Source organism: Anolis sagrei, chromosome 3, assembly GCF_037176765.1.
Source record: "Anolis sagrei isolate rAnoSag1 chromosome 3, rAnoSag1.mat, whole genome shotgun sequence".
Taxonomy (NCBI): Eukaryota; Metazoa; Chordata; class Lepidosauria; order Squamata; family Dactyloidae; genus Anolis; species Anolis sagrei.
Genome location: NC_090023.1, coordinates 215,208,463 through 215,470,456, shown reverse-complemented (window position 1 = coordinate 215,470,456; position 261,994 = coordinate 215,208,463). Strand labels below are relative to the sequence as shown.

General features: G+C 41.1%; 3 protein-coding genes across 10 annotated transcripts; 1 reads left to right on the top strand and 2 right to left on the bottom strand.

Annotated features, from left to right (window-relative positions):
• Positions 1-44,873: 44,873 nt before the first annotated feature.
• TWNK (twinkle mtDNA helicase) lies at positions 44,874-53,871 on the bottom strand. 3 transcript variants are annotated; one of them, XM_060768282.2, is made up of 6 exons: positions 53,690-53,871; positions 50,749-51,948; positions 49,264-49,504; positions 47,868-47,975; positions 45,758-45,899; positions 44,874-45,659 (listed from the first exon to the last, which is right to left on the bottom strand). In XM_060768282.2, exons 2-6 carry the CDS (start codon positions 51,941-51,943, stop codon positions 45,345-45,347), a joined length of 2,001 nt encoding a protein of 666 aa, XP_060624265.2. In that variant the 5' UTR covers positions 51,944-51,948; positions 53,690-53,871; the 3' UTR covers positions 44,874-45,344. The 3 variants fall into 3 exon arrangements, with proteins under 3 accessions (XP_060624265.2, XP_060624266.2, XP_060624264.2); XM_060768283.2 differs by lacking the exon at positions 50,749-51,948 and having other exon boundaries at positions 53,690-53,862; XM_060768281.2 differs by lacking the exon at positions 53,690-53,871 and having other exon boundaries at positions 50,749-53,482.
• A 392-nt stretch (positions 53,872-54,263) lies between these two features.
• MRPL43 (mitochondrial ribosomal protein L43) lies at positions 54,264-63,513 on the top strand. The gene is made up of 3 exons (XM_060768284.2): positions 54,264-54,422; positions 58,641-58,747; positions 63,267-63,513. The coding sequence occupies exons 1-3, from the start codon at positions 54,292-54,294 to the stop codon at positions 63,494-63,496; spliced, it is 468 nt and encodes a 155-aa protein (XP_060624267.2). The 5' UTR covers positions 54,264-54,291; the 3' UTR covers positions 63,497-63,513.
• A 6,879-nt stretch (positions 63,514-70,392) lies between these two features.
• SEMA4G (semaphorin 4G) lies at positions 70,393-220,163 on the bottom strand. Of its 6 annotated transcripts, none has more exons than XM_060768290.2 (16): positions 220,080-220,163; positions 196,679-196,783; positions 150,410-150,656; positions 107,766-107,914; positions 105,098-105,160; positions 104,884-104,982; positions 92,244-92,337; positions 91,548-91,661; positions 91,027-91,193; positions 86,922-87,091; positions 85,497-85,641; positions 84,418-84,640; positions 81,708-81,823; positions 77,342-77,496; positions 75,480-75,541; positions 70,393-73,639 (listed from the first exon to the last, which is right to left on the bottom strand). In XM_060768290.2, exons 3-16 carry the CDS (start codon positions 150,528-150,530, stop codon positions 72,783-72,785), a joined length of 2,535 nt encoding a protein of 844 aa, XP_060624273.2. In that variant the 5' UTR covers positions 150,531-150,656; positions 196,679-196,783; positions 220,080-220,163; the 3' UTR covers positions 70,393-72,782. The 6 variants fall into 6 exon arrangements, with proteins under 6 accessions (XP_060624273.2, XP_060624272.2, XP_060624276.2 ...); XM_060768289.2 differs by having other exon boundaries at positions 220,028-220,151; XM_060768293.2 differs by lacking the exon at positions 220,080-220,163 and adding an exon at positions 219,953-220,017.
• Between the last annotated feature and the right edge of the window lie 41,831 nt (positions 220,164-261,994).

Below are 261,994 nucleotides of genomic sequence, written 5' to 3'. Positions count from 1 at the left end.
TTTGACTTAAACTAGCTACAGTAAACAAAGGTCTACTTTGCATCCTGATCTGTAGACCAACACTGAATAGGAAGGGTCCACTTGCCTATATGTATACAGCATTTGCCATACTAACTTTTCCTGGAGTATAGCTACAGAAGGACCCCCGGAGGTGCAGTGGGTTAGACTGCTGCTGAACTTGCTGACTGAAAGGTTGCAGGTTCAAATCCGGGGAGCAGCATGAGCTCCCACTGTTAGCCCCAGCTTCTGCCAACCTAGCAGTTCGAAAACATGCAAATGTGAGTAGCTCAATAAGTACTGCTCCAACAGGAAGTTAACGGCATTCCATGCAGTCATGCTGGTCACATGACCTTGGAGATGTCTATGAACAACGCCAGCTCTTCGGCTGAGAAATTGAAAATTAGCACCAACCCCCAGAGTCAGATGCAACTGGTCTTATTGTCAGGGGAAAACCTTTACATTTACCTATAGCTATGGGAAGGGCCAAAATGAGGCCTCCCCACCCATCTCACATCCGCATAACAATTCTGTTCCACAAATGTTTCCCCCCCCCCGCCCCCCCCCCCGCCCCCGCCTCTAATCTCCAAATTGCTAGCATTGCAGAAAGTGAGACCTTCATTCCTAGAACTGTTATATTTGCAATGTTCACACCCCTTTCAGTAATGTTTTCCCTTTGCTTTGGATGCCTAAACTGCATTTCTAAATGTGCAATGGAATTTTAAAGTTATTACAAAGCTAGAAATTTGGAGACTAAAGGAAAATATAATTGGTGGTGGAAAAATATTTTTACTTGGGTGACCCAATGCCCCCCTTTTCTTTCCCGCCATTCACCCCTGACCTTCTCTTTTCTTGTTAAATCAAGGCTGGGATGCCAAGACCAGATGTGGTTCTGGGATGTGTGAGAAAAGGGAGGTCAATAAATACTTCTACACAGATTTTTTCCCCATATATTGATCTCAATGGAGCCAGGCTGGTCCCATGCACTTGTAAAATGGAAAGAGAATATTCTGAAAGGAAAAAGGAGCAACTGCCAGGACAAGTTAGGCACTTCATGTACTGGAAGGAAACATCAGAGAAAGCTTGCCCTGGAAGCAAAACTTGGATCAAAAGACACCAACACCTCACTATTTGCATGCTGCCAACTCCCAGGCCCTGAATACACACTTTCAAGCCATTTCTCCACATGCCAAACATTCAATTGAATGAATCCTACACAGAGCCCAGGAAAGTCATATATTGGAGTTACAATTCTCAGCTAGTGACTGGGAGAGTCTGAGTTTCCCAAACTCTGACTGATTACAGTGATTTCAGATCTAAGCCAGACCTACACACTCACGATACCAGGCTGGATCTACACTGCCATATAATCCAGTATCTGATTTGATGTGGATTATATGAGTCTACACTGCCATATAAACCAGCTCAAAGCATATAATCCGGATTTTATATGGAAGTGTAGATGGGGTCCCAGTAAACTCTAGCAACTTTCCCCTGTACCAACGAGTTTAAGTCCCCTCTCAGTCTTCTTCCAGTTTTTTAGCCCAGCACACTGAAAACTGGGAAGCCCTGGCCCTTGAGCGCTCCAGTTGGAGGTCAGCTGTGACCAGCAGTGCTGCAGAATTTGAAGAGGCACGGATGGAGGGCAAAAGAGAGAAACGTGCCAAGAGGAAGGCACGTCAAGCCAACCCCAACCGGGACAGCCTTCCACCTGGAAACCGATGCCCTTAGTGTGGGAGAAGATGCAGATCAAGAATAGGGCTCCACAGTCACCTACGGACCCACCGCCAGGATATTACACTTGAAGGATCTAAGGATCCTCAGACTACGAAGGATCCTCAGACTACGAGGGATCACCTAAGTAAAGTAGGTAAATACCCATAATCCCTACTGATACAATGACTGGGATGATGGTGATTGTAGTTTCATTGGGTAATCAATTTTTTTCCTCCACTCCTTATTTGCATTTCCATACTTTTAAAAGATACTCTTCCACATCTGTGGTCTATACTGTTGAATTAACACAGTTTGATACCGCTTTGACTGCCATTGCTCAGTGCTATGGAATCCTGGGAGTTGATGTTTTATGAGGCCTTCTCTGCTGATGCCTCACCAAACTATGGACTCAGATAACCCAGGGCCCTTCCACACAACCCTATATACCAGAATATCAAGGCAGAAAATCCCTCATTATCTGAGTGTGGACTGTTCAAAGCAGATATTGTGGGATTTCCTGCCTTGATATTCTGGGTTATGTGGCTGTGTGGAAAGGCTCTGCAATAGCCTGAATAAAGTACTTTAAAATAATCAGTGTTTCATTCTGAAATGTATTAGTCAATGATAAACAAGACTAGTACATAAACTCTTAAACTATGTAGCACGATTTTTTTGTTCCTGAGTTATAAATGTCATTTTCTGATTCGTTCTAGCATAAAAACATGGAAAAGGTTTATTAAACTGCAAAAATGTTGTTTTTGCAGGACATTCTGCAGCACACTTTGGCCATAGCTTTTGAATGACCATCTGAGAGAGCCTCAACCAATTCAAGATAGTTTGCTGCAGCCACAGAAATACAGTTTCTGAAGTATAACAGCAACTTTCAAACTACTGTAAGTACCACATAATTAAACAGGAAATAACACTTTCACACAAGGAACGTTTTTTCCAGATTTTGTTATATAGTGTTATTATTCACCATTTTCTTAACTAGAAGCCTTCCCAACCTGGTACTTGGCCCCACAGACCCTAGGGTAATTTTGGAGCCCCACAACCATCCCTTACTCGTATGGACTTTTCCCATACGGACAACTTTTCCCATATGGACAACAACCATCGCTTTCAACCCACCCCCTCAAGGACCCCCAGAGAACAGTCCCAACAAAGAGAAAGGACCCAATTTGGGGGGATCCCAAAAGGCCACTCCAGGATTCTGAGCTGGGAACGGAATAGACCTTTTGGGGTCAGAAAGGACAGACTTGGTCCTAATCCTGTGAATTGCGGGTGGGTTTTTTAGGAAGGCAGTGGGTATTACTTCATCCTGTTAGGATACCTTACTAAGGCTCCATCTACACTGCCATATTGTTATGAACCCTGCCATATTGTTATGAATCCATATTATCTGCTTTGAACTTGCAGTTTCTCAGGTTCTTCTGACACGAGAAAAAATTGCTTTGAACTGGATTATATGAGTCTACACTGCAATATAACTCAGTTTAAAGCAGATAATCTGAATTGTATATGGCAGTGTAGACTCATATAATCCTATGCTGCTCCTAGCCAACTCTGATCCTAATTACCTGCCGGAAAGGGTGTCTTTGTTATCCTAACCAGTGCCTTGCCTTCTGAGAAGACAATGGAGAGAGAGAGAAAAATAAAATAAAACGAAGGAGAAAGACAAAGACAGAGAAAGAACGCCCTTGGGGAGAATCTACACAGTAGAATGAATGCAGTTTGGCACCACTTTCACTGCCACGCCTAACATTTGTTTTTGCATACAGTGGGGTTTGTGTGTGTGTGTCAGGAGCGACTTGAGAAACTGCAAGTGGCTTCTGGTGTGAGAGAATTGGCCGTCTGCAAGGGCGTTGCCAGGGGACGCCTGGATGTTTTGATGTTTTACCATCCTTGTGGGAGGCTTCTCTCATGTCCTCGCATGGGGAGCTGGAGCTGACAGAGGGAGCTCATCTGCTCTCTCCCTGGATTTGAACCTGCGACCTGTCGGTCTTAAGTCCTGCCAGCTCAAGGGTTTAACCCACTGCCCCACCGGGGGCTCCTATAATGTGGGTGATCTAAAACAATCAAAGCTTAAAAGAAAATTATGGTTTACAAGGTCTTTAGCCTCCTCTGCCAAAGAGTGCTGGGGACTTACCAACTACACAATGCAGGATTACAAATCATTGAGCCATGGCCAAGGACGGCTCAATCCATTACGCAAAGTAAGCATTTGCAGTATACTCAGTTCTTGTGGGTTTTTTCGGGCTATATGGCCATGTTCTAGAGGCATTTCTCCTGACGTCAGGAGAAATGCCTCTAGAACATGGCCATGTAGCCCGAAAAAACCCACAAGAACTGAGTGATTCCAGCCATGAAAGCCTTCGACAATATATTTGCAGTAGGCCTGGGTAACAACGGAAAAATTTGTTTCTAAAATCGATTCGTTTTTTGGGGGTTTTTGCTTTTCGTTATTTAAAATAATTACAAAATTTTCCTTTTAAAAAGTTCGATATTTACGAAATTTCGTAAATGTGAAAAAAAATTACAAAACATTAACGAATCGATTTCCGAAACAATAACGAATCAATTCGTTAATGGCGGACGCGACCGCGAAATACGCTAAAAAACCTCCAAAAACTTCTGAAGCTTCCCTCTTCCTCTGTTGTTGACTGTTGGTGTGATATTATAATTTTTTTTCACTAATTAAACAAAAAACTTGCCCCAGACATGCAGAAATAATAACGAAACGACCTCAGAACAATAACAAAACGAATACAATGACAAAATACGAAGCATTTACAAAACGTGTTTAAAAATTCGTTTTTAAAAAAAATTGCTCCAGAATGGTTCGTTATCGTTTTGTAATTGAAAAAATTAACAAATTATTAACGAATTACGAATTAACGAAACGAAACCGCCCATCCCTAATTTTCAGTATAGTTGATTTTGCCCAGGGGCACTCTTGAGGCGCTCTTGGAGGGAAATAGACCTTGAAATATGCGAGTTGTAGTTACTGGGATGTATAGTTCACCTACAATCAAAGAGCATTCTGAACTCCACCAATGATGGAATTGAACCAAATATGGCACACAGAACTCCCACGACAAACAGAAAATATATATCAGTGATTGGTTTGGGGGGGGGGGCAAAATACTGTTTGCTTATCGTTGAAAATTACCTAGGGCCGCCTCTGGCCATGGCAATTAAAATGGCACCAAACTGCATTAATTTGATAATGCAGATGCACCATAACTGCTGGAAGCTGACCATAGAATCACAGCTGGAGAAAGCTGATCATAAAGTCACACTAGAAGTCCTAGATATTCCTAAAGAAAATATTTTTAAATAAACTCATGAACAAACCCATCCGCAAAAGTCAAAACCACATTTGTGTAGGGATGACTGTACCACAAAGTATCACTGCAGTGCTGACATTTCTGCTGCTGCAGATGCACCATAACTGCTGGAAGCTGACCATAGAATCACAGCTGGAGAAAGCTGATCATAAAGTCACACTAGAAGTCCTAGATATTCCTAAAGAAAATATTTTTAAATAAACTCATGAACAAACCCATCCACAAAAGTCAAAACCACATTTGTGTAGGGATGACTGTACCACAAAGTATCACTGCAGTGCTGACATTTCTGCTGCTGTCTCCTTGTTGTATAATGAATGTCGTACATTCAGTAGCAGCATTTTCAAAGATGGATGTTTCACATCACTGGAAGGGAGGATACTGTGGAGCTTTGCTGAGATTCTAGCATCTATGTTTTGAAAGAGAGAGAGAGCGCCATTGCCTTCCATGTGACATGGGTTAGCAAAAGGAGAGACATCTGGCAAAGTGTGCACTGGAACAAGGAAGTAAACACTACTCTGCAAACAGGGGAGGCACATCTGAACGCCTGAGCTAATTTTAAGTTCATTGCGCAAGATGTGCTAACCTGAGATTATGTGTCATTAATTAAGCATCTTGGCCAATGGAATTAATATGTAGAAACTGCCACAGAGCATGCATTGTTTGGAGTAACGCAGATGTCTCAAAGCAAGTGGCTTTTTGCTACCTTGCTTCCAACACGGCAGCTAAGTTCCTTCGCTTTAAAGAGGCTGGGAGCAGAAGCCTGTTTTTCCACTCCTTTATGTTCCCTGCAAGCCGGTAGCCAGGATTTTGATTCGGGGGGAGCTGAATTTGATTCGGGGGGGGGGGCTGAGTCTGAGTGAAAGAGGGCCCACCCTAGCAAACCTTTTGTATCGTAACCCCAATACCCCCATACATATGGGATATATTGAGCATGGTGATCAGATCATGATATGAATAAACATAACAGTTTAAATAATGTACCAGTAAGGCCTTCTTGCAGACTACCATGAGAATTTCGGGGGGGGCTGAAGCCCCTCAAGCCCCCCCCCCCCCCCCCCCCCCGCGGCTACGAGCCTGGTTTCCTGTAACCACCGACTTTCTCTGCCGAAGTTATTGCAAATGACACAACTGTAGCATTTCAGGGCTGGATCACAGAGCAAGAGTGAACTGGACCACGCAGCCCTTTTGACTGCAATTCTCATCAGCTGTGTCAGCATGGCCAATGATGAGTAAAGATGGGAGCAATTATACAACAGCATTTGAAGGGCCAAAGTCACAAGTAAAACAATTGTTTGTGTATCAAGGCAGGAGCTGCCTGTTAGGGCCCTTCCACACAGCCATATAACCCAGAATATCAAGGCACGAAATCCCACATTATCTGAGTGCGAACTCAGATAACCCAGTTCAAAGCAGATATTGTGGGATTTTCTGCCTTGATATTCTGGGTTATAGGGCTGTGTGGAAAGGCCCTTAGTGGAAAGGAAGATGGAGTGAATGTTTGTGTAACAAGCATGTGGTTTAGAGGATCTCACTGGCTTTACTTTAGTAAGGGGTGTGCTTGTTTTGTACAACACATGATCAACCCTCTTCCTGTTTTGCTGATGCTGTTGGGTGTTCTGCATGTCCATCGAGAGTTTTTTTTTTAGCATCAAGCTACTGCTTACTAATCTTTAAAAACACACACAATAGGTATCCACCCACTCAGAGAAGTGTATCCATTCAAACACATTGTTTTCTCCCACCCAGTATTTGCAATACATACATGCATGGTAGTTTCGATAATCATGTTGTCTATCTTTCTTTTTGCTTGTTGTATTTTTATCTCAGGCCCCTTCCAAACAGTTGAATAAAGTCCCACATTTTCTGCTTTGAACTGGAATATATGGCAGTGTGGACTCAGATAACCCAGATCAAAGCAGAAATTGTGGGATTTTCTGCCTTGATATTCTGAGTTATATGGCTGTTTGGAAAAGCCCTAAATTACTGAACCAATTCTAAACTGGGGGTCCTTCCACACAGTCATATAACCCAGAACATCAAGGCAGATAATCCACAATATCTGCTTTGAACTGGGTTATCTGAATCCACACTGTCATATAATCCAGTTCAATGTGGATTTAGTACAGCTGTGTAGAAGGAGCCTGATTGTTGAAACTAATCCTGGTTTTTTTTTTATAGCTAACACTGACCAAAACACATTTTGGTGCCTCAAATGGTAGCCCTGTTTCTGGGTATATTTGACCTACTGATTCCAAACATGACACCAGTTTCCCCCTATCATCTCTAGGTTTTGTGATACAGAACATGTCACTAACTATTCATCATCTGCTCACCTACAGAAAACCATGATAACCATATCTAAGAAACTAGAGCTGATACAGTCCATCCGATTCAATTTTCTGAATCAGTGCCCCCAAATACCCCCAGGAACAGACCTGAAACTCAAGATACCAAGAAATGAAATTGTGGGGGGGGGGGGGGTCTGTGATACATTGTGTGGCACTTTCTCCCTCAGTTGACATTTATTGGCTATGTAGCATTACAGAAAATGTCAATATTAAGTTGCAAAGTGGATTTCCTATTACAGGTATAGCTCAAATAAGTAGATGCATTGCTTAGGTTTATTACTTTAACAGAAAATTTGGTACCAGTGGCAGAAATAACATGGAAAGAATAGGGACAGATGCTTACACTATTTACTCCAAAAGAAGAGTGATTCAGCTTGATTCAACCTTTTTATATAATTGAAATGTAACTATATGCGCTTGAAAAATGAAACAGTCAAGTCAGTTAGGCCTTACCTAACCAAAAAGAAAGAAAGAAGAAAAGAGAAGAAAGACAAGAAAGAATCAAGAGACCACCTGAAGGTACAAACTGTTTTGAATGTCTCACTCTCTATGGCCCATCAACACAGGCACCTAACTCCAGGACTGGGGCAGGGCATTACTGCTTCAGACTGGCTCTGGATTGAGCTAAGATGTTTTCACACCCGCTCCTGAAATAGGAACAGAATCCAGACTGTCTAGCTGAATCTAGTTTGGTCCTGCTGGACAGTCACCCTTAGCCTGTTATTTCAGCAAAGGTAATCAGAACTAGCCCATCTGTCCACACTAATCCTGAAGTTCAAGACTGCTCCACACTTTCGGGAAAACTCTGGAGAATTCACCAACTTCAGTTGATGTGGGATAACATCAGGTTCATCAGTTTTATAATGCATTCAGGTCTGGAAGTCCCTGAACATTGCAAGGATGTTCTGGAGTCACTTCTGGCACAATTCAGGTTTTTGGCTCATGCTGTTTATTCATTCAGTCACTTTCGACTCTTCATGACCTCATGGACCAGCCCACGCCAGAGCTCCCTGTCAGCCGTTACCACCCCCAGCTCCTTCAAGGTCAAGGCAGTCACATCAAGGATAACATCCCTTGGTTGGCCCCTCTTCCTCCCCCCACCCATTTTCCCCAACATCATTCTCTTTTCTAAGCTTTCCTTTCTTCTCAACATGTGGCCAAAGTACTTCATCTTTGCCTCCACTATCCTTCCCTCCAATGAGCAGTTGGGCTTTATTTCTTGAAATATGGACTGGTTGGATCTTCTTGAAGGCCAAGGCATTCTCAGAATTTTCCTTCAACACCACAGTTCAAAAGCATCTATCTTCCTTCAGTCAGCCTTCCTTATGGTCCAGCTCTCACATCCATAGGTTACTACAGGGAATACCATTGCTTTAACTATGCGGATCTTCATTGCCAGTGTGATGTCTCTACTCTTCACTATTTTATCGGGATTGGTCATTGCTCTCCTCCCAAGAAGTAAACGTCTGGCTACAGTCTGCGTCTGCAGTAATCTTTGTGCCTAGAAATACAAAGTCTGTCACTGCCTCTACGTTTTCTCCCTCTATTTGCCAGTTATCAATCAGTCTGGTTGCCATAATGTTGGAATTTTTTATGTTTAACTGCAACCCAACTTTTGCACTTTCTTCTATCACCTTGGTTATAAGGCTCCTCAGCTCCCTCTTGCTTTCAGCCATGACTTATGTAGACAGGTCCTGAAATGCGAGAAATTTGGGGACTGAAGAAAAATGTCACTGAGATGCAGAATTCATACTTGGGATCCAATAACCTCATTCCATTCTCCATAATTACACTCCTGGATAATATTGTACAAGTTTGTTTCTCCACCACTCCCACCCACACACACAATACAATCATGAATCTAGCTAGCCATGCTCAGAAATGAAATAGATACACCAAGTTTATGTCACCACCGCAATTAGCTCCTCTCATTTGATTGCAGTTAATACTGTAAGTACGCTGAAAGCAGAAAATACGAGCAATAATAACTACAATCAGACATGACAATGTAACACCAGTGTATTCAGTTACACTAGTGTTATTCCATTGTATATACAGGGTCTTGGAGAGCTGCCAATGAAAAATACCATTTTCCTGCTGGAGATTATGATCATTGTGTGATAATGAAAGCCATACTGATTTGAAATCGGAGAGTGCACTAGAAAGGTCGACCTCTGAAAGAACACGGCATACATTCCAGCATTTCACCAGCAAGTTATCTAACAGCTACACTCAGGAGGAAAAGTTTAAATGATTTTCTTTTTCAAGATTTCTATAGATTTTTCCCACATCAGTCTTGGGGCATTTCACAAAGCTCCATTTACAGAGCATCCTTAAATGTTTTTGGAGTTATTATTTTTAATTCACCAAGGGTTTAAATGTCTCCAAATCAGAACGAAGCAGATGTTTGACTTCTTGAAAGGATTTGGAAACATATTATTTTTTGCTATTCTGTAAAAAGCTGTTTTCACTTTGCAGAAAGAAAAGGGCACATTCAGCTGTTCAGAGAAGTTCTCCCAGCAAAGAGGAAAGATAGCACAGAGTTCCACCACAGCCAATCTGTTTTGGTTTACTGGGATTTAAGAAGAAAGGAGGACAACAAAAGCTACCCAATAAAATATTCTCAAGTAAATCAAACCCAGGCTTACAGAGCTGCCAAGGGCAAAAAGATCCACAGGCACCCAGTTTGCCTGGCTTGCTAACATTCTTCAAAGATTTTGACAAAGCTTTGAAATGTTACCAGAATAATTCTGGAGGTGTAGACCCAAAAAAGTAACTTTCCAAAAGTAACAAACTTTCGCGCTTGGACAGAGGAAATGATGCTACAATAATAGCCGACTCCCAAGTGTCCAGACAGAGCTCCTATCTGAGACAGTGGTCAAGTGACGTCAGCTATACTACCGTAAGTAAAAGATAGAGATACCAGAAAAAACATTTAGTCCTAAACCAATCATGTTTAAAGTCTAGCATAAGCCTTTCAGCTGGTCTAGCCACCAAAACAAAGAGCTCATGAGTCAGCGAGTTTCTTCTTTGAGGTTTTTGTTCTGGGAGCATTTAAGGTTACAAAAAGTGCTGTGTATAGCTTATATAAAATCAAACATCCACATGAAAAATTAATAAAAGAGAGGAAAAAGCTTTGTCTGGGGTTACAAACTGGCTTAGGGAAATCTGACTCTTACTTTACAGCTTGCCAGAGGAACTCAATTCTACAAGATGCAAACATTGGCATGATATTAACAAGCAGTAAGATATATTTGTATAATAAAAAATACACATTTATTTTTGTGAAAATTTGAAAAAGGATGCCATTATATGATCGGTTAACTGGAGAGAGATGTCTCAGCAGCTGATTGGCTGAGTATGCCAGGGGCATACTCAGTATGATTGGCTGCTGCCTCTGGCACGCTGCTGAGACCAACAGTTCTAACTGTCATTCTGCCATGTTCTCATTTTAGACTGTGAAGAGATATTGCTGGTTGCCAACTATCTTGAAGAATGATCATTTTATGGCATGAGGTATATTTCAAAGACTATTTAAAAAGACTATTTTATCCCTTTGTTCCCTGTCTGAATTCAAAGAGACTGATATATATATAATGTTACCCTGTTTGAACCTTTGAACTAAAGTAAAGATACTGTTATGTGTTATACAAGCATTTATCAATTTAGTATCAATTTTGTATCAAAAGCATTGCATAAATTAGTATAAAACTAATAAAAATAGAAGGAGCACAAGCGGCAAAATTTGTTGTTGTTGTTCATTCATTCAGTCGTTTCCGACTTTTCATGACCTCATGGGCCAGCCCACACCAGAGCTTCCTGTCAGCCTTCACCTCCCCCAGCTCCTTCAGAGTCAAGCCAGTCACTTCAAGGATGCCATCCATCCATCTTGCCCCTGGTTGGCCCCTCTTCCTTTTTCCTTCCATTTTCTCCAGAATGATTGTCTTCTCTAAGCTTTCCATCTCATGATGTGGCCAAAGTACTTCAACTTTGCCTCTAATATCCTTCCCTCCAATGAGCAGTTGGGCTTTATTTCCTGAAGTATGGACTGGTTGGATCTTCTCGCAGTCCAAGGCACTCCAGCACCTCAGTTCAAAAGCACCTATCTTCCTTCGCTCAGCCTTCCCTATGATCCAGCTCTCACATCCATAGGTGACTATGGGGGATACCATTGCTTTAATTATGCAGATCTTCATTGCCAGTGTGATGTCAATGTCAAATGTCAAGCGGCTAAATATCTTTTGACTAAAAACAGGCAACAATGACCGCATTGTCTGTATCCTCAAACAATTCTTCCTGTGTACATGAGGCAGGACATTGTGGACAAGCATACAGATGTGGAGTTGCCTGTTCTGCTCCACAGTCACATAAGGCAAAGGAGGTTTTATTAACTTGCTGACTTTGCATGTGGCATCACATACTGGCCAGAAAGTTGCTGATGAAAGGGAGGCCATGGGTTAGACTGATCAAGGTCCTAGGAGGAAAAAGAACAAAACTGGCACTATGTCTGTACTATCTAATAGTGCCCATGACATGTTTAACACAACAACTGCAAGAACAATGGATAATTAAGTGCGAGGTGGATTTTTTTTGGTCCTTACAGTAATATTGCATACTATGCTGTGCTTCTCAACTTGCAGCAATATTCATATTTCTGGTAAACCAGTAGAACTGTGGTTCCCAAACACTGCTCCTCTAGCTGTTGGACTTCAACTCCCAGAAGCCTTTGCCATCTTAGCTAATGTTCAAATTTCTGGGAAATGAAGTCCAAAATCACTGTTAGGACTAGAGTTGAGGATGACTGCACTGGAATGGGGACCATTCTTCAAGGGCCCTTCCACACAGCCATATAACCCAGAATATCAAGGCAGATAATCCACAATATCTGCTTTGAACAATATCTGCTGAGTCCACACTGCCATATAATCCAGTTCAATGTGGATTCTATACAGCTGTGTGGAAGGGGCCTTACAAACTATTTAAAGATGCTTGGAATTTTCAAGGAAATATTCTCTAGAAATTTCTTTCTCTTCTTCCCTCCCTTTAAGTCTGCAATAATGAACAGAGGGTGGAAAAGGAAACTTTGGTTTACAACTCCTCTTACCAATATGGGACTTGGCCATGCTAATGAAGGGATTCTGGGAGTCATTGACCAAAAAACTTACGTTTTCATGATCTGATGGTGAAGACTACTGTGTCATTTCCAGCTCCTTTAAGGTCAAGCCAGTCACTTCAAGGATAACATTCATCTACCTTGCCCTTGGTTGGCCCCTCTTCCCTTTTCCTTCCATTTTTCCCAGCATAATTATCTTCTCCAAGCTTCCCTGTCTTCTGGCTAAACTATTTCATCTTTGCCTCTATTATCCTTCCCTCCAGTGAGCAGTCGGGCTTTATTTCTTGGCGTATGGACCAGTTCAGGATGAGTCTACATACAATATAAGCAACACAGGAGTCAACCTAAGACCTTTTCAACTTACCCCCTAGTTTTGTCTTTCAAGTAGGTAGGGAGGAGCCTTTAACAATATCCCTAAACTACAAATCCCAGAATTCTGCAGGAGGCAGAAACCAGATTTAAAGTGGATTCATTCTCTAGTGTGATGAATTATTATGTCTTGCTATATAATCAATGAGCTATATAGATGGTCAAAGTCTTGCTATAAAATCAAATTTATTTATTTATTTATTTATTATTTAAAACTTTTATATCTCAATCTTCTCCACCTCCTTAGAGGGACACAAACCGATGATCTCAAAGGTCAATCCATTGCCAAGCAGCTCTTACCCTCAGGAAGAACTTTCTAATATTGAGATGGAATCTCATGTCCATTATATTAAAGTAGTCTTGCAATTACCAATAGTTAATTATTTCCGAATCCGTTGTAGTTATCTAGTAAGGCCATATGTCTACCACCACTGTCCCCAATAAAGTACTGGAAGCCCTTGGTATCTGCTAAGGTTTGATTCCCAGGGCCTTCCATAGATATAAAAATCTGTCCACACTTAAACCCCATTATATACAATGGCATAGGAAAATGGTGTCTCTTTTGAAAAAGGGAAAATCAAGGTTTACTTTTTGGAATTTTTATTTTTCACATTTTCAAACAGTGACTCCATGAGTGCAGAATTCAATACAGAAGGCCTGTTGTATTAGGGACAGATCAGCTGCCCTTCCTCCACTGTTCTTGCTTTTTAAAAACCCCTGAGATATTAAACCCTGTCTGTACTTTTCTTGACTTGTCTGGCTTGAAACCAACAAACAAGTGTATTGGCAATTAAAGGCTTTTCACTGAACCATTATCTGTATAATAATGCATCACTCTGAAATTATGAGACAACAAATCCATGTGAATATCAATTCTATATGTTTCTCTATATGGACTGCCATCTCAGTTGAAGCTTAACACTGTGATACATCAAAGCCTATATGGATATGAAAAGGTTCAATTGTTTTCCCCAACTTTAATGTCAATGCTCTGCTACACCAGGTTCAGTATTACTGTTAAGAGAGTGTGTTCTCTGGCAGACTGGGGATGCATTTACACCATTACTTTAACTATCTCACCTGATGCTATGAAATCATGGGATTTGTAGTTTGATTAGACACCAGCACTTCTGGGCAAGATAAAGAGCTTGTAAAACTACAAATCCCAGGATTCCATAGCATCAAGTAATTTCAGTTAGTGATGTCAATCTTCATTAACTCAGATGCACTATTTGTCCATCCAGCTATGAATTGACAGATTTTACTACTAGCAGTTCTACTGTATTTGATGAAGCATCATGGGAACTCAACAGCCTATTGTTCCCAAACTCTGTACCAAGGTTTCATAAAGAGAGGTGGTGCTTTTGTCTATCACTTGAGATCCTTCCACATAGCCACTAACTCCGATTCAGGATGTGGATCAAAAAGAGTGCCCACACAGACATCACATGAATTGGCTGCAAGCTTCCACAGAGTCCACAAAGCTCCTATGATTCCGATCTATCCAAACCCAGGAAGAATTTTTCTCTCTGCTCCTCTGGCAAATGAGCTAGTCATCAGCAGAGTTTGTCTGCAAGCTAGCCAAAAAATAGAGGCCCTTTCCTTCAGCCACAGGAAGCTTTGTTCACTTTCCCTCCAACCTGTTTATCCATCTTCTGTCTGTGACTCCTGCAGCTTTAGCCCCATCCCAACAAGTACTCTGGGGGGGCCCTTCTATACTGCCAGATAATCCAGGTTATCAAAGTAGAAAATCCACGTTATCCAATTTGAACTGGATTATCTTAGTCTATACTGCCACATAACTCAAAGCAGTTCAAAGCAGATAATGTGGATTTTTTACAGCTATGTAGAACGACCTGAGTACTTCTGCTTTGCAACATTGCACTGTTTATATAGTGATCAATTTCATCATATTTTATGGTGTGATCCAGAATATCCTGTGAGTATTTTTAACACATTATTTTTGGCTGGATGCGGATTGGAGGTCACATTGGAGGTGAATCTTTTGTAAAGACACAACCTTAAGCTGGTGTCTTTGTGGATGGGGCCTGAGTCTTTTGAGTGGAGAAACCAAGGATTGAACTGGGAGCTTTCTGCAGGTAAAACATGAATGCCCTTTGGGGAGATAAAGCAGGGTATAAATAAATGTTGTTGTTCATTCGTTCAGTCGTCTCCGACTCTTCGTGACCTCATGGACCAGCCCACGCCAGAGCTCCCTGTCGGCCGTTACCACCCCCAGCTCCCTCAAGGTCAGTCCAGTTACTTCAAGGATGCCATCCATCCATCTTGCCCTTGGTCGGCCCCTCTTCCTTTTGCCTTCCACTTTCCCCAGCATAATTGTCTTCTCTAGGCTTTCCTGTCTCCTCATGATGTGGCCAAAGTACTTCAACTTTGTCTCTAGTATCCTTCCTTCCAGTGAGCAGTCGGGCTTTATTTCCTGGAGGATGGACTGGTTGGATCTTCTTGCAGTCCAAGGCACTCTCAGCACTTTCTTCCAACACCACAGCTCAAAAGCATCGATCTTCCTTCGCTCAGCCTTCCCTAAGGTCCAGCTCTCACATCCGTAGGTTACTACAGGGAATACCATGGCTTTGACTAGGCGGATCTTTGTTGCCAGTCTGATGTCTCTACTCTTCACTATTTTATCGAGACTGGACATTGCTCTCCTCCCAAGAAGTAAGCATCTTCTGATTTCCTGGCCACAGTCTGCATCTGCAGTAATCTTTGCACCTAGAAATACAAAGTCTGTCACAGCCTCCACGGTTTCTCCCTCTATTTTCCAGTTGTCAATCATTCTTGTTGCCATAATCTTGGTTTTTTTGACGTTTAGCTGCAACCCGGCTTTTGCGCTTTCTTCTTTCACCTTGATTAGAAGGCTCCTCAGCTCCTCCTCGCTTTCGGCCATCAGGGTGGTGTCATCTGCATATCTGAGGTCGTTAATGTTTCTTCCAGCAATTTTCACCCCAGCTTTGCATTCATCCAGCCCCGCACATCGCATGATGTGTTCTGCATAGAAGTTAAAAAGGTTGGGTGAGAGTATGCAGCCTTGCCGTACGCCTTTCCCAATCTTGAACCAGTCTGTTGTTCCGTGGTCAGTTCTGACTGTTGCTACTTGGTCCTTGTACAGATTCCTCAGGAGAGAGACAAGGTGGCTTGGGATGCCCATCCCACTAAGAACTTGCCACAATTTATTATGATCCACACAGTCAAAGGCTTTAGAATAGTCAATGAAGCAGAAGTAGATGTTTTTCTGAAACTCTCTGCCTTTCTCCATTATCCAGCGGATATTGGCAATCTGGTCTCTCGTTCCTCTGCCTTTTCTAAACCCAGCTTGAACATCTGGCAACTCTCGCTCCATGTATTGCTGGAGTCTTCCTTGCAGAATCTTGAGCATTACCTTACTGGCATGAGAAATAAGGGCCACTGTACGGAAGTTGGAGCAGTCTTTCACATTTCCCTTTTTTGGTATGGGGATATAAGTTGATTTTTTCCAGTCTGATGGCCATTCTTGTGTTTTCCATATTTGCTGGCAAATGGCATGCATCACCTTGACAGCATCATCTTTTAAGATTTTAAACAGTTCAGCTGGGATCCCGTCATCTCCTGCTGCCTTGTTGTTAGCAATGCTTCTTAAGGCCCATTCAACCTCACTCCTCAGGATGTCTGGTTCTAATTCATTCACCACACCATCATAACTATCCTCAATATTATTATCCTTCCTATACAGATCTTCTGTATAGTCTCGCCACCTTCTCTTGATCTCTTCAGCTTCTGTTAGGTCCCTGCCATCTTTGTTTCTTATCATACCAATTTTTGCCTGAAATTTACCTCCAATGTTTCTAATTTTCTGGAAGAGGTCTCTTGTTCTTCCTATTCTGTTGTCTTCTTCCACTTCCATGCATTGCTTATTTAAAAATAGTTCCTTATCTCTTCTGGCTAACCTCTGGAATTGCGCATTTAACTGGGCATATCTCCCCTTACTATCACTGTTTCCTTTTGCTTTCCTCCTTTCTTGGGCTACTTCCAGTGTCTCAGTAGACAACCATTTTGCCTTCTTGGTTTTCTTTTTCTTTGGAACGTACTTTGTTGCCGTCTCCTGAACAATGTTGCGGACTTCTGTCCATAGTTCTTCTGGGACTCTGTTTACTAAATCTAGTCCTTCAAATCTGTTCTTCACTTCCACTGTATATGCGCTCGGAATGTTAGTGAGATCATATCTAACGGGTCTGTGTACTTTCCCTGATCTCTTTAGTTTTATTCTAAATTGGGCAATAAGAAGTTCGTGATCTGAGCTACAGTCAGCCCCAGGTCTTGTTTTCACCGACTGGATGGATGTCCGCCACCTTTGGCTGCAAAGGATGTAGTCAATCTGATTTCGGTGCTGACCATCTGGTGAAGTCCATGTGTAAAGCCACCTTTTAGGTTGTTGGAAGAGAGTGTTTGTTATACACAGCGAGTTTTCCTGGCAAAATTCTATCAGCCTGCGTCCCGCTTCATTTTGTTCTCCCAGACCATGCTTACCTGTGATCCCAGTTGTCATTTGACTTCCCACCTTGGCATTCCAGTCTCCTGTAATGAAAATAATGTCTCTTTTTGGTGTATTATCCAGTAGGTCCTGCAGATCCTCATAGAACTGATCTATTTCTGCTTCTTCAGCAGCTGTGGTTGGGGCGTATATTTGGATCACTGTAATGTTGAAAGGCTTTCCTTGCACTCGAATTGAGATCATTCTGTCATTTTTTGGGTTGTATCCAAGCACCGCTTTAGCGAATTTCTTATTAATTATGAAGGCTACTCCATTTCTTCAATGTTCCTCTTGTCCGCAGTAGTAGATCTGGTGGTCATCTGATGTGAAGTGGCCCATTCCAGTCCATTTCAGTTCGCTGACCCCCAGAATGTCTATCTTTAGTCTTGACATCTCACTAATAACAACATCCAATTTGCCCTGGCTCATAGATCTTACATTCCAGGTTCCTACGGTGTGTTGATCTTTAGAGCATCGGATTCGTCGTTCACCTCCAGTACCGTCGGCCACTAGCCTTCCTTTCGGCTTTGAGCTAGCTGCGTCATCACATCTGGGGCTAGTTGAACTTATCCTCTGCTCCTCCCCAGTAGCATTTTGGCCATCTTCCGACCTGGGAGTCCCATCTTCCAATGGCATACCGACATATCTCTGGTTGTACTGGTCCATTTAGTTTTCTTGGCAAGGATACTGGAGTGGTTTACCATTGCCTTCCCCAGGGATCACGCTTGGTCTGACCTCTCTGCCACGACCGTCCCATCTTGGGTGGCCCTTCACGGTTTCGCTCATGACATCATTGAGGTGCTCAAGCTCCAGCGCCCCGACAAGGCGGTGATCCTTTGCTGGAGATAAATAAATATAATGATGATAATATGTTCTATCACTGAACCATTCTTGGGGATGGAAGATGCTAGTTTTCAGATCACATATTAATAGGAACTTTGCCAACTGTGCACATCCTAAACCAAATATGCAAACAAATACATGGTTATCTTTCAGTTCTGCAAAGGAAAAATGCAAGCATAGTGGGAATATATGCACAAAAACATGAAAATCGGTGTAAATAATACAAATGCTACCCCTGAAGGATTTGTATTCTGAGAGGTATGAGGCAAAGAAGTATAAATACATAAATATGCCTAACAATTTCCCACATAGGTGGGAATAATTTTCCCCACACAAAAGAAATTGTGTGTATATGTGTGTGTGTACATACATATGCAAGGAGGGATTGCACTTCTCTAATGAAATAATGCTATGGAAATTTGGGATTTAAGCAACAAAAGCTCTGCCTAAAGGGAAGATGCCTGGATCGCCCACAACAAATGAGAAACAATTGCTTGTTTATTGCACTATTTATATTTGGAAGAGTTTTCAAGTAGGAGCTTGCCCAGAGGATGAGTTGCTAATGATGAAAAAACGGCAATGGCTGCCAACATTTGTACAGGTACGGAAGATTAAGTCCTATTGAACTCAGTCCTCTTTACTTCTGGGCAAAGACAGGTGGGCTTAGACTGGAAGTGCTTCAAATCGTTGATACCTCTGCTTACATCTGATCCATCTCTCTACTTTTTGAAAATAATTATAAACCAATTAACAATGTACTCATTTTTTAAAATTAGCCTGGCGTTCAACAATTAGGCAACAATTCAACGATGTTGAAATAGGTGTGCATATTGCGAAACTTGAAGGTGTCTCTGAGATTCTGAAAGGAAAGGTGAGAGTTTATTTTAAGTAAGGCAATTTGCAGTTCAATCAATAAAAAGTATGTCTCTCTAGAAGGCGAGGCTGTAATACATGTTTTATAATCAAGCCGGGAATATAAAATGTTCCCTATTGTAGAATTGCATGCAAGGCAAAATGGCTTATCGAATTAACAGACTCAAAACTCACTTGCTGTGGAGATCCTCCCATGACTGTGCAAGCCCAGGCTTAATAGCCTCAATGAGACCGACAGCTTAAAAGCATTATTTATTAATATTGTTTGTGCATTGCTAGTTTGAATTGCCTAGAAGGGAAAGACCTCTTTTAAGTTTCCATTAAGGGTCAGACAGACGAGGGGAGGGAGGGAGCATAACTGAATGGCTTGAACAGCAGTAGATGCTGGACACTCAGAATGTCCATTTTCAGCCCATTGATTTAATTGAGACTGCAGTAATACAATAGGCAATTAAAGCATTAGTTGCAATCGAAGTTTGGAAATATATATATATACTTACACTTTCACATCCCCAAAGCTCTCAACAACATGGCTTAAGGAGCCGCGGTGGTGCAATAGGTTAAACCCTTGTGCCAGCTGAACTGCTGACCTGAAGCTCGACTCCACAAGACGGATTGAGCTCCCATCTGTCAACTCCAGCTTCCCATGTGGGGACATGAGTGAAGCCTCCCATAGGATGGTAAAACATCCAGGTGTCCCCTGAGCAACGTCCCTGCAGATAGCCAATTCTCTCACACCAGAAGTGACTTACAGTTTCTCAAGTTGCTTCTTATATGAAAATGAAAAACATGGCTTGGGGCTGTGCACACTGAGGTATTATGGTAGTTGTACACAAAATAAAAATGCATTCTTCAAGCAATGGTTGCAATTTTAACATTCAATGCTATCACATTTTTACCTTATGCAGTCTCATCTGAAAGCTTGTGATGTTTAATTTCTTCAATGAGGCCTAGAGATTATTAGAATCATGTAACCATAGAGTTGGAAGGTACTGCAAGGGCTGTCTTGTCCCTGCCATGCAAGAATGCACAACTAAAGCACGAGCGAAAGATGCCCATCCAACCTCTATCTGAAGACTCCAAAAAAGGAGAACCCACCACACTCTAAGTTAATTGATTTCACTGTCAAAATGGTCTCACAGACAACAAGTTCTTCCTAATGTTTAAGTGGAATCTCTTTTCTTGTCATTTGAATAAAATGTACTTAGCTCCTTTTGTCCAAATGGGTAAAGAGCACATAGTAAACTATGCTAGAATTGAGATATGGTACTTCAAATGCTGTAATCCAAATCTGGAGGGCCATAGGTTCCTCAAGACTAAGCCCAAGTGCCTGCAATACATTTGTGAGTTCATTTAACATATGTGGATTTATTCTGGTATGTGTTTGTTTACTTTGGGTTTATGGATTGTTATTGTATCAGTAGTTTTCTGGTTGCATCAGGGATTTAATGTTTGCTTGTTTATTTGGGAAGATAGGGTGGAATACAAACAAAGTTTTATGTTGTTGTTGTTGTTGTTGTTAGAAACACAACAAGATTAGTACACAGCAAACAAGATCACTATGCTGGCTGTTGTATTGGATCACATGTCAGACACTTCCCAAGTGTCTAGGACTGTGTGATGTATTGGCAAAGATCTGAGTAGGGTGGCCTTTTGCAGCTGGCAGATGGTAATTTTGTCAGCGCCAATTGTGTTTAAGTGCAGGCCAAGGTCTTTAGGAACTGCACCCAGTGTGCCGATCACCACTGGGACCACCTTTACTGGCTTGTGCCAGAGTCTTTGCAGTTCAATCTTTAAATCCTCATATTGTGTCAGCTTTTCCAATTGTTTCCCTTCAATCCTGCTGTCACCTGGGATTGCAACATCGACAATCCATACTTGGTTTGTTAACACGATTGTGAGGTCACGAGTATTGTGCTTCAAAACTATAATTTATTATTATTATTATTATTATTATTATTATTATTATTTGCACAGGAAGATAAGGCTATATGTCATACATCTGCAACAAAATATTTTAAAAGATGAAAACTTGTGTTCATGCCACCGAGGAATCAAAGGACATTGGATGCTCATGGAAAAGTAACATGTCACCGTTGGAATGGACTTTATTTCTTGGTTTCTCACTAGTACATTTTTGGAGACTACTATGCCATAATCATTACTTTTGGACAGATAAGTATCTAGCGAAATTGGCATGACAAGTCAGAGAAGAAGCCTCTAGCAACCTAGAAATCGGCGGTCCTGCAAAAGGGGAAATAGATTAAACTGACCTTGCAACCTCTGAGGATGCCTGCCACAGATGCGGGTGAAATGTCAGGAGAGAATGCTTCTGGAACATAAGCATACAGCCCAGAAAACTCATAGCAACCCAGTGATTCCGGCCATAAAAGCCTTGGACAACACATTGAGATGAAATGGTTCTTCTGTGGATCACAAGTTACATTGCCAAGTTCCTTCAGTCAGAAGACTACACAGGCAGTTCCTTCAAGCTACAGATTAAAAAATCACAGCCGCCTTCAGTTACCCTTTGACTTCAGTAGGGCTTCCCACTTTTTCTTTGTGGAGGAAATCCAGCAAATAAATTTATTGCAACTGCAGTAAAAGCACAAAGAGTCCACAATAAAAAAAAGTAATAAAGAACTCAGTGTTAACTGGCCAAAGAAAGTATTGGCATCATCAACAACATTGCCAGACTGACTTATTTTTTAACACCTGCAATTGGCAGTCAATGGCTTAGTCCTTGATTGAGAAGGATAAGTTGGTTTGTTTGCTGCAGGGTAGTTTGTCAGATCTGCTGAAATGAATTAATTATGACATTGATATGGATATTAACCAGTAGATAAACTTTCTTTGTCTTAACTTATGTGAAAATCAGTTCCCATACAGAACACACATGGTTAACCATAAATATCTGACTAAGGTATGTTTTCTGTATAGAAAATGGTTACTCATCCCCAGGTTCTTACTTCTACAACAATTTGAAAAAGAGCTCAGTTAGTAAACAGAATAATAACCTAAAGTGTAGAATTCCCTAAACCTCAAAGTAAGCTTTTGACTATCTTTACTTTTTACTTTATTTAGGCAATCCCTCGTTGTCCGAGTATGATGGCCTTTCAAGTTTAGTGTCTTGGCATTGGATATGTAGTTGACGGTAGAGCCCTATTCTTGAGCTGTGTGTTCTCTCACAGTGAGGACATCAGTTTCCAGGTGGAAAGCAGTTCTGGTCAGGGTTGGCTTGATGCACCTTCCTCTTGGCACATTTCCCCCTTTCGCCCTCCATTCATGCCTCTTCAAATTCCATAGCACTGCTGGTCACAGCGGACCTCCAGCTAGAGCACTCAAGGGCCAGGGCTTCTCAGTTCTCAGTATCTATACCACAATTTTTGAGGTTAGCTTTACGCCCATCTTTAAATCTCTTTTCCTGTCCACCAACATTATGTTTTCCATTCTTGAGTTGGGAGTATAGTAACTGCTTTGGGAGACAGTGATCAAGTGTCTAGTCTAGTGAAATTGATGGCGTAGGAGAATCACTTCAATGCTAGTGGTTTGTGCTTCTTCCAGCACTCTGACATTTGTCCGCCTATCTTCCCAAGAGATTTGCATGATTTTTCGGAGGCAATGCTGATGGAATCATTCCAGGAGTTGAGTGTGACGTCTGTAGACAGTCCACGTTTCCTAGGCGTATAAAAGGGTTGGGAGGACAATAGCTTTATAAACAAGCACCTTGGTCTCCCTATGGATGTCCCGATCCTCATACACTCTTTGCTTCATTCCAAAAAATGCTGCACTCGCAGAGCTCAGGCGGTGTTGTATTTCCGTGTCAATGTTGAATTTTGTGGAGAAGTGGCTGCCAAGGTTGCGGAAATGGTCAAAATTAAATTTTGAAAGAGTTCTGAAATTTTTACCACCAGAACTTTAGTTTTGTAAGTACTTTAGAACCATTTAGAACCATGCATTGAATGGGCCTAATGGCCATACAGCCCGAAAAACCTGCAACAACCAGTGATTCCGGCCAAGAAAGCCTTTGACAATACATTCATTGCATGTGCTTCTTATGACTAATCTTGGACAGCACACATTTTCAATCCACTTCTTCATCAGTCCCAAATTGATCATATGAATTGCTGCTCCTGCAGATATGCTGTATGGAGAAAACTTCATATTCTTGGATCGTAAATATCCACCCCACCCCTACTACTGCTTTGTGATGATGTTTAGGAATCAGTATTTGAACCAGGTCAGATTCTCCACCAGGGACTACTTTAAATCGGCTTTCATGCTTGCCTCACCCAGACTCTTATGGCAGGGGGAATGAATCCCCCAATGTGAATGGAGTCAGTTTAAGTAGAGCCAGACAGTTCTTTCAAACCATCTGGCACAGTGTCTTGTCTCCGCTTTCATTGTGCCCAGCCTAACACTCAGCCCAGAAGAGTCAGAATGTTTAATATTTCAGCCTAGATGTTTAATATTTAAACAATGTACTGCTTTTTTGGGAATGCTGAGGCAGCACCTGAGCAGAGCGGGGACATGTTGCCAGGCTCCTTCCAGTGTCTTTCTCAAACTCCCCAGTGAGTTCAAAATGCAAAATTCTACTTAACACCAGCCATATTGTCAATAGGCAATGAAATACAAAAGGGTATTGGAGTCCAGCGTGCAGTCTCAGGATTTCCCCCAGTTACATAAAAACTACAAGGACCAAAATATACATCCAGTTTTTAAATGGTTCACTTCTGTTCTGTACTTTGTTTTCTTACAATGGTACCTTGTTCTCCCCTTGAAGAAGGCCAGGATGGCACTCTTGGGGTTACTCTCATTTTATTCTCTTCCCAATAATCCTTTGAAGAATGAGAAGCTGAGAGGCAGTAATGGCTCTTCACAAGATGGAATGAGGGGGGTGCTTTTGGCCAGTGGAGTACCAGAAATATGGCACAGACTGGCATTATATTTGTCCACATTTGTTGTACCTCAGCAGCCAGGGGCTGATGAGTTCACTGATGATTCAGAAGGGAGAGTGAGATTTCCTGGGGTTCAAAGTGATGCAGATTCAGGCCAGGTTCAAAGTGTTGGAGATTCTGGCCACAGAACTGAAACTGGCTCTGACTATGCTGAGCTCCAATGTCAGTCATAGGAGCCAGAAATAACATCATTAGATAAGGGGTCGAGTGAGGATGAAACACAAAACTCTCAAGGGAAAGCACCTGGTGTTACAGAAAAAGCAAATATCTTCATTTAAATATTAGAGTAGATATTCAGCTCCATAGGTGGCAGTTGTTTACATTATAATTAATTCAGGCAACATTGGCATTTGAAAGTCAGGTCTGAGTTCTTGTGCTAAGTCAATTCCTGAGTTTTGGATTCAAGTATCCTGGACGTTTTAATATTCTTATGATTCTTGCTCAATTTTTTTTAAGTGTACCTTTTGTTTATGGCAGTTTGGGCCCCGCCTATCTCCACAATTGCATCTCCTTCTATGGACCGGTGCGAACTCTAAGTTCTTCTGGGGAGGTCCTCCTTTTGCTTCCACCACTGTCACAAGTACAGTTGGTGGGGACGAGAGAGAGGGCCTTCTCGGTGGTGGCCCCCCGCCTCTGGAACGCCCTTCCACATGAAATAAGACAGGCCCCTTTCCTCCTCTCCTTTTGTAAGAGCTTGAAGACCTGGTGGCTTCAACAAGCCTTTGAGAATGACCAGTACTAGTCCAGCCCAAATATTGTTGAATATGGCCTTGCACTCTTACCTATTACTCTGGCCATCCCTCTAATAGGCCCTGGAAATTATCAGCCGCATTCCCATACCTGCTATTGCCGTTAGCCTGTTATAGCACTGTTCTTAATTCCCGTCCCCCTCGTATTTTGAGTTTGCACTAGCCTTGGCCCGGCTTTTAATTGCTCTGAATAGGCAGGATTATTTTTAATATACATGTGTTATTGTGATAATTTTATGCTTATGTTGTTTTGTTAATTTTATGTTATGCTGTTTACTTTGTATGTTTCAGTGATGTGCTTGGAAACCGCCCTGAGCCCCCCTTGGGGAGATAGAGTGGTATATAAATAAAGTTTTATTATTATATTAGTATTTATGCTGTACTTGTGAGTTTTGGCTATTCCCAGACTGTGTTACCTTTGGATTCTTTTGAGACATTTGGATTCCTGTGTGACTATCCCCTATTGTTAAACCTTTTTTGGATTATCCCTCTCCTCGTCTCATATATTTTATATGCTTTTACAATAAACTGCTTGCTTATACTCTGGACTCTTGTGTGGTGCTATGGTCATAGGTGGCCCTGTCAGAGTGGTTATAGGTATTTCATATGTATGTATGTTTTCAATGTGTTTGTATTAGTATTATAATGTATTACAATGTATTAGTATTGGTTTTCAAAGATGGATTCAGCTGTGTATTAGAATTGTTATTAAGAGGCAGAGAGAGAAAGAACCTTGAGACAGAGATAACGAAAATTCCTTTGCCCAGGGAAGCAAAAGGGAGTTACCCAGCTTGAAGGACAGAATGTTTACTTTTGCCTGTATGTTTTGTGCTGTGTCCGTCGCCATCTTTTAGTGTTCCAAAATGTAGTTCCTATGCAGTAGATGCTTTAGTAAAAGCTCTCTTAGAAGAATGCTGCCTGTGCTTGTTTATTTTTGAAACTACACGCTTGCTGCGCCAGACTGGAGAGTCTGAACTCTGACAGGCCCCAGGTCTGGGGTGCAACACCATTTAATACAATTTATTTTCTGTAACCCACCTGATAGCCAATGGCTCGGTACTGGCTCCAAGGATCACCTTTTGTTGTTGTTCATTTGCTCAGTCGTCTCCGACTCTTCGTGACCTCATGGACCAGCCCACGCCAGAGCTCCCTGTCGGCCGTCACCACCCCCAGCTCCTTCAAGGTCAGTCCAGTCACTTCAAGGATGCCATCCATCCATCTTGCCCTTTGTCGGCCCCTCTTCCTTTTACCTTCCACTTTCCCCAGCATAATTGTCTTCTCCAGGCTTTGCTGTCTCCTCATGATGTGGCCAAAGTACTTCAACTTTGTCTCTAGTATCCTTCCCTCCAATGAGCAGTCGGGCTTTATTTCCTGAAGTATGGACTGGTTGGATCTTCTCGCAGTCCAAGGCACTCTCAGCACTTTCCTCTAGGAGCACGGCGGTGATCCTTTGCTGGAGGGATCACCTTTGCCTGGAGCAAAATCAAGTCATCTCTTATCACCAATTTTTAAGTTTATACTCTTAAGATTCATACTTCATGCCCAGCTCATCTGAACGATGTTGAGGAATCTTAAGTGCCTTCAAACCAGTCCTTTGGCATCAAGAGGAAGACTTTGTGCCTTGAATATAGGTCATTGGACTGGGCTTGTGAATGTTCCGACTTCACGGCCATTGAGAAAGAGGGAACTTGGAAAGCTTCTCAGCTGGAAAACTTCTTGGGCCCAAGACTCCAGAGACTGTAATGTATATTTTCTTTACCCCTTTTGGAACATCAAGTTTAATGCCTTAGAAAGATAACTCTTTGTGGACAATAAAGCCTATTTCGATTTATCTATAGTGTCTTGATCCTTGAGAGTTCCAGTTCTCTAAAGGAAGGCAAGAAGCAATCCCCTGGGGAAATGTTTCTTTCACTAAGAACTATAGCCCCAGGCAGCGACAGCACACATAATGTCCATGAGAGATTTAAAATAGTCTTTCCTTGTCCACATGGATAAACTCCTTCAGCAGTTCATGAAGCGAGAGCACACTTCAAACTCTGTTTCTCTTGGCTTCGCTCTTCAAACTGTCTGTCTCTGCACCTGCATAGCTCAAGCCTGAACAAAAATGTAACCGTAGTCCCAGACTCAGCCATCTCCCAGGGTGTAGCCCAACCAACCAAGTCCCAGACTCAGCCATCTCCCGGGGTGTAGCCCAACCAACCAGCTACATGCATCTTATTTTACAGTTGACAAACACACATTAACTAATTCCTTGCGTGCTCCAACAACCTTTTGTATGTCTCCTCCGTGCCTCCATATTTAATTTTTAAAAACATTAGCAGCATAGTGGCCTTGGGTAAGCAAAAGAATAGCTTGCAATACAAAAGCCTTTGCATTTGTATCAGTATAGTCACCATTCTTAAGCCAACAACATGTGTAACCGCAAATCAAAATATTTGGTTTCACTGAACCTCCCATTTTGGAGGAAGGACAAATAAACTAAACAAGGCAAATGAAATAGTGATAGCCAGGGACCCCTGTCTACCAATGCAGCAAAATTTAATATAAATGAAAAAAATATGCCAAAAAGAAATAAGCTTCATGTGAACACATGCACACAGAGAGAGGAGCAAGCATAAATAGGTCTCATGAAAGGGTTTTACATTCATCCTCATCTGTAACCCACCCACCCTCAGCACTTGTTAGACAATAAGTGGAAACTAAACTGAAAGGGGCCATTCAGTTTAGACTTCCCATTCATCCTGAAATGAATGCATACCCCTACTGATGAACAGCTGAGATTAACATGACCAAGTTTTTAGATGTACATGTTGGTGGAAAAGACAATTTCATGAGCACAAGATAGTCTACCTAATCTTAAATAGAAATCTGTCATGATCTACTTATAAAACATCCCAAAAACGGCAATTCTACAGACTACTTTTACAGTTGTTGTCAACAGCAGTAGCATTTTAACACAGTTGATGTTGTCATGTGTGCCTTCAAGTTATTTTTGGTTCACGGAGACCCTATCACAGGGTTTTCTTCATACAATTTGCTCAGAGGGATAGCCCTTGTCTTCATTTGAGGATGATAACATGTGTCTTGCTCAAGATCACCCAGTGAGTTCCCATGGTTAAGCAAGGATTCAAACCCTGATCTCTCAGTGTCCTAATCCAACATTCAAAATAAAGGTAAAGGTAAAGGTCTTCCCCTGACATTAAGTCCAGTCGTGTCCTACTCTGGGGGGGGGGGGTGCTCATCTCCATTTCTAAGCCGAAGAGCCGGCGTTGTCCATAGACACCTCCAAGGTCATGTGGCTGGCATGGCTGCATGGAGTGCCTTTACCTTCCCGCTGAAGCGGTACCGATTTATCTACTCACATTTGCATGTTTTTGAACTGCTAGGATGGCAGAAGCTGGGGCTAACAGTGGGAGCTCACCCCGCTCTCCAGATTCGAACCTGAGACCTTTCGGTCAACAAGTTTAGCAGCTCAGGGGTTTAACCCACTGCGCCATCGGGGACTCAACATTCAAAATACTTCACCACAATAGTTCCCAATAGCATAGTTATGTGTTTCTAAAATGTAAAATATGACTCTACTTTTGCACTTTATTCTGTCTTCTCAAACCACCTTTACCTAATTAGCCCTGTAACTGTAGGACCTTAAATGATCTCTCCAACCGCCAGTGCTTGTCATGCCCATAACAGACATCATTTCACAGCACCTGAATCTGCAACACCTTGAAAACGCTTCAGCTGTAGTGCTGTCTGGCTGAAATTGTAGGGTTTAGAGAGATGGCATCATCAGATGCAGCAATGACGTCAAGCTCTACCATTATAGTTATGTCTGCTGATGCAGGATCTCAACTGTGGAGATTAAAATGGTGTTATACATCATTAAAATTAAGATAGGGAGGAAAATCACCTGTTTGCTGAACAAGTGCGCAGCAGACATGGCTGATAGCTGCTTATGAGAAGTTGAGCTGAAAAAATGTTTACCAAGAGTACTCCCCCCCCCCCCTTATTTCTGATAGATTTTGTTGCACTCCAGACCAAGAAAAGCCCTCTGACTTTAAACACGCACAGTTGAGTAGAAATGCAATCTGTTTATTGAAGATAATTAAAAAGCAGTAATAGTAAAAAGCACTTTAAAGGAACAGGTAAATCCAATTAGGTAGGAAGATAAGCCGGAACAAATAATCTAGGAAATTAGTCCATCAAAGTTCATGAAAAACAAAGGCATACACTTCTATAGTAAAATCCAAAACTGGAAACATGGATCTAAGGTACTTAACACATGATCATAAAATCCAAAAATTGAAAACATGAATCAAAGGTACTTAACACATGAATCTTTCCAAAGTAAGGCTTCCAAGGTACAGGAACGAGGTCTTGACTTTTAATTTTTAATTGGAATATTGTTGTTTTTAAATGTTGTAAACCGCAATGAGTCGCCGTTTTAGGCTGAGATATTAGCGGTATACAAGTGTACTAAATAAATAAATTGACTTGATTCCAAATGATCCTTCATCTGACTACAGATCCTGTACTTGGGACTTTTATCTCCTCATTACGCTATGTCCCAAGCGGCCAAAATGGGTTTCATTTTAGCCTTGAATCCCTTATCATTCTTTCTTTCAGCAGAACACCTAAGAGACTAGTCTGCTTTTCTATTTTGACTAATAACATCCCTTCTATCTATTTGCCTATTAATTTCTGCAGCTGGCCGAGGTGCCAAGCTATGCCCAGGCTCTAAACTATGGGAATTCTCTGGTAGCAATTCAGGGAGCACACCATCATCCCCACACCCTTCAGGGACATTCTCATGAGAAAATACACTTTGAAAAGGGATCTCCTGGTCATTATCAATATCATTGGAAACACCATTGCCCACATGAACCTCAATGTCATCATTCCCCACATCCAAAGCACCCTGATCCTTAAACACAACCACAGGCTGAACTCCAACAGATTTGGGGATTCTGTCTTCAACTGAGGACAATGCAGTTACATTTAAATTACTCTTTTTATTAAATAAATATATTTAAGTCTGCATAGATTGTTTATATTTTTATGAGATCTGTTTTATTGTTTACCTGTGCAGTGTTGAATTTTTTGCCAGATTTGTAAGCCACCTTGAGTCCCCTTTCCGGTTGAGAAAGGCGGGGTACAAATGAAGTAAATAAATAAATAAATAAATAATAAATTTTCCTTATCATGCAGGTCAACATGGTCAGCTCTCCATAACCAGGATTCGGAATCCACAGATTCAGCCATCCATTGCCTGAAAATATTTTCCCAAACATCCAAAAAGTAAATCTTCATTTTGCCATTGATATAAGCTACATTTAAGTACGCCATTATATATATTGGAACTTGAGCATCCATGGATTTTGGTATCCACAGGGGGTCCTGGAACCAAAACTTAGCAGATACTAACGCCACTATATTTTGCCAAGAAAGCTAGCTATTTAAATCCATCTTGTATAATACGTAAATATGTGCAGCATTCTCAGCTGCTCAAAGTCACATGTATTTTATGCATGTGTTCTCATAAGAATGGGGACAATAAAACAAGTATCAGCCTCAGAATGTGGAATGAGAGAAGGATGCTTGGGAAACATGGGTGGCACCATTGGATAGGCTCAACCCTTCCAATATTCCCCAAAGATCTTACCTGCCTTATTGAGGGGGATTTCTCCAACCCAAAGTTTGGAAAATCAATGCGCGGGCACTCTATTTTTCATGCAGAGCAAATCGGAAATGAGTAGTGATACAACATTGTATAAAAGGAGCTAAAAATAAATAGGAACAGCATTGATAGAACATATCAAACTACAGTCAGAACAAAGGAATAGGAGGAGTTGAAAACTCAATCTGTCCTAATCCGGTAATCCCCAAATGTGTCGGACTACAATGCCAATCAGCCCCAGTCAGCACATCCAGTGGCAGGAGGTGACGGTGGTTGTATCCAAGAATATTAGTAGGCATTTTGGGAAAGACTGTGAGTTCATGAGTTCTACTGTTGTGTTGTTGAAGACTTTCATGTCCAGAATCACTTGGCTGCTGTGAGTTTTCCCAGGCTGTATGGCCATGTTCCAGAAGCATTATCTCCTGATGTTTCACCCACATCTATGGCAGGAATCCTCAGAGGTTGTGAGGTCTGTTGGAAACTAGACAAGAGAGGTTATATACCTGTTGGAGGTCCAGGGTGGGAGAAATAACTCTTTTCTGTTGGAGGCAAGTGTGAATGTTGCAATTGGCCACCTTGATTAGCATTGCAAAGCCTTGCAGTTTTAAGTTGATAGATATGCTACATTGCCGAAACCTAATGCTGCAGCCTCCTTTGCATTACTAATATCCACAAACTAGTGTTTAAGTAAAATAAGGAGCACTAAAATAACTTTCTGTGATGTCAAATATCTAACAAACACCTAATTTGATCAGTAAGCCCTGCTTGCAATCTCTCAAATGACAAGATACAATGCAGTCTCTTACCATAGGAGCCCCCGATGGCACAAAGGGTTAAATCCTTGTGCCGGCAGGACTGAAGATTGACAGGTTGGAGGTTCAAATCTGGGGAGAGTGTGGATGAGCTCCCCGCTTTAGCTCCCCATGCAGAGACATTAGAAAAGCCTCCCACAAGGATGGTAAAACACCAAAACATCTGGGTGTCCCCTTGGCAACGTCCTTACAGACGGCCAATTCTCTCACACCAGAAGCAACTTGCAGTTTCTCAAGTCACTCCTGACACGTTAAAAAAAACATAGCTGTGAACGGTTTCTTATTTAAACCACATAATTCCCTAGCTGGTTGAGCAATTCAGCTCCTTCTACGCTGCCATATAATCCTGATGATCAAAGCAGATAATACACATTATCTGATTTGAACTGGATTATATGAGTCTACACTGCCATATAATCCAGTTCAAAGCAGCTAATCTGGATTTTATATGACAGTCAGTGTAGAAGGAGCCCCAAAAACTGTTATCCCCCAAAGTGATTTTTTTTCAAGATCTCTCCCTTATATTTACCTAGAGTCAGGAAAACAAGTGGAAAATGGATAACATAAATGTGATGACTGAAATTTGTGTGGAGGGACAGCACAAATGAGGTGGGATGGGCTGGGCATTCTAGGTCTGGATGGGAACTGCCTGGACTTGCTGGGAGAGCAAAGGCAAAACTGATGCATCAGCTGCTTCTTTGTCACTGGCCCTTTTCACACTTGGCAGTTTGACTTTGTTGGCACAGTTCCTTGCCCAGAACAGTGAGCGGTCTCTCTCTTTCCTGTTGCCTGTGTCACCCAATCACGTAGTGCCATCCTCAATTGCCAAGCACTTCCCCACCAAACTCAACCCTAACTTGCCCATAGGTTTGGCAAGAAAAGGGGCTTCTGTCACTGGTCTCAAGCAAAGGAAACCCCACCAGCTTCCCTTTAACTCAAGCCGTCTCTGTTGAATCTCTCAGCTCGTGATTAAAGAAAGGACAAAATGGGGCAGGGAAGATGACTGTGCTGTGGGAAATAAGGATGAGAGGAGGGAAGAAAAGGCCAGGCACAGCTGCTGGGAATATGATCTTGTTCTTAAGCCTGTCTCCCTCCCTCTTCCTTGCCTGCCCAGAGATGAACGGCTTCAAGCTCAGCTGCCAGTTTTCTGTGAGAAAGGTCCCCATGTCTGTGGCCTGGACAACTGAGCCAAGAGGCAGCTGCTGACTTTCCTCTCTCCAACCCTTGTCAACCGTTCTCAGGCTGAAGGAGAGGGCAACGAGGTGTTAAAGGAGCTCTTGATTTGCCTCAGAAAAAATACAGAGGTGCATCTTCTCATTAAACTCCTACATCTAGTCCAGCCTCAAGAGAGTGCATTTTGATAACTGCAAAGAAATTGCGTAACTATATATTAGTATAGATTTTTTTCATGTCAGGGGCGACTTAAGAAACTGCAAGTTGCTTCTGGTGTGAGAGAATTGGCCATCTGCAAGGACGTTGTCCAGTGCACGCCCAGATGTTTTGATGTATTACCATCCTTGTGGGAGGCTTCTCTCATGTCCCCACAGGGGGAACTGGAGCTGACTGAGGGAGCTCATCTGCGCTCTCCCCGGATTTGAACCGCTGACCTGTTGGTCTTCAATCCTGCTGGCACAAGGGTTTAACCCAGCGTTTTTCAACCTGGGGGTCGAGACCCCTGGGGGGGGGTCATGAAGGGGGTGCCAGAGGGGTCGCCAAAGGGTTCTGTGTAGGATGTTTGGCCCAATTGTATCATTGGTGGGGCTCAAGGAGCTCTTTGATTGGAGGTGAACTATAAATCCCAGCAACTACAACTCCCAAATCACATAATCAATCCCTCCAACCCCACCAGTATTCAAATGCGGGTGTATCGGGTATTTGTGCCAAATTTGATCCAGTGAATGAAAATATATCCTGCCTATCAGACATTTACATTATGATTCACAACAGGAGCAAAATTGCAGTTATGAAGTAGCAACAAAAATAATGTTATGGTTTGGAGTCACAACACGAGGAACTGTATTAAGGAGTCACGGCATTAGGAAGGTTCAGAACCACTTGTTTAGCCACCAGGGGCTCCTATTAATAAAGATGTGTGTGTGTATGTGCCTGCAAGTCGCCTGCTGACTTTTGGAGACACCATGAATTTCATAGGATTTTCTTAGGCAACTGTTGGTTTTTGTTAGTTTCTTCTTCTGAAGTAAAGACTACAGTACCTGGTATTTGTTAGTAAGTTTTAACCAGGGCTGGCCCTGCTTAGTTTCCAAAATGACACAGGATCTTGTATCCTTAATGTGTTTGGAAATAGTTACCATACATATTGTTATATTGATCTATGTTACGAATCAATATATTTTAGTAAAAAGGTAAAGGTAGTCCCCTGATATTAAGTCCAGTCATGTCTGACTCTGGGGTGTGGTGCTCATCTCCATGTCTAAGCCGAAGAGCCAGCATTGTCCGTAGACACCTCCAAGGTCATGTGGCCAGCATGACTGCATGGAGCGCCGTTACCTTCCCGCCGGAGCGGTACCTATTGATCTACTCACATTTGCATGTTTTCGAACTGCTAGGTTGGCAGAAGCTAGGGCTGACAGCGGAAGCTCACGCCGCTCCCCGGGATCGAACCTGCGACCTTTCGATCAACAAGCTCAGCAGCTCAGTGCTTTAACCCACTGCGCCACCGGGGGCTCCTTTATTTTATTTTATTTTATTTTATTTTATTTTATTTTATTTTATTTTATTTTATTTTATTTTATTTTAGTACAATCACTTTTATCTTAGTTAGCCTGGAAGGAAGGAATTCCTTAATCTTTTTAAAGGACTTTATCACATGGAAGGGTCAAATTGGCATGGATGCTTTGCTGCATCTATGTGACATCAGTACCGTCAACTAAAAATAAACAGAAAGACAAGCATTTCTGTATACGAACCCACGTGATCTCTTCGTTCATCTGGTGAGGCCCTGCTCATGATCCCACCTGCTTCACAGGCGCGATTGGTGGGAACGAGGGTTAGGGTCTTCTCGGTGGTGGCCCCACGACTCTGGAAATCCCTCCCCAAGGACATCAGGCAGGCCCCAACATTGGCAGTCTTTAGAAGGAGCTTGAAAATGTGAATGTTCCGGTGTGACTTCCCAGAATAAGGAATCCTAAGCAATATGTCCTCAATGCACTTTATGAGAGATTTATAATTGTCTGCACATCTACCTATCCCAAAACATTTCTCCTATTCCCCTTTGAACTTCCCAGTTTTTAACTTTTAAATTCTCACATTGGCCCTGCCTCATGTTTTAAAATGTGACATGTTATTAATGTATTGTTTTGTTTTTTTATGAGTTATTTATTGTTTTGTTGTTGCTGTTTTTATGATGTTGTGGGCATGGCCTCTTGTAAGCCACACCGAGTCCTGCGGGAGATGGTAGCAGGGTATAAGGACAATAAATAAATAAATAAATAAATAAATAAATAAATAAATAAATAAATAAAAGAAATTGCCTTTGAACTGGATTATAAAGCCCCCCCCCCCCCCACTGACTAAGATTTGATATGACTGATAACAATTAGAGCTCAAGGACATTTGGATCCCAATCCCTACTTTAAAGATGTTTTCCTGGTCTCTGCAGAGCTTTCCATATGGCACCCTATGAACAAAAAGAAAATACTAAGATATGTTACTGCACACTGAGTAATAGAGTTTAGATTATTTTTTCCTGCTCTAATCAGTATTCATTGTTAAACCATTTCTGGGCTCTCGATCATAAACTTGAATATGAACTAAGTCCATTTACAAGGAATTCCATGTTGCTCTAATGCAAAGTTTTTGCAAAACCTTGCTTTAACTGCCAAGAATTTGTTGTTTCTGTGGGCCTTCAACTTCTTTCTGACTTATGGCACCCCTAAGGCAAACGTACCATACAGTTTAGAAAGTCCCATGAAATTGTATATTTTGTAGACCTTTGTTATGAATCACAAGCAAACCAGAAAAAAGACAGATAAACATTGCCTGAAATGGAAACACTGGAGAACCGCTGCAACCGGGTGGCCAGATTGCAACCCAGTTTCAAAAGCCTCTTGCAAACCATCAATGTGGCTTTTTGGTTAAAAAAAATCCCCTTCACAACACATATCCAGGACAAGGATTCAACAACTAGGGGGGGGGGGGGGGGGGCTAGCGCTATTTTTGATTTGCTCTGGTAGAGACTGGAAATGTTACATTTGGGACTACAAGTCTGAGTTGTAGCAACTTTTCCTAGCCCTTTGTTCTAGTTATCACGCAAAAGACCCAACACTACAGGAAATGGAGAAGGGGTCTTTCTTTGATCTCACCGGCAAATTGAATGACAATTGTTCTTGTAGTTATTATTATTTTTGTAGTTTTTAAGGGACTTTTAAGACAACTAGAGCCCTTTCACATTACAAGTTATACTACAGTACAATTCCCTTATCCACGGGTTTTGATATCCATGGTTTCATTCATCCATGTTCCAAAAAATATCCTAATACTAGTCTGGAAATGTTTGTGAGCCTCTTTTAACGGATGGGCCAGCATCCTATGATATTGAGATTTGTAGTTTGGTGAGGCAGTTAAAGTGATCATTATTGCACAGCTCATTGGTTATTGGTTTGATATTTGTTTTTATATTTTGTTATAATGTTGTTTTATTCTGGTTTGTGCTATTGTTTATATATTTTAATGTGCTATTTTAAAAACGTGTTGATCAGGCTCGTCCCCATGTAAGCTACCCTGAGTCCCTCCGGGGAGATGGAGGCAGGGTACAAAAATAAAATAATAATAATAATTCTCTGGCACAAGCCGGTAAAGGTGGTCCCAGTAGTGATTGGGACACTGGGTGCAGTGCCTAAAGACCTTGGCCTGCACTTAAACACAATCGGCGCTGACAAAATTACCATCTGTCACCTGCAAAAGGCTACCCTACTGGGATCTTCACACATTATTCGCCGATACATCACACAGTCCTAGACACTTGGGAAGTGTCCGACGTGCTATCCAATACAACAACCAGCATAGTGATCTTGTTACCTGTGTACTAATCTTGTTGTGTTTCAAATAATAATAATAATAATAATAATAATAATAATAATAATAATGTGCAAGAACAAGCCATTAGAACAAGAACAAGCCCAAGAACAAGCCATTAGAACCAATGCCATCAAAGCCAGAATTGAAAAGTCGACGACAGATCCCAAATGTAGACTCTGAGAGGAAGCAGATGAAACAATAGATCACATCCTCAGCTGCTGCAAGAAGATCGCACAGACAGACTACAAGCAGAGGCATAACACCGTTGCGCAGATGATTCATTGGAACTTGTGCCACAAATACAGATGATTCATTGGAACTTGTGCTACAAATACCATCTGCCTGCAACAAAGAACTGGTGGGATCACAAGCCAGAAAAAGTTACAGAGAGTGAACACGCCAAACTCCTCTGGGATTTCTGAATTCAGACAGACAGAGTTCTGGAGCACAACACTCCTGACCTCACAATCGTGTTAAAAAATAAAGTATGGATCGTCGATGTTGCAATCCCGGGTGACAGCAGGATTGCAGAGAAACAACAGGAAAAGCTGACACGATATGAGGATTTAAAGATCGAACTGCAAAGACTCTGGCACAAGCCAGTAAAGGTGGTCCCAGTGGTCATCAGCACACTGGGTGCAGTGCCTAAAGACCTTGACCTGCACTTAAACACAATCGGCGCTGACAAAATTACCATCTGTCATCTGCAGAAGGCCACCTTACTGGGATCTGCATGTATTATTTGCCGATACATCTCACAGTCCTAGACACTTGGGAAGTGTCCAACGTGTCCAATTCAATAGCCAGCAGAGTGTCTGCTGTGGACTCATCTTGTTGTGTTTCAAATAATAATAATGTGCTATGCCACTGAAGTCTAAATTTCCCTACCTAAACTGCAGATTCCAGAATTCCCTAGGAGCATAGCAATTAACATGGGATCATAGTGTTTTAAACGTGTAGTGTGAAAGGGCTCCTAGAGTCTCAAGTACAACATCTACCAGATTATGTTTTGTCCTACAGTTCCTTTGAACCTCACCCAGCACAACAAATGGTAAAGCACTGTAGTCTAATTTTTCAGCCAGAGACATGTGGAATAGACAGGAAACCAGCATGTATATAGTAATCTGACTGTTGTGCTAGAACAGTGGTTCCCAACCTTTTTTTGATCAGGGACCACTTCACCAGGGACTATTCCCCAACATTAATACCAAAAGGGTTTCGAATCAGTTTTTGGTCAACTTTAGATTCTGTTTGGGGTGCTGATTCAGAAAATTGCATTGGATAGACCACATCAGCTCTAGTTTCTGATACAGAATATATGCCATCCAGTAGTCACCATGTGCTTGCCCACAAAAAACCATATTTAATAAGCCTAGACACTATAAGAGGGTTTCATGAGACCAGTCGCTTTCGTTTCAATGATGTAGTAACAGTGAGGCCACAGACCATATTTTAGTTCTTGTGGACCATGGGAACCACTGTGCTAGAACTTTTGAAGACTAAGATTTGAATCCCTGCTCAGGCATGAAAATCCACTAGGTGACCTTGGGCAAGTCACAATATCTTGGCTGTAAAGGGAAATAATAGCAAAACTCCTCTGAAAAGAAAAATTGTCAAGAAAACCAACGGATCAAATAGTTATAAATTGGAGTTGACCTAATGACGCAAAATTATAATAGAAGCTGGAAAATAAACATCCCAGGAGAAGAAGGTGGATACTGTTCAAAATGTGGATACTGTTCAAAATGTGGATACTGTTCAAAGTTTATAACACTTGCAATTATATAGAACATCTTATGTGTCAATCTTAACAAGTGATCCCAAGTTTACTTTTGTACAGGAAATATGATTGGGTCAGAATTCTAGAAATTCCAACTTTGGAGGAAGCACTGCTTTAAAGAAATAAGCCACCTAATTAACAAGCCAGTTAGCAGGAATACTTTATGTAATCCGCTTGGGATCAAAGGAACCCAAGCAGCTTTAAACTAAGTTTAGCTGGTTTTCAGATCAAGCTGATAGTAGTAGCTAAAGCAAATGGATTTTGGGAAGTTAATGCCTATTGTGCACATAGATTCTTTTAAAGTTTTAAAGAGCTTTCCCAAACTCCTCAAAGAAAAGATTCAGGGAACCCAAATATTGCACAACTAAGTTAATTGTGAAAAGATTTTCCGGCATTCTACAACCAATTTTAGTGCCTATCTCTGCCTGATTCTTCAATCAGTTGGGAATAGGCCAGGACTGTGGAAATCCTAGCCCTCCAGATGTGTTTGGGTTCAACTCTCAGAAGCCCCAGCCACCATGGCTAGTGGTACAGAATTATGGGAGTTGTATTCTTCTGAAGGGCTAAACGTCCCCCAACCCTATTGTAGACAGGTACCTGAAATATAAGTGTAAATTATGGGTGCACCTATACTGTAAAATTAATTCAGTTTGACACCACTTTAATTCTCATGGTTCAATATTATAGTATCCTATGAGTAGTAGTTTGGTGAGGCACTAAGCCTTTGACTGAGAAGCTTAAAGGCTTTATAAAACTGTAACTCCCACAATACCATTGAATTGAGCAATGTCAGTTAATGTAGTGTTAAAACGGTGTTAATTCTACAGTTGCTCTATAAGAGGTGTATATTCTCAGATCCTCCATCAGGCTCCATCCTTGGGGTCTCTCCCCTTAACCGCATTTACAGGGTTCTTGTGAGGATAAAAGGGTAAGATAAAGAACAGATGTGATTCAGTGATTCACATACACATTCTTCCCCTCCAGATACAAATACGTTGTTTGTGCTCCTCTTTGGAAAAATAGAAATTTGCAATTGAATCATGCTTCAGTTACAGCAGCTAGCAATGGAAACAGCTTCCAGGCATGGCTCAGCTTCCAATAAGTTCAGTTTCAATTCCACTTCCAATTCCGATTCTAACTCAAGCCATCGATCTTGATGCAGAACTATTTTGGAGAAGCTTTGGTGTGGGGGAGTGCTATTCAATGCATTGTGGCAATAGGAAAGGATTGGACTCCAGATCTCCCACACTGCCAACTTGAAACTAGTGGAATCAAGAGACTGAACCGTCTTCTCATAGAGAGACCCTGCCTGTGGCTCAGATTCAGCTCTCAGACCAAGTTCACATTCTCTTTCTTTATACCCTTAATTCATTTCCAGTTCCCACCAAACTGTGGCCAAGTCCTTTTCCTCTTCTCCCAGCAGATAATTCATACAAGATGTTGACCAAGATCTTCCGCTTTCATCCTTGCAACAAAGAACAAAGCACTCTTACTAAAACTAAGTTGGAGCATCTGAGGCCTCTTCCACACAGCTGAATAAAATCCCACATTATCTGCTTTGAACTGGAATATATGGCAGTGTGGACTCAGATAACCCAGTTCAAAGCAGATATTGTGGAATTTTCTGCCTTGATATAGGGCTGTGTGGAAGGGCCCTGAGAGTGCACAAAGGGTTACCTATTCCCTGGTCATGGGCTTCCGGATACAATAGCAGAGTAGCTCAAAGGTGAGGTACTTATGCTCCCTTCAAATGTTACTGACTTTCCTTATCTTCAGCTAGCATATAAAGTGATTAGTGATGGTGGGGGGTTTTGCAACCTATGAAAAGATCCATGCTCCTAATGCCAGTATAACACCAGGGAGAAGGAATACAAAGCAATACTTACTATGGGAAGGATAAGCTATAATAAAATCACACATGCCAACATGAAATAACAATGACCTCCACGTAACCTTTCCAGAATACTACTGTATAAACTCGAATATTGACCCGAATATAAGCCGAGGCATCTAATTTTACCACAAAAAAACTGGGGAAACGTATTGACTCGAGTATAAGCCGAGGGTGGGAAATGCAGCTGCTACTGGTAAATTTCAAAATAAAAATAGATACCAATAAAACTACATTAAGTGAGGCATCAGTAGGATCAATGTTTTTGAATATTTACATAAAACTGTGATTTAAGATAAGACTGTCCAACTCTGATTAAACCATTGTTCTAACCTTCTTCAATGTAAATGTGTTTACGTATCGTTCCAATAACAATAATAAAGAGAGTAAAATAATAAATGTATAATAATAATAGAGTAAAATACTGAAAATGAAATGACATTGATAATAGAGTAAAATAATAAAGGTAAAAAAACAATAATAAAGTTAAATTATAAATGTACTACTACTACTACTACTACTAATAATAATAATAATAATAAAGTAAGATAATAAATAACCTTGACTCACGTATAAGCTGAGGGGGGCTTTTTCAGCCTAAAAAATAGGCTGAAAATCTAGGCTTATACTTGAGTAAATACAGTAATTTAAAAAGTTAGTAAAAGTAGAAGTGGACTGTCTCTTATTTTGGACACAGATGAGTAAACTGTATAAAAATTTTGGAACACTGTTGTATAAAAAAAACAACAATAGTCTAGAGCACTTTGAAGACTGCCATACTTACTATGGTGTGCTTTTTCATAATTTGGAGACCACTTCATTCAATGCATGAATAGTTTTGGTATATTACTTTTTACCGACTTACAATTAATGGCAGGGAAAATATAAAGAGCAACTAGGAGAAAATTGAATCCAGACCATACAGTTTATATTTCCCTTCAACCTAACTTTATAATCCCTTACCCTTTTTTCCAAACCCCAAGATGACCTGTGTGTATTCAGGTGATTCACCAAACACTGTTATCATCCCAGTCAACAAAATCTTTGTTGTTATTGTGTGCCTTCAAGTTGTTTTCAGCTTTGGGTAACCTTAAGCCAAACCTATCAGAGTTTCTTAGCAAAATTTACTATATTCTGAAGCTGAGAGAGTGTGATTTACCGAAGGTCACCCAGAAGATTTTCATGGCTGAGCAGGTATCTGAACCTTGTCCTCCTGAGTTGTAATCTAGCACTCAAACCATTAGACCATGCTAGCTCACAAAATCTTACACCACAGTACTTTCCTCAATGCTTAACTTGCCATAAGACTCTAGACTTAAAGGGCTAGCCCCTGGAGTTGCATTACTAAGGGCAGAGGAGGGAGACTATCAAATCATATTGTAATAGGCTAAAACGCTTGAACAAGGAAGACAACTGGGACAGCTGAAAAAGCACTTATCTCCTTCACTTCATTTTGACCTGGTCCCATGCTGGCACCAAAGCTTTCAAAACAAAATGGGAAAAATGTGAGACTTATGCCATACTCACACAAGTATTGCACAGCTTTTCAAAACTGCCTTGATTTTTCCCAAACAATATGGTACAGTTAGTCCCATATATTGTATACATACACACACACCCTAATTAAGTTATAATAATGCTATATTTACTTGGTTTTACCATGTTTTTAGTTATGCAGGTGCTAGTCCATGCAGTATTTTATGGAGTATTTTAAGGATGTATCTCGCCATTGATAAATGTAGTATTTTAATGATTTATATAGGATTGTAATGGTGTATTTTATATTGTATTTAATAATCTGGTTTTAATGTATTAATTTGTTTGCCTTATATGTGAAAGACCTATGGTCTAAGTTAAGGGTCCTCAAACTTTTTAAACAGAGGGCCAGGTCACAGTCCCTCAAACTGTTGGAGGGCCAGATTATAATTTGAAAAAAAAAACTGAATTAATTCCTATGCACACTGCACATATCTTATTTTTTTAAGCAAATTTCAACGTGAATATAAGTGATTTTAATGTTTGTATATATTTATGGCATTGAATGTGTGCCGTATATATATGTTGTGCTCCGCCCTGAGTCCCCTGCGGGGTGAGAAGGGCGGAATATAAATGTTTTAAATAAATAGTAAATAAATTATTTGTAGTGCAAAAAACACTTAATAATACAATTATTAAAATGAAGAACAATTTTAACAAATATAAACTTACCAGTATTTCAATGGGAAGTGTGGGCCTGCTTTTGGCTGATGAGATAGGATTGTTGTGTGCTTTCAAGTCGTTTCAGACTTAGGTTGACCCTGAGTGAGGGCCGGGTAAATGACCTTGGAGGGCCATATCTGGCCCTCGGGCCTTATTTGAGGACCCCTGGCCTAAGCATTGAATAAACTTGAGCTTGACATAAGGTTTTAAACATAAAAAACCCCAAGATTATGGCAGCAAGACTAATTTATAACTGGCAAATAGAGGGAGAAAACGTGGAGGCAGTGACAGAGTTTGTATTTCTAGGCGCAAAGATGATTGCAGACGCAGACTGTAGCCAGGAAATCAGAAGACGTTTTCTTCTTGGGAGATGAGCAGTATGCCAAGGCTTGGCACTTTTTAGAGGAATTGTAGGACTTTACATTTGAAAATGTGCAGGGAAAACAAGACGCAGGCTGACCTCTTGTGGACAACATGAAAAGCATCAGACATAAAGTACAAAAGGTTTTTTAAAACATTAAAACATTAAATAATTACACAATATCTATCAAAACATCATGTAATGCGTAGTTTCAGTGACCTGCAAAGATTACGTATTTCAAGCTACATATGTGTCTGCTTCCCAGGATATGTATAAAGTCACACCAAATCAGTTTAGATTTCTTCACAGAAGAGTTCTACAGATCATTAAAAAGCTGCAACAGTTTTGCAGCTTTTTAATGATCTGTAGAGATATACACTTGATTCCCAAGTCCCAAGTCAAGAAATACACTTGATTCCCAAGTCAGTCTCACAACCTTTGCATTTTGTTTATTTTTGAAATTGGTTTTCAGAAAGTAACATTTATTACATTGGAACTATTTCCAAGAATCATTTTTCAACACTAACTTCGGTTGAGCCAGAATTAGAGATTTGGCTTTCATCTCCCACTTGTTCCATTAAGCATGACAAAAGATTAGGGATTGTAGGTGTTGTAATCCAAAATCCCACCTATACCTTAAATTGAAATATGATGGATGCAGTTACAGTTAAATTAAGACTATACCTTAAATTGAAATATGATGCAGTTAGTTAAATTAAGAAAGGATCATAGAATCATAGAACTGGAAGAGACCTCATGGGCCATCCAGTCCAACCCACTGCCAAGAAGCAGGAATACTGCATTCAAATCACCCCTGACAGATGGCCATCCAGCCTCTGTTTAAAAGCTTCTAAAAAAGGAGCCTCCACCACACTCCGGGGCAGAGAGTTCCACTGCTGAACGGCTCTCACAGTCAGGAAGTTCTTCCTAATGTTCAAATGGAATCTCCTTTCTTGTAGTTTGAAGCCATTGTTCCACGTCCAAGTCTCCAGGGAAGCAGAAAACAAGCTTGATCCCTCCTCCCTGTGGCTTCCTCTCACATATTTATACATGGCTATCATACCTCCTCTCATTTCTCAGATGGAGAACAGCTGAAGACAGCATGGTACAGTCAGTGCTTTGAGCACTGGGACTATGTCTCTAGAGATCGGGGTTCAAACCCCCTACTCAGCCAATAGGTAACCATGGGCAAGTCACTCTCTCTCAGCGTCAGAAGAAAGCAATGGCAAACCTCTGCTGAACAAATCTTTCCAAGAAAACAGGTTCACCTTAACGTCACCATAGGTTGGAATCACCTTGAGGTCACATAACAGCAACAAGATAAGGAAATCAATTGAAAAGTTTCAACTGAAATGTGTGAGAAAACACATAAGCAATATTGAAAGGGTTTTTTTTTTCCATGATGCCACATTAGGGTAAAGGTAATTTTTCCCCTGACATTAAGTCTAGTCGTGTCGGACTGGGCGAGGGGGAGGTGATGCTCATCTCCATTTCTAAGCCGAAGAGTCGGCATTGTCCATAGACACCTCCAAGGTCATGTGGCCAGCTTGACTGTATGAAGTGCCAGTACCTTCCCGCCAAAGCGGTACCTAGTGATCTACTTAAATTTGCAAGTTTGTGAACTGCTAGATTGACAGAAGCTGGGCCTAACAGCAGGAGGTTGCTCCGCTCCCTGGATTCAAATCGCCAACCTTTCAGTCACCAAGTTCAGTAGCTCAGCGATTTAACCCGCTGCGCCACCAGAGGGCCCAATGCCACATTACGTTTCAGAATAGTAATTTTTCAACAGGCACCTTAGGAATACTTAAATAATGCGAGGGTGTCTTCCTTTAAGCACACTCCGTATCAGAATCCATACAGAGTTTAACATTTTAGCTCAGAACCCAATAGATACATAAGGCAAAAAGTACTTTGTAGTGCAGGCTTTTCAGGCTGACCCTCTTCAAGCTAATACTTTATTCTAACTCTATAATTCATAGACTCATACATCTGTCAATATCTGGGCTGACTCAGTGGCTCCTTTATGTCTAGGCTTCACAGATTCCTCTTGAGTTCAACCCATCATTTTGCCACTGAAATCCTGTATCTTGGGAAAATGAAACTTCTCTCATAGCATTAGTTTTAACCAGTGGTCTTGTGATGGAGGTGTGTTCCCAGAATTTAAGAATTTATTTTTCCAACTAAAACTCTCAGAATGCATGGCCAAAAGCTTATAGGAGTATAAAAGTGTCCAAGCAGCACCTGCAACCCCAAGCCAACAATGTAATACTTTACATGTTTGCAACCATCTTTATTTTGTTCACTTATTAGTGCAGAAATCATTTAAACAACATTCCTATTCTGATACCTTTTTTGTGCATCACTGGTTGTGTACAGCAACCAAATATTAACTAGACGTGACCAGAGGCCACAAAATAGGGCACTTCTCTGTGCCTATCACAGTGGACTCTTCCCTATGAGGTATGTGATCTCAGTCCGTTTGTTTCCACTTGGGATGGAAATGAGAAGAAATCTGTTTCTTCTCCAGCTTATTGCTTGATAACAGAAGATATTACAAATCTTGCTACTGTCCATCTATCTCTCAAAGATTTCTCATACCTGATTCTAACAAGAAAGAAGCAAAAATGGGCAGGAATGATCCGGCCATTATCTCTGCTTGAAGTCCAATTATTGATTGCTGTAATCAGGCAAAGGGGGCAGTGATTTTGCTGGGTTCCAATCCTTTGGAATAATGTTCTGCATCTCTTCACGTTTTGACAGGTTCATTAGGAGAGCTCTCTGGGGTTGTGCGGTTGGGTGATTGAGACCGTTGCTTCTTTGAAGCCCCACCTGTAGCAGCTTTCTTAGGTGGCACATCGTTGTCATCTTTCATTTTCTTCAACTTGACTGCTTTGGCCTTGATGGGGGAGGAGAAAGTGAGGGAGGTTTTGCTGAACTCCAGGGGGAAGATCCCCACATCGCCATCAAAGCGGTTCTTCGAGATCTGCAGATAGCGCTTGCCTGGGCCTGTCACCAACTTCCTGTCCTGCAGGATCAGCACATTATCTGCTTCTTGGCTGGCCTGCAGAGGAGGCGTAAGAAGAATCCTTTGGCTAGAGCAAGGAACAGTGATTTTGTAGTCACCCACTTCCTCACAAATCTTTACTAACAAGTACTCACCTTCGCAGACCCAAATATTGAGGCTGTCTGTAGCTCTCTCTCTTCATCTTCCTTCCTGGGGTGAATGACCAGAGTCACGTGGCAACTGTTTTCTGTGGCAAACTTCCGGAAAGTACCCACGATGTAGTCTTGTACAGCAAGCCTGGAACAGAGTGTGGAGAAATAAAGACAACTTGCTGTTTAAAGTTCAAGGTATTTCAGAAGGCAAGTAAAAAAGTACACAAACACCTAACTGAAGAAAGATAGTTTAGAAACTGGATGTTTTCCACCAACTGGAAATATAGTTGATATAAAGTTTAGCTGAGGTTATGAAGGTAGTGAAATTGATGCTCCAGTAAGGACCAAAGACAGGAGGGTCACGTGCAGTTCTTTAACCTACACCTAGTATCAACTATAGTTAAAGCAAGTTAAATATTATATGTTGATGCTATTGTCAGAAAATCAACTAATCACTGGACAAAGTATTAAGAGGTTGTATTGTCAAAGGCTTTCATGGCCAAAATCACTGGCTTGCTGTGAGTTTTCTGGGCTGTATGGCCATGTTCCAGAAGCATTCTCTCCTGACGTTTCGCCTGCATCTAAGGTAGGCATCCTCAGAGATTGTGATCTCTGAGGTCAGAAAACTCACAGAAACCCTATTAAAGGGTTTTATCTTCTAGAATGAATTTTTTGGATAATGTTAAACAGAAAAATTCTGGAAGTCACATACAGTCCCAAATACATCAGAATAATCTCACAAGTCCCATAATAATAATTCATAATGTTGCTAGTATGATTTGTTTCAAAATGGGTATATCTAAGAGCAACTGAAACATTAACTCACAAACTTAGAATCTATTTCTAAGATTCTGACAAGATAATCTCAGGATAAGGCACGTGAATAAGTTCTAGAGTCACTGTAGCAGGCTTTTTTTACCTAAATCAGCCTTCCCTCTTCAAAATATTTGTTGGCTCTGACTCAAGGACAAAGCTATCGTAAGGTTTGCTTGGCACAATTGATAAATAGGGGGCTTGATACAGTAAAGGTCTCCCCTGATATAAGTCTAGTTGTGTCTGACTCTGGGGAGTGGTGCTCAAGTCGAAGAGCCCCAGCGTTGTCTGTAGACAATTCCAGGGTCATGTGGCTAGCATGACTGCATGGAGCGCCATTACCTTCCCGCAGAAGCAGTACCTATAGATCTACTCACACTTGTATTTTTACAATCTGCTAGGTTGGGCCTAACAGTAGGAGCTCACCCCACTCCCCAGATTTGAAGTGCCAACCTCTCGGTCAACAAGTCCAGCAGCTCAGCAGTTTAACCCGCTGCACCACCAGGGGGGCCGGAGCTTGATACAGAGTTCCTCTAAGACTGAGAAAGTGTTGCTTGCTCAAGAATAACCAATGAGTTTCCAAAGCTGAAGGATTTGAATCTAGTTTGCCATTGCACTAGTTCAACACTCTTATTCTATGCTGTCTCTTAGACATACGGAGAGCAAAACGAATGTGGTGAAAGCTAAATGAGTAATTAAATGTGATGACTATAACAGAAGACATGTATTAATTCTATAGTGTTAGGTTTACAGAGATGCATTTACAAATGAAATTTTCATGTTTATTAATATTTTAAAATAAGGAAATACTAGGATTTGAAAACAGCTTTGAATTACATTAAACAAGTTTGCTTGTGATATCAGCCAAAATAAAAATTAACCGTGGTTAATGGATGACTCTGGCCTCCAGAAGAGACAAGTGGGGAAATAAGCAAGTAGTCCTACAAATTGTTTTGCAATTGTATAACCATGATAAAACAATTGAGAGCATTATGTCTATTACAGGCTGTAAGAAACCTGATTATGGTTGGACTGATATATATATCTGAAACATGAACAATGGGATAGATTTCAGGCCATTATACCACAAGGAAAGTGAGAGGCTAAATAAAAGAAGTCGGAAGGACACATTGTTGAAGAGAATTGGTGCAGGAGAAATCCAATCACGTCCTTCTGTTTAAATCAATGGAATGGGAGGGGAATTATTATCCTTCTCCTTTGCAGTCTCCTTACATGATACTGATACTGAATTCTACCCATTGACTATAGGCCAAAAGAAGTATGAAGGTAGAGGGTTTACCTGTCCACTGTGAGCTGCTCCTGACCCATCATGAACTGAAGATTGTCAATAATTATATGGGTGATATCATACATGTACACAGCATGCTTCATGGTATCCATCACTGTCCTGCATGGAATAAAAGGTTCACAAAATCCCTTTAAACAGAAGTGTATATTCCAGTTAAGAAAAGATTGAATTAAAGGTCAATCAAACAAGAGATCTTTGGTAGCTGAGACTTAATATTCCAGTCTGCTCCCCATAAAAATATCTGATATATGAATAAAGGTAAAGGTTTCCCCTTGACATTACATCCAGTCGTGTCCAACTCTGGGGTTGGTGCTCATCTCCATTTCTAAGCTGAAAAGCCGGCATTGTCCTTAGATACCTCCAAAATCATGTGGCCTGCATGACTGCATGGAGCGCCGTTACCTTCCCATCAGAGTGGTACCTATTGATCTACTCACATTTGCATGTTTTCAAACTGTTAGGTTGGCAGAAGCTGGGGTTAACAGCGGAAGCTCACGCCACTTCCCGGATTTGAACCTGTGACCTTTAGGTTAACAAGTTTAGCAGCTCAGCGGTTTAACCCACTGCGCCACTGGGGGTTATCTTACAAATTATTCAGGGCACAGATATATAAGCCAACAACTCAGGACAGTGAGCGAGATGCCAACAGTCGGAGGCAATGGTGGTGAGAAACCAGATTAAAAAGTTATAGATTTCCCAAGATATTCAGGTATTACTCATACATTGTGACAGTGTTCTATAGTATATCTCAAGCAAAGAAATAAAGTATAGTTCAGGCGAAGGGATATTGCTTCATTTTTGAAGCTGACAGAAACTGGTAATGACAGCCAACATTGTGTCTTCCCCACAATTCTATCTTAGTGCAAGTGGGCTTGGAATATTAGTCCAAAATGTTGATAGAGTGCAAGTGGCAAATAACATCAAGACCCATTGGTCCCAAGCCTAGCATTGCTTATTTTGATGGCAGAGATTTCCTTGTGTCTCTAGATCTGCAATTCTCAAACTGTGCTTCGATGCCGCTGGCACTACCATGGCATGTGAATAAGAATTTGTTCATTTTTTTTAGAAATTAGTTCACACAAACATTCTCCATCCATCTGCCACTGGCCCGGTCCATCTGTCAAATTTTAAAATGCAATGCGGTCCTTGTGCCCAAATGTTTCTTGGGGCTCCACAAGAGACATTTCCTTCAAAAAGGGCTCCACAGCTTTAAAAAAAAACATATATATAGGAAGGAAGCCCCTCAAGGCTTCCTTCCAAATAAACAAGAATGGGATCACCATCCTATCACAGTTGGCTAAAGCATCCCTCCACATCTATCACTTCATCCCACCAAGAAGAAACAACCTATAGCATATAAAGGGAAAATTGTCACCCTCAACTTTACTTGATATTCTGATGTCCATGGAAAGTCATGAAGTAGAGTGGAAGATCCTCAAATCTGTCTGCCCATTCATCAAATTTGTCCAGCTGCTCCTCCAGTCTCCCCATAGCAAACTGGGTAAGCATGACCTTGGCCAAGCGCACATTGTTGATCTCAAAGCTACCCCACAGAGTGTTCACTCCTTGCATGCAGAGATCTAGGGCATATTCGCTGATGAAGGTTGTCTTCCCACTGCCAGTTGGTCCTATTTCATAGAAAAAATCCAGCATTAATAGACAATAGCTTTTCTTCCAACTTGTATGACAACTTGTTTATCCCTCATGCAAGCCCTTTTTCTGGGGAGTGGTTTAACAGCATTAATTGCACTCATGTACATTAGACATCCTGTAACTTATCCAATATAAATAACTAAGAAATTAAGTACTGTGCCACTATATTTTTCCTATGTGTGTGCGCGCATGTGCCTTCAAGTCACTTGTCTACATACTTTGATAAATTCAACTTTAGTATAGTTTGGCCTCCATCTTAATAATATGATACAAATCAGACTTAGCAGGACAGAAGGTAAAAGCAAGAACCTAACAAAAGGAATCTAAGAAAAATGGTTGAATATTAGATATTAGAAGTGGTTTAATTCAATTAAAAAGGAAGACAAGACAAGGAGAATCAGGTGGTGTGCAATTTAATGATTGCAAAGTTAAACAGTTGCTTTTCATTGAGACTTTCCACTTTCCAACAAATCTTTGTCATCATTGTAATTCGGCTTTATGTTACTTTCAGTTTAAATTCAGCCCCAAAGCAAACAAAATTTACCTTAACAACCTTAAACATAATCTTTTTTTTTATTTATACCCTGCTTTCCTCACAAAACTGGGAGGCAAGGCAGCTTACAAATTTAAAATAAAACATACTACAAATCAACATTAAAATAGAATAAAAATATTAGCAATATTTAAAACCATTTAAAATATGCAGTTAAAATTAAGAAAAAGCATTCCAAACTGTAAAATCAAAGCCTTTTCTTTAAAAACCTTCAATTGTATGAGTAAAAGCTGCGTACTGATGGAAAGTCAGCAAGGAATAATCCAAATGGAAGTAACAAAAGCTATCATCATGTTAGAACAGCAAATGGCAGATACCATTAGTACCAATCAAATGCTAAGATAAAAAACAATCAAGAAACAATGAGCAGATGTAGGTTAGACTATCAAAGGGGGACTGCCTAAGCCACTTTCCAAGAAAGAAAGAAGAAATTCCAATTATGATGACCAAAGATGGTTTTTGGTCCTTGGCACACTGGAAAAAACATAAATGCTGACCTGATCCCGCACATGAGATAACTGATAAGCACTGGGTTAGACCGAACTGTAATGCAATATACTTTTAGGTTCCTGTGTATGCAAAGTAACTGTCTACTTAGAAGAACGACCCTATAGTTTCCTGAGCCCTGCAGCCTTCTATAGAACAGTGAAAAATACAGTTAGTCACCTGTGAAGACAGTAAGTTCTCCTTTGCGGTGGCCCTTGAGGAGCTTGTTTAGGTCAGGGAAACGTGCCCATTTGACTCCAGCTACTTGCTCCACGTTGGCCAGCTCCCCTAAAACCTCTTCTCGTAGCTGGCGAAACGAAATGATGGCCTTGTGGCCAGCTGGTAAGGCTGAGCGCAGAATTTTGGTGAGGTTCAAGCCGCGGTTGAAGGCCTCTAAGGGCTGGAGTTGCTGGTCACTCGGCTGCACCAAAGAACAACGCTTAGGGTTCAGTTTGCGGGCAAAGAGCTTGGCTGCTTCCCAGGAGCGAAGATCCTCACCTAACCAGAGAGTGATCCGCTTGAACTGTTCTAGGTAGGGAAGGAGGCCCGGGGGGAGGCACGAAATCCCACGGGGCAGGGCCAAAATAGGTAGCCCAGTCGCTTGGTGTAATGCTAGAGTATCTAGCTCCCGGCCAGTCAGTACCACTTCTGTATCACGTCGGCCAATCAACGGTAGACCAAAAAGGTTGTGATAGGCACTTGGGCGAGGTAGGGTATTCTCCACATAATGTGTTTTCTCTCCTTGGTGCTCAACTCCCAGCAGTTTTAACCCTTTCAGACTAGTGCCCCGAGGGCTGAACCATGGAAACACCAAAGCTTGAGCAGTCCGTAAGTAACGCACACCAAACCGTTTGAGAGTCACATTTGAGACACTGGAAATTCCAAACTTGGCTTTGGCTTCCTGGATCTCCTGCTCATCAAGAAGCTCCCAAAGAGGCATGGCTCGATCCCAGATATGCCTGGCATCTTCCCCAGTGTGATCTCTCGGCTGATCAATAGCCTCCAAGCTCCCCACAGCCACCCCTTTATGCCGCAACTCTACACTGGCCTGGAAGTCCTGCCAGTTGCCTTCAACCAAGCTGGCAGTGCAGACAAAGCGCCCAGTGGTCTTATCAATAAAGAGAGTGTAGCTGTGGCGAACCTGCTGCTGCTCCTCAACAAAAACACTGGGCACATGGATACAACTATAGCCATCATGGAAAGGGATGTCCTGTGCCCGGAGATACTGGCGGATCTCTGTGACTGAAGCAGGGGGGACCGGCCCATCTGGTGAGGGAAGCGTCTCCTTCTTATAGTGTCTGCAAGGATGGTGGCCTGAAAGGACCCGTCTCCCCCGAAGGCACCAGTAGTGCAAGGAACGTACTGGGAGCCACATTTCTCCTAGAAAAGTGACAAAATAGTGAGAGGCCTACCCACACTCCAAGCTGGCATACTGAGCTTCGCTCTACCAACTCCAAGATCTGTGATCCTATTTCAACTTGCCAGAGCCAGAAGAACCTTGCCTTTCTCTGAAGCCTTCTCTCTATAAACTCCAATATTGTCAATCTTATTGCAACTTGCCAGACGCCAAAGACCCTTCCCTTGCTCTGGAGCCTTGTCTCTACAAAGTCCTATATCGTCAACTTGCCAGACCTCAAAGACCCATAACAACCTTATTCCCAAGCATAAACCGTTGGTAGCTTTCTCGTCTCTACAAGCTCCAATATCTGTGATCTTATTGCAACTTGCCATAGGAAGTTGCAATAGGAAAAGACCCTCCCTTTGCTCTGCGGCCTCCTTGTCTCTACAAACTTCAAAATCAGTGATTTTATTTCAATTTGCCAGACCTCAAAGACCCATAACAACCTTATTCCCAAACATAAACTGTTGGTAGCTTTCTAGTCTCTACAAGCTCCAATATCTGTGACCTTATTGCAACTTGCCAGACCCCAAAGATCCTTCCTTTGCTCTGGAGCCTTCTTGTGTCTAGAAACTTCAAGATCAGTGACTTTATTTCAATTTGCCAGACCTCAAAGACCCATAAAAACCTTATTCGGTAGATTTCTAATTTCTATAAGAACCAATATCTGTGACCTCGTTGCAACTTGCCAGACCCCAAAGACCCCTCCTTTGCTCTGGAGCCTCCTTGCCTCTACAAACTTCAAAATCAGTGACTTCATTTCAATTTTCCAGACTTCAACGACCCATAACAACCTTGTTCCCAAACATAAACCGTTCTGATCTCTACAAGCTCCAATATCTGTGACCTTTTTGCAACTTGTCAGATCCCAAAGACCCTTCCTTTGCTCTGGAGCCTCTTTGTCTCTACAAACTTCAAAATCAGTGACTTTATTTCAATTTTCCAGACCTCAAAGACAACCTTGTTCCCAAACATAAACCCTTCCCTTGCTTTGGGGCTTTAAAAAAATCTATAAAAAGTGAAAACTGTCACAATTTGCCAGACGCCAAAGATCTATAACTACATCATTCCCAAACACAACTTCACCTTCCTCTCAAATAACCCAAACTATCCAGAAACTGATCATCTCATCTCTCTCTTCTCCTATTGCTTCCTTCCCGCATAAAGACATGGGAACACAGCCAGTTCTCAAGAGCCCTTGCATTGATCTGTGCCTCCTTTTAAGCATGCCCAAGATGCCTGCAACACATCATCCGGAGAGGCCCACCCGGCCTCTATTTAAGTCCAGAGCAGCCCCCGCGGACCCCCTGCCCCACGTGCAGCTGCCAGGAGCGCGCCAAGGCCTCAACCCCGGAATCACAACAACGCCATGTCGACGTCACTTCCGGAAACCCGCCTCCAAAAGCTTCAAAGTGTTCAGCAGGCCTGAACTTGGGCCCTTCAGGTGTTTTGGACTTCAACTCCCACAATTCTTAAGTCCAAAACACATGGAGGGCCGAAGTTTGCCCAGGCCTGGCACCAAGGGAGGCCTTCTCTCAATCCCAATCCCTTTTGAGCGCCTCCAGGCATTAAGTCTAGTCGTGTCCGGCTCTGGGGGTTGGTGCTCATCTCCATTTCTAAGTCGAAGAGCCGGTGTTGTCCGTAGACACCTCTAAGGTCATGTGGCCGGCATGTTAGAATGCCGTTACCTTCCCGCAGAGCAGGACCTGTTGATCTACTCACATTTGCATGTTTTCGAAGTGCTAGGTTGTCAGAAGCTGGGGCTAACAGCAGGAGCTCACTCCGCTTCCCGGATTCGAACCCGCGACCTTTCGGTCAGCAAGTTCAGCAGCTCAGCTCTCTAACCCACTGCGCCACCAGGGGCTCTAGACCACAAAGAGGGGGATATATATATATATGTGTGTGTGTCCTTCATCACATTGCGGCCTCCAACTCCCAGAATTCCCGGCCATTGAATGAGCTGGCAAAGGCTTCTGGGAGTTGGAGGCCCAGGCAGAGAGAGGCAGTGGAGGGCGGAGTCTAGAGGCTGCGCGTGAGGAGGCGGGGCTTGCGGGCTCGTTCCGTGATGTCACCGCGCACGGCGTTGTTGCTGTTGCTCCCATGACGGCTCTGTGTATATATATACAGCGGCCTGTCATGGCAGCAGCAGCGGCGGTGACGTCACTGCTCGAGCCCCGCCTCCTCCTCGCACGCGAGGCACCTCTGAGGAGAAGGGGCGGAGTCATTGGCTCCGCCCCTTCTCCTCAGAGGTGCCTCGCGTGCGAGGAGGAGGCGGGGCTCGAGCAGTGACGTCACCACTGCGCGCCGCCGCTGCTGCTGCTGCCATGACAGGCCGAGGCACCGCCAGCCGCTTCCTCGGCAGCGTCCTGCGGAACGGCGTGGGTCGCTACGTGGGCCAGTTGCAGCGCCTCACCCTCACCCTCAGCAGGGACTCCCAGAGCGCACGAGGGGCCAGGTGGGTCGCCCTCTCTGCACTGTAACTCGGATTGGTACCCCTTGAACTGCCGTGGCTCATTGCTGTGGGATCCTGGGAGTTGTAGTTTGTTGAGGCACCACTACTCTTTGGCAGGGAAGTCTCCCAGGATGCCTTAGCATTGAGACATGGCAAAGTAAATTCCTTAACACTCTCTAACACATTTTTTTTGTTCCTGGGTTATAAATACTATTTCCTAATTACTTCTATCATTTTTTAAAAAGCATAAGAAAAGTTTATGAAACTACATTTTTTTTTGTTTTTGCGGGAGGGATATCCTTCAGCCCGTTTTGCTATACTTTTTCCAATAATAATAATAATAATAATAATAATAATAAGACTTTATTTATATTTCGCTCTTCTCACCCCGAAGGGGACTCAGGGCAGATCACAGCACACATACACGTCAAACGCCGCTTTATATAGATAGTACACAGACAGACAGAATAGAAAGGAGGTGTGTTGTTTTAATGCCATGGACGATTGAGTCCAGTCACAAGGGATGCTGTTGCTCCATCCTTTATGACGAAGAGCCTTCAGGACTTCCTTCTTCCTTTTGGTTGCCCAGCATTTTCTGATCTTTCTTGATGGCATTGTAAAACACCTCCCCCACTTTTTAGCGGTACCTAATTTCTCTAATTACAGCTAAAGCTGTTTTTGAACTGCTTAGGTAAACAGTGAGCAGGGCTGACAGTTGGCTGCTCATGCCGACCCGGGGCTTTGAACTTGCAACCTTTGGGTTGGTAGATCTTATCACTGCTGGTGATTTACCAGCTGTGCTAAACCTCCTATATGGCTGTGTGGAAGGGCCCTCGGTTCTCTGTCAAACAAATATTGCATACATATCTCATAGAGTTCCAACCAATTAAACATAGTTTGTGGCAGCCACATTAAACCATTTTTTTGTGTGTGTCAGGAGGGACTTGAGAAACTGCAAGTTGCTTCTGGTGTGTGAGAATTTGCCCAGGGGACGCCCAGGTGTTTTGAGGTTTTACCATCCTTGTAGGTAGGAGCTTCCGGTGACGCAGTGGGTTAAACCCTTGTGCCAGCAGGACTGAAGATGTGACAGGTCGCAGGTTCGAATACGGGGAGAGCGCGGATGAGCTCCCTCTGTCAGCTCCAGTTCCTCATACGGGGACATGAGAGAAGCCTCCCACAAGGATGCTTCATAAAACATCCAGGCGTCCCCTGGGCAATGTCCTTGCAGACGGCCAATTCTCTCGAATCCGGGGAGAGTGCGGATGAGCTCCCTCTGTCAGCTCCAGCTCCTCATCCGGGGTCATGAGGAAAGCCTCCCACAAGGATGATAAAACATCTGGGCGTCCCCTGGGCAATGTCCTTGCAGACAGCCAATTCTCTCACACCAGAAGCAACTTGCAGTTTCTCAAGTCACTCCTGACACAACAACAACAAAAAAACCATCCTTGTGGGAGGCTTCTCTCACATCCCCTCATGAGGAGCTGGAGCTGACAGAGGGAGCTCATTTGTGCTCTACCCGAATTCGAACCTACGACCTGTTCATCTTCAGTCCTGCTGGCACAAAGGTTTAACTCATTATGCCACCGGGGCTCCTAAAAAAAACAGCAACGATGTTTCTGGAGTATAACAACTTCTTTCAAAGTAAAGCACCACACAATTGTGCAGGAAAGAACATTTTCAAACCAGAAACAGAAAATATTGTGCTTATTTTTTTCTTTTTGTACTGTAATGACAAAATAGCAGTGGTGGTTTTATACCAGGCATGGGCAAACTTCGGCCCTCCAGGAGTTTTGGACCAACTTCCACAATTCCTAACAGCCAAAAACACCTGGAGGGCCGAAGCATAGGAAATTTTGGCCATGCCTGTTTTATATTTTATTCAAAGACTATATCAAGATCCCATCTACTGGAATTTCAGAGTAATAGCAGGTACTACTTTGGTAGCGCATATCATTGGTTCTTATGAGAGGAACACATGGCAAAATAGAAAGGGATTGCCATCAGTGAGGGACGTACTGTCTCCTTAGGAATCCTGCTCGCTATTTTGAATATCATACAGCTCAAGAATAATAAAGATTGAATGAATTTGTTGTCAAAGGCTTTCATGGCTGGAATGACTGGGTTGCTGCAAGTTTTTCGGGCTGTATAACCTTGCAACTTCTGAGGATGCCTGCCATAGATGCAGACGAAACATCAGGAGAGAATGTTTCTGGAACATGGCCATATAGCCCAAAAAACCTGTCATTGAATGGGTTGATGACTCTGAAGATATTTCCACCTTTTCCTTTGGCATCATAGGCAACATGCTTGCTTCTACAGGCAATCCCCAAGTTACAAACCTGATAGGTTCTGTGGGTTTGTTCTTAAATGTAAATTGAATTTGTATGTAACTCCATCCAAAAGTATGCTTTGGATAGCATGGGGAAAGATGGACACTCCTGTAGTGTTAGTTTTGCTGTCTATGCCCATGTTCAGGTGATTTCACCTAACTTTCTCTCTTTGAGAATTAGATCTTGATAAAATGGCTTGTTGTGGCAACAAGGATTGTTGAGAAAGGTTCAGTGGAGACACCTTTTCCTTGTGATAACTGTTTCAGGAGTGAATTTCCCTTCTGACCGGTAGATTTCTCTCACTGTTGTCTCACCCCCATTCTTAACTATGAGTCATTTGTAAATCAGATGTTTGTAACTCAGTACTGACTGTACAGAACAATCTGTGAACCTTTGTTATACTTATGTTTATAAACATTAACTGTCCTGATAAGTAACTCATTTGCTTTCTGCTGATGGCATATGATGGTCTGTTGTTGTTGTTGTTTATATCCCAATTTCCTCTTCTAAAGGAGACTCAAAACGGCTCACAATGCGAAAAATAATACAATGTAAAACTTGAAAGAAAATGATTACACTTTCTTTGATCATGACACAACATTCTAGATATGGAAATTATTATCCTATATTGGGGATGAGGAAAATTTTGTCTGAAAACTGTGTTTCATAGCCCATAGACCAAGCATGGGTTTAAATTGTCCCCCCAAAATACCCATAACAATTTTTTAAAAACATGATAACATTTCAAAGTATGTCAGCATTATAAATGTAGCACCCAGTAGGGAGCAGTGTTAGAAAATGTCCCTTTCCATGTCTCCAGCCTTCTACTCGTAGGTTGGATCTACACTGCAGTATAATGGAATTTGAAATTGCATTATATGGTCAGTGTAGACCCATATATTGCAGTTCAATACAGTTAAACTGTGTGTCTGCACTGATCATATAATTCAGGTTCAAACTGCATTATATGGCAGTGTAGACCAGCTTTAGATAAATTCTAAAATAAAGGTCTATTCTATTTTAGCTGTTCTAAAATTCTGCATATAATTTTTGAGAACAGATTATCAAGAAGATAATCTGTCTAACCTGCAGTTTATGAAGATCAAATGCAGGTCAGAGAATTGCTGCTATTAAAAGACCACACTTGCCTCTGATGCAGGCATGTAGCCAGGGGGGGGGGGGGGGGGCTCGGGGGGCTTCAGCCCCCCCCCCCCCCCCGAAATTTTCATGGTGGTTCGCGAAAAGGCCTTATTGGTGCATTATTTAAACTGTTATGTTTATTCATATCATGATCTGATCACCATACTCAATATATCCCATATGCATGGGGGTATTGGGGTAATGATACAAAAGGTTTGCTAGGGTAGACCCTCTTTCACTCAGATTCAGCCCGCCCCCCCGAAACCCCCCCTGAAAAACGTTTAGCCCCCCCCCCCCCCCCCCGAAACGAAATCCTGGCTACGGGCCTGCTCTGATGTTCAGCATTTTCACAGAATTTGTACATAGGAAGCACTTTTGTGCTCTTAAAGGAAGACTGTGGCCTAAATCCAATTGTTAGAGCCAACTAAAGCAAACCCATTAAATTAATGACGTTTAGGTAAGTTTGGCTACCTTCAGCAATTGATTTTGCTGCCTCCAGCAATTGATTTTGTGGGTGAAACTTGTTGGGACCAGCAATTGGATTTAGCCCAATGTAATAGCAAAGCCTTACTCAGTGTGTTAATTTTATTACTCAGTAGATTATTAGCTGATGTAGTAGGTCTCTTCAATTGTTAGGGCCAGAACCATTAAAGCCTCACTCCTCACTTGGTTACTTAACATAAATCTCTGGACCCTTTCTGAACTCAAGATGATTTTTTTAACGACCCGATTGGATTTTGATTTTTTCCAGAGAATACATTGAAGAAAAAGTGGTGGACTTTGCCAGACAGAACCCTGGAATTGTGATCTATGTGACTCCAAAGAAAAGCCGGGTCCCCACAGTGGTTGCTGAATACTGTGAGTACAGAAAATGCTACCACCTAATAGAAGCAGGCAGGAAGAGAAATGTTACTTTTGATTACACTATGCAACACATTTTTTGTTCCTGGGTTATAAAAGTCATTTCCTAATTGGGTCTATCATGGAAAAAACCTATTAAACTGCAAAACTTAGTTTTTGCGGGACATCCTGCAACACATTTTGCTAGTTTTTCAGAGACTCATAAGAGTCTCAATCAATTCAACATAGTTTGTGGCAGCCACAAAAATGAAGTTTCTGGAGTATAATACTGTTAAACGAAGTACCACACAATTAAACAGAAATAACACTTTCAAACCAGGAACAATATTTTTTTTTGCAAATTTTGTTACAAAGTTGATGAAATCTGAACCCAATAGGCAATGAGATGTTTGTTCTGGGGATATTTATAGTCCTTCCAATATTGCTACCATGATTGGCCAGGAATGAAGGATAATGGGATATACTTCAACATCTATGGATCTGCAACTCCTTGGCCTCAAAATCCTTACTTCCTTACTTCCTAGCTATCAGTAACAATAGATGCACACTCATGGATTCCTACATCATATTCACCCAAGCAGTTTTGCATCCTTTTTCCGAAGAGAACAGATTCCAAGCAATAGAGCACACAAGAGAGGCCTAAAGAGAGTCTGGATGCAGCCAGTAAAACAAATTTGCCATCACTCTTCCAGATCCCAACATCTTTCTCTAATAAAAAGATGTGGTTACATACTCCAGTACTTAGAAGCTGCCTTCTTGGAACAATGTTGCAGTGCTTTTCTGTAGTGTTTGGAATAGGTGGGCATAATTGCATATTACATAAGACTGTGTCACCAACACGATTTCAGCCATTGAAAAAATCACACACACATAAAATGGCTACTAAAGCAGCTTTGTGGTCAATGAATAAAAACAGGAATCAGAACTGAACAATACCTTGCTACTAAAATGGCTACTAAAATAAAATGGCTACTAAAGCAGCTTTGTGGTCAATGAATAAAAACAGGAATCAGAACTGAACAATACCTTGCAAAAGTATTGATCCCTTCTTTGACTTTTCCATGTTTTGTGATAGTACAACCTAAAGCTTAATGGATTTAATTGACATTGCTGCCACAAAATGTTCAACATTGTGAACAAGCAAAGCAATTTTGGTAGCAAAAAAAGGGACAAAGACAATTTGACACATCTTGGTTGTGAAGTGTTTACTCTTTGCTAGGACATACCTCTAGTGAAAGTCTTCAGCAGTCAGGTCAAGTAATAAAATGAATTCACCTATGTGCAACTCCAGAAGATTTGACAGCTATGATTGGTGCTTTACAGAAGTATTTGACCCCTACCACTTTGAATTTTTCCTATTTTTGTTGATTTCAAGTTGTATCTCAACAAAAATAGGAACATGTCAAAGTGGTAGGAGCCAAATACTTTCATAAAGCCACAAAAATGTCACCGAAATGTGCGATTTTTTATTCCCCAGAATTCTGTACAGCATAGAAAACTAGGGGATGAGAAAAGATGCAAAAAAATTAGACTAACGCCCAGAAAGGTGGTTAGACTAGATTTAGTTGTGAAATTGCCAACTTAAACTCAGAATTATTGCATAGTAAATGGCTGCTTTCTTTCCAAAAAGCATAGCTGAAGTAGGATTTCTTTCTTACCTTGGTCCCAGTATTGGCTTAAAGACTCAGGAATATAGCAGTCTTATAAGAGCTGGATATTAAATTTAGTTGTTGCAGTAGGTTGAAAAAAAAGTCACTTGTATTCAATTTGTGAATTGTACATAGAGTCAGTTCTTGTGGGTTTTTTCGGGCTATATGGCCATGTTCTAGAGGCATTTCTCCTGACGTTTCGCCTGCATCTATGGCAAGCATCCTCAGAGGTAGAGGTCTGTTGGAATAAGGACAATAGGTTTATATATCTGTGGAATGGCTGGGGTGGGGCAAGGAGCTCTTCCCTGCTGCAGTTAGGTGTGAAGTTTAGCTAATCACCTTCATTAGCATTTGAAGGCCTGCCTGAACCTGGGAAAATCTGTTGCTGGGAGGTGTTAATCTGTGCCTGGTTTCTTCCTCTCTGTTGTTTAGCTGTTATAATTTTAGAGTTCTTTAATACTGGTAGCCAGATTTTGTTCATTTTCATGGTCTCTTCCTTTCTGTTGAAATTGTCCACATGCTTGTGGATTTCAATGGCTTCTCTGTGCAGTCTGACATGGTGGTTGTTTGTGTGGTCCAGCATTTCTGTGTTCTCAAATAATATGCTGTGTCCAGGCTGGTTCATCAGGTGCTCTGCTATGGCTGACTTCTCTGGTTGAAGTAGTCTGCAGTGCCTTTCATGTTCCTTGATGCGTGTCTGGGCGCTGCGTTTGGTGGTCCCTATGTAGACTTGTCCACAGCTGCATGGTATACGGTAGACTCCTGCAGAGGTGAGAGGATCCCTCTTGTCCTTTGCTGAACGTAGCATTTGTTGGATTTTCTTGGTGGGTTTGTAGATTGTTTGTATGTTGTGTTTCCTCATCAGCTTCCCTATGCGGTCAGTGGTTCCCTTGATGTATGGCAGGAACACTTTTCCTCTGGGTGGATCTTCATCTTGACTCTTGTGGCTTGTTCTTGGTCTTGCAGCTCTTCTGATGTCTGAGGTGGAGTATCCATTGGCCTGTAGAGCCCAGTTGAGGTGGTTCAGTTCATCTTGGAGGAGGTGGGGTTCGCAGATTCTTTTTGCACGGTCTGCCAAGGCTTTGATGGTGCTCACTACACACTACATCAAGGACTCAGCCCACTTCATAGAAAAAAATCAGCAATCTCAAGCTAAATACAAACGACAAACTGATCAGCTTCGATGTGGTATCTCTATTTACCATGGTCCCGGTAGCAGACACCATGGCACTCATCAACCAGAGGTTCCCAGAAGACATCACGGCTCTGTTTCACCATTGCCTCACCACCAGTTACTTTCAGTGGGACAATGAATTCTACGAACAGAAAGATGGAGTAGCTATGGGGAGCCCTCTCAGCCCAGTCATAGCTAACTTCTACATGGAACACTTTGAAGAACAAGCCCTGGAGACAGCAACCAAAAAGCCCACGATATGGTTCAGATATGTGGATGACACCTTCACCATTTGGAGCCATGGAGATGAAGAACTCAACAGGTTCCTGGACCATCTTAACAGCATCCACCCAAACATCCAGTTCACCATGGAAAAAGAAAATGAAGGAAGACTGCCTTTTCTAGATGTCCTAGTCATCCGCAAACCAGATCAACAATTGGGTCACACCGTCTACAGAAAACCCACACACACAGATAGATATCTACATAAAAACTCCAACCATCACCCAAGTCAAAAAAGAAGCACCATCAAAGCCTTGGCAGACCGTGCAAAAAGAATCTGCGAACCCCACCTCCTCCAAGATGAACTGAACCACCTCAACTGGGCTCTACAGGCCAATGGATACTCCACCTCAGACATCAGAAGAGCTGCAAGACCAAGAACAAGCCACAAGAGTCAAGATGAAGATCCACCCAGAGGAAAAGTGTTCCTGCCATACATCAAGGGAACCACTGACCGCATAGGGAAGCTGATGAGGAAACACAACATACAAACAATCTACAAACCCACCAAGAAAATCCAACAAATGCTACGTTCAGCAAAGGACAAGAGGGATCCTCTCACCTCTGCAGGAGTCTACCGTATACCATGCAGCTGTGGACAAGTCTACATAGGGACCACCAAACGCAGCGCCCAGACACGCATCAAGGAACATGAAAGGCACTGCAGACTACTTCAACCAGAGAAGTCAGCCATAGCAGAGCACCTGATGAACCAGCCTGGACACAGCATATTATTTGAGAACACAGAAATGCTGGACCACACAAACAACCACCATGTCAGACTGCACAGAGAAGCCATTGAAATCCACAAGCATGTGGACAATTTCAACAGAAAGGAAGAGACCATGAAAATGAACAAAATCTGGCTACCAGTATTAAAGAACTCTAAAATTATAACAGCTAAACAACAGAGAGGAAGAAACCAGGCACAGATTAACACCTCCCAGCAACAGATTTTCCCAGGTTCAGGCAGGCCTTCAAATGCTAATGAAGGTGATTAGCTAAACTTCACACCTAACTGCAGCAGGGAAGAGCTCCTTGCCCCACCCCAGCCATTCCACAGATATATAAACCTATTGTCCTTATTCCAACAGACCTCTACCTCTGAGGATGCTTGCCAGAGATGCAGGCGAAACGTCAGGAGAAATGCCTCTAGAACATGGCCATATAGCCCGAAAAAACCCACAAGAACTGAGTGATTCCGGCCATGAAAGCCTTCGACAATACATTGTACATAGAGTCTTTGTTCAGGAACAGAAATTCCCAAGGAGTTGATTAATAGCAAGATATAATAGGGATTTACAGAAGCTTGAGAACTGTAAATTTAGAAGAGCAAGGTCCAATACCTAGGAGAGTATCTCTAGGCAGAAAAAAGAAGGTGCAGGTTTAATCCAATTTATTCTTTTCCTAGTGAATGGAACCGTGAAGGAGGAGACTTTAAACAAGAAGACAGCTGATGAGATTGCGCAGCTCATCCAGAAGCTGGCCGACCAGTCAGGCCTAGAAATCATCCGTATCCGAAAGCCTTTCCATACAGATAACCCCAGCATTCAAGGCCAATGGCACCCATTCACAAACAAACCCAGTTTACTCAATGTCCAGAATGTCAGTCAGCGGTGTCTCCCTTCTGCAAAAAAATAAATCAATATTGATGAAAAGAGTCTATGCATTTAGTGGTGTGAGGAATTATTTGATCCAGAGCAAGATAATAAGTCTTCATTAAGATAAAATATCTGTCTTTCTCTGCAAGGATAATATCCACCACCCTAGGAACAGGTCTTGTACTGTCTGCAAGCTAATGTCTGATGTTGGCATGTATTGCACCAGCTCACTACAGTGTCTGTGTTGCTATATTGAGCAGTTCAGTTGCAGACTTACCTTGAGCAAGGTCTTGAATGGAATTGAGCTGGTTCCTTCTTCAAAAGTGAGAAGATATAAATCAATCAGAACTAGAGAGGCTCTGATCCTCTAGGCTGAATATGGTTTCTCAATTATATATTGTGATTATGATAATTGCTGGTATATTAGATTTGGAAGGAACCCCGGTGGCACAATGGCTTAAATTCTTGTGCCAACAGGACTGCTGATTGAAAGGTTGCTGGTTCGCATCTGGGGAGCAGGGTGAGCTCCCATCTGTCAGCTCCAGATTCTCATGCAGGGACATGAGAGAAGCCTCCCACAGTATGGTAAAACATCTGGGCGTTCCCTGGACAATGTCCTTGAAACCAGCCAATTCTTTCACACCAGAAGCAACTTGCAGTTTCTCAAGTTGCTCCTGTCACACAAAAAAATCCCTAGATTTGGAAATAAAAGAAGTGGCATCACCACAAAGAGTGTTGGAACTTTTTTGTTGATACACATGAAGAGTTCAAAGCAGCTCAGCAGAAAACTATTAATATGTGTCTGTTTTCTGGAAGGAGTAAAAACGGTGATCAGCTTTACTGAGTTTCGTAGGAGGGGTGGAAGAAAGCACAATGACATTGGATGTGTCCCAGATTATATGGAGAAGTTCCATACAGTTGCTTCCAAGGCATGTATACACACATATTTGTGTAGCAGTGGATCCCAACCTTAGGTCCTCCAGGTGTTTTGGTCTTCAGCTCCCACAATTCCTAACGGCTGGTATGCTAGCTGGGATTTCTGGGAGCTGAAGTCCAAAACAAATGGAGGACCAAAGGCTAGGAACCGCTGCTGTATAATAACCAGGATCTAAAAAAAGAAACAACTGCTGACCTGAGAGGGGAATTTTAAAAAGAAAATTTGCTAATAATGAGCATTTTGGAGTATTGCGCTAGAAAAGGAAGACTCCTGCTGTTGGGTTTCATCCTTGACTGCACAAGTCTCCAGCCCTCAATGAGTAGTTAGCCTAGATAGATTAGAATGAGGGATTCCTTCCCCAAATTCCTTTTGCATGCCTTATCTCAAGAAGGGGCTTAGAAGGTGGGGGTTTGTTTTGCTGATCCTGCATGCCACTATCTCCTCCCCCTTTGAATACTTAGCAATGTGATCTCTTTAGGAAAAGCATAACTTCCTCGTTAAAAGGTATTTGTATTGCCCTGGTGAAGCCATGTGGTCAATTCTCCATTTTTGGCCTCACACTTCTTCCTTTGTTCTGCCAGAGTAAGGAGACATCTTGCCATTGTCTAAGCAAGATGTAGTAGATATAGCTATTTTGTTATTTTTCTTTTTCTTTTCCTTAGAAGGTAGCTCAGAGAAGCTATTTAGCTCCAAAAATATTTCCTATCCAGAATGGATTCTTTTATCTTTAATAAATATATTATTTTTGAACCTATGAAGTTGTGGATCTGAAATCCTGTTCCATCCTGTTGAATGGAAACCAATCCTTGCTCACTACGCGTAAGTTTCTGCTGGTTATGAAGTGTGCTTCTGCCACTCTGCAATATTTTGTGGAATCGCCCCCAAGTGAGGATTATTTTTGAACCTAACAGTTCCCGATTCCTAACACCCTCATTTGCTGCAAACCCTGCCACCTTCATAGTATGTCTTACAAAACCATTATGTTTATAAAAATATTATCGGGTGCCAATACAACTTCTAAATCCTAAAGAAAGATTTGGAAGAGAACTACCAGCTGTTAGGAATTGTGGGAATTGAAGTCCAAAACACCCGGAGGATCAAAGTTTGCCCATACCTGATATAACTCCTTCAAAAAGAAGTGGGAAACCTTTTCTAAAGAGACAGCTAAGAAAGAAGAGGGGAAAATAGAAGAGAAATGGAAAAGAGAGAATTGGTAAGAGGCCTCCAAAGTTAACTGTTTGCAGGGCTTGGGTTGAGGGTGATGTCTCTGGTCCTGCCCACCCCTAGTGCATAGCTTGCTGAAGATTTCCCATGATAGAATATGTTCCTAAGTCCAGAGGAGATGTTCTACTCATGCTTTTAGTGACAGCTATGAAACAAAAAGAATAGAGTGATAGGAAGTGGCAGCATTCGGCTGGGGAAGCTCTTTTCAGCAGTAACTTGGAAACATATGTGGTGATTACATACTGCTCTCTGTCACTTAGAATACAGTAAGGCAGTGGTGGAGGAAGAAAGATGCTTTGGCTGAGATCCTGCTTTGGGAGGTGTATCATGAAGGTCCATCCTTACAGAGATATAATGCTACTACCCTCTAATCGGACTCAACTTTCTCTCTGTTCCCCCCCCCCCCCAATTTAGTGGCTGGATGGACAGTAGAGATGTTAGAGAAGCATCTAGTTGTGCTGCTATAATCAGATGCATAGCAATGATCTCTTCTCTATTGGCCACTAAAGGGCCAGGGAGAGAGAATGCAGGAGGAACGTGAGTCCTGTATGGGTTTCGGTCACTGAGGGAAGAAAGTAGTGAATTCCTCTCTCTGCAGTAACTCCAAAAAGTTCACTATGTAGGTGTCTGAGGATGCTAGTCTTGGTCTCATTTGTTTAGCACAGAAACAAACAAGAAATTAAATATGTAAAGAGCTACCCTACTTTCGAAATCTCTGGAATACTGCAAGTTATGTTCTCCTGGGTCTTTTTTAAATCCTTTTTTCTTAGTTTTCTCAAAATTAAAGAAGTTAAAAATCAACATTAAACTAATGTAGAAAGCATGTACATGGGTCTGAAGCCTCCAAATCGTTGACTAAACCAAACAACAAAAACGTTCAGAAACTAGCTACAAACACGATCTTTTGGCTGTGGTTTTTATACGCATCTCTCCAACATCATCCATTAAATGCAAGCTAGAAACCATATTTTCTCCCCATGGAGCTGCCGCCATCTCTTAATAGGAAACAGCGGGCAATTTAAATCAATTAATTAGCAATATTGGCAGCAAAGAAAAAAATTACATCCAGCAGCTTGGCAAAAGTAAGTTATCCACCTCCTGGGGGAAAAGTTGTTTCATTTGTTATATTTAACAGATGCTTCACGGAAATAAGCATGAAAAGATCTAATCTACTAAGAGGTTGAGAACATGGACTGTATTAAAGCATGGGCTTTGGTGGATAATTTAGTCAAGGGTGACCCCCCCCTCCCCCCAGGACATCAATCTGGAAGGATATAATAAGAGTTAAGTCTTGGCCAATTTGCAAAGGGATAATAAAGGTTTTGGAAGACCCATTAGGGTCATTGTGTTCCCACACCAGGGATAGTTAATCCTATCTCAAGTCATTCTCTCACCCACTGTTCTGACACCTGTTAACTCCTCTCCAATCATTGGACAGAGGGAAATCTACAATGGAGGCAGGCCCCATTGGCTGGGGCATGCCAAACTCCCACCTCTGCAGGGAGATCTCATTGACGTCATCCAGGCTTGGCCAAGCTTGATTGGCTGCCCCTTGCTACTGCAAAGTAGCAAGGGAACACTGTATCTCAGTTTATATTGGGGGCGGGTTACCGCAGGCTGGCAACACTTTCAGCTGAAATTAAATAAATACCTCGGCTTCAACTTGGTGAGATTTATTCTGAAATATTGGCTTCTTTTTCTCACCAGCGGCTTGGATCTCACTATCCATTGCCTTTTAAAATTGCTCGATAACAGATATTATTCCACTTCTTCAGATAAACTGAAAAACAAATGGCATTGTTGAAATACATTTGTCTTGAAGGTGCTACTAAATTCCTTCTAACATCATGGCTGGGAGGCAGGAGTGGGCAAACCTTATAATCCTAAAGTCAGCAGCCCGCAATTGGTGATCTGAATATGGAGCAATTAAAGATCGTAATTCTAGGTTATAAATGTGTAACCAGTGTAAATATCAGACACCACATTATGTGCTTTCAAACTTATATGAGCAGCCATGTAGACTAGCGACTTGCTTTTATCAGAAAATCGTGCTAACATTTTATCCAAGTTTCTGTTAGTGAACTTTCACAATATGATTGCAGAAGGACTAAATGTGGCAATCTGAATATGAACCTCATCTCATATTCCAAAGATGTCTTCCTCAGATTCCCACAAGAATAAAGGGGGGGGGGGGGGGAGAGAACTTGCAGATGACATCATAGTATCATAATGTGGTACGACCTTAATTGGATTGTAAAGAACTCCAGAAGGACCTTTTAAAGGTGGCCAAATTGGCAAGAAAAAGGCAGTGATGAAACAAGGCAGAGTTGAAAAAGTATAACACAGTCCAACCAAAACAATAATAATGTTCTGGTTTTTAGGCCTGTTCCTGGGATTATTTGCAGCACTGTTTCGGAAAATTACTTTGGATAGACCACATCATCTCTAGTTTCTTAGATATGACTATCGATTTTCTATGGGCGAGCAGAAGTTCTGTATCTCAAACAGGGGAAACTGATAGTGTTTTTAGATTCAGCAGGGCAAATACCCAGAAATAGGTCTAACATTTGCAGCACCATCAAGTATGCTGGCCAGTATAATCTATTGGGTATAGATACATACACATGCCATTTTTGGAATCAGCAGGGCAAATATACCCAGCAATAGGTCTAACATTTGAGGCACCAAAATGTGTTGGCCAGTATAATCTATTGGGTATAGATACACACATGGGTCTACTGTAAACTGATGCTAGCCTAAATAAAATAAAATAAAGTTTTTAACTGTGGTGACTTAATTCATTAAAAATCGGCACTGTGTCAATTCAGCCACACTGAAAATTATTTGTTGGCTCATCTTGACAGGCTTATTTTAGAACTTGAGAAGTACAGCAAAATTACATGGTTCTTGAGGACTGTCATATCAGAAGAAGCTGGGAAAGAGGTTAAGGTAGTTATGCATGGTATTAAACTGAGAGATGTTTCTCTCATTATTCTAGGATTCAGGATCATCCAATTTAATCAATTGGTAAGACATCCTGCTGCCATTATATATGAGGGTCAGTATGTTTTCAAATGGGGATTAGACACTGGTGTGTGGTTGGGGACTTTCTCAGTAGCCATAGCCATCACATAGAAACCTCTAGGCTCAGAAGCAGTAAATCCCTATCACCTGTTGATGGGCTTCTCCAAGGAATGCAGAAAGAGACCGCACAAGATGGACTTTCTGTCTGCTCCCGCACAGTTCTTGAGAGCATTCAAATCCTGGTTAGCTTGTATATTTATTCTAGAATAATTTATGCTGCTGTCAAGACAAATAGAATTAACTGGATGAGATGAAAAAATTCTGAGCAACAATAGGGGGTTGAAAGCTGGGGTGGTTCTCAGTAGGTACCTGTCAACTTGCACTAATTTGACAAGTTGCCATAGAATTAAATTTTCTGTTGTTCTGCTAGAGTCGTAACTGGAACATAGGCTAGCTCTTACCATAGAATCCAAGCCAGAAAAAAGACAACATCTGCTGCGGGGACACACCAGTCAGTTAGATTCCATTAAGTTAGATTAAAATCAACTATGCAGATTCCTGAATGGATAGTCCAAGTGTTACATTTAGATGGTCTGCAAAGAAGTTGCAGAGTAGTAAAAAATATCAATACTTGTTTCTGCGCTAGAAACATAAGGTGCTGCCTTATACTCAATGGCTGGGGCTACTTATTGCCAAACACAAGACTGTCAATTCTAAAAAAAAATAAATGGGATTTTGGCCTGCATCAATAGGAGGATAGTCTAGATCCAGGGGAGTCATGCTACCCCTCTATTCTGCCTTGGTCAGACCACACCTGGAATACTGTGTCCAATTCCGGGCACCACAATTGAAGGGAAATGTTGACAAGCTGGAATGTGCCCAGTGGAGGGCAACTAAAATGATCAAGGCTCTGGAGAACAAGCCCTATGAGGAGTGGCTTAAAGAGCTGGGCATGTTTAGCTTGCAGAAAAGAAGGCTGAAAGGAGACATGATGGCCATGTATAAATATGTGACAGGAAATCATAGGGAGGAGGGAGCAAGCTTGTTTTCTGCTGCCCTGGAGACTAGGATGCGGAACAATGGCTTCAAACTACAGGAAAGGAGATTCCACCTGAACATTAGGAAGAACTTTCTGACTGTGAGAGCTGTTCAGCAATGGAACTCTCTGCCCCATACTGTGGTGGAGGCTCCTTCTTTGGAGGCTTTTAAACAGAGGCTGGGTGGTCATCTGTCGGAAGTGCTCTGAATGCAAGTCTCCTGCTTCTTGGTGGGGGGTTTGACTGGATGGCCTACGAGGACTCTTCGAACTCTATGATTCTATGACTGGAAGGAGCAATCCAGGTTTTCAAGTAAGTTCGTTTCCCAACCCTACCCTAGGAGATCCCTTACCATTTATTTTTCAGGGACTAACCCAGCCTGATCTAGCTTATCTTTCCAAAGTCATATGCAATCGAGTGTATTCAAGGTGATGTCGTGGTTGAATTTAATATTCCCTGATTTGTAGAAAATTGACGAAATGCCCGTACAAGACTCTCCAGCTTTTTCAAGTGTTTTTCAGGGGAGGAAAAATGGTCTAAGATTCACTTTGTGTGTAGTCAAGATATCTTACATTTAACTCCAGAAGGTGGCACTCTCCCACTCTGAGCTTTAAATGTATAAGATGATAGTGTTAATGTCTCCAAATATCAATTCAGTATAAAATTAAACACAAATCGAGTTTCCCACAGGCTCATAGAAGACCATGACGATAGTGACAATAACTTAGTATTTATATTGCACCTTTCTTAAGCACTCAACACAGATTATCTCAGAAAACCTTAAAACACCGTAAGGCAGATTAGCATTATTAGTGCCAGTATTGCTGATGAATTAAATTCGGAGGGACTTCTATACCAGGTTATAACTGGTCCATATCACATTAGGAACTTTATGTCTTCAACTTGCTGCTTTCCCATTACAGATCTATCATTTCTTATACACTAATTAACTCTGAACAATGAAGACTGATGTTCAGATATATGGACACATAACTACATGTTGCTGGCATTTTGGATAGGGTACCAGGGAGTAGAGAAGAACCTCGGGCGCTAATACTGAATCCAACACTCATGGTTTCTCCAGATGGTCATAGTCCTTTCTACATCCCACAATTGTCAGTGGCTTTCCAGTTTTTGTATGGCTTCCCCCCATCCATTTTAAAAGTTGAAATGCTTCACCCAAGCCTTAGTTGTAACTGTATTATTAAAAATATGCTGGTATTATTGGTCCCACCATGTTGCTTTTGGACCCAACCACCAGTAGAACAAAGTCCTGAGAAGTTCTCTGAAATTAACTTTGGCCCATAGGGTGAAAAGGTTCCATATTGCTGTTTCAGGGCAAGGGTAGAGAACATGTGGACCTTATCCAGATGTTGGACTGCATCTCCCATCATTCATTGTTGTTGTTCATTCATTCAGTCGTCTCCGACTCTTCATGACCTCATGGACCAGCCCACACCAGAGCTCCCTGTCGGCCGTCATTCATTAGCTATGTTAAAAGGAATGGGGGAAACTGCAACCCAACAATGGGGAACCAAAAGATGCCCTAGGGCAGGGCTTCTTAAACCTTTTCCACTCACAGCCACTTTCCATTTGAGAAATTCTACGTGGACCGAGGTATATAAGTATATAAAATAGATATAAAAATTAAACATGTACTGATAACAAATCAGCATTTACAAGGCTTGCTCAACAAGTACAGCTGAAGCGTTTTCTACAGAATCCACTGTAAACACTGCACATTGTTGCTGAACAGATTCACGTACATGTCTAAAACAATCACTAGGTATTTTACCATTACCAATTTTTTTGCAACTCCCATTTTCTCTGACCAGACTTGAGGTTTAAACCTGGTCAGAGAAAATGTTTAAGAAGCAGTGCCCTAGGGAACTCTTTAGCCTTCTCTTACCAATCCATAGCTGTGCCTTCTGAACTTTGGAAGGCCTCAGTCTCAACTCTTTCCTCCAGTAAAACAAGGGAATCACAATCCACTTGTGAGAAATGATGACAATTCAAAAAAAGAGGCCAAGAGCAAAATGATTCTTATACACCAGAAAAGCCAAGGCTTGGAAAAAAGTTCCAAAGATCTTCAAAGAGTGTTTTGCTACAAATCTTGTAGGAGGTCTAGAAAGAGCAGACCAAACACATCACTTCCAACAAAATAGGAAACAGTCTGTCATGATCCCAATGCACTACAATTTCCAGCTAGCCTGCAAAGCTGAGGAAACATAGCAGCTGGAGCCCAACATCTGGAGGGTCACATGTTCCCTTGCTTAGATCATAACCCAAATTCTGGCATGGGCACTGTTTCCTTGGGTTTCACACACACAAAGAAAGGCTGGTTATTCTGAGCTCTTGAATCCACACTCTTATTTTTCACCAGAATGGAGTAAATCAAAAGCCTATGACCTGTAAGCAACACTTACATTTTTAGACGTTTTTCATGGGTATTAGAATCTGCAGTTCCCAGAAGCAATGAGAAGCACAGTCAATGATGAAGAATTATGAGAATTGACATTCAACATTTGTAGAGCCACACTTCGTCACTTCTGATATAAATATACTCAAAACATGATCTAATAGTAAGAACCGATTTAGAGAAGGTGATAACGTGGGCTTTATAAATAAGTCTGCTACCTTCCTCGTGAAATCTCACCCAAGCATCTTCTCTCCCATTGCCTTTCTAGATGGCTGGAAAACCTGTAGACAGAAATCTCCCCTGCCACCCAGTTTGATTCTCCATCCAAACCAATTTCACATTCAGGCATGCTCCGAGAGGCACGGCAGAGCCCTCCCAACAAACCCAACAGATTGCTGTGGCTCCTGTTTATCGATTATCGTTTTATATATAAATATAATTCCCATTTAAATAGATTTCTTTCTTTTTTGTACAGCAATTGGAAAACAAAACAATCAACGCCAACAAAAAGACAACAACCAAAAACAAAACAGAATAAAATGAGAGCGGAGTCTGTGGCGGCTCCGGAGGGCCGCTCCGGAGGTAGTTGCTGAGTAGTAACACTGGTTCTTTTGGAAGGGGGAGCGGGAATCACAGAGGGCTTTGAAGGGTCAGTTCATCAAAGTGGGCTCCCTGGGACCCTCCCCTACACGGAGCTCTCATCCAGCTTTTCTACCAGCTGCGTGTGTTTCCGCTTCTCCAGGATCTTGCTCAGCTCCTCGGTAAAGGAGTTGTAGAGCGGCGAAGTGCACGGCTCCTCGTTCTGCCTCAGGAGCATGTAGCTGTTGCCGTTCATCTTACGCAGCATGTTGGGCAGGGTAGGGATGCCATTGGTGAATTCAGCAGGCAGGGGAGGAGGGGGCGGGGGTGGTGCGGGGGGTGCCTCCTTGGACGGGGAAGCCAGCGTGGTGGCTTCCCCAGGGATGATCTGGAGGCAGCCATCAGCAAAGAGGCCCAGGTCATCCTCCTCTTCCTCCTCTGGGCTGCCTTTGCCCATGCAGTTAGAAGAGACAGTCTGCAGCTCCACGCTGGAGGACTGGGGGACCCCGAGACTGTATTTGCCCTTTCGCTTCTGCAGGCAGGAAACGTAGAGGAGCACCACACTCAACACAAAGCACAAGCCCCCCAGCACTGTGATGACTGCAATGTAGATAAATTTTCCATCCCCATTAGCAGAGCTGGGCGAATACCAGGATTGCTGGGGCATCGTGGGGGACAGGAATGGTACTAGCTGCTCAGGTAGCACAGAGAGGACAAAAGAAGCCACCAGAGTCTGGAGGCCATTCTCCTCAGCATAGCATTGGTACTCCCCGCTGAACTCAAGTTGTGTGTCCGTCAGCAGCAGACCATCCACCCCCATGCGAAAGTGGCCCTGCCCATCCTCAGCCAGCACTTCTGTGCCATTCACCAGCCACGTCGACCGTGCCAAGTTGGATGTCTGCTCGCAAGGCAGAAGCACATCGTCTCCACGCAACACTGTCCGGTTCTTCTGCACAGGTGTGGCTGCAGAACACACAAAAACACGCAAGGTCTTCCACATATACCTTAACAACAGCAGGTTACCGAGTAATAAGGCAGGAATATAACTGGGGAAAGTTGCTGTTTTGGATTACAGCCAGCCAGCATGATCAATTCTGGGACTTGTATTCTATGAAAGCAATTTATCAAGGCTTTGGGAAGAGGTAGTTTGACTTTGAAAGGGCTTGAGAAAAACTGTTAAGACATTGTGCCACCTTGAGATTATTAGTTTTGTTTCTTTTTTGAAAAAAGAAAAGTGCCCTGTTCTTCCTGCTTGGAGGAAATTTAGGGACTTTGAGAGCAATGTGTGAAGAAATCTCAGACAACTGAGTTTGCGTGGACACAGGCTCCCATGCTCTGCAGATGTACAATTTTCCTTTTCCTTGGCTACTCCTTCTCTGTTATAAACCTCTTATCTGTTTCACAATTCACATTTTTCTCTTGTTCTACTCTTTCCCAACTCAAGAAATACATTTTTGAAATAAGAAATAGTCCACAATACAAAGAAATACATCAGCTCAACCTAATAGTTTTAGGAGGTCGTATTTACTTTGTGCTCATTGTTGGATTTCATCCCTGGACTGCACAAGTCTCTTGTGTCATTAAGTTTCCAGACCTCATTGAGTAGCTAGACCAATGGTTCTCAACCTGGGGTTCCCAGATGTTTTTGACCTACAACTCCCAGAAATCCCAGCCAGTTTACCAGCTGTCAGGATTTCTGGGAATTGTAGGCCAAAAACATCTGGGGACCCCAGGTTGAGAACCACTGAGCTAGACTATCAATAGGATTAGGCTGAGGGATTCCTCAGGGGGTTGTTTTTACTCTTCCTCCTTGTCACTGCCTCCTCCTTTGATGATGTAGCAATGGAATTCTCTGAAGGAACCTTTTATTGCCCTGGGCTGGCAATGTGGCCATTCACCATTTTTATACTCTTCTGCTTTCCTGTCTACCCATGAGGCTGCACATTTTGCCTCTCTCTAGGCAAAATGTAGCTGCATGGACTTTTTATCCTCTTTACCTCTTTAGAAGATGACTTTTAGTAAGCTAATTTAGCACTTAGGCCTTTTCTGTCAAGAATGTATTTCTTTTACTTTAATAAATACTTTTGAACCTATAGTTCTAACTCTGTAATCCTAAATCATCCTAGGGAATAGAAGGTTATCCCAGCTTATCACATGTGAGTTTCTGCTGGTTATGAAGTTTACTTCTGTTTTTTTGTCGTGTCAGGAGCAACTTGAGACTGCAAGTCACTTCTGGTGTGAGAGAATTGGCTGTCTGCAAGGACGTTGCCCAGGGGACACCTGGATGATTTGATTTTTTTAATCATCCTTGTGGGTGGCTTCTTTCATGTCCCCGCATGAGGAGCTGGAGTTGATAGAGGGAGCTCATCCGCCTCTCCCCGGATTCGAACCTGCGACCTGTCGGTCTTCAGTCCTGCTGGCACAGGGGCTTAACTCACTGCGCCACCGGGGGCTCCAGAGTACTTCTAGTACTCTGCTATATTAATGGTGGAATCACCTCAACTGAGGGTTATTTTGAGCCTAACGGCTCAGATTACCCAACACTCATAATCTGATGTTTTGCTATAGGTGTTACACCTAGACCTGAGTGACTGAAAGAACCCACACTTTGAGTGTGGGCAGGAAGGAGAAAAAAACAAACAAATGGCTCACATCTCTTCCAATAACAGAAGCAAATGAACTGTTCATCTTTCCTTTGTCCAGAGCACCAGCCAAAGGCGCCACAGCTGAATCTCCACCACCATCACTGCCACACACCCTGCTCAAGTAGAAATCCAAGGAAGGGAAACAATGAGAACCTTACCCTGTGAAGAGTTATTCAAGCAGCCCGTGTTGCCATGCAGTACATCCTGGATCATCCTGGACCTGGGCAAGATTAAGGAGGACCTTAAGCAGTTGTGAAAGTCTTATGTAACAGCAGCATACAATACAGCCTGATGACATCTATTATTGGTATTAATAAACTCTAAAGCAAACTCTTACATACTCCAGCAAATGCGTCTCAGTGCTCACTCTCTTATGAACCTGTGTCCTTCCAAATATTGATGAATTGCTCCCTCCAGCAACCTTCCCCATTTATTATGCTGGAAAAAGCTGATGGGAATTTTGAGCTCAACAACACTTCTAAGCAAAACTTTGTGCAGTTGCATATCATCCGAAGTACACATCACAAGCTTCACAGACATCTCCAAAAGAAAATTTAAGCTACTGTATTTAAACCTGTCTTTATTGGATTTTTGTGAGTTCATTTGGAATAGACAGCTGCCATATATTTTCATGTATTTTATTATGCTTGCTCCTAGTGGTTTGATAGCTGCAACCATTTGATTTTTTGAACAGTTCTCAGTGCTGTTAACTACTTACAGCTTATTTTTTAATGCACACTATCAAAGCTGACTATGAAAAGACACTCAGATATTCCAAGGAAGCCACAGGGGAGTTATGACCTCTTTTGCCTGAGTTGGGGAGAAGGGAGACATGGAGATACATCTCAAACATATTATTCCAAAGGACCCATAGATCAGATGGGGCTCAATGCAGTGACAATATATCGGGTTGCATCATGATACGAGGGGTGTTCATTAAAGATTTCCCCTGACCCACTTCTATTTATCACAGGATGCTGAAACTTCAAATGTGTAATGATATAAGACTCTATTGATGAACTCACCATCCAGTAAGTGGAGGTCACCATTTTGGAAAATTGCTGTGTAACCATTCACCACCTAGCCCAAAATGTCAAAATTCATGTGGGGTCCATGGAAAAAATCATCCAAGACCATTTTCACATGCATAAGGTATCCGCTTTCTGGGGCCCCCAGCTGCTCACACCTGTCCAGAAGCAGGAATGAGTCCAATGCTCTCAGGCTCTGTTGATAATTTGCCATGGAAACCAGGAGGACTTTTTCAACAGACTGATCACACAGGATGAAAGCTGGGTCCATCACTATGATCGTGAGACTAAAGTTCAGTCAATGCAATGGAAGCATCCTGGCTCACCACCTCCAAAGAAGGCAAGTGCCCAACTTTCAGCAGGCAAGGTCATGCTTACAGTATTTTGGGACCAGCATGGAGTAGTATTGATGGTACCCTAGCAAATGGTACCATGATCACTGGGGCATATTGTGCTTCACTGCTGCAGAAATTGCAGGATGCCATCAAAACCAAGAGATGGGGCATGCTCACCTTCTGCAAGACAATGCACCAGTTCACAACTCACATGTTCCCCAAATGGAAGCATGCTCCCGGTGGCTTTGAAATTCTACCGCATCTCCCTTATTCACCCAACCTCACACCATCGGACGCCCACCTCATTCCAATAATGAAGTTATTTTTGAGGGGCAACTATTTTTCAGATGACACTCTGATTTCCGAAGTCACAACATGGCTTTTGGAGTGACCTGTCAACTTCCACAAGCGAGGTGTTTACAGTTGCTTAAAAAGATGATAGAAGTGTGTGTCCCTAGGTGCCACCTATGTAGAGAAGAACTAATAATTGTGCCAAGTTTCATTGCTCTCAATCCACAGGAAGTGGGTCAAGAGAAATCTTTAATGAACACCCCTCGTAGAACCCCAATTTCACTAAGAGTTGGAAGGTCCCTGAAAGACACTCAATCTCTTCCAGTCCCTTGCTCTCCAGTCGGTTTTTAATCTGCGTCCTTGTACCTGTCCGGCGCTCCAGCTAGTTCTCGGCACTTCTCGCCATCCCAGCCACAGTAAGGATCCCGGGCCAAGATACAATCGAAGCAGGAAATGTATCTTTTGCAATTGGACAATGGCAACTGCAGGACTCCACTTCTGGTGCCTATGTACAGACACCGCTGTAAAGACAGTAAAGAGAGGAATTATACTTGGCAAACAGATCTTGCAGCATCACCACAGATCAGAGGATGAAGATGAGCCCCCGGTGGCGCAGTGGGTTAAACCCCTGTGCCGGCAGGACTGAAGACTGACAGGTCGCAGGTTCGAATCCGGGGAGAGGTGGATGAGCTCCCTCTATCAGCTCCAGCTCCTCATGCGGGGACATGATTACAAAGGTTGTCATTTTTGGCTGCGATAGTAGGAGATTCTAGGTTGCATAGTTAGTGCATAATTTTCACATATCTAGGGTGATTTAGGAGTGAAAATCACACCAATTATTTTAAAATGGGAGGATTCAGGGGGCTTTGGGGGCCCACAAAAGTGGGGCCATCCCTGGGCCACATTGTACATACATTAAAAGCTACATCCTTTTCAAGATCACAAGCAGGGGTCTGTCCACTTTTCAGCCCCATGCAGGCAGCTACTGGTATAAAGGCAAGATTCTTAGGGAAGTATTTTTTACCATGTCAGAAGCAAGTTGTTTCCGGTGTGAGAGAATTGGCCATCTGCAGAGACGTTGTCCAGGGGACGCCCAGATGTGTTATCATCCTGTGGGAGGCTTCTTTTGTGTCTCTACATGGGAAGCTGGAGCTGACTGACGGGAGCTCACCATTTCGCAGATTCGAGCCACTAACCTTCAGGTCAGCAGTTCAGCCAGCACAAAGGTTTAACCCATTGTGCCACCACATCTCCTTTAGGGAAGTATTGACGGCTGTGTTCATGTGTGTCTTCTAGTTGCTAATTTATGGTAATCTTAGTGTCTCCAGTAGAGGGCAGCAGCGTTATAGAGCAGGATGCAGGTATGGACCATGTACTTTATATCTATTTATCCCGCCTGATCCCAGGGCAACCTCCCTCTATCTGGCACCCTCCAGATAGAGGGTGCCAGATAGACTTCCATCAACCCAAGGCTGCAAAAAGGTTTTCAAGGCTGCTCCTCTTTACCCATCCTCTGGTCTACAGAGCTTTCTCTACAAAAAGCGACCCATGTGTCACAATACCTGGGGGCAGATCTGCATGCCTTGTTGAGTGTGGGAGATGTTTGTAATGAAAGAGAAAGAACAGCAGCCAAGAAAACAGGAACAGTGCCTCCCTGCCCTCCATCCACATTCCTTCTTTTAACAAGCACCATGATATGGAGTGTGGGTATTTACTAGGTGAAGCATTCACCACCCTTTTTTTTATCTCCAAGGCAAAAAAAGCACCACCAACTAAGAACTTGCAGATCAGGCTGATGGGTGTTGCAAGCCACAGGATCAGGGCCAGTATAAAAGGTGGCAACCCTCACAGTCTCCCAGATCGAAGAGAAGCATACAAGTCAAACTTTCACAACTAACAGCTTAAAACAGCATTTCTCAGTCCAGCATCCTTCTCCCAATTGGTTGGATTTCAACTCCTATAAATCCATGCTTGAATGAGGATGATGGGGACTGTAGTACAAATTATACCTGGGAACCACCAAGTTGGAGGAGGTTTCTCTTAAAACCCTATCCCTCTCTGCGTCCCTTCACACAAGTTACATCTTAGTCAGGGCAAGGGAACTGTAAACCTTTGCCACGTAAGAAAGGAACTGGAAATTCAGCTAGAAAGAGGGCTGGACACCGTTTTAGCAAACAAGAATGGAGAATTTTTCATTGAAACAGAAAGGAGGAAACCATGAAAATGAACAAAATTTTGCTACTAGTATTAACAAAACTCCAAAACCAGGATAGTTAATAAAGAAAAACACTCCGAAAACAGGGGAATTCCAGACAAGAAACAATCAGGGCCAGCTAACAGCTCCCAACAAAGGATTCCCCCAGGCAGGAAGCAGCCAGGCTTTGAGGCTGCATGGCTATTCAATGCTAATCAAGGTGGACAACTGCAATATTCACACCTGCCTCCAAAAAACAAGAGTTCTTTCTCCCACCCTGGAAATTCCACCGATATATATATATACTTCACCTGCTTAGTTTCCAACAGATCCCACAGCCTCTGAGGATGCCTGCCATAGGTGTGGGCAAAACATCAGGAGAGAATGCTTCTGTAACATGACCATACAGCCCGGAAAACTCACAGCAATCCACTAATAGAGAAATTCAGTGTTTGCTGTCAGAGACCTACAGCTGATTTCCTGCCTATCAGGTAGTTCTTAAAGGTGACAGAGCAAATAAATAAACTAAAACCAAGAGTTGTAATCCTACAATTTGTAATATCAGGAGAAGAGCAGAGTGGGGCCATCCAGAGGTTGGGATGGTAATAATATAAACCTGGAAATTTAAGGTCCTTAATGTAGAGACATAAAATCATAGCAGACATCAAGCCCTCAAGACAACTGAGAGTTAATATACTGGGTGGGAGCAGCTTAGTGAAGGGCAAGGCGAAATAATCACCCTTCAAGGCACTGCTTTATCTGGGTCTGCCCGATTAGCAGATATGAAAAGAAGCAGAGTGCACAAGAGAGGAAAAGGAACAACACCCAAATTCTTAGATTTGCTCCCATAAACACACACACACATACAAAAGCAAAGTTAAGAGGAGAACCACGCCTTGTTGGACTGTTTATTAATGCTGATAGTTTTCTGCCACTGCAGTAGCTAATAGGAAAGGTGAACACTTCCAACTCATGACTGCATCTGGGTACTTTGGCCAATGAAGGTTTCAGAGAGAAAAACCAGGCATTGATTAAGGATGATGTCCAGACTCTTCTGACTTTGAGTTACTGTACATTTTTCAGACTATATGGCCATGTCCTAGAACAGTGTTTCTCAACCTTCCTAAAGCCATGACCCCTTAATACAGTTCCTCATCTTGTGGTGACCCCCAACCATAACATTATTTTCATTGCTACTTCATAACTGTAATTTTGCTACAGTTATGAATTTGATATGCAGGATGCATTTTCATTCACTGGACCAAATTTGGTACAAATTCCCAATATGCCCACATTTGAATACTGGTGGGGTTGCTGGGGGGGCGGGGCGGCGATTTAGTCATTTGGGAGTTGTAGTTGCTGCTATTTATACTTTACCTACAATCAAAGAGCATTCTGAACTCCACCAGCAATGGAATTGAACCAAACTTGGCACTCAGAACTCCCACAACCAACAGAAAATATCGGAAGGGTGGGCATTGACCTTGAGTTTGGGAGTTGTAGTTCACCTACATCAAGAGAGCACTGTAGACTTAAGCAATGATGTAGCTGGGCCAAACTTAGCACAAATATATTAAATATGCCCAAATGTGAACACTGGTGGAATTTGGGGAAAAACAGATGACATTTGGGAGTTGTAGTTGCTGGAATGTATAGTTCACCTACAATCAAAGAGCATTCTGAACCCCACTAATGATAGAATTGGGCCAAACTTCCCACACAGAATCCTCATGACAAACAGAAAATACTGTGTTTCCTGATGGTCTTTGGCAACCCCTTTGACACCCCCTTGTGACCCCCGAGGGGTCCCAAACCCCAGGTTGAGAAACACTGTTCTAGAAGCATTCTCTCCTGACGTTTCGCCTGGATCTATGTCAGGCATCCTCAGAGGTTGCGAGGTCTCACAACTTCTGAGGATGCCTGCCATAGATGCAAGAGAAACATCAGGAGAGAATGCTTTTAGAACATTGCCATATAGCCCGAAAAACTTACAGCAACCCAGTGATTCCAGCCATGAAAGCCTTCAACAATACATTCTTCTTGCTTTATTCTTCAACAGACAGTAACAGACTCACTGTTGTGAGGATTTTCTTGTTGGCCTGCAAGTCTTTTCCATGAACTTGTTATTATCAAACTGGTGTTCTCCAAATGTGTTTAGGCTGTAGCCTTGAGAAGCTTTTCAGCCAGCACAGCTTACACCAAAGGCATTTGAGGCCCCTTCCACACAGCTGAATAAAGTCCCACATTATCTGCTTTGACCTGGGATATATGGCACTGTGGACTCAGATATTCCAGTTCAAAGCAGATATTGTGGGTTGTTATGCCTTGATATTCTGGGTTATATATTTGTGTGGAGGGGCCCTGAGTTTATTTATTTATTTTATTTATTTACACTATTTCTATCCCGTCCATATCAGCCCGAAGGCGACTCAGTTTCAATCCAACTCATCTGGAGGTTGCTACTCAAAAAAGACTTCTACCAGATATTGCATTCAAGGATATTTGTGTAAGAGTAGGTCAATCTGATGCCACCTCTACCTGCTTTTTTGAAATGATGAGGTTCTCCACAGGCTGAGGAACTCTGGCGGCCTGGATTTCCTCTATGATGTGGACTTTGGAACCAAGGACTACAGCCCTATGTAATCTGCCGTTACCTGGGGAGAAACAGTCAGTGTCATAATGGCAACAAAGAACAATGTCTTACAGACTGTCTTAGATTTTGTTTAAATCCTGCCAGAAACATGAAGGTCGAGTATACTGAGTATAAAGCAGGCATGGGCAAACTTTGACCATCCAGGTGTTTTGGACTTCACCTCCCACAATTCCTAATAGCCGGTAGGCTGTTAGGAATCGTGGGAGTTGAAGTCCAAAACACTTGGAAGTTTTCCCATGCATTGTACAAAGCATAAAACATCTGCAGGTAGAAGTATTCTACATCTCCTCTCCCCGACCACAAGACCCGTGGACATTTCTCTGCAATAGGTCTCTCTATGCCAATTAGTGACTGGTGGTGAGATGCTATCAGAGAAGCATCTTGCTATGTATCCACAGCCAAATGCAAAACAAGCCCTTCTGGGTTCCTGATCTGGCTAGGAGAACATAGCCAAATGCTTCTCTGATCCCACCCCATCTCCACCAGTCTCTAAATGACTATTAAGAGGATGTTGCTGCAGTGAAACAGTGAGTTATCAGGTACCTTCATCATTGCAGATGGAAGAATGATGAAGGTACCCGAAGAAAACAATTCTATGTTTTTGCAAAAATGTTGCATTTAATTACAACAACAACAACAACAACAACACTTTATTTGTATTCCACCCTATCTTCCTGAGGGGAGTCAGGGTGGATTGCAGCATATACAGACACAGGCAAACATTCAATGCTTTGAAACAATGAAACACAGACAAAGGCAAAGGCTTCCCCCTTCATCTCTGGCTCTGGGGGATGGTGCTCATCTCTATTTCTAAGCCGAAGAGTCTGCATTGTTCATAGACACCTCCTAGGTCATTTGGCCGGCATGATTGCATGGAGTGTCGTTTACCTTCCCACCTAGGTGGTACCTATTGATCTACTCACATTTGCATTTTTTCAAACTGCTAGGTTGGCAGAACCTGGGGCTAACAACAGGAGCTCAGCTTGCTCCCCACATTTGAACCACTGACCTTTCGGTCAGCAAGTTCAGCAGCTCAGCGGTTTAATCCACTGCACCACCGGGCACTCCTATAGGTTTATATTATCACCCCACTGACCTTCCATTCAGCATGTTCACCAGCTCAACAGTTTAACCCGTTATGCCACCGCTTGCTATATCACAGTGGTTCTCAACCTGTGGGTCCCCAGCTGTTTTGGCCTTCAACTCCCAGAAATCCTAACAGCTGGTAAACTGGCTGGAATTTCTGGGAGCTGTAGGCCAAAACACTTGGGGACCCACAGGTTGAGAACCACTGCTATATCACTAACAGGATGCTGGTCTGCTTTGCAAACCCTGTGCAATATCAGGTTGCACCCTGGATTGGCAGGTGAGATGATTCCCCCAATTTCAGATACAAGAAGTGGGAGACTTCCAGAATTGCATACAGCTTAGTGTGTGCAGCAGGGCATTCTGACGTGCAAACAACAATTAGTCAAAGTGTGTCTCCAACATCAGGAAGTTGCTTCAGGCAGTGGAGCAAAGTGAGCTGCAAATCTAATGTTTGATTGCCTGGGTGATTACTCTGATGAGCCTGGAATTGCCAATTCTGTGTTGAGATCCACCAGACAGGTTTTTGGGGCCAGTATGACTCAGACCTAGGAATCTTCTGCACCTCTGGCAGTAAAAGGTGATATAGCTATTGGTGCAAATGGGGCAGAGAGCATTTCATTTCCTACTTCAGAAGAGCTTGGGCCACGCAAATTAGTCATTCTAGTCTCATCACCACAACCCTGCTGACAGGACTGCTGACTGAAAGGTCAGCAGTTTGAATCTGAAGAACCGGGTGAGCTCCTGCCTGTCAGCTCCAGCTTCTCATGTGGGGACATAAGAGAAGCCTCCCACAGGATGGTAAAACATACAGGCATCCCTTGGGCAACATCCTTGCAGATTCTCTCACATCAGAGGCAACTTTCAGTTTCTCAAGTCACTCCTGATATGAAAAAAAAAACTCCACAAGAATCTGAATTGCACTTTTGCAAGGGGCAAATACAATTCAGAAACTGCCACAAAAGTAGAATTTTTAATGATACACAGAGGAATGTTATTAACTTCATTGAGCAAATTCCCAAGCACAAATATTTTCAAATTCGGATAGATATTGGGCTCCTTGTCATTAAAAAAACTCTTTTTTTGAGAGGAACTGATCACCCAACAAAGAACAGCCTGCCTGAAGCATGCTGGAGGCAGAAAGCAACACAGAAAAACACCTTTTGACTGGAAAACTGCAAGTGAGTTTGGTGAGGTGGATACAGCTAACCCAGCATGAAAACACCAACTCATATCTGTTATTCGTTCTGCCTGTTTTTGACTCAAAAGTAGTAAGGCTCACATGTGAGCTGTCAGTCAGAATTTCCCCTAAGTATAGGGAAAGGGCAATTTTTGCATCATAGACCAAGTTTCAGCTGCTTCTCCTATTTAAAAATCTGAGAACCAATTATACAAGTTTGGAAGATTTGCATTCTTCATTGTGACTGCTGTCCTACATTTCTAAAAGGCTTAAGAAAAGGGAGATTGCAATCTAGTGAAACATGTGAATGGGAAATCCAGACACCCTACCTGTTCCCAGGAAGAGCACGTCATACACCTTCCCATCAAGGGCCCGGACTCTGTCGACTGCAACTTGAGTGTAGATCACATTTTTCTTCACCAATAGAGGAGCCCCATCTACAGGTTTCACTTCTTCATACATCAGTGGATGAAGTTTGATAAAATCCAACACACTGTTGGGCAGGTCCTGGGAGGTGTTGAAGCCAGCCTTGCGAGCACGATTGTTAATGCACTGCGGAGGGGAAATGAAGATTGTTTGCTTAACTAGGTTGCAGACACCAAGACAGGGGTGAGGAATGTGGAAATGTGGTCTTGGAGGACCACCTTGGGCCACCAGAAAGTGTACCAGTACCAAAATTTGAAGGAAATGCAATAGTTCTCTATGGCCCAAGGAACTTCCAGAATGCCTTCGAATGCCATAAAGTGTTTCAGGGCAGAGCATTCCCTTTGTCTTCCATAGAGAAAGAAAAGAAACTTGGTTATTTTAAAAAAAATTGGTGGCAACTGCACTGCTGATTTCTGGTTAAAATTTGACAGCAGGAGCAAGAGCAGACCTGCAACAATAAAAAGTCTAGGGCTTACTCCATGAACAGAAACACAAAAACAAAGGTTCGTTGATGGGATTTTGTCAGTCCATATTATAGGCAATGGCAACAAATATCTATGTGGTCAAGATCAGCACAAACCTAAAAAAAACTATGGTGGAAGGAAAAACCTTTTTGCACAGAGGAACACACAGGTACAATGGTAATGGTTATCTGATTTTTTGTGCATATCATTCTGAAATCTTCTTTCCAGTGGGATTTTACCTTGCCTTAGAGTTAGACTCCTTGAAAGAAAGACCTTGTTCATGTGTGTGTTCATGCACATGAGAGAGGGGGAGGGGGAGGAGGAGAAGGAGGGAGGGAGAGAGAGGGAAAGTGAGAGGAGGGAGGGAGAGAGGGAGAGGGAGGGAGAGGCAGGGAGGGGGAGAGAGGGAGGGGAGGAGGGAGGGAGGGAGGGGGAGGGAGAGGGAGAAGGAAAGAAGGAGATAGAGAGAGACTCCCTCAGCCGTTATCTAGGATGAGGGGCAAAACAAAATAACTTACTGCTCCTGGCCTGGGTGCTGGCACTTCCCCGGTGTATTGGGACCATTTGCGGGAGGAGTCCTGGTATTCCATGTATGTCCCTTGGAAAGCTGTCCGTACCTCAGAGATGTTGTATCGGCAAACAGCAGACACTTCCATGCTCCTCCTGGAAGATGCAGAGAAATGGCCATCAAGCAGGATCAAACTTTCCATTTCTCACTAAATTCTCTGGGTCCATATCAAGAAGTGACTCCACTTGGCTGGGGTCTAGCAAGATATATAGCTCTAGCTAAAGTTCTGCTAAAGGGGTACAACTACAGAGGTTTTACCATTGAGTTGAGAGCCACAAGAAAATCAAGAGCTGCAGGCTGTCAACATGCAAGTTATGTTTCCACTGAAAGGTAAGCCTTAGGACAACCAGAAAAAAGAGACCAAGGGTGCATGCACACTGTAAAATTATGCAGTTTGGCATCACTCTACCTGACAAACTCAATGTTATGGAATCATGGGGACTGTAGTTTGGAGGGGCACCAGCACTCTTTGGCAAAGAAGTGTAAACATTTTGTAAAACAAATAATAATAATAAAACTTTATTTATGCCCCGCCACCATCTCCCCGAAGAGACGTGGGGCAGTTCAGAAAAGCACTTCAAGGTGCCACACATAAAATATGATTAGGTAAAGGTTTCCCCTGACATTAAGTCCAGTCGTATCAGACTCTGGGGGTTGGTGCTCATCTCCATTTCTAAGCCAAAGAGCCGGCATTGTCAGTAGACACCTCCAAGGTCATGTGGCTGGCATAACTGCATGGAGCACCTTTACCTTCCCACTGGAGCGGTACCTATTGATCTACTCACATTTGCATGTTTTTGAACTGCCAAGTTGGCAGAAGCTGGGTCTAACAGCAGGAGCTCACGCCACTCCCCGGATTAGAACCTGCGACCTTTCAATCAACAAGTTCAGCAGCTCAGTGGTTTAACCCACTGCGCTACCGGGGAATTACATGGCATCAAAAATAATACACAAATTAACTGAATACAAAACAATGGACAACAACAAATTATACAATTACAATTTAAAATTTATAAATTACTACAACTCTCATGGCTGCATAGCACTGAGCCATGGCAGTCAAGGTGGTGTCAAACTGAATTAATTGTACAGTATAGAGGTAAGGATTTTTGTCAGCTTGGAACTGTCAATGGTCTATCCTTTGATCTATACTGGCCACTGCCAGGATCCAAGAAAGGCGTCACCACTACAGTTATTCCTAACTTGGACCCTTCACTGGGAGGCTAGGCCCGTACTGTGGTTGAAATTGCCTACAATGCATTTGACATGGCACCACCTTTGAGGCATGGAAAGAAATTATAATGATAACTGGTTATTTCCAACAACTGTCACAGTGAATTCAGTACCCAACGGGGTCTAACTACACTTGGCTCACCATTGTGCTGATAAGCTGAATGCTGCATAGAAAACAGTGCTCCTCCAGTCACCATTATTCAAACTATAAACATCCTTGAGGATCTCGTAGTAGGGAATGTAGCAGGCCAGCCTTGCTTTCATGAAGGATGTCCATTTTCTCTGGAGGATCTTCTTACCACCAATATCATTCTGGAATCAGGGGAAATAAGACAAACAGTGAATAAAGTTCCTGCTCAGCTTACCTTAGTTAGACAAAATAAAGGGCAAGGCTCTGATACAGTGGGAAGATCCCACCAAGTCATAAACAAGAGCATGCATCAAGGCTGAGAACCTTTGGTCCTCCAAATGTTTTGAATGATGATGTCCAAATTCACTTCCTGTTTGGCCATGATGCATGGGGCCGATGGAAGCGGCAAAGTAAAACCTCTGGAATGTCCAAGGTTCTTAGCCTTTGAACAACTAAAAGAGTAAACAAATAAGCTAAAACATTCAGTGCTTAAATGGGGCAACTACTCCATTTTTTTGCATCTTCTGAAAAGCAAAAATGCATGCCTTCCTAACAGTCAAAGAAAAAAGAGCAGGAACCTAGAAATTGTCATTTTTGGACTATAAATCCCAGAATTCCTCAGGCAGCATTGTCATTGGCAGTCTGTCTATCGATCCATCTGTTCTACTCTCTGGGACTGAAAGAGACCTGGCTGCTCCCTGCAAGCGTGCAACACATCTGTTCACATTCCAATATGCAACCGAATTCTCAAGCCTTTGAGAAAGCAAACAAAGCCTCATGCCCAAGATGCAGGAACCCCTGTGTAATGGTGCACATTCTTTTCACAAATCTCCATTCCTAATATCCCTCCACCCATCCTAATCTCTCTGCTTGCTTTGCTTTGCTTCAGGAACTTGGTTTCCAGGCTGAATGCCTGCTGCTTTAACATCTTGTCCCCTGGCTGCGTCCCCCCATCCTGGAGCTTTCTCCCTGGGAACCTACTTATGTGCACTAATCAAATCGCCTCTTAACCTTGTGATCAAGCACACATCGCAAGCTCCTTAAATCTCTCGTGGCCAGGCTCATTCTCCCGTTCCTCTCTATGTGCCTGCTCCAATTTTCTGCTGCTGATGCCCTGCTCGCAAAGGCTGAGGAATACCCAGCCAAGGTGACTTATGCATGCGTTCAGACACACAAGCAGAGCCCTTAGTGCTCTTGGAAACAGAACCATCTGTCAAAACAGATGAAAGATTGACCCCCACGTAGTCTGGTTGGTGCTCCCCGCCACCTGCTTGGAAGTACTTGGAAAACCCAGGATCTCAAGCCACAAAGATTTAAAGACGTGGCAGGAAGAGGGCACAACCTGTTTGGCAATGAGAATCTCACTCTAAAACTCTAAAAAAAAGTTGGCAGCACTTGGAAGGGATTAATCAGAAGGACTTCCACTTTCCTCCCTCTCAGAGACCTTGTGAACAGCAGCAGCAGCAGTGCTGACTGCTGCAGTTACTAGAGAGATATGGCTAATTCTGAGGCCAAGGGCACCTTGTCACCAGAGCCGCCAGAAGCCTGTTCCATCCCCACCTGAGCTATCTCGATTTTGGCATCACAGACTGACAGAACTCAGTGCTTGCTTTTTCACAGTATATGCCGCCATTGGCATAGTTAATCAGAGCTTTGGGGAGGGGGATTCTTATTGGACTACAATGCGTCCAATGCAAAAGTAAAAAATTATATTCCAGTGTTGACATTTATTATATTTGTATTTTTCTAAGGAGCACCCAGGATACTGACTAAAGTATTTATCTAGATCTTGGAATTTCCTTTCTGAACTACAATTCACAGAATCTCTTTGGGGATTACTAGGAACTGTAGTAGAGCTTTTATATTTTATCACATTCGCAGTGCTTGGAAGAATGAATGATGCCATAAGCACTGCAAACCTGTAAGACAAGCCAGGCTAAGAGTTAAGTCATTTCATAGTCATGTCTCAGGAAGGATTTGAACGAAGGACTTCAACCCCAGACACACTTACTGGACTGTAGATTTTACTCAACTCAGTGAGACTTACTTCTGAGAAAACACGGTTCAGATCGAACAGCAACCCTTCCTGATCCAAATATAATACTCTATCCAATTTATTACATTATGCTCATTGTGTTGGGTTGTGTGGCCATCTTTCATTGTCTCTTCTGCCTTTTCTTCCTGACAGCGAAAATGAATTTGCCACTCTCTTTAGGCAAAATGTAGTTGCATTTTTTTTTACTCTTTACCTTTCTTAGACAATGAGATTTAGTAAGCTAGTTAGATCCAAGACCTTATCGATCAAGAATGTATTTTTTTTTACTTCAATAAATATTTTTGAACCCAAAGTTCTGACTCTGCAATCCTGTGCCATCCTAAGACATAGAAGCTTATCCCAGGTCATCACATGTAAGTTTCTGCTGGTTATGAAGTTTACTTCTGGTACTCTGCTATATTTATGGTGGAATCACCCCAACTGAGGGTTATTTTTGAGCTCAACAGTTGAGACTCTCCACCACATTGTCTCTTAATGTATTTCAGATAATACATGGCCACCTGCATAACAGCTAATTAGGGCTCATAGCAGCCAGTTTTGCTGGCTGTAAGGTATGTTATGTAGTCATAAAGGGGTGTTAGCTATACATTTTACCAGAGGTATATAACAGGTATCACTGAAGAAGCTACATGGATAATAATATACTAATAGGCTTACAAAGATAACCATGATTATCACTATCATAACTATAATCTGAGTAATCCTTCATAATCTACTACCTGAAGTGGAGAATACTGGGTGGGTGAGAACCTTCACACTTTGAGATTTACTTTACATGAAAAAGACACACTGTTTTGTTTAGACACTGAGATTTTCTGCGCAGAAACGTACCTTTCAGTGAAAAAATGTTATTATTACTTGAGAGACTTCTTATGCAAAATAACATTATTTTCTGCACAGAACACATCTTAAACTGCAAACAGCCCTCAACAACTGCATTTTTAAAAATGACTTTGACAGAAAAGAGGAAAATAAGATTATTCCTGCCTGTGAGAACATTTAACTAAGGCATGCATCAGCATAGCAAGAACAGACGTATCTAAGTATGGACACACTTAGTGCACCAATCTTAAACAAATGAAAACACTCCTGGACATAGATTAAAGAAATTTGGGCCACTGAATCTGGGAATAAATTCAAGTGTATCCCCAAGCCTAGAAACCTGAGTTTCAAGAGGACTGAAACCATGATAAGCCCTTATAACCAATCTATTTTCCACCAACCAAGAGTGCTGCAGCTCTAATACAAATCTCCTTTTGCCTTTGTATAGTTCCGTTTTGTTAGGGAAAACTACCGTAAATATAACAGAGCATCCAAAAACATAAATAGGATACCTATAGTTTGAGCATTAGCTCACAGCAAGCAAAGTGTGATGTGCCGTTGGTTGTGGGTGTAAAGAATTCAGAGCTTAGTAGGCAAATATGCAGAGTCCAATCTTAAAAATCACAAAAGGTTTATTTACAATATTAAGAAATAACTGCATTTCTTAATAATCAAGAACTGAGTCTGAGCTACTCTTTTCTAAGATTTCAAGAGAGGGAAAAACTCAATCACTCTCCTGACACACAAGCAGAGAGAGAAAGCTCAAAACACACAGCACATACTCCCCATACTAAAGTGTAAGAAGGCAGAAGGCAGATTCAAAAAGCCTGCCGTAAAAAAGTATCAATTTTAAATAATCAAATCAAAATGAGAGCAGAAACATAGAGGAGAGAATAAATTAGATATATACTCAACTGTCATACAGGATACTTGGAGGAAGGGAAACTATTCTAATGCTTTCTAATTCTAACTAACTTCTCCTCATTGAGGACTTGAGACTTGGGCAGTGTGGGGTTGAATCCAAAAACTTTTAACCCAAGGAAAATGTTTGGACTATCTTACCATGAATTCCCAATGACATGTCTAGGTTATTCTTTAGTCTCCTTTTATACAAGTGACCTCCTGACCACCTTAACATAACAACCACAGAGAGACATTTCTAAAGAAGAAGGCCCCACTCTTTTCCCCTCTCTCCCACACTCCTCCTGTCTGTATCATCTTTTGCAACACACTCTTTACCTTACACACTCGAGCCACCCTTGCTACCCTGGGCACTTGTGTCTTGTCAAATATCGAGGCACTCTCCTCTCCAGCTCGCTCTGTGAAGAAGTAGTAGATCTTATCATCATCCCCCATGTAGCTCCCCATGCTCTCCCTGACCAGCACCGAGGCCACAAAATCAGCATCTGCACAAAACAAAGAAGGGGACTTCATAAGTACTGGATTGCAAAGAGTAGGACTGAAGGAACAAGGGACTGGGGCAGTAGATGCACATGACTTTCATGAGTGTGCCATGACTAGGGAAAATATGCAAACAGTCATAAGGAACAAAGCAAGGGGAGCCACATTTCATGGCATTAAATTCATGCACACTCCAGGGAATTGTCAACTTGCTTGCTGTAGACATTTTTTTAGAGGTGGATATGGCAAGAATGAGGTTTGGAGATGGGAGCGCAAGGCTCTCCTTATCTCCTTTGAGAGAGAGGCAAGGCAGCCAGGAGGTGTTGAGGGGGAGTGGAGGGGGGATAGGTGGACTCTACCATTTAGCCAGTGCAGGGGGGATTCTTCGGTTTTCAGAATCCGCTGCTGCCGGTTGCGTCTAATGTCTGGCAGGCTGCGGAATTCATAACGTGTCGCCGTATACAAACTGCCATCTGCAAGATAAACACAACAAGAGAGAACTAAGAAGAAAGACGGGATAGCTCAGTGGTTTTGTACTCTGCCTGATCAATACCCTCCTAATTCATCCTGAGCTGAATGGTCTTTTTCTTTTGTTAAATTGACATTTCTATACCTAGCTCTAGAAGAAACAACACTTTGGGATAAAAGCCACTGACATGCTCCTGATGCTTTTTTGCCAATTGTATGTGCCAATGCATGACAGTTTCTCCGCACAGTGAGGCACAATGGGATTGTTAGAAGAACAACAAGAGCATTTCTCTCCTATGCCTCCTGTTGTGTTGTCACACAGCTGTTTTATTCTGGGGTGGAAGGGAACCGGCTGTGCTGTGAGGCCTGAGTAATGTACAAGCAGAGAAGCTGAAAAGGTTTGAGGCATCAAAAAGGGAAAAGGTAAATGGGGAGATGGGGATTCACTTGGTCCTCAGACAATGCTTTTACCTGAAAGGCATATACAAAGAGTTCCAGACATGCACTCCCGGTTCTGCCTACTTGGTTTGAATCAAAAAACAGAAATACAGCATGAAAAAGAAGTTGGAAAAAAAGCAAATACATACCCACAATGAGCCCTGTGTAGCCATGGGCAGGGTCATATGGGCATTTTTCCTTCCCTTCCTCAAAGTGAGTAGGCAGCGTGAACTTGTTGGCGTCCTGCATGAGGGAAAAGAAGGAGACACCCCACTCTGAGAAGAGAGGATCGTAACAGTTGCCTTGAACCCTTCCACATAATCTTTGGGACTTCAAGTCCCTGTGTAGAAATAAACAATCACTATGACAAAAGGCATGCTTCTAGCAAACAAAATAATGCAAAAAGAGAGAAAATCAAGTTCTATTTTTGAAGCAGGGATTTCCATTCCAACATGACATTCCCTATCCACATCTACATTGCCACAGCTTCCTCCTAGAGTCAGGTAAGGGTTGAACATCAAGCAGGGTCACTGCTAGACACTTAACAAAAACTGAGCCTCAAATCTGTATAAAATATGCATACTCTATTTTACAGTTCATGCACACTAATTTAGAGATCATGATTAGGACTTGTTTAAATTTCTGTTTAAAATATAAACATAAATTTCTAAGAAGGCAAAGCCAATCAATTACATTTTCATCCAGCTTTAAGAAAATTGCACCCCAAACAGCACTTAAAAATTTTCCCCATCCCATGCAACTATTACTACTACACAGAATGATTATGGGCGAAGGTGAAACATATTGTCAGAAGAAGGTTAACTCTCCAATTGCACCCCCACACACCAGTAATATTCTATTTGAATACGCTTTGACCACGTTGGCTGGATGATACTTTAACTTACACTCCAAAATTGTAACTTTTCTAAGTTCTGGTTAGCATTGCATTATAGACCAAAAGGCTGCAATAGGACCTGCCACATATTATTATCTCATTTTCCAATATAGAAAAATCTCTCAAATTGGCACCAATGGAAAAAACAATCCTTTTGGTAACTATCTTCCCCAAGAACATTGTCTCCTTTCATTAAAAGGGAACCCTTTTCCCTAGACTCAGTTACTATGGAGGGAGAAGCCAGCTGCCCAAACAAATGTTCGAAAAAAGGATGCTAATGATCTCTTATTCTGTGCCTCATTTACTTCAATTACCACTCAAGACCCACTGCAGGGATGACAAATCCACTGCATATTTTGGCAACTCCAAGCTAAACCTCTGCTGGTGAAGATCCATTGGACACTCCTTGTTCTCTCCCCTTTTTACTAACTTTACAGAAACTTCCAGATAAGCTTGATCTCTGGTGCCAGTGGCTTACAACATAAAATGATAAGATGCCATTTAAAAGAACTGCTCCCAAAATAATAATTTGGGACATAAATATTTCTAGCATAAATATTTCCAGAGGAATGAAAAGCAGTTTACTGTAAAAGACACAACACATACAGTAGTTCGGATTGCTACATACAAAGACAATTTTAAAGGCCTGGAATATAAATAACCTTTCCCACTATTCACACATATTTCATGTTTGATTTCCACCCACCTCTCTTCCATCTAAGCTGGCGTCTGCGGAGGAGGGATATTTACAACGAAACACAAACACTGATGGGAAAGTATTTGAGTTTTATAGCAAGAGCGGAAATGTTTTTACTAATCTTGGCCTCTCTTAACTGTCCTAAACCAACTTAACTCTTTCTGATGATACAAAAAAATCCAAATGTCAAAACTAAATCAAGACATCAACTTCACAGGCTCTCAATTTATATCCGTGCCCAGGTTTAAACAATTATCAGTTCAAAGTGCTGCTACTATTCTTTGCAACCTTGAATAGCTTTATACCAGTGGCTCCCAACCTGTGGTTCGTGGACCACAAGTAGTCCCCAAAAATGAAAATATGGTCTGCGGCCTCACCATTACTGCACCGTTACCTCGAAACCACACGCCAACTAGAGTGACTGGTCTCGCAAAACCCTCTGATAATGCCAAGGCAATGGGGATAAAGAAAGGGGAGAGGCTGATTACCCACGAAAGACTGCCACTACCATATCAGCTCTAGATTATTAAATATGATTTCCTATGGGAGAGAAGATGGCAGCTACTGGACGGCATATGTTCTGTATCAGAAACTAGAGCTGATGTGGTCTATCCAATGCAATTTTCTGAATCAGTACCCCAAATAACCAAACCGAATCTAAAGTTGACAAAAACTGATTCAGAACGTTTGGTACTAATGTTGGAGAGTGGTCCCTGGTCAAAGTGGTCCCTGGTCAAAAAGAGGTTGGGAACAACTGCTTTTTACCATTGTAATTGTTTACTCTTTCATTATGAACCTGATAAGTATTGTTAGTCTTTGTAGTGAGCCCTGTTTATGGATTCCATTCACAAATTAGTCCCAGACTTTGCAAATGCTTCTTTTTTGGACTACAGATATCAGAATCTCAAATGGGTTGTGCTAGTTGAGAGATTCTGCACATTGTAGTCCAAAAAGTGACTTATCAAGTTGGCCCAATACTACAGAAAGCAAAGGAGCAATCATCTAAGTATCCAGGAGACACACATGCTTCAGTCCATTGGACATAGTGCAGATCCTTTGACACAAAAGAAAAAAGCTATCTGCAATAGGATTCCAATGAATGACAGATCTTGGCAGGAAATATGGTATGCTCCATATCACAGTGCAGTATGAGAACAGGTTTAAGACTGTTTTCTATAGAGATAATTCCTAACAAGAAAAATGGTGACCCAGAAGCTAAGTTTAGCAATATACTAAGGCCTTTTTTGGCAACTACCTTCCCCAAAAAACATGTTGTCTCCTTTTACACCTCAAAGTGTAGCCACTTCCACATTCCCAAAATGGAACAAATTTGCAGAGACCCTGCATGTCCCAATTTGTATAGAGAACTATACACTTCAAATTATACTACTCGTATAATTCAAATACAAATGAAACCCATCTCACTCTAATAAGGAAGACTGAGATGAGATGTCTTCCATACTTGTTCTGTCAATTGTTTGGTTACTAACTTCTGATGGACTAAAATCCTAACATTATTTCACAGGCTAAATAGACTTTGGAGAATAGTCTTTATGTAGAAGCTGACAGTTCAAGTTATAGGAACACAAATAAACAGACTAATAATTCCTATTATGAAATCTGGTGGCCTTTAACTGTACCATCCAATAATAACAGAAATTTGTATTATTCACCGACAACACATAACCTTTAGAAAGATTTACTACCTTAACTACATGGATGAATTTTTCTGTTGTAATGAATTACTGACGGTGGTTCCACACATGACACAGGGTTCGTAAACCTGATTGGGATTAGGTTAAAGTCCATATACGCCACATACGCCCAGAAAGCACGTGCTTTTCGGGAGGAGGGTGGTGTCTACACAAAAGACACCCACCCACCCCCACCCCCCAGAATTATGCGCCAGAAGAACTCTGGCAGCAGGGTAATTTTTTTAACTTTTTAAAGCTTTTCTGGGGGGTTTGGGAAGGGTGTTAGAGCCCTCTGGGATGTTCTGGGCAGAATCAGCATGGAAAACCCAAGAGGGCTGTGCAGACAGCCCTCTCAGAAGTCCAGGACTTCCAATCTGAGGGAGCAGTCCAGACAGCAGCCATACTTGATTTGACCTGGGATTTTTCAGTATCAAATTAATTTGGCAAAAAGCGGGTTTTTCCTGCTTTGTGCTGAATGCATTCGCTTTTACCTGAGGCATTGTTTGGACACCCCAGGTAAAAATCCAGGAGCTTGCGCATTTTGAGATTTCAGAATTTTGTGTAAAGATTTTCAACCTGTATATGTGTGTATGCACAGGTCGAAGATCCTTAATTGTCATTCCAAAATCCAAAATACTCCAAATTGTCCAATGAGTGACTGAGATAGTGATATCTTTGCTCTTTGATGGTTCGATGTATACAATCTTTGTCTCATTTACAAAATTATTAAAGATATTGTGTATAAAGTTACCTTCAGCCAATGTATATAAGAGTTATATGAAACATAAATGAACGTTTAGATTTGGGTACCAGCTCCAAGAAATGTCATGATATATGTATATTCAAATACAAGTATTCCAAAATCCACAAAATCTGGGATTTTGAACTAGGGATACTCAATTTGAACTTAAAATTGCCTTCTAGTAGTATATGAAATAGGAGCCTCAGTGAAACCACTGAACTTGATGACTGAAAGGTTGGCGGTTCAAATTCGGGGTGAGCTCCTGCTGCTAGCCCCAGCTTCTGCCAACCTAGCAGTTCGAAAACATGCAAGTGTGAATAGATCAATAGGTACCACTTTGACGGGAAAGTAACATCACTCCATGCATTCATGCCGGCCACATGACCTTGGAGGCATCTACGGACAACGCTGGCTCTTCGGCTTAGAAATGAAGATGAGCACCACCCCCCAGAATGGGACACAACTATACTTAATGCCAAGGGAAAACCTTTATCTTTTTAGAATATGAAACATTCTATTTTATTTTCAAGTTTCATCCTAAATCTAACAATGCTACCCGTCTTCCAGTTTTGATCTTCCCCATGGTTTTACATATACCTCACCAATGATTTGGTTTCTGAATTGTCAGTGTAATTTGTTTGCATTTTCCTTCTTTGTTAATGGGTTTTCTTTTCAATACAGAAAGGTGTGATAAATATGTTCCGAAGAATATGGATGGAGCAAAGTATTCCAACAGCAGGCAAGAACAAAAACCTCCCTCTGTGTTACAAGGGCCACCTCTTCCTGCTGTTCAGTGAATCCACAGATCAGTCAAACACCGGGCTCTTTTCCAAACAACTTATTTGCAGCAGGAGGCTAATAGAATGGAGGGTGCTAAGAGGGGAAGACCAGGCATCCACTGAGGAGCTGTTTCAAATAAAGAAGAGAGCAAGATGGCAGGAAACTTGATGAAAGTGGCAGAGAGACAGCAGGCTTTATAAAGAGCGTTCTCCATCTTAGGACAGAAATTGATGGAACCATTAGCAAGGCACATATGTTAAACAAACAAAAAAGAGTAAATCTGCTGGCAAAGCAGAAAAGAAGAACGTGTACTGCAGATTGCATTTTTTGCACAGTGAGCCCTTTGTATCCACTCAGATTAGTTCCAAGACCCCACAGTGGACACCAAAATCCATGGATAGTACAATGTTGTCCCTTATATAAAATAACAAAATCAAGATTTGCTTTTTGGGGGGATGCAAAATATATATATTTAAGCCAAGGATGATTGAATTCATAGATGAAGAATTTGTAGGTATAAAGGCTGCCTGTAATTCACAAAGCTTCATTCTACAACGTAGTTGTTATCTAACAAGATACACCACAATTGATTACTGTTTTTGTGAAACAGATTAACATGGCTACCCCCTTGGGAAGAAAGTGAAAGGAATTGCAAAGGCTAGGAAACACAGAGGTCTGTTCAGAGACTGAGCAGGAAGAGGATAGTTGCCTTTTACATAATCTAGTCAGCTATCAAATGAAAGTACAAGACAATAAGGTATATAATTTAATAAAAGTTGGAAAGCTACATTTTTGTTGTGAAAAAGATAACATCAAGTGAAAAAGATAACATCAAAAAGATAACATCAAAGATAACATCCATTGTGGTGGTTGTCAAGGTCTTTAGGCACTGCACCCAGTGTGCCGATCACCACTGGGACTACCTTTACTGGCTTGTGCCAGAGTTTTTGCAGTTCAATCTTTAAATCCTTATATCGTGTCATCGTTTCCAGTCATTTCTCTTCAGTCCTGCTGTCGCCTGGGATTGCAACATCAACGATCCATACTTGGTTTTTTAACATGATCATGAGGTCAGGAGTATTGGGCTCCAAAACTCTGTCAGTCTGAATTTGGAAGTCTCAGAGCAGTTTGACGTGTTCATTTTCTGTAATGTTTGCAGGCTTGTGATCCCACCAGTTCTTTGTCACAGGCAGATGGTATTTGTGACACAAGTTCCAATAAATCATCTGAGCAACGGTATTATGCCTCTGCTTGTAGTCTGTCTGTGCAATCTTCCTGCAGCTACTGAGGATGTGATCTATTGTTTCATCTGCTTCCTTCAGAGTCTACACTTGGGATCTGTCGTCGACTTTTCAATTCTTGCTTCAATGGCATTTGTTCTAACTGCCTGTTCTTGGGCTGCAAGAATCAGGCCCGTGGCCTCCTTTTTCAAAATTCCATTTGATGAGGATGATGATGATGATTATTATTATTATTATCATCATCATCCTCATCAAAACAGAGTGCAATTGGCCCTCTGTATCCATGGATCTTGGCCCTCTGTATCCATGGATCTTGTATCCATGGATCTTGTATCCATGGATCTCTGTATCCATGGATCTTGTATTTCAAACCATCCATGGTTTGAAAACATTTTTAAAATACAAAAGGAAACACTGATTTTTTCCATTTTATATAAGAGACCTCATTTTACTATGCCATTGTATTTAATGGGACTTGAACATCCATGAATTTTGGTAGATTCCAAGGGGCCACTGTATCAGCTATAACTGATATTAAAATTTCATTCAAATGCAGAAAAGGCAAATATACTGACTGCATTTTTACTCAAAGTCTATCTTCTACATAGCTGCCTTCAAAAGAGATGAATCTGAAAAGTGAAGAAATTTCTGGGGCAAATTTCACAATCTTCAACAACTTTGAAGGTTACTTAAGGAGTATATGGGGCACACTGAGGTAATTCAGATGTGTTGGCTCTAACTTAATATATTATTGTAGAATATAATATTACAAAAGGAAAATTAAGATGATGATATGGAGAAATGGAGCAAGGCAAACAAAGGCAACGGGATTATGAAAACTTTTTTTTTTACAATGAATGATGATCCATCTCAATTACAGTTAATTTGAACAGGAAAAAGATATCTAGAGACTGTAAATGCAGAATAAACCAAGCAGAAATCATCCAGGTGTACAAGTTCAGAAAGCATAGCTGTGAACCAAATGTTCACTTGTTCATTAAAAGCTGTTATCTGATCTACCTTGCCTCATGGGTGTCCTCACTCTCTTTCTCTATGAACTAAGATGCAATGTGCGCACAGTATATTGCAGTACACACACAAAAAGGCTGGCAAGCCTTAGACATGCTGTATAAACAAGCCTGGTAAAGAGAAGCTCTCCAGCTAAAGCTATCGATCTGGAAGCAGAATGTTTTCCGCAGAAGCTGCCAAATTGGATTACACCATTGATCTCAAAATTCTATTCCCAACATAACCAATAGCTTGTGTTTCAAAGTCATATGCAAAATCCTTACACAGGATGAGCTTTCATCTTTAATATAACAATTTTGATCATGAAGGAGTCATTTTTTGCTATCTCCGTTCCTAAAAATATCACTACTTCAACTTTGGAGCCGCTAACGTTTACTTTCAAAAGAAATGCCCAAACGCTCTGTGACAGTTTTGTCATCTATTTGCTGCTGCAGCCGGCTTATCTGTAGGTCTTACATAGCAGCCATCTGGAATCAAGTTATTCTTATATGGCTCTTGCATATATATGCATTTTCATTTTTAAAAATAACAGAATGAGATTTACAAAGACATGATGATTCGACACACAAAGGATCTTATTTTAAAATATCATAAATCAAAGAGAAGAGGCGGTGTGGGGTAGAAGTCATTAGAGAAATGTCAAAATATTATGCTTCTTGCTTGCTCCCTCCTCCCTATGACTTCCCCTCACATGATGGCCATGTATAAATATGTAAAGGGAAGTCATAGGGAGAAGGGAGCAAGCTTGTTTTCTGCTGCACTGGAGACTAGGATGCAGAACAATGGCTTCAAAAGATGGGAAAGAAGATTCCACCTGAATATTAGAAGAACTTCCTAACTGTGAGAGCAGTTCAGCAGTGGAACTCTCTGCCCTGGAGTGTGTGGAGGCTCCTTCCTTGGAGGCCCTTAATCAGAGGCTGGAAGGCCATCTGTTGAGGATGCTTTGAATGGGATTTTCCTGCTTCTTGGCAGGGGGTTGGACTGGATGGCCCACGAGGTCTTTTCCAACTCTATGATTCTATTATTCCTCTCCTCTTGTTGCTGAATCCACATCTGTTGCTGTAGATCCCAATAGACCAAGGGCTGCAGGGCTATCACTGAGGAGTCTATTTGTCTCGATCCATCCTGACTTGTTTGCTCCTTGGATGATGGTTAAAGGAAGAACTCTCCTTGCAAGATCTTAGCCATTTCTTTGTGTCAAAAATACAATGTGTGTTGACAATACTCCTTATACTGGCAGTCTCAGCTGAGTAATCTGAGCCTGCCCAGTTCTGTATGCTCCCTATTCTCTGGCATACCATATCTAAACCAGGTTGGGAAAAATACAGCCCCACCAGATACTACCGGGCTACAACATCCAACATTCCTAATCATTGGCTATTGCTGCCCAGTACTGATGGGAGCTGAAGTCCAACAACTACTAGAAAATAGGACTTTGCCCATCCCTCTTTGTGGCCCTATGTACACTGTCATATAATCCAATTTCAGAATGACGATTAAATGCATTGAACTGGATGATATGGCAGTGTAGACTTATATAATCCAGTTTAATGCAGTTCAATCTGTATTATATAAGACTAGGTAGTAAAGGTTAAGGTTTCCCCCTGGCATTAAGTCCAGTTGTGGGAGTTGGTGCTCATCTCCATTTCTAAGCCAAAGAGCCGCTGTTGTCTGTAGATGCCTCCAAGGTCATGTGGCTGGCATGACTACACGGAGTGTCTTTACCTTCTCACCAGAGCGGTACCTATTGATCTACTCACATTTGCCTGTTTTCAAACTGCTAGGTTGGCAGAAGCTGGGCCTAACAGCGGGAGCTCACGCCTCTCCCTGGATTCAAAGCTGCGACCTTTTGGTCAGCAAGCTGAGAAGCTCAATGCTTTAACCCACTGTGCCATTGGGGGATCCTATATAAGACTACACTGACCATTATAATGCAGTTTAAACTGGATTATATGGCAGAGTAGATGGGGCCCAAGGAATTCTACAAGAGACTTTAAATTGTCCAAGAAGGTCACACAGAACCATTATATTTAGATCAACTTTTATACAGTACACTTCCAGCACATTGGATGTATTTTATTTCTGTTTGTTAAACTACTTATTAGCAAGAAAGAGTAATCCCATAGTTTATTTCACTAATGTTTACTAATGTTTTATAATGCTGTCTGGTGCTATTTTACAGTGCTAAAGCTGAACCATATCCATAGATATCTAGGAATGAGAAGTAGAAGGGCATAGGATTACAATCCTAGAATGGGGTGCAGACCAATAATTAAATACAAACGAAATTCTGAGACAATATTCCTCAGTGAAGCCAAAATTGGATGTTCTCTTTCTTTTAATGGTGTTTGAGTCATGGACTGTGAAATTGGCATTAGAGCTATTCCAACCATTGGTTTGAGAACACTATCAGCCGTGCTTCTTTACTCTGATACTCACACCAGCATGCAGGAAACATTAAAGTGGAAGGGACAAGTTCAAATAAGCAATTTGCAGGACTGACAACAGAGCAGAAATGCAAGTTCAAAGTTCCAGAATAAGGTGTTCCTATTTTAGCCAAAATTAAAAAAAAAAAACTTCCCCCATGCATCAAATCAGCGGGAGGAAATGTTTATGTTAAGAAATGTCACAAAGGATTTGTTTCCTCCAAGCAATATTTTACTAATAGTTCTTTTTAAAACAACAGCATGAGAGGACAATTAACCTACCAGAGATATTCCTTGACAAATTCTCATCCCACTCTCAGCTTTTTAAAAATACCCATCAAGCCATACTGAACACCCTCCTATCTGAGGGAATATCTAGGCCAGGGGTCCTCAAACTTTTTAAACAGAGGGCCAGGTCACAGTACCTCAAACTGTTGGAGGGCCGGATTATAATTTGAAAAAAAAATTAATGAATTCCTATGCACACTGCACATATCTTTTTTGTAGTTCAAAGAACACTTAAAAACAATACAATAATTAAAATGAACAATTTTAACAAATATAAACTTGTTAGTATTTCAATGGGAAGTGTGGGCCTGCTTTTGGCTGGTGAGATAGAATTGTTGTTATTGTTGTGTGCTTTCAAGTCGTTTCAGATTTAGGTTGACCCTGAGCGGGGGCTGGGTAAATGACCCTGGAGGGCCGTATCCGGCCCCCGGGCCATAATTTTAGGACCCCTGATCTAGACTGAGAAATGAATGCGGTTTGACACAGCTTTAAGTGCACTGGCGCAATGCTATAGGATCATATTATTTTCACTAGGTCTTAAGCCTCTCTCTACCAAAATGTGCTGATGCCTCAACAAACTAGAAATGCAGGTGTTCCATAGCCTTGAGCCATGGCAATTAAAGTGGTGTTAAATTGCATTAATTCTACTGTGTAGATGCATTCTTAGATGACTCTGGAAACTAAGCAGAGTTAACCCTGTAGTTTATCTACACTGGATAGTTATAGCAGTTTGATATACAGCTCTGTCATGGCTCTGTTCTGTGGAATGCTGGCACTTTTCATTTGGTGAGGTCTTTTAAATTTTGCTATTATCCACCAATTCCAGGAAAAGTCGCTTCCTTTTCATTATCTATTTTCAAAGGCCTTTCCTAGCCCTGAACGGGCCCAGGAGCATAAGAACATAGCTAAAATGCTCCCACACTCCATAAAGCACATTTAGGGGCTTAAACAGTTTTAATAACTGTTTTGATAGTTGATGATGTACTGTTTTTAATATGTTTTATCTTTATAGTGTGATTTTACTATTGTAGTTGTAAGGCATTGAATTTTTGCCATTATTTATGTGTAAACCACTTTGAGTCCCCCTAGGCATGAGAAAAGCGGTATATAAATACTGTAAATGAATGAATGAATGAATGAATTTTGATGCCCTGAAGGCCAGAAAACCATTCCTGATCTGTATGGGTTATTTGGTGTTGATTGGACATGTTTTCAACGCAACGATTGGTTAATGATGTTTTCATCATTATCTTGCCATTCAAGTTCTGAAAATAACATCTTATGTATTAGAAGTGCCATCACACAGCTAGTTTAACAGGTACACCAGCTGAGGTGTGAAGTTGGGAGTTTTCCAGCTAAAGGTCACTGCAGTTTGAATGTAAAGAAAACACAATTTTCCTGCAATAGAAAAACAAACATAGTGGGAAAATAGACACCACATGACTGCGAAACAGGTGCACAATCCATTCACCACCAATTCAAATTGCCTGGAAAAGCACACAAATAACAGTACAGTTCCTTATGCAGCTAGAACATTTAGATATATAGGTTGTTATATTACTCTTTCTTTACTAGAAGCCATATATTTGACCATATGCTTCCCTGCACTTCCTCAAGGGGCCATGGTGGTGCAATGGGTTAAACCCTTCTACTGCTGAACTGCTGACCTGAAGGTGAGCAGGGTGAGCTCCTACTGTTAGCCCCAGCTCCTGCCAACCTAGCAGTTCGAAAACATGCAAATGTGAGTAGGTACTGCTTTGAGTAGGTACTGCTTTGGCAGGGAAAGGCAAAAAGACACTCCAAGCAGTCTTGCCAACCACATAACCAGGAGGTAAGAACGCAAGCTCCTTGGCTTGAAAATGGAGAAGAACACCTCCCCCAGAGCCGAGCACCACCTCCAGAAGCCAGGAATGAAAAGAGAAGCCTTTGCCTTGTCTGTGTTTGTGTGTCTCATTATATGTGATTGTAAGGCACTGAATGTTTGCCTATGTCTGCTGTAAATGCTGGAATTTGTTCTGAGTCTCCTAGGGGAGAAGAGTGGAATATAAATAAAGTGTATTATTATTATTATTATTATTATTATTATTATTATTATTTTGACACAAAAGCACAGTATGCCACAGCAACCGAGATCTATATGCCAGTTTTTGTATCACTGTATTATTATTATTATTATTATTATTATTATTATTATTATTATTAGTGCAGTGGTTCCCAACTTTTGGTCCTCCAGGTGTTTTGGACTCCCAGAAATGCCAGACAGTTTACCAGCTGTTAGGAATTGTGGGAGATGAAGTCTAAAATACCTGGAGGACGAGCGGTTGGAAATCACTGCTTTACTGATTTCAGTGTTCTGTATACGGTAGTGTTTATCCATTTTATCCTCACACATCCCTATGAGGTACATTAGGCTGGAAAGCAATTATTTGTCTGAGGTCATCCAAGGTAGGTCACTGCAGATTAAGAATTTGAATCTTGGGCTCTCCCACCTTTCTTCTTAACATGGGACCTAAGGTGGCTCTTTGTCCATTTTTTGGTCAAAATCATTTACACACTGAATATGAATCTTACAGGATATACACAGTGGCACACTTAGGTTTTAACTTTGTTTCTTCGAGAGAGAGAAACCTATACATTGCAAAGAAGTGAAATATTGTCCAAGCTCTGTTGCTTCTTGAAAATTCAAAGCCAGCTTTCGAGAACAAAACCCTGAGAAGGATAAGCTTCCCTTCAGACTTCCCTCCTGTTGGCAGCCTGTATAAATGAATTCACAGCCTTCTGACCTTTCTATTCCTTGGCAGGAAAATCCAATACAGGAGCCAAAACTTGGAATCTGTTTATACCCCCCCAGATATCAGCCTATGGAGAAATTGTTGGTTCAGCCAGTTCCACATACAGATGTAATAGTTAGTGGTCTATAAACAAGCAGAGATCGTAGGCAGTGATTTGCTTACTCCATCCTCTTCCCCAATAAAAATTCCTACTTCTTTTACTCACAATGTAGGTGCAGAGTGGGTGAAAGGCAAATGTGCCGCAGGCATACAGATGTGTTGCATTTAGTCGCTGCAAAAGCCTGACATGGTTGTAACATTCTGTCTGCAGAGAGAAAAAGGAGAATACAATTTGTATAGAACGGCTAACAATAGCCTGTTTGTTCCCTATAGATTCCAAAAGGTTGTTAAGTGCAGATACAGAAGAGACACAAACACACCTTGTTGTTTTTGCCTTTTTTCAAACATTCTGCCCGCCTCTCAGGAGAGACCTTCCAATCTATCTGCAAAGCAAAACAAAAAAAGGAAATAGTGGCTAAGAATGCCATTAAGAGGCAGACCCCATGTAGCTCACAAGAGCTCTTCCAAATTTGTGTTTTGCGTTTTTTCAGACTAAGTGGCGTCACCTAAGTACATAGGAGAGGTAGCAGAACTGAAAAGTTTTGCAGTCTGTTAGCTCTATAAAGGTCCTTGACTGAAGTGAAAACTTGACTGTCACAAATATAAGTCCTTAAAGGAGCAGCAGAATGAAGTGGAGGAATGAAGAAGAGGAGGCGGCAGCAAAAATGGCATTCATGGATAGCAGTCTGTTTCATGTGTTTGTTTTGCCTAGCAAAAAGCTCCTCTCATTTTGCATGAAAATAGATTTTGGGGGAGGGGGGGAGAGAGCAATGCAGCAATAAGAGCCCAAAATGAGAGATAGGCTGGATCTACACTGCAATATGAACCATCACGGAGAAAAAGATCCTCCAGGGAGACCCTGCTTTCCATCCCGCCATTGTCACAGGCACGATTGGTGGGGACAAGAGACAGGGCCTTTTCGGTGATTGCCCCCCAGCTATGGAACTCCCTTCCTGGTGAGATCAGATCGACCCCCTCCCTTCTGACCTTTAGAAGGATGATAAAAACTTGGCTGTGGGACCAAGCTTTTGGGACAGGGCAATAAAGTGGCAATAGGAAATATGACCAGGCCAATTAGATTTGACGCGGATGACTAGGACGGTTTTAAGTGGTGTATTTTAATATTTTGATAAATTTTTTAATGTTTATGTATTGTATGTGAATTTGTGTCCCGGTATTGAATGTTTGCCGTTTATATGCTGTGCTCTGCCCTGAGTTCCATTTGGGGTGAGAAGGGCGGAACATAAATGTTTTAAATAAATGAATTAATAAATAAAATCCAGTTGCAGAATAACCGCATTATATTGGATTATATGGCAGTGTAGATCCAGCCTGAATAGAGGCCACAGCAGCACTTGAGACCCTTCTCCCAAGCTAATAGTGAGCAAGTTGATAGAGATTCTGTGTCTAAATCCAAAGTTGGTTAAAAACTAGAATTGGCTCCCTTTCAGATACATTACACTGGTTGCAGTTAATTAAAGCTGTTATGAATTAATAATCTTGAGGAACTCATTTATGATTGGCTTGTATTAATGACCTGTATATTATGGGGGACCCATTCTCTTGTTGGTCAGGAAGCATGGTATTTCCATTCCCCTTCATATGAGCAATGTGAGAGAGAATTGTAAAGGGGACCCCATTTCTGACTGTTGCACTAGAGATCCCTAATAGGCAGCACTGAAAAAGTCAAGCTAGATCTACACTGCCATATACTGTAATCCATTTTCTGAATCCAGATAATTTTCTTTGAACTGGATTATATGAGTCTATAGTGCTGTATAATCCAGTTCAAAGCGGATAATCTGGATTATATAGTAATGTAGATGGGGCCTCTGGAGAGGTAACCAACCCCACCCCTTTTGATACTAATGTTGGTCAAAGTGGCCCCTGGTCAAAGTGGCCCCAAGTTAAGTGGTCCCTGGTCAAAATTGGTCCTGGTCAAAAGGTCCCTGGTTAAAGTGGGCCCAGGTCAAAGTGGGCCTTGGTCAAATGGTTCCTGGTCTAAGTGGACCCTGGTTAAGTGGGACCTGGTGAAGTGGGCCCTGGTCATGTGCCCTGGTCAAATTGGGCCCTGGTCAAAGTGAGTCCTGGTCAAAAAAGGTTGGGAACCACTGCCTTAGGTTAATGCTAGGATCCCCCGAAACAGCTTGGCAACAGTGAAAGCTTTCTGAACATCACCTAGTGGCTGTTTTATATATTTATACAAATCTGTTGTGCAGTGTTTACAGAAGACTCTGTAAAATATGCCTTAGCTGTACTTCATTAAAAAAAGGAAAACTGACGTGTTTAGCAAGTCTTTCAAATGCTGATTTGTTATCAGTAAATTTTGATTTTTATACCCATTTTATATGCTTATATATCCTGAGTCATATAAAATGTCTCAGGTGAAAGAGGTTGTCCTGCTCTAATGCACCCCTTCTAATCTGATACCTTCCTTCAAGATGGTTGGAAATGATGGGTGTTTTGATCAGAACATTTGAAGCAAGCATGACTTTGAGAAGCCCCCCCCCCCCAATGTAATAAAAGCAATATATGCCAGATGTATACCTATGTGGCGGAAAGGGATCAATAGTTATCAAAAGAAATTACAATAATTTAAAAACATATCAAGAAATGTTACAAATAATCACAATGCAGTAAATAGATAATAAAACATTGAGTGTTGCCACTTTAAAAATAGAGAAGCTATTAAACCATGTGGAAAAAAATATAAGCAAGTGCTGACAAGGTTAAATATGTGAGAAATAATTAATTGGGGGTATATGCTATTTACTTGAAATGGAATATATATGTGTGTGCACGTGCATATGTGTAAGTATACAGATGTGCATTCAATATGCTATCTGAGAAGTGTTAAGAAGATGAAATGCTAGTCAAGTTCCTCCTTGAAAATATATACATTTGTCTGCAGTTCTAACTACATCTTGGAACTGAAACTTGCACGGAAATAGGTTTATGAACATACCAGTAAGATAAAGTTGCACTTACTGTATGATGGGAGCCATCAGCAATGTTGGTGGAATTTAAGGAAAATATAGCCCCTCTGGCTCCTACATAAAGAATTCCTTTCTCGTCTTCTAGTAAGAGGGTGGTATAATTCTGAGCATTACTGGTAAAATGCCTTGCAGAAATCAGATCTGGGGAAAGAAACACAGTGAATTTTGAAACCTCGCCATTTTGTGATACTACCAATTCCTTTGGAATTACAGTTGAACAGAAGGCAATGAACCAATAATATATGTATGGGCTGTTATACTCCCATCGATCTTGTCAGATAGACTAAACACATATGAAGTTCTAGTTATCCTTCTAATGAGGCAATCATTGACTAACTTTAGTGCACAGAGGGAGAGACTAACAAATGAATTCAGTGCTATTTTTTTTCTATCTCACAATGTGTATTCTTTCTTGATCAGACAGGTTGAAGGAGCCCAGGCAAATTGTGACAAATTGCCAGTGCCAACAGAATCAGATACGTTCTTTAATGAATCATATATATCCTTTAGTAAAATAAGTAAAAAAATAATTGTGCTGAATCTATTTTTCTCGTAACTAGAAATGAAACCGAGAAGTTATGCAGGGAAGCCAAAGGTAATACCATTATGCCACAAAAAAGTTGAACTGCTCATATGTCGTGTACAGCTCTCTTTTAGGTCTGTGGTCTTGAAAAAAAAATGTTCTTTCTGGTGTAGTCATGTTTCTTAAAATAGAAGGGAGGTACCATATATACTTGTATATAAGTCAACTACATGTATAAGACAAGAGTATATTTTGTCATCCAAACTATGAATTTTGAGGTGACCTATGGATATGTTGAGGGAAATTTTATGGAGAGAGAAAAGTGTCAGTGCGATTTCAGGAGGCCAGTTGCGCCATGGTCACCATCACCATCATGGTAACCATCACTAGCAAAGTCCCATCCAGACATTTAAAAAATCCACTAGCTGCAATGCAGCAGAGGGAGTAGGTACTTCTTTCAAGTTCTCCCAGAAAGAACTAAGCTCTCACCTTTTGCCACTCCACTTACAGAAGGGGATGGCCCCTTTCCTGATAAGAGATAAGTATAGTATTTACATTGACCTACAGATAACACTGGTTAACATGGTTTTCGATCCTGGGTTATAAATGTCATTTCCTAATTGTTCTATCATTAAAACATGAGATTTTTTTTATTAAACTGCAAAAACTTTGTTTTTGTGGGACATCCTGCAGCACATGGTGCTATACCTTTTCAATGAATATCTTATCAAGTCTCAACCTATTCAACATAGTTTGTGGCAGCCACAAAAGCGAAGTTTCTGAAGTATAACAACTACTTTCAAAGTAAGTACTGCACAATTAAACAGGAATAACATATTTCAAACCAGGAACAGAAAATCTTTCAAATTTTGTTACATAGTGCACGAGTTTTTTGAGATGAATGTTTGGGATCAACATTTACACACTTTTAGAAGAGTACATATCACATATGCTATTGTAAAACATGGTAAAAATTAATTTCCAGGTAAAGCTTTGAACATGATATTTAATCCAAATGGGCCGAATAGGTCACATTATTCAAAACAATGAAGTATGAAACGTTTTCATTCTGTATAGGTTCTGTCATGATTCAGCCCTTAACTGGTATCATAGGTTTCACCAGAGGTCTTTGTCTGATGGGATAACTCTTAGGTTCCCACAAAACCTGAAATTGCTCAACAAGAGAACGTCCCACATCCTCCCCATGGACATTTCTCATGGCTAACTAGTACTGAAGACACAGGGAAAGCAACCTGGTGGCCTCCAAATACATATTTTGGATCATAACTCTCATAATGTCTGACAAGTAAGCATGCTGGCAAGCCACTAGGTCACATATCCCTGATTGAAAGCCAAGGTTCAGATTAGAGTTACTGCTGATATAAGTACTAGTTATGTTTCCAGACTATTTCATCCTTACCTGCTGCCTATAATGTTGCTCTGTAAAATCCAGGTTTAAATTATCAGCCCACTATTTGGGTTCCTAATTATATCAGCAGAGAAGGTCCAAGCCATTTTAACACCCAAGCCATTTTAACACCCAAAGCAGGAAATACCAAATACTATTCTAGTGATGGATAAAACAGAATAGTAAAAATCTGTTTTGCTTGAAATATTTCCTCTAAATTTACCAGGTGCCAATGTTATCTTTTGCCAGTTTTTTTAAATAAATAAATAAATAGTCCTGATGTTTTAAAATATGCCAATATATTTAGTATCTTCTCTTCCAACTTTGAACTGGACTTTACAGTTGGTTGTTTTGAGTTTATTAAATGTTCCTGTTAGTGCCTTTGTTGTCTGTTGATGCTAGAACAGAAAAGGTCTAATTGCCCCTTAAAATCCTAGTTTTTGAAGTGTCATTATTCTGTCTGTTGTTTAATTGTTACCTGTGTGCTTAAATTTCTGTAAATGGTTCTTTGATAATAGGAATGCTGTCAGTAGTTTACATAATAGTTTACATAAATAACAGAAACTAAAATGGAAAGATGAATGATCTTTATACACAGGTTTATCCTCTTTTCTACAGTCTGACTGTCCACTTGTTTATGCTAATGTTCATTGTTTCCCAAATCCCTCGGGTCACTGATACTGCAATCCTATACACATATATTCAGAAGAAAGACCCACCAATTCCAGAAGAGTAAGTGTAAGACTGCAGCTTTAATAAACCCAGGTTTTTTTTTTTTGTCGTGTCAGGAGTGACTTGAGAACCTGCAAGTTGCTTCTGGTGTGAGAGAGTTGGCCGTCTGCAAGGACGTTGCCCAGGGGACGCCTGGATGATTTGATGTTTTTGTCATCCTTGTGGGAGGCTTCTCTCATGTCCCCGCACGAGGAGCTGGAGCTGATAGAGGGAGCTCATCCGCCTCTCCCTGGATTCGAACCTGCGACCTGTCGGTCTTCAGTCCTGCCGGCACAGGGGTTTAACCCACTGCATCACCGGGGGCTCCTCAATAAACCCAGTACACAGTTTTTAAAGGCTCTGCAAATTCTAAATAATCAGAATGTACAACATTTTAATAGGTTATCAATCATATCGATTAACACATGAATCCTATTCTAATATCTTAAAGCAACATTTAGAGACAATTAACTAGTGAAATTAGTATTATGCCAGTTTTATTTCAAAGTGGGTTGTTTATGCCAAATTCTATGCATATTCATGCAGATGCAACTTCCACTGGGCTAACTCTCTTCTAAAATGCCTTTTCTGGTTTCAGAACAAAGTGGCAATCCTAAATAATTAAAATGAGAAGTTAATTAACATCAACCAAGAGTTCCACAGTTCTGAGCAAACATCATTATTATTTACTTATTTAAAGCTTTTTGCCTCAGTCCTTCCAGAAAAGCTTATATAAGACATAACAACAAGGGAGTTTTGCCTATATCGTTAAAATCAGAATGACATGCTCCCAAAAAGGCACAAGATGGGAGAAAAAAAGAAACCCAGGAAACAGTTGTAAAAACTGTATATAGGTCCTTCTAAGGAGTAGCTGGAACAGAAATAGATAAGAGGTATGGACCAAATAGAGCCCTCTATTGTAAACTGATAGAATGGTTGAAGTCAGGGGACAGTTGGTGTTGGGAGAGCCCAATGAAGTTGTAACTCAATTCAGTCAAAGTTGCAAAGTTGTTGGGGTTGGTTGTACCATAGTCACTGTTCACTAGTCACCCTGTTAATGGGTATGACTTGAAATTAAGGATACAGTATTCAGAATGAAAGTTCACCCGGCTTGATTTCGAAGTCTCCCTAATTGCTTAAACCAGATTTTATTTTGTTCCACCACTTTTTTACAGACTTTTTAAATACAAACAGCTGGGTTATTTTTCTAGCCAGGTTGCTGATGGTAATCTTTACTGGTCCTCAGTATAATTTATATGAATAGTTTTTCAACTTCCTCCCACATGGCTTTTTGTCACCACTGATGGTTTATCAGTTGGGCTTACAGTTCCCATAAAAACTGCTTTGCTGTGAATATGACTACACCCGAAACTAGTTTATCTCTTTCATTTGTAAGACTTATGTCCTGTTCTTATATGAAATTTTCTATCCAAGAAACTGATCTCTTTCATACCTATAAAGCTTTAGTGCTTAGCTATGGTCTGCAGTCACAGACAGTCCCAGATTCGCTGGATCCCTTAAACTATTTTTACTTTTGTTGTCTAATGGTAGGTTAAGAATGATAAACCTTTGATAGTTTTACTATTGCAACCATCTCAAGAAGTCTGTCAATCCTTCACAGCCAAAGAAATCCACAAGATGGGAATAAAGTCAAGCCTACAAGATAACTAATTGTGTGTCCCCGCACTAACACTATCAAGCCATTCTTTGGGCTGTCAAGTGAGAACTATTAAACTGATACTTCCCATGAAGTCCAAATGCAGGTATGTGGTTTAAAACAGGCAGGAGTCAAGGTCTTGAGTAGAAAAGGTTAATGAGAAGGAGGTCAGAAGTCAAAGTTCAGCAGATATCAAAGTCTAGGACAACAAACAATGGGTCAGGAGGGCCAACTGCAGGTACACAGTCAAGAAAATCCAAGAAAATAATCGGGAGAAGGGGGTAGGATCTATGCAGGCCTCACACTAGTCACTAACAACTATAAGTTGATAAACTAGTTATCAGGGTAGTGTTATATAGGATGTATTTGGATAGACCTTTATAGTCAACTCTCTGGATGATCAGTCAGACAGGTTTTGCAGCCTAAATAGTACTCCCAAAAGTTAATGCTTAATCTACTCAACTCAAAGTAGGCGATAATGGTTGGTACAACAGGAGGTAAGGCACTTCTCAGAGATTCACAAATACACACCACTGTCCACTTAACTCTTAATGCCTGCATGCTGAGGCATGGCCTGGTTCTCACTCCTCTGGCCACCTGAAGCCTTATATCCACCTGCTACTCTATTGAAACCCATCAAAATGGACAACAGTGCAGGGAGTGTGCATTTTGAAATGTTATGCTATATATAAAAGAATGCCTATTATAGAGAATTTCCTTCCTCTTAGAAACCCAAAAAAAAAAAAAATCCAGCACCATGGAAATGTGAACTTTCAGAAACCTAAGTATGTGGGCAGGGATGAAAGAGAAGGTAGACAAACTAAGTATCTTTTGAAACTGAATATGTGAGTCTCACTTCCTGTAAGGCACAGAAGGAAGTGAAAATATATAAAGGCAATTTGAACTCTAAGTTGATTTATCCTGAAGTGCCAAATCAATACCCTCCAGTCAGTATTAGATTATGATTTTTTTTAAACAAAACCATCTTTAGAAAGGTGCCTATGTTTTTGTTATAAAATGAACATTGCCGTTTTCCCTCCCTCCCTACACAGCTTGCTATAACACAAGCAAAGAACAAGTAGAGCACATCAGGCATGATGATAGTCTGTTGCTTTATCAGAACATGCAGGAAAATGCTCTCAAATGCATGCATGCTTATGGTCCCGTCCAGACACATGCTCACATTATTCTCAGCACCATTTTCTAAGATAGGAAAGCCTTGCTTTCCCTTGAGAGAAAAGAAAAATAATCATCTTGCTGGGACACAAGCACCCGAGGCAGACAGCTGCCCTGCTAGTAAGTGCTATTTATATCCCCCACCCACTACTTTGCAAGCTGAGTCACCACAGGGCCAGTTCAGACCAGGGCTGGCAAGAGGGAAGACAGTTTGAGGTCAGACTGTGACTCCCAAGCCCTCGGGGCTTTCACAACCCTCCTTCCCCTCCTGACCAGCTGAATGCCCTGGGCAACAGAGCTCGGTGATCTGCCCTATCTCAGGGACCCTCTTGGTTGCTCAGCTTCTCAGCTCTCATACCAAGGCAGCAGTTTGCACTACTAGGCTGTTATAAAAGAAGTTACAGCCATGACAACCAATTGAGAAGGCAAGATAAATACCCACAAGATATTTATTATAAGACAGATGAAAAACTCAAAATGACAGAACATCCTTAGTGGCCACCTACAGTTCCCATCTGAGACCACTTAAAGATATCGTCAACAAGCTATCAACAAATTCTGGAGAGTAACATAGCCTGGAAGCTCTGGAAAGCAGGCCTTTGTTGGCCTACAGATATCCTCCAAATCTTGTCTTCACTTGTAACAGAATACATAACAATGGATGGTAATACAGGGACAAAATTGTTTTTTATTTATTCAGTCACTTCTGACTCTTCATGACTTCATGGACCAGCCCACGCCAGATTTCCCTGTCAGCCGTTGCCACCCCCAGCTTCTTCAAGATCAAGCCAGTCACTTCAAGGATACCATCCACCCACCTTGCCCTTGGTCGGCCCCCCTTTCTTTTTCCTTCCATTTCCCCCAGCATCATTATCTTCTCCAAGCTTTCCTGTCTTCTCATTATGTGACCAAAGCCTAGTTTTTCAACCCTTTTTTTAGGCTGAAAAGCCCCCCCCCCCCCCCGGCTTATACTCAAGCCTAGTTATTTATTATTATTATTATTATTATTATTATTATTATTATTACATTTATGTTTTTACTCTATTATTGTTGGAAGGATAAGTAAACACATTTACTTTGAAGAAGTCTTATCTTAAATTACAGTTTTATGTAAATATTCAAAAACATTTAACCTACTGACGCCTCAATTAATGTAATTTTATTAGTATCTATTTTTATTTTGAAATTTACTAGTAGCTGCTACAGTTCCAACCCTCAGCTTATACTTGAATCAATATGTTTTCCCAGGTTTTTTTGTGGTAAAATTAGGTGCCTCGGCTTATTTTCAGTTCGGCTTATACTCATATATATAAGGTAATTCATCTTTGCCTCTAATATCCTTCCCTCCAGTGAGCCGTCAGGCATTATTTCCTGGAGTATGGAGTGGTTTGATCTTCTTGTGGTCCAAGGCACTCTCAGAATTTTCCTCCAACACAACAGTTCAAAAGCGTCTATCTTCCTTTGCTGAGCCTTCCTTATAGACAAGACTCTACCACAATGCCAATTTTGTCTCTACATCTATACTTGGAGCAATATTACAGGGGACAATAACATCATTCACAAGATCAGAGGTACATTGATTTGCTCTTCTTCCAGTGTGATATATGCCATCGTATACCAACAACATCCTTCTATTCTGTACATTGGACAACCAGTACAAGAGGATTATTGGATAAAAATCTGACACTAGAAATGACCATATGGGAAAAAACAATTTCAGAATGTCTCGGCCTTCTTGGACACACAGTAAGTGATTTACAGGTTACAATCCTTGAACAAGAAAATTACAAAGGACAAAAATTGGCTGGATGAATTATACCTTTGCTTTCTGATGGTAGAATGTACACAAACTTTATTTCGTGCACAAAATCATTAAAATATTGTGCTAGAATGACTTTCAAGCTATGTATGTAATATGTAAGCAAAACATAAACGAATATTGTGTTTAGACTTCAGTATAATCTCCAAGAAATCTTGTTATGCATATGCAAGTATTCTAAAATTCCAACACTTCTTGTCTCAAGCACTATGAATCAGGGATACTCAACCTGTACAACAGTCCTTGCTATTATTGCACATATAACAAGAGTCTTCTCAGACTGAGTTTTGAAATTTGACAAATGGACCTGTGTCCAGGAGATTGATTGCTTTCACAAATCAACACTCATCACTGTAAATATTTAAAAGGCTGGATTGTCTTACACTAGTGGTTCTCAACCTGTGGGTCCCTAGGTGTTTTGGCCTACAACTCCAAGAAATCCCAGCCAGTTTACCAGCTGTTAGGATTTCTGGGAGTTGAAAGCCAAAACATCTGGGGACCCACAGGTTGAGAACCACTGCAGGAGAATACAGGAGAATGGCCTCCCCCTTTCTTCCTTTTTATATTTTGTCATAGTTGTCCATCACTTGAATATGTGAACTGATTCTATTGAACTTTCATATCTGATACAGTGTTATCATCAAGTAACAAATATGTCATTACAGACTGACTCTTGGATTGGAATTTTATACAAATGGGCACGATTTATTGAATCTGATTCTTAACTACGAAGGAGAAAAAACAACAACAAAAAATGCAGAATCTTACAAGATAGTCCATGCTTATTTTCCAATGTCATGGGGGAAAATTTAAACAACCATACTTGATGGGGGCTCTGTTATTTTGATACACTTTGAAATAACTCTCAGCAACACTCAGTTATATCACATAGCATATTCACTTTATCCACTCATATATAACTCCCAGAAGGTTATCATTCCATTCAGCTCATCAACAACTCTGAAATGGTGCCAGTAATAGGAACAAGCCTTGTAGAGGCTTTCTGGATTAGTTTCATGACATCTACTGAACCAAAACTCTTGATTCAAAGAATAGACTTTAAACCTCTATTCTTGACAACATTCTTTTGTTTGCCGATACTATTATAAACAGCAATGTACTCTTCATCCCAATACTGTCTGAGGAATGATTAAAGCATGGATTCTAATCCTACAATACAATGTTGAAAATTGGAACCAGAAGGAGAAGATGGTATTTGACAAAAAGCTAGTAAACCAAGATAGAACCACTATTGTCTTTGAATCTTAGGTTAAAATGGATTACATTCACCATTCTATTTATCATTATTTTATTACTTGTCAATTGTGTTGATTGTACACAGAGGGAAATTCCTTATAAATGTGGATTATTTGGAAAAGAGCAATTCAAGATATCTCGCCCAACTTACAAAAGTAGAATAATTTACATTAGTCTTCCTAACTGGATGTCCAATAGATGTTTTGAACTTTCAACTTCTAAAATTACTCACTATTTGCTGTATCAACTGGGGCTGATGGGACTGGCAGTCCAAAACATTTCGAAGGCATCAGACTGAACAAGTTTGTTCTAGATCAGTGATACTCAACCTGTGGGTACCCAGGTATTTTGGCCTACAACTCCCAGAAATCCCAGCCAGTTTACCAGCTGTTGGGATTTCTGGGAGTCGAAGGTCAAAACATCTGTTAATCCACAGGTTGAGAACCACTGTTCTAGATGTACTATAAATATAGCACCACTGTGTTCTAGTACATTATACTTAACAGTACCATGCAGGCGATCCTCAGCAAATACAGGGATGTGTTCCTAAACTGAACAAAAATTACCACAAGCGATGACTTCAAGTGCGTGCATAGATGTATATCAAGTTTCTAAATAAATCATCTGGGATCAGTATGCAACTTTTCTTTTCCAGAATTTTGAAGTCCAAAATACTCCAAAATCTAAAAATGTCTAAATTATATTTATTTGTACATCACCACTATCTCCCAAAGGGACTCGGAGCAACTCACAGAAGCACTACAAGTGCCACATGTAGACAACAATACATAAGTATAAATGCAATGACATAAGTATAATAACAGTGAATAAAAATCTCATTACTAAAATTATTTTAAAATGAAATCATAAAATTCCTAAAATGCTGTGGGATCTGCCAGCCAGCTATCTGTCGTAACATTCAATCGAAGTGCAAGCCAGTACTATCAATGATTCATCACACTGGCCATGGATTACTCAGGATCAAAGGCTGTATAAAGAGTAATGTTTTTAGACTTACCCAGAAGGCCTGAAGAGAAGGGGCTAATCTAATTTCCTTAGGAAGGGTATTCCAGAGCCAGGGAGCCACACTGAGAAGGCCCTCTCTCTCATCCCCACCAACCATGCTTGAAATGGTGGTGGGACTGAAAGATGTGCCTCCCAGCAGATCTTAATGCCCATGCTGGTTCATAGAACTGGTGACTAAGATAGTGATACCTTTACTTCTGATGGTTCAGACACAAAACTATTTTAAATATTGCATGAAATCCCCTTCAGACTATGTGTATAAAAACATACATTAATTTTGTGTTTATACTACTGTCTCATCTTTAAAATGTCCAATGTTGTATGTGCAAATTCCAAAACACTTCTGGTCCCAAACATCTCAGATAAAGGATATTCAATGTGTGTGTGTGTGTGTGTGTGTGTGGTTTGTCTTGAAAGTTGGAGATTGCTTCTGTTTTTCAGAAAGCAAGACTTAAAATGAGAACTTGAGGCTTGTTTCTGGCTCACCACATCATGGAAAAAGGTGGGTTAATCTGGAGCTGAAGTTTGCCAGCTTGAAAACCAACACTCTGGATATGCAACTCATCCTGGAGACTGAAGCCAACTATAATTTCATTCAAAACGCATACAGTTAAGGAAGGCAACAGCCCTGCTTATTTGCATGTACAACAGCCATGATGAGGCCGACAAATGAGGCACAGATGGAAAAGCGATCACTCCAAATTGTTACATGCAAGGTGTACAAACAGTTGCAAGCTGTAATTGCTAAACCTGCCAACACAGCGAATGAATTCCCTAAGCAGATCTTTAACACTGCAGTGTCACCTTCCTGATACTGCAGCCCTACCTCGAGGTGGATCATATCAGTGACAGACGGCAGGTATCTGCCTTTGAGGTGTCATCACAACTGTGCCAAATTGAAGGGTAGGTCTCAATGGGAGGGACAACTGCAATAGCCTCCTCCCTCACCTGAATTCTAGCTGTGAAGGAGAAAGCCATATAAAGCCTGCATTTTAACTCATTGGCCGCTGTGTTGCCTGACATAAAGAAAGGTGAAAGTTAAAGCTCTTTACAAATGGGAGGACTTCTTATCAATGCCCTTTCCTGACATGTTTCAGACAGCTCTCCTTCTCAAGGTTACCTGAACTTATCAAAACTACGACTCAGGATCATTAGCTCCACCATGACCTCTGCAAGACAGGCTGTGCTTCTCTTTGAAGGGCTTCGCATCTGCATAAAATCTGTGCTCTTCTCAGTATGAGCAGCATTTTTAGAGTCACCGTTTCCTCCTTCCACAGAAAATACAGAATTCTATAGAATATTAACTATGGGATCCTTGCCAATTAGAGCTTAAACCTGAATGCTAGGATTACACTGTCCAGATTTTAATCATTACGGGTGCCTTGAAGCACAGGCCAGCTTACACAACTAGAAGAATTAGGCAGTACTGCTTTTTTTCTTTATTATATCACTCAAGGCTTTAAGTAGGAGATTGCAATTTTGAATAGTATCTTCCTCCTTTTATAAAACCCTCTCTATAGACTTTTTTAAAAATCAGATATAAATCTAAGGAAAGATTTTTTCAAAAGGAAATCAAATAAACATACATCACATATTCACACTGCGCTGCACAAAATGGTTCAGTCTAAGAAAACTTGAACCATTTGATCCTGCTGAATGAGTAAACAAGTCCTGAAAAATACTCAAAATAATGTTTTTATTTATTTTATTTATTTAAAGCATTTATATTCCACCCTTCTCACCCCGAAGGAGATTCAGGGTGGAGCACAACATATAAACGGCAAACATTCAATGCCGAAACATACTAGACCATATACATACAAAAACATTAAAATCACTTATCTTGACGTTAAAATCCTCTAGTTAAAACTGTCTCAACAACCATATCAAATTTGGAATTTGGTTTTAGTCCTTATTCTAAATATGTTTAATATTTTACCTGTTTACTGAGCTTGGATTCCTACTTAACCATTAGCAAAGATTCACTGCACATACAATAAAGTTGAGGTTGGGTAAAATAACCAAGGAGAAGTTAAAATTCACTGGATGTCTTAGTTCAGTTGAACTGGTCCACCGCTTGACCAAGCAAACAACAAACCTTCTCACTCCAAACTGCACAACCATCCGATTCATCAGCAAGTGGACAGTGAAGTGTGAAACTAATTCAAATGTCAAGTCAATGAGATCTTCTTAAGCAGGCAAACCTTTGGAAAATTTATCAGCTACATGCTCTGTTCTCAGCATTGACATTCAAACATGAGCAGCAGCCTTGCCCGCCACAAAAGCTCTCTTTCTCATGCCCTGTGTGCCAACTTACTTTATTCCGCTCTCCAAGACGAAAAGGAAATGGCAGGGAATAGGCAAGGCATGAGTGAAATGTCCTTCTTAACACATTACTCTCATTCAGTTCTTGTCCCTTGTTTCTGGGAGAAACACAGAGAGCAAGGGATGACGGAAGCTGGAAGCTGCTCAGTGCAAAAACGTAATAGCACCGTACTAGAGAAACACTAGGGTATCTGTAAAGTTTGATTTCTCAGTACCAAGAAAGTGGTAGTGAGAGAAGTACAGGCAGTCCCCAAGTTACAAACATCCAACTTAAAATGACTCACAGTTAAGAACAGGGGTGAGACAACAGGAAGTGAGAGAAATCTACCCCTAGAAAGAGAAATTCACTCCTGAAAGAGTGATCATGGGGAAAAGGTGTCTCCACTGAAGCTACTGCAAAAATGTTACTATTCATACAGCTTTGATAAACAAGAATATTACAGATGAACAAAATTGGTGAAGGACATAAACATTGAACTATTTATCAAGTGCATATTTCAACAGAGAGAAGGATAGCTTTTACTTACTTATTTACCTCCTGAATGTGGAATACATAAACTCTAAGGCAGAGGTCCTCAAACTTTTTAAACAGAGGGCCAGGTCACAGTCCCTCAAACTGTTGGAGGGCCGGATTATAATTTGGAAAAAAACATGAATGAATTCCTATGCACACTGCACATATCTTATTTGTAGTGCAAAAAAACACTTAAAAACAATAATTAAAATGAATAATATTTTTTTAAAATATATATATAAACTTATTAGTATTTCAATGGGAAGTGTGGACCTGCTTTTGGCTGATGAGATAGGATTGTTGTTGTTGTGTGCCTTCAAGTCGTTTCAGATTTAGGTTGACCCTGAGCGAGGGCCGGGTAAACGACCTTGGAGCGCTGTATCCGGCCCTCGGCCCTTAGTTTGAGGACCCCTGCTCTAAGGCTTCATCTATACTGCCATATAATTCAGTTTCTGAATGTACATTAACTGCGTTGAATTGGATTACATGGCACTGCAGTTATTCAGCATTCAAAAACAAATTACTATATATGACAGTGTAGATCCAGCAAAAGAGACCCTTTGTGTAGGGTACAAGGATCTAAATAATGCTTTGCTAATCTACTGGAACACAGTTGTACAAAATAATGCCTGGAGAATGAGCAACATCCAACTGACAACACACAGCTATCTCTATAACAAATATTCTTGCCATGGAAGATAAGAAGTAACTATTTTTGGTCAATATAATGATTCAACATAGAAAAATAATTTAACTGGAAATCAGAATAAAATCCCAGTACACCTATGAGCATGGCATTGAGAGCAGACATGAATCTGGTGTAAAAAGCAAAAATTATCTACTATCTCATAACCCAGCTTTGCAGATATTCAGATAAAGATGATCAGTTTGTTTTTATTCCCTAAAACTGGGGACCAGAAATCCTGATATTGATATAAATTCCATCAGTTTAAACTGAATGGACTTCCAGATAAAGTACTCACGATCAAAATTCAAATCGACTGCACTGCTTGATTAAGGGAGGCTTATTTTATTTTCGTCCTCTAAAAAGTCAAGGCTACAGCTGTTTCTGAAGGGATACTGATTGCATACCTAACATTATGCAAACAACAAATTCAAGAAATATTACAGCAATATTCTAAAGATTCACAACAACTGAGTAGTGCTAAACCAATACCTTTCAAATTACATTAAGGTTTGAACTTCTTTCTGCTACCCAGTGCAAACTACTGAATCATTTCACAAACTGATATATGTTTAAATGATCTGATTCTTCTAAAGCTGCCTAAAATATTTAAGAGGGAGGAATCATCGTATCATGGTTTGAATGCTGAGACTACAATGCTGGGGACCAGGATTCAATTGGAAACTCACTGAGTGATATTGGTCGAGTCATACACTCTCAACAACCCGCACTTGAAGTATCACACTTGACTTGAAGTATTACAACATCAACAACAACAATCAACTTTATTAGCTGTGTTAATGTGTATTCAAGTCACTTGTCAACTTAGGGCAGAAAGACACAAATCAAATTAATTTGATACTGTTTTCCATGACCATGGCTGTGGAACTCTCTCCCAAGAGAGACCAGAATGGCCCCATCCCTGCTGGCCTTCCACAAGCAAGTCAAGACTTTTTTCTGCAGGTAGCCGTTTGGAGAAGGATAATGGGCACTTTGCTAGGGATGTTGTGGGTGGGATTTGGGGGGATGGGGTTGCATGCTTTAAAAAATGTTGTATTTTTTAATTTTAACTGTATTTTTAACCTAACACACACAATACGATTTGATTTTTAAAATTTGTATTCACTTTGTTTTAAATCAATGATTTCCAACCTTTTTTTATTTTATTTTTTTTTTAACCAGGAACCACTTTGACTAGGGAACACTCTCCAACATCAGTACCAAAAATTTTGGTCAACTTTAGATCTGGCTTGATTATTTGGGTGCTGATTCAGAAAGTTGCACTGGATAGACCACATCAGCTCTAGTTTCTGATACAGAATAGATGCCATCCTGTAGTCGCCATCTGCTTGCCCACAGAAAATCATATTTAATAATCTACAGCTGATGTGGTAGTAGTAATCTTTCGTGGGTAGTCAGCCTCTCCCTTCCCAAAATCCCTGTTGCCTTGGCACTTGTAGAGAAATGTTTAGTATAGAGTGTTTATTATACTGTATTTAAACTGTATTTATGTATTACATTTATTGCCATGGCCTAGCTGTGAGGGATAGGTTGCCATGGTGACAAGACAAAGCCTCAGAGGAGGTGGGCGGAGCTTAAGGAGGAAAAGGTTTGAAAGTGGCAGTTAAGCTCCAGTCCGGTGGAAGAGACCCGGGGAAGAGGATAGCCAGTTAGGGCTCTGTTGTGAAGCTGTGAGAATTCAGTAGTTTCTAGAATTTGTGAATATTTCTTCAGCAAGAGAGCTGAAGGTGTTACCTTGTTAGATTGCTTAGGTTAAAAGAATCTAACAGAGGGGGTTTTCAGGATTGCCAGTAAGGAAAGACTGGTGATCAGTGGTTTGTTCCGAGTATAGGGCAAACAGTGTGGACATTCACAATAGGGAACTCTGAAGTAGTATAAGCACTTCACTAAGAAGAAGTTTGTAGAATTGTATCATCAGAAGCATGTATCTCAAACCAGCCATTTTGTAACATCAAGCCTTGTGCCAAGTTCAAATTCTCAAAACTGCAACAATTACGTTCTGTTAACAATAACACTTGTTCTCTTTATATTTCAAACCTGCCTCCTCGATTGCTGTCAGGCTTGGTGCATTCCACACTACCAAAGTCACCTCACAACACAACTAAAGATAAACAGAGACCTAAACCAGCGTCTCTAAACATATTGGTGGCAGCTTAATTGATATCTAAAAGAAGGTTCCTCACAGAATATTAGTGGCTATAAAGAAGATTAATACTTCCTCACATAATTTTGTTGACAAGCGGTGGGATTAGTGCTTCTTTACATAATTTGGTGGCATCTAGTGAGATTAGGGCTGCTTCTTTACAGCACTATACAAGGGTTTTGCAAGACCAGCTGTTCTCGTAGCCATGTGGTTTCAAGGCAATGGTGTAGTAAGGCCGTGGACCATATTTTTGTTCTTGTGGACCACTGGTGGTCCATGGACCACAGGTTGAGAACCATTGTTTTAAATTGATCAAAATGTGTGAGTGTTAGCTGTCTTGAGTCTCCTTGGAGAGGAAGACGGTATAAATAAAGTAAATAATAATATAATAAAATTCTTAGACAAGGAATATTCAGAGGTGATTTAGCTAGTTCCTACCCACATACAAAAAGCAACCAGGGTCAAGAAAGACTGTGCATGTGACGTGTGTACATTAGATATTCTTTAAATTCATGATGAATGTAAAATACAGCCTTGTTGCAATGAGAAGAAACAGGATACTACGTAGTGTCATTCTTCAGCTTCATAAAGAGAGAGAGATGGGCACCCATCCTTTCTGAACCTCAGGTTTGGGCGGCTTACTTAATATAGGAAAGGCACCAGGAAAGAGGAAAGCCCTGCCCTCTATCTAAGGCAAAGAAGGATCATGGCTGCAAGGCAAGTAAAAAGCTCTTGGCACAGTGAGTAGCAAGAACAAAGCAATTCCATGATTACCCACAGTAATGCAATGTGGTTACTAAGGTAGCTTTTAAGAGAACAAGGCCAAAACATGAAAAGAGGTTAAGCAGGTGGGGGGTTTTCCAGTAAAGTAGAGCAGAGACTCTTGGTTTAACTGCTCAAGCAAAATCTGTCTCCAGGGAAGTGAGATGTTATAGCTAAAGCTACCTTTAATGTAATGTTTACTTTCACAACATGCTGTACTTCGGAGCATGAATTCTCTCTGCGTATTCATGTAAAACGTCTGTCTGCATAGACAATTTGCTAACAATCCTATATCCTATGAACTATCCACAGATGCAGACTTGCTCATGAGATGAAACAAAACTAAGTCATGCACATCCAATTTCAATATAGTGTTTTACTTAGCATACATTGGATTTGCTTCTGGAAGGCAGCTCTCTGTTAAATGCAAAATCCAAAAATTGAAATGGTCTAAAACAGCACCCTGAAAACAACCTCAAGTTTCTTGGAATAATACCAAACTCCCACTGAAATCAATGGAAATAAAAATCATGATTATGTTTTCATACTAAATTTAACAGGAACTAACAATTTCTACTACATGTAAAGTGTACGTGTTCTTAACTTGTGTTCTTAGACATCACATAAGGATATATACCGTATATTTTTAATTCACAATATTTTGACATGGTGGTGGTCTGATTTATACTGGGACTGTAGTACAGAGGTCACAAAGGGAAGTGACTCACTACTCATCTGGAATTTCAATGAAATTCATCTTTTACTTTTGGCAAAAAAAAAGCATTAGCACTAATGAGAGTTTTATTTCTAAGGCAACTTGAAAGACAGAATAAAATTGCAGCTGGGAAAGATCGCATCTTCCCTATCTACATGCTGTAGTTTAGATAAAAACTGTGGGTCTGTTTTTCCTATTAAGTAAAAGAACTGAGACATAGTTGGTAACAAAACAGGTTACAACTTGTTAGGTTAAACCAGTGGTTCCCAAACCTTTTTTTTTTTTACTAGTAAACACTTGAACAGGGACCAGTCTGACCAGGGACCACTTTCCAACATTAGTACCAAAAGGGATATGAATCAGTTTTTGGTCAACTTTAGATTCAGTTTGGTTATTTGGGGTGCTGAAAACTGCATTGGATAGACGCACATCAGCTCTAGTTTATACAAAACATATGCCATCAAGTAGTCACCATCTGCTCACCCACAGAAAATCATATTTAATAATCTAGAGCTGATGTGGTAGTAGCAGTTTTTGGTTTTTTGGGTTTTTTTTTGTGGGTAGTCAGCCTCTCCCCTCTTGACATCATAATTGCCTTGGCACTATAAGATGGTTTCGTGAGTCCTGTCACTCTTGTTGCAGCGTCGTTTCGAGGCAACAGTGTAGTAATGGTGAGGCTGCTGACCATATTTTCATTCTTGTGGACCACTTGTGGTCTACAAACCACAGGTTGGGAACCACTGGAGTAAACCAAGGGGGAAACTGCACAGACTTTAGGGCCAGTTTCCCCTAACTGGATCCCCTTATAAGTTGCACCTCCCTAAAGAACTCCCTAATAGTTTATACATTAGAGTCCTTCCAAAAAATGGTGACCGGAGATGTCATCATATCACTTCCTATTACTACTTGGAGAAGATTTCTGATGAAAGCAGAAGTAATTGGGGGTGCTGGAGGATTTTCGGGATAGAATTTGGGTATTCTTTGAGCTTTATATGGGATTTACAAACAAGGTTTTCTTGAAATCCACTTCGAACTTGCCTGATGTTTTTAAAATAAGGCTTTGAGGCATTGATAGGTGACTTCAGGCACTTATAAGTGTTCACAAGCCACTCTGCCCATTCCTGGGTTAAAATGTGTTGGTGCATGATGTTAAGCTTTTTCCAGAACTATCAGCAGTGATAAGAGAAGATGGGCAAAAAAAAAAAAAACCCATTTGCTCTAAGCAGGCTATTTTTCCAATGTCATCCTTTTGCTATTGTACCACCACCTCCTTCTAGCTAAAGAAGTGGTGCTCAACCATTGGTCTTCCAGGTGTTTTGGGATTCCAATTCCCAGACGTCCTGGCCACTTTGTCCAATGCTCAGGATTCTGGGAGCTGAAGTCAAACACATGGAGGACAAAAAGATGGACACCATTGGACTAAAGTCTGCATCCAGTACAATTATTTTGACAATTTACTGCAGTACAGTCCATTACAAACATTTTGCACCAAAGTACGTTCTACCTACAATCTACTTATCAGCTCCCATCATTTGATGCCATAATCATTTTATATGTTGGCATGGTGTACTTTTCCTCATAATTGCCAATTTCACAGTCCATTCCCCATATCTCTGAAGCCTCCTTATAGCTCCCAATTCTCTATACCAATTATGAAGACTTGTCTGACCTGGAAACATTAATTTGGAAAAATCTCACAGGGTCAACAGAACAGGATTTTATTATCACTGTCCATTTCTAATCTACCACATGTTTTTAAAATCAATTCTCCTGTGCCTTTCTTTTTCCTCTTATGTTAACCAGAGCTTCCACGAAATATCTTTGAGCTACTGTGCTCATTACTTCAAGTTTTCAGGCAAAACTTTCCCAGCACATCCTCATATTTGCATGATTAGAGGCAAGAGTGAGCTCTTCACTGCAGGCTCTTGTCAAACTGGTTTCTTGATCTTTCAGTCTCTCCAATCATGGCACCAGAGACAGAAGAAAATTCTCTCTTTTCTTCTAGGAGCTTTCTCTGTGGCAACAACCTTCAGCTTGTGAGCACCATCCTTGTACCAGATGAGAATCTCAAAGTATTTTTGCACATCTCATTGTGATGAAATATTCTGGTATGATACCAAGGCTATGCACTCATTCTCTTCAGTGCATCTTGTACTAGGTTTTTTTTCCATTTGTTCTCCTCAACCTCTGCCTTTGCCTCTCTCATCTTGCAATTTGATCAGCCTTATGACTGGATAAGGCCAGATAATTACAGCACTATGACCAATATAAATCTTCTTGTGTTTGGAGCACAAATCTGCCAAAGCAGAAGAAACAGTTTTGCTTCAATATCAGTCTTGCTCCCTTAAACTAGAAGGGAACTTTCCTAGCAGATTGGTTATCATGGGGGAGAGTGATGGTACCTCTTCCAGGCAACAAATATTGTGTAGCAGGGGAACAGCCCCTTCTGGCCACTGCCATTTTCTCATCCAGGCATTCAAAAAGACCAGAAATGGAACCACAACAGAGAAAATAGACGAGACCAGAGCTTCTTTCAGACTCTCTCAGAATGGATTAAGGCAGCACTTCTCAACTTGGGGGTCAGGACCTCTGGGGAAGGGTCATGAAGGGGTTTCAGAAGGGTCACCAAAGACCATCAGAAAACGTATGTAATCCAGAAAGGACAGCTTTGAAGGAACTAGGTAAGATTCTCTAGCGTAACGATACATCACTGAGGCCCAATGCCATCCATGCTATATTATTTCTAATATCCATGTATGATTGCAAAAATTGAACAGTGAAGAAAGTTGACAAGATGAAAATCAACTCATTTGAAATGTGGCACTGGAGGAAAGCTCTATGGATACTGTGGACTGCTAAAAAGACAAAGGTACAGATTTGAGAGCACAACAGACATGAACTCTCACTTGAAGCTGCGATGACTAACAGCTGAGATGACTAAACTGGGATTATTGTACTCTAGACATATCATGGGATGACGTGACTCACTGGAAAAAACAATAACGCTCAGTAAAGTGGAAAACAGTAGGACAAAAGGAAGAACACACTACAGATGAACTGATACAATCAAGGAAATGTCAGCCCTGAGTTTGCAATGGTGATCAAGTTTCTTGGAAGACTCTCATTCATAAGCTGAAGTCAAGTTGATGGCAAATAATATCACCGCTTCAGGTAGACGGACAATGCCATTCTGTTTGAGGGGAGTGGGGCCACACAGCTGAGCTCCATTATCTTCAATTCAACTCCACACACACACAGACTTTGGATTTTGCCATCTGCTTCTCACTCAGGTGGTGCTATGAACAAAGTATCCTTAACTTCATTAAGCACTGTAATTTTCACAATCCTTAACAGTTCAAAGAATCATCAAACTACAATGTTTAATGAAGTTGTTGTTATGGATTTCCTGCACTAGTAACACGACACTTTTGGTCTTCCTTGATTATTTTGAATGTCCTTAACAGTTACAAGCTAGCTGAGTTATAATTGAGTACAAATGAAATGTTATATGCTATAAAACAGATGGGTACCCAGGATGACCAGTAAAACAGATGGGTACCCAGGATGACCAAGGACTACTTGACCGGGGACCACTTTGACCGGGGACCACTCTCCAACATTAGTACCAAAGGGGTTATGAATCCGTTTTTGGTCAACTTTAGTTTCAATTTGGTTATTTGGGGTACTGATTAAGAAAATTACATTGGATAGACCACATCATCTATGGTTTCTGATACAGGAGATATGCCATTCAGTAGTCGCCATCTGTTCATCCACAGAAAACCATATTTAATAATTTAGAGCTGATGTGGTCTATCTAATGCAATTTTCTGAATCAGCACACCAAATAACCCCAGGAACAGGCCTAAAAACGAAGACACAAAGGCACCGCCACTTCCAGACGCCACATGGAATGGCTCCACTCAGGAGAAGGGAGGAGGAGAAGCAGCAGCCAGGAGGCTTGTTGTCGCGCCTTTCATGGGTAGTCAGCCTCTCTTCTCCCGACATCCTCGTTGCCTTGGCACTATAAGAGTTTCGCAAAACCAGTTGGTCTCATTGCAACAGTGTAGTAACGGTGAGGCTGCGGACCATATTTTAGCTCTTGGGGACCACTGGTGGTCCACGGACCACAGGTTAGGAACCACTGCTATACAGAAATATGTAGGCTATACAAAACAGGAAATATGAGTGTGGGTGATTGATTTGCACAGAACTTTCTAAGCCAAGAATACACTGGACAGAAGCTCAGAATGCTTGTTGCTTCCAGAGCCTGCTGAGGCTTTCTGCTCAGAAAAAAGTTTCAGCACAAAAAGGAGGGAAAGGATGTGCCCTATAATTAGCCACAGCATGCATCATCTACTTTGGATTTGGATGAGAGTGTATTCTTGTTATGGAAAAAAATGACTTAAAAGCAAAGAAGATTGCTCTGTTTTCTTAGAAAAATATTCTATGACACAGAAAAGCTTGGTTCCAAAAACATGCAATTCCCTTCCTTTTATGGCAATGAGACCAATATTTCATGAAAGCCTATTGTAGCTAGATGGTTGTTCTCATTATGAATTTTATGCAATTGATGTAGATAAATTAGATTTTTTTTAAAAAATATGCAACACTGAGAGAGAGATAGAAATGCAGAGGTAGACAAACTTACTTTCATAGATTTGTCCACAAAACACACTAAACATTGCAATGGTTTCTACATAGGCAATGTTCTTTCTGCAGCTGAATTTTTGTAGCTGTTCTTATTCAGACTCTAGAAAGCTGAACATGAAAAATAAATTAGGCAATTACTTTTTATAAGTCTGATTTCTGCTAATATGTCCTAACAAATGATGTTCTGTACTAGTTTTTTTATGTATTTCGTCTTCTTGGGTGCAAAATATCAAAGCTGTTTTATTATGAGATCTTTGAGGTTTATGATCAGAGCAGCAATTGTCCACTTCTGCATCCTATTTCGTTCTAATCCTGCCCTCTTTAACAAAGTATGTAATCTGCCTATTTGTACCTGAAGCCTGAACATTACACATCTGAGGAAACAGACCATAATCCAGAAAAAACTAATGCAGAAATACAGCAGTAATAAAACTGTGACAACAGTCACTTGTTTTTTCTTCCCAACTTTCGTTGCACATAAATAGTTCACACATACTTAGTAGGTTACGTTAACACATCACCTTCTGCCAGCAAAATTGTTCACGTATATTAATATTGCCTCCATAAGAGATATTTTTAGTACATGAGCTTGTAAGCATTACCCAGCGCTATTACAACTAAGCGACTGCTTACAGTGATTCTGTACAACAAGGACAGAAGACATACAGCATGTCTCCCTAGATGTGCTGGACTGCAGCTCCCATCCATCCTTACTATTGCTTATGCTGTCAAGCTTGATGAGAGATCAGCTTGAACCGATCCAGCATTTTCTAAATGGCCAACAGCTACATCTGGAGTAATCACATTAGGAAATTATCCATTTCATCAGTATGCATCCTGTAGGTTTTTTCTGACTGAATACATACTGAATGCAGACGGGATGCACACTGACCCCATCACACCCAACTACTGTGATTCTTACCTTCAGAAAATGCCACACCACATGATCTTACCTTCAGAAAATGCCACACCACATGTTTTTACCTTCAGAAAATGCCACACCACATGTTCTTTATTTAAAGACTTAAGTCACAAGTTTGAAACTTATTTAGATTTGCCTCCTACCTTTTATTTCAACAAAAATCTCCTTTAGCCGGTTAGAAATCACAAAATGTTATGCCTTCTGTTAGACACATTTTATAAGAATCGATGAACAAAGAACCAATTTAGAGTGCTGAGTACAGTGGGATCTATAATTAAAGTTATAAGGCCATCAAGATAGGGTAAAAGTTGAGGCAAGTTATAGAAATACAACTCTTCAAAAATAGCTTTTGTAAAGTAAAATAGCTGTTCACCTTTTAAAAGGTCCCAGCTAAGATTTCAAGGAAGGAATTACTGTTCTTCCATAGTTTTCCAGTGCTAGGATGCCCCCATCACACTCTCACAGTCTCCCTACAACCATTTTGCAAATAAGGAAAGAGGAAAGGTACTTTCTAAAATCTGGCTTGTATATAAAGATCTGTGCAACAGACATCATTAAAAGATAGTTCTATTGAGTTTTAAGACATGCATGATATAACAGGGCGGCCTGTTTCTTTTTACTATTAGAGACAAAGATAATAACTGGATCCAGATGTTGTTGTTTTTTAAAAAAACAATGCCAATGCACAGAAATATAGTTGATATATATATGGATTCTCATATAAGGCAACAAAAACATCAAAGCCTGGCTTGTGAACCAATTGTCTTCCTCAGTTCTTTCATCTACCGTAAATACTCATGTATAAGTCTAGAATTTTTAGTAAAAAAATTAGCCGAGAACACCTGGTTTGACTTAATTATGTGTCAATGTAAGTATTGTACATTAACTCCTATCAAAAAAGAACAATCCCGTTCTCTGAGTAGAAGGGCAAAAGGCAAGAGCTTTGTCCATCCTGAGAAAACCTAAAGAAGCACCGACCCTCTCTAGCCCCTCTACTTTTGACCCTTTTCAATGCCTGGACAGGGGAAGTGGTGGTGTGTGGCCACTAATATTTGTCAATCTCTACAAAATGACCCTTGACTTATCCACAGCCTATAAAACGTATGACGCAGCTGGTAGGAGGAGATGTGGTCCCTCAAGTAGGCTGGACCCAAACTGTTTAGGACTTTATAGAATAAAGCCAGCACCTTGAATTGCACCCAGGAACAAACTGGATAGCTAGATAGAGAGAGAGAGATATGAAGAGACAGATAGATGGATGGATGGGTGGGTGGATGGATGGATGGATGGATGGAGAGTGAAGGAGGATGGATGGATAGAAGACAGGCATACAGACAGATGATAGAGTGATGGACCTAAGAGAGGCCAACCTTCAGATCCCAATAGATGGGGGGGGGGGGAGAGATAGATAGATGAATTGATGGATGGATAGATAGATGGATGGATGAAGAGGGGGGGGGAGAGGGAGAGAGACCTTTAGATAGAAATATTTTTGGCTTTGCTTTCAGTTTGCTTCCTTTCACTGAATATGAAACTGACTTTGGGAGCCTTCTGAGATTTATAAAACTAAAATGAAAAAGCATGAGGTCAGATTCAATTTTTAAATATTTGGTGTGGGCCATGAAAACACTTCAGATATGACTTCTGACTTACAAAGCTTCTGATTTTCTAACGATTTCCAACACTTCCAAATTTTTGCATATGGCTAATAGATATGAGAGAAAGTCCCCTTTTGGCCTTTTTCAATGCCTGGAGAGAGGAAGTGGTGGTGGCCACTGCTACTTGTCCACCTCTGCATAATGACCCTTGATTTATCCACAGTCTATAAAACATGTGAGGTAGCAATCCTACACAAATTGGATATAAGTGAAGCAAAATTTTCCTTCCATCCCCAAATCCTACCACTGTGGAGAGTAAGACACTGAAAAGTGTTCCCATCTAGGACTCATATTTGCTGTGTTCATATTCACTGGCCTGCCCTCTTTTCTTTTAGATGACTAAATATTTCTAGATGCTCACCCAAGTTTTTCAAGTTACAGCAATACAAAAAATTTAGTGAGGGAAAGGAAACTACATTTTTGCATTTTTAAGGGGGGCAATGCCCTCATCCCCCTCTTCCATAGTTATAGTTTTAAGATGCTGCAAGAGTCTTTGTTGCCAGTGTTTAATGAGGCTCACTCCCTGGCAAATGATTGTAGCCTTATGCTTACTGATTGACCGTATTTTTAATAAGCAGGATCTTCTGACTGAGGGGCAAGAAACAAAAGTTTTAAGTGCATTGATACATACAATCCAGTCAAAAAATTAAAAGCCCAGTTTGGCAAGGAAGGAAGGTCCCTGTTAATTCTCAGCCATGCCACTTTTTCAGCAGCTTTTAAAAAGTCCCATTTCTTTCTATTCCTCCTATCCCACCTTTTTTCTCAGCTTCAATTGCTACAAACTGGGTTCAAAATAAAATAATTTAAAAAACCAAGACTGCACTCAGTTCAGCAGAAAGGAGAAGAGAGGATAGGTGGGAATCTTGTCCTTCCCAATAGACTCAGAAAAAAGTAAACTGCTGCAGCTTCTTTCAGTTTGTGTGTTTTTCCCCATGATAACTATTGTAATCTTGACCACAGTCCGATGTTGCACAGCCACACATGCCCCAGTTTTCACCTGTGAAGTTTTGTTTATTGTGTCAGATGTGACTTGAGAATATACTGCAAGTTGCCTCTGGTGTGAGAGATTGGCCGTCTGCAAGGACACTGCTCAGGGGGTGCCCGGATACGTTACCATCCTGTGAGAGGTTTCTCTCGTGTCCCTGTATGGGAAGCTGGGGGTGACAGACGGGAGCCCATCCCGTTTTGAGGTTTTGAACCACTGACCTTCAGGTCTTCAAGTCAACAGTTTAGCCAGCACAAGGGTTTAACCCATTGCACCACCACAAGGGGTAAAACCATCATAAATCTTCAATGTGAAGTGATGAAGGGCATGGACAGTGCTAGTAATAAATTAATTCTAATTAATTCATTAATTCTAATAAATTTGATTCTAAGTATAAATTTTTCATCCTTACAGGGTTGGTGGATATTGAGCTACAAGTAAAGTTGGAAACCCCAAGACTGAAGCATCTCAATTCTTGGTGCAAACAAAGAGGTCTCAAAAAGATCATCAAAAAGGGGGAGGAATCAATTTCTGTGGGAAGCACAGACTTCTTGAAGTGCAGCTGTCTATGCCGTAAGCCCCGATGCAATCCTGGGATTTATTGTACTATTTTCCTCCATCACTGGAGCCTTAACAATAAACAATGGCCAAGTGCTCCAAATAATGACAGCTGTTTCTCACTTTACTCTCCGTAAGGATGCAGCAGCGATCCATCACTCCCTGTTGTGAAATGTTTTCTTATTTACTGGGTCGGCATAGATGTCCTCATTCCAAACGCCTGCCTAGTAATCATGCTAGGGAGATTTAAAACAGCTCAGTACCTTCCAATATGGGCTCACAGGGAAACATAATTCAAATGATGCTATCCGAGCCACTGAGTCAGAGAACAATATAATATGAACAACTGCCTCTCCTCTCAAAACTATTCAACAGCACCAAATTTGGCCATCCAAGGACATGATATCTTAAGCAGGGCTTGGGGAAATGTAGCTTACACCAGTCATTGGCTACTCCACTCTTTTAGTTTATCTCTCAGCATTGCTGAGAAAAAAATAACAGAAAAAGAAGGAAACATAAGTGTAAGAAAAACAATACCACTATTGATTGGGTTGACTCATTAAATGTGTATTCAGCCTTTTTTCCTACAAAGAAGTCAGTAGGCCCGTATAATGGTAATTTTTTATATTTATGTTGACTGATAGAAAGTCATTTTTCTTAGAACTATTAAGCTTATCGTTTCGCAGTCTCTTTCGCTGTTGCAGTTCAATCACTATAGAAACTGAATAAATTGTTCTGTCTAACGCAGCATTTCTCAACCTGGGTGTCGGGACCCCTGGGGGGGGGGTCACAAGGAGGGGGTAAGAGGGGTTGCCAAAGACTATAAAAAACACAGTATTTTCTGTTGGTCATGGGGGTTCTGTTCTTGGAAATTTGGCCCAATTTTATTGTTGATGGAGTTCAGAATGCTCTTTGATTGTAAGTGAACTATAAATCCCAGTTACTACAACTCCCAAATGTAAAGGTCTATTTTCTCCAAACTCCATCAATGTTCACATTTGGGTATATTGAGAATTCGTATCAAGTTTGGTCCAGATCTATCATTGTTTGAGTTCACAGTGCTCTCTGGATGTAGATGAACTACAACTCCAAAACTCAAGGTCAATCTCACAAACACTTTTAAGGTAACTATAAATCCCAGCAACTATAACTCCCAAACGACAAAATCAATCCCAACCCCACCAATATTCAAACTTGGGCATTACGGGTATTTGTGCCAAATTTGGTCCAATGAATGAAAATATATCCTGCATATCAGATATTTACATTACAATTCATAACAGTAGCAGAATTACAGTTATGACTTAGCAACGAAAATAATGTTATGGTTGGAGGTCACCATAACATGAGGAAGTATATTAAAGAGTCGTGGCATTAGAAAGGTTGAGAACCACTGATCTAACTAGTATTCTTGTATTCTTGTTTTCTTATTTATTTGGAAAATTCCAAATAAAAATACTAAGAAGCAGACAAAGAAACAAAATGATAGCAAATAGAATATTTAAAATTTGTAATGAGTTTCATTGACAGTAGCCCTTCCTCATTCCTTTGCTTTGTGCCACTCACACACATACCCTTAAAAAAAACCTCTTAGCCTGCGGGTGCAAAAAAAAAAAAAAGGCTGAATACTCACAGGAGTTTTAGAAACCATAAAACACTTTTTTCAGATGATCAAATTCTTTAAAGCTCCTTCAGGAATAAGAAGCTGCAGAGAGGAGCTGCTTACCACGAGGAATTTCATGAGAGCCCTCTGGCCAAACAACTATAAACAGGCTGACTTTTTTTACAGCTATCCTTTTCAAACTGTTCTTGTGGGTTGGTTGTATGAATCACTCAAGGACATATCACATTTATAAACAACCTTCTTCTTTTTGGAAGCATTAAAGAGAGTTTAGACCGTCCATTTATGCCTGTGAATTGAACAAAGAGCTCATATACTTCATGAAGGCCACATCACATGCAGACATAAGTAGATTGGTCTTTCTACTGCTAAGGCATATTTAAAGAGTTTTGTATAAAAATACAATCTTATCTTCAGGATGGGCCTGAGAAAATATCTACTTCTTTCAAACAGTGAAGCCCCGGTAGCACAGCAGGTTAAACTGCTGAACTTGCTGACCAAAAGGTTGACGGTTCGGATCCGGGGAGCGGCGTGAGCTCCCGCTATTAGCACCAGCTTCTGCCAACCTAGCAGCTCGAAAACATGCAAATTTGAGTAGGTCAATAGGTACTGCTCTAGAGGGAAGGTAACGGTGCGCCATGCAAGCATGCTGGCCAGATGACCTTGGAGATGTCTATGGACAACGCCGCCTCTTCTGCTTAGAAATGGAGATAAGCACCACCCCAAGAGTCGGGCACGACTAGACTTAATGTCTAGTGAAACCTTTACTACCTTCTTTCAGACAAGACTGGCTGCCCAGAATATAGATTGCCTCCTTGAGATGGGAAATCCCTGCTGATCCCATTCTAGTACAGTGTTTCTACTTTTTAAAGCTGATAGTGGACTCTTGAAAAAAGAAAGTTCATACTGAAATGTATTCACATTTCATTCAGTGTATGTGGGCTGGGCTTTAGCATAGCAGGTTAACCGCCAGCTGCAGTAAATCTTGCTAACCAAAAGATTGACAGTTCAATGCCTGGGTCTGGGTGAGCTCCTGGCTTTTAGCCCAGCTTCTGCCTACCTAGCAGTTTGAAAACAAATGTGAGTAGATAAATAAGTACTGCTTTAAGGCACTCATAAGGAAATGCCAGAAAAATGCTGGCAATTCAATCAAGGAGGACGTTTATGAACAAAGCAAGGAAGACAGAGCGACAGCACACAAACACACACACGTGGCCGGAACCGAGCACAACCTCCAAGATGCCGAAGATGGGGAAACCTATATATACCTCTATCTATGTACAGTTGCCTGTCCTGTCAGTGTATAACGGCATTGAATGTTGGTCATATATGTGTTCTGTGATCCACTCTGAGTCCCCTTCGGGGTGAGAAAGGTGGAATATAAATACTGTAAATAAATAAATAAATGTGTAAAATGGGGTACACATGGGTTATAAATGCAGAAGAGACATGAACTTGAGTCATAGCATAATAGAAATAGTAAGTCCAAATTTTAAGGCTTGTGTAGTCTTAATTTTATAAAATAAAATCTATCCAACATCTCGCTGTGTGCAATACATATGTTAAGAAATCCAGCATATGTGTATTTGTAGCAGCAAACTCTATAGAAGACTGAAGTGTGGAGCACAAAAACATCACATCACGACTAAGCTAAGGAACAGCTATTGCCCCAGATTTCAGTTCTCTACCTGAGGTTTACAGTAAAGCTTCTATGCATGCCTCTATCTACAGAAAACTGTGATTTCTACCATCTGTACAATATATGTCCAAGAAGAAGTGAATCCTTGCTCTGTGCACATTCTCCAAAATCAATAAAATATTATTGTGAAAGTTAAAATTATAATGCATATAATTATGAATGTATATGGATATTTATGCATTTTTAGAACAGCCCCATTATAAGCTTTATAACCAATGAAAGCTAAAACATTTTATAGAAGGTACTCTTGCTTTGACACATCCAAGGGCAGGTGTTCTAGCAGTGAAAAATGGAATTCTATCAAGGGGAAAATAGTCAGTAAGGCTGTCTCTTTCTCTGCACGTGCTTCTACTGGGAAGGCTAAGATATTTTTCCAGAAACACAAAATACATCAGTTCTCTTAATATGCATGGTCTAAGACCCCATTTACAGGGATCGCTTAGTGCAGTTTCAAACCAGTATTAAAGAAAGTGGTTTCACTGTACAGATAATTACACAGCAAATTTTAGAACCAGTTTGAGGCCCAGATGGTGATTACACAAGCCATAGAGCACAAATGTGCATTAAGGCTTTTCTTTTGTGCATTTTTGTAGCAGCTTGTTATCTGTCTGCCACAGTTTGAAGCTAGCTTTGAATTGTATTAAATGTACATGAGACCTAAATCTTTCTCTCCTATAAGCACACCACTTATATTATATTTTGATATAGTGCTATACACTGCCTGTATAAAGAAATAACCAGATAATATGCTATCTTGTGGTCACATTAATCACACAAGCATATGACAAGTGATTCATTATAGCAGCCACACTCTATCACTTGGTTCATTGAGGACCACTTAAAGAGAATAGTTTAATGAGTGAATGCTCTTGGGGAAATAGTTAACATTATGCTCAGAAAGGAAGCACATTATTTCCATTGTCCAAACTTCAGTTCTACGGTTCTCTTTTCAGTCACACTCCAGCAAAATCTCCTTATTCAATGATGATATCTCACACAATCTCATCATGCCACTATCTTTATGTGGTGGTGGCATTATGTGTGCTACCATGAGACAAGAGTCTATACTGACTGTAGCTGTGCTCCTGGTAGCTATTTGAGACAGGCTTTTGCTGAGGAGTCAAACCAAATGTGCCAAACTAGCACTGAGCAGCATTGGTAATGGGAAGTGACACTAACTTAGATCTCTTAGATACAATGGTGGTGCACCAGATACAATGGTCTCCTGCACAGAAGGAGACACAGTAAACCCCTTATGAATATCTTTTATCATGAAAATCCTAGATGAGTCGATCCAAAATGGAAGAAGAGACAGTGCCAGAAAATGAGACTCTCAGGTGGGGATACAGCAGAGAGCAGCTGAAAGTGCCTCTGTGGTCAATGACGCAACTGGACTCAAGCTGAAAGGACATTCAGCTGTTGACATACTTAGAGGCAAAAGACTTGGAGGAAGGAAGCATGAAAAGTACAGGAAAGAACATCAACAATTTGAGATTATTAGCAGAAACTAGCAAAGACTTGGAACGATTAATGAAAAAAGTAAAAAAAAAAGTGCAAAGTCAGGTTAACATCTGAACATTAAGGAAACAAAAATAATGATCACAAATTATTTATAAAGCCTTAAAGACGACAATGAAGACATCGAAATAATTCAAGGTTTTCCATATTTTGGCTCACTATAATTAATCAAAATGGGCACCATAATTTTAAAAGAGAAAAAAAGAAAACTTAGATTTGGAAGGACACCTAAGAAGGAACTATTCAAAATCCTGAAGTTTCAAAACTTGTCACATTTAAAATTAGGATTGTCCATGCCATTGTATTTCCCATTTTTATGCATGGTTGTGAAAGCTGGACAATGAAGAAAGAAGATGGAAAGAAAATCAACTCATTTGAAATGTGGTGCTAAAGTGTTTTACAGAACTGCTAAAAAGGACAAATAAATGGGTTCTAGACCAAATCAAGCCCAAATTCAGCTGAGATGACAAGACGACTAAACTGAAACTGTCAGACTTTGGACATGTCATGAGATGATGTGAGTCACTATCAAAGATAGTAATGCTTGGTAATCAATAGGAAAAGAGGAAGACTGCATTTCAGATGGAAACACTCAATCAAGTAAGCCATGACTCTGAATCTGCAAGACCTGAGCAAGGCTAATTGATGACAGGTTGACTTAACGGTCTCTCATGCATAGGACCGCCTGACTTGATGGCTATTAACAACAAATCTCACACAATGCATACCTGCCAATATAAATGTGAAAGAATAACAAATTATTTCTGCTGTGCTAACATGCTGATGTAGATCTGATTATAATTCCTGTTTCCATTATGAGTTTAACTGAAAGGCCTAAAGAGTTCAACTCAAAGAATATTAATTTTCAATCACTCATTTAATTCTCATGAGAGCCTGCACAATGTCTAGTGCAGGGATGGATGCAGATCCAGCTGCTATAATTCATCAATTCAGCAACCAGCTAGCCATTTATCCCCCCTCCCACAAGATCTGTCAAGCAAGGACCCACAAAGAAGATGTCAAATCACATCAGACATAAAAGGGAACAAACCCAACGATGCATTTTCTTCCAAAAACGTAAGGATAATGATGTAAAGAATGTTTATACATTTTTATCTTCCTCTTTTCCACCTTTACTTTTCCTGAATCTCTCTGCATATTGAGGCAACCCAGTAAAAAAATCTCAGCAGCTTGGAGATCCCCCCCCCCCCCACACACACACACACAAAGACCAGTCCTCCTGCACCCACCCAATTTAATATGAAACTACTGGAGGTTTTTTTTTTTACATTTTTTCATATGAGGCATGTATTTTGCACACACAAACACCTTGACATACAGAGGATTTCAGGGAAATTGAAATGAAGATGAGGATGGTAGTGCAAGAAACTTTGACTTACAATTGACAAGACATGTTATAGAGAATGTCTTTGTTCCTACAAAGTGGTGGGCAGCAAAGAAAGCCTATGTCTACAAATTTGCATTCAGTTAACTATTCATATTGATGAGAGGCCAACACAAGAACTTTCCACCCTGAATCCAATTCTGGAGCCTTCAGCAGTTTGTAGTGTCTTTCAGTGATCACGTCAGAGAGAAAATCTCTCAGGTAAGAGCTGATTTACACACAGTTATTGTAGCAGATGTTGACAATGGGGTGTCCAGTGACTCTGAGTAGGATTACACTGGATCAGTTTCAATTGGGATAATTACTGCTGAAGTGGACAAGCTTCTACAGCAAATAAGGAAGGCATCTTCTCCTCCCAGTAGCTGTCCCTCCTGGCTGATTGCTCAAGGAGGAGATGCAATTAAACAGAGGGAAGATTTCATTTTTTTTCAAAGAAGCAATGGTGCCTTCCCTGGACCTCTCCCAGAACTGATAATTACTACCAAATTCAAATCTTTCTTTGCTAGGAAAGGCAATGAAGAGGGCAGCTGCCAATTACAAACCATCTTGCATGATATTCACTTCCTAGATCCATTTCAAACCCGAGCAGGATGCTTTCCTAAAGATTTATTGGGGAGGGAGGGGTTCCTGCTGGTGCTTTTTTACTTTCAGCAGCATTCAATACCATTAACTGTGGTATCCTTCTGGGATGCCTGAGGGGTTTGGTAATTGGAGACATTGTGTCCCAGTGCTTCTAGTACAGGTTCCAGGTGATGGTGTTTGGAGATAGCTGCTCCTCCACCCATACCAAGTTTAGAAACTTCAATTTGTAGGCATCAACATGACTGTTTGATTGGTTACAGGTCCATTTAGGAATTACCATATTATATCAATATCAAAATCACTTCACTAGTTGCCTATAAGTTTCCTAGCAAGGGGCAAATGGCTAATTATTACCTTTCCTTTAAAGCAGTGGTTCGCAACCTTTTTTTGACCAGGGCCCATTTGACCAGGGCCCACTTTGACTAGGAACCACTTTCCAACATTAATACCAAAAGGAGTGGGGCTGGTTATCTCTGTGGAAAGGAACAGAAAAAAATAAAAAAATAAAAAAATAAAATAAAATAAAATAAAATAAAATAAATAAAATAAAATAAAATAAAAAAATAAAAATAAAAATAAAAATAAAATAAAATAAAAAAGAGGAAGGAGGTTTGTGGACCAGATTTTCATTCTCACGGTCCATTGCTGGGCCAGAGTCCACAGGTTGAGAACCACTGCTTTAAAGCCTTGTGCGATGTGGGTCAACATTATCTGCAGGATCACATTCCCCTGTATAATCCACCACATAAATTCAGGTCCACCAGGAGACATGTGTTTTAGTCAGCCAGAACTATACTTCCTGTTAACTGCATTTATCCCCTACAAGCTTCAAAGGTAAATAAAATAAAAAAGGAACACAAATTTTCATAACGTCACCCAACATAAGACAAAAATGTGGATGTTTTCATTCAGAAGAACAAAATAAGCAAGGGCTTATATCCCTACTCAAGACAGAAGATGTGGGAAAATACTGACTCCATAAGATAAAATAGCAGGCAAAGAGAGCCGTCCAGCAGCAGAACTCTCTGCCGCGGAGTGTGGTGGAGGCTCCTTCTTTAGAAGCTTTTAAACAGAGGCTGGGTGGCCATCTGTCGGGGGTGCTTTGAATGCAATTTTCCTGCTTCTTGGCAGGGGGTTGGACTGGATGGCCCATGAGGTCTCTTCCAACTCTTTGATTCTATGATTCTAAAAGGGACCATTTATAAGATGAGACAAAAGCCAAGATACATGTATAATCTTACCCTTGGGTGTCATAACTTGGTATGCATGAAAGGGACTTAAGAGCCATTTTTACTGGCTCAAGATGAGCTGCGAATGCAACTAATTAATATATGAAATATCCTGAAAAACCTCAAGATCCAGAAAGTTATTTTTCAGCCTCTGAGGTGTGATTCCATTCAGCTCCCAGTCCAGCGGTCTTTTCCATAAAGAACAGACAAGCGTCATCCTGTCCTTTGACTCAAGCTGAAAACATCTTTACCTTCCCCTGACAGCTAGATTCCATGAGTTGTACAATTCCAACAATACAGATGTCTGAACTAAATCAAATAGATCCTAGCACCACCACAACCTAATCCTCACACAAATAATGTTTTTATCAAAACTAACATTTTGGTTTCAACAAAAACTAAGGCAACACCCATCAAAGAATGCTGTTGTGAAACAAGATTAGGCTCGTTTTCTAAAAGAAAAAACGTTTCCATAAACAAAACCAATTTTTCCTGTTTTAGTTGGTACTGTATTTAGATAACATTGCAAAATGTTGAACTAAGTAATCTCCATGTCACCTCTCTACAATGTAGGGACTTTCACCTTCCCACCTAGGCTACAAAAGTGCCATAATATGACTGACAGAATGGGAAATGCCACTGATAAAAGACTTGAGGCTGACCACTAAATCCTACACATTGCTTCTGAAGCAGTAGGAAGTCCCTTTGCTTTGACACCAGGGAATTCAAAGTGAAACTGAGGAGCTTAGGCTACTTGAATTACCCTAAAGCAGCAGGATGGAAATCAAGAAAGGGAGATTTAAGGATGACTGCAGACAACTTGGAACCTGATATAAGTGAGTCAGTCATCGAACAATCAACTACATGAGAACTTATGGAGTTTTAGGGGTTCTCTTGTTTCTCATTCACCAACTAAAGAGAAAAAATGAATTCTTTGATTATAATGTGAACAAAGGAGATTTGCAATGCCAATGAAATGCTGCAGTAACAAATTATTCTGTTTGGGATTTCAGCAAGCCAGCTCTTTTGCAGAATACTTCAACTGTGGGGTGGGAAGCAAATATCGACAAATGAAAATTGTCTATATAATTTACCCAACTTGGGATCTGCAAGTCTACTATCATGCACATACCAGTATTTTGTAGACTCCTGCCATTGGAAGGAAAATTTTGACATCAGATGCTTTTTTTCTTCATCATCTTAAGATTGCATGCATATTAATTAATATACTTAAATAAAAATGAATGTATTTGAAAAATGAAAAAAACACACTTTAGAAATAGGTAAAAATATACATAAATGTACACATAGATACATGAGTACTTTAGGAAAAATGCATACCAAAATACAAACCTATGTGAGAATGGAAGGAGAAGTGTCACAACTTAATATGGAGCGCAGACAGGTTAATGCCGGTAGGATTCTGAGAAATGCAATGCAAATGAAACTTGACAGATTTTCACACCCCTCCTGTGTTCCTCCTGCAGAACCAAATGTCAGCTAGTGTTCATTGTGTACTGGGGAAAATTAAATTTCAGAAAACAGTTCCCAGAACCCTGGCTGTAGGAGAATCTGGGAATTGTAGTCTAATAAGCAAACTTTCTAAACTCAGTTCAGTATTCACTCAGACTTTGCAGCAAGTCTTAAGGTTGTTGTTGTTGTTGTTGTTGTGTGTGGGTGTGTCTGTCTGTATGTTTGTATGTATGTATGTATATGTGTGTATGTATACGCACACACATATACACATACATACATATATGTGCTTCTGCAAATGCTTGAGTTTAGGCAAAGCTGAGATTTGTCCTTCCTGTGGCCAAATCTGTTGGAAAGCTGAAGGAAGTGGCATAAAGTGATAGGTAGGTATCTTATGATCTCTACACTCCCTTTGGTAGCCTTTACAGGCCCGACAAGGCATGTAGCAAGAGATAAAGCAGCGACCACAAGATAGTCTATAGGGAAGAAAAACAGCGCAATAGGAGTGGTTTTGTGAATTCCAACTGAGTAATTCCAATAGAGTAGACTCTCAGATCTGCAATCCTTTACTTGCTTGCCCTCCTGCAGTTTGCAAAGTCATAAAATAATGACCTTGTGAGCTGCAAGAAAGCAAGCAAATGAAGGATTATGGATCTGAGAGTGTGGTGGCAATCGGAAAGGAGGAAGGAAATAGCAGAGAATGCCATAGGATAAAGTGGTGGGATGTGATTAGTTGTTAGTAAACTGCTAAAGAAAAGAGATCACAGTCAATGGCACTTTTTAACCTGGCTGTGCAGCTGAGGAGGATTGCAACTCCATTTTTTGTAAATTCAAAGGGGGGATGAAGCCTGAAAGCCTGTCCTACTAAGTCAAGTGGGGTTCCTCTCACTACCTTTGTCCTTTGCGACTGAGGGAGATAATATGATGTTTACAAAACTTGGATGGTGTCATTTTGGCTACAATGGGAGCAATGTTTGAAGAACGTGGTCATTATTAATCCATATTTCCAGTAATAACAACTATACATATACAAAGAAGTTTCTTGGAAGCTGGACATGGTAGGCATTACAGAGAAACACACCTCCAAAATCCTGTTTTCTTTGAGAAGGCCAGGACTCCTACGCAACTGAAGTTAACTGATTAACATTACCTGTAAACCAGTTCAGGAGAAAACTAGCCACTTATAGTAGGGCTGAGACAAAAAGTATCAGGGAAGTTATTTAATCTCCAATATCATATAAATTGAATATCAGTGCTCAGTAAGTGCTATCCAAAGCATTTTTGTGGAGCATCTATCTTCTTGGGCATAGCCTAGGACAGTTCTCAACCTGTGGGTTTCCAGCTGTTTTGGCCTACAACTCCAGAAATCCCAGCCAGTTTACCAGCTGTTAGGATTTCTGGGAGCTGAAGGCCAAAACGTCTGGGGACCTACAGGTTGAGAACCATTGGCCTGGAAAAGTTACTTTTGGAAGAGACTACATCCCAGAATTCCCTAGCCAGAATGGGCACAATCCATGCTGGCTAAGGAGTTCTGGGAGTTGCTATCCAAACAAATTACTTTTCTAAACTCTGAGGAACAGATGGCTATCTTCATGCTCTCCCTAGTTCACCAGGCCCACAAAATTGCTTTTGGAGTGTATATATATTCTAGCACAGGGAAGGGAAAAGTGTAGCCATGGCCTGCATTTAGTCCTCCAGGATTGTTTTTGTGGGTTGTGTGTTGTGTGTGTGTGTGATAGAACCCCCAACAACTGGCTACCCCTAGTCTAACAGAAATCCAAAGTATTCGCATGTTCACTCTTCCTCCAACTCTATGATTTAGTACTACTTTTCAAATAAAGAACATGTTCATGGTTCTTTATTTTCCAATTCACTACTTACTTGAAGTTTTGTTGCACAAGCTTTGTTTTGTTTTGATTTCTTTTAAGGAAACCTAGGAAATTATGATATTCACCATCAGTAATTTCCATTCAGGTGTGTGATAACATAGGGGTGCCAGGCATCCTTTCTGGAAAATAAGTATCCCAAATCCTGGTGTGGGAACATCTTGGAAGACCTGCTGGAGAAGTGTCTCGATTAGACTGCAAAAATCACTGCATGTATTTACTTGATAGAATCACCACTGGCTTCTATCAAGGACCTCATTCAGTGGATCTTGCACCACTAAGTGAGTAAGAGACTCTTCATGCAGCAGGATTGCTTAAAGGGTTGCTCTCATTGCATTCCAGGAGATTATCTACACTTATTCCTCAAGAAAGAAGATTTTCTTCATTAAATTCTGGGCAAGCTGTGCCTGTTTTAGGATGCTATGCTATTTCTTTCATTTGGCTACTTTAAAGATTTAAAATAAAGAACAAACTTGAAAGTCCTTCATCAATTAATAGCCTCCTGTTGGGAACTGTCAGCAGGCTTTGTGTGATACAATTATTCCACATTCAAATATCGACCAAGCCTGCCCTGGTGTTCGAGAGATTACCATTTCATTTGGATAGAGGTTTGATATAATTTAATTTTGGTAAACCTTTTGTGAGGGACTTGTATCGCTCCACAGTCATCCTGGAAGTACACTAGAGACAACAGAGATCAGATCAAAAATTGCTTTAGTACGGTCAGAGCAGTGAAATCTGACTAGAAATTGCATTCTCATACTTGGGCCACTGTTTGGGTTTTTCTTAAGCAAAATATCAACATGGTTATCTTTCCACTAAGTCCAGACAAACACTAAACGTCTAAATCTAGCGCATGAATTCTCTGTGCTGAGCCAAAACAGAGCCCCCGCTTCTATATTTCTTCTTCTTTTCTATTTCTGCACACAATCAAACACTGCCGCTCCAATACTGACTGGCTCAGGTAACTTACAAACAAAGTGTTAACAGCCAAGCATTTGCATTGCCAGCATTTGCATCAGACTATTCTGGTGAGATACCTCTTGAGAAACTCCAAGTCCACCACATTGTTTTCAGTAACTATTGGCACACTGGGATCCTTTGCTATGAGATGTCAAGAACATCCTAAACATGATTCATTGTTTTTAAAGTGCCATCTCCTCTGAGAAGGAACAAAAGAACTTGGATAGTTCACAGAGAGGATGGGGGAGCAAGTCTTTAAAGTTCTTTGAATGACCATCGTAAATTAACAACATGTTCTTGGAGAAAAGAGAGCTTTACTCATGCAGTGAAGCTCTTTAGAGGGCATTCAATTCTGGTTAATATGTATCAGAAAATGAACAATTTTGTAGCACAGCTGTCACATTTCTATACAATCTTTCTCATTTTTCAGAATTTTAAAAGTTTTACCTTTAGTCATTCGGTCTGGTTCATATATTTAGTTATTTCTTTCCCCGAATTAATTGCTAACTTAATTTGCTATTGTTGGAAATAACAACCTTCTTCAAGCCTCCACAAGTAATTTGTTTGTATATTATTCTGTTTGCTTACAGTATTGTATGTGTGTTTGGTGTGCAGCTTTCCCTTTATGTTTCTTGAGGTTGCGGGAGGGGCTGCAGACCACATGAACAGATCTGAGACTGCTCAGAGCTCAGGCTCCATTTTACAGGACAGACACCATTAGATTTTGGACTCATGTTGCTGTTGATTGTAAGAAAGATGTCATGTGGTATCTTATCAGAGAAACTCCTTCAACCTATCTGTAGCTGGATTGACAAGTAATGTACCTGTATGCTGAATACATGAAGGTTGTAAGTAAACCAGATATGTCACTTTTAACAAAGTCTACTTCAATTCTGTCTCTTAAGAGCGTGATAGCAAAACAAGATGTTTTATGGGAGAGTTGATGTGCTCGGGCACTATAAAACACATCTGAAGAACTGCTATATGTTGTGCATTGGCATAATCTCTGTTCCCACCAGATCAGAGACAACTACGTTATCAGTCTAACAACTGAAACCCAAAAGGACTTGCATAAGTACATGTGGTTATATATCACTGAAGAGAAGATTTTACTCAGACAAGTTTTTTGGGTCCTCCTTGGAAGATCATACTTTTACAAAAGGTTATGGTTGTGAATGTAATTTTTCTCCAAGAGGTTATGGAGATTCTGGTTTTCCATGGCACCTGATGTGAAAAACTTTATCAAATGTATAATGGGATCATTAAGAAAAAAACTGAAAAGAAGCACAATTTTCTATCTACTAAAAACAGAGCTAGATCTCTCTCACTCATATGCACACTTTGAACTAAATCCAATTTTAGTTCCAACTCTAACCCATTAAAATCAGTGTGAAAATGCAAAAAAAAAAAAGGTCTGTTAAGAGTCAGCAAGAGATATCAGTTGACTGGAAATAAATATGTTTTTACATTTTGCACAATCCCTTCTCTATGGGCTGTAGTTACTGCCACCAATTCCTTCACTCTCACTGTTGTCTTTCCATTCTTAGAACTTGCATTAGCTTTACATTCAGACATTGTTATAGTTTCTATTGTCAGACATTTTAAGTCTCCTTTGGCAGAGAAGAAGTAAAGTATAAATACTACTACTGATGATAGTAGTAGTAGTAGTAGTAGTAGTAGTAGTCAACCATTGTTATCTAGTGCCACCAAAATGGTCCAAAATACATTTCTAATAAACAAAGTCCTGAATTGTCAATGCCTTTTAGCAAGACCTCCAACTTAATTCCTAAAACAACAACTTAGAATGCTGATATGGAGGATAAGTCACATAAACATAAATTTGTGCTTCCCATAATCTGTCCCACCACCCACTGAGACAGGAGCACAGATTATCCAAAGCCTTAGTATTACTAAGCAACTTTGGTGGTCGGGTTGGCTGATAGAGTTTGAGAATCCAGAAGCCACACAGGAGCTCTGTGTGCAAGGTAACAGAGGCAACGGGAAGGAAAACTTGACCCTCCCTTCCCAACATACACAAATCCCCTTCTCCTGCACTCATGGAGATGCTTGTAATCATGTGCTCGCAATGCCTGAGGGTTCCTGGGAAACCGGCAGAGAGGAGATTGCTTCAAGACGCTGATGTAATCAGACATGCATGTTGAGGCAAAAGACAGCGTCACTGACAGCTCCAATCTGGCATGTAATCGCCAATGGCAGCTCCCACACGGCTCTCAAAAGCAGGTTTTCCCTAAATCCATCTTCGGTAAGAAAAAGTCAAGGAAAAGAAGGGCGGAACTTCTGCAGCCTCTCAAAAGTGTTATTTCCTCTGCTGTTAAAAGCACACCACAGGTTAATATTTCCTCAGTTGTTATAAGACAACCACAAGATAAAAACAAGGTCAGCTCATCATAGCCATCATTATATCAGGCAGAAATATTATTCTGTACTTTCTAAACAGCAGCACTGGCTGTCTCGTGTTTTATTGTGTCTCTTGACAAAAGTCAGGACTACAAATACCAGAACATTTTAGCTCTAAATCTTTCTACCAATAAGTAGGCTTTTGAAAAGGTTGGGGAAAATAAAGAAGTCATAAAAAACAAAAACCCCTAAGAAACCACCAAGCAAGACTGCCATGCTTTTCTGCAGGTTCTGGACTTCTGAAATCGACAGAAGATACAAAGCCACTCCTTTGGAGGATTGCTCTTCTGCAATTATGGCAAAGGTGTGGAGACAAAGGCATTTTTATCATCAAGTCACAACGTCACTCTGAGAGTGTTAGATAAGACCACAAATCTGATTGTAGAATTAAAATACTGAGTTTTATTACCATACCATCAATGTGGAATTGTTTAGAGGACATCTGCCTTGACCTTCTTCTGATAGTGAGAGAGTATGACTTGCCCAAGGTCACCCAGTGGGTTCCATGGTAAGACAGCAATTAATGCCCTGGTCTCCAGAATTATCCTTACACACACAAACCACTACCCCAAACAGGCTTCATTATTCAAACCACTACACCAAACTGGTTGTTATCCTGTTTGGATGCAGTTATTGAAAATAAACCCCAACAACTAGAAACTCAGAAGGATGTAATGCTTTGATTGCCCCCATTTTTGCTAGTGAAGTTGAAATGAAATGATATAATTGAGTATTTCCTCCTCTTCATTTCTTCTTACATCATCTTCCATAAATTTTTCAAGCCGGCTTGCTACCATCATTATTTTGTCACAGCACAACTGACAGAACAGGTGCAAAACTAAAAAATTCTTATCACTCTAGTATAAAATCATAATATAGCAAATGTCTCCAAGTAACTCTGCCAGCTTTTCCATGCCTGCGTCATTCAGGAAGCAGGAAAATTTAACTGCTTACTGCATTTATTCTGTGTCCATTAGAATCCAGTGAAGGCCTACATATTTCCCCTGCAAGAATTTCCGTCTGGTTAAGAACTAGACAGACGTGAACTGACCTTTTCAGGTGCCTCACCTGGCCATCCCACTTACTACTATTATTTAAGAAGGGACTAAAATAAGGATTGGAGCTCCCAATAGCGCAGTGGGTTAAACTGCTGAGCTGCAAAACTTGCTGATTGAAAGGTCAGCGGTTCAAATCCGGGGAGCAGGGTGAACTCCTGCTGTTAGCCCCAGCTTCTGTCAACCTAGCAGTTTGAAAACATGCAAATGTGAGTAGATCAATAGGTACCGCCTCTGCGGGAAGGTAATGGTGCTCCATGCACTCATGACCTTGGAGGTGTCTATGGATAACACTGGCTCTTCGGCTTAGAAATGGTGATGAGCACCACCCCCCAGAGTTTGACATGACTAGACTTAATGTCAAGGGGAAACCTTTACTTTTAAAGTAAGGATGTAAGAGTTGGTATAGTCTGAGTGCTTGAATAGGACTCCAGGGGACTAGGGTTTGGGTCCCTGTTCATCCATAAAACCCACTGGGTGACCTTGAACGAGTCACATTCTTTGAGCCTCAAAGTAAGGCAATTGCAAACCTCCTCTGCACAAATATAGTAAAGAAAACTCCATGAAAGGTTCACTTTAGAGTCATAATAACACAACAACAAAACAAGTGACTAAAACTTATGTAGAGTAATCTAAAGCGAAGCTCCTAAGAAGCACTCAAATTTCAAACCAAACTGTCCTGGCCATTATAGTTACACCCTGGAGCAGGAACAGCCACCAAAGAAAGAAGTGAGGGGCTGTTGAAAGAGTGTGTGCCTTAACTTGCATCACACCAGGATTTATTTCCTGGATTAAGAGGTTAATCTGAAGTGTAAGTAATTTAAAGCAATTAAAAAAGCCGTTGGATTATGAAGGACACCCCTCATATCCTCCACTTCCAAATGATGGACTGTAAACTAAATACCAAGGTCAATGAATTGGGTAAGTAGGGTTATGAGCACTTTTCACATCAGAAAAATCACAGATTATGCAGAACTGTAGTTTCAAGCCTAAAGAGAATACTGACAAAGCACATCATACCTCATATTCGCAGAATGGTATGCCATACAAAGTACATTAGTTTTAGAAGGGCCACAATTCCACTAGTAATCGGGGCAGGTTGCAATCATGTAAATAGGCTTGCAAAATCCACAAACGGGGATAATAAAAGGTGACAACATGCAATGTGGATCATCATCATAATATATGGGAATAAACAGAACTTTATATGCACTGCAAATGTCCCTAACTAAGGGGCTTGAATTAGCTCAGGGCAACTTGGAGCGTTACCGTTATAGACAATTGTCATCCGAGGCGTGGCATCCAAATCCATAGCAGCCCCTTTGGAGGGATACCCCATTACTGCGACCACAGAAAGCGCCACAAGATAAATTGATGCACTCCTTCTCATTCTTCTGGGTCAGGCAAGGCTGCTGCCCACTGGGCAACACAGCCCTTTTCGATAATTAAGTCGTAGATTATCAGAAGATCTTCCCACTGATTTCTGCAAATGTCATCATAGGCCACTGAGTAATTCCTGAAAGACAAAATAGCACACTTTAAAATGAAAAGCATTAAACCACTGTCAAATAATTGAATCTTAAAGGCCAACAGCTTTTCTGAATTCATATATTTGCTTCCTAGATCAAGGATAGAGAGCCTTGAGCCCTGGGAATAAAACCACCAAATCTGGAGATCTGTATCCTCTGAGGCTTTTTCCAGCCCCCTTTCTCACAATAACATTATTTGTTTGTTTCCCAATTACACATAATATGAGTTTTCCTAAACAGCTGAAATGCCTCCTCTAAAGCTTAGTTATTGGTAGAAGCCTCATCATACTAGAGCATGGATCCACTTTTAATCTGGTTTCTGCCTTTTGCAGAATTCTGGGGTTTGTAGTTTAGTGAGGCTCAGGACCTCTCCACTGAGCAGTTTAAAGCTCCCCCCTAAACTACAAGTCCCAGAATTCTGCAGGAGGCAGAAAATGGATTTAAAGTGGATCCATGCTCTAGTGCAGTGGTTCCCAACCTGTGGTCCACAAGAACGAAAATATGGTTTGCAGCCTCACCATTACTATCAGAAACTAGAGCAGATGTATTCTTCCAATGCAATTTTCTGAATCAGCACCCCAAACAACCAAAATGAATCTAAAGTTGACCAAAACCTGATTCTTAACCTTTTGGTACTAATGTTGGGAAGCGAACCCTGTCAAAGTGGTCCTTGGTCAAGTGATCCCTGGTCAAAAAAAAAGGCTGGAAACCATTGCTCTAGTACAGGGGTCCTCAAACTAAGGCCCAGGAGCTGGATACGGCCCTCCAAGGTCATTTACCCGGCCCTCACTCAGGGTCAACCTAAGTCTGAAATAACTTGAAAGCACACAACAACAACAATAATCCTATCTCATCAACCAAAAGCAGGCCCACACTTCCCATTGAAATACTAATAAGTTTATATTTGATAAAATTGTTCTTCATTTTAATTATTGTATTTGTAAGTGTTTTTTGAACTACAAATAAGATATGTGCAGTGTGCATAGGAATTCATTCATGTTTTTTTTTCCAAATTATAATCTGGCCCTCCAACAGTTTGAGGGACTGTGACCTGGCCCTCTGTTTAAAAAGTTTGAGGACCCCTGCTCTAGTATGATGAGGTCCAACTTCAGTCTGATCTACCACTGGAAAGCTCTCATATCCCACCACAAACATCCATGCAACTGAATTATGTCCTTGTCCTGAGAAGAGATCACTATCCTTGCCATAGACTTATCATCAGTACAGAGAGATGCAAAAATCCGACGGCATCAAAGTCCAACTATCCAAAAGGGCAAAGAAAAGGAACAGATGCGTATGTATCTGAGAGCCTGCAGTGCTATCTACTCAATCACACTGATTTTTTCCTTCACATTTCCCCAAACTGGAAAGTAACAGACTGCCATTTTGCTTTAGCCCAACATGAGTTTTGCCTTCATTTCAATTTCCTAGCATTTCTGGAACTTGCATCCTAAACCTCTTCCTACTCATTTGGCATGACAAATACTCTGTATCTCTTTTTCTTCTACCCCCTTCAGCCTCATAATACTGAAACCCGCACCATTTATTATGTTACAGCCCTTGAATGTACGAACTGTTGTACTATATATTTTCCTTCGACTTCATTTTAGACAGCATACCACCAGTTGCCAACTAATGTGTTACATGTTGAAAAATGTCTTGAGTGTCTGCACAGTCCAAGATCTTTTAAAGGCAAAGATTGTTTGCCTTTCCCCACTCTGTAACTTGTCCTCATTAAATGCCAGCCTGCAAACAAACAGATTTTTAAAACCCCTCTAGATTCTCCAGGGATGGATTCTGCATGTTACAGAAGCACAAAGCTGCTCTGCTACAGCAGCCACAGAAATAGCATTATGGCTTTAGTTAGCAATTCGCTCTGCATCATTAAATAGCATGTATTAAACATTTGAGCCTAAATGTTTTTAGGGGGCAGAAGAGAAACAACCCCATGCTAATTGTGATTTATTTTAGTCATCAAGAATTTTATTCAAGGCACTAAAACCCCTCAGCACAATGTGGAGAGTGCTTAAATGAATGCTCCACCAAAAGGATGTTTTTCATATTTATGCCTTGCAACAACAGTGTTTTTATATGAATGCACACAAAAATTGTTTATTTCATCTAAGATCTACTATTCAGTAGGGCTTGATCTACAACTTTGATTAGGGATTACCATGTAGCTCACCAGTCTATCCTAGTTACAACATCTATTGGACAATTTTACAAAGCACTTCAGACATACCACCTCAATAAACACCCACCCTGTAAATCAGACTGCTATTCTCATCTTCACATGGTATATAGAGGGTAGAAGGTTGAATCAGAAAATTTATAACATTATGTCATTTTACCTTTGAAAGTAGCACACTGTCCCAAGATATAATCACAGTGGGAATGCAAGAGAAAAGCCCTAAAGAGGCATCTTTTTGGAATTCCAAAATACTCCAACATGGATTTTAAGGGAGGTTCATTCTGTATGTTTGTGGAGATAAACACACACAGACACACACACACACACTTTGAACATCCCTTTTCTAGAATTCCAAAATCAGAAATACTCCAAAATTGTTCAAATGGGTGGTTGAGATAGTTACACTTTTACTTTGTGATGGATCAGTGTACACAAACTTTGCTTCATGCACAAGATTATTTAACATATTGGATAAAAATTCCTTCAGACTATGTGTATAAGGCATATATAAAACATAAATGAATTTTGCGTTTAGATTTGGATCCGATCTCCATTTGGAATACCTGCAAATACAGGTGTTTAAATATTTGGAAAAAAATCTAAAATTTAAAACACTTCTTGTCCAAAGCACTTTGGACAAGGGACATTTAAGAATGATTAGTGTAATGCTGTGGTTCTCAACCTTCCTAATGTCGTGACCCCTTAATACAGTTCCTCATGTTGTGGTGACCTCCAACCGTAACATTATTTTTGTTGCCACTTCACAACTGTAGTTTTGCTACTGTTCTAAATCGTAATGTAAATATCTGATATGCAGGATGCATTTTCATTCATTGGACCAAATTTGGCACAAATACCCAATACGCTCAAATTTGAATACTGGTGAGGTTGGTGGGGGGATTGATTTTGTCATTTGGGAGTTGTAGTTGCTGGAATTTATTGTTAACTTGCAATTAAGGAGAATTCTGAACTCCACCAATGATGGAATTGAACCAAATTTGGCACGCAGAACTCCCATGACCAACAGAAAATACTGGAAGGGTTTGGTGGGCAGTGAACTTGAGTTTTGGACTTGTAGTTTACCTATGTCCAGAGAACACTGTGGACTCAAACAATGATGGATCTGGATCAAACTGGCACAAATCCTTCAATATACCCAAATGTGAACACTAGTGGAGTTTGGGAAAAATAGACTTTGACATTTGGGAGTTCTAGTTGCTGGGATTTATAGTTCACCTATAATCAAAGAGCATTCTGAACCCCACCAACAATAGAATTGGGCCAAATTTCCCATACAGAACACCCATGACCAACAGAAAATACTGTGTTTTCTGATGGTCTTTGGAGAGCCCCCCCCCTGACACCCCCCTTGTGGCTCCCCCACAGGGGTCCCAACTCCTTGGCTGAGAAATGCTGGTGTAATGGCTCTCCATCCTCTCTCACTTCATGTCACAGAGTATTTCAATAGCCAATAGCAGTCACTGTTGAAGGTGAAAATGGCCCTGTTTCCCATTTAATTGCATTCAGCTACAGCCAAGTTAGGTCAAGTAAAGCTATTAGTATATATGCACTGCACAATTTTATTAGTTTGAAACCATTTAAATATCATGGCTTTATGGAATCCTGGGATATTATGCGTTATGCAGATGTTCTACCTTGAACCATGGCTTGGATTAATGAATTTCAAGTCTCTTCTAGCCCGGTAGTCCTTTTCACATAAAACCAAACACCCAGATTCTCATCCAACCAATCCTGCTAATGCCTACAATATTAGTACATTTGGTTTTAATCCAGAAAGACAAATAAAGGATTGACTGAAAGAAGTGATTACGTCAATATGCAGATAAAACAATGCAGAATTGTTAAAAGGCCACAAAAGAAACCAAAATGAAGAGCAGCACTTGTAGATGCTGAAGTGTTTTTTGTTATTATTGCTATTGTGTGCCTTCACATAATTTCTGATTTATGGCAACCCTAAGCGACCTATTATGGGGTGTTCTTGGCAGAATTTACTCAGAAGGAGTTTTCCCTTGCTTTCTTCTGAAGATGAGAATGAGTGACTTGCCCAAGGTCACCCAATGGGTTTCCATGGCTAAGCAAGGATTGAGCACTGGTCTCCTAGTGTCCAGATCTAACACTCAAGCCATTACACTGCTCTGACTCTGAGGAATCTTTTAGGTTGTTGTAGGAAAGGGATTATTAGGAGAGATCTGCTTCGCATATCCAACAAAATCAATAGGTAACACTGACTATGTTACAGAAAAAGAGATACCCAATTTTGAATATTTCCCTCAATACAGTGCAGGAAAAAGGTTGAGTTTGAACCTTTCTTTCATAAATAGTTGTTTCTTGTTATTCTTCCTTCACATATAAGAGTGAATGCTTTTTATTTTAGAATTCCAAAACAGTATTCCCCAGCGCATACACTGCAGTATTTAGTTATACTGTCCACTATTTCATCTTAAGCTCTTATCTCTTTCCAAGCCTTTTTGGGGCTTTACCCAGCACTTTGTAGTGTAGGATCACATTGGGGAACAAGTCTTAAGTTGGACAGCAAAAACATAGAATCATAGAGTTGGAAGAGACCTCTTGGGCCATCGGGTCCAACCCCCTGCAAAGAAGCAGGAAAATCGCATTCAATGCACCCCCGACAGATCCAGCTTCTGTTTAAAAGCCTCCAAAGAAGGAGCCTCCACCACACTCAAAGGCAGAGAGTTCCACTTCTGAACAGCTCTCACAGTTAAGAAGTTCTTCCTGATGTTCAGGTGAAATCTCTTTTCCTGTAGTTTGAAGCCATCATTCCGTGTCCTAGTCTCCAGGGCAGCAAAAAGAAGCCTGCTCCCTCCTTCCTATGACTACCCCTCACATATTTATACATAGTCATCATGTCTCCTCTCAGCCCTCTCTTCTGCAGGCTAAACAGGCCCAGCTCTTTAAGCCACTCCTCATAGGGCTTGTTCTCCAGACCCTTGATCATTTTAGTCCCCCTCCTCTGGACACATTTCAGTTTGTCAACATCTCTCTTCAATTGCGATGTCCAGAATTTAACACAGTATTCTAGGTGTGGTCTAACCAAGGCAGAATAGAGGGGTAGAATGACTTCTCTAGATCTAGACACTATAACTCCTATTTATGCAGGCCAAAATCCCATTGGCTTTTTTAGCTGCCACATGACATTGTTAGCTCATGTTTAACTTGTTCACGAGGACCCCAAGATCTTTTTCACATATACTGCTATCGAGCCATGCATTCCCCCTTCTGTAACTTTTCATTTCATTTTTTCACATAGTAACAGCAAGGCAGTATTTCAGTTCAGAAATATCCTATCAGAATTGATCAAAGTGTTGTTGTCTAGATGCATCAGCCCAGCCAACATCACCAATCGTAAGACTTTCTGGAAACCAATATCTCAAGGGTCAAATTCTGCTTATCCTTCTATTATCTCCACGAAGTTGGTACTGAAAGAAGAGTCCTGTTGTCATCCAGTAACAATTACAATCTCCCAACAAAGAGCTTTGGCATACTTATTATAAGGATAGCAACAGAAGAAGAGTAACTTTGACATACAAAAAGGCATACATTTTCTGAACTATGAAAACACCGCTGTTCAGCCCAGGATAGCCCCAATGAGCTATCCAATCCATTAAATGATAAATAGGACAGAATGAAGGGGTTTTCTTCTTCTACCATAAAGAATTTATTATTACAAAAGCTTTGAAGTTATTCATAGCTCAAGAGCTGGAAGAAATCTGGAAGCTCTTTCAATGACATAATGACACTTACAAATTTTGTGACACTGCAGTTATGCAAAAGCCTAACTAATCTTATGCTCATGGCCAGGGAATTTCAAAAGAAAAGCCGACTGTATGAAAATCAAGCTACATTTCTAAGCTTTGCAGACATTAATAAGCAAGAAAAACGTGGAAGTAAATGTGAAACCACTCCAAATGAATACATGCAAAATCACTCTAAATGAGAAGCTGACAGTAACCAATAACTGACACGACTGCTGAACATAATAAGCAAAGTGAATGGCCTCATGCTCAGTCAAGGAAAGATAAGGCCTCTAAGCTTTGATCCTCTATACCAACAGCTGAAAAACTGGATTGTATTTCCAGTAGTAAATCTGAGACAAGTAGGCTCAAATTCTGAGGACCTTTGGAACTTAAATTCTTCCTCTGAGTTCAATTTACCCAAGCGATCAAACACTGCCCATTTCTCTGTGCCTCCACAATGGTGCAAGGTGAATATCAAGTGGGAAGTCATTGAAAGAAGATGAATTCACCTTCAAATCAGGTAGTTGGCCCCTTCAAGGTTAAACACTTTTCAAGGAGAGTGGGGGTCTTGGATACTCCTCAAGCCATAGTTCCCATTCAACTTTTGTTGGAGCAAATTTCACACTAGGAGGTTTCCAGGGTGCTGACTTATCTTTTGGGGACAGTGGGCCCTTGGTATTCACTCCAGGACCCGTGTGGATACCAAAATCTGCGGAAACTCAAGTCCCATTATATACAATGGTGTATAAAATGTTGGGTTTTTTGGAATTTTTATTTTTGTAAGTTGCGGATGCTCTGGCTAACCCAAACTGCCAATCCCAAGATGCCATAGGACAGAAAAAATGACAGTTGAAATAGAATAAAAACACATGAATGGGATCCAACTCATTTCAGACAGGGATAGGCTGCAGACAGAGTATATTCCTAAATTCAATGAAGACTGCACGAAGAGAAGAATTTGGAAGCTGCCACAGTTCTATAACACAACAGAGCCCGCCCGCCTCCCTTATTCGATCTATGTTTAACCAATACATATTATGGATGCCAGTGCAAGGGGGAGATCTAGTTAACAAAGTGTGCATCTACAGTGTAGAATTAAAGCAGTTTGACACCACTGTAACTGTCATGACTCAATGCTATGGAATCACAGGAGTTGCAGTTTGGTGAGGCATCTGTACTCTTTAGCAGAGGAGGCCAACAAACCACATTTCCATAGCACTGAGCAATGGCAGTTAAAGTGGTGTCAAACTGCATCAATTCTACAATGTACCCATCATCCAATCATCCATGAAAGGAGAAGGATTGTGCTTCCCACTTCATTTATTTAAGATGGATTGGAAATCGCATGGCCTTCTACACTTCTCTAGACAACAGCACCCATCATTCCTCACAATAGATGACTGATACAACACTGAGTGGGTCATATGACTCCCATACCTGAGTGAAGCTGAAGCTGAAAGACAGACAAAGCACTGGAAGCTATACCCATGGAGATAATCCTTCAGAAATATACAGACCAGACACAAAATTACTGAGGAAAATCCCACTCAGGTTTGCAATTTCTGCAGCTCTGCTCTAGATTGTAATGGTTGCAAGAAACTTCAGCCTCAAGCAATACTCAGACTGAATGCACACTTGGAAAACGTATCAATATAGAGCTGTGGAGTGGCAAAGGCTACAGCGTAGACTTACTGAAAAAATCTGCTTATTAAAAAGTTGGTGTACATTTAGCTTTTAGCTCAACTTTGGTGCAGGCTTCATTTTAGATAAATATATGCAGCTCACAAGTTAATGTTCAGGAACAAATTCCACACCAAGTTATAAATCTGGAGTAGAAATTGGACATATAAATCATGAGGAGCACAAACTGAAGCAGGCTTATAGCAAGTTGAGTCCAGAGGGATTTCAACTAAATTTTCTCCTTAATCCCCAACCGCTGTGTACATGCCATTCCTCTCAATTTTCAGAGTGCTCAACTGATCTAGATTTCCCTTCACTGAAGTCCTGAACAGTCCAGTGGTTGAGCAACACATTCAGCTGAGGACGCATCTTTGTCCAAGTGACACAAGCACCAAAACATTAAACAGAAGGTCAAGGGTATGATATTAGATTGCATGGTTTTAATAATTGGTTTTAATGTTTGCAATATTTTTAGCAGTTGGTTTTAATGTATATGTTTATTTGTTGGATGTATGTTTATGTGGCATCGAATTGTTGCCTGTGTGTGTGTGTGTGTGTGTGTGTGTGTGTGTGTGAGCCGCTCTGAGTCCCCTTTGGGGTGAGAAGTGTCGGGTATAAATATGTTAAATCTAAATAAATAAAAATGTAATGTTCATTTGTGAGATTAATATAACTCAAAAACCACTGGACGAAATGACATAAAATTTGGACACAATACACCTATCATGCCAATGAGTGACCATCACTCATAAAAACACTGAAAAACACAGTGGAAGGGACTTAAAAAGCAAAAAAAACCCCAAAAGACACTACAGCGCATGCGCAAAATGACTCCCCTGGCAAACAAAACACACAATAGTATAATCCACACTCTCTTTTGGATTACAGCTCCCAGCATTCCCTAGACCAGGCCCTTTAGGAGAGGAGGATGCTCCAAGTGCACTGCTTCTAAGCTGCAAGCTTTCTTCTCCTTGGATTTCTTTGAGAGCATCCCAATCTCTGCATATTTCTAATTTCCTATTCCTGGACTGCAACTCCCAGCAATCCTCCAGATAGATAGATTAGATAGAGATAGACAGATTGATCAGGAGGATTGCTGGGAGTTGCAGTCCAAGAATAGGTAGAGAAGGAAGAAAGGAAGAAAGAGGAAGGGAAAGGGGAGGATGGGAAGAGGAAGAGAAGGAAGGAAGGAAGGAGAGAAGGAAAGAAAAAAAGGGAAGGAGAGAAAGAAAGAGAGAAAGCAGAAGGGAAGGTTGGCAACAGCAACACGTGGTGCATACAACTAGTAAATAATAATAAGTAAGTGTAGCACCTGTGCAAGTTTAGCAAAAGGACAAAGAGACAGGAGCACTGGATTCCACTCCCACACATACCTTCTAAGAAATAAATAAATAAATAAATAAAAGAAGGCAAAAAGTTGATAAAATAGTGAATAAGGCATTTTGGGATATGATATCAGAATGTCATTGCCAAGGTTATTGGTCCCATGCTGTCACAGAGAACAAGAGTTTTCAAAAAAGGATGACAACACTCCACAAAATATGAAAAGTAATGATCTTTTAGCAGGGTTATTATATTATTAGAATATTACTATGACTTAATACAGAATTGTGGTATGACCACAGTTGGAATACAGAGCACCCATTAAGAGAGAGAATGAGAGAGGGAGAGGTAAGGAAGAAGTTTCCATAAACAAACTGTAGTGTATGCTACCTCAAGATACAATGACAATAACCAACTTCAAAAAATTTATAATATTAAAGAATAAAGTGATGAACAATAAATAGTCACAAGAAATGTACTTTTTTTTTCACTACTGGAAGCATTGGGATTCTGAATTCCTGTTGCTTGGGAACATGAACAAGATGCTTTATACTCATTACTCATGTCTTCTATGTGGCCTTCATATAGGCAAGTGGTTAATAACTATGGGAAATAGGATGCTGGACCATGTAGGTCTTTGGACTGAGTAAGCAGAGCTCTAATATCATCATCATGTGGAACTAATCTAATTCTGTGTTAAAAATGAAGGTACTGTACTTCCAATGCCTCTGAAAAAAACTACATAAATCCTATTTATAGTAGTAGCAGATATTTTGAGTTTTAGTTTTCAAAGGAAACTCGCTGAAGTTGAAACACAGAGTGCAAAAGCCCTCTCGGCCTCAGGTTTCACCACACCCACCCATTAGCACACATCAGTATGGATCAAATTTGAAGGAAGAAGAAAAAATTCAGGTATATGCCTTTATATTTAGCTTTTCCTCTTAGTGGCCTTTGACACCACCCAACTATAACATTATGGCTCCAATGTTAACTGCTCCTGAATCCTGCAACTGTCAGTTCAGGGAAGGAAATTTAGAAGTCTCAACCAGAGAGCTGTAGTGCCTCACCAAACTACAAAACTTTAGATTCCATAGAAAACAGACACTACAATTAAAGTAGAATTATAATTCTATAGCTATGTATTTGAAAGGGGAATAGAAAGCAAAATAGGGATCAAGACAGGAATCTATCTAGGTGCTTTCCAACTTCATTTCTGTTGATTCAAAATGAATGAAATAGTCTATGAGTTATGCCAGAGTTGAACAGATGCTGCTAGAACCCACACACAAAAAGAACAGACGTTTCTATTTGACAACATGGAGTATTTTTCAAGTCAGAGAGAGTTCATGTTTTCCTGATGGTTTTTTGGCAGCTCTGAAATGCTCCCCAAGATGCCAATTCGCAAAAGAGGCCCTCTTCATCCCACTTGTATTCATGATTTGCCTAGCAATGACTATTACTGGCTTATGTTCTCCATCATTCCTGCATCATTCAAATAAACTGCAAGGCTGGAAATGCACACATGACAAACACAGATACGCTTTTTATTTTGTTTATTCAAACCACGAGGGTATTGAATAGTAAATCCTACTGGAGTCTGTATCTCCTCACTCAGTCTTCCATATAGTCCTAAGAATTTCCCCTCAGGTGACATGCTGCTCGAGGAGGACACTCCAAAATTGTACATTTTTTAACAGGAAGCCACCTTTTACCAGAGTTGCAGGGATCTACAGAATAAGTGAGGGAGGAAGCATCCAACACTACAACAGAAAACAGACTACACTTGTCTTTTTAATTAATACATAATACTGAGACATATACAATATGGAGCTCATGCCATTCTCTAGCTATGGTAAGGGAGACAGAAGACGCACAACATTTTTAAAGTACTGAGTTGGACCTCTAACTCCAGTCATATGAATTTGGGAGTCCTTTTCCACATCACAGCCAAATGTTATTTATTTATTTATCATGTCAGGAGTGAACCAAAACAGTTGCACTGCATTAAAAACAAACAAACAAAACACAAAGTTTACAGGCTTGGCATTCTATTAAATGTCCTTTGACCTGGACACTTGGAGTGCCTCTGGTGTCACTGTGAGAAGGTCCTCCATTGTGCATGTGGCAGGGCTCAGGTTGCATTGCAGTAGGTGGTCTGTGGTTTGCTCTTCTCCACACTCGCATGTCATGGATTCCACTTTGTGGCCACATTTCTTAAGGTTGGCTCTGCATCTCGTGGTGCCAGAGAGCAGTCTGTTCAGTGCCTTCCAAGTCGTCCAATTTTCTGTGTGCCCAGGAGGGAGTCTCTCATTTGGTATCAGCCATTGATTGAGGTTCTGGGATTGAGCTTGCCACTTTTCGAATCTCGCTTGCTGAGGTGTTCCAGCAAGTGTCTCTGTAGATCTTAGAAAACATTTTCTTGATTTAAGTCATTAGCATGCTGGCTGATACCCAAACAGAGGATGGGCCGGAGATGTCACTGCCTTGGTCCTTTCACTATTGGCTGCTACTTCCCGGCAGATGTCAGGTGGTGCAATACCGGCTAAACAGTGTAATTTCTCCAGTGGTGTAGGGTGCAGACCCCCCATGATAATGCGGCATGTCTCATTAAGAGCCACATCCACTGTTTTAGTGTGGTGAGATGTGTTCCACACTGGGAATGGATACTCAGCAGCAGAGTAGCATAGCGCAAGGGCAGATGTCTTCACTGTATCTGGTTGTGATCCTCAGGTTGTGCCAGTCAGAGACCAAAGCGATCAGATAGCCAAATGTTAACAACTGTTCTATAAGAAGGAAGAGTCTACAAGCAGTCCCGAGTTACAAACATTCAACTTCCAAACAACTCATAGTTACAAATGTGGGTGAGACAACAGGAAGTGAGAGGAATCTATCCCTAAGAAGGGAAATTCACCCCTGAAAGAGTCATGATGTTAGGGTGAGGGCTTATCACCAAGCCTTGCTTCCACAATAAGCCAAATTTTGCAAAATGCAATGATCACAGAGACAGAAAGTAAGGTTAAAAACTCCTGAACATGGACACAGACAGCAAAACAAACACCACAAGGATGTTCGACTGGAGCTACAATTAAACTACAATCATAACTTGGGGACTTTCTGTACTTGGGGGATTATGGATCTTGTTTGATACATTTTGCATGAGCTTGGCAAGGGAAAAATATGAAAGCTAGAAATAGTCTGCAGAAATTATTTTTTTCTCTCCATAGCTAAACTTCTTGTACAGCTCATAGCTATGAAGGGAAATGGGTCACACTTGTTGACTTTATTCTTGTTTGCTTGCTTCTGGAATATATAATCCTTGGGAGCCCATCTCCCACCAGCCTTGATCTGTGAAGGGGGCCCTATATACCAGCAACAGGAACTGATTTTCTTTGATGGCCAGGGATAGTCTTAGTAGAATTAGTTTGGAAGCTGAATTCTCTCACCGGCTGTCAGAGAATCTTGTATCTGATCAATCAGAGGTCTAGAACAGGCCTGCACAAACTGTGACCGTCCAGGTGGTTTGGACTTCAACTCCCAGACCACTGGACCAGATGGTTAGGGCTTCCGGGAGTCTGAGTCCCAAACACCTGGAAGGGCACAGGTTGTGCAGGCCTGATCTAGAATGCTTCTCAATGTGTACCCTCTTCAGCATTATTTACCAACAATGAAGGTAAAGCTACAGCAATCATGTGTTTCAGTATTCAGAACTGAAAGATCCCAAATTCAAACTATAAAAAAGTGATTCTACCTAAACATTAGGAAGAACTTCCTGACAGTAAGCCCTGTTCAATAGTGGACCATGCTGTCTTGGAGTGTGGTGGGAGTTTCTTCTCTGGAAGCTTTTGAACTTAGGGTAAATGGCCTCCTGTCAGGAGGGATTTGTGTGTTCCTGCATGGCAGAATTGGATTGTATGGCCCTTGTGGCCTCTTCCAACTTCATAATTCTTTGATTGTAACTCTTGGGGAAATGTGGAACCACATCCAGTTCAGGAACAGAAGGCTGGTCCTAATGACTTTACATCCAATTAATTTGGGATTATGAAACAAACTGTATCAAAAAGAGTTGAAACATGGTGTTCCTATGACAGCTATTTTTTAATCAGTTTAATGCATGTTTTCATTCAGCTCTGTAGTAGCGACACAATTATTATTACGTCAAACATAAAAATGAAACTTGCACACACAAGGCTAACAGATCTCTATAAAAATAGATCAAAAACCATACAGAACCTACTGACATGTGGGTAATATGTGTCAGAAATGCTAGATGGTGAATAGAGTATAACAGAATCAAGAGAACATTTGAGTGCATGTTTCAACCAATCTGGCCACTGAAGTCCTTTCTTTGTTAGTTTAAGTAACATGTAAAGAATGGAGCCCCCAGTGGCACAGTGGGTTAAACCCCTGTGCCAGCAGGACTGAAGACCGACAGGTCGCAGGTTCGAATCCAGGGAGAGGTGGATGAGCTCCCTTTATCAGCTCCAGCTCCTCATGCGAGGACATGAGAGAAGCCTCCCACAAGGATGATAAGACATCAAATCATCTGGGCGTCCCCTGGGCAACGTCCTTGCAGACGGCCAATTCTCTCACACCAGAAGCAACTTGCAATTTCTCAGGTCGCTCCTGACACGACAAAAAAAAACATGCGAAGAGACAAGCAAAGGCAGATAAAATCACATTTCTCATGAGGAAATACAGCAGTTTTTCCATGTCACTGATGTTAGGTCACTTCTTGAGATAGCCAAGAAAAAGCAAGTACAACAGCAGCATCATGTTGCTTTCCACTCCAGGTAGTACTGCCAGACTTCCTTTGGAAGAGTCAAGGTGGGCAGCTGAGAATGCACCATGAGAAGGAAGAGTACAATTCAGTTCTGCTACTCCCAAGGTCAAGCTTGAAACACCCCAGTTAAAGAGTGCATGCAATGTTGGGATAATCTGTAATATGAATACAGAAGGATATCACTCAAGAGCAGAATGAAGTCTCCCCATTCTCCTTTTTTAAAATTCAATCCACTTATACTCTGCAGACAAGCAAATTCTTGTCCACATTGAGAGTGCTTCCAGATGAGGGTTACTACCAGTCAAAAAAGGAGCTCCCGGTGGCGCAATGGGTTAAATTCTTGTGCCAGTAGGACTGCCGTCCCCTGGGCAACATCCCTGCAGATGGCCAACTCTCACTTGAAGTTTCTCAAGTTGCTCCTGACACAGAAAAAAAATTTAAAAATATTGTGTTTTTCCTAAACAGTTTTTTTGTAAGCAGATAGGAAGACAGAAGAAGTGGGAATACAAGGTGGGAATACAGGAAGACTATGTTGTCTTTGCTCTTGTAGGACTCGGAGATTAAAACAGGGAGAATATACAAAATATCCTTTTCTCCAAAGTATCTAAGGTTAGAATATAGGCAGGAGCACAGATTGCTTACTATTCATCTCACATACTACCAAACCTCTATTCAGGTTTTTTTCTCCCCACTTCAAGATATCCATTGCCAGCCAGTCAGATCCTAATTGAAATTCATTGGTTTCCAAAAGTAACTGGTAAGTTCATCTACTGGCAATGTGTTCTGCCCTCTAGCTATAACCACACGGAGCATTTTCAATCTAGGACTATAAAATGAACTGATTTAAGACTAATTTATACAGATGATCAGTTTATGCCACAACAAATTAGCAGCTGTTTTTTACAGGTTGCACAGTACCCTGCTATCTTCCCTTGAGAAAGTCACTTTCATTTTGGGATGTCACATTTTTCCTCTGCATTCAGTCCATAATATATTATTACAAAGAAAGTGTTGTTCTTTCTGCGAATAGTTAGCACTATGAATTTGCAATATGCCACCTGGAACAAGTTTACACAGGTGGCATGGGCATTGATGAATAATACCTGCACCACTGCTGAAGGACACGACGTTTTGTCTGCTCTGCTTCAATCCACATGGCCAGGTTCATCCTAACAGCAGTATTCAGGGCAGCAGAGACAAACTTTAGCATCTCAAGGTGTGGAGAAACTTTGCCATTTTTACTGTCTGCTACAACTTTTTGCCTGAAATATATCGGACACCAGGACATTGCCTGGGAGTTAGTTTTTAGTGTCTAGACAAAGCTTCTACTTTTTTATACAGTAGAGTCTCACTCATCCAACATTCTGTATTATCCAATGCAGTCTTCCTCCGGTCCAGATCCACAGCTGTTTTAATACATTGCGATGTTTTGGTGCTAAATTCGTAAATACAGTAAATACAGGAAGGAAGAAAAAAAGGAGAAAGAGAGAGGGAAGAAAGGATGAAAGAGTGGAAGGAAAGGGATAAAGAGGGAGATAAGGAAGGAGGGTGGGAAGGAGGAAGAAAAGAGAAGTAAGGGAGGATAGGATTGTGTGAGAGAGGAGGGCCTGAGAAAAGAGCCCAAGGTGCCACATCTGGCCCCTGGGCCTGGGTTTGCCCATGCCCATTATATAATCATGCGATTCATGAGGGCTGGGGCTGTCAAACTGAAAACCAAGGACAACTCCTTTATCTTTGATATTTATGTAGAAGAGGGGATTTCTGCATATGTTGCTTGTCACCCAACTAGGTAACAAGTAACATTTGTTGAAATTCGGTTTTCTGCACAAGCATTAAACATATCGGAGCTGTCTCTTGTTTTCAGTCTGACAACTCTAATGAGGACAGACAGGATGGGAAAACTTTGGAGATGCTCTCTTGTGCAAACAGCAGCTGAAATCAGTTGAAATAAGATCTAAGAGCAAGAACCAGGGGAAGAAATGTATTCTATAATCTTCCAGAGAAAGAAGCTTATCATTCCTATCTTAAATGTTCAAAAAATTAGCCAGGGATTTAAAAGGAAGGCTTCTGTTTTTGACCCTCTTTCTTTGTAATGATTTCTAAATAGCCCAACTGAAAATAAAGGTAAATACTGTAGATATTATCAAGCCAAAATTAAAGCCAAGTTATTTTGTTCTATTGATTTGAATGGAAAGGTTTCAGATGGAGTGGGCACGGTGCAGGCCACATGCAGATCCCCAGCAGCATTTGTGAGTTTCAAAAATGCCCCCAAATGCTCTCTATGGGACAAAGGGGCATATTCTCTCATTTAGTCCTGATGAGATGCAACTCCACTAGGGGGGGTTGCTCCAATTTGGATGAATCAAAGAAGCATTCAGAGAGCAAGGACGGGCACAGAGTTATCTGCCCTTTGTACCATATTTAGTTCTGCTATTCCAACCACTGGCATTATTGACTGGAGAATTATGGATCTTGCAGTCCAACCCTTTTTTTCCAAGTTCTGCTTGTTAGTATTTATGATACAGATATACCTTATCCCTACTCTCTGAGCACTTAAAAATGTTTTTGAATGACCCTAAGTGGCTTCCATGTGCATTTACCTTCAACGCTACCTTCATCTTGGGACAGATTTATCGCACTGCCTTCATTATATCCAGAATCCTCCACTCTGAAATCATGGTTTCAAAAGCTAAATTTCTACAAAGATGTCTTCCATGCCTTTCTTTTCCAGTAAGGAAAACACACAGGGGATTATCAAATCAACTCTTGGGACTTGTCAATAGACAGCCTGCTAAGTCTTCAAATGTGAAGCTTTTATTTTGATGTTTCTGATTCTATTCAAATGAAACAAAATGCAAAACAACTATTTTATACTTGCTACTTTCTCTGATCTCATATACAAGACAATTTATGTAGACATTCCATGTATTGATTTTATGTATAAGTAAATACTGCATCTAACCACAAGCTTTATTCAAGTCAATACGACACCAGATCATGGTGGATCAGGAATTACAATTTAGTCTGAACTATACTATTTAAGCATCCATTGGTACTTCCATTCAGTTAAAATAAAACAGAACAAAAAAGGTCAATGTCTTCAAAAGAAGACGGCTAGCCAATTGTTTTCAAAAATGTGATAAAGCATACAAGTCCTCACACAAAAACAAAGCTATCCCCATGTGATGTACATAAAGAGGGAAAGCGCTATCAAATATAAACAGTTCTTTTTGTGTTGTGTATTAGGTGGACTAAAGGGAATGCTCTCACAATAATTCCAGTAGCTCCAGCTGCCGATTCGAGGATCAAGGACACCCAGGAGGTTTATTTCAGCAGCAACTGACTAATGAAGCATTTGGGGATGCTGTTTATTATTGCTATTTGCTGGCTCCATTTATCAGCGCCCTGAGTCATCCCAATTTACATTGTGTGACAGCAAAAAAAGCCACATGTCTGTCAAAAAGCAACATTACACAGCAATATCATGCTATAGAAGTCTAAAAATAAGACTGGCAGACTCCAATATCTATCCTGGAAAGCAAAAGAAGTCAGCATCCCCGGCTACTGGGAATTTTATTTATTTTTATTTCGTGTCAGAAGCATTGGACAAATAAGTATAAAAATAGAGGGAACACAAGCTGTTAAATAATTTTTGACCAAAAATGGGCAACAGCGACCACATTGTCTGTAGCTTTAAGAGTTCTTCCTCTGTGCAGGAGGCAGGGCATTGGAAGCAGGCATACAGATTTTGAGTTGTTTGTTCTGCCTCACAGTCACACAAGGTGGAGGATTCTTCCAGGTAGTGCCATTTTGCCAGGTTGTCTTTTGATCTGCCCACTCCACTTCTGAGTCTGTTCAGGGACTTCCAAGTTGCCCATTCTTGGTTTGCCCCTGGAGAGCCATCCATTTGGGATTTCCTGGTTTAGCTGCCCAGAGGGATACCCTTGCTGTTGCTGGGGAAACATTAAGAAGAGTTGTGGTTCTCATGAGGCTTTTACTTGATTTGATTCTACTGGGAGGAGGCTGATAGCCATGCAGAGGATGGCTTTCACAATGTTCAACCTTATTTCTCTCACAGTTAGTAGCAACTTCCCATTGCACATTGGGGGGCAGTGCCAGCTAGCTTGTAGAGTTTATCAACAGGTGTAGGTTTAAGACATCCTGTGATTATTCTGCATATTTCGTTCAGTGCTATGTTCACCTGCTTTGCATGGACACACTTGTACCAAACAGGGCAGGCATACTCAGCAGTTGAGTAAGACAAGGCCAAGGTTGATGTTCTTATTAATTTTGGGTCTGCACCTCATGTGCTGCCAGTAAGTATCCGCAGGATGTTATTGCGTGCAGCTACTTTGTGCTTGGTATTTATACAGTGTTTCCTAAATATTAGTGTTCAATCTAAGGTGACACAGATATTTAGGATGGAAACAGTGTTCGAGCTCTTGGCCTTCCTAGGTAACTTTCAATTTCCTGTTGGTTTCACAGTTAGGTGGAAAGCACACACTTGTGTCTTGGCAGATGCCTCAATCTCTTTTCTATATCATTCTACCCTCTTGATCTCCACTACTTCCCTAGTAAATTGTCTATATTTTCCTCCAATCTTGTGCCTATTTTCTTTCATCACAGCTTCAGATTCTCAAACATAATGTTTATAACTCCACTATCTCAGTCATATGAATCTGTTCTTCCTCCATTTGGCTGTTAAGCTTTTCATCCGATGTTAAGATTGTGTAGTCCCACATTTTACTATCTTTTTTGTTTTCCTTCTTTTCTGACAATATAGCTTGCTCTTCTAACACATTCAGATCTTACGATTGCCTATTCATCTCTCCTCCTATGCAGCTTCCATCATCGTCATCATCATCACCATCACCGTCATTAATTTACCCCTCAGTTTGTTCAAGTCATTATCTTACCTCCCAATGTCCTTTCTAAAAGACTTTAATAAGGACTACAATATAGAATTTAATATTCCTCTTATTCCTCTCAGTTCATCAATCGCTACTTGATTTAAAAGTTTCCTCTACGGTGCTCAAAGGGTTGAGAGGGCTTCTTTTCTTGAAAGAAAAGCAATTTTCCACATCCACTGTTAAAATGCATGGCTGACAGTAACTGGCCTTATCTGTTTTTAAGCACTGTCCAATCAATCCAATGCTTTCTTTTAAGAAAAGAAATCAAATTTCTCATAAAATCCCTATTTTGTAATCCAAAATTAATAAATCCAGATGAATTAAATCCAATATAAAATATAATTATTGTGAGCCTTTTAGTTCATTAAACTTCACTGCTTCCTATATACCGTTTCCCATTCTAGTCGAATTCTCTGTCCTTATTTCAAAACGAAGGCTGGGGAAAAAAGGGACTTCCGGAAAAAGATGGAAGATTAGTCCTTTCCTCTAGGCAGGGCATTGCAGCAGGAAAAAAGCAACAGTGGATATTTTACTGGCTGGAGACAAGTTCCAGTTGTAATTTCTTCTTCCTGGATCTTCAGGGGATTAAAAGGATTGCCTGAGAAGACTTCTTAATGCTGCAGTCACTGCAGAACTCAAAAAGAGTAGCCAACTGAACTATCTGGTTTCTGTTACATCCTCCCATAAAAGCAGCTCTCTAGTGAACACTGGAGCCAACATCTTCTCTTTCTTTATTCAGTTTCTAGATTCCAGACTTCAGTTACTCACTTTTGGAATTAAAGGAATCTTGGACCTAGTTAAGATATACCTGCCTTGGTGAGTTCTTTGGTTTCCCAGGTTTTGGTTCCTCTTTGGCAAACTGAAACCTAGAAAGCTACAGGAGTCAACAATATTGAATTTATTTATTTATTTATTTATTTATTTACAACATTTATATGCTGCTCTTCTCACCCCGAAGGGGACTCAGAGCGGTTTACAAGATATATATACATACAATATATTATATTATTAGCATAGTACAATATCAATATTATATATTACTATATTGTACTATACCATTATATTATAATATAATTCCAACATATACAGAGATATCATCATCATCATCATTACTCTATGTATATGTTGAAATTCAATCTCTACTATTGACTCCTGTAGCATTCTAGATTATATTATTATTATCCAGATTATTATTATTATTATTATTATTATTATTATTATTATTTATACCCCACTTTATCTCCCCACAGGGGACTCAAAGCAGCTTGACATTTATTTATTTATTTATTTATTTATTTATTTATTTATTTATTTATTTACAGCTTTTATATTCCGCCCTTCTCACCCTGCAGGGGACTCAGGGCAGATTACAGTGTACACATATATGGTAAACATTCAATGCCAATTTTTGACATAAAAACATGTACAGACATACACAGAGGATATTTAACTTTTTCTGGCCGCCAGGGGAACTGTCTCTTTCATTGTCCATCTGCGATGCTGATGAAGCACTTCCGCATTCCCGCATGCTTCCTCGCTGGAATGCTTTTGCTGGAGTCTTCTTTATGGCCCCATAAATCAGTTAATTTAGCCTCCCCACACTTTAAGGTGGTACCTTATTTTCCTACTTGACAGATGCAACTGTCTTTCGGGTTGCAAAGGTCGACAACAGGCTACACACAATTGGTTGGAAACCCACTCCAATCCGGGCTGGCTTCGAACTCATGACCTTTTGGTCAGAGTGATCTTAATGCAGCTGACACTTAGCCAGCTGCGCCACAATCCCGGTGCATTATGCATTAAAGCATTATGTTATGTATGTTATTATTGTTACGCTAAGTTTCTGTATGTGAGGCATTAAATTATGCCATAATTATGTTGGGAACAGCTTTGAGTCCCCCGCTAGGGGGGGAGAAAAGCAGTATACAAGTGAAGTGAAGTAAATAAATAAATAAATAAAATTGGTATATAATTTAGAATATACAAACCTTAAAACACAACTAAACACAAACACACTAAAAACATTCACAGTTAAAATCCATCAAAAACGTAAGAACCACAGCACCTCCTAACTAGATCTTTTAAAATCTTCATCTTTAAAAGCCTTTCTGAATAAAAAGGTTTTAGCCTGCCATCAGAAGTACAGAAAGGAGGGGGCCATTCTGGCTTCCCTGGGCAGGAAGTTCCAGAGCCGAGAGGCAGCCACCGAGAAGGAAGGCATGCTCTCTAGTTCCCAACAACAACAAAGACTGAGATGGAGGTGGGGACCAAGAGAAGGGCCTCTCCTGAAGATCTCAGGGTCCGGGCAGGTTCGTACAAGGGAATGCGGTCAGCCAAATAGCCTGGATTAGAACTCTAAGGCTTTAAAAGTCATAACCAGCATTTTGAATTGTGTCTGAAAACACCTGTTGCAACAACCCGGTGGAGCTTCTGCAACAGGGGGGTTGTCCGCTCCCTGTAGTCAGCCCCAGTTAGCAACCTGCCTTCAACACTTTGGACCAGCTGAAGTTTCCAAGCACTCTTCAGAGGCAGCACCACATAGAGTGTGTAACAGTAATCCAGATGGGATTTAACTAAGATGTGTACCTCTGTGGTCAGATACTGGCTTCTCAAAGAACGGGCACAGTTGCCACACAAGTTTTAATTGTGCAAAGGCCCTCCCAGCCACCACAGATACCTGGGCCTCCAGGTTCAGTGCCAAATCCAGGAGGAGCCCCAGCTTTGGACCTGTGTCTTCAGGGGGAGTGTAACCCCATCCAACACAGGCTGGATCCCTATTCCTTTATCTGCCTTCTGACTGACTAGGGGTATCTCTGTCTTGTCTGGATTAAGTTTCAATTTGTTTATCCTCATTCAGTCCATTACTGATGACAGGCACAGGTTTAGGGTCAGAACAGCTTCCTTGGCATTAGGTGGAAAGGAGTAGTAGCGTTAGATATCATCTACATATAGGTGGCCTCATACTCCAAAATTCTGGATGACCTCTCTGAGTGGTTTCATGTATATGTTAAACAGCATAGAGACAAAATGGAAACCTCAGGTACCCCACAGGTCAATGGCCAGGGGTTCGAACAGGAGTCCCCCAGCACCACTTTGTGGGTATGGCCCTTCAGGAACGACCAGAGACACTGTAAGACGGTGCCTCCAAGCCCCATCCCAGCGAAATGACCCAGAAGGATATCATGGTTAATGGTATCGAAAGCCACTGAGAGGTCCAGGAAAGAAAACAGGGACACACTTCCCCTGTCTAACTCTCTGCAAGGCGACTGAAGCTGTCTCTGATCCACAGCCAGGCCTGAAACCAGATTGAAATGGATCTAGATAATCCGCTTCATCCAGAAAAACTTACATTTCAAAGAAATTGACTCGGTACTTCAAACTGGATTGGCGTGGCTACAAAAGAATTCAACGTTGGTCAGTATCGTCGGGATTTGGTAAAAACATACAAGTCCTTTGAGTTCTTCCTGCCAGACAATGCAGAAGGCCTAAAAATCCAAAAACAGTGCCCCTTAGCAGCACTGAATTATGTTCGGCGATATCTTGGTGAAGAAATTGGGAATGTTGCAGTTTTTGATGCCACAAGCACTACAAGGGAATGTAGGCAAACCATCTATAAGTTTGGTGAGGAAAATGGCTATAAGACTAGAGTTGGGAGACCAGCACATGTTCTAAGACCTTGCTCAGTAAGTGAAGGTTGGATATTGGCCGACAGTTGTCCATTATTGAGTGGTTCAGGGATGGCTTTTTTTTAATATAGATCTCACAACTGCCTCTTCTAGGCACTGGAACTTTGCCTTGTTCTAAGGAGGCATTGACCACCACCTTCACCCACTCTGCTGGTCCCCCTCTGGCCTGTTTGATCAGCCAGGAAGGGGAAGGATCTAGAATACCTGTGGTAGCTCTCACCTCTCCAAGGATCCTGCCCACATCCTAAGACTGCACAAATTGAAAAGTATCCATCAACACTGGATAAGCAGGAGCCAGAGTTACATCAATTGAAACTGTATCAATAAAAATAAACCAGAATATACATCCAGATATGAGACTTTAAAAATAGCAGAACTGTAACTCTTAGCAATTTACTGCACAGGAAGAGGAGGCTTTTGTTTCTAGATTTTGTCTCTGATTACTCAAAAATATTGACCTCTTTAACAATATAGGGACAAGAACAAAAGTCAAGGCAAAGGTGTGTCAAATAGTGATTGATCACAGGATATGACGGTGCCTGTCATCTCAGGTAATTTTATATAGATGGATTATGTGCAAAAATGCCAACCTACACATGTACACAATAAGGATACACAATGCCACACAAATGAGCATTTTGCTTTGTTTACAGAAGTATCACATAACAAGCGGGAGTATGCAATTGTGAAAACAAGCTGAAGGGAAAGCCAGCTCACCTGTGAATATACTGACTAAGCCCCAGGCAAGTTTGGCCACTTTTCGTGTTCTCCTCTCTTCTCATCACCATTCCCTCCCCATACGTGAAGAGCAGAAATTGTTAGTGAACTTGCACTGCTGGCCTTCAAAACAGCTAATATAAACAACTGCAAAGAGCTGTAAGACATTTCAGACTCAGAAATTATATCCACTATCCTGGCCTACATCACCTTAAATCATGTTTTCCACTTCACAGATTAACAAGATCATCACAATAAGATCACTACAGAGCCAAATTCCTAACCTTACATGTTTTGCCAAAGTCTGTTCCAGCTACTCTGTCCATTTACTCTCCAGTAGTAACCTGCCATATGCTTAATAAAAAAGATATTTGATAATTGAGGTAAAATGAAAACATGGTTGTTCATATCTGAATAGCTACAGCATGTAAAGTGGCAGGATGGCTGCTTCACCTCACCTCACAGTATAGCACAACACATTACTACCCCAAGGTACGTCCCATTAAGTTCAGTTGTGCTTTCTTCCACATAAGGGGCTACACAACTGCAAAATTGCTGTTCACATGCAGTATTATCAAGAAAAAAAAAGAAACCATTGTTTCATGTCCCAATAGTAACTTGTGCTCCTACAGAATGGCAATTCTATCAGTTCCCATATTTAGAGAATAGCCAAAATGTTCCCTACAGGCAAAACAGATGCATTTATATTCAAAGCAATAGCTATGTGCAAAAGATAGTTGACAGCAAATAATAACAGTGCCTTATACACAGCCACAAATGCATATCTTTGGAGATAAAAATAGGGGAAACCCTTTAATGGAAAAATCACCCTACTTCCTCATAGGCATAGCATGACTTAGTGTGAACCGCAGATAAGGAAGTAGTTTCAAATGGCAATGTCTGAGCAAGAGCATTTCCGTTAAAATAAACCCATGTATTCTTCCAGTGAAACTGAATGCTACCTCATACACAACACCGCTGTGCACATATTTTAAACAGATTTTTGTTTTGTTTTGGATCTGTGTCAACTATCAAATCCACCATATACACACACAGAGAGGACCTTACAATTACAACAGAGTTGTTGTTGTTGTTGTTGTTGTTGTTGTTGTATTGCCAGGGCTTGTTCCAACATAGAAGAAGCAATCAAACACAGATAGTTCATATTTGGCAATAACTAGAATTTCATTTTCAGGTTAATGTTTTAACATTTTCAATTCACAGTGCTTCTGAACTAGGCATCAGAGTGCAGAATGAAAATAAAGAGTGCACTTGAATGCTATGGTGAGCCAAAATATATGGGGCATAGGAATAAAAACAGAAGTAGCCATGCTTTGGTCGTAAAATTAATGCTAAAAACAGTATTATGTCAACTAAGACAGTGTAAAAATGTGTGCAAGCTTTCAAGATTTCCAGATAACTTAAATCTGCGCGTCACATTACAATGAGCAAAGGGTGGAGGTAGGGAACCTAACCTGATATTCATCTCAAGACACAACCATTAGGTATGGAGAAATAACTACCACACAAAAGTAAAAAAGCAAGAAGAGGAGAATGGAACACAAACAGATATAAAGCAGGAAGGCTCTGATACTACACTGAAACATATTATCAGTTTACTGAATCTCTTGGTTTCGGGAATGAAGTTCCTTGGTCAAAGAGGAAGTAGTCTGAAGATGCCTCCAAGCAGGATGGTCATCCAAAATGAGTGTGTTTTTCATGCTTTGAATTGTTGTAACTTATTAGCTAACTATCCCAAACGGCTGCTCATTGCAACCATGACCTTTCACAAAGGTCTTAAAAGGAAAAATCCAGAATTTTGAAAAGTTAAAACTTTTGACTATATCTCTCAGGATCTTCCAATAGTCATGCTGGTTAGGAAATCATGGGAGATTTTAAAAAAATAACTTTTCAAAGCCCTGGGGGGAAAAAACCACGTTAGATGAATTATGCTACTCACAGCTGATTCAAAACTCAAAAAGCCTGCACCAATTGGCAGGTGTTAAATGCCATTAACTGGACCACAGAGCTTATGTCTTTTCTCCATATGGCTGATCTGGAACCAAACAAACAATCTCCTTCAACTTGTATTTTAGAAAGGCCAATGATAGAATTTTACTGGATAGTCTTACAGTCTCCCACAACCCAAGTTTTATAACTGGAAAAGGTTACAGTAGTATCTCCATGGGAAGGGGGGATTTCTGTCACTGCCAGAGGGTCTTCTCTATGCTCAAGTTGTTGCCACTGTTTCTCCAAGCTACCGGGAGTAGCTGGAAGGCCCTGAAATGTGGTGTTTGTGGACAAAGTAAGGCTAGCATTGGATTTGCTGTAAGATAGGCTGTCCCAGATAAGCCCAACCCAGGCTCAGGAGGTGATATGGATAACATTGCTATTAATGTGACTGGGAAACTGTAAATATATGGATCTGCTAAGCCCTGGTAGATGCCCCACCATGCTAGTGTTTCCAGAGTGAAATCTGAAAAGCGCTCTTTTACCTTTGAGGGTTGCTTCGGAAAGTGTTGCTTGGTACCTGATTGCCTGACAAGCAAAACCTGATAAAAGGACAAACAGACTGAGAAATAGCTTTTATCCTAGAGCTGTAACTATGCTGAACTCTATGGTTTCACATTGATGTGGCATTGGGGGCTGTACGGTGGTGATTGAAGTGTGGAGGGTTGGGTGTAGGTTTCTTTGTGATGTATAATGAGGAAAGCATTTAATGTTGTTGTACAAGACAGTAAAGTTATTCTATTATATTTTTCTCTACAGTCATCAAAGATACAAGAGGCCTCTCCAGTTTTCACAATGGTGACCCACATACACTATGAGGCTGAACATCTGGCGATACATCCTGCTCATCTCTCCCCATGGGTCCTATTTATGATTGCTCTGCCCATATTGTTCCCACATGCGTTCAGTATCTGAGGGGTTCTTCCTTTCAGAGAAATCTCAAAAACTACACAAATAAGCCAAAACTATCTATTCTTGCTTGCATTTCTATGAACAAATTCTTCCCACAATTTAACAAAACAAAGTTTAAAAAAGAATCCAAGTTGGGGAAGCTCTGGAATAATCAACTGCTCAGTAATAAACCACTATTTCATTGGATGCTTATGAAATTCTCTCTGTAGTTAGAAAGGTCACCTTTTCCATAATACAGTATTCATAAGAATTTGCTTTCAGTCTTTTTTTAAGCACATCCATCACTCATTATCCACAGATATAGGTCATGGTTAGCAAGTTTCACATTGGAAGAGAGAAACGCAGAAGTGTAACCAATTTCATGGCATATGAAGGAATAATTCAGGAGTTAAGCACCATAAATTGGTAAAGTTACTTTTTGGACTACACTTCCCAGAATCCAATGACCATGTTGGCTAAAGATTTCAGAAACTGGCAGTTGCAAAACAAGTCCCAAAAGTGATAGTCCCAAACTCTGTCACAAGATGATATTGGCCAAGGCTACAGAATATAGTTCCCAGGTTATGTTATGTAGAAGTCTGTATATGTTATCTAGTCTGATAAAGAATAAAAATAGCTTATTTTCTACCAGGAGAAGTAAGTTTAAGAGACAATACCCTCGGCTGGATGGTTGGAAACAAAGCCATACTCATTCTCCTATTTTTTTTGGTTTGCTTCTGTTTGTGTGTTTTGTCTTTCTGAGATTTTTAGGTAGTATAGATAAAGACAGCTTGAGATTTATTAGAATTAATCCTTATATGTCTTTTATATTGCAAATAATGTTTCTGTGAATGTGTTTTTTTTGTTTAATAAAGGCATTATGTTTTAAAAAAAGAAATAGGTTTCCAGGTCAGCTCTCTCCATAGCCATATATTCAAAATACAGTAAGATTTATGCTGAACCCAATAGTTACAGAAATACTATGGAGCTTGTTGAATAACCACCACCACCCTATGCATGACAATGTGGTTGACCTGGAGAAACTGAGAAAAACAGAAGAGTTGGTAGATGAGATCTATCCTATTTCTAGGGTGAAAGTTTGGCTGATAATGCAGAGAACAAGGGTGTCACAAAAGTAGGGTAGCAGTCTGAAGAAAAGGGAAGCCAATATTGTACAGTGGGTATAACTAAAACCTGGCAGAACAAAAAGAGTCGGTAGAATGTGATCATTTCTGGATTTAAATTATTTAGCACAGTGGTTCTCAACCTGTGGGCCTACAACTCCCAAAAATTCCAGGCAGTTAACCAGCTTTTAGGATTTGTGGGAGTTGAAGGTCAAAACATCTGAGGACCCACAGGTTGAGAACCACTGCTTTAGGACAAACAGGGACAGTGTGCTAATCATAACATCATATATGATGTACCATATATGAATCCCAGAAAAAGAAAACTCCTTCATAAAAAGACTGTGGGTGATGATCCCAGGTTTTAGAATGAATTTCCTACTGACTATAAAAATGATCTTGGGAAATACAAAATGAATTTAGGGATGAATTCAAATGAAACTGTGTTGTAGTAAATGGTGGCATCTAGTATCGCCAAAAAAATGCTTGTTCCAGTCGTGACAATAAAGTTAAATGTTTGCTGTATTCTAAACTGTAGAATTCATGATAACGAAACAAAGCAGAGTGGAGGAGAACTTGGACTTATTCCTAAATGGCATCCAGGACCAGTGTGAAATATTAGAATTACTGACCTGACTGGAAAGAGTGACCATTATGCTTCCCAGTTTGAATCTATATGTGGAAAAGTAGCCAACCTTTTTTAACAGAACAGTCGTATTTGGCTTCAAATGAGTCAAGCAGGTCAAGGAAGGCTTGGATGTTGCTTAAAACCACAATAAAAGAGGCTTGGCTAAAATGTATACCACGTGTCACTAAAGGAACCACAAAAGTCGAAGAGGTCACCAACATGGTTAACAAGCACTGTCAAAAGCAGGGATTAAAGGAAAAAAAGACTCTCTGCCCAAATGTAGAAAACGATAAAGGACAAACTTGTACAAAGAAATCAAAGCAGACTGTAATGGGTACATAATGATTCAAGGGAGCATATCATTAATAACATCAGGCTCAACAATCATTCTTCAAACACACAAGAAACCAAAAACCAGATAAAGATGCCCTTGAATTGCTGGATGAAAACTGGGCAGTAATACAATTTTTAAAGGAATTTGAGTGGAATGAGGAGATCCAGAAAACTGAAAGTGGTTAGTGTAATATCTGCTCAAACTAAACTGGTGAGCAGCACTATCAAAATATTTTCAAGAATATAGAAGAGTGAGCCTCAATGAAAATGAATCAACATCGCTTCCACACAAATAAGTCACTACACTTCTGGAGAGTGTCAACACATGTGTGTCTAGTGGCAACCAGATGACACTGTTTACTTGAACTTTAACAAGATGTCAACAAAACTCTTAACAATTGAAGTAGTCATGGGTAAGAGAAACAATTATGTTGCTGACTGAATATCAATCACTGAACAAAAAGGGTAGAGAAAGAATAGATAGCTGTCACAATAGAAGGATGCAAACAATTATGTACCCAAGATTCTAAATCACTGATTTATAAGATTAATTAGGTGACGGAGGCAATAGAAGCACGCACATGTATATCATATTCTATTTGTAGAAGCTCATAAAAACAGAAGGAGATATGGTGGTCATATTCTGAGACTATGGTGACAAGATGGAACAGTTTCCGATTCAAACATTTGGAAAGCACTCATCCAGAACATCTGGAGATCTCATAAAACTTAACATTACTGAGCATATGGATTTTGAGCAAGTCCTGAAAAAGACCTCTGAATTAACTCTAGTAAAGAATAAGAAGAACAAATGAGTGTTGGTACCAACAATGGCAAACACTGGAGAACTTTCTGAGGATGGAAGCCAGGCCTGTAGCGAGGGGGTGGTTTTAGGGGTTCAAACCCCTCCCGAAATGTTTCAGATTTTTTTTTAAAAAACCTGGTTTACTCACGAATTTTAACTGGTTAACCAAATTCCCATGCTAAGTCTATGAGACGCAAAAAATTAAGAGTCCCTCCAGAACTGCAAGCACTATCTCAAGCAAATATTGACAATTTATTCACACTGTCATTACTTGCAGCAATAGCCGATGTAGTGAAGCAACCAAGTTGGGTGTGTGTGTGTTGAATGCTCTCATTAAGGAGGCCAGACTTGGTGGAGGTGGTTGACAGGGGCGGAGCTGCAGGCTATGGAAGGATGCTCTGTCTCTTGCTCTGCTCTTTGCTTCAGCGTGAGCAAGGAGTCAGGTTTCAACCCCCTCCCCCGAAATTTTCAACCCTCCCCGAAATTGTCAACCCCCCCCCCCCGAAATTGTCAACCCTCCCCGAAATTTTTTTCTGGCTACGGCCCTGATGGAAGCCATTGCTATACCTCCAAGGAAGGAGGAGGAAACATTTAAACTGAGGAACATGCAACACAAAGAAAGGCGAGAAGGGTGTTTTAGTGCATATAAGAATATGGTATAAAAGTGAAGTGAGCTGTCAACTTTAACCAAGGGATGAAGGGGCTGTGGCATAATGTAAAATAAACCACATGTAGTTCACGTTTAATCGGCCCACACACTGCCTCGCCAGAGAAAGAAAATATGCTACACAGATGAACAGTAAAGAACAAGTCATTCACTCTTTGTACATAGTTCAGAATAACATATGTACAATGTAACCAGTTGCATCAACTCACATAATGTCCTTTTAGGAGATATTTAAAATGGTCTTTCTTTGTCCATATGGATAAACTCCTTCAGCAGCACACTTCAGCAGGGCACTTCAAAATCTAGCTCTCTCTGCTTCTCTCTTTTCTCTCTCTCTGCACTTGCATAGCTCAAGCCTGAATAAAAATGTAACAGTATCCAAAAGTCCCAGGCTCAGTCTGCTCCTCGGGGATTGGCCGACCAATCAGCTTCATGCATCTTATTTTTACAGTTGACACACACACATGCTCCAACAGAGGCCACATCCAAAGTATGGAAAACATTGAGTTCTCCGACACTTTATGTATGACCAACAACTAAAATGGTGAATTGTTTATGATTATGCCATATTCCACATGAGCAGTTATCCACTGAAGATTTAAAGCATTCCTTCAGTTCCTAGGAAAGAACAGAGAACAATGTGTGCTCGGGGGCCCTGTTTGTCACAGCTCAGCAGAGCTTTCAACCATGCATGTGGTCTACGGAAGAAAAGCCTTAGAGGTGGCCAGAAGTGTTTGAAGAGATGTCATCCAAACTCCTCATAATAAAGCAAAAAAAAAAAAAGTAGTCCATATAACAGAATTCCTTTTAAAGACCTACCAAATTAGCTATGGCACAACCAGGGTGCACAATGAGTCACAGAACATCAAGTGCACTGAGCCTGACCAACAAAATATCTTCAGTAAATTATACCCAGGAATAAGTCACTAGGAATATGTGGCTTTCCAAATCCTCCAGTAAAACATACCATGAAAGATGCTACAAAATACAAAACTCACACATCATAACAAATACCATATGCTACCTAGCTCAAGATAGGTACTTATTTCACCCTTGAGAAAAATGTGCACATGAAAGGTTTATTTGGCAAGCCCTTTCATGGACTGTAGCCCACTTCTCTTATTCTAAATAAAGATTGTTAGTGTTTAAGGTACCACAAGACTCCTTATTGTTTTAGTCAAATAAGTGAAATGGGTACACTTCTCAAAGTACATGAAATACTAACATGTGCAATGTACTGCCCAATTCGCCCTATAAAATGGTATTGGAAAAAGTTAACCTCAAGTTATTAAAGTAGATCCCTGATCCAATGCTGTTTCCACTCTCCTTTAAACCCTATTTTCCCCTTTCTCCTTCCAAGATATAAGCAACTTTGGAAATATGTTATACAGTACATTAAGAAATTCTGAAGGTCAAAAACTGATCTCATCACGTTCGTTTTATTAATTCACTGTGTTACTTATGAAACCTAATATTTGTTTTAACGATTACTGTGTTATTTGTGAATTTTTAGTCACTTGCTTTAATTGTTATTTTACTGCTGTTTATCTCTACTTTGTTTTTGTCTTTGTAATCTGTCCTGAGTCCCTTTGGGGAGAGAGGGTGGGTTATAAATGAAATTATTATTATCATCCTCATCATCATTGATGTAATCAAATTCAGTCTCACAAAATGAAAATGCAGGGAGATCCAACCACAGATGTTACATGCATTTTTGACCCAAGAATTGGTATTTTACTAGAAGAATACGATGTGCTTTACATCAGAAAAACAGCATCCTAAGCAAGAGGAAAAAATAAGGATATTCGTACCATGAGGTCCAAGAAAGCATTTATTTACATTATTTCTATCCCGCCCATATCAACCCGAAGGCGAATCAGGGCGGCATATCCATCCACAGATCTAAAAACAAACAACTCTTCTCTTTTTTTCCCCCATCTTGTAACTGCCTGATTAAAAATAGCATTTCGCTGGAAAACAACTTTCAAATGCATTGTGAATGGCTGGTACAACAGAGTGTGACAAATAGTATTACCTGAGAAGCTGACAAAGCGAAAGCACTTGTAGAGAGCTTGTTAAAAAATGGCTGTTTTGATGATACCCACTTATTTCCTTTATAAATGAGTAAAAAGACCTTACCTCCTCAAGAAGCAGCCACTGGTCTTCCAAGACAAAGGTGGGCAGAAAATAGATTGATTCTAACTGGTAGATTTCAGGATGATCAGCAAGGGCTTCCAAATCCCAACTAGTTAACAATAAAATCCCCCTTTTTACTCCTCAAATGAAGAAAGCGTGAAAGAACTGTGAGCTAAGTTCTGGTGTTAATCATAAGTTCCTGGTGTCAGAGTATTTTCAGAGGCATCCTCATTTATTAGTTCTATGTATGCCTCAGGTACTCAGCCGTAGTTGGCACCTAGCTCTTTTAGATTCCAGTTAAACACAAAGCAGACCCGAAGAGGCTGAAAGCGGCCCATCCCTGCGATAGGCTGACTCTTGACTTGTTTTTCTCAGAACTTCAGCTACACTTTTTCTTCTCCCTGTTAAGGTTCATTTATATCTCAGCTGTTATGCTTGATAAGGACTTCCCTTGTCTGACTGCATTTGTCCTCTGAACTGTGAATGTAATCTGAAATGGTAAGCATTTTTTGCCTTGTTTTGCAATGTTATGCTACATCAGTACACATTTATTAAAACAGAGATAGACACGAAACACTTGAGGAAGAACAAAGTGATTCATACTGTTCACATTGAAGAGTCAATGTTTAACAAAACTTCACACGAATGTGTATGTGTGCGCTTTCATGTTGCCTGTCGACTTATGGTGACCCCATTAATTTCACACTAGAAAGCCCCTACACGAGAAAGGTTTAAAAAGAACCTTAAAACCTGGCTCTTCCGCTGCGCCTTTGGCGAGAAGGTGCACAACACGACACTATTGCTCCCCTCAACGCTTCTGTCACTGGAGTACACGCCCCCACCCCCAAATGGGAAGTTTAGTTTCACAACCCTGTGAATCTTTATGAACCCCCTGCAAATAACTTGCTCCTATTTTTATCTCATTAGAGTTTTTAACATTTTATCCTGTACATGTGGCCCGCCCACTGTTTACTGCAACTGTGTTTTTTGTTTATTGTAATGCTATTTTGTTATTGTATTTTTTTCTATGTAATTCTGATGATGTTGCTTGTTGTTTATGTTTTGGTTTTATTTTGATGTAATATGTTGTTCGGGCTTGGCCCCATGTAAGCCGCTGCGAGTCCCCATCAGGAAGATGGTGGCGGGGTATAAATAAATATTATTCTTATTCTTATTATTCTTATTCTTATTATTCTTATTCTTATTATTCACAAGGTTTTCTTAGGCAAAGAATATTCAAAAGGCGAGTTTTCCAGTTACTTCTTCTAAAATATAGCCTACAGCACTTGTATTTTTGGCAGTCTCTCATTTTAGTAATAACCAAGTCTGACCCTGTTTAGCTTCCAAGATCAGCTGGGATCCGATGCCTTTGGGATATTTAGGTCCCTAAGGATCACACATAAGTGGAGATTGCCTGCCCTCCAGATGCCGCTGGCTTACCGTTTCCATCAGATCCAGCCAGATGCATGTGAAGGGAACTGCAACAGAACAAAACATCTGTTCCCTCTCTTCACTAGAATTTTTAAAAACTTTTATTCATATTGGTCATGTAGCTTAGATATCTAAGCTCATGAAGATGCACTTCAACCTAGACATGGGTGTGTGTGCATACATGTTTTCTAGCTAGAAATCATATAGAATATCACTAATTACAAACAAGGAGGGGAGAGGTGTGTTTCTGAAAAGCAAATAAGCTCTGAACTTTGTTACCTGACCTGTGCACTTCTCTAGACATTGATTGGTTGCAGACAGAACACCCAGCCAGTTCTGGCTTTAAGACAAAAGTCACGGACGGGACTCTCCTTTATCAAAAAGCAAACCTTGGCTAACGTTTAACCAATGCAGCAGGGTAGTCAGCACGCACTTTTTTTCCTGTGAGTGGTTTCCAAGAGAAATAACAGACAAGTCCCTGCAAGGGACAAGATTGTCCAAGCACTTGACCTTCCTATTAAGGGTATTCCAGCAGTACAGAGAAATCTGTGGATTTTTTTGTAATCATGTAATGACAGCAGTTGCCAATGGATTAAATAGGATCAGTGTGTAGCTTTTTGTCTTTAAAGGAAGAGCAATTTGCTATTAAAACTTAGTTAATTTTTACCCGATGTGGACATAGAGAACTGTTACAACCACAAGAAATTACCTGATTTTTGGCTTCAACAAACAACCCCAGTCTTTAGGTACTTTTCCCTTTAACACCAGCAGAGGGGAGTGGAGCAGAAATTATTGTACTGGGTAAAGGATTAAAAGAAAACAGCCACCAGTCAAGGGGAAAGTTCAGCTGCCAATTCTGGTTATCACCCAGGGCTCGGTGACGTTCAGAGCCACTGCCCACCAGTTCCTCAAGTTACAGGAAATTGGATTTGCTCTGTGGGTTATGCTGTCTATGAGTTACTAACTGGGAAGAGTTTAGAGAAGGAAATACAACAAAGTTCTAGTGCAAGTTTAACCTAGCCTCATACCCTCCCTTTTTTAAACTACAGTACAATTACATCTGCAAATCTGTTTCCATGTCCTGTCTTGTCTTAAGCAGTAAACACAGGCAAATCTATGTACAAAAATACATTTCTGACTTTCTTCCACAACTGCTTAAAATATATGCTAACTTTCCCCTTTGGGGAGAGAAATAAAATATTGAATGAGAAACAAACAAACAAACAAACAAACAAATAAGACAGAATGTATCAAGGACTTAACAGAAATCACTTCACCATCTGATATTCCTTTCCAAAAAACAAAATCACAAGCTATTTTGATCTGAAACCACATTTCTGCCCTTTGGAATTTAGCATTCATCCTGGCAAAATGTGTGTCAGTCTTGATGAGATAGGCTTAAAGAACCTTTTCACTGTTGATATCCCTCCTCAAGCTATGACTAGAGATTTTTTTAAAAAACATGGACCTTATCACACTACAACAACTATCCACATTAAATCTAGTTTCTGCCTCCTGCAGAATTATGGGGTTTGTAGTTTAGGGAGGGGCTTTTAAACTGCACAGCCAGAGAGGTCCTGGGCTTCCCTAAACTACACGCCCCAGGAGGCAGAAACCGGATTTAAGGTGGATAGATGCTCTAATGCAGTGGTTCCCAACCAGTGGTCCCCAAAAAATGAAAATATGGTCCACGGCCTCACCCTTACTACACTGTTGCCTTGAAAACACGCAGCAACGAGAGTGACTGATCTCGCGAAACCCTCTTATAGTGCCGCAGCAACGGGGATTTCAAGAGGGGAGAGGCTAACTATCCACAAAAGATTACTACTACCATATTGGCTCTAGATTAATAAATATGATTTTCTGTGGGTGAGCAGATGGCAACTACTGAACTAGTTCTGTATCAGAAACTAGAGGTGATGTGGTCTATCCAATGCAATTTTCTGAATCAGCACCCCAAATAACCAAATTGAATCTAAAGTTGACCAAAAACCGATTTGTAACTCTTTTGTTACTAATGTTGGAGAGTGGTTCCTGGTCAAAGTGGTCCCTGTTCAAGTGGTCAAAAAAGGGCTGGGAACCACTGCTTTGGTGTGATGGAGTTCCATGATAACTACAATGCCCAGAATAACCCAACCAACAAGTTGAGGGGTCATACTGGCTTCATGCAAGGAACTGTACCGGGACTGTGGCTCAGCTAGCTGGGAGTCAGCTGCATTAAGATCACTACTGACCAAAAAGTCATGAGTTCGAAGCCAGCCCGGGTCGGAGTAAGCTTCTGACCAATTTGTGTAGCTTGCTGTCGACCTTTGCAGTCCGAAAGACAGTTGCATCTGTCAAGTAGGAAATTTAGGTATCGCTTATGCGGGGAGGCTAATTTACGACGCCATAAAAATCTTCAGCAAGTATGCAAAGAATGAGGAAAGTACTTCATCAGTGTCACAAATGGACGGTGAAGCGACAGTTCCCTTGGTGGCCGGAATCCCCTCATGAAAAAGCTGGAATGTTAAATAGCTTCTGTGTGTCTATCTATATATGTTGTGTGTCTATGGCATTGAATGTTTGCCATGTATTTGTACACTGTAATCCGCCCTGAGTCCCCTGCGGGGTGAGAAGGGCGGAATATCAATACTGTAAATAAATAAATACTGTACTCAATATATATATATATATATATATATATATATATATATGTATATATATATTTCCAAGAAGTGGTTATCACCAATTTCTTAGCATCTTTCTTCCATTATTTCTCTTTTATTATTTCCTCTTCTAAACCATGCTAAACCTTTGCAAGAAGAACAAAAGGTTAAGATCTATGCTCCCTGCTTGCCAAGAGGCAACATGGTGCCATTTGAGGCCATTAACATTGCCTTTTGTACCAGTATGAAGCATCAGAGTCCAACAGTGGGTTTTCTCTCATATCAGTGAAGAAAGAGTAGAAGGTGTCAAAAAGTTCAATTGGGGCAGACTTTTATGCATCTGAAATATGCAATTAAAGTCCTTAAGAAGACCAGAACAATAGCAATTTCTGTGCCCCTGCCATAGACAGCCTTCCTTAACCACCAAAGTCTGAAATCTGAAAGCTTTCATCTGCCAGCAAATAAGATGACATTACAGCCCTGACTGGTGTATTGCGGCTGCAATTCTAAATCTAAAGGAAACCTTTAACTTGGAAGCAAAGCCCTGCAATTTTGATGCGTTTTTCTTCTAAGTAATGGCAATTCAGGTGCATTAGGATTCAGGCAAGTATTACACATTCATCCACGAGGACATTATCTATTTGATCACGACATTTATAGCCCTCCCACCCTCCAAGGATTTCAAGTCAGATAGAATAGGATTACCTATTTATTATCACAATAATCCTTGCTGGAAGATAGATGAGACCACTAATGACCAAGATAGATATGAGCCTGAAGGCTGGAGTACAAAAACTAGGATCCATGAGATGTTAGTACTGGAGAAAAAATTAAATTTGTAACAATCAGAATCAGACTGAATTCTAGGCTGCCTTTTGATGTTTCTGGTTTGTTTGTGTTTTAAACCTTAAGGACTAGAATTCATTTTATTTAAAAATTGGGGAAAGACCAGTAATGTCAAGGAACGAGGCTTTGTGCTAGATTCCACAAAGATTATCCCGAAGTCTGCAGGAATACCTGAAGGGCACATAGCAATAAGGTATAGGAGATAAGGGAAGCAGAACAGGATGCAGAGTGGTATAATAACATACATTATTTTAAATTTGGGGAGTAGAACCTGCAAGGGCACAATGACACAGTCATCAGAAAGTAGGTCATACGCCAAAGCAAAAGAAGCCTCCCATCTCGGCATGAACCTAATAATCCAAGCTATCAGGAATAAAAGCACTGAAGGCAAATGGCTAAATGAATCTTCGAAAAGTCTTTACTGCAGGATTCGTTTATGTAAGAAGCAGTTACCAGGAACCATCTGCAAAATTACAGTAATTATTTTTTGTCATTTAAAATACTTCTTTATATCCAACATCAGGTTCCTTTATGGATAAATAATTTGCACCAGATTATATATAGCCAGTCCTCCACATTTGTGGGGGTTAGAGGTGCAGGACCCCCATGAAAATAGATGACTATTACTTATAAGCTTCCTCCTCCAACATGCATCCCGTAGTCTTTACTGGCAAAAATCTTCATCTCACTCCAGGTCGCTTCCACTGCAACTTCATTGTTTCTTAAAGTGACAACACGTCTAAATCTCCTGCAGTGTTATCCTTCTCCTCAGTCTTGTTCCCCCCCCCCCCTTCATCTCCTTTGGCCCATACTTCCCTTTCCCAATTTGGCACCGTGATGCCTGTACTTCTCTCCCAGCTCCCTCCACACACTTCCCCATTCTATCACCACTTCAATTTATCAGTAATCCTTCACCTCCCTGATTTATTTGGAGCTAGGTGGGGAGTTCGGCATCCCCTGGGTGATGTCGCTTGCTTGATGCCCAGGCCAGGCAGAGAGGCATTGAAGGAAAGTACGGTTGCTTACCTGTAATCATGTTTCTTCTAGTGGTATCTGTGAAATTCACACCTGTGGTATTTCCCTGCGTCCACGCAGCTGACTCGGATCTTTCTTGAAAGCTTTTCCTAATTAGGGACTCCAGCCCCGCCCATCTACTCCTAATAAAGCCAGGCAGCGGGGCTTGGAGCCTTAATTCCGTACCGCGAAAGACAGTCGGAGATAAAAGGCATGACAGAATGTGGGGAGGATGGGCGGGTTGTGTGAATTTCACAGATACCACTAGAAGAAACATGATTACAGGTAAGCAACCGTACTTTCTTCTGCGTGGTACTGTGAAATCCACACCTGTGGTAGACTAGCGAGCAGTCCCACGGATGGTGGGTGTCATGCTGGTGCAGAAAAAAGTACTGCTCTCCCAAAAGCCGTCTCCTTCTTGGCAGCTAAATCCAATTTATAATGGGAGACAAAAGTATGCGGTGTTGACCATATGGCCACCCGACAGATATCATGCAGAGGCACACTGTGCAAAAAAAAACCATGGAGGGTGCCAATGCTCTAGTAGAATGAGCATGGATCTGAACAGGTAAGTCCAGTCCTGCCATTTCACAAACTAGCCGGATAGCTGCAACTATCCAGGCCGCCACCTCTGGGTAGAAACAGGAAGGCCCACAGTATCCCTACGGTACTTAACAAAAAGTCGTAGTGACTTCCGTAATGGAGCTGTGTGGTGGACATAAAAAGCAAGAGCCCTCCGCACATCAAGAAGGTGCAAAGACTGCTCCAGGGGAGTAGAAGGATTTGGAAATAAGGTTGGAAGGACAATGTCCTGAGACTTATGAAACTATGATGCTGCCTTAGGTAAGAAGGAAATGTCTGTGCCCAGCATGACATCCTTATGAAATTTCAGGTAAGGACTATCGACTCAAGAGCCATAAGCTCGCTAGCGCGACAAGCAAAAGTAATAGGCACTAAAAATGCCATTTTCCATGATAGATGGAACATGTCAGAAGTGGCCATTGGCTCAAATGGTGGTTTCGTAAGGGCGAAAAGAACAACCTCCAACCTCCAAGAGGGGGGCACAGGCCTACTTGGAGCCAGAAATTTCTAAAGCCTTGCAGAAATCTCTTTACAAAAGGATCGGATAAAGGAGAGGGAAGAGAATGCTCGCTTCTAAACGAATCTATACTTGCCAGATTGACCTTCAAGAATGATAATGAGAGTCCTGAATCTGACAATCAAAAAATCCAGGAGGAGGGAAGTGGAAGCAGACAGAGGCTGAACCCCTTGCTTTTGTGAAAAAATGCAAAAATGACACCACTTACAAATGTAACAATGGTTAGTGGCAGGTCTCAGGGCAAGGTCCAAAATGCCCTTTACTGGTTGAGAGAGGGCTGAGGCTGGAGATGCCACGCCGTCAACCGGAACTGAGTGACCTGGGAGTACGGGACTGGGCTGTTGCCCATAGCCAGCAAGTCTGGTCTGAGTGGCAACTGAATGTAACAGCTGCCTGCAAGTTGGAGCAGAATGACAAACCATAGCTGGCGGGGCCACCATGGTGTGATGAGAATACAATCTACCTGCTCTGCTTGAAGACGAGAGACCACGCTGGACAGCACTGGCAATAGTGGAAAGATGTACAGGAGGGTGGATGTCCAATCCAGGAGGAAGGCATCTCCCAACAGCCTGTCTGGTGGAGGCAAGACGTGCTCCAAAGAATTGGCACTTCATGTTGGCGGGAGAGGCAAACAAGTCCAGAAGGGGAGTGTGCCATCTGACAAAGAGTTCCCATGCCTGGGAAGGAGGAAGGGACCATTAGTGGTCAGTATAAACTGTCTGACTGAGGGAGCCAGCAAGAGAGTTCTTGATGAATGGCACTGATGGTTATGGTATACCAGTCCCAGATTCTGATGATGAGGGCAAGCAAATCACAATCGTGGTGGTGGTAGTAAGGTGGACAATACTGTCCATGAGCAAATGAGAGATAAGGTGCAGTGCCATTTGTACTGCGAGTAACTCCAAATAGTTGATGTGCTCCATGCCCTCTATGGCCGCCTAAGGACCATGGATGGTGTGACCCTTGAGGTGAGCTCACCACACTGAGAGGGAAGTGTCGGTAGCTAACATCGCCCACACAGAGATTGGAGCGATGAGTCCGCTAGTTGAGAGACCTGTGGATGGCTAAAGGGACAATGACATATTCATTGGGCTCATCCTGCATGGGATGAAGTGCCCGAAGAAACCAATTCTGGAGAGGCCGAAGGTGCAAACAGGAGAAAGGAGTGGCAGCTGTGGTGAAGGCCATGTGTCCCAAAAAGCACTGGACATCCCTGGCATGGATGTATGGCTTCTGCCAGACTCAAAGAGCTAATGAATGCAGATTCAGAAACCTGTCTGCTAGCAAGTAGGCCCTTGCATGCCAAGAGTCCAATACAGGCCCAATGAATTGGTTGTTTGGATAGGCTGAAGAAGAGATTTTACCTTGTTGATAAAAAGACCAAGTGTCTGCTATAAAGACAGAGTAAAGTGAATGTTCCTCTGTAGATACTCACAGGACAGTGCACCAGCAACCAGCCATAAATATAGGGGTAAACTACTACCCCGTGCACCCAGGGATGAACCGGCATACAGCCATCTCCTTAGTAACACCTGTGGAGCTGTGGAGATACCAGAATGAAGAACTTGAAATGAAAAAGCCTGACTGCTAGTAAAAAGTGACAAAAATCTACCGTCTTGTGGTCTAATACCACATGAAAAAAGGCATCCTTCAAATCAATGCTACTGAACCATGTCTTGCTGGATAACAGAGGGAGGATGGTTGGTAATGACAATACCTGAAATTTGCAATATGCAATATATGCATAAAATCCTGTAAGGTCCAAACCTGGCCAAAGCCCACTGCCTTTATTGGAAACCAAAAAACAGCTGGGGAAAAGGAAAAAGAAGGAAACATAGAAAGATGTAAAGAAGCTACTGTTCCTTTTGAAACAAGTAATAACCTCCTGCTATAACACAGGAGGAGGAGTGGCCCGTAGAGTCCCTACTGGGGACAGTTTGAAAAATTCAATTGCATAAACATGCTCTGTAATCTCCAACACCCAAGAGTGAGAAGAGATCTAATGCCATGCATCTAAAAATGATGAGGTGGAGCTCCAAAAACTGGAGCTGAAGGGTTGGAGTCTATTAAAGAAGAGAAAATGCATGCGAAAAAACTATTGGCCCTGATCTTCTTCTTCCCTGTAGTTTGTTGTCACCCCTGGATAATTAAGCTGAGGGGCTGGCCACCACAATCTAGGCTAGATTGTGGTAAAAAGCCAAACTTAGAAGCAGGCTATGTTCTGCCATGGGCAGTTATCCTGCCATTGCTCTGCCTTCTTTGGAGAGGGTAGAGGATCTACACATGCTGGTGGATGGCTGCTGCAACAGCAGCAAACACCTTAGTACTGTATCGGTGCTGTGCTTAGCCGTAGCGTTGTGATGAGAAGCTAAGATGAGATACTACTGACAGAAAGCCCTTGGGATCTGTTGATGTTGTAGGGGAAGAAGATCCAAATAAGGTGCTGAGCTATGCAACAAGAGCACCTGATAGGCTGCCATACAAGCATGGTAATGAATCATGCAAGTGAGTAGGCTAGCAGTGGGGTGGATCTTCTTATCACAGTGGATTAAACAACTTTGACCACAATAAAGTTCAGTTTAGTAGGCTTAACTAACCACTCTGCTGAAGAGGTGCGTATGCAGTAAAGTGCAGTTACAAACTTAGAAATTCCAGACACAGATACAGGAGTTGCCCTTTGTTTTTCTCCAAGCTTAAGCGAATATGGAAGTGCTGGGAGAACTGGGAGAACTGTACTTGGAGCTTGTTTCTGCTGTTGCTCAACTGAGAAAAGCAGATCCTCTAAGCAATCAAGGAGGAAAAATTAGGTAACACATCCCCTAAGGAAGCTGGGATGGAAAAGTCCTCCTCAAGAGTAGGAGAAATCTGCTACTCATAGGAGTCAGAATCTACATCAGACTCATTGACTGGTTGCAGCTGAAGGAAGCACCAGAATGAGCTTAGGAAAAAGTTTTAATAAACTCCTGAAAACCAAAAGAAGGGACTACAAATCCTTGAAAAGGAAAGGAGGGTGCAGTTTGCCTATGCAAAAGAGTAGCAACCTACCTGTTGAGGCATGGGCCAAGTGGAGATGGGGCCCAAAAGGCACAGTACTTACATTCTGAGCCGTCACTGAAGCTCCCAGGCAGCATGACGCAGAGGGAGGATAGTAGCCCGAAGGCCCCTCCAAGGAGTTATATTCCATGGGCTTAGACCCAAAGCCTTTGCAGCCATCACTCACACAGGTGGCGTGGCTGCCTTGAGCCTCCCCTCCCCTGAGGGGGGCAAAAGCATGGCAGGAATTGTTGCAACCCGAAGGCCCCTCCAAGGCGTTATATGCCATGGGCGTGGAGGCAAAGCCTTGGCTAGCCATCACTCACACAGGTGGCGTGGCTGCCTTGAGCCTCCCCTCCCCTGAGGGGGGCAAAAGCATGGCAGGAATTGTTGCAACCCAAAGGCCCCTCCAAGGCATTATATGCCATGGGCGTGGAGGCAAAGCCTTGGCTAGCCATCACTCACACAGGTGGCGTGGCTGCCTTGAGCCTCCCCTCCCCTGAGGGGGGCAAAAGCATGGCAGGAATTGTTTCAACCCAAAGGCCCCTCCAAGGCGTTATATGCCATGGGCGTGGAGGCAAAGCCTTGGCTAGCCATCACTCACACAGGTGGCGTGGCTGCCTTGAGCCTCCCCTCCCCTGAGGGGGGCAAAAGCATGGCAGGGATCGTTGCAGCGTCCACTGCCTGCTGGGGTAAATGGGGCAGAGAAAACACGGGCAGTGAGAGCAAGCTGTCCTTAAAAAACAGAGACAGCTGAGAGGCGTGGCTGGAACCCAAAACAAAGTTATTGGCACAAAGCCACAGTGGCAGTTTGTTGCCACAAGCTCTACCAGTTCCTGGGTCTGTAAGGGGTGGTAGGCTGGTAAAAATCTTCTTCCCTCCTGCTTTCTGAGCGAGGGGAACAGAAGAAAAAGAAGGTAAGTTACTGCCCATTGCCAAAGGCAAAAAAGCCTGCGCCTCAGAGGACACGGCAGTTTTTTTTTTTTAGAGGGAGGGAGTGGGTTTGTCCTCCCACTAGCCTAAATAGGATAAACAAAAGGTCCCAGAACACAAGTTGGAATTGCTGTCTGTTAGAGTAGTCAAACTGGAGTCCTTGAGTCAAATCAATAGTTGTTTTAGGAGAGAACACCGAGTTGTTGCTGCTTTCGCGGACAAAAGGAATTAAGGCTCCAAGCCCCGCTGCCTGGCTTTATTAGGAGTAGATGGGCGGGGCTGGAGTCCCTAATTAGGAAAAGCTTTCAAGAAAGATCCGAGTCAGCTGCGTGGACGCAGGGAAATACCACAGGTGTGGATTTCACAGTACCACGCAGAAGAAATACATAGGAATGCCAGAGATGAGCCCAGGCAGTTGGCTACTACACAGCAACCTCCTGAGATTACTCTTGAAGATACAAGACCCCACTGAACCTGACCTGGCTAGCCTTCTGAACCAAACATAGGAAGACATGGGTCTCTGTGTCCTTTCACTGTAACCCAGGCACCTCTGTCTCCACTGACACCCTTTTCACAGCCCAGGGTCATGGGAACAATCCTGCTCTCTCCATTTGGCCCATGGGGTGCATTTACACTGCAGAATGAATGCAGTTTGATACCATGACTCAATGTCATGGCTTAATGCTGTGGAATTGCAGTTTGGTGAAGAACCAGCACTCTTTGGAAGAGACGGCTTAACACCTTGTAAAACTACGCCTCTCAAGATTCCACAGCATTGAGCCATGGCAGTTAAAGTGGTGTCAAACTGCATTAATTCCTTAGTGTAGACCAGTAGCTCCCAACCTGTGGTCCGTGCACCATCAGTGGTCCGCAAGAATTGAAATATGGTCCGCAGCCACAATTACTGCACCGTTGCAACGAGACCGAATGATCACACAAAACTCTTTTATAGTGCTGAGGCTTATTAAATATGGTTTTCTGCGGGTGAGCAGATGGCGACTACTGGATGGCATATGTTCTGTATCAGAAACTAGAGCTGATGTGGTCTATCCAATGCAAGTTTCTGAATCAGCACCCCAAATAACCAAACCAAATCTAAAGTTGACCAAAAACTGATTCATAACCATTTTGGTACTAATGTTGGAGAGTGGTTCCTGGTCAAGTGGTCCCTGGCCAAAGTGGTCCCTGGTAAAAAAAAAAAAAAACGGTTGGGAACCACTGGTGTAGATGTACCTTTGGAGTTGCAACAGTATGGAGAGTCCTTAATCAGCAGATATAAGCATGGCAAGTCAGCTACACCCCTCTCCATCCAAGTGACATAGGGCAGTTGTAGGAAAGACTGTGGTGGCAAATAGTCCATAAATAACACTGGCCAACACACATTTTGGTGCCTCAAATGTTTGCTCTGTTTCTGGGTACATTTGACCTGCTAATTCCAAAAATTAATTCCAGTTTTTCCCTAGAAGCTCTAGTTTTTGAGATACAGAACATATGCCATCTACTAATCACCTTCTGCTCACCCACAGAAAACCATGATACCCTTAGCAAAGAAACAATAACTGATGTGGTCTATCTAATGCAATTTTCTAAATCAGTTCTCCAAATAACCCCAGGAACAGACCTAAAAACCAACACACCAAGAAAAAATGTTTTTTGTTGGGCTGTGTAATCAAATTCATGAAAGTTAAAACCACAACTATAGAAGGCCAAACATATTGAAGCTTAGGTCAATAGCTTTGGGGAGTGCGGGAGGAACGCAGCTCATTAAAACTCTGCTAAGTATTCCAAATTATTACAGTTTTTCATTGAGAACTAATTTCAACTCACAATACTACAAACTCCTACACTTTTTGCATATTTATAAGATAATTAGTCAGCCAAATAGGAATTCAAAGAAGCCAACAGATTTTATTGGAAGAGGCTGAAGTACTGTACTCAGCAGGACCTATCTGTGATAGTTCATATTCACTACCACTTAGATATTCCCCCAAAAATATATATGGCAGATATGTGAGGTACACACGTTTCTAAAACACATAAATCTACATAAACTGAAAATGGAGGTTCAGATTTGTACATCATTGCACAAATCTTCCAATAAAGAAAAAGAAATGTCTCCTGAGGCTTCTCTCCTGTAATGGTCTGTGTTTCATGGTACATCAAATCCTTAATTAGGAAACTAAATGTAAAAAGTTTGGAAAAACAATATTTAACATTTTCAAAATCCAGTTTCTATTCTATTTTTCAAGGTCAAAATCCACAATGGAACAGATTCCAATTTTTCAGAACCTCCAAATTTGCAGCTTCTGATATGAGAAAACCAGGTGATTAGCAGACTAACAAGGTTTTTCGATTCAGCCAACCATATTAACACAAAGATTTTACTGCAATTCTGTCCATATTTTTCAGTAAACACCATCAAGGCAACAAAATGATTTCATTGAAATTACAAGACATTAACTAGAACATAGTCCCATAAATAGGGTTGTTGTGTGTTTTCCAGGCTGTATGGCCATGTTTCAGAAGCAGTCTCTCCTGAAGTCTTGCCTGCATCTATGGTCAGACCTCACAACCTCTGAGGATGCCTGCCATAGATGCAGGTGAAACTTCAGGAGAGAATGCGGCCATATAGCCCAGAAAACATACAACAACCCAGTGATTCCAGCCATGAAAGCCTTCAATAATACATTCCCATAAATAGTTTCACTAAATGTTATGGATGATACAAAATCCACTTGACCATAAACATTTGTCCATAAATACTTTAACCATAGCAGAAGTTACTGTAGGAACCGCTGGACAGAGGGAGTATCCTCTACTAAAAGCCAATGGCATGCATAAATCTGTGAGAGTGACCAAATAGAAAATGTTGGACAGTGTACAGAAACAAAAATAAATAAATACATAGGTAAATTACAACATGCTTGTTTCCAGTACCAGAAAATGGGCATTCGCCAGAAACATATAGAGTCAGCCATCCACATTTATAGATTTTACTTTCGCAAATTTGATTATTCACAGATTTGATTAATAAGTTATCTCCAGGAAATTCTAGATCCTCTAGTGTGACTCTATGTTCAACTTCTATTTGAGAGTTGCACTGGAGGACCTAGCAATTCCTAGAGAAGTATTCTCTCAAAAAATAGTGGAGTGGGGGCGATATTAAGAGTTTTGAAGAGTTGACTTATGTTGGTCCACAAGTGTGGATCAGTCAGCAATTGGGCTGTGAACCATATATGCATCTGGAAAGTGGGGGTGGGCTTGACTGCAATACAGAATCTTTGAAAAATAACAAAACAATGAGAAAATAACATTTAGTTCTTAAATGCAAAACACCCTGAATATATTTACCTTTTATTCTTTCCCCAATTCAGTATCAGGTTTGTATTATTGCTGCCTCCTGCTTTGCAGATGTTTTGACGTTACCAATTTTTCTTTCGAACTGTTGTATATTTCCTGTTAAGAGAAAGAAAGAAAGGATTATCAGAGAGAAGTGCACACTTGGAGGGTGTCATTTAGGAATGCTTTAGAGGCCAAAATCATTCCATGTGAAAAGTAAACCATTTAATTAAAAAAAAATAAAGCAAACATAAAACAAAACAGATCATGGACTACTACGTACGCAGTAGTTCCTGTTTGAACAGATATTTGGTGGGGTACTTTTTAAAGGCAAGTTAAAACCTGAGAACATAGAAATTTAGAAGGCCTCTCAAAGAATGCATTCCATAGCAGAAGCTCCCCCAAAACAAAAAAATCACACTCCAGTAAATTTCCTTTTACCTTTTTGCAAAACAAACTTACAGATTCCAATATTTGGGGGAGTTTTAGTGTTTCAAGGTGAGCAAAACAGCAATAAAGGACTGTTGACATTCATGACACATGAAGAGTTGACAAACAAAAGATAGCTATTAATGGCTGTGTGTTCTACCGAAATACCAAATTAAAGTATTAAATTCAGTCAACTGTGTGTTCCTTTGTAATAACACATTACATGTATTAATATTACAGAGGAACACATGGTATCTTGTTCGGTCTGTATAAAACACATGGCACCTTGTGTTTTCTACACAAAAGGAAATATTACAGAGGAACATATGACATCTTGTTCAATCTATATAAACTCTCAAATAGGGGACATGCCTTATAATAAGGGACACCTGGCATCCATAGTAGGTTTATATGAGGAAAGTGGCTCCTTCTGAACCAAAGCGATGTACAGTCTCCATAAATCAAGAACTGGGAGGTATACATTCCCGAACCTGCAGCCCAATATTTTATTTCCAAATGCAGAAGATAAAAATATAACTGGAGCTGGGCTGACCCAAGATCTATCTATTCTTGTATTCTTTTGCCATAGTGGCAAATGAGATTCCCATGCAAAGCCTATAAAAAGGATGTAAGTTCAATTGAGATCCACTGTTCACAGATACTGAGAGAAGTTGGATGACCTTGTTACTGGAGGTAATACATAGTGACCATAACCAGCAGTCATGAATTTGTTCAATCTTATTGGACAAGTTGGTAGACATGACATCTTGTGGTAGTGAATTTGACAGTTGAACTGAATTTAAGCAGAGAGGGGGAAACATCAATCAGACAACAATTTAGGCAAGAAATGTTTAAAAACCCCAGTGGTGCAGTCCCGCTCCGGCAGGAAGGTAACGGTGCTCCATGCAGTCATGCCAGCCACATGACCTTGGAGGTGTCTATGGACAATGCTGGCTCTTTGGCTTAGAAATGGGGATGTGCATCATACCCCAGAGTCGGACATGACTGGACTTAATGTCAAGGGAAAACCTTTACCTTTACCTTTTATTAAAAGTGGTCCACATACATTGTAGAATGAATGCATTTTGACATCACTTTAACCGCCATAGATCAATGATATGAAATCCTGGGAGTTGTAGTTTGGTATGAGGCATTGGCACTTTGGTAGGGAAGGCCAAAGATCTCAAGAAACTACACATGATTCCATAGCATCTGGGCCATGGCAGTTAAAGTGGCGTTAAACTGCATTAATTCTAAAGTGTACATCAGGCATGGGCAAACCTCAGCTCTCCAGGTGTTTTGGACTTCAACTCCCACAATTCCTAACAGTCGGTAACTCATCTTGCACAATGGAATCAGTTTGTTTTAATGCATAGGATTATGTTAACAGGTTATGTTTATATTTTAATGGCTACTCTGTATATTTTATGTTTGTTTGTGGAAATGCCCTGAGTCTCCTAGACGAGATAGAGTTGTATATAAATAAAGTTTTTATTATTATTATTATTAAGTCCAAAACACCTGGAGAGCCAAATTTTGCCCATGCCTAGTGCAGATGAACCCTAGGTCTATGATTCTGAAAACAATAGATTGATTTCTTCAGCCATATTGCCTACCACATGGGGAAAAAAAGATATTCCAAGTCCTTTTCGGTCTTCTGAACTACGTAGTACAATGCGAAGTACACAACTACACAGGCAACCATAGTTTATGATCAGAATCATAATTCAATGATTCTGATCATAATTCTCATTCAATGAGAAATAATCTTATACACACTTACTTGGGAGTGAGTTTGACTTAATCCAGAGAGATATAAATCTGAGTAGTTGTCATTCCCTAATACAGTTTTCCTGTTTGGCAACTCTAAACACAAATACAAACCAGTCCCTTTGACTATATTACTGAAACACAACAATATCAAGGTACAGGCAGGCAGTCCCCAAGTTACAAACAAGAAATTTGTTCTGAATTTGAATTTGTTTGTAAGTTAGAATAGGTGCATTTTAAAAGTGTAACTTCAGTCAAAAATATATCTTTTTTAGCTTTGGGTAGTATAGGGAAGGGTTATGAACCTGTGAGTTCATATTTAAGTTGATTGTTTGTAAGTTGAGGACTGCCTTTATAAATGAAACAATTGAATAAAAAGAAACACACTTTTGAGAGAGGATTATCAACAAATGTCACTCTTGAAACAGGCAGGACAAAACAATGGATGATGTACCCACAGCACCAAAGTACCTTTATCATTCTAGTGCAGGAATGGGCAAACTTCGGCCCACCAGGTGTTTTGGACTCCAACTCCCTACCGGCTGTTAGGAATTGTGGGAGTTGAAGTCCAAAACACCTGGAGGGCTGAAGTTTGCCCATGCCTCTTCTAGTGGGATCTATTTTTGATTCAAGGAGTCACCTCAAACATAACCTCGTTTAACTGAGCTCAACATACAGTAGAGTCTCGCTTATCCGACATAAACGTGCTGGCAGAATATTAGATAAGCTAAAATGTTGGATAATAAGGAGGTATTAAGCAAAAGCCTATTAAATGTCAAATTACGTTATGATTTTACAAATTAAGCACCAAAACATAATGTTTTGCAACAAATTGACAGAAAAGGCAGTTCAAAAAACAGTAACATTATGTAGTAATTACTGTATTTACAAATTTAGGACCGAAACATCACAATGTGTCGAAACAGCTGTGGATCTGGGCGGGAGGCAGACTGTGTTGGATAATACAGAACGTTGGATGACCAAAGGTTGGATAAGTGAGACTTTACTGTACAACCAATGAAAGAATAACCTTTTTTATATCTTTCTGTCTCTCTTTATCTTTATGAGATATAATAATGACAGACACTTTCTACACCCAAAATCCGAACATAGCCATCTGACTTCCTCAGCCTGAATCAAACTTCCCCAATTTGATATCTGCTAGGTATAACTCCCCTATCTCAAACCAACCCAAACAACAGCTGAATTTAGGTTCCCAAAACATTAAGGGCAAGCACTTCATTATCTACTGATGTACTGGTATAAATACCAATGAATGAAAAAAAATTGACAAGAAATTACCTTTTCTTCTAACTTCAAGTGACGGCTTTTGGTTAGTACACAACAAGTTCTTACACTTCCCCCAATACTTCAAAAGTAGAAGCCTATTGATGTTTCTATAATATGATAATTTGGTTATTCGATTCCTCCTAAGGGGTAGAAGATTAATCAAGTAAAACCTTTTTAATTAATTGACAGCACAGTTCCAAGGCAAATGGCAACCAACCCTTGTTGCTAAGAGCATCCTTTCCTACAGAAAACCAACCAGCACTCATTGTGACCAACACACCCCAGAAACAAGAAAAGAGATGCATCAGGTTCTCTCTTGAAACAAGAATGCGAAATGCACCCTCCTGACTCTGGAATATGGCACTCCCTTCTGCCAGGCACACATAAAAAGGCTTGTCATTTAAGGGCAGACTCTTTTAGTGGAAGGTCTCTTTGCACTAATCGCCCCCACAAAGCCACACATCTGTTGCACTCTGCAAAATTCAAGCCGTAGGAGACTTTGCTACTGCCACACTTCAAGCGACAGGTCTACCTTGAAGTTCACAACAACATTTCAGAAGAGGCAGCAGGCGTGACAATTCTTTTTGCAACTAGCCAGTTACAACATGACTTAAATAGCGAGTGAGCAGTACTCTAAGTGAGAACCGCATGGCCTCTGTTCAAGGCACTTTGCTCATTTCTATTATCTCCTCACTTCCCATCCCACTAGAGAACTGGATAAAGCTTCAAAGATGGCTTTATGCATTCAAGGCCAGTATCACATCCCTATGGTTAAAACCACGGTCCAGCACCTATGTAGTTGAAAGCAGATACAAAATACACACAGTGTCTTTATGGTAGATAGGAATAACAGCATTGTGAAGCTTCGTTTGATTCCCAGAATCCATTCATGAAGAACAGAAAGTATTTTACATTTTACATTATTTTACATATGGTGGTGCAATGGGTTAAACCCTTGGCCAGCAGGACTGAAGACCAATAGGTCAAAGATTTGAATCTGGGGAGAGCGCGGATGAGCTCTCTCTATCAGTTCCAGCTTCCCTTGCAGGGACATGAGAGAAGCCTCCCACAAGAGTGGTAAAACATCAAAACATCCGGGCGTCCCCTGGTCAACGTCCTTGCAGACGGCCAATTCTCTCATTCCAGCAGCTACCTGCAATCTCTCAAGTTGCTCCTGACATGAAAAAAAATCTGTAAAAATACCAGAAGGATGGAGGAAGATAGGTCAGTGAGGAAGGGGAAGAGCTACAGCAGTGCCCAAGCATTCCTGCTGCCTGAAATGGGAGGAGAAAAATCACTGTGCCTACTCCTCATTACTATCCCTCCTTCCCATACCTCTCTCACATTTCTTCCCACTTGCTGCTTGTTTTTTCAAGAAAACGACTTGCTTCTTAACATACGAGTTTGTAAGCAATTATATGTTTTCCATTTTTTTTAAAAAAATAAAATGTTTCATTGTTTATTATTTAAATATGGAGTGGTCCAAGATGTGTTTGTTCTCACATAATATGTTGTGTCCAAGTTGGTTCATCAAGTGCTCTGCTATGTCTGACTTTTCTGGTTCAATTGCCTTTCATATTCCTTGCACTGCCTTTCATATTCCTTGATTCGCGTTTGGGTGCTGCATTTGGTGGTCCCTATATAAAATTGTCTACAGCTGCATGGCATAATCAAGGTAGCCAATTGCAACATTAACACTTGCCTCAAACAGACAAGAGTTCTTTCTCCCACCCTGGACATTCCACAGATAAATAAACCCCACTTGCCTAGTTTCCAACAGACCTCACAACCTCTGAGGATACCTGCCACAGATGTGGGTTAAATGTCAGGAGAGAGTGCTTTTGGGACATTGCCATACAGCGCGGAAAACTCACAGCAACCCAGAATATCATATATTTCCCTGGTCTATAGCAAAAAAAATGACTACACCTGAAAAAAATACTAGTTTTATGCAGGAAATGTCTTGAGAGAGTTGCATCTAATGTATCTTATACCTAGAGTTTAATTTTCTTTTACCAAAACGTAACTGTAACACAGAGTCAGTGTAGTGATTTCTACGTTGGACTAGGACTGCTGGGGACCAAGGTGTAATGAACCTTTTCTTCATAGGCCGCAGCCTGGAAGTCAGTGAGCTGGCCTCCATGTTGGGAAGGCAGCTCAGGATGGCAGACATGATGGTATAGGCAGAGAGGCAAGGGGAGGAGTCAGCTAACTCCTGATTGGTTCAGACCCCAAGGGGAGGAGTTGAAGGAGAGTGTAAAGAGGCTGTCATTTCTGACAGAGGGAGAGAGAAGGATTTTATCTAGCAGAGAAAAGATTAGGATTTCAGACAGGGAGAAGAGAGTTTCTTAGTGAGCTAGGAATTAGCCTGTTAGGGAATAATTAAAGAGCAAGTGCTTCTGTATAGCTTGACTAGGACAGTCAAAGTGAAGGCTTATTTACTTGTATTAGGACAGAATACAAGTGGGTTTATTTCCCTAAGGGTCAGAGTAGTCCAGGGGAAACCTAGATACTCTGCAAGGCAGCCAGGGGCGGCTGGCCAAAGAAACGCACTGTTACATATTACAGGATAGTGTGAGGAAAGTAGCTCATGTTAAGGAAAAGTTACTTCTTCTAAAGAAACCATTTGCTTAATAAGTCTGTGCTTCAGAAACAAATTACGCGTATGTACCTCTCAGTAGTCAGTTGTTTGCTTCAAATACTTCAATAAACCTGTTCTCTAGTTTACTGTTAATCTGCCTCAGCCTGGTTTCATCATATAAGGTTAGATTCAGTAAGCCTCCACATCTCTACAGTTCAGTCACCAGAAAGGGAGCCAAAAGGAAGAACGGGTGTATAGGGACATTTTACCTCAAGTACAACAACAAGACAATTCCTCAAACTGTAATTTGGGGTGGTGGCAGCAAACCTACCATTACACCCACACCATTCTCTCTCATCACCTGTAATTCCCTCGTTTATTCTTTATACAAGGCTTGAATCTCTATTTACATCCATTGGATTACCTTGGGAAAGCCACACTCTCTCAGCCTTAAAGGAAAACAATGGCAATTTTTCTCTGAACACTTCTGACCAAGACAACTCTAGGGAAAGGCCACCGTAAGTTGAAGTTGATTTAAATATCCATAATGGCAAATAATGATAGTGCCTTCAGCTTCATTCAATCACTCTTTGCACGTATCAGTTTCATTTCAAGTTGAGAAAAAATGGATTCAGTACAAGGAGTTGAACATTTATTACACTATGTGATGGATGTGAGTAAGCAGGCCCAGGCTACCTATCACAATTTGTCTAGATTATTTGCGACTGAGAATCAAGACATTTTGTGAAATAGAAACAGGCTTTGCAGTCCATTCACATTTGTTATTCTATTCCTCCAGGCACTAAGGTTTATCAATGCTTGTCTCCTTTGAACAATAACTAGTTCATCTCCTAACTTAGCCAATCTAATATGACTGACTACAGTTGAACAGCCCAGACAATTAAGAAATATTTTTCCAGTTTAAAGATATAGAATTTGAAAAGTTTCCACCTTACATCTCTGTTTGTGAACAAGTAAATGCCAATGGCCGAGGTGCTGTACAAGGAAGGCATGGAGTTTGGGTGAGTCAGGCAACAGCCAGGTGAGGCATCAATCCAGACAAATAATTTGCAGAAGACATACAATGGTTTCACATTGATCTTGCATTGGGGGCTGTGCGGTGGTGGTTGGACTGTGGAGGGATGGGTGTGTTGTTTTTGTGATGTGTCCTGGGGAAAGCATTCAATTTCATTGTACAACATACAATGACAATAAAGTTATTCTATTCTCTTCTTCTCTACATAAACCATTTGGAAACACAAAAAATCTCGTACTTGGAGGGTGAATTTTTTCACATATTATGTTAGCAATACGCTAGCATTGGCATGTTAATCCTCTACATCACTGCTTCTTAAACTCTGGGTCATGACCTCAATGAGGTCTCCTTAGATCAGTGGTTCCCTACCTTTTTGTGACCAGGGACCACTCTTCAACGAATCACCCTTTAGATTTGGTTTGGTTATTTGGGGTGCTGATTCAGAATATTGCATTGGATAGACCACATCAGCTCTAGTTTCTCATACAGAACATATGCCATCCAGTAGTTGCCATTTGCTTGCCCACAGAACACCATATTTAATAATCTAGAGCTGTTGTGGCAGTAGTAATCTTTTGTGGGTAGTCAGCCTTTCCCCTCCTGACATCCCCATTGCCTTGGCACTATAAGAGCGTTTTGCAAGACCAGCTGTTCTCGTAGCCATGTGGTTTCAAGGCAATGGTGTAGTAAGGCCGTGGACCATATTTTCATTCTTGTAGACCACTGGTGGTCCATAGACCATAGGTTAGGAACCACTGCCTTAGATCAATGTTGGGGTCCCAAAATTTTCTGAACGCCACCTGTTTTAGACATTTACACTTATCTGTTGTACAGTGTTTACAGTGGACTCTGCAGAAGATGCTTCAGCTGCAGATCATAAAAAGGAAAATCACCTTGTTCAGCAAACTTTGCAAATACTGATTTGTTATCATCAAATGTTTGATTTTTATACCTATTTTATGTACCTACATACCTGGGGTCACATAAAAAATTATCAGGTAAAATGGGGTCTCTTCAAGTTTAGCTTAAGAAGCCCTGATCTAAATTAGTCTTATAGACCTCTGGATTCACAGAGGTAATGCTTTAGCTGACACCATGCTGTGAAGCTTTAATATAATTCAGTACTGCCTCTGAAGCAGTAAGTTTCGTATCATGCTAAAACAAAAATCAGTTAGTCTTGAAGGTGCTGTCATATTCCTGTTTCCTCTCCTTTTTACATAGCCTTTCAGTGTCACATGTGACACTGACACCTTTGAAAGTCCTCTTTGGGGATTTTAAATCACCTTCGCCAAATCCGCCATTTTCCAGATGCATTTATATCTCACAGCCCAAATGCTGGCTGATCCAGACCGTTGGACCAACATAAGTCAAGAGTGCCAAATTGGAGAAGGCTATCCAAATAAATACTTTCTCTTAAAAGCTGAACAATTATGTTTTGCCACTGATCTTCTGCCTTTCCCGGGCTTTAGCACAGCGGGTTAAACCACCAGCTGCAGAAAATCTTACCAATCAAAAGATTGTCAGTTTAAGCCTGGGTTGGATTGAGCTCCCAATCGTCAGCCCAGCTTCTGCTCATCTAGCAGTTCGAAAACAGTAATGTGACTAGATAAATAGGTACTACTTTGGTGGGGAGGTAATAAAAGATACTCACACGGAGATGCCAGTGATTTGATGGAAGATGGAGCAACAGCAACCCCCATCCCCGTGGCTGGAGTTGAGCACAGCCTCCAGATGCCGGAGATGGAAAAAAAAGGGAAAGCCTTTACCTTTGTTTATCTACTGTCTGTCTTTGTTAATTTTATAACAGTATTTAATGTTTGCTGTATATGTGTACTGTAATCTACCCTGAGTCCCCTCAGGGAGATAGGGGGGAATATAAATAAAGTATATTACTATTATTTCTCCTCCTGATCTGCAACAATATATGTGCTGTTCATTTGCCTTCATGGAGTGTTCCACAGCATCGACTGTTGTACAAAGACCTTGACTTCCGATAAAGTTAATATCTTGTGCTTTTCCTAGGGTGGAAGTACGGCTGATGATTATGAGACATGGCCTTTTCAGTGACTGTATCATACTATGGAACGCCTTGACTTTTGAAATACAGATAGTGCCCCTCCTCTGTTTGTCTTTCGGTAACTGGTAAAGACATTTCTATTCTCACAGGTTTTTGCCTGCTAAGTATTCATTTCATTTAAATGTTGTTATGGACTCTACAGTTTTACTACACACTTTTTTGAAGGTACAGTTTTACATTGTGCTACTGTTGAGGTTGCTATGAACAGCTCGTGAGTAGAAGAAAGGGAGAATGCACATTTCCATTTTTAAAATATATTTGGGGCAAAGTGTTTCTCTGTTTCAACAAAACATTGGGAGATCTTTTATAAATCCAAAACAGAATTAGTAAGTAAGGATGCTTGGAGCAGTTTCTCTAATTCATGGGGAAAATACTGTATACACTTGGATATCAAACTGTTCTGGCTGACTCACACAACCAACAATTATATTAGATCAAAGCTGCAGTCCCATGTTGAAAATGATACTTTTATCACAGGAATTCATTGAACAGGCACTCATTCTGCAGCCACATACACCTGTGTGCAGGTCTTGCTATTATAGTTTTTTTTAAAAGTAACAATTGCTCTGAAAATGGATTGATTTTTCACAACTTCAAGCTTGAAAAAAATTGCTTCCGCCACTGTATTACACTCCAATAAAACCATATTCCTGTCATTTACACAGCCTAAAAATTGAGTGAAATGAGGCACCTTCTACGCTGCCATATAAAATCCAGATTATCTTCTTTGAACTGGATTATATAGCAGAGTAGACTCAGATAATCCAGTTCAAAACAGATAATATGGATTACCCGCTTTGATGGAGCCCCTGGTGGCACAATGGGTAAAACCCTTTGTGCCAGCAGGACTGCGAACTGACAGTTTGGCGGTTCAAATCTAGGAAGCAGGGTGAGCTCCCGTCTCAGCTCTAGCTTCCCATGCAGGGACATGACAGAAGCCTTCCACAGGATGGTAAAACACCGAACATCCAGGCATCGTGTGGGCAATGTCCTCGCAGAAGGCCAATTATCTCACACCAGAAGTGACTTGCAGTTTTTCAAGTTGCTTCTGACACACAAAAAACTGATATGATAATCTAGATCAGGGTCCTCAAACTAAGGCCCAAAGGGCTGGATACAACCCTCCAAGGTAATTTACCCAGCCCTCACTCAGGGTCAACCTAAGTCTGAAACTACTTGAAAGCACACAACAACAACAACAACAACAACAACAACAACAATCCTATCTCATCAGCCAAAAGGGCCACGTGGTTACCAGAAAAACAGCCTAAACACAAGACACAACTGGCTTTAGGCTTCAAAACTTGCCTCCAAAGCTCAAAAACACATGTATATACACAAAAAGAGTTTGCAAGGACTTAAGATGCCTATAATAAAAATAGAAAGCTGGCAACAAGATTTGGAAATGCATTTAAAAGTTATTAAGGGACTTTCTAAGCAAAACAAAAAAAAAGTCAAATGTATCTGCAGTATTACGCTAGTGCCAGCATAGCACAGTGCCTCATAATCATAGAAAGTTAAGGTATGCAGCTGTTTTATGATGTTAAAATTACTATTGAAAGACGTAAAATACCACCATTGCTTATATTTAATAACAAAAAAATTCCGTCCGAAATAATGGCTGAATACCTTTATTAATATCTTTAATTTAACTCATTATAGATATCCAGCATCATACACAACAATGCCTTTGAATATGACGGTACTTCATAAGTTATTTCATAATCCACACAATGATTCTTTAAATTTTGTCAATATTATGCCCATTTTGCAGGCAGAGAGCTTGATGCAGAAAGAGTGGCTTGCCTTATGTCACTTCATAATAAACACCAGGAATTTCAATTACAGTAGAGTCTTGCTTATCCAACTTAAACGGGTCGGCAGAACGTTTGATAAGCGAAAAATGTTGGATAATAAGGAGGGATTAAGGAAAAGCCTATTAAACGTCAAATTACATTATGATTTTACAAATTAAGCACCAAAACATCATGTTTTATAACAAATTAACAGAAAAAGCAGTTCAATACACAGTAATGTTATGTAGTAATTGCTTTATTTACTAATTTAGCACCAAAACATCACAGTGTATTGAAACAGCTGTGAATCTGGATGGGAGGCAGACTACACTGGATAATACAGAATATTGGATGAGCAAATGTTGGATAAGCGAGACTGTACTGTAAAGATTCCTAAAATAATGGCAGTGCGGTTAAAGGAATAAGAAGAGAAATTGGCGCTCTATGTTTTTGTATTTTTTTTAAAAAAAGGTGTTAGAATTGTCTTAGCACTCTAGGACTCTGGAAGAACATCAAGGAGAGAACACAGCCACATTTGATGTCTTGCTGACTTTCTCTTTCCTTGTATAAAAAAGGAAATCTAAAAACCAGTGAGGGCAAGGTAACCTTCATTATCAGTATTGTAATGTCAAAGGCATTACAACTTCACACATCTTCATCTGTCATGTAATTTAGATGATAGCAGGAGGTGGACTTTACTTTTCAGTAACAGAATATATGCTTTTCCTTGGAACGCAATCAGTCCATTGCTAGCTGGACTAAATGCACCCAGAGCAGTGGTTCCCAACATTTGTTCCTTCTATGAACCAGCGCGGGCTTTGAGATCTACCGGGGAGGCTCTTCTCTCGATCCCACCACCGTTTAAAGCATGGTTGTGGCCCCCCAGCTTTGGAGTGCCCTCCCTAGAAAGATTAATTAGCCCCCACTCTCCAAGCCTTCAGAACTAGTTTTAAAATATGCCTTTTTAGACAGGCTTTTGGCCTTGTGTAGTTTATGGCCAGATTTGAGGATTTTGCGACTGTTCACTCTAGCAGTTTGAATTGTTAATGGAAAACAACTAGACTTACCCACACACTCTACTGTGTTTTCTGATTTTTAAAATTTTACTATATGAGGTTTATATGTGTTTATTTTTATGGATTTATGTTGTTTTGTTTGTTCTATGTCTGGTACTTTGAATGTGTTCTTGTGAGCCAACCCGAGTCCCTCCGGGGAGATAGTAAGTAAAGGTATTCCCCTTGACATTAAGTCTAGTCATGTCCGACTCTGCGGTGTGGTGCTCATCTCCATTTCTAAGCCAAAGAGCCAGCGTTGTCCATAGAAATCTCCAAGGTCATGCGGCCAGCATGACTGCAGGGAGTGCCATTACCTTCCCACAGAAGTGGTACCTACTCACATTTGCATGTTTTCGAACTGCAAGATTGGCAGAAGCTGGGGCTAACAGCGGGAGCTTACCCCGCTCCTCGGATTCAAACCGACAACCTTTCGGTCAGCAAGTTCAACAGCTCAGTAATTTAACCCACTGCACCACCAGGGGGGCCAAGGGAGATGGTAGCAGGGCGCAAACAAATTATTATTATTTATTTATTTATTTATTATTTGCATTTGTTAACCGCCACTCTCAGCCCGAAGGCGACTCGTGGCGGTGTACAGAACACAGAACATGAAGACAACAGTTACAGTAAATCAGGATCATAACACACATCTTACTAACACACAGCTAATTAAACTAAAAATCCGCTTCGTCTTGTTATTATTATTATTATTATTATTATTATTATTATTGGACTTCAATTCCCAGAATCCCGCTGAGCTTGGCCTATTATCAGGAATCCTGGGAGTTGAAGTACAAAATGCCCAGAGGACCAAAAGTAGGGAATGACTGATTTAGAGCAAGAATACTCATTGAAAGAAGGTGATTAAATAAACCCTTATGTAAGTTCTGCTGATTCAACAAGTCTGTTCTAACAACTGAATTTAGCCTTGTATTCATCATAAAATAATACAGTGCCCAAAAGACCAATTTGAGGTCCTCAGATCCTCTCTAGTCTCTTTAAACTGCCTTTTCTGGCCCAAAATAGTGAAATTCCTTTCTTGCCTTTGAAAGAAACATTTTGCATAGGTTACAAACACTCCTAGTACTATTAAACATCAAATAATACCAAATTTTTAAAAGAAGGCAAAGACTTCTGACTACTTAGGGCCCTTCCACGCAGTCATATAACCCAGAATATTACGGCAAAAAATCCCACAATATCTTTGAACTGGGTTATCTGAGGCTGGATCTACACTACCCTATATCCCAGGATCTGATCCCAGATTATCTGCTTCAAACTGGATTATATGTGTCTACACTGGCAGATAATCTGGGATAAGCAATGTAGATAAAGCCTGAATCTGCACAGCCATATATTCCAGTTCCAAGCAGATAAAGAGGGATTTTATTCAGCTGTGTGGAAGGGGCCATAGTTGTTGCTTTTGAGGATATTTTTGGCCGACTGTCCCTGGAAAGAAGATCAACCTCAGACTCACCAGAGTTGCCCAACCGAGTCTATCAGTACAGCACAGAAACAACTGCTGGATGCTTACAACAGTTATTTATTATGCCAGAAGTAAAAGGTCTGTAAAACCCACCAGTATTCATTCAGTTTAGGCAAGAGATATAATAAACCTAAGTGTGAATCACAAAAAGTCAGCATATTTATAAATCACCTTTTGGTCTCGACAAAAAAACCCCAGGCAGCATAACAAAAACCAAACCATTAAAAACGACATTATCAATAAACCACAATGAAAGCAGCACTCCTTTATACTAAAAATGCGCAGAATCAATTCCTTCCATCTGAAATTAAAAGACATTTAAAGCCATATGAAATGCTAAATTTTAACGTCTAACTGAGCAGGGTATAACAAACCATTTATCTCTTAGAAAGTAATTCCAAAACAAAGATTTTTTTTTCATGTCAGAAACAACTGCAAGGACGTTGCCCAAGGGACACCTGGATGTTTTGATGTTTTACCATCCTTGTGGGAGGCTTCTCTCATGTCCCTGCATGGGGAGCTGGAGCTGACAGAGGGAGCTCATTCGCACTTTCCCTGGATTCAAACCTCTGACCTGTTCGTCTTCAGTCCTACCAGCACAAGGGTTTAACCCACTGTGCCACTGGATGATTCCACAGGAAATACCCTGTTCCACATTCCCACTAACACTTCTTTTGGCAGTGGTACATTAAGCAGAGACTTAGGGTACAGAATGAATGCAGTTGGTTTAACAGTACTTTAAGTGAAATAGCTCAATGCTATGGACATACGAAAGCTGTAGGCTTAAAGGGTCATTAGCCCTCTGAGCCAAAGAGTGCTGGTGCATTACCAAACTACAAGTCCCAAAATTCTAAAGCATCGAGCCACGGCAATTAAAATGCTATCAAACTGCATTAATTCTACAGTATAGATGCACCTTTAGAATATAATAATGCAAAGAGAGGTTCACATAGATCAGGCATGGGCAAACTTCAGTCCTCCAGGTGTTTTGGACTTCAACTCCCATGGAGTTGTGGGAGTTGAAGTCCAAAACACCTGGAGGACTGAAGTTTGCCCATACCTGTGTTAAGCAAATCTCTTGTAATATGTCAGTATCCTTTAGGCATTATTGGCCTTCTTCAAAACCCAAGACACAATGTTTTTCTTTTAAAGATGCTTTCCAATCTTACACACAGTCATTTTTAAGAGACGGATGCTCAGGGCCAAACAAGATGAGATGACAAAAGTTCACATATTGCCTCTTCATTGCTACTCTAGCAAATATCAGCCATAGGGAGTTTCAGCTATATAGAGGCCAAAGCATGATGAAAGGAAGAGTTTAGCTCTATTCTTTCTACCATTTTATCAATTGAACCTATCTATTCAATGGGGGAAATTATAGACACATACTAACAAAACAGAAAAATCTAATGCTCATGCAAGCAAGTCTTCTTCATATTATTATTATTGAACATAAAATCTGCTTTGGCATATGGCAACTCTATGAATGAGAGGCCATCAAGACCCTCATCATCAACAGCCCTGATCAGATCTTGCAAGTTCAAGGTCATGGCATCTTTGATGTAATCAATTCATCTGCAATAAGGTCTTCTTTTACAACACTTTTGCATTTCAGTGAGCATTACTGTCTAGTCCTTTCCAATGAGTAACATAAAATCATGATATCAGATAATATCACTTAGACCAGTGATTCTCAACCTTCCTAATGCCGTGACCCCTTAATACAGTTCCTCATGTTGTGGTGACCCCAACCATAAAATTATTTTTGTTGCTACTTGTTACTATTTTAAATTGTAATGTAAATATCTGATATGCAGGATGTGTTTTCATTCATGGGACCAAATTTGAAAGAAATATCTGTTACGCCCAAATTTGAATGCAGGTGTGGTGGTGGTGGGGGGGGGATTGATTTTGTCGTTTGGGAGTTGTGCCCAGAATTAGACACAATATTCTGACCAAGGCAGAATAAAGGGGTAGCATGATTTCCCTGGATCTAGACACTATACTCCTATGTATGCACGCCAAAATCTCATTGACTTTTTAAGCTACTTCATGACATTGTTGGCTCATGTTTAACTTGTTATCCACGAGGACTCCAAGATCTTTTTCGCATGTACTGCTATTGAGTCAGATGTCCCCCATTCTGTATCTCTGCATTTCATTTTTTTCTGCCTAAGTGGAGTATCTTGCATTTGTCTCTATTGAACTTCATTTTGTTAGTTTTGGCCCATCTCTCTTATCTGTCAAGATCGTTTTGAATCCTGCTCCTGTCCTCTGGAGTATTGGCTATCCCTCCCAATTTGTTGTCGTCTGCAAACTTGATGATCTTGCATTCTAACCCTTCATCTAAGTCGGTAATAAAGATGTTGAACAAGACCGGGTCCATGACGGAACCCTACTTATGGCATTCCACTCGTCAATTCTTTCCAGGATGAAGAGGACACATTGGTAAGCACCCTCTGACTTTATATACCATGGGTATACACTTATCCCAGTAAGTCAGACAGGTGATACCTTGCTATCCTATTCTGTTTTCTTTTCACCACAGACTTAGAGAGATGAGTCAAAACTAACAAAATGACGTTCAACAGTGACAAATGCAAGATACTCCACTTAGGCAGAAAAAATGAAATACAAATATACAGAATGGGGGACGGGTGGCTCGAGAGCAGTACATGTGAAAAAGACCTTGGAGTCCTCATGGACAACAAGTTAAACCTGAGCCAACAATGTGATACAGTGGCAAAAAAGCCAATGGGATTTTGGCCTGCATCAACATGAGTATAGTGTCTAGATCCAGGGAAGTCATACTACCCCTCTATTCTGCCTTGGTTAGACCACACGTAGAATACTGTGTCCAATTCTGGGCACCACATTTGAAGGGAGATGTTGACAGGCTGGAATTTGTCCAGAGGAGGGCGACTAAAATGATCAAGGGTCTGGAGAACAAGCCCTATGAGGAGCAGCTTAAAGAGCCAGGCATGTTTAGCCTGAAGAAGAGAAGGCTGAGAGGAGACATGATAGCCATGCATAAGTATGTGAGAGGAAGTCATAGGGAGAAGGGAGCAAGCTTGTTTTCTGCTGCTCTGGAGACTAAGACACGGAGCAATGGCTTCAAACTACAAGAAAGGAGATTCTACCTGAACATTCCTGACTGTGAGAGCTGTTCAGCAGTGGAACTCTCTGCCCTGGAGTGTGGTGGAGGCTCTTTCTTTAGAGGCTTTTAAACAGAGGCTGGATGGCCATCTGTCGGGGGTTCTTTGAATGCAATTTTCCTGCTTCTTGGCAGGGAGTTGGACTGGTTGGCTCATGAGATCTCTTCCAACTCTATGATTCTATGACTGCATGCAACTGCCCATTTACATGCAATGCCACACACAGAGGATTTTAAATATTGCTTTAATACCAGCAGCAAAGCTACCATGACAGACTTCCAGTGCATTACTCCTAAGTAAGATACAGGGACCTATCCAACTATTCCTTCCAGAGCTCCAAGTAGATGAGCATCAATTACTCGGAGTGCTTCTGGTTGTTCTTCCTGATGGCAGTCTGCTTGCCAAAAGTCACCAAGTAAATCACACACTGCTTTAAGAATCCATTACGTTTCCAAAAGGGAAAAATTCAAATGGATTTGGAGGAGAAAAGATGATGCAGCAAAAGAGCCCCTCTGTGCATGAAAATAGCCCCTGAGTAATGAAATAAGAAGGAGGAAGATAGTCACTGCAACAAAAAATTCATCGGAGAGCCTCCAGGAGGGAAAATAACATGCAGTGAGCCAAGGATTTATAAACCTGGGAAATATTTAGCAATGCACATGGCAAAGAAATAAGTGTAAAGTTTAATTCCCAGTTTAGCACAACGGTTCTGGAGTGCCAATACTTAAAAAGATGGTGAATCAGCACTTACAGAGGCATAAACAGCCCTATGCGCAGTTGGCCACAACAGATTTAATTTAATCAGTGAGACTCTTTTCCCCCCTCAACTTCCAGAAGAAATCTACACTTTATCCTGAAGTTCTTCTTTGCCTGCCAAGCTTTGTGCCAGGTGAAAACACTGCACCAATTTGAATTTCTGGTACATTACTTTTTCCTCAGGGGGGGAAATGCATACAGATTATCTGGGTTAACAAAACAAACTACCTTTGAAAGCTAGCTGACCTGCCAAGTCCCAGGTCATTTGCACAAACAAAATCCTCCGGGGTTAAAAAGAAAGCTACAGATTAATAGGTGTCAGTGAAAAGAAAACTACAGTAGATACACATATCTATTAAGTAGGTAACCAGTTTACCAAGGGGTTGGTGTCAGATTTATGTATGAACTACATAAATTGTAGTTTGGGATCCACCGATTATTAAGTATCTAAATTTATAAATGGGGACTATTACTGCTGTAAAATCTCAGGCTTCATACAATGTAGAACCTCACTGTGTCTTTATCCAAGACATTAACCCCAATTTCTGAATAGATATGAATAGAATTGTGACCTAGTAGATTTAATTTAACGCTAAAATATATTTACAGCCAAGGAATAAGTGGGACACTGGTTGTTTCATTATAAATCTTCACAGTATACTATATCCACTATATCGATATCATCACTATGATACTTAATCTTGTTGATGGGAAACTCTCCACAGGAGTGGGAATCATCTATTGCATAGATGGCAAGCTATTTAACCTCAGCAGGCTGAACCAAGGCCACAACGACATCTGTTATAGAACTACAATATGTCAATGATAACGTAGTATGTGTGCATTCAGAAGAAGACCTACAAACCACTCTAAACTCCTTTGCAGAAGCACACAAGAAACTTGGCCTCTCATTGAACATCGAGAAAACCAAAGTGCTCTTCCAGCAGGAATTAAAGACGCGGATGATTCGTCGTGCTTTCGATTGACGACTCCTATGACAAATGACCTGCATCATGACTTGAATTGTCATTCAATCTGATGTCCTATACTATATTAACTGATCCTGTTAATTTACTCTGCTTCCATGATATTTCCTATGCCTTTATACATTGTTATCCACCTTACTAAACCACTTATCTTTTAATTAGTTCATATAGTGGTCCCTTCCTTCCGCCTCCAAAATTAGTCTGCTGTTATTGTTGTTGCTAGCTATTACTGTTATGTTGTTTTACATTGTTTTGTGCTGTTTTAATTGTTTTTGCTTTGTTTCTAATTGTATTCTGCTTAGGGCTTGGACCCCATATAAGCCGCCTTGAGTCCCTTCGGGGAGATGGAGGCAGGGTAGAAAAATAAAGTTGTTCTTCTTCTTCACCAGCCATTCCTTCTGCAATGCCAGAAATACAGCTTACTGGTGTAACATTAGAAAATGTTGACCATTTCCACTTCTTTGGCAGATACCTCTCCGCAAAAGTCAACATTGACACTGAAATACAACACTGCCTGAGCTCTGTGAGTGCAGCATTTTTCCGAATGAAGCAGAGAGTGTTTGAGAATCAAGGCATCCATAGGGATACCAAGGTGCTTTTTTATAAAGTTATTGTCTACAAAATGTGGACTGTCTACACACGTCACACTCAACTCCTGGAACAATTCCATCAGTGTTGCCTCTGAAAAATCCTACAAATCTCTTGGGAAGACAGGCAGACAAATGTCAGCGTGCTGGAAGAAGCAAAGACCACCAGAATTGAAGCGATGTTCCTACACCATCAGCTCCATTGGACTGGCCACATTGTCCGAATGCCCGATCACCATCTCCCAAAGCAGTTACTATACTCCCAACTCAAGAATGGGAAACAAAATGTTGGTGACAGGGAAAGAAATGTAAAGGTGGGCTTAAAGATAACCTTAAAAACTGTTACATAAGAACCAAGGACTGGGAAGCCCTGCCCCTTGAGCACTCTAACTGGAGGTCAGCTGTGACTAGCAGTGCTGCAGAATTTGATGAAGCACGAATGGAGGGTGAAAAGGAGAAATGTGCCAAGAGGAAGGCATGTCAAGCCAACCCTGACTGGGACTGCCTTCCACCTGGAAACAGATGTCCTCACTGTGGGAGAACATGTGGGTGAAGAACAGGGCTCCACAGTCACCTATGTGTTCACTGCCAAGACACTACACTTGGAAGGTCATCATACTTGCACAACTTTATTTACTTACTTGGGACCTCCTAAGTAAGTAAATAATGTACTATATCCATTCAGAACAGGTGGCCCTACTTTTGAAGTACCTGACAGCTACCTCAGACATGTCAGCTGTCTTAACAAGTTATAGCTATATAGAGCAAAATGTTGACAATCTTAAGTGACGATCACACATGTTTTGTTTCACTGGGACAACTTCCCAATGAGAAGAAACTATAAAACAACCACAGATAGAAAATAACTTATCTGAAATACTTAGAACCAGAAGTGTTTTGGATTCAGTATTTTCCCCATATTTTGAAATACTGGTATTTTTGTATTTTGAAATATCTGTACATTTTGAGCATGAAACAATGTTTGGGTACACTGAACCATCGGAAAGCAAAAGTGTAACTATCTCACCCACCAATTTTGGACTATTTTTGAATTCTGTATAAAGGATGTTCAATTTGTACCAGTATAGATTTTATATGCGTGTGAACCTGTTTAGGAAAAATGATGCCAAGAGGCAGACACACAATTTTGACAATGGAGGGCAAATCTACACTACAAAATCAATTCAGTTTGACCCCACTTTAACTGCGATAGCTCAATGCTATGGAATCCTGAGGGCTGTAGTTTCATCAACCACAATCACTCTTCGGCAGATAATCCACACTATCTGCTTTGAAGTGGATTATATGAGTTTATACTGCCATATATGAATCTACACTGCCATGCTTTGTTGGAAATCGGCCTGAGTCCCCTCAGGGAGATAAGGCAGGTTAAAGTAAAGATAAAGGTTTTCCCCTACATTAAGTCTAGTCGTGCCCGACTCTGTGAGGTGGTGTTCATCTCCATTTCTAAGACGAAGAGCTGGTGTTGTCCATAGACACCTCCAAGATTATGTGGCTGGCATGACTGCATGGAGTGCCATTACCTTCCCGCAGAAGCGGTACCTATTGATTTACTCACATTTGCATATTTTTGAACTGCTAGGTTGGCAGAAGCTGGGGCTAACAGAGGGAGATCACCCCACTCCCTGAATTTGAACCGCTGACCAAGTTCAGCAGATCAGTGCCTTAATCCACTGCACCACCAGGGGCAAGTTATAAATAAAGTTATTATTATTAGATACACAACAAGATTAGTACACAACAAACAAGATCACTATGCTAGCTTCTGTATTGGATCACACGTTGGAACCTTCCCAAGTGTCTAGGACCGTGTGATGTATTGACAAATAATTCATGCAGATCCAAGTAGGGTGGCCTTTTGCAGCTGACAGATGATAATGTTGTCAGTGCCAATTGTTTTTAAGTGCTGGCCAAGGTCATTAGGCACTGCATCCAGTGTGCCAATCACCACTTTTACTGGCTTGTGCCAGAGTATTATTATTATTATTATTATTATTTCATCCAGTTCAAATTCTTCACAGTATACTATATCCATTATATCCATACCATCACTATGATACTTAATCTTGTTGATGGGAAACTCCCCACAGGAGTGGGAATCATCTATTGGATTTTATATAGTTTGGATAGCAGCATCTGTCCTGCGTCCAAGATGGCGGCAGCTGAGAGGAAAGAGGGATGAAGCAGGCCTCAGGGGGGTGTCAGGCGACGCTGTTTGAGGCCTCGGACTCCCGGCGTGATATAGCACTGTAGAAGGGACCTAGAAGGAGCCTACAACTCCCAGGACTCCTTAGCATTGCGCCACAGCCGTTAAAATGGTGTCAAAATGCCTTAATTCCACAGTGTAAATACACCCTGAACCAGCACACTGAAGGCCCTTCCACACAGCCTTATATTCCAGAAAATCCCATATTATCTGAGGGCCCTTCCACACAGCCATATAAAACAGAATATCAAGGCAGAAAATCCCACAATATCTGCTTTGAAGTGGGTTATCTGAGCCCACACTGCCATTTATTCCAGTTCAAATCAGATATTGTGGGATTTTCTGCCTTGATATTCTGGGATACAGGGCTGTGTGGAAGAGTCCTGAGTGTGGACTCAGATAACCCAGTTCAAAGTATATATTGTGGGATTTTCTGCCTTGATATTCTGGGATACAGGGCTGTGTGGAAGGGTCCTGAATGTGGACTCAGATAACCCAGTCTAAAGCAGATATTATGGGATTTTCTGCCTTGATATTCTGGGATATAGGATTGTGTGGAAGAGTCCTGAGTGTGGACTCAGATAACCCAGTTCAAAGTAAATATTGTGGGATTTTCTGCTTTGATATTCTAGGATATAGGATTGTGTGGAAGAGTTCTGAGTATGGACTCAGATAACCCAGTTCAAAGTAGATATTGTGGGATTTTTTGCCTTGATATTCCGGATATAGGGCTGTGTGAAAGGGCCATCTGAGAACTCCCACATCCTAGACAAGCTTATGAAGCTGCCAGATCTGGCTCACTTGAGTGGGGCCCGATTAATTTCAAAAGACTGTGGCCTGCGGTATTTCGCTCCTCTGAATATGATTGATTAGAGGTGTCCTTGACTTCGCGGCGCCATTTCAAAACCGACGGCACTCCACTATGTCGTCCTTTTTTGACATCTGGATCTGCAGGTCACCCAACTCATGACTGTCAGTTGGCATGACATCAGCTCACAAATCGGCCCTCACAATTGTGGGTTTGATCAGTGAGATCCCAACCAGAACCCACCTTCCAGCTCTTTAAACATTTCTATATTCTCCACCAGAATGCTCAGTTCCAGGATCAAAGCCCGTTGTGCCCTTCCAGCCTCCCAATGCGTCACTCCTCCTTCTCTGTTTCTCCAACAGTCCTTTAAGCAAAAACTTTGCCATAACCCAGAGCAGCACCTCCTCATAGCTTACCAGATGTTTAACTAGCACTCATATTTACACAGTATCAACTCCAAATAGTAAGTATTTTGAAACAATGTCACACTGAGAAGGCGGCAAAAAAGGGTCTACACAAAACTTGGGCCAACTTGGGCCCTCCAAGTGTTTTGGACTCCAACTCCCATTATTCCTAACAGCCTTAAGCGGCTGAGGGGGAAAAGGAAGGGGCCTGAGGCTGTTAGGAATAATGGGAGTTGGAGTCCAAAACATCTGGAAGGCCTAAGTTGGCCCATGCATGAGCTATCTCGACCTACTCATTTGCATATGGTTTCTCATTGGCCAGCCTCAACATTCTAACAGTCTTAAGCAGCTGAGAGGGAAAAGGAACGGACAGTTAGTTAAAATGGTATCAATCCGCGTTAATTCTACAGTGTAGACCTGGTATCCCACCCAGTCCTGCCAGCTCTGAGCAGTGTACAGAGAAGCCAGCGCCCCTCCTTTTGCAATGCGCCCCCCACACCACAAAGCTTCAAATGCAGCAAAGACGACCCTACATTGCAATCCTGGGGGGTTTAACCCCATTCTTTTCATAGCCAATCCCCCCCAAAAAGACCTTAAAAGCCCCCACGTTTTCCTCCTTGAACGCCCAGCCTGCGCACGTGACCAATGCGGACCCCTATTCGCTTACCATGGATAAGCCCAGGCAGAGAAGACCCCCCCCCCCACCTTGGCAGATGAGACTCCCCAGGTTCCACCGGGCATCCGCCGATTGGGAGATACCAATGTACAAGGAAGGGGGGGCATATCTGGAGGCGCATTATAGCCACTCTCCCCGATACCCGCCCGCCCCCTTCGCACACCCACCCTCACTCTCTTCTTCGCTCCCTCCCGCCTCGAAAGAAAGGAAGCCAGCCCGTCTCTCTGCGCGTCCCTCCTCACCTGCGCTCCAGCCCGGCCCCGATTCCCCGCCCGGTCCCCGGTTGTCACTCACTCAGCGGGTGCGGAGGGACCAAGGCGAAGGCAGGAGAAGCCGCAGCCGGGCGGGCAGGCAGGCAGGCAACTGCTGAGGAACGCGCGCAGCACTCAAGGGCGCCACCTAGCGGGCGCGCTCCGCCACGGCAGCGCCACCAAGTCCTTCTCAAACAGTGGTTCTCAACCTTCCTAATACAGTGGGTTGTTGTAGGTTTTTTTCGAGCTCTAGAGCAGTGTTTCTCAACCTTCCTAATGCTGCGACCCCTTTAATACATTTCCTCATGTTTTGGTGCCCCCCAACCATAACATTATTTTGCTACTTCATAACTGTAATTTTGCTCCTGTTATTAATTGTAATGCAATTATCTGATAAGCAGGATGTATTTCCATTCACTGGACCAAATTTGGCACAAATACCCAAATATGCCCAAATTTGAATAGTGGTGGGGTTGGAGGGGGGTGATTTTGACATTTGGGAGTTGTAGTTGCTGGGATTTATTGTTCACCTACAATCAAAGAGCATTCTGAACTCCAGCAACAACGGAATTGAACCAAACTTGGCACACAAAACTACCATGGCCAACAGAAAACACGGGAAGGGTTTGGTGGGCATTGATCTTGAGTTTGGGAGTTGTAGTTCACCTACATCCAGAGATCACTGTGGTCTCAAACAATGATGGATCTGGACCAAACTTGACATGAATACTCAATATGCCCAAATGTGAACACTGGTGGAGTTTGGGGAAAATAGACCTTGACATTTCTGAGTTGTAGTTGCTGGGATTTATAGTTCACCTATACTCAAAGAGCATTCTGAACCCCACCAATAATTGAATTGGACCAAACTTCCCATACAGAACTCCCATGACCAACAGAAAATACTGTGTTTTCTGATGGTCTTTGGCGACCCCTCTGACACTCCCTGGCGACCCCCGCAGGGGTCCCGATCCCCAGGTTGAGAAACACTGTTCTAGAGGCATTCTCTCCTGGCGTTTCTCCTGCATCAATGGCAAGCATCCTCAGAGCTAGTGAGGTCTGTTGGGACTAGGAAAAAAGGGTTTATATATCTGTGGAATGACCAGGGTGGGACAAAGAACTCTTGTCTGTTGGAGCTAAGTGTAAATGTTTCAACTGACCACCTTGATTAGCAATTGATGGCCTGGCAGTGCCTGGGGCAATCTTTTGTTGAGAATTGATTAGATGTTCCTCGATTGTTTCCTCTGTTGTTTTGCTGTTGTAATATTAGAGTTTAACCATCCTTCCCTCCAATAAGCAGTCGGGCTTTATTTCCTGAAGTATTATTTAGTTATTTATTTATTTATTATTTTGCGCATTTCTACCCCGCCCTTCTCAACCCCCGAGGGGGGACTCAGGGCGGCTTACAAAAGGCACAATTCGATGCCAACACAAACAAGAAGATAAAACATATATAAACAGCAATTATAAACAATTAAAACAATCCATTATACATCATGATCAATAAAACCAATGTAATGCTCAACGTTTGCCAGCTCAGAGTTTGTAAATTCATTCCACATTGTCAAATCCTATCCATTCTAGTCGTCATTGTCCTTTGTCTAACTGCCAGATTACCCAAAAGCCTGGTCCCATATCCATGTTTTTAATTTCCTTCTAAAAGAGAGGAGGGATGTCAATGACCTAATTTCCCCGGAGAGTGAATTCCACAGGTGAGGGGCCACCACCAAGAAGGCCCTGCTCCTCGTCCCCACCAACCTCACTTGTGATAGAGGTGGGACCTAGAGCAGGGCCTCCCCAGAAGATCTTAAACTCTGAGGCGGGACGTAGAGGGAGATGCGTTCAGACAGATACGCTGGGCCGCAGCCGTATAGGGTTTTGTAGGTCAAAACCAGCACTTTGAATTGTGCTCGGAACTGGATCGGCAGCCAGTGGAGCTGACATAACAGAGGGGTGGTATGCTCCCTGTATGACGCTCCGGTGAGTAATCTGGCTGCCGCCCGCTGGACTAATTGAAGTTTCCGAACAGTCTTCAAAGGCAAACCCCACATAGAGTGCGTTGCAGTAATTTATTCGGGATGTAACAAGAGCTTGGACCGCCATGGCCAGATCTGACTTCCCAAGGTACGGGCGCAACTGGAGCACAAGTAAGGACTGGTTGGATCTTCTGGTGGTCCAAGGCACTCTCAGAAGTTTCCTCCAGCGCCACAGTTCAAAAGCATCTCTCTTCCTTTGCTCAGCCTTCCTTATGGTCCAGCTCTCACATCCGTAGGTGACTACGGGGAATACCATTGCTTTGACTATGCAAATCTTCATTGCCAGTGTGATGTCTATTTTATCGAGATTGGTCATTGCTCTCCTCCTAAGAAGTAAACGTCTTCTGATTTCCTGGCTGCAGTCTGCATCTGCAGTAATCCTTGAACCTAGAAATACAAAGTCTTCCACACAGCCTCCACGTTTTCTCCCTTTATTTGCCAGTTATCAATCACTCTGGTTGCCAGAATCTTGGGGTTTTTTATGTTTAACTGCAACCCAGCTTTTGCACCTTCTTATTTCACCTTGATTAGAAGCCTCCTCAGTTCCTCCTCACTTTCAGCCATCAAAGTGGTATCATCTGCATATCTAAGGTTGTTCATGTATTTGCAGCAATTTTAACCCCAGCCTTGCATTCGTCAAGCCCCGCACATCGCATGATGTGTTCTGCATACAAGTTTAAAAGGTTGGGTGAGAGTATACAACCCTGCCGTACGCCTTTCCCAATCTTGAACCAGTCTGTTGTTCCATGGTCAGTTCTTATTGTTACTACTTGGTGAATGAAAATACATCCTGCATATCAGATATTTATATTACGATTCATAACAGTAGCAAAATTACAGTTATGAATTAGCAACAAAAATAATCTTATGTTTGGGAGTCACCACAACATGAGGAACTATATTAAGGGGTCACAGCATTGGTTGATAACCAATAGTGTAGATCCTGAGCCCCAAAACACATTGAATGTGAAGGGCTGACTGTAATTTGAATCCAATATTAATCTGGAGCCACAGTTCAGGCCAAAAAGAGAAGAAATAATTTCAAACAAAAACTAGGTGCCTCTAAACATGTGCAGAGTGCATAGTCCTTAAAATTAGGCTAGATCACACAACACTACACACCAGAGGCGTGGAGTCCTCTGAGGTTTAACACAGCATCATGTTCAGCAATCTGAGTAAGTAGCTTGTTATCCTACAGAAAACTATGAAAGCTCCAGGAGAAAGAGTTATTGTCTGCTGAACAGTCATCTAGTTGTATATTGTCTAATCCTGCTCCCGATTCAATGCAGTATCTTTTGATCTCTCCAAGATTTGTTCTGCCATTTAGCATATTTTTACGAATTTCTTGTTGAAGTGGGGAAAGGATGGAAGAGCAAATTCCCCCAGCACCCACTCTTTACAATACTGTATGTGAGTGTAAGGAGAAGGCATAACATTATCATCAGATCTCAGCGGGGTGTGCATGTATTCTGCCTGCTGACTTTATATAATGTTAAAAAATTAATTCTTTGGGCCATGTGTGTAATCAAGAATTGAAACAGGAATCTATTCACTCTCCTATGGCCAGTCTGGTGGCCCATCCACACAGTACCTTTATCCTAGGAGCTCCCGGTTCAAAATGGAGGGTGGCCACATAACGTTTCTTTAAAACACGGAAGCTCTTGCTACAACGCACTAAAAACACGAGACTTTCAGTTGCGGGAATATCCTGATTCTGGCCGAAAAATGCAGATATGGCCAAACTTGTCTGCACAAATAAATGGCCAAACTTGTCTGCATAGATGGCCACGCAGCCTCTATAACCCAAGAATGGAATTTATAAAATTATTCGCATCTCCATATCTTAAGTTTCTTTTTTTAAAAAACAAAATTTCCAGCAGACATCCTGCAGCAGCCATCTTCAGGACTGCAAAATCAAAGAATCATAGAATCATAGAGTTGGAAGAGACCTCATCCAGTCCAACCCCCTGCCAAGAAGCAGGAATATTGCATTCAAAGCACCCCTAACAGATGGCCATCCAGCCTCTGTTTAAAAGCTTCCAAAGAAGGAGCCTCCTCCTAGAACAAAGTAGCAAGTGTGGACAATGGAGGCAGAAATCTTGGGACCAACGGGAATTTGTTTGTTCCTCTTAGAAATCCCACAATTTGGTGCTGTCTGGAAACGCCCTAGTTGACCATATATTGTTGTTGTTTTTAGCTGTATTTATATCTCACCTTTTCCAGGTGGCTTACAAATTAAAATGATTTTGGTATTAAAAACATACAAAAAGTAAACATTAAAATAAAATTAAACTGTTAACCATCTATATAAATAAAAATGTAATGTTCATTTGTAGGATTAACATAACTCAAAAACCACTGGATGAATTGACACCAAATTTGGACACAATACACATATCAGGCCGAGTGTCCATCATTCATAAAAACACTTTGGGGGGGGGGGGGGACAGCAGAATAGATTTAAAAAGCCAAAAATTAAAAATACATGACAATACATACACAAAACTATATATATATATATACACACACACACGCAAACACACATATATACACATATACATAAATATATACACACACATATACACACACAAAGCACATATACACAGACTGAGCCACAGTAACGTGTGGCAAGGGCCAGCTAGTATTAAAATAATATAAAACACAAGTGAGCTTTTTTGTATCCATTGGGATTTAGTTCCAGAACTCACTGTGGGTACCAAAATATGTGGATGCTTAAATCCTATTAGTAATAATAATAATAATAATAATAATAATAATAATGTATTGCCCACCTTTCCTTATGGCTCAAAGTAGGGCACAACATAGTTAAAATGCATCATTAAACTAAAATACATTATATATGATCTTGTAGTAAAATTATGCCCCTTATGTAAAATGACAAAATCAAGGTCAGTTTTTTCAATTTAAAACAATATATTTTCAAGCTTTGGGTGGTGCAATGGACTGGATTCAGGATTTGTGAATAAGGAGAACTGTTTGTAAATTTTTAAAATATTTTTTAAAACAGTTAAAATAAAAAATAAAAAGAAATACACCACTCTGTCACAGGTCAGCTACTTACCCATTGAATGAGAAACTGGGGCATCACGTTTTCGCAATACTGTGTTCTTGAATAGAGGCTTCTTGCCAAGAAACCAAGAGCCGCTTGACAAGTGACTTCATGCAAAAGGAAACTGCCTATTTTGGGCTACAGCTTTACAGTCTCCACATTTGTAATTTTTCCACTCAAGAACAACCTGGCTAAAAACCTTTTCAGCTGTTCTCCACTAAACCTATAAACAAATGGATTTTGAAAAGAGTTTGCAAATAGGAGGCAGTATGCTGCCTCCAGCTTTGACAACAGTTCTTCTCAGCTGTTCTGTACAGTCATAACATTCCCCGTTAGAGCAAAAGGGACTCTATTAACTCAAGTTAAGGAGTCAGATACCTTCAGGTAGTTGTAGTGATCTCCAGAACACACAAAGTTGTTCCTCCCAAAAGGAAGGTTTTCCTCTTTAGTTGTAGCAGCAGTATAAGCACAGTATGTACAAACTCTCTCTCTACAACCCTCCTAATCAACTCTCATACCTTCATCCATCCTCACTCATCATCAAAACTAATACATGGTTACGACAACAACCACCAGTGGTCCGCAAAAACTAAAATATAGTCTGCAGTCTCACCATTACACGGTTGCAATGAGACGACTGGTCTTGCAAAACCCTCTTACAGTGCCAAGGCTTATTAAATATGGTTTTCTGTGGGCAAGCAGATGGTGACTACTGGATGGATATGTTCTGTATCAGAAACTAGAGCTGATGTGGTCTATCCAATGCAATTTTCTGAACCAGCACTCCAAATAACCAAACTGAATCTAAGGTTGACCAAAAAACGATTAGTAACCCTTTTGGTACTAATGTTGGAGAGTAGTCCCTGGTCAAAAAAAGGTTGGGAACCACTGTACTATAGTCTCAGCACTAGTCACCACACCCAAATTACAATGACATCCATGGTTAAGTCTGAGACACTGATCCTGTTATAATTTAAAAGCTGACAATTCTCATGAGAAATAAATCCTATATTTAACTGGTCGGCATTAGGGGAAGGACCTTTATGTTCCTGATTATCCCTCAACTGAAGATATATCTACCACATCAGTTTCATACTTGGAATCTGTAAGTTCTGTCTTCTGCTTAGAATTCTTCATCAACGGAATTATTGCTTTCTAGCAAAGAATTCTAAATATCTCATTAAACGATATACAAGCAGTCCCCAAGTTACAAACAAAATATATTGAATATTACGTAAGTTGAAACTGGTACATTTTTTAAAGTGTCTGTGCTGTCTGTGCTCCTGTTCAGAAGATTTCACCTCACTTTCTCGTCCTGTGATAATTAGATTTTGAAAAGTTTGGCTTGTTGCAGGAACAAGGATTGGTAGGATATTTTGTAAGTCGGATGTTTGTAATTCGCAGACTGCCTGTATTCCAGTACAGTGATACCTTGAGTTAAGAGTTTAATTCATTGTGTCTGACCTCTTAACTCAAACTGCTCTTATCTCAAAGTGAAATTTCCCATTTAAATTCATTGAAATGCTATTAATTCATTCCAGCCCCCGAACCTCCCAACTGCACATTCATATGGAACAATAAAAAAGAGATCAACTTTAAAATGGTGAAAGCACAAAGTTGTGACAAGGAAGCACAAACACACACAGTGAAGAAGCAGAAGCGTAATTTTCTTCATACTGTACTAATTCCAGCCTCCATCCCTCCCTCTCTTGCTGTCTGTCTGTCTCTCTCTCTCTCTCATCATGAAGCCAAACATACCAGGAATAAAAAACACACAAAATCAACTAACCCAAAATTCCTCAAAGCGTACAAGAGTAAAGTGGACAGCAATCTCCCAAAACGGACAAGAGCAGAGGCATGGAGGCTGCTCCCTTGAAGCCCTAAAGTCCTGTACTCTCGTGCTATTGCTCCCCCTGGTGGCATAACTTCTTCTGGAGCCAGCACTTCCTCTCGTTCTACCTCTCAACTCAAAATGCTGCTCATATGACAAAATCAAACCCGGGCTGAGCAACAGCTCTTAACTCAAAATTCTCTTAAGTTGGGACACTCTTAAGTCAAGGTTTCATGGTATTCCAACGTATGGAAATTACAGTGATGTCAAATTATAGCTGTACTGGAAATATCTATACAGTACCTATCCAGATGTAATAGTACAGGGATTTCTTGAAAAAATCAATGTTCTCTACCAAAAGAAAGGGGCAATCAGCTTTATACCAGTTCAACATGAATCTCTAGAGAACTACCTTTTCAGTTGGTCAATGAGCAATATCTCTTACCTAATGTAACTTCACCTCATACAACCCTAATATTTCAGATGAAAGAGATGAAAAAAGACCCTCAAGGATTAACTTTCACAATGTTTAAGAATTCATCTTAGAAGTTTGACAGCAGTGTTAATTTCACCAGCAGATTAGAGTAATGTGGCGTACATTAAAACTAGTTGCATTACCTGGAAATGTCATACTGCCCTTTTTCCTGGATTTCTCACTTCTACCTGCATTGAGCTCCCTCCAGACCCAAAAATATGGACATTCAAGTCCTATTATATACAATGGCATAATAAAATAGTATCTCTTATACTACGGCAAGATCAAAGTTTACTTTTTGGAATTTTGGGGGGTGAGGTGGGGATATTTTCAAGCCGTTAAATATAGAGAGCCAACTGTGTATGTTTTTATTTACTTTCATTTCTTCCATTGGAGTGAGCTAGGTAATATATAGAATATAGAAAAATAACCTACATTACAGGCAGTAGGTAAAAAGAAAGAAAGAAACCAGGGAACAAACAGTGATGACAACCTCGGCCTCAAGTCAATCTGCTCCATTCAATTATGGCTTTTAAGTACTCCAAAAAAAAAAACCCCACTACAAAATTGGAGGTTTAACTCCTCCTTATAAGCATTTTGTATTTAATTCTGAGTGGTGACAGCCAGACATCAACAAGACTTCACTGGTTTGAAATAGCATTAAATAGTCGTTGTAGATGGGCCAACTGTCAAGGATCTTTTGGCACTTCAGAGACTAATTTAGAAAAAGATGTCAATAGAATAAGCTTTTGTATACATAAGTTTACTTCACCAGAAGACCAAAATGAAGTGCTTATACAAGTCCTGCCCTGTTGATTTGTTGTTGTTGTTTTACTTCAAATGGTGGGTACTGTAGCTTGAGAAATTATTGTTGTGAATGCTTTTTGTAATTGCCTTAGCTTTGCCTTTTGGGTCTGAGCAGAGCAAAACATGGACACCAAACTCATAGAATAAAAACAAGCATTCCTCAAGCTAGAATATCTACCGTATGAGTAAAAAAAAAAATCAACAAGGCAAGACTTGTACCCAGGACTAATATGTTACAGAACAAATTAAAAGCAGGAAATGACAGAATCCCACTCGTGGTCACATACCACTCCCAACTGAGGCCACACATGTTGCACTCCAGAGCAGGATCCCCTCTGACTGTAAACACCACACAGATGGGTTACAATAGCAAGCAGTTTATTGAGAGCAATATGAAAGCCAAAGCAATAAAAAGTAATCCACAGCAAAAGGTAATCCAATTGATTAGGAAGAAATAGGAACAATTAGTCCAAAGAGAAATAGTCCAAAAAAGTCCATGAAACTAGATACTTGATTTCAAAGGCAAATAACATCAAAGTCCAAGAACTTGGTATTAAGAACTTAACATGGATCCAACATGGCTTCATCTGAAGCTAGATTCTGTACTTGGCACTTATATCCCTGCCCTGTTTCCCAAACAGCTAGGAAAGGATTTTTTCTCAATTTTGGTTTCACTTCTAACTCCTGCTGTAATCTGGCTGAGTGCTGTAATTGCTGATCTGTTTGTCTTTGCTGGCTAAAAACGTTTCTCCTGTTCAAGGCTTCACTGCTGCTCCCTTCATTAAAATCTCCACCTGGAGATAACTGACTGGGGAACTGTGGCACAGAGCTTTCCCCATGCTCAAGACCTTGAGAATCCTCTTGCAGAAATACAGGCTTCTAAGACCCATCATCTAAATTGCATTCAGGCCCCACATCTTCAAAACTAGGCCCCGGAAACAGACCATCATCCCCATTCCATTCAGGAACATCTTTATGAACAGCATCTCCCTCAGAGAAATCAGCTTGAACATGAACATCATTGTCATTCCCATCATCCAAAGCAACCTGATCATCAGACACAATCACAGGCTGAACAGGCTGACATACAACAACACATATGTATCTCAATGAAAGGCCTTTTCCTAGGTGCTTAATTGAGTGCATCTGAAGAATTAGGCTTAAGTCTACAAAAGCTTATGCTGTCAACATCTTTCTCTCAGTTAGCCTCAAAAGTGCTTACAAAAGTCCTTTGGTGTAAACCAAAATGAATCAGCTGCTAATAAGAGGTAACAGTGGTGACCAATGATCTGACTCGGGGCGCTTCTACACTGACATTATGATCCAGCTTGGAACAGGTTTGGGAGGAACCGGTTCGCTATGTGGCTGATCTGATTGCTATACTTGGAACCAGTTTGAGTTCATGGAATCTGGCCTCAAACATTTTGCAGTGTTTCTTTCCCCCATTTCGCAGAAGGATGCACATCAGTGCACCAGAGGCCTATGGAGTAAAAAATAAAAGGCAAAGTGACAGTCAAGAGCAGACGTAATCAATTACCCCCCCCCCCCCTTGCTGCCCAGCCATGCCTTTGGCGCATTTTTCAACAGCCCCATTCTGGATTCAGCAGTAGCCTATGTCTACAATGCGCTCCATATTTTGCAGAATTCATTTCACCTTGCGTCTGGAATACACTGCAGTGCATGTTTTTGACAAAACACAGACTTGCTTCAGAATTTTAAAGGGTTTTGTATATCTTTGGATGTCTGCTGTAGTGTGCATTGGCCATGTGTGTTTTGTGGCCACCGCAGCCTCTAGCTGACTTCAAAATGAATTATATGGTGAGTGTAGAAGAGCCCTTAGTTTGAGGCCGCTTCCTATATTTAATGATGTAGTTGGGGGGGGGGTCAAACAGAGGACACGGCTCCCCAATTCCAATTTTGTCTCTTCCAAATAAAACACGACTTCAATCTCCAGTTGGGCATTCAGAAATACAGGATACAAACACAGGATATAATCCTGTGTTGAGCATGCTAATTATGGTGCCACACGGTGAATCCCAGCCTGACCTCCCCAGTCTCCATTTAGTGGGCAGCAGCTGCTGTGATTAATGGGAATCTGTTCCTCTGTTTTCAGAAAGAGGCTGAGTGTTATTCTCACCTCCTTGCATGAGCAATTTCAATTGCGAAAGGCAGAAACAGGATCCATGTTGCAATTTCCCTCTCAGCGGAGATTGCTTGCACAAGAGACAGGGAAAGGATACTAGTTAGTTGCTTCCTGAACTACAAGCGAGCAGATCCCCTTCCATCACAGCTGCTGCTGCCTGGTATGTGGAGACTGGGGAAATTTCGTGGTAGGGATTATGAATTCAAAGCAGTCATAAATGTGAAATTTTATTTTATCCATTCGTAACTGCCACCGTTCAGGCATTCAAAGAAAAAGAGCAGGCAAAGTTACCAGGGCTCAGCTTTAGCACAGCTGGTTAATCACCAGCAGCAATAGAGCTTACCAATCGAAAGGTTGGCAGTTCAAAGCCAGGGTCGGGGTGAGCACTCAACCTTCAGCCCAGCTTACTGTCCATCTAAGCAGTTAGAAAACAACTGTGAGTAGAAAAATTAGGCACCACTTAAGCGGGGAGGCATTTTATGGCACCATTATAAAAATACCAGAAAATGCTGGTAGGAAGGGGGAAGTCTGTGATCAAGGCTCTTCATCATAGAGGATGGAGCAACAGCACCTCCTGTGGACAGAATCGAGCACAACCTCCAGGCTGATGAAGTTGGGAAAAAATGCTGACATATACCTCTATTTGTTGTCTGTCCTGTCTGTTTAACGACACTGAATGTTTGCCGTATATGTGTTCTGTTATCTGCCCTGAATCCCCTACAGGGTTAGAAGGGAAGAATATAAATACTGTAACTTAAATAAATAAATAATGCAACAAATCTAAGAGTTCTAGGTTTTCCACAGCTTATCTTCTGCAAGCCCCCAGTGGGTTAAACTGCTGAACTGCTGAACTTGTTGATCAAAAGATCACCAGTTCAAATCTGAGGAGTGGCGTGAACCCCCGCTGTTAGCCCCAGCTTCTGGGGCCCTTCCAAAAGATCTCCGACAGGCCCCTACTCTAGCTGTTTTCAGAAGGAATTTAAAAACTTGGCTGTTCCGTTGTGCCTTCTCAGACTAGGAATCCCCACCCCAAGTCCTAGTAGCACCTTAACATAACTAATCGTCGCTGCACACCGCACTTTTAATCCTACGTGCCTCCTGCCATTTCAGCACTTTTAACCCTTGTACCCCATTGCGCCGGCCGAACCAGTTTTAATAATGTCTTGATGTACTGCCATTGTCGTTATTTTGCTTATTGTTTTGATTTGCTTTGCTATTGTTGTGTTATGTTTCTATTGTATTGTGTTTCGAGGCTTCGGCCTGTGTAAGCCGCATCGAGTCCTTTGGGAGATGCTAGCGGGGTACAAATAAAGTTAATAATAATAATAATAATTCTGCCAACCTAGCAGTTCAAAAACATGCAAATGTGAGTAGATCAATAGGTACTGCTTTGGCGGGAAGGTAATGGCGCTCCATGGAGCCATGCCAACCACATTACGGACAATGCCAGCTCTTCAGCTTAGAAATGGAGATGAGCACCAATCCCCAGAGTCGGACATGATTGGACTTAATGGCAGGGGAAAACCTCTTTACCTTTACTATCTTCTGCAATGCTTGAAATTTGGGGAAATTTCATGGGGGGCAGGATTCCTATTTAAAAAAATTGTTTCCTCAATTTATTCCTCTTAAAGCTACACTCTCCCACCTTCAGTAATATATCAATTTTATCTTATTATATTGCAGTACAGTCTCTTTGAATTGTGCGATGCTTCATTAAACCCAAACCTTACAAATTAATACATTTGTTGTAGTCATGGGGGAAAACAATATCAATTAATTCCTACAGCTAATCAGATAACCCCCTGCATGGCAACAACTTATCTAGAAAGCGCCCCAAGTGATTTCCATTGATTACAGATGGAAAAGCTCCACAAAAATAAGTGTAACGGGCGTCCATGGTGCTTTGGTGATTTCATTTTCTTCAAAGACTATGCAAAACAACTTGATAGCTAGATTGAGAGAGTAGATGCCATTTTTAGAAACATATTTGGGACGAAATTGAGTGCTGATTGGACTGAATTACATTTAGGTATCTTGAAAGCTAGTTACCCACAATTGTGATGTTAACATTAACATTTTCATGGCTAGCATATCTGATTCAGGATTAGATTACTTTTTGCATACAATTTTAATATCTTCCAAATATTTATCACTGGCACATTAAAAATAATTTACAATGCAAACTTATACATGTCTGTTCAGTTATGCCCATAATTTACTTTAATTGAGATTATAGTACAGAAAACATGTATAGGGCATTGATGCCAGATATTTAAAAGCAGTATGAGGAATTTGTGACCATTTAGATATTTTTGGACTCCTTATTTACTTAGGCGATTCCTCATAGTCCGAGTATAATGGCCTTCGAAGTGTACTGTCTTGGCGGTGGATATGTAGGTGACCGTGGAGCCCTATTCTTGACCCACATGTTATTCCACAGTGAGGACATCGGTTTACAGGTGAAGGAGGTTCCAGCTTGATGCGCCTTCCTCTTGGCACGTTTCTCCCTTTCATCCTCCATTCATGCCTCTTCAAATTCCACAGCACTGCTGGTCACAGCTCACCTCCAGCTTGAGCACTCCAAGGCCAGGGCTTCCCAGTTCTTGGTGTCTATGCCACAGTTTTTAAGTTCAGCTTTAAGCCCATCTTTAAATTTCTTTTCTTGTCCACCAACATTCTGTATTCCGTTCTTGAGTTGGGAGTAGAGTAACTGTTTTGGGAGGCATTTGGGCAATGTGGTTAATCCAGCAAAGTTGATGGCATAGGAGCATCACTTCAATGCTAGTGGTCTTTGCTTCTTTCAGCACGCTGACATTTCTCCGCCTGTCTTCCCAAGAGAGTTGCAGGATTTCCCCGAGGCAATGCTGATGGAATTGTTCTAGGAGTTGAGTGTGACATCTGTAGACAGTCCACATTTCTTAGGCATATAACAAGGTTGGGAGGACAATAACTTTATAAACAAGCACCTTGGTATCCCTACGGATGTCCCGATCCTCAAACACTCTCTGCTTCATTTGGAAAAATGCTGCACTCTCAGAGCTCAGGCGGTGCTGTATTTCAGTGTCGTTGTTGACTTTTGTGGAAAGGAGGCTGTTGACATTCTTTCAGCATCCTGACATTTGTCCACCTGTCTTCCCAAGAGATTTGTAGGATTTTTCAGAGGCAACACTGATGGAATAGTTCCAGGAGTTGAGTGTGACGTCTGTAGACGGTCCACATTTTGCAGGTATATAACAGGGTTGGGAGGACAGTAGCTTTATAAACAAGTACCTTGATATTCCTATGGATGTCCCGATCCTCAAACACTCTGCTTCATTCGGAAAAATGACGCACTCACAGAGCTCAAGTGGTTGTTGTATTTCAGTGGCAACTTATATTAGCACCAACCAACATGTCCAGTAGTCAAAAATGGTGGAAATCCAATAATACATGACAGGCCACAATTTTCTCTGCCCTCTCTTGGATTCTTGACTACCTTTAACATAAGAAGAGATGTTTAAGCTGCTGTTTTGTACATGCTTTTATTAATAGGCTCTATGGAGTTTGCTTCTGACTGTATACCCATAAAACTGAACTGTTAAGAGGTTTACTTTCCCTATTAAAAGCATGGCAGCTAGGGAAGGCAGCATTCCCATAGAGTACTTTCTCCAATACATCTAGCATGGTTTTTACAATTATAAAACTGTTTGCTTCTGTAAAGCTTACCAGATATATTCCTTAAGGATTACATGAATTGAACTTTCATTTGTGAGAGCAGAGTTGATGAGACAGTCTCTGACAGCTTTGGGAAATTATTGCAGGAAGCTTCCGTAATCTCTACATTATAATAAGACAGAGGTTGCTGTCCCTGATAAACTGAAAGCTCTCTCCAAGAAGACTGATCATCAGCCCACTGCATGTTGCACATTTCTGTTGGATGGGGATTCATATTTCAAACTGCTTGCCCATCCTGTGTCTCACTCTGAGAAGTCTTTTAAGAGAAACATTGGGCCAGCTGTGTTGTTGAAAGCTTTCATGGCCAGAATCACTAGATTGCTGTGAGTTTTCTGGGCTGTATGGCCATGTTCCAAAAGCATTCTCTTCTGACGTTTCACCCACATCTATGGCAGGCATCCTCAGAGGTAGTGAGGTCTGTTGGAAACTAGGCAAGTAAGGTTTATATTTCAACAGAAAAGAGGAAACAATGAAAATGAACAAAATCTGGCTACCGGTATTTTGTTGTTGTTGTTCATTCGTTCAGTCGTTTCTGACTCTTTGTGACTTCATGGCTCCCTGTCGGCTGGCACCACCCCCGGCTCCTTCAATGTCAATCCAGTCACTTCAAGGATACCACCCATCCATCTTGCTCTTAGTCGGCCCCTCTTCCTTTTTCTTCAAAGCATCATTTTTCTTCCAGCATCATTGTCTTCTCTAAGCTTTCCTTTCTTCTCATGATGTGGCGAAAGTACTTCATCTTGGCCTCTACTATCCTTCCCTCCTATGAGCATTCAGGCTTTATTTCTTGAAGTATGGACTGGTTGGATATTCTCGCTGTCCAGGGCACTCTCAGAACTTTCCTCCAGCACCACAGTTCAAAAGCATATATCTACTGGTATTTTAAAAACTCTAAAATTGGGGCAGTAAATAAAGAACAACACTTTAAAAAAACCAGGGGAATGTGTCTTCCAAGAAAAATAAAAACAAAACAATGCTCTTGCTAGAGGTCAGCTGTGACCAGCAGTGCTGCAGAATTTGAAGAGGTACAAATGGAGGGAAAAAGGAAGAAATGTGTCATGAGGAAGGTGCATCAAGCAAACCCTGACTGGGACCGCCTCCCATCTGGAAACCGATGTCCTCGCTGCAGGACAGCATGTGTATCAAGAAGAGGGCTCCTATGAACCCACTGCCAAGACACCAGACTTGGAAGACCATCATCCTAAGGCTATGAGGGATTGTCTAAGAAAGTACTAAAGTAAGTAAGTTTGAACTGACCCAGACTTAATTTGCCTCAGGCCCCTTCCACACAGCTGAATAAAATACCACATTTTCTGCTTTGAACTGGCATATATGCCAGTGTGGACTCAGATAACCCAGTTCAAAGCAGATATTGTGGGATTTTCTGCCTTGATATTCTGGGTTATATGACTGTGTGGAAGGGTCCTCAGGCACACATCAACATACCTACTCCAAATCAAGTCTGGAGCCATAAAGGCATCCCTTGTATTAAAACGCCACCACACCAAATGGCCCAAACCCAACCCACTTAATTTCTTGAACCACCTATCACCGAAGCAATGCAAACATCCTGTCCACATGAGTTGGCTCCATGGGCATATCTTTAGAAGTTAGGAGTGACCCTATCCCTTCCCAAGTTGACACAACTCTTGGTTTACTTTTTCAGTCATCCTTTATTGCAAATATAATTTGCTAGATGGTGCCCTTTTTCGGACTGACTATATCAGTGTGTGAGGGAGGAATTACATATGTCAATATCAAAAGCATTTCTACTGGTCTTATTAAGAAAATGAGTTGGTTGTTAAACAGAAGAAGAATCTGAACTTAATTTGTAAAACATTAATTCTATATTTGAATTAATCTATGATTCATGACATTTTTAGCAATGGTTTTAAGAGTCATTATTATTATATAGTCGCTATTATATAAACGGTATTAATAGTTTGAGTAAGTATCAATGTTCCACATCACTTCATTTTGTTATTTTGGGGAGCATTGGGGAAATAGGGTTTTTGCTGACCTTTTTACTTGCTATAATTGATTTTTAGAGAGAGAAAAGAAGTATCACATTACTATCATATTAGTAACAATCAACTCAACAAATTAATTTTGTAATACCCATTAAAGTGAATGTGCATTTATGAATTAATTTTCAGATGAATATTAAAGCTGGTGCATTTATTTAACACAGGCATGACTTCTACTTAACATCAGTTGTATAGTGCAGGAGATAAGCATGAGTTGCTGAGCATAATTGGGATGTGGTGTTTTATAATTAACATTTAATTCTCAAGTATGATTTATGTGATTCCTTGTTTGGAACTCCTTCTGGTTCAGTTTTAATTCACACATAATCACTTTCAATAGTTACTTCAATCTTACTTGACAATATTTTGTTATTATGCCCTCTATCTTCCATAGAATCATCGAGTTGGAAGAGACCTCATGGGCCATCCAGTCCAACCCCCTGCTAAGAAGCAGGAAAATTGCATTCAAAGCACTCCCAACAGATGGCAATTCAGCCTCTGTTTAAAAGCCTCCAAAGAAGGAGCCTCCACCACACTCCGGGCCAGAGAGTTCCACTGCTGGACAGCTCTCACTGTCAGGAAGTTCTACCTAATGTTCAGTTGGAATCTTCTTTCCTGTCGTTTGAAGCCATTGTTCCACGTCCTGGTCTCCAGGGCAGCAGAAAACAAGCTTGCTTCCTCCTCCCCATATATTTATACATGGCTATCATGTCTCCTCTCAGCCTTCTCTTCTGCAGGCTAAACATGCCCAGCTCTTTAAGCCGTTCCTCATAGGGTTTCTTCTCCAGACCCTTGATCATCTTAGATGCCCTCTCCTGGGCACATTCCAGATTGTCAACATCTCCCTTCAATTGTGATGCCCAGAATTGGACAGAGTATTCCAGGTGTGGTCTGACCATCATTAATACATTTAAGGAAGCAAAACTGATGATTTGCTAATAATTTATCTCTAAGGTCAATCAGTGTGCTCTACGTTTTACCTAAATGTGGCGTGAAACTAATTTATTTCTTCTCCTATGTAATTCAACATTCTACTTACTTATTCTTGGGATATTCTGGGTCACATTGTTGCTTTGTTCTTAATAGACATGGTCGCAGCTCCTCCATTTGCTCCCAAGCATTTCTATTTAGTATCATCTGAAGCTGTTGATATGTTTACCTCCCAACTATTTCTGATCATTAAATGATTACATGTTTCCCTTAAGCACCTCTCCCTTAGAAGGACCTCCTTGAATCACCTGGTATTTGTATCTGTTTCTACTCCTGTATGGTTGTGGTGCATAGGACTATATAGGTCAGGGCAGAAAACTTTGTATAGACCAGTGGTTCCCAACCTTTGGGCCTCCAGGTGTTTTGGACTTCAACTCTCAGAAATCCCAGCCAGTTTACCAGCTGTTAGGAACCAAGTTCAAAACATCTAGAGACCCAAAGGTTGGGAACCGCTGGTATAGACCCAACTGTGCTATACCGCATTTGTGACCCAACATTTTCAGGGGCAGAAGCTTCTATCGGGTGGAATCAAGCCAGATGTTCTGAATTAAGGGTTGAAACATCTGCTTGATGCTTTTATTTTTGTTTTATTTTAGTTTGTTTTTTTGCTTCCAGGTACAATTCATATGTAGGTGGAATGAAAAAGCATAGCATTTCATGTGTGCAGATGAGTTGCAGTATTCGTATACAATACCCACAAAGAGAGACTTTCAACTTAGCTGCCTCTCCAGAATGTAGAACAATCCCAACCTGGCCCCAAATGCTTCTACTTGTCAAGTGTATATGGATGACCCAGGTTTGCCCCGGGTTGCTAGATTTCCAACAAGTGCTGAAATGTGAGGAGGCGGAAGGGCTCTCCCTCCTCAACCTGTTTGCGTTGCAGCAATTAACTCCCAAAGACTCCTCTTGCAGAAGCCACTTTGCAGGGCTCCCTCATTGTTTTTCTAAGGCCTCCGAGAGTGGAAGGGCAACCATTTCCACCCACCTGCTTTCAACATGGTTATCAAAGCGTTTGAGAAATTACTGTCATTCTGGAACAGCTTCAAGAACAGTCAGATGAAAAGCCTTTCTGTGTGTGTTGCCTAAGAATAGCATTTGGTCTTCCACAAAGGAAATCTTACAAACTCAGTGGTCAGGTATTTCATCCCACAAAGTCAAAATCAGCAAGAAAAGTCATTCTTCCGAACCCATATCCATGGGGAAAAATTTTAAAACCCTGCTGCAATGCATGTAATTATTATTATTTGAAACACAAAATGATTAGTACACAGCAAACAAGATAACTATGCTGGTTGTTGTATTGGATCACACGTCGGACACTTTCCAAGTATCTAGGACTATGTGATGGATCGGCAAATAACACATGCAGATCCAAGTAGGGTGGCCTTTTGCAGCTGCTGGTAATTTTGTCTTTAGGCACTGCACCCAGTGTGATAATCACTGGGACCACCTTTACTGGCTAGTGCTGGAGTCTTTTCATTTCGATCTTGAAATCCTTGAATTGTGTCAGCTTTTCCAGTTGTTTCTCTTCAATCCTGCTATCGCCTGGGATTGCAATGTCGACGATCCATACCTGGTTTTTTAACACGAGGTCAGGAGTATTGGGCTCCATAACTCTGTCAGTCTGAATTCGGAAGTCCCAGAGCAGTTTGACGTGTTCATTTTCTGTAACTTTTTCAGGCTTATGATCCCACCAGTTCTATGTCGCAGGCAGATGGTATTTGTGGCACAAGTTCCAATGGATCATCTGAGTAATGGTGTTACACTTCTGCTTGTAGTCTGTCTGCACGATTTTCTTTCAGCAGCTGAGGATGTAATCTATTGTTTCATCTGCTTCCTTGCAGAGTCTACACTTGGGATCTGTCGTCGACTTTTTCATTTTGGCTTTGATGGCATTTGTTCTCATGGCTTGTTCTTGGGCTGCCAGAATCAGGCCCTCCTTCTCCTTTTTCAAAGTTCCATTTGTGAACCACGTCCATGTTTTTTCTTTCTTTATTTTGCTCTCAATTTCCCCCAGGAACTGTCCATGGAGAGCCTTCTTTTGCCAGTTTTCTCTTTTGCTCATTGTTGTTGTTGTTGTTGTTGTTGTTTGTCAAAACTGTTCCTTTACCTACAAGCATTAGCCCAGTGGTGCACTGCAGTAGGGTTTTTTTTTTTTTATTTCCCCCAAGGGATCAGTGCCACGTATACCCAGTAACAGGTAGCACTGATGCACTCTACATTTTAAGGGCCTCTGAAGCAGGTCTTAGTTTTAAACAGAGCTGAACAGAAAAGGGTATATTTCTGAAAAATAATGTAAACCGCTCAATCAACTGAACATTTATCTATTGTGTCAGAAGCGAACTGACACAGTTAAAATGTATTTAAAAACACAAACAAAGTTAAAAACTTAGCATTATGTTAAATGTCCTTTGTCCAGAAGCTGGCCACTCAGAGTGACTGTGGTATCGCTGTGAGAAGGTCCTCCATTGTGCACGTGGCAGGGCCTAGACTACATTATAGTAGGTGGTCTGTGCTTTGCTCTTCTCCACACTCGCATGTCGTGGATGTCACTTTGTAGCCCCATTTCTTAAGGTTGGTTCTGTATCTTGTGGTGCCAGTCTGTTCAGCTCCTTCCAAGTCACCCAGTCTTCTGTGTGCCCAGGCAGGAGTTTCTCATCTAGCATCAGCCACTGATTGAGGTTCCGGATTTTCACCTGCCGCTTTTGGACTCTCGCTTGCTGAGGTGTCCCTGTGAGTGTCTTTGTGAATCTTAGGAAACTGTTTTTTGATTTAAGGTGTTGGCGTGCTGGCTGATATCTGAACAGAGGATGAGCTGGAGATGTCGATGCCTTGGTCCTTTCACTACATGCTACTACTTCCTGATGGATGTCAGATGGTGCAATATTGGCTAACAGCATAATAAACTGAACATGAAACAGGGTGATAAAAATGTTGCTGAAGAATTCATAGCTATATTTGTTACCTATCCCTATACAGGTTGAGTATCCCTTATCCAAAATGATTAGGACCAGAAGTATTTTAGATTTTGAAATCCTTGTGTTTACACATAATGTGCATACATAATGATGTATCTTCGAGATAAGATTCATGTCTAATCGCAAAATACATTTGTCTCATATGTACATTGCAAACATAGCATGAAGGTAATTTTAATGCACAATAATTTTAATAATAATGTACATGAATGTTAAAACATCAGAAGGAAAAGTTGTCACTTTCTCAGCAACATATGTGGACAATTTTAGATTTCAGACTATTTCGGATTCTATAAAGGATATTCAACCTGTTTTCTAAAATATACAAATGACATAAATAATCAAATTACAGGTGGACATTGGTATAGCATCCATTTTTAAAGTGCAGGTGTTCATCATGATAGCAATAGTCATAGCCATGCCTGCAAGGAAAGCCCCCAAAATGCAAGCATTTGTGTTTCTCCATATCAACAAACCAGTTCTAGCACTTCTCCCCATTGTCGGGAAGATGTTTTTATGAAGCTAATGAGTCTTGATTGCTCATTCAAGTTCAAGGCATTCCAAAATGCTTTGCATTGAGACAACAATAATTTACAACAATGTATTGCTTCTTGCAGGAAACCTCCCTTCCCAATTATCGTGGAGCCAGTATCTGAGAAGCCATGAAACATGAGGCAGCATCATCAGCTTATCTTGAAAGAATCCTGGTGCTTTGTCTCTGTGAGCTCTGGCCTCACAACTGCATCACTGGTAGTTTAACCCTTCATGACAATTTAATGTGGAAATTAATTCCAAGCCACAGAATTGGGTTTCACTGTGTTCCTTAACTTGACAGATGTCCCAGTGCTGGAAATGTATGCCCACCCTTTTCTCTCCCTGGACAGCCGAGTTATGATATGTAATTAAAATGTAACACACCGTTCTCCTTCTGCAAAAAACAAACAAACCCTGAAATGTGATACTAATATTATTTGAGCAAACTGCCCAAAGCAAAAGGACCCTTTTTGTTTGCCATTTCAGAAATGGCCGCATTTGATAAATGCCAGTTTGCAAGAAAATAAGGCTAAGGAGACACTTGAATGGGTGAAAAGAGGGGCTGCAAAATCAATGAACTTGGTTTGGAGAGGATCTTTGGTTCAGTGGCTTTGGAAGCCTCTCTTCCTGTTCCTATAAATTTAAGCATTTTGGCTCAGTGTCCAAGTCAAAGTCCATCATATGAATCAACCTGACACAGCTTTGACTCATGCCAGCCACGTCTGCCTTTTTGTCAGTTTGCCCACCACTACCTTTAGCACAGCAGGGTTGATTCATGTCCTCGGTTGCCTGGAATATGAGCCAGTAATGGGAAACAATCGATTTGCTGCCTATGTCATTCCATACTGCATATCTTAGAAAAATAAGTAAAGATAAAGGTTTTGCCCTGACATTAAGTCTAGTCGTGTCCAACTCTGGGGGTGGTGCTCATCTCTATGTCTAAGGAGAAGAGCTGGCGTTTTCTGTAGACACCTCCAACGTAATGTGGCCAGCATGACTGCATGAAGCGCCATTACCTTCCTGCAGAAGTGGTACCTACTGATGTACTCACATTTGCATGTTTTCAAACTGCTAGGTTGGCAGAAGCTGAGTCTAACAGCGGGAACTCACCCCAAGTCCCTGGATTCGAACCACCGACCTTTCGGTCAGCAAGTTCAGCAGCTCAGTGGTTTAACCTGCTGTGCCAGCAGGGGCCCTCCTCTTTGAAAAATATATTTTGGCAATTCAATTCCCAGAGTTCCCTCAATCTAGCAGAATTCTTGGGATTGCATCCCCCAAAAGTAACTTGTCTAAACTCTGTTGCAAAGTTAGGCTGTGGGGTGATGTATTCCCCTTGGATATACACCCCACCCCCCCTTACAACATGTTCATTTCTCTGCAGTGGACATGTTTTGCTTCTGCGATGCCAGCTCAGCTGGCAATGTCTTCCACTTCCCGCAAGGCTGACGGGGGAGTTGCTGCCTTGCGTTTTCTCAGCTGAGCTTATTAATTTAATGAGGAGCCACTCTTCTCCTAGCAATTACCACCTCTGTGAACTCCCCTCCAACCTGAGCCTAAACATGAGGAGATTATGAAGTGACCCATGGCTGGCTATATGAACTGCTTGAAGTGAAAGAAAATAGATGTGAGATGTCAGCTTCCTTGGAGGAGCAGGAGATGCCTTGAATAAAACAAACAAAACAAAGGGGCACGATGCTGGATAAGCAAAAGTTCAAGGGACAGGCTTTGTAATGAGAACATTAATATCATCCCCATTGTGTGAAGGAATCCGAAGGCAGCACGCTTCTTCAGAGGGAAGATTTTCACCCTTGATCCTTTATCATAAGACTAGTTCAGCAATACAATTACTAGGGAAGATCTTTTTTTGATGACAGAATATTTCAGTGGCATGACATACCCAGCAACACCAACTTCGAAAGAGAAGGGGGAGCAGCCAAACAAAAAGGTAAATATGATGATAAAGAAGATTGTGAAAATTGTACATAACACAGAATAATCAAAGCTTGGAGGCAATTCAATATGACCGATAACCAACCAAATAATACTTAATAATAATAATTCAAAATATTATTCTGCCTTAGTCAGACCACACCTGGAATACTTATTTCCAATTCTGGGCACTGCAACTGAAGGGAGATGTTGACAAGCTGGAAAGTGTCCAGAGAAGGGTGACTAAAATGATCAAGGGTCTGTAGAACTAGCCCTATGAGGAGCAGCTTAAAGAGCTGGGCATGTTTAGCCTGGAGGAGAGAAGGCTGAGAGGAGACATGATGGCCATGTATAAATGTGTGAGGGGAAGTCCTAGGGAGGAGGGAGCTTGCTTGTTTTCTGCTGCCCTGGAGAATAGGATGCGGAACAATGGCTTCAAACAATAGGAAAGGAGATTCCACCTGAACATTAGGAAGAACTTCCTGACTGTGAGAGCTGTTCAGCAGTGGAACTCCCTGCCCCGGAGTGTGGTGGAGGCTCCTTCTTTAAGGGTTTTTAATCATAGACCGAATGGCCATCTGTCAGGGGTGCTTTGAATGTGATTTTCCTGCTTCTTGGCAGGGGGTTGGATTGGATGGCCCATGAGATCTCTTCCAACTCAATGATTCTATGACTGTAATAAAGCACTGTAAATGTATGTATCAGAAGGATAACTTAACTCAAATAATACAGGGCAAGTGCATCTATAAACCATAGTTTAATCTCACCCAGTATAACCAAGGGAAGCTGCATAGTAAACAATAGTTTAAACTTAAGTGTGGATGTCCATAATGAACAAAGGAGTGACAAACACAGTGCAGACTATTTCAAGCTTCCATGCTTGCCCACAGAAAAACCAACTATATACAATACACTTCAAAAGCTATTCATCATTGCCAAAATATAATTTTAAAAGTTATACAGGCTGTAATGAAGCTGCACTTCCTGAAATGTGGAGCATTTTAATGAGTCTTCATCAGTAGGTAGATGAAAATAGAATTTTCTATAATGATTCAAAGGTCATAGAAGAAATATTCCAGACTCTAAAGATGCTGAATTAATCATAGTAAACAAAATGTAACAAAAACAACATATAAAACAGAAATGTATTGTAGTAGATTTCCCACCTCACAAGGTTTTTCATAATATTTATTATCATATTCTTTTCTTTTGTTTTTTTGGATTCCCTCTCTCTCTTCTGCAGTTTTCTAATTGGTGTTCTGCTTGTTTTGAGATCTTCTTGTGTTACATAAAATAACCTGACAAGTTTTCTGTCAGCGACTGGAAAAGAAGCCAAAACTCTGTACTTGCTAAAACTGGGATGGGGAACATTTGGTCCTCCAATTATTGCTGGACTGCAAATCCCATGCTCTTTCATTACCGGCTGTGTTTGTAAGAGTTAATGGGAGTTTATAGTCCAACAACAGCAATTCCTTCGCCTCTTTCTCCATACCGTGCAGAATTGTATTCTTTTACTACGTTCTTGATTTTGTATTTCCTCTCTCTTCCTAGTTAAAGACACTCAGGCGTTGCCATACCTGTTTTTCCGTAAGGGAGTATTTCCATTTCCTTTAGCATATTGGTTGCCCTTTTCTTCACCTCCCACCCCCACACACCATGTTTTGATGTTCAAGTAGTGATTGAAACTGTGCAAAATATTTTCAGGCATGGCTACACCATCCACTTGTATAATGGGATTATGAAACTGGTTTGCTGGAGCCCAGCAATTATTATTACTCACTTACCAGTCACAGCACCCTTTGAAATATTAAAGGATTTCAAGCAACACAGATCATTTGTAAGGTATAGCCGAGGCATTGCTCAAACCTTGAATGTGTCACAGGATCCAAGCCATCCGTTTGAGGATACACTAGGTTTCATTTACCTTCAGAACGAATTGATGAGTCCATTAGGCTTATGCTCAGAGTCTTTCTTACTCATAGCAATCTTTGGTATGGGAATACTGGGGAAAAAATGTGCCAAAATTTAAAGAGTGTTGCCAATGTCAAACTGGCACTGATCTTGGCTGCAGGAATATATCATCCTCACTTATAGTACATGGCTATATATGTGTGTGTGATTTGCACTGTAAGCATCTTTCTGCCCCGTATTTTTGTGATATAGAAGTATGGATTTCATAAGTTAGATCACACAAGGGAGGAAGGGCAAACATCTAGATCAGGGGTCCTCAAACTTTTTAAACAGAGGGCCAGGCCACAGTCCCTCTGTTGTTGTTGTTGTTGTTGTTGTTGTTATTGTATGCTTCTGCCATCGCACTTGGGGGCTATTAGTCTTAATGAAGGAGGGATGGACGTGGCACCTTTCCCCCAAGGGATTGCTTCTTGCCCTCCTATAGGAAACTGGAACTCCCAAAAACCCAAAACACTGTAAATAGCTCAAGATAAGTTTTATTTATCACAAAGTCATTTCTTTAAAGCAATGAGTTGGAATACTTCAGAGGGGTGAAGGAAAACATACGTTACAGTCTCAATTAGCCCTGGGTCCAAGGGGTTTGAAGCTGAGAAGCCTCACCAAGTTTCCTCTTTCCTCAATGGCTGCGAATGCCGGAGCAAATCACAACCCCAGTTCAGATGGCCTATGTTTTGAAGACTCAGGATCTTCCTCTGGTGCCAAAAGAACCGGCTTGAAGGCGCTTGGGATCTCCTCAGTGTTATCCAGGGCGATCTGGACATAAAGCATGAGTCCCAAGGGTAAAAAACCTCAGAACTGGTGCTAAGAGATAACTTAAATCAGGATCCTTTAGAATCAGGTTTTTTACTCACATCCATATGGTAGGAACTCTGATGGCAGAATGAAGAAGAAAAAGGAAGCTCTCCCCTCCTGCAGGAAGAGGTGGAGCCAAACAGTACTGATTGATAGCTATAAGCAACCAATCCATACAACTATACATAAGCAGGGTAAAAAGGGGCAGGATTAAGCATGATACAACAGTTTAAATCTTACAGCTAACAGTTCTATACATAGGTGGTGCCACTCGCGCCGTCACAATGCTTTCAAGTCATTTCAGGTTGACCCTGAGTGAGGGCTGGGTAAATGACCTTGGAGGGCCATATCTGGCCCCCGGGCCTTAGTTTGAGGACCACTGATCTAGATAGTCTGTTGTAGTGACCTAGATTGGATTATAAAACATTTTTGTCCCTCCAAGTGGACACACTCACATGCACCATGTAGTATATTCACAATATCAACCCTTGATCAGAAGTCTTGTGACATGTGCACACAAACACAAATGCTTCTAGGAGAGGGCAGTAGGGTATTTACACCTTGATCCTGCATCTCAACCTCCTAATACTGCTCTTAGGTTCGGCTCAGCAGTTACAAGATATGCTTCAATTTTTCCACAGCTTGGAAATTTCCTTTGAATGATAAAACCACCATCCCAATCCGCTACCTTGCCAAAAAGCAAACATTTCCAAGTTTGACTTTTAGTTAAGTATCACCTCTATTTCAGCCTTCTAAGTAAGCCATGAAGCTTCATTGTATATATTTTCACCTAAAAGCAGGTGAACATAGCATTGAATGAAACATGCAGAATAATCACAGGATGTCTTAAACCTACACCTGTTGATAAACTCTACAAGCTAGCTGACATGGCCACTCCCCCCCCCCCCCCTGATGTGCTGCTAAATGTGAGAGAAATAAGGTTAAACACTGTGAAAGCCATCCACAACATGGCTACCAGCCTCCTCCCAGTAGACTCAAATCAAAGAAAAGCTTTATGAGAACTACCACTCCTCTTGGCGTCACCCCAGCAACAGCAAGAGTATCCCTCTGGGCAGCTAAACCAGGAAATCCCAACTGGATGGCCCTCCACGAGGGACTTCCTCCCGGGGCAAACCAAGAATGGGCAACTTGGAAGTCCCTGAACAGACTCAGAAGTGGAGTAGGCAGATCAAAAGACAATCTGGCAAAATGGCACTACCTAAAAGAATCCCACACCTTGTGTGACTGTGGAGCAGAACAGACAACTCCACATCTGTATGCTTACCCACTATGCCCTGCCTCATGTACAGAGGAAGAATTGTTTGAAGCTACAGACAATGTGGTCACTGTTGCCCATTTTCGTTCAAAAGATATTTAGCCGCTTGTGCTCTTTCTATTTTTATCAGTTTTATACTAATCTATGCAATGTTTTTGATATGAAATAAATAAAATAAACTTAAAAGTTTAAGTGAGCATTAGGATTTTCTTACCAGGTCAGTATTTTGGCACAACAATACTACCAAATAGGTGCTGAGGTTCCAGCAGTGTCCCATCCTTTCTCCAGTGACACCAGTCCACTGGCTCTGGGAGATGGTGCCATTTTAGTTTCCTGCCTCTATAGTCATTGGATCCAGTGAGAGATTTAAAAAACTTTCAGAACTTAACATTTGGGTCTCAGCATTTTACTGCTCATTCCTGCCAGCAAGTGGTCAAGTAGAGGTAGAGCTGACAGATATAGGAAGGACTTCACCAGGTGGATTCTAAGAGCTGCAGTTCAAAAAACCAAGTTTTCCAAGCTCTGGCCATATATATATAATGCAACCTCCATATTCACAGGAGATATATTCCCAGACTTCACGTGGACCCACAAACTGCAGATCAGCGCAAACCCGATTGAAATTATGGACTCCTGGTCCGAGAATACCTCATAGTAACACTGGAGGACTTAGAAAATGCTTGAATGCGACATATTTTGTAAGATGTGGATAAATGAAACCATAGGTACTAGTTCCCAAATACAAGGGTTATACTGTGTTAATCAAATCAGGAACTGAAGAGGTTTTTTCTTCCTAACTTGAAATTACTGTCCAGCTACTTTCATATGTGATTAAAGGGGGGGGGGGGACCAAAAAGAGTTCAAAGTGTGCACTAGCAACAAGAACAAACAAATCTAAGGCATCCTTTAAATGACTCAGGAATGATTGGAAATCACCTGAAACCCAAATATGCCGATAAGACAACAGAAGCAGTTTCACCCTCCTAGCAAGAGCCAGTTTTTGTTTTTGTTTTTTACATTCTCACGAACCTCCAAAGTCCTCTTTTCCTACTGCCAGGTCTTTACTATCTTCCACAACAGCTTGCAATTCCCTTCATAGTCCCTTCAAAGACCCCTTCAAAGCACTTCCGATGGAGACAAGATAAGGTCAGCTATACATCTTGGATAAGGCACTGCCTGAACAGATAGGTGTTGAAAATATAGCCTTGGGTGACCACGTTCACATTGTCCAAAAAAGAGGAAATGTACTGTTAAACTGTAGAGGAAGAAAAAACAAAAGAGGCAGTGATTTGGCATGAAGTTGGTATTAAGCAGCATGTATCTAATTTCAAATCGAGAAGCATTCACAACCACGTAAACAGAAATGTGGTACAGTCCCTAGAGCAGGGAATTTGGCCAGGTGATCTGTGTTTCTGTTTAGTCTGATTTGTCTAGCTCTTAATTGTTGCTGGGCAACCTCAAGGCTAAGTATTCTCCTTCTGAAACAGAGCTTCCGAATAGCAGACTTGTTTCTATGAAACAAAGACCTTCTTTCTCCCCCAGAAGATTCTATCTCACCTTCCCTCTATGACCTCTACATTATGTGGCTTTCTTACAAGATTGCAATTAAACGGCTTTAATATGTTCAGATACTGAGCAGAGAATGAAAAAGATATCATACATAGGACTTTATCATACAAGGTAGGAGCCCTCAGTGACGCAATGGGTTAAATCCTTGTCCCGGACTATAATTCGAAGAATTCCCCAAATAGAATACCTGTTGGTTTGTAAACCACAAAAGTAAAATCTATCAGCTGCAGCATTAAGCAAGTCTTTCTCAGTGGACTTGTTACTGGAACACTGTTTTATATTCTACTCCAAGTTTATAATAAAATGGCAGGAACATTTATTGCTGCATGGCTACTGATAAGCACATTTTGGAAACAATCTGAAAGTGTTCTCAGTGTAGTTCCCTTGCTTTCCAACCTCTGTGTAGGCAAACTGGCTTTGCCATGGAATAGCATAAAGAGCACAGATTGGAAGAAAGATTTCCGATACAGATCAGAATCAAAAGCCTCTGTATGCGGTAGAAGAATTCAGCCTCTCTTGAGCAGTGCTTGCTTCATTATCAGTTGTTTTGGCAAGGGTAGTAAAATAACAGTTCTTCGTAGTTTGTAAGTCTGATATAAAGCCGGTCATTTCCTAAGCTGCTTTAGGAATAGTTTCCATGAATGGGACTGACCCTTTCACAAGGTGAAGTCAGGCAATTGCCTCAGCGATTCAAATAAGGTTCAGTTACCATCTCCGTTTCTATGTTTCTATGTACAAAATGAAAAGTGGAAAACATTGTGTTCTCTGCTCCAGAAGCAAAATGTCTTCAACTGGTCCTGCCAGCATAAACACCAGCTGAATTTCAGTATTGCAGTTATACATTTATGAACCAGAGCAGTTGTTATCGGGCCATGATACTCCCTGCCCCCCAAAGGATTCCTAGTTCACCAAGAGACTTCAGGCAAATGACATGATTCTTTTCTTTTTCATTAAAATACTAGCCGTCCCCTGCCACATGTTGCTGTGGCCCACATGGAGGTTCTGTGTGGGAGGTTTGGCCCAATTCTATCGTTGGTGGGGTTCAGAATGCTCTGTGATTGTAGGTGAACTATAAATCCCAGGAACTACAACTCCCAAATGTCAAGATTCTATTTTCCCCAAATTCCACCAGTGTTCACATTTGGGCCTATTGAATATTTGTGTAGAGTTTGGTCCAGATCCATCATTGTTTGAGTCCACAGTGATATCTGGATGTAGGTGAAGTACAACTCCAAAACCAAAGGACACTGCCCACCAAACCCTTCCAGTATTTTCTGTTGGTCATAGGAGAACTGTGTGACAAGTTTGGTTCAATTCTATCGTTGGTGGGGTTCAGAATGCTCTTTGATTGTAGGTGAACTATAAAACCCAGCAAATACAACTCCCAAATGACAAAATCATTTTTTTGAGTGAAGGACATACATTGGGTTGTTAGGTGTCTTGTGTCCAAATTTGGTGTCAATTCGTCCAGTGGTTTTTGAGTTCTGTTAATTCCACAAACGAACATTATATTTTTATTTATACAGAAGATTTTTCTGGAGATCTGGAGTTGTGAAATTCTACAGCACTAGAGGCTGTGGAAGGGACCTAGCAGTAGCTGTACCCTACAAACTATCAAATCTAACCCTTTAATAAAATATATCATTTTTTAAAAATTCTGTATAGTTTGTTTCTTTTCTATACAGTGTGCTGTGTCAATTCCTTATATGAAGTATATAAACTAATATACAGTCTGTATCAAAATGTAACTTGAAGGCAGCCACCTCTTTATGCCTCCTGTTTGCATAATCTCTTGGGAAAGACCCCACCAGCTATTTCCCATGCCAAATAACTATCAGATCCATTGTGCAGCTATGTAGATGGATAATCCTCTTTACCAACAAAATAAGCACAAGATGTTTGTCCATTTAACCTGAGGCTGAGAGTCTGCTGCTCTGGTGGAAGAGGAGGTTTAGTAAATGTGCATTCATTAACCTTCTATGCTGGCAATCAAGTCCTTGATGGTCTAAATCCAACACTTTTATCTTTTGGGCTTTACACCTTTCTCTCATGGAAACAGACACTTGAGTTAATTATAGGCTCAACTGCATATCCACACCCTTGTTTCCTCGTGAACCGTGCCCTCCCAGGGAGTGTCTCTGCAAGGGATTGGTTCCTTGAACAGACCAATCCTAAACTGTCATTCTTCCCATCCTGGAAAACTCCTGCAGACTGTGACATCAAGGGAACCCCTGACCAATCTTTGAGCAGATCCTAGCCTGCCTCTTTTTCAGCAGGGGAGGGAGTGGGAAGCGTGAATAGCTGACAGAACTGTATAAGATGTCCTGCATTTTTCTGTATGTATTGTCGAAGGCTTTCATGGCCAGAATCACTGGGTTGTAGTAGGTTTTTTTCAGGCTATATGGCCGTGTTTAGAGGCATTCTCTCCTGATGTTTTGCCTGCATATATTGCAAGCATCCTCACCTCACCTCACTACCTCTGAGGATGCTTGCCATAGATGCAGGCAAAACGTCAGGAGAGAATGCCTCTAGAACATGGCCATATAGCCCAAAAAAAAAACCATTTTTCTGTATGTTTATGCTTGTACCTTTTGAAGCAAATTGCTTGTACTCAGTTCTTGTGGGTTTTTTCGGGCTATATGGCCATGTTCTAGAGGCATTTCTCCTGACGTTTCGCCTGCATCTATGGCAAGCATCCTCAGATCGTAGGATGCTTGCCATAGATGCAGGCGAAACGTCAGGAGAAATGCCTCTAGAACATGGCCATATAGCCCGAAAAAACCCACAAGAACTGAGTGATTCCGGCCATGAAAGCCTTCGACAATAAATTGCTTGTACTTGCATCCTTTTTTGACAACTAGTAATAAACTTCTGTGGTTTGCCTTCAACCTGGTGAATCTGATTCTCTGTCCTGGCTGATCTGGTTTAACATACACTTGCTGGGCATGGACCCTTTAACCGCAGTCCTAGCTGAAATCACTACATAATGGTTCCCAAACTTTCATGCTACAGATGTTATGGACACCCATAACACCCATAAGTCAGCTTAGCTAACAATCAGGAATTCTGGGAGCTGTGATTCCCAAAGTTTGGGAATCACTCACCTAGAGTTATGGATTTATGACTAATTCATAATCACAAACTTTATGTATTCATGATTTTGGCACTATTGCCATGATTGTCTCCCAACATGTCTTACTGGGTATCAGCTGCTGCAAGTATTAGAAATCAGTTCTACTATTGATTGGGCAAAGCAGGCTGACATTTGCACCTTGCTCCCACTGCAATCACCACTGTGAGGAGTGAAAACAGTAGAAGGACCCAGCTTCTTCTGTTTGTCCCAATCAGAAGATATCAGTATTGCACTCCAATCAACAGTAGTGGCTAATGGTAAATTAGGATTAGAGTGTGTTGGGCTAGGACACATTTCTGAGTTAAGTATATTTAAGTAACTAGCTGATCTAAAACCTTGGCCAGTCGTTTTTGGTTTCCTGTGCATCAGGTTTGACCTGGAAAGAGGTAGCTACAATAGAAAAACAAACACACAGCTTTGAAAATTTCTTTGAACATGTGTGGTTGCTTCTTCTCTTACACAGAACTTTGATAAAATTCTTGAGGTTCTGCCTGGTACCTTGACGACGGCCAATCATATGCCAAATGTCTACAACTCTATCTGGCTGATTAAAGAATTGTTGAAATAGTTTTCCAACAGTGTTTAGGACAAAGCAATTTGCTTTATCTTAAAATACATATAAATACATCTTAGCATTTTCTTTGAAAAAAAAACAGAAGAGGTTGAAGACTTAATTGCAAAATTTAGTAAGACCATTTTACAAGTTTTGGTTTGCACATAAGTCTGAAAAGTGTGCATCAGAGTAATTTAGACCAGAACTTACATAGATTAAATAAACATTTATTATTCAGCCCATCTTGCTTTCTGCGTGAACAGAGCAGAGATATATAATTATGTGGCCAAAGTACTTTATCTTTCTCTCTAATATCCTTCCCTCCAGTGAGCAGTTGGGCTTTATTTCCTGGGGTATGAACTGGGTGGACCAAGGCACTCTCAGAATTTTCCTCCAGCACCACAGTTCAAAAGCGGATATCTTCCTTCGCTTAGCCTTCCTTATGGTCCAGGTCTTGCATCCGTAGGTTACTACAGGTCACCATTGCTTTGACTTAGAGGATCTTCGTTGCCAGTGTGATGTCTCTACTCTTCACTATTTTATCAAGATTGGCCATTGCTCTTTTCCCAAGGAGCAAACGTCTTCTGATTTCCTGGCTGCAGTCTGCGTCTGCAGTAATCTTTGCACCTAGAAATACAAAGTTTTCTCCCTCTATTTGCCAGTTATCAATCAATCTGGTTGCTATAATCTTGGTTTTTTGAGGTTTAACTGCAGCCCAGCTTTTGCACTTTCTTCTTTAACGTTTTTGAAATATAATTTTTCTCTGTCCATTTGGGACTAACAACATTTTCTAAACTAGGAAGCTTATTATGGTAATGTGACAGCCTTTTCATTATCTCTTCAGAAAATGAGTTTATAATGATTTAGATTATCATTGGCAGCTTGTATTTATTGAAACTGTAATTTGTATTTGCTGTTGTTCTCACTGGGTATTTAATCTTCAACCCTAATGTCCTTTATTTCTATTTATACACAGAGCCCAGGAAGGAGCATTTCACTCCAAAACATTTCAGTTATTTATAAGGTTAATTTCATTCAGGACTGGACTCCTTGTACCCTCTTTTTCTTGTTAAATTACAGTAAAGTCTTCTGACTTAACAGCCGTGGTGTCACTCGGTAATATCTTTGACAAATGCAAAATTTAGGACATTTTGATTTACAACATGCACTTGACCCTCTCTTGCTTTGTGCATTTTATATAAGGATGAAGTTAATTCAAGAGAGAATTCAGAAGGAAGCGGAATAACTCGGCTAGTACAAGTTTTATATTCACCACAGGAATTAGTTTTCAAAGCCAGCAATTGAAGCTGCCAGTGCTTTGCTTGTATCCCTGGAAGCTGCTTTAGAGGCCAAGCACTTCTTGGCTCCAGCCCTATTATCTAGTCACCTTGTAATGAAATAATTAGCAGATACGCCGCCTGGAGTCAAAAAACTTATCCATTTGCTGGGTGCTTCATATTCAGTACACAAGAATGTCAAGCTAACTGCTTTGCCTGTAAAGAAACTTCTGCCTTTGCACATGCAAAAACCAAACGTGCCTATATGCCAGTGCCTCTCAACCTTCCTAATGCTGTGATCCCTTAATACAGTTCCTCATGTTGTGTTGACTCCAACCATAAAATTATTATCATTGCTACTTCATAACTAATTTGGCTACTGTTATGAATCGTAATGTAAATATCTGATATGCAGGATGTGTTCTCATCCACTGGACCAAATTTGGCACAAATACCCCATATGCCCACATTTGAATACTGGTGGGGTTGGGGATGGGGGGAGGTGTTGATTTTGTCACGTGGGAATTGTAGTTGCTGGGATTTATAGTTCACCTACAATCAAAGAACATTCTAAACTCCACCAATGACGGAATTTAATCAGATTTGGCATACAGAAGTCTCATGACTAACAGAAAATAATGGAAGGGTTTGGTGGGCATTGGCCTTGAGTTTTGGCCTTGTAGTTCACAGTACATCCAGAGAGCACTGTGGACTCAAACAATGATAGATCTGGACCAAACTTGCCAAGAAAACTCAATATGCCCAAATGTAAACACTGGTGGAGTTTGGGGGGAAATAGACCTTGATATTTGGGAGTTGTAGTTACTGGGATTTATAGTTCACCTACAATCAAAGAACATTCTGAACCCCACCAACTTCCCACACAGAGCTCTCATGCTTTGGGGGGACTTGCTGGTGCGAGCCTCCCTCTACTGTCACATCCTCATCCTCGCCCGCACATGTGCACAATGCTGCCATGTGCCAAGCATGCCTGCTCTCCACTCCCCCACTTGGAGTCTCAGTAACAGCCCTCCCCTTGGCTCAGAGGCCGCCTGAGAGGGCCGCCAATCACAGTGGAGGAGGGCTTTTGATGGATTCGCCATCTGTTTCCAAAAAGGAAGAGAAGGACAGGTGGAGTCTTCTCTGCCAAAGGGGTTCCTAAGACCATCCGAAATATATGTTTTCCGATGGTCTTTGGTGACTCCACTGAAACCCCCTTGCATCCCGGACCCCAGGTTGAGAAACGCTGCTATATGCATACATAGGTACAGGATAGTCCCCAAATATATAGCTAGAGGTTTTTGTTTATGATGAGACCAAATTATGTATAAAGAATAGAGACATAGATTCCAAGTATCTCTCACAGCCTTTCAGTACAAATTTGAACACAGTGAGGTTAAGAAAGCATGGCACATTTAGCAGTGATGCTGTTGGTCATGGGTAAGTATTATGTGACACATGTTGCCCCATGATTCCCAGCAGCCCTATCTGTATAGCCATGTGTGAATAATGCTATGACTTACAGTCCAACATTTGGAGGACTGCATGATTGAGAAAACTGCATTGCGAAGAAAGCCAATATGAAAAATAATCAACTCATTTCAACGCGTTGCTGGATAAGAATTCTACAGATACAATGAATGCTAAAAGGACAAATGAATGGGTCTTACTGAAAACCAACCCAGGTCTCTCTGCAGAAGCTAAGGTGATAAAACTGAAAATGTTGTACTTTGGATGTGTCATGAGAAGATGTGATTCACTAGAAAATATAGGAATGCTTTGTAAAGTTCAGATGGATCGGCTCAATCAAGGAAGCCATGACACTATTTATTGTGTCAGAAGCAAGTTGAGGGTACAGTCAAAATGCATTTTAAAACACAAAGTTTTTAAAAGCTTGGCATTATGCTAAATGTTCTTTGACCAGAAGCTGGCCATTTGAAGTGCCTCTGGTGTTGCTATAAGAAGGTCCTTCATTGTGCATGTGGCAGGCCTCAGACTGCATTATAGTAAGTGGTCTGTGGTTTGCTCTTCTCCACACTTGCATGTCATTGACTCCACTTTCTTAAGGTTGGCTCTGCATCTCGTGGTGCCAGAGTGAAGTCTGTTCAGCCCCTTCCAAGTTGCCCAGTCTTCTGTGTGCCTGGAGGAAGTCTCTTATCTAGTATCAGCCACTGAGTGAGGTTCCGGGTTTTAGCCTGCCACTTTTGGACTCTTGCTTGCTGAGGTGTTAATGCAAGTATCTCTGTAGATCTTAGAAAACTATTTCTTGATATAAGGCAGTCGCATGCTGGCTGATAGCTGAACAGGGGATGGGCTGGAGATGTCACTGCCTTGGTCCTTTAATTGTTGTCAGCTACTTCTCGGAGCATGTCAGATGGTGCAATATCAGCTAAACAGTATAATTTCTCCAGTGATGTGGGGTGTAGGCATCCTGTGATAATGCGACATGTCTCATTAAGAGCCACATTCACTGTTTTAGCATGATAAGATGTGTTCTATACTGGGCATGCATACAGTAGAGTAGCAAAGCACAAGGGCAGATATCTTCACTCTGTCTGTTAAAATGCATTTCAAAACACAAAGTTTTTAAAACTTGGCATTTTATTAAATGTCCTTTGACCAGTAGTTGGCCACTTGGAGTGCCTCTGGTGTTGCTATAAGAAGGTCCTCCACTGTGCATGTGGCAGGGCTCAGGTGACATTGTAGTAGGTGGTCTGTGGCTTGTTTTTCTCCACACTCGCATGTCGTGGACTCCACTTTGTAGCCATGGCACTGAGTCTGCAAGACTGAAATAGGGCTGTTGATGATTGGATGATTTGAAGGTCTCTCATTCATGAGGTCACCATAAGTCAAAGTCAACTTGATAGCAGTTAATAACATTTTCAAACCCTGACTTAGGCAGAAGGGGCTTTTGAAAGACTGCAGTAGTTTATATTGGCACAGCTGGGCCACAAATATTTTACTGTCAAGAAATAATTCCATAATAGGATTTATGAGGTACTGCATAAGGACACTTTACAAAAAAGGGATGTGCTTAATATCAGATTGGTATATTTATATATAATATCAGATTAGTATATTTATCATATCCACACAAGACTTCTTACATGTGTTCAGGAACATTTAACTGGAAGTGCCAGGGACCAAAACTGGTACCTGAACATATAAGTATATGATTCACCATTGATTCGTGGTCCCTCCTCCATCTAGTCACACTTGAAAGAAAACAAACTTTCCCCTGAAACTTATTTTAAATATACATTCTCTTTGATGTGTGTACGTGTTCTGCCTTTTTACGTCATCTATAGCTTCTCTGTAGCTTAGGACAGCAAACAGCTGCAGGAATGCAATTTCAATACATTTCCCAGTTAATTAAGAACTTAAAAAGAGACAATCATCATGCCATGAGCAAGTAGTTTCCAGCAATACACTTCGCTCCAGGTATTGATCTGTTCACCAGAGGCTGAGACAAGATGAAAATTTGTCTACTGCATTCTTTCTTTTTTTTATAAAAAGAGTAGTTTAAAAAAAACCCAATTCCTCCTTGAATGAAAAAAGAAAATGTGACTATTAGCAACAGCACCATCTGGTGGCTCTCAATATAGTTTTTTGTGTGTGTTTGTCAGGAGTGACTTGAGAAACTGAAAGTCGCTTTTGGTGTGAGAAAATTGGCCGTCTGCAAGGATGATTCCCAGGCAACGCCTATTTTTTTCATGTTTTGCCATCCTTGTGGGAGGCTTCTCTCATGTCCCCACATGGGGAGCTGGAGCTGACAGAGGAAGCTCATCCGCGCTCTCCCTGGATTCGAACCTGCCACCTGTTGGTCCCTGTTGGCACAAGGGGGCTCCTTTTGTTCTTACTGCTGTTGTGTGCCTTCAAGATGTTTCTGATGCATATTTTGTGAAGATTTGAAAAAGAATGCCATGATATGGTGGGATAACTGGAGAGGTATGTGCCAGCAGCTGATTGGCTGAGTGTGCCAGGAGCCAAAGTTCTGATTGGCTGCTTCCTCTGGCTAGCTGCTTAGACCAACGGTTCTAACTGTCATTCTGCCATTTTTCTCACTTTGGACAGTGAAGAGAAAGTGCTGGCTGCCAACTAACTTAAAGATTTATCATTTTAAGACATGAGGCTTATTTAAAAGACTATTTAAAAGTAGTATTTTATTCTCTCTATTCTCTGACTGAATTCAAAGCGACAGATGTATTATATATTGTTACCCTGTTTGAACCTTTGAACTAAAGTAAATATACTGTTACTTGTCTCACAAGCCTGAGTGACATTTTATTATACTGCAAGGTATATCTTGGTTTGAATACTGTGCTAAAGCTTCTGCTTATTCACATTTACCAACCCTCACACGTTTCAGAGGGCTTGCTCAGCAGCATTTGTTCAGTGTGAGTTTGCCTTTATCTTCCTCGGAGGTTAAGAATAGGGTTTCCATGGTTGAGAGAGGATTCAAACCCTGGTCGCTCTGAGTCCTAAGCCAACACTTAACTCATTATGCCACACTGGATCTCTTAAGAATTTTTGTCACATCATTTGTAGTAAACTTGCTGCTTCACAACACACAAACATTAAAGGACAGAGACAGGTAAAACATACTAGAAAGCAATGTCACTTCCAAGTTTTGTGTATGGATTGTCCAAGTCAACACACACACACAAACCCTTATAATACTGCACAGACTTCAGTGGTATCCTACACAGGGGTCTGATCATCCAGTTACTTTCAGCATTGTATGGGCAGCTCTTTCTGGCCATTTCACAGTAGTCATGTAGCAGAAATTGTTATTCTCTAGCTTCCATGCGGCTCTACGGCAGTCCAATCAAGGCTTTCAGCATCACGTATCCCTTTCCAAGGACTGCCATCAGCAAGAGGCTGGGCTGTTTTGCTATGTTTAGCTATAGCAGGTCTTTTTTTTCCTTCCAAAATCAAAAATAAAACACCTCTCTTGGCACCATTTCACAGTTCAGAGCAACCCCTTCCAATGAAGGCAAGCTGGAAACAACAGAGCGTCTCATCATCATCATACAGGATAATGAAAGGCAGAGTTATTTATAGAAAATCTGATACTTCTTTTAATCCTATTAATTGCTCTCCTTCTGACATTACTAATTGCTTCGATGGAGCTTAGCTGCTTCTGCCATTCTGAATAGCAGCGGTCTCTGCTGAGCTCTCATAATTACACACTTGATTTTCAACTCCAGCAGGAAAAGGGAGGGGGGCACAGTGTTGGTTAATATTGGGTCTAGAGATATTCTCCCAAGAATTTTGTGCACCCGTGAAGCAAATTAATGACATTAGACATCCCATTTCTGATTGGATGGGAGACTCCTTGTTGACATTAACAGGGATTAGTTGGATCCATCTCTAAGCAGGCCGATAGATGCTGGAACGGTAAAAATGTCATCTCCCAAGACACAAGTTTTAGATGCCTTACATAGCCTCCAACACAGTCAAACCTTGTTGTCTTTGACAGCAGTTTTGCTGCTGATGCAGTTTCAAGTTGGGAACTACCTTTAAAATGCTCCTAGGAGGAGAGAACTTATTAATGGTGTAAAGGATTTCATTGCTTGTCAGTGATACAGATGGCATATATGTTGGAGCATGTAAGAAATCAATTAGTGTCTGTGTGCTAACTGTCAAATAAGATGCATGAAGCTGATTGGTTGGGTCACACCCATGGAGCTGGCTGAGCCTGGGACTTTTGGATACTGTTACATTTTTATTTTTTTATTTACAACATTTGTACCCTGTCCTTCTCAACCCCTGAAGGGGGACTCAGGGTGGCTTACAACAGCAACAATTCGATGTCAACACATACAGAATACATATACAATATATCACAACATTACACATTAAATAAAACAATTAAGTTAAAATACATTTAAAAACATTAACAACCAAGTAGCCAAATCCAATCCAATTTTCAAGCTTGCGCTATGCAGGTGTTTGCAGAGAAGCAGAGAGAGACAGTTTGGATTGTACTCTTGCTTCATGAGCTGCTGGAAGGAGTGGACACAAGACACTTAACAATCCAATGTATGTCCTTCACTCAAAAAAGTGAATTTTGTCATTTGGGAGTTGTAGTTGCTGGGATTTATAGTCCACCTACAATCAAAGAGCATTCTGAACCCCACCAACGATGGAATTGAACCAAACTTGGCACATAGTTCTCCCATGACCATCAGAAAATACTGGAAGGGTTTGGTGGGCAGTGTCCTTTGGTTTTGGAGTTGTACTTCACCTACATCCAGAGATCACTGTGGACTCAAACAATGATGGATCTGGACCAAACTCTACACTCAATACTCAATACGCCCAAATGTGAACACTGGTGGAGTTTGGGGAAAATAGAATCTTGACATTCGGGAGTTGTAGTTGTTGGGATTTATAGTTCATCTACAATCACAGAACATTCTGAACCCCAACGACGACAGAATTAGGCCAGACCTCCCACAGAGAACCCCCATGTGGGCCACAGCAACGCGTGGCAGGGGACTGCTAGTGGTAAGATAACATGTTATGTATTACATTTGTTGGGTTGGTTGAACAGAAGTGCCCATATATTAACACACATGTGCATGGGACACAAAATGTATCATTATATGTTTTATTCTTGCATTTGATTTAATTACATTTAAAAAGTGATTATGTATATTGAAATCTTTGTAGCTTCAAGCAAAACAAATATACTTGTACTTTCAAAGCCATACAAGTATCTCTTATCCAGCTCCCCTTCCCTCCATCCTAACATTTTTTACTGCTAGCTGCCCACTTCTGCTTTTGATGTGGCAGCAACTGTATTCTAGCTCATTCATGTTTCAGACCCTCAGTCTCCCCCCAGCTTCCCATTTCATACACAACACAAGTAGTGAATTAATGAGACACAAAGCTGGAGGTCGAAAGATTAGCAAAAGACTGATCTGAGGCATGGGTTTGGTCTTCTCTTCCCTTTTCCCCTTCCTACCCTTTTTGTTTTGGCAGTGGTGGGCACGGTAGGTCCCTCCCTTCTTCCACTTCATTCCCATCATTATCCCCCCCCCCCTTTTCTTTCTTTCTTTCTCCTTTCCTGCAGGGGGTGGGAGCAATCCATTAGGGGGATTCCTTTCTCTTGTTTTTTTTCCTGGAGAAAGGGGCCTCACTTCTAGCTCCTCTTGGTCATTCTTGTTGTGCCGGTTCATGTTGGCCTGGCCATGCTTTCTCTATTCCATCCACTTTCTCTTCTTCCCTCTCTCCCGTCCTCCTTCCTTCTCCTATGACTCTCACCCAATGCCTTCTCACCAGCCAGTTATCACGAGGCACCACTGTAGCTACACAAAAGCAGCAAACAAATGAGACACAAGACTAGAGACGAGTGAAATGGTATGCATGTGTGTTCAGTCAACCCTCCACATTAGCACTTTTGACTAGAGATTTGATTATTCATGGATTTGATTAAAATGTTATCTCTAAAAATCCCTAGGTCTTCCAATATGACTCTAGGAATCTCAAGATCTTTCAGTGTAATTCTATGGTCAATTTCCATTGGAAGTCAATCATACAGCCATGCTGGGAGACCTAAACGACTCCGGCCCTGTTTACCTCTCCGAACGTATTCTCCCCTACGAACCATCAAGAGCACTAAGATCGTCTGGAGGGGCCCTGCTCTCAGTCCCACCGCCTGCACAAGCACGGCTGGTGGGGACGAGGGACAGGGCCTTTTCGATGGTGGCCCCTCGACTTTGGAACTCCCTGCCATTAGAGATCAGAACTGCCCCCTCCCTCATGACGTTCAGGAAACTAACAAAGACCTGGTTGTGGAACGTGACATTTGACAACTGATTTAATTCTTGGCCCACATGAAAGGAGGATGATGAATGGGATTGTGATGGTGTTGGACGATTTGGCTCTTTTAACTGTGATGATAATGTTTTAATGTGTATAGTGCTGATATTTTAATCGTGTAATGAAGTGGCATTGTGTTGTTATTGTATATTCTTTGTATGTTAACACATGTTGTGAACTGGTCCGAATCCCTCTTTGAAGGTGAGAGGGTCGGTATATAAAACCACGAAATAAATAATTAATAAATAATAAATAAATTCCTAAAAAGGTGTCCTCTCTAGTTTAAAAAAATGCAATTTCTTTATTCATGGTTTTTCACTTTCACAGTAAATGTGGAGGGTTGATTAATAATTACAGGTATTCCAAAATCTGAAAAATTCCGAATCACCTCTTTAAAAAGATTGTCCCAGGCACTAACAAGCCACACCAAACAACTGCCAGGCCATCAAATGCTAATCAAGGTGGTCAGTTGAAACATTCACACCTAGCTCCAACAGACAAGAGTTCTTTGTCCCACCCTGGTCATTCCACATATATATAAAAACCAAATTTTCCTTGTTCCAACAGATCTTACTACCTCTGAGGATGCTTGGCATGGATGCAGGTGAAACATCAGGAGAGAATGTCTCTAGAACATGACCAAACTTGGCTCAGAGAGCCCCCATGGCCAACTCAACAGTCTGGTGAGGTTTGGGGGAGAGCAGACTATGGATGATGGGACTTGCAGTACCTTAGCTCACTTTCTGAGACCACTGCGACCCTCATCCAATGACTGATCAAGACCAAAAAGTCCAAAATGTAGAACATTTGTCCCCAATAATTTCGAATAAAGGATACTCAATCAGTATCTCTTCACAAAATACACAAACACAGGAAAGTTTCATTACACAGCGGCACATTGTGCACTTTTTATGTAAGAAAGGGATTTTTTTATTTAAAAAAATGAAAAAGTTACACAAGGTTATACCAAAAGTTATGACAAATAAAGGGCTTTTAAAACAACCCAGACCCAGCGAGCTGTTC

Coding starts and splice junctions, on each gene's coding strand:
- MRPL43 (XM_060768284.2), top strand. CDS start 54,292: ATGACAGGCCGAGGCACCGCCAGCCGCTTCCTCGGCAGCGTCCTGCGG. Junction 54,423..58,640: donor CAGAGCGCACGAGGGGCCAG/GTGGGTCGCCCT, acceptor GATTTTTTCCAG/AGAATACATTGAAGAAAAAG. Junction 58,748..63,266: donor CACAGTGGTTGCTGAATACT/GTGAGTACAGAA, acceptor TTCTTTTCCTAG/TGAATGGAACCGTGAAGGAG.
- TWNK (XM_060768282.2), bottom strand. CDS start 51,943: ATGTGGCTCCCAGTACGTTCCTTGCACTACTGGTGCCTTCGGGGGAGA. Junction 47,976..49,263: donor CATGGACATCAGAATATCAA/GTAAAGTTGAGG, acceptor TATTCCATGCAG/GACAGTGATGGATACCATGA. Junction 45,660..45,757: donor CAATATTTGGGTCTGCGAAG/GTGAGTACTTGT, acceptor CCTCCTCTGCAG/GCCAGCCAAGAAGCAGATAA.
- SEMA4G (XM_060768290.2), bottom strand. CDS start 150,530: ATGAGAAGGAGTGCATCAATTTATCTTGTGGCGCTTTCTGTGGTCGCA. Junction 91,194..91,547: donor CCCCCTGCACTGGCTAAATG/GTAGAGTCCACC, acceptor TGTTTTGTGCAG/ATGCTGATTTTGTGGCCTCG. Junction 84,641..85,496: donor CAGCACCCAGGCCAGGAGCA/GTAAGTTATTTT, acceptor TCCCCTCCGCAG/TGCATTAACAATCGTGCTCG.